The sequence below is a fragment of the Anguilla rostrata genome, chromosome 2, assembly GCF_018555375.3.
Source record: "Anguilla rostrata isolate EN2019 chromosome 2, ASM1855537v3, whole genome shotgun sequence".
In the NCBI taxonomy this organism is placed as follows: Eukaryota; Metazoa; Chordata; class Actinopteri; order Anguilliformes; family Anguillidae; genus Anguilla; species Anguilla rostrata.
This window is the reverse complement of record NC_057934.1, coordinates 24,302,737-24,588,837: the sequence shown is the minus strand read 5'-3', so window position 1 is coordinate 24,588,837 and position 286,101 is coordinate 24,302,737. Positions and strand designations below refer to the sequence as shown.

Genomic DNA, 286,101 nt, shown 5'->3' with positions numbered 1-286,101 from the left:
TATATACCTTTCCAGTTTGAGACAGTGTCTCTGTGTGAGCTGTAAAACAGTTGTATACCTTTCCAGTTAGAGACAATGTCTTTGTGTGAGCTGTGGAACAGTATTCTCTCACAGTTAAACCATGTGATGTGTGTGCTATGTTATGAAAACATATTGGCAGTTGAGGAAATGTTACAATGGAAAATACAATGTGAATAACAGCCACAATGAGGGTATATTTCTGTCTGGAAAGACTGTCCTCTTTGCATCAGGTTCAAATGGTAAACTCCAGGAGAAGTCTTTGAAATTGGTTAGTTGGTTCATACTGTACCACACACACCACATTTCTTTTAAAAATATTTAATTAAACAGAAATATTTTTTAATGTTGTTTATTGAAACACTTGTTGTTGTTGTGAAGGAACACAAGTCACAAAATAATACACTTTTTTCTACGTATTTGGTAACAATTAGCAGTGTTTAGCTATTAGACAACACAGGCAATTGCCTGGTGTCCCACTGACAAGGGGGACCCCTGCTGGCTAAAGGTGACATTTACCATAACTTCATTATACTTTATTTAATTGAAGAACATACAATATGAGTCCGTATCCTCCTATGATGAACAAAATTCCTAAAAATCTTTAATGTGATGGAAACATGTTTGCACTCCCCTGAAATCCTATCCTAATAATATGCAGCACTCATTTACAATGAACTATTCCACTCATTGCTGTTTTTTGGGACATGATAGTAGCAAGTGGCAAACCAGATTTCAGATCTGCGCTGAATTCTGCCTGGCAGTGCTGACTACAGGCCAAGTTTGACAAAACTTAACTTTAACTTTTTTCAATGGAGAAAATGAAGCATCAGGAAAAACTGTAGTGAGATATTACACTTGAGACAGGTGAAATGTTACCTCACATTACCATCGCCTCAGCTAGCACGAGCAACACAGCAGTCGGCACAGAATATGAGGAACTGGGATAGCAGGAATGGCATCCTGCCAAGTTATGCCTTGGCATGGCATTATGCCCCATCCATAAACAGCATGAGATTTTGGCACTTTTCAGGGGTTCCTACAGAAATGCAATGAACATAGACTCAGCCCATAAAAACATTACCTTCTGTACCTTCTGACCTCATGTATACACACAGAATTCTCAAACAACTTCACATGTCCATACAATAATAATATTGAATTATAGACAGTGCTTCATATGTGTGATTAACTTGACATTTTTGTATGTTCAAAACATGTTTTTCTTCAGAATACCTATTTTACATCCTAGATGATTTTAACCACCAGTGCTGCCAATGGTTAACTTTTTTTGCCATAATATAGCTTGGAAGTGGTTGCCATTCTGATTAGACTATAGCACAAAATTTGTGTACTGTAGAATAATATTGTTTGGAATTATTTGTAAATAATGGGAAAAATCCAGAGCTCCATATTAATGGTTGTCCTTACAAATTACACAAATCAAGAGCCTCCATTTCCTGTTGCTTGGTTGGATATGTTGGCAACTATTCTTCATTAAAATGTTTTTAAAACAAAATGCAACAAACAGTCTGTATTTGCTGTAGAACATCACCTTTTCCAATAAACAATACTGACATTCTGTTTTTACCATGAAGCTCAACTGTTTTTTTTTTCACTCCCCTGGAGTATCATACATGAATGTGCATATGTCATTTCTCCTCTTTCTGTGTTGACAAGGAACCGCTCACACCTGTGCTAATTGGGAAATGCTTACTGTTGTGTTAATTGGGAACTAATTTTTTTGTGTCACTAAATAATTAATATAATTTTAGATACGATTTAAACATTGATTTAATGATACTGATTAATGATTTTAAATATTTTCCCTAAATATTAAATTTGAAATACAGTTTTATGATATGATTAAATTAAATTAAATGTATTTTGTAAAAAAATTTTAAAAACAGGCAAAAAAAAAAGGTTTGCTTTCTAAATGGCATCCTATATGAGGAAACCCATGTTTATCAGAATTGACTTGCATGACAATGTAAGCATTCACATTGTTGTGAAAAGCTGCCACTAACTGCCATGAATAACCTCCCTTACATCTACAACTGTAAAGTGAGCAGCCATGTCTGCTTTGCTATAGACTGTTAGGCTGCATGTTTCTCACTGAGAGGACAGGAAGATTTTATTCAACACTTGGGAGACAGAGGAGTTCTGCAGACAAGAGTCTGAGATTGTTTCTAGAAGAAATGTGGGAAATTTGTTTCTCTGCAAGAGAGGAAGGAGGAAGGAGGGGGCGGGGAGGGAGAGTACTGCATTACAAAAAATGAATAAATCTTTACAGTAAGTACATAGCAACAAGAATTAAACTGGGATGGTACATCACTGCTGAATTTAGATCAAAATGTACAGCCTACAATGTATGTGTTGGTGCCAGCAATAATATTTCTTCATGGAGATTAATTCTCTCTTGTCATTGTTATCTGATGGACTTTTGACGATGTTTTTATTTCATCACATAACCAAGATTTTTTTTATTACTCTCATTAAGGCTTTCATTTTTAGCTTGGGAAATTTTCTTATACAATATTGGCAGGACACTAGCAACCTTTACAGTGACATTAATATAGAATTCTATTAATGACGTGATTAACTGTTCAAAAGAACTGTCTCTTTTTTCAAAAGAAGAAACCTGGCAACATGCATCTGGACTGCCAGGTGCCTAATGACACATGACCCACTCATCACATAGTTCTGTCCAATTGCAGGAATCAACCAAATGACATCTGTTGTAAATGCATAAATCAGATAAGGATGTAAATCATTAGTGGCTGGCAGCTAAGTTGCCGTTTTGTAAAGAAGGGAGATTGACATGATAGGGATCAATTCTGATATTGGAAATCCATTTAATGAAATTGGAGCTGACAATCTCCACTGGAAATGACAGAGGACAGCCTGGTTGAAAAGCTTACAGGCATTTTCTGCCAAAAAAAGCCATTTGAGCCAAAGGAGCACATTTTATATTGAGCCAATGATGTTCTGCTAGCCATTTTCTTGAGTGTGGATATGAGCTCAATTTCACTTCACAGAATTTATACTTTGGTTGTTGGTTAGCTAGTGATGATGTCACTCTGGGGATGTTGTTAAAATCTTGAATATAGCATCTTGAAAATCTGCAGACATGTCCCATTGAGCCACTTCTTAGCTTAATACTTCACCCTATGGATTAAATCTGGACAGTGCCAGTGGTAACTGTGTCTAGGAGCTATTGGCCAAAGTCTCCCAGAGAAGAATGTTTCAACTGGGAAGGCATCCCCCACCTCATTGCACAATAGCAACTGCTATCTTTCTGCTCCAGCCATATCAGTCTTCCTGTGCACAGCCGATGGAATGAGAATCAATTAAGTTGGCAACTGACTGCATGAAATTTGAAAGACTTACAGTGATGTGAAAAAGTATGTGCCCCCTCACACAGATTTGTTAAACTTGTGACTCATGTGGTTGCTGAAATACTTTTTCTCATGCTCAAAGCAGTTCTTTCTGATTCAGAAGCTTCTTCAATGAGGAAAGATGTACAGCACAGTCAAACTAATAGACCACATATGCCACATTGATCAGCATGAAACACAACACTAAACTAGAATTAGGAAAATTATATTGTTTCCTTGGAACAGTCCTATTGTCATCTGTTGAATGGCACTAAGAAAACTGCACATTAAGAATTCAATATAACCATTCAGTTTATGGTTTTTATTTTCATATAATCAATTACAATGTAACAGCGGTGACACACTGATTAATACATTTTACTTGGCCTTTTTAAATTGGATTAATTAAAACAGGCCTCAGAACATTCATTTACACTCTAAAAAGACATGTAGCATTAATCCGAGGAATAGGAAGAGGCAAGCATCAAATGACAAATGATTTAAGACTAATAATTGAAAGGATAAATGACTACATTAGAGGATAGTGGTGGTATCCTCTGTGTACCTAATTACCCACCAGCCAGGCAAGTATGTTTTCCATAGATTCAGAATATGCAATGAAACTAGTCTAAATGGGGTTTGACCCAAATGCAGAGAAACTCAGAAGCCAGGGAGTAAAATCCAAAAAGTTTAACTTAAAAATTAGGCCAAAAATATACAAAAATCACGAGAAGCAAAAAAAGAAAAAACAGGAAAAAGAGAAAACACAATAAGCGGAAGAACGCGAGAAAATGTGGGAAAGGCACAAGAAGATACAAACACGAAGGGCTGGTGTAGGCCTTGGAAGGTTCACACAAAGACTCAGCAGAGACACTAGGGAAACTAGGAACTTAACCCTCTGGGGTCTAGGGATAAAATGAGGCACACTGGTGATTGTGCCATGCTCTGACATTTGTGTAAATTTCATCAACTTTATATGCAGTGATTCCAAAGTGTTTCATATCTCTGTTTTCAGCACAAACTCGGCTACAATAATATGGCAGCAGTAAGTAGGTCATATTCGTATGTGGATTGCAAATTGCTCTAAAAACACACAAACTGTAAACAGTAGTTTTGAACATGCACAGGAATATTGTAATAAAACACACTAAACAATTGTGACTAAGATTTTTGGTCACTGAAATGTGTTCATCAAGGTCTTGGGTATCAAAAGATGACAAAATATTTTATCTAATCCAATGAGAAATATAAAATAAATTGCTAAAGGTTAGTGTTGTGACTACTATTTGTCAACACCAGGTGAGAATGGGAGGGCAAATGGCCTTTCTGTAATGAATATGCATTGGGTAGGACGACCTGCCAGCTAAGTAGGCTATTCACACCTGGCCGCATGCCTCCCCACCACTAAGACAAAGACTCAGTGAGCCATTTAGAAGACAGAAACAAAGACATCTTTTGATTTTCAGAACATTTATTGAATCAAACTTTACGCATGGAAGATGAGATGAGACTGGTGTACTCTTGCAACACTTGCGTGGCCTCTTAGCTAGTGGTGAACTAGGCCGTGTTTCCTGATCAGTATCTCTGTAAATAGGATAAAAACAAAATTGTTAGGAAATGTGACATCAAATCAAACTTTATTTATATAGCACATTTCCTTCAACAGGTGAAAATTAAATGTGCTTTACAAAAAAGGGGCAAACCACTAACTAATGAAAACAAAACTTAGGAAATGTGACATGGTTACATCATATACAAACAAAGAACCAAACAAACACAACCAGACGCAGAGAGGTAGCCTATAATTTTGAGAAGCAATGGTTACAATCGTTCGTTGTGTGGGAATTTACAAGCACGCATATTAGTGAATATTCCTACAAACAGACAGAGAATGTAATACAGCACACATTTACAAATGATGCAAGCTATCAACGAAACAACCTTAGCTAAACTAAATAAACATTGATATTCCAGCTCAACTACACGCAACTCATCAATAATAATGCCTCAATCTGAAGTAGGCTAGGTCTGTTTAGCTAAGTGGTTATTATATTGCTATTTCCCGAATTTACTTACAGCATGCTAATATCGATTGTGCGAGGACATCAGTTTTAGAATCCTAGCCACGCCACGGGCTATTTATTACCAATATGATCAAAAAAAAAATACAGTCTACGTGCTGCTTCTAACACACAACCAGACGCAGAGAGCCTAGCCTATAATTCTGAGATGCAATAGTTTGAATCGTTCGTAGTGTGGGAATTTACAAACGCGCATATTGCTGGATATTCGTACAAACACAGAGATTGCAATCCAGTACACATATTTACCAATATGATCATAAGAAATATACTTACTCATGAAGTTGATCCTCAGCTGGATCAGTTCGCTGTTCGAAATGACACCGCTCTTCATCAATGTCGGCTTCCAGACGGACCATTTTCCAAAATTAAACGAAATGTTTACCTTAAAAGAAGTGAATTAGGCTACACTTTGACATTCTATCCTGCTTTCGCAGGCTTGGCATTTCTCACATGGATCTCGCATCGCCCCTCCCCTACTCTCCTTCTATGGAGAGTAGTTATAATGTCGTTAACATGTGAATGCGATTTGGGCGGACTTCCTGATGAGCGAAATTCACATAGTAATAAGTAAGGATTAATGAAGCATACATGGTTTAATTAATAAAATTTAGAACTTTTAAAACAATTCATATCATTTGTCAATGGGCGCATTGGAAAGTCGCGATTCTAAGGTTTCTGTCAATGTTTTTGTTGCGTCTGTATGATAACAACTCGTGAAGTTAATCATCCAAATAGAAACGAAAGTTCATTTAATCATCCGCCGGCGGAGCTCTCGACCCCAGAGGGTTAAATACACAAAGAAACACCTGCAGACCTAAACAAAAAACATGCAGAGACATATGGACTAACAATAACTAATAATCTAATTATTAAAACTATTAACTCAGATGAGACATGAGACACAGAGAAAAAGGGAAACAGGCAGCCTCTGCTGAACAACTGAGGAACTTATGACAGGACCCTTCCACCTACGAATGGTTCCTGATGTTTGCAAGGGACTGATGGTGGCAAGACTTCTGAATGAGCTTAGGGTCTAGGATATCCTGATCCCAGACCTAGGACCACTCTTTGGGACCATAACCCATCTAGTCGTTTTATGAAGGTCTCCAGGTCCTTGTTCATTCTCACTGTCTGGGAATGGGCTGTTGAAGCCTGAGGAGAGGCTGGCCGTGGCTCACAGTTGGGCTCAAAAAGCCTTACAAAAACATGAAGTGATTTGAGGCCGCCTATCTGAGATCACATCTACAGGGAGCCCATTCAGACAAAACTTTTTTTGTATTATTAACCGAGATGTCTCTTTAGCAGAGGGCAGTTTGACTATGGACACGAAATGAGGAGGCTTAGAAAAGCTATCCACAAATACCAGGAAGCTGAAACCATTAGACACATTGAGTTCAGTAATCAAGAGCTATATGAGACCATGGGTGGTGAGGAATAGGGAAAGGGTACAGAAAACCAGGAGGTGGTTATCTGGATGTTTTTTTGGCCTGGCAGGTGGAGCAGGCAGTTATGACAGATCTTAGATCAGTCTCTGTGGATGGCTACAACAATTGTTGCCTTCGAAAATTCTAAGTGTGCTATACTTCTGGGTGACTCACAAACTTGGAGGCGTGGGCCCTCTGGAGAACCTGGTGATGGACAGCTGTGGGCATGATTGCGAGGCCCATTACCCAGATCCAGTTTGACTCTTTGCACCTCCTTAACCTCGGCTTTCATTCACCATAACACGGCTCCCACAATACAGGAAATGGGTAGGATAGGCTTGGGTTCTGCTTCCAACTCTATCAAACTGTCTAGGGAGGTCATCAGGTTTAGTGCTTTTGGTTCTGGGATGGTAAGATATGGTGAAAGAGAAGTGGTTAAAAACAGAGACCATCTGACCTGGCAGGCATTTAGGCATTTGGCTTTCAGAATGTAGATTAAGTTCTTATGACCGGTGAAGACCACAAAGGGATGTCTGACTCGATGAAGCCATTGTCTCCACTTTTCGGAGGCAAGCTTGACCGCCAGCAGTTCCTTGTTACCGATATTGTATGCTCTGCAAGGCATTAAGAAACATGAAAAAAGCACAACGATGCACCTTGGAATTGTTAGCACTGCGCTGTGACAAAACTTCACATACCTCTATGTCAGAGGCATCTACGTACCTGCATTATAAAGGGAAGAAATGGGTCAGGTTGAATTAACACAGGACCAGAAGTGACCCGATGTTTGAGCTCAGAAGACCAGAGGAATCTGGAGTGGGACAAAAGCAACAACAATTAACAGGGGTGTTACACAATGAAACACAAATCTGATACAACATACAAGATATAAAAGCATATAACTAGGACAACACGAAAAAGACAGACCGCTTGATTGCACCGCAGTTAACCAACCACCAACTATTAATCTCACTAAGAAGCGCACTTGGATAGCATACAGCAGATGGAAGGTCAATCTGTTAGGGTACTTACAAGAGTAGAGAGGAGGAGTGGGAAGAAGGAGGATCAGAGGGAAGATCTCTGAGACCCAACCCAGGTGGGACGTGCTGACTTTAAAAGTTACTGAGTGTAGCTCAAACTCAAACTGAACTTGCGCTGTAATCGGCAGTACAGGAATCCCTTCCACGGACGTCACAACAAGCACGGACGCGTTGGTGTTCCAAGACGTGGGCACCTACGGTTCTGGAGTGGAGAGGACACTTGGAGGTCCAGCAGTATAATGGTCCAGGCTTATTAGGCAGGGATACGAAGGCTATGGTAATTTCAGAATGCAACGTATTCCGGGGCTTGGGTAGGAGACGAAGAAAGTAAGACGAAACAAAAGATAAAAGGAATATTGACCAGCTATTGTACATTGGCGATAACCACTCTTGTTTCATTGGTGGGGCCCCAGGCCACCGTCACTCTATACCTCTCCAAAGTCGTGCTTTCACTTAGTCCACACAAAACTTCACTTGCATCCTTGAGGAAGGGTTTGCTGGGGCATAGCCAGTGAAGGTCTTTGGAATTCCTACACAGTTTGAGGTTAGGTATCAGTCAATTTTTCTTGGTATGCCAGGACGGGAGGGGTGGTGAATGTGCTAGGGTAGGAACCGTTCCAGGTTCCGACGTTTATAACTGACTTAAGTTGGTATATGTTTTCTGGATGGATAAAGGGGAGGCTGACTAAGAAGGCAACTTGCACATTCTCGAAATCAGCAAAAAGGTGTACCACTGATCCCATGCTATAGGCAATTCTGACTTGGAGAAAATCAATTCTGGTGGCAGGGAAACTTTTTGTAGAATGTCAGTGATAACTGTCTCATTAGCCAGATAGGTAGGAATGCACCCTTAGATCCGATTATTCATTCCTAAGCTCACCTCTTGGAGTAGGTCATTAGTTAGGAGTCAGATTGGTTCCCTGAAGGTCCTCTCCTTGTTGAGACTATTTGTTAGGATCTGGACCTGGGTGATGGTCGAGTTGAGGAGTTTGTTGTGTAGGTTGACCAGCAGGATTGTATCCCCCAGGGTGGTACTCGTCCTCAAGGGCGGACTGTTGCTGTTGTATCTGCAGTTTTATGTGTATTAGGTTACATTGTAAGTTTTCCATATTTTTCTTCTAGGTGTTGTAAGAAACAGCGTTAGTTATAGATATTGAGGATGAGAAGAGGCTGCCAATGGTAGAAAGGGCTAGGAGGACCCCGAAAACTGCTCTTTTGGAATGCAGAATTCTGTCTGGGATGTCCATGTATGCAGCCGTTCGCTCCAACTGTCTCAGGGTGGTTTTGACTGCAGCTCAAGTATGCGCTAAGTGATCCAGGTACCTCGTCTTTGTCTCTTCTCGGTAGGCATGATGAGTTTCTTTATTGTACTTCCGAATTACATTAAGGGGGTCGACGGAAACGTAGATTTGATAAGTAACCTTCTGGGCATAAGCTACCAGGAAGCCTGGGTCATCTCTGAGGATGATTCCTATCTTGGGACCAGGTTAGACAATCTCTGCTATTTTGAGGCTGAGGCTGGAAATCGTGAGGGCCAGCAGGAGTATCGGGGCTTACATCTGTAACAGATGGGGAAGACCTGGGCAGCAGTGTAGCACAGTGGGTAAGGAACTGGGCTTGTAACCGAAAGGTCATATGTTCGATTCTTGGGTAGGACACTGCCATTGTACCCTTGAGCAAGGTACTTAACCTGAATTGCTTCAGTACATATCCAGCAGTATAAATGGATACCATGTAAAAAAAAAAATGCTATGGAAAAGTTGTGTAAGTCGCTCTGGATAAGAGCATCTGCTAAATGCCTGTAATGTAATGTAGCCTGTCATCATAAGCTTAACAATTCTCCGGTGTCTGTCTGGAGTGCTGATTGGGTGTAGGGTCAGAGTTGATTAATGTGGACCCACTTAAGAGCTGTCCGGCGGGGGGTCTGAACCGTGACACGATACACACCAGTGGAGAGTTTGCCTTTTATGAAGTACGCTCCTTGCCAACTCGGAAGAAGCTTTTTGGATCGTTTTCGATCACGTAGGAAGTGGTAGTAGAAAACTTTGTCCCCCACTTCATACTTGCGGTCACAGGCCTTTTTGTCATAATAGGCTTTGACCCCAGTTGCCTCTGTTTTCACGTTCTGTGTGGCAAACTCAAAGATCGTGTGTCATGGCAATGCGGGTTGTAACTTGCGACAAATGGTACAGCCGCTCATGTAGTCCTTAACATCAGTCCACATTTTGGGCCAGTATACCACCTACCGTAGCGTGGGCTGTCAAAAAATATTTGATGTTCGAAAAATACTCGAAAATCTTTTTTTTTTAAAGTTTTTTTAAATTTGAATGTTCGAATATTAGTTTTGGATCCCGCGTTTTGCAATAAACATGAATATACAGGCTTTAATTTAGTGCGGCGAATCGTGTTCATGCACGCAAAGTTCATTTCCTGTGCTAACGTTACTTCTTCTGTCAACAAAAAACGTTCTGCCCTGGATCCAGAGCAAGTGGATCATCTGGTTTTCCTTGCCAATAACCTCCGGTGATACTTTCAGCTCCATGGACACCTAACGTTACTGGTCAGCTAGCCTCGTGAGCCAGTCTCTTTTTTTCCACTTCGTTCAACAGGTCTGGTCAGCTAACAATTTAGGCTAAATAATGTACCCATGGCAGGCTACGTTTCCTTTCTGTTCTGAAGATTTTGATAAAATTGGATGATGAAAGAAGTTGAACAAACTAAACAGAGTAAGTAATTTATGTTGTTTTAGGCTACTGGTATTAGTCATTTGAATATTTTTTGTGTTAAGAAATAAACACGGATTTCCTATGAACAATCATTTCCCTATTATTGTGATTAATAAATGCCAAGTTGTGGCAAATTATATCCACAAGAAAGTGCTTTATTCATTGCGCATTAGGCTATAGAAACTGCAGGGGGCTCATTTATAAAATGAACTTGCGTGCATAAGCAAAGTGAAGACCTGACGTAGAGCCACAGCCGTTTCCAAGGTCAAATTGAGTCATGTTGAAATTTTATAAATCACTACTTTGACGTGATTTTCTACGTACGTGCCACAAAGTTGATCTAAAATACGTTTTATAAATGAGGCCCCCAGATGTAGTAACCTAGTATGAAAGTTCACCGATGTCCTCTATTCTACTGCCCGCTTGTGGAAAATAACGCGCAGGCCAGTTTAGAGGGAGCGTCACGTGCATATTGCATCCGACAATAAGCAGGTTATTTTTGTGAATTATAGGCAAATGATATTTGAATATATTCAAACTCTAACTAATTACAAAAGCTAATATTCGAACTCAATTTCATGGCACTTTTGACAGCCTTAGTGTCCCCCACATGGCTCGTCATAGAAATGTCGGATCATGGTGGCTCTCCATTGGCATGGAACTACCCAGCGATGGTGTTAGTAATTTGTTCCTTTGAAGATCAATAGGTCATCGTGCAGGGACAGCCTTTCCTTTTGCCTCCAGAGTATCTGGAAGTATGGGTCCGCTTTGAGATTCCCACTCTTGGTGACTGAGGCTGTGTTTTGAAAGATTTTTTTGAAGTGTGTCAGAATCTGATCCTCTGCCTGTGCTTGTACCAGGTCATTGTGTGTGTCTGGGGTGATCAGGTTAGCTGTGGTACTGCTGAAGGGACTGTGAGGGTCTGGTGCCTTGGCATGGCTGCAGGTTGCCATGTCCACCTGGGCAGGGGGTTGCAGGAACTGCACGACTGGTGGGCAGAATTCCCATGGTTGGCCTGTAGATACTCCTCTTTTGCCAAGGTGTCAGCCTGATCATTGACGTTGTGACCTCTCTCAGCCAACGGGGGGTGAGTGACGGAAGTCCAGAAGAACCAGAGCAGGGAGACTGAGGTAGTGGTTAACAAAAAGTTCTTTAATCGTGGTAACGAGTGGGGTTAGGGGTACGGGGAGCCAAAAACAACTAAAGCGTCTTCCCGGTCGGGGTATCGGTGCTCCACTCCAGGTATTCACACGTCCTTCTGGAGAGAAACAAGAAGCACATAGGTTAGGGGGGGGGGGGGGACAGGGCGTGGTCAGTCAGGTCCGGGTCCGGCTCCTTCCTCCAGGTGCCGACTGGTGATCCTCCCATCTCAGAGGGGGTGTAGGGGAGAAGGTCTCCCTCTCCGGTGCGGTAGCGCTCCAACCTTCCCCCAGCTCCAGCTCTGAGCGGTCCCTGTCGTCGCCCCCGGTCACACGGTCCCCTGGAATCACTGTAGCTCTTTACACGATACAATTCTCAGTTTGTCACAACTGTTCCTCTACGCGAAGAGGGAGTGGCCCACGGCCGCTTACGGTCTCTGGTCCAGGTGCAGAGAGTCGCCTGGTGTAGCTCCGACGAAAGCCCCAGCAGCTCTGCCCTTCCTGTGGTTGTGCTGGTCTACAAAAGCCTGCATGCTCGTCAGCGCAAGCAGCTTCAGGTGGGCGCCGGCAGCCAATCTATCAAGCAGCTTCAGGTATGCTGCAGAGTGGAAAATTCCCCCTACCTTCCCTCTGCTGCAGCCCTGTCCATGGTGCTGCCTGGTGTCACCTCAGTTGTTCTGTCTGGTGCTGTCCAGGGTCCTGAACGTCTCCAGACTGTGGTTTGGTAAGTAACGCCCACTCACGACTTTTCCCAGCGGCTGCCGGTGTCGATGGGCTCGACCGTCCTGGTGGTCTCGTGGGGAGCACCGATCAGGGATCGGGGCGCCACAACGTGTTTGTCTGGGCCCGGGATCTTTCTCCAGTATACTGTGAGGTTGTGTGTGTCAAGTAGGTGTTGAATGGCAGTGAATGACAGTGTGGACCAGTGGCTTAACATCAGACTTAGTCATGTCATTTGTTAGCCAGTTTGGCAAATAGTCCGTTGTACTGGGTAGTCAGAGTCAGTGCAAATGACGAGATCATGATAGTTGTTTTGTGTTGCTTGCGTGAGGGCGATTAGGGTGCCCGCTAGGTCAGCATACTGGCTGGATTTAGGTCCCAGCTTGAATTTTTGTGGAGACAAATTAAAGTTTCACCATGTTGAAAGTTGTACAAAAGGTGTCAGAAAAACTTTTGTGGTTCAGGAGTGTGGGTGAGTATGTAAAGAGGCATTCTTTACCAGTCTGTTGCGGTGATGATGCACAGTCATGCAATGTGGCAAGGCCGTTGGCCAGAACATTGCATTTGCTTTTGCCGTATTTGACCTGTAAGGAAAGCCCTTCTGTGGCTAGGATCCAACCAGTTATACGGGCATTGGTAACCTTTCCCTTATTCAGTTTCCCACTTGTGAGGTAGGGGAGTATTTGATGGCAGGATTCTATGATGATTTGTGCTCCACAGACTAAGTTGCGGTATTGCTGGATGGCCCATACAGCTGAAAACAGGGCCTTTACATAGTCTGTAAACCTTTGTTCTACTGGGGAGAGAGATTTGCTGGCATAAGAGACCACCTTGTTTTTTTGGTCCTGCTGTTGTTTGAGGACTGCAATGATGTTTAGGGGTGTGAAGGTGGTTTCTAGTATGAAAGGTTTGGTTTTGTCTGGGAAGGCTACGGCTGGTGCCAAGGAGATGGAATCCTTGAGCATTTGCTTTGCTGCATCCTGTTCATAGCCTCATGTCCATGGAATGTCTTTCTTTAGGAGCTGTGTGAGGGGCTGGGAAATTTTTGCATAGTCTGCCACAAAATGTCAGGAGAAGTTGCAAATGCCTAAGAAGAGTAGTTGAAGAGTAGCTGCTTAAGTGTAGTGGGTGCAGGTAGTGCTTGGAGTGCCTCGGTGCGGGTCAGCTGAGGTCTAATGCCATCATCTCCGATTTGGAATCCCAGGTAATTGACAGCGCGTTTACACTACTGACCCTTGTCCAATGATATTATGTTTGTAAAGACATAGGAGAGCAGCTGTTGGTGTTCCGCCCAAGAGTCACTCCACATGAGGATGTCATCCACATAAATGGCGATGTTCTTGGAGTTGACGTCAGGGATTGCTTTGTGGAGGAAGATGTTGAATTTGGCTGGGGAGTTTGCACAGCCAAAAGGTGTGACTGTCCAAGTGTATTAGACATTGTTGAATGAAAAAGCCAGTTTATGTTGATTTTGTTCACGAACTGGAATTGTCCAGAAGTCATTTGATATGTTTAGGCTGGTGAAGTACGTGGCATTCTGGACTTTTGCAAGGGTTTCGTCCAGATAGGCCATAGGCTATCGTGAGTGTGGAACTTGTTTATTAAGTTGTCTGTAGTCCACTGTGAGCCATTTCCCAGAGGTTTTGAGTACGGGCTAAATAGGGCTGTTGGATGTGGAATTGCATTTCCTGATAATTCCTGCATGTAGGAGTTCAGTAATGGTCTCCTGTACAGAGTCATGAGCGGCTATGGAAGTACGATATTGTCTGATATACACTGGTTTGACATTGGGTAATGTGGGAATTATGGTTTCATGGAGAGTGGTTTTGCTACAGTCAGATGAAGATTGGGAGTACAGCTGGGCATGGTTTAGCATGAGGATTTTCAGGGCAAGTCATTCTTCGTCTGTGGTTAAGGTGTGGGCAGTTTCCACTTGTTTTTTGGATTTTTATGCAGGAAGTTAGGGTGTGGTATCATTAGTAGCTGGTGGTGAGATACTTATGGTGAGCTGGCTCGCGTTTAATTGCATTATGTCTTTAGGGGTGTTTGTGCTAGCCACTGTTTGGAGAGGTCCGTGGCTTGTCTGTGGAGTTAGTAGGGGTGGGCCATAGGGAGGGTGGTCAGTGCTCCCAGCTTTGGTGTAGGGGTTGGTAAGGGTAGGTGGGTAGGGGAGTTTTTCCATTTGTGTATTGTGATGCATCTTTGGTGGGTCACATCCTGCATCTGTAGGGATGGATTAAACTCCGGCCCGAATATGTACAGGTTTTCCTGTACTGTAGGAGTAGTCTTGCTATTAGGGACAAGTGGAGCACGGGGTAGTTGGCATGTGTTGGGTGGGGTAGTGATGCGTGCGCATCCAGTTCCGTGGTTGTCGGGGGACACCCAACCTAGTGTGCAAGCGCAAATAGCCGTTGTGGGGCCAGGAACATAGTGGTCAGCCTTTGATTTGTGACCCCAGAGTAGGTTGTTATCGCAGTCAATGGTAGGCCTGAGGCGGCTTTGTAGGTCCATGCCTATCAAAAGTACGGGACGGTCATGTGATGCCACATAGAGGGGGTGTATTATGTACAATCTTCAAAGATTATTTCCAGCTCAATTACTCCCTTTAGTTTTTGTGGCTTCGTACTGCCATAAGCTGTAAAGTTCAGGATGCTTTCACTGAGGCGTAGGGTGTGATCTGTGCATTCCCTTGTTTCTTGTAATGCTTCAGAGAGCGAGTAAGTTGAGTGAAATTTCTGCACCAGTGTCCATAAGGGCCTCTACCTTGAAAGTCTAGTCGAACTTCAGCATAGCATGGGGTCTGTGTGCAGGACCTCTGCGGGTTAAATAACATATTTTTGTCATTGGGTCTGAAGTAGAAAGGGTAATTCCTGTTTTCATTGTCACATCAAAGGCGTTTGTGTTTGTCGTGGTCGCAGAGACCGAAACATATCATTTGGAGGTGGATGTTTGGTGAGTGGAGCTGTATTGTGGACGGTTTCCGCCGTAGCACGTACAATTCCTTCACACGTGCGTTCCCTTCTAGTTGACTCCAGTGTTTTTTTATGCCATCGAAGGCGGTCTTCTAGCTCTCCCTAGGCCTCGCTGACAGCCTGGAGTTCTTTGGTCTGGGCTCCCAGGTCGTCTTTAGCATGTCGGAGCTCAGGGCTTAATGAGCGCCATTGTAAACACCTCACAGCTAGACCAATGAGGGTTTGTAGCTGGAGGGGAAGGCACCGCGTGTTTTCCCTTGGCTGGTGTGATTCAAAACCGGAGATGTTAGTTATTTTTCCTCTGTTCGTAAGAACAGGGCACAATTATACTTAAGAATGCACTGGTTCCGTCGCCGGAAGACTTAAGACCGGCCTGAAACGGACCAGTAGCATTCTGGTTACTCTCCGTTCGCAAACGGGGCTATGCTGTCATCAGAGATATATCTGATCTGTCGCCGGACTGTCAATATTCCAATGGGAGCATCAGAATATTCACAAATGCGCGGAACAACACATCAAATATATCCATGACCACAGCAAGAAAGCGTAACAGTTACTAGGTTTTACCCTCGTGATAATCTGACTCCATATTAAATGATAATTTAAAATTTGGGTTTAACTATACGTGGAACTTGGGAGTGGTTACACTCGACTCTATCTTGTGCCATCATTCCTCAATATATGCTCCCGGGTTTAGCACTATTGTTAAATCTCAGTTCGGTGAAGAATCCAGAGGGTAGGAGGCTGACCACCATAATACATGCCTTCCTTACATGGATAGTGCATCGATAGTTATGAGCCCAGACGGTGCGTATCTATTGGGCTCCTTAAGGCGAATTTGACAAGAACCGGCGTGCAACGCCCATAGGTCCTCTTAAGTCAAAACACCAGAACTAATACCACCAATCCCGTTAGCGGGCAGATCGTGGTCGCCTATCTAACTTGAAAACTCCACTAAAGACGTTTGCTGTACTAGACCCCTGATCAGTAGGTCCTAGTCATAATTGTCCCCCTGAGTATTTAAGCGGAATTTCGGCTGAAAAGAAGATAAAATGGATTAGAGTCATGAAGACCACGCAAGTTAAAAATAAGAAGAATTTATTGAACAGGCAGGTAGGTCATTAACTTCAAATTTGCAATCAATTATAAGGTTTAAAAACATAAATACAGAGTAAAAAGTTCTTACCCAGCCTGTTTAGCTACACACAGAGCACAGCGTATGTGCAATGTGGGAAGTCGGTTACGATCTTCCTTGTCTGTCTACACACAGAGCACATCGTATGTGCACTGTGGGAAGTCGGTTACGATCTTCCCTGGCTATCTACACACAGAGCACAGAGTATGTGCAATGTGGGAAGTCGGTTACGATCTTCCTCGATTGCTTTGTCTCCCTCCCTTCAAATCCCGTGTTTGGTCTAGGCGGCATTACCATAAATTAACCTGGCCGAATCATAAATCTCGAATTTCGGCCCCCACCATTTGGAGGCTGCTGTTAGAACAATTAGTGGGGAAATGGGGAAAAGGAGATGATTACCAGAGAGGACATTCCATTGTGTTAGTTTTTTGTAACTATGTTTTATTAAATTCTATTTGGTATGAAACATATTTCATTCAATTGCTTGATTTCCCTGAATACTTCCATACCAAACATGTCAAGTGGATGTAATATTATGGTGCAGTTGTCATGAAAATACCCTTTTGTTTAACCATTTTACATGCAATCCATGTTATTATTACATAAGGCATAATACAATAATACAATGAAAACATGTGCATGGTTTGTACGGTTTTCCGGGGTTTGTAAATAGGATAAACAGATGGTTTAAAGTCCAGATCCAGAAAAGAAATAAAAAGTGCAATGGCAGAGGGGCCCACATAAGGGCACTGTGGTACTGTCCCACACAGTTGCCCCACCCTTTGGCCAGAGGCCCGATGATCTCTTCACCCTTAAAGGTCCCAACACACACACACCCACAACCCTAGACAAAGAGACTAGCTCCCCTTATCTTAGTTGTGTCCAGATGGCAACATTCCTGAGGCCCAATGGCCTGCTCATCCCGAGGAAGTCCGACTAACTTATTGTTTTAGCACACGGCTCTGGGTTCTTTGAAGTCCAGTGATGAGTCTCAGCCTGCAGGTTCATTCAAATGCCAGCCTTTTCTGGGTCCCAGTTTGACTTCCCTCTTATACCATTTTTGTCTTTCTCCTTCCCAGTCCTGTCTTTGCTGTTCTGTCAAATTCTGGAGTCTCAGCGTCTGTTGGAGGTTGTCATATCATTGTAGTCAAAGATCATGCAGCTGTTCTTGTAGGTTGGGGAGTTGGATCTCGTGTTCCCCTTGGTGTTGCCTGGTTTGCTGCCTTGCCTGTTGTCCTTCTTCTAGTTGAATTTGGCAGGAATAAACCAGAGTGCTGGGCTCCTGTTCCTTTCAATGCGGTTAGTGTAAGGTAGCCAGCAATTCCCCCTGGGTTTGGAACAATTAGTCCTGGGTAGATCACTTCCATTGTGGTGTGGCATTTAGTAGTTTCGGGTCTCGATTGACAAAGTGCATCACAAGATTGTTGGCCAGCCAATTCAAGTATTTATTATGGTTCATAACAGTCTGTGGTGATAAGGGGCTGGGGGAGCTGGGCATCAAGGGTGGGGGTTGATCCCCCTCTGGAGAGGGTGTGGTCAAGTAAAAGGGGTTTCCTGGTGAAGGGGGCTAGCCATAATTCCCTGCTTGTGTATAGGTGTGCGTGTGTGTGTTTGTATGTTCAAGTGTGGTGTAGAGAGATAAATAGAGTGCACCTATGGTACAAGGGGATGTTTCCAAAGCAGGGGTTCTACTTCCATAAATCGAAAGACAGACACCTCTGTCTTGGAATGTGTTTTCCGACAGTCTCCTTTCTCTTGTAGCTAGAGTCCCCTCTGTATGGGACCAGTCCTTTGCTTTCCAACCGGGGATGTCCAGTCACTGAGAGGTCTTAATTGTAGTTCTATAGGGCAGAAGAGCATAGAACAAAGTGGTTGAGTACACGTGGAGAAGCTAGTACTGTTTATGTAAGGGGATTGCGAGGGGAACAAGAGAGAACAGGAAAGGAAGGAGAGAGGAAAGAAAAGAAAAGTGGGTGATGGAGGATATTTAGCACAATAGGGCAAATAAAACGAGTTACTAAAGTAAAACAGATTATCTAAACACTTACACATATATGTGTGCATACACAAGTACCCTCTTCCTATATACACATGTACATCTAAATTTAGGCATACACCGTATCTGGGGGTCCAGTTGGCTGTGTGGGAGCCGCCCAAGCTACAGAAGAGATTGTCCTTTCAGTCCACAGGGCTCAGGTCTGTTCAGTCTATGTTCTGGGGCGCGGTCCTGGTGCTTTTATGGTCTCCTTCTCAAGTGGAATTTGCACAGATTCAGGATAGGGCTCAGCAGTTTCTCACACTGAGGGGCTAAAACTCAAGATTGCTTTAGTGCACTTTAAACAGGGTTGCAAGAATACATGCATGATAAGTGTGGTCCTATTTCAACATTAGTTGCTAGCTTGCAGAGTCAGTAATTTCTCCCACAGTTTATTTCATTACCATAAACGTCCTAACACTTTTCCTTAAAGAAAAACATTTAAAGGTCAAGCATTCGCAGAGGTATCTCAGTTGGAACCTCCAATATGTCAATATGTCAAATCTAAGGGTGGATATGTATAACTACTAAAGATCTATGAAGCAAAAACTAAGCAGTGTACCCTGTGTCTCCAAATCTACCCAAAATGTCTAAATTATGCATTGCTGTAAATCACAACATATTCATGTATTTCACTACAAATCAACTGTTTTGACTCAAGAAACTCAATGTTGCACCATTTGCAAGTGGGAATTACAAGCTTTCCGTCAGTACAGTGGTCTAAAATAGCTAGGGGGTCCAGAAACATATCCAAAATCTCTCCAAAAATGAATCAAATGCTTTTTGTCCATTATAAAGCATTTAAATTAGCCCATTATGAAGGTTTAAGATGAAACATTGATATCAGATTTAAAAATAATGCAAAAATATTGTCACACAATGTGGTACAGTACCTAAATATGTAATAATTAATATGTATTTCTATACTCTGTACATACTAGAGTACAGAGTATAGAAATACATATTAATTGAGGGAATGACTTGCAAACCCCCAACTGCCCACCTCCACTAGAATGCACCTGGTCTTCCACCCATTCCAGCGGCAGTCCTCCACCAGCTCCTGGTACTTCACCCACTTCCTCTCTTGCACCTCCTCCATCCTCTCCTCCCAGGGCACCGTCAGCTCCAGTAAGATGAGCTGTCTTGTGGCCTCAGAGACCAAGATGATGTCTGGTCTCAACGAGGACTGGATGATATGTGACGGAATTTTCAGCTGCCTCTCCAGGTCGACTGTCATCATCCAGTCTCGTGCCGTGGAAAACAAACCAACAGAGCAGTTCTTGGGTCTTATAATTATTGTCGATCAAGCCAGACTGTACTAAAAAGGGCGACAACGCTGTAAACAACACGTGTTGTATTACGCACAGATATTTTGGAAGGTACCCAGGCATCACAAATGTGCGTATATTTCACAAACGGATTGTCCAAGACAATATATAACCACTCAGTCTCTTCTTTCTTCTTCTTCGTCTTCCAACCGGTGCATTCGCGTCACCCACCAAAATTAAAAATGCGGGGGAAAAAAACGTGAAAGGCCCTGTCTAGAGCGATTTGTTCATTCTGGGCTACTGTAGAAACATGGCGGTGCAACATGGCGGCATCCGTGGAAGAGGACCCGCTCCCTATGTAGATATAAAGGGCTCATTCTAAGGTAACGAAAACACAATTCTTATTTTCATGGAATTATACACTAATTAACCCTCTGGGGTCTGAGGGTAAAATGAGGCACACTTGTGATTGTGCCATGCTCTGACATTTGTGTAAATTTCATCAACTTTATATGCAGTGATTCCAAAGTGTTTCATATCTCTGTTTTCAGCACAAACTCAGCTACAATAATATGGCAGCAGTAAGTAGGTCATAATCATATGTGGATTGTAAATTGCTCTAAAATCACACAAACTGTAAACAGTAGTTTTGAACATGCACAGGAATGTTGTAATAAAACACACTAAACAATTGTATCTAAGGTTTTGGATCACTGAAATGTGTTCATTAGGGTCTTGGGTATCAAAAGATTAGTGTTGTGACTACTATTTTTCAACACCAGGTGTGAATGGGAGGGCAAATGGCCTTTCTGTAATGAATATGCATTGGATAGGAGGACTTGCCAGCTAAGTAGGCTATTCACACCTGGCCGCATGCCTCCCCACCACTAAGACAAAGACTCAGTGAGCCATTTAGAAGACAGAAACAAAGACATCTTTTGATTTTCAGAACATTTATTGAATCAAACTTTACGCATGGAAGATGAGATGAGACTGGTGTACTCTTGCAACGCTTGCGTGGCCTCTTAGCTAGTGGTGAACTAGGCCGTGTTTCCTGATCAGTATCTCTGTAAATAGGATAAAAACAAAATTGTTAGGAAATGTGACATCAAATCAAACTTTATTTATATAGCACATTTCCTTCAACAGGTGAAAATTAAATGTGCTTTACAAAAAGGGCAAACCACTAACTAATGAAAACAAAACTTAGGAAATGTGACATGGTTACATCATATACAAACAAAGAACCAAACAAACACAACCAGACGCAGAGAGGTAGCCTATAATTTTGAGAAGCAATGGTTAGAATCGTTTGTTGTGTGGGAATTTACAAGCGCGCATATTAGTGAATATTCCTACAAACACACAGAGAATGTAATACAGCACACATTTACAAATGATGCAAGCTATCAACGAAACAACCTTAGCTAAACTAAATAAACATTGATATTCCAGCTCAACTACACGCAACTCATCAATAATAATGCCTCAATCTGAAGTAGGCTAGGTCTGTTTAGCTATGGTTATTATATTGCTATTCCGAATTTATTAAGCAGCTATATCGATTGCGAGACATCAGTTTAGAATCCTGCACGCACGGCTATTTATACCATATGATAAAAAATACAGTCTACGTGCTGCTTCTAACACACACCAGACCAGAGAGCCTAGCTATAATTCTGAGATGCAATAGTTTGAATCGTTCGTGGGTGGGAATTACAAACGCGCTATGCTGGATATTCGTAAACACAGAGATTGAATCAGTACACATATTTACCAATATGATCATAAGAAATATACTTACTCATGAAGTTGATCCTCAGCTGGATCAGTTCGCTGTTCGAAATGACACCTCTCTTCATCAATGTCGGCTTCCGGACATTTTCCAAAATTAAACGAAATGTTTACCTTAAAAGAAGTGAATTAGGCTACACTTTGACATTCTATCCTGCTTTCGCAGGCTTGGCATTTCTCACATGGATCTCGCATCGCCCCTCCCCTAGTCTCCTTCTATGGAAAGTAATTATAATGTTGTTAACATGTGAATGCGATTTGGGTGGACTTCCTGCTGAGCGAAAGTCACAGTAAGGATTAACAAAGTTTAATTAATCAAATTTAAAACTTTTAAAACAATTCATATTATTTGCCAATGGGCGCATTGGGAAGTCGCGATTCTAAGGTTTCTATCAATGTTTTTGTTGCGTCTGTATGATAACAACTCGTAAAGTTAATCATCCAAATACAAACGAAAGTTCATTTAATCTTGTCGAGCTCCGCCGACGGAGCTCCCGACCCCAGAGGGTTAGAACATACTTATGAATATTATATTCCATTTCTGCCAAGTCCGTTCCGCTATATGCCATTAAATTCTACACATTGCACCTTTAAGTTTGGAATGTTGGAATTAACAGATACAGGCTCATTTGAGGTGATATAGCCCCAGGGAGGAGGTTGATGGCACAGTTATGGTGACAAGTGTGGTGGTGAGGCTTTTTCTGAATATATGCCTGATGTCCCAGTAAACCTGTGGTACCCCTGATAGGTCTGGATCCTCTTCCTTATTTCTGGGGGGACAACACACATGACATAACCAGACACCCCTGGTATCACCCAGTCAATGACAGGATTATTCTGAGTGAGCCAGGGATGACAAAGGACAACTCAGGAGAAGTGATGAGGTTGAACTGGATCCACTCTGAATGCCCCTCAGTTAGGTTCAGGTGGAGGTGCTCAGTATACAGAGTGATGCAACCCGATTCCAGGGTTTGTCCATCCATCGGAGGCTCTGAGAGGGTTGAAACTCACAGTCCATGAAATTACCCACAGCCCCAGAGTCAATAAAGGCACCAGCCTCCATGAAATTAGAAGCCTAACTATGTGAAATAGGTAACACTCGAAAATGGGTTCCTGGGAAAATTAGATTAGCCCACTAGGACTCTCTCAAACCCTAGTGAGCCATTGTTTTTTCTGGCAATTCAGGGCAGGATTGGCACAGTAGATGCACAGTTTTCCCAGCTACATGGGCTCCTCTAACCTTGCTCATTTCTGCCACAAAGAGTTTAATGCTGGAACAAACAGGAGATGCTCTCTCTCACAGAGCGGTGGCTTAGGCGAGTGCTCTGCCAGACAATAAGGAAATTACAAAAGCCACCTGCGCTCTCTTAGTCAGGAAACTGGATGGCTGCAGTTCAAAGGTCAGTGAACATTGCGTTAAGAATCCTCAGCAGCCTCCCAGATGTCTGTGGAACCTCTCGGGTGGTGGCAGATGGGGTTCTCGAAACCCATGAGGAGTTATACTGGCTGCCAGCTCAGGGGAGACATCAGGAGCCAATGTGCAGGCTGATTAGTTTTGCACTGTGCTGGAGAGTTCACACAAAGACTCAGTGGAGACACAAATAGAGAATAAATACACACATAAACACCTGCAGACACTCACCTAAATGAACATACTAGCTAACAAGAACCAGTAATTTAATAATTACTAATAATTAACTCAGACAAGACACGGAACACTGGGAAAAAGGGAAACAGGTGGCCTCTGGTGGACAACAAGAGAACTTGTGTCAGAAACCAGTTTTCTGCTTTAATTAGCAGCCTCTTTTCAGGCCTCTTGTCTCCTTGGCTCTGGCAAAGCTGTCTTGTATATCCTGCCTATAGTCATTCCCAAACTTCCTACTCCATCGTCTGTCTTGCCCTCATGAACATGCCTTTGATCACGTTCGCCCTCTTAGTTCAGGATCAGTGATTTCTGCCACTGCACTGAACCACTTCTTTGCGGTACAATTTTCCCTTCATAAAATGTCTTGGTCTGCCCCTCCAAGTTCTCCTCCCCTCCGCCATATGTATCTAAACCAATGGTTTTACAAGGCAAAGAGTCCAGGGCTTTGAGGCTACAACCTCCCCAGACATTCCCATGTCACCCCCCTGCTCACTGACCTCCACTGGCTGCCTGTTATGGCTCGCATCACATTTAAGACCTTGGTGCTTGCATACCAGGCAGCTAAGGGGTCAGCACCAGGATACATCCAGAGGATCATCAGACCCTACACACCAGCCAGACCTCTCCGTTCTGCCACCTCTGGACGCTTGGCACCTCCCCCTCTTCGCGTCTGCACTTCCCGCTCCCGTCTGCTGTCTGTCCTGGCCCCTCGCTGGTGGAATGACCTCCCCGTGGCGGTCAGAACAGCAGAGAATCTGACTACCTTCAAACGCAGACTAAAGACTCATCTCTTCAGGCTGCACCTCTCCCCACCCCTCCCTAGCCTATAGATTAGCTCAATGTACCTAGTTAGGCTAATACGGTTACGTTAGTTTTTATTTGGCAGGATTGTTTTTTGTTTTTGTCTGATTCTGATTAGGCAAATGTGATTTCAGTGCTAGTTTGTACTTGGCAGGATTGTTGTTTGCTGAACAGGTTACTCTACAGGGTTGGAGTCCTGATCTATGTGGTCACTTCTGGCACTACAATCTTTACTTCACTCTAGTGTGTTTCTTTTGCACCTCTGCACCTTGAACTAATGCACTTGTTGTACGTCGCTCTGGATAACAGCGTCTGCTAAATGCCTGTAATGTAATGTAATGTAATGAGGCGATGGAACTGTTTGTGATAGGGAAACTCTTAGTCATTCCCATTCTGTATGCCCCTCAAACAACACAACTGTCACTGCTGTCAAATCTTTAGTTTTTGAAGTATTGTATGGTGCGAATAATTTTCCATAGTAAAGTTTAACTTGGAAAGAAGTTTTTCCTGTGCTCTGGGTTTCAGGAAATTTGAGCTTATACTTGTATGCTCCAGTATTGCCTTCTGTGAAAGCTTAGCAGCACAGACATAGAGGTCTGTGGAAAAGTGCTTAACATATGGACGCAAAACCAATAGTCTTCTGAGGGTTGTTGATGGCTTCTTCTTCTCTTGCTTTAAACTGAATGCTATGGCAGTTTGCAAACAGAACGTTACCCCACCATCCCCAGCTGTGCCATCCTGTCTCAGGGATTCATCTGCTAACTGGGCATTGGTATAGTCTGTCCTGCTCCATTCCATGAAGTGCAATATACAATGATTGCTAGCAAGTAAACAGCACAAAGGAAAAAGAGGATTGTGAGCAAAGCAGTCTGACAGAACAACAGAGTATGGGATGTGTAGGACTCTTAGCTGTTTAGATGCCCTGTATATCAGTTTTTAAGAATGGAAGGACATCACCATGGCTGTACAGATGTGCATTATAAGATATGATTTTATAGATCCTTCTTCCCTTGTCAGTTTTACAGGAAGACCTCTGAAGACCTTTTTGTATGTTCTGAAGGATTGGAGCAGCATTAGCACTTTGAGTCTCATACTCTGAAAACTAAACCTCCTACCATGGCTGCCTGTACAGTCCTCCCACGTCAGTTAACATAGTCTTCTTGTTTCATTACTGAAATCTGCATTGGAAGTTTGACAGAGCCATGACAGGCTTCAGGTGCAGCTAAATGGAGGACTGAACCTGAGATGCTGTGCCAAAAGTGGAAAAAATGACCCACTCCAAATGTGTCAGAAACACTGCCAGAGAACACACAAAACTTTTTCCTGAGAAACACGAGGTTTCAGGGTGTGGTGTCTTCTCTCATTGGTGGGTGAGACATTTGTTACGGTCCTACCTTCTTGAGTTAATCTTTGCTGTGGCCCTGGTATCAGTGATGCATCATTCCCACTCTGCCCTCTTTCACAGAGCCCTCTCTGCTCTTGGTTTCAGCCCTAATGTGTTTCCATTTGATGCACCCCGTTACTGGAGGGAACATGAACGGTCTAAGGTGCTTACTAATGAAAAGCTGCAAACAGAGTGCATACATCCTTTTTCTTTTTCCCTGCTCTTAAGCCTTTTCGTTAACTTGTGCATACACAGTCAAATGTCCAGTGTTAATTCTACTCTAACAGAGTACAAATGAGTCAAATAGGGACTATATGCAGTCTGATTTAACATTGAAAATTTTACTGTGTACATTATTATAATCATGGGAGCCAGGATTATGGCATTGGCTTTACTGGTAATATGAGAATTTGAAGAAGCCCAAGGTGAGGTTTTTGGTAAAATTGCCAGTGTCCGAGATAAATATTAGCCACTAGACTTGGGAGAACAATATCCAGATTCTTTAGATACCCTTGTCATTTCATCTCTTACATGTTGTGTAAACCTGTCAGAGTGAATCGTTTTGGACTGAGGTACATGATTACTGAAATACCTCAGATGAGACCCCTAGTGGTCAGTGATCCAAATCTAAGCCTTTGTTTTTTGCCTCCTAAAATGGGGCCTTATTGGTGCCGGGTAGAAGGCTGTTAATTATCCCTTTAACAGCAGCCATTTCTAGGTGGAAGGTTCTAACTGAGAAATCGGCAAGGATATTCACAAAACTCCAGGTAACCTTCAGCTTCTCTCTCTGTTCCTCTTAATTCATTTGATATGCAAAGCTTTGCAGCACGGTCCCAACTAAGAGCAATGAAGCGGGAGGATGCCGCTGCTGAATAAATCTGCATTGAGGAATTAAACATGAATTTGATGGCTGCTCTGTGTGGCAAGTGAAGTACATGCTATAGCAATGGCACGTGGATGCCTGAAGAATGCAGTCAGTGGGATTTGGGGTGGGAAGACTGGGTCAGTTAATAAGAATACATAAGGAATGACTGAGGGAATGGGTGATGCAAGGTGAACAGAAGTGAGAGAAAAAAAGAGGGGATAGAGATCACAAGAGAAAAAGACAATGACAGTGGAGAGAGTGATGGGTTAGAATACTAAATACTGCCTTGGCTCTTTATTTCAATTGAATTTAATTATGTTTCGCCTTATATTCCTTTGGTCTCTAGAAAATTCTGTCAAAGGTGATGATAGAAGAAAGAAGAGCAAATAATTTTTTAACAACATGCTATTAACTATTAACACTGAATTCCACTATAATGGGCGGTAGCGTGGGAATGATTGTAGCTGGATAAATGTTTGCCTTTTTAAAGGTGCAGTGTGTAGATTTTAGTGGCATCTAGCGGAATGGACTTGGCAGAAATGAAATATAATATTCATAAGTATGTTTTAATTAGTGTATAATCCTATGAAAATAAGAATCATTGTGTTTTTGTTACCTTAGAATGAGCCCTTTATATCTACATAGGCTCCCTCTACATAGGTCCTCTTCCACGGAAGCCACCATGTTGCACCGCCTTGTTTCTACAGAACGGACAAACGGCTCTAGAGAGGGCCTTTCGCTTTTTTTTTTGCGTTTTTAATTTTGGTGGGTGGCGCGAATGCACAGGTTGGAAGACGAAGAAGAAAGAAGAGACTGAGTGGTCATATGTTGTCTTGGACAATCCGTTTGTGAAATATACGCGCATTTGTGGTGCCTGGGTACCCTCCAAAATATCTGTGCGTAATACCACACATGCTGTTTCTGGCGTTGTTGCCATTTTTAGTACAGTCTGGCTTGATTGACAATCCATTTATTCAGTAGGTGAGAGTATAAGCTTTCTAACGATGTATAACATGTCTAATTTTGCTTTTGGAATAGCGTTTTATTATAAGTTTTATCATCATCACATTCATTATGCATTCACTCTGTGGTGACAATAAAAGACGCTGCACCTAACAAAATGTTGTCAACGATTTTTCATAATTTCTTGGAAATTACTATTATTATTGAGGACTTCTGGGCATAGCTAAGCCATATGTTTGCTGATAGACCTAGCTGACATTGTTTTCTGGTGTAAGACAGAAGCGGATAGAAATATATCGTTGATTTACTGTCTCTGTCTCTATCTATTGAAACAGATAAGAATTCATCATTGCTATGAAAGTATTACTGCTCAAAATGTTTTGGTTATATACGTTATTTTTGAAATTTAGTCTTTAAATAGGTTAGTGGTATTTTATAATGAGGATATTTCACACTGTAATGTAAGCGTTACTTAATAGTGTAATAGTTTTTGTGACGCATCATGTCTTTCTGTGATTTACCATGCAAAGCAGCTAACGTTAGCTAATGTTTGCAATAAAACGCTACCACAATGTGGAACAATTAATAATCATAATCGCTATCTTACTTGTAAGCTATGACCTATAGTTTTACAAACTAAATAACTAAATACAATGTATAAATCTATCAAGGAACCTCATCACTTGACACAGGCTACTCGATGCTGTCGTAGACGATGACATAATTTTTGGAACTTACAGGCCATCGTAGCTTCTCCTACTTCGTTGGAAAGGGAGAGGTGAGGGGGGGTATTCAGTTGGTTGCGATCTGCAACCTCACCGCTAGATGCCACTAAATCCTACACACTGCGCCTTTAATGATCGTAAAAGCATAATAAGTGTAACAAAGGATGGTGCAATTGTTGGATATAACCAGATGCACACATACAATCACAGGATCATATCTACTTACAGTACATAAACTACCCACTCAGACATTCACAGACATCCACTGCGGTATAGAAATGGTAACACATGGGCTAACATAAACACTTGGATGGAAATGCTGACATTCACAGTACTGTGCAGATTAACAAAGTTCTCTGTGTCACAGAATAACACAAACAGATATCATCACCCCACAGATGCTGACCACACACTCACTGTCTCTCTCACAGACACACCCAAACACACATACACACACGCTTACGCATACGCAAATACTTACGGACACACAAATACACACATGCCCACACACACACGCGCACGCACATACATGTACACACCTTGAGATTCTCTCACTCAAATGTGCACACATACACATAACCAGCATTTATATTTCAGCCCAAGAAAACTCAAGCATGAGGTACAGTTCCCCATCTACCCTTGAAACCATAATAAATAGAAATATTCTATAAGATATAGCAATTCCATAAATTATGTCATTCAAAATAATGTTTAGCATTTTAGACAGCATCATCTACAGAATGGAAGTTTGAAGGCAGGGGACCCCAGGAGGAACCCACACTTTTCTTCTTACTGGCTTAATGCATGCTAAAATACAGTGAGGCAGTGCCTTTGTCTAACCCTGAGCACTCCCATTGTTTCCTCACATTAAAATTTGGCCAGAAAGAAGCTACATTTTTTATAAATGTGCTTTGCATTTAATTATAGAATATCAATCATAGCAGGCATGAGTAGAGGGGACAGCATAACATAATGATAATTAACCAGCTGCAGTGATCGCATTTTGACTCATGATTCTAAATGTAGTGCACCTCCTAAGTTGATTGTTTGTTGAGGAACTCATTTGAAACCTGCAATTCATAAATGAAAACTTAGTTGTCTGGATTGGATGAATTTGTACTGTAATATCAAAGCCTTAATCTAGTTCAGGATAGAATTCTTATCATTTGTTATTATGAATACTTGCTGTGTTTCCACAAGTGGCATGAACTTGGGTGTGTCTACATATTGAGCTGCCTGGGGTTGGATTACTCCAAAAGAACAGATCACAACCTCATTTCGTATAATATTTTTCTTGACTACAAATAGGCTTTGATGGCTTTCATATTGTGGGAAACAGAACAACTATCAAAGACAGTAGCGCGTCCAATGCTACAGGAGGCACCGCCCTCCTGTAAGAGCATATAGGACACTGCAGCGCTACTACTCATCAGTTGACATTCGCTTCTCGCGATCATCCGAACTGACCTTACAGCCTTGACCTTGCATCTCACATCAAGAACTTTGTCACTTGACTGCCCGCAGGAGGACATATCCTCGGATCGGCCTCTGCCGGATGTGAAAGGTTCGAGAGTTCGGTCAGTGCTATAAAGCTCGCTAGCTTGCTACCCTCACTCGCTAGTTCCTTTCTGTATCAGGCAGCCCACGCCTTAGATACATCTCCCTTCTCCGCTGAACAGGACTGCTAGCTAACCACGCTAGCCTGTTAGTGCTTAAAACCAGCCACCCACGCTGATTTTTTTCGCTTAGCCAGCCAGCTAGCTCCCGCTACGTGGCTCATTCTAAGCCCGTCTCTCTCGAGTTCTCCGAAGAGCCTAGTGTTCCATCATGCCCAGGAGGCCCATGACACTCAGGAGAGTTGCAGCCACTGCCTGGCTTTGCCCAGGAGGCTGTGGTGGCGGAGACTGAGAGTCACTGCTACCCACGGCAATGACCTCGGTCAGGAGGACTCTGATAAAGAGGACGATTGCACTACGGCCCGTCAGCCCCCGAAACGCCCTCTGACCCTGAGCTGGGTTGACCAGTTCGACCCAGACATGTTGGACCTTCCCCTCCCCCTCTCTGGTACCCCTATACTGGAGGAAGAGGCGCCTGAGTCGGAGCACGACGACACGCCAGTTGCGTGTAATGACTCAGGCGAGGAGGACGCCATTCCTTCCGCCCAGTTAGCACTGGCTATGGGGACGGCTAACGCCCAACCCCACGCTGGAACCCCCGGCTGTCAAACCTTCCATAGCTCAACACCTGAACCCCACGCAGGGAAGGCTTTTGGCGCCACCAAAGCCCACCCTACCAAATAAGATGGTTTCACAGCCTCCATTCACCAGGCTTCCTACAGGTCCTCAGCCCTCGCTCTTCGAGCCCTCAATGTCTCCTCTCTACTCTCAGTTTACCAAGCCAAGCTGATTGAGGAGATGGGGAAACAGCTCAAAAAGGGGAGCCCTATCCCCGTACTGTGGCAAGAGATTGTCAGTGTTAATGACCTGGTCCTGCGCAATTCTCGCTAGTGTGTCCAGGCCTGTGGTCACTCCATGGCCCTGGCTGTAGCTGGTGAGCGAGCCCTGTGGCTTAATCTCTCTGGTCTGCCCGACAGTGAGAAGAGGCGCATCGCAGGTACCCCAGTTGAGCCAGGCCAGCCTCTTTTCAGCCCTGCGCTCTCATGCAGCAGCGGTGCGACAATAAAAAGAAAGAGGATGAGGCCTTCAAACTCTGCCTCCCCCGCAGAGCTACACTTCAGCCGCCGCCTCCCACATGGCCCCCACAGCCCCCGGCTGCGAACCACCGTGCCCAACCGGGCCAGGGCATAGCCAAGCCCCCAGGAAAAACCCTAGGCCAGCAGATTCTGACGTTCACCAATATTTTCTTATTTGGGATTTGTTCTTAAGAACAGAATCTATGCACACTCAAGAGCACACTTACGCACATTTGAGTGCTGACATATTTGTGCAAAATAATTGGTTATTGCGTTTTCTTCAATTCTACAGTTGTATAATATTATAGGATTTAAATTACAATAATATTTTTATGATTTATAATATTTTTAAATACTTATATTCATTATTTTACAAAGCATTAAGGTCCCAGGTTCTGCCTCAGAGGGTGGTTGCCTCAGCGGGAGTAAATGATAAAAATCAAACCATTGTAGTGACCTTTTATTTTGGGGGTTTCAATTATGCAATGTTTGGTCTATACTGCAAAAGCAAATGTTTAAATTTTGAATACAAACTAGGCACTTAAGTAACACTTTTTAAACACATGGACATGTTGAAGAATAGAACGTCACTAGGGAGGTGACACCAAAATGACTGGCAATACATTTTTTGTGCAGTGTTTTGTGCAGCGACCGGTTTACTCCGATGCAGTTTACTGCCGGTTGATTTAATTAGCGGTATTAATGTGACGAGAGCGCTTTGTCGTTTGAATGCGTAACACGCAATTCCTTGCACCCACTCCCACCAGTATTTTTTTTTTTTGCCTCAGATTTGACATCAAACCATTTTTTTTACTTCATCAGTTGTGCACCCTTCTCCGGATACAGCGTTCACTGAACGAGTAATATCATACTGAAGTTTCACTATCACTACTGAAGTTTTTCTTACATTTGGAGTCCGGTGCTCCACCGTCTTTAGATTTTCGTTTGGGCATTATTGACTTTGTTCGCTCTCAACTTATCTTTTTGATTTCTGTGTGTGCACATGGCCCTGCAGTCTCATGCCCTTTTATGGGGATTGACGGGGCGTTTGCCTATGCTTTACACTTACGAGGACAATGGGATTCATCATTTTAAGAACACGTCGTGAATCTGACGTAGACTTTTCTTATGAATTTTCTCAAGAACAAATTTAAGAAAAAACTTTGGAAGATATTGGTGAATGAGGCCCAATGTCATCATTCTCACTTTGTTTTCAATGAGATCCCACTTACACAACGGCTTGCCAACAAAGAGCATACAGTGCAGTAATTGTAATAAAAACACGCCTTTCAAAATATACAATTATACTACAATAGAAATGTCTAAGTATTTTATAAATATCCAAAACTCTTTACCACTTGGCACTTAGCAACAAATGTTTCTTTCTAGTCCCTCCATTAACTGAGTTAGATAGCAAGCTAGCTTTTTGATAGGTTTGCCATCACTCTCATTACCTAATATTAAATTACTGTTTGGTTTTAGGTTAAAATGGTCTCATAGCACGTTTGTTATCATCGATAGCTAACTAACCAATGAATTATATTCAAAGCGAAGGCTAAACTATAAACGTAGTCAAGCTAAAACTAGACTAGCTACTTTCTATAGTCATTCATGGACATCAAGTTGACTATGCTTTTGTTGGCAGTGGCTGGATGTATCCCTTATGTGAGATGCAATTTGGAGATCATTAATGATACTGTAACAATTGGCTTTGCAAGCAATTTCTGCCAAAAAATAAATAAAATATCATTTTTACATGTTCATTTTATTGAGCCAGTCAGACTGCTGATGTACATTAATTTGGAACAGTTATTAAACTTTTGCTGGCACTAGATCATAGCCCGGCATATATAGACAAATAATGCACACCTCCCAGCCAATCAGAATATTTTATATGATGGCATGGCTCAACTTTATTTAATTTCTTTCAATGACAATATTCAATATGACTTGATATTTTCCTACGATTACTGATTGGGATGGGGGGGGGGTTGTAAGGGCAATTATAGGTAGCACCAAAGCCATTTAATGCCAGAAAAGGCTCTGTTGCACTATTGCTTTACTCTGACACTATTGGCCATATTAATCAGATGAATGCACTTCTGTATATCATATAGTGTCAATCTGGATTAAAGCATTTCCTTAATTAATTTATTGTAATGTAAGGAGATATGAATATGATCAGAGTGGCCAGATAAAAAATAAAACAAAAAAATAATTGTAAGATGCCACTGCTCAAATGGAGAAATAATGTAACTGTTCATATTAGCCTTGAATTAAAGGAGAACCCCAGCCCTGTACTCCTTCTAAATATCACTATTAATATCAAATAGTACTGTCGGACTAAAAATAAATATGTCAGGCGCGGGGGTTGGACTCAAAAGCAGACCGGGAAGTACGGATGAAAATATGAAGGCGATTTATTCAGCAGTTCAGGGTATAGAATCAGCAAACACTCTCGTAATCAAAATCCAGGCAAGGGTCAAAGTCCAAAAAATCCAAAAGGGCAAAAGTACAAAAACGGTAGCAAAAACAGAGTAACCGGGAATCAGCATAAACACAGATAAGGCTTGAACGGCACTGGTAAAACAGAGGCACGATCTGGCGAAGAACACTAAAACTGGCAGGGTATAAGTAACAGACTAAACTTCCTTGCATTTATACTCAATACTTTTGGCTATATATCCCAGCCTTTTTTTTTTTTTTTTTACTGCTATAGCACAGTGCCTAAAACTTGAAAGATTTTGACCATTACTCCAAAATCTTTTTCATATTTCAAGCACATAACAATTCCTCCCATAAAGTAATAATAATGTTTTTATTTACCACATGCAGAACTTTACATTTGGCTATATTAAATTTCATTTGCCAGGTTTCTGCCCACTTCTGGATTTTATTTAAATCTTCTTAGTAGATTCCAAACTATTAGCTGGGCCTCCCAGTTTTGTATCATCTGCAAATTTCTACCACTATTTTACACCAGGCTGGCCAGTAGAGGATGGGCTTCCCCTCCATAGCCAAGATTTCTTCCGATCAACGGTGTTTTTCCTCACCACCATTTGAGGTTTTTTCTTCCCACTAGGAGAATTTTACCTCACGTTCTTGCTATTTGGGGTTCAGGCCTGAATTTGCTCTTTTGCTCCATTTGTTGCTCTTTTTTTGCTATTCTGTTAAGCATCTTTGTTACAGTTCTCTGTAAAAGCACTAAAAAGCAGCAGCCATATGGACATGCATCCTGCTTCTGCCTAATAGCTGAACCTAAGTGAGTGTGGGCTGGGAGAAAACTAAGTTGCTGCTAGAAGTGGTGTTGGTGGGCCAGCAGGGGGTGATCTTTCCACTGGACAAAAAAAAAACCCCAATACTCGAGTGCAGTTGACGGGGACACTGTGCTGTAGGAGATGTCGTCTTTCGTATGTGACGTTAAACCGAGGTCCTGACTCACTGTGGTCATTAAAGACCGCATGACACTCTATAAAGAGTAGGGGGTTCCCTGGTGACTTGGCTAAATTCCCAACCTGGCTCTCTCAACCTGCCTCCTAATAATCCCCTGATTTAATTGGCTAAAAAATTACTCTGTCCTTCTCCATCTCAGCTAATGTGTGGTGAGTGTTTAGGCACAAATGGCTGCCTTGCATTATGCCGGTGGGTGGAACACATTGGTGGAGGCTGAGGTGAGTTTATCCTGATTACTGTAAAGCACTTTGAGCATCTGGAAAAGTGCTATATAAATGCAATGATTAATTCATTCACTATACAAATAAAATTGATTTGATTTGAGGCCCTTTTGCGATTACTATGCTTACCAGTGCTGTCTTCTTAATGATGTTCCAAACTGATTTTGGTAAGCCTATGGTTTGGCCTATGTCTGTAAGTGTTTTTTTTAATACTTCTCAGTCTCCTAATGGCTTCCTTGATTTTTTTGACGTCTCTGGTTCTTATGCTGGCAAACGTCAATAACAAACTCCAAAGGAAATCAAAAGCCTCTACAAGGTACCGAAAGCTCTCTTATACTTGTACTAAGAGGCAATTGAACATACCTGACGAATCAGAAACACATGAAGCCATTTTTCCCAAACATTACGGTGCCCTGAAAGGAGGGGTGGGGGCGCGCTATGTATGAAAAGTTCTGATATTTCTACATGGTGAAACCAGAATGTATAAAAAAATACCCTTTACTGAAAGTTGAGAATCTGCTTTTTAATCACATGTGCATTATTCGATTGCAAATATAAAATTGTGGAGTACACAGCCAAATCTACAAAAAGTATGTCTTTGTCCCAAACGTTATGGAGCTCACTGTATATTGGTTTTCTACTTCAATAAATTCCATGAAATTATGTTAAATAGTGCTATGTGATAGTGTGACTGACAGTAGCCACCATTTTCTCTAAGATGCCCCAGGACTGTTTCGAGCAATGCTTTTGCCAGGCAGGCCATGCAGGCGTATCAGCTAAATGTCCAAGTTCTTATTGCTAGGTTTTCTCATTAGAAAGATATATGAGTCTGTTTGCCTGATGCATGTCTGAGTCACCTTGTGAGGTCTGAAATATTTCTGCAAAAGTAATGCAGTATGAAGCTGAGCCATGAGGATTATATTAGCCAATGTGTCTGTAATAAAGGAAAGTGACTTGCTGTCGAGCTGGATATAAAAGCCCACCCAACCCCCTGGAGGAACCTGCACAAATGGATCCAACTATGTAATTTTGATCCTTTTGTTCGCAGCTTCCTTATTTCACATCTCATGGAGTGTCCTCATTGCCTCCTTTCTGGCTCCCTGCAACTCCATCATCCAGGGTGGCTTTGTGCCTTTGCTTGGATCCCCAGTGGGGCTTGGGGCTGTATTTCCTTTTTATAGCTTCTCTTCCTGTGGGGAGCCAGGCTTTGCGCACATACGTAATGCGCCATCAAGCTGGGCGCAGCTAATAACTGGTAAATGGTGCCCGCTGACGCCGGAAACACGGCAGATTTCAGTGTGCATTTCAAAGGTCCCTCTCTCATGCCACCCGCATCCATTTTGATCACGCTCCATGGGGATTTCGTATTCCCCATCTCGTCTCATGCACTGTGAACCAGTCAAAATTGGCTTCAGTCATTGAGCAATCCCGACTGTAATGAGATTTGAGGAACATCAAAGTTTTTCTCCTTTAAGGCTTGAGAAACAAGGTTTGAAATGAAAATCCCTTACAGCTATGTAAAAGATCTATCTGCCCTGGAAATTGAAAATAATAAATAAGGTTGTGATGAAGAAAGGGGGGATTGCACTAAAATTAATCATAACAGAAATGTTCAAGATGAATTGTGTTAAAGATGCTAAACAGCAAATTGCAGCGCAAATATGACATGGAGACTTTCTACAGATTTGCTTGGGAAATATTTTTTTCAGAATGAATCTTCAAGTAAAAATCATCCACACGTAAAAATCTGCTCCCTTCTAGGTACAGTAGTTGGAAAAACTTTATGGTAAAGCACTTTCAGCGGCAAAATCATTATCCTTGGAATCCTGTGGCAAGATTATTTCCTTAAAACTAGGCAATTTAGGGCCAACACTATTTCTCAAATGAAAATGAAATAGGTATTGTAAAGCATGGCATTTTGGCTATTTGTTTTGTGTGGAATGTGACCCAAATTTTTTTATTCAGGGCACAATGTGTGCCATACAGTTTACAGGCTTTTTTCATTTTTTTAATCTAGTTTTTATTTAAGGGTATTTTTATACATTTTAATTTCACCTTGTAGAAATTACAGCACTTTTATCAATAGTCTCCCCATTTCAGGGCATCAAAATATTTTGGAGGAATGGCATCTAATTAGTCAGGTGTGTTCCATTGCTTCCTTACTGTAAGTACAATAGATTCAAGTGTTCAAGTGTTCTTTAAATTAAAACTAGGTTTTTCATTTGCATGCTGGAAATGTGACTTGTTTGCCATAATTGTAATATTTTTCAAAGTTTTTAAATATTTAATTGTAAAAATACTGTTCAGTTAGTACTGACTGTTTTATGTATGTATGTGTCTTCAGTGTTATTGTTGAAATCTAATAAATGCAGTTGTTAAAAGTTTGGTGAAAGCTTCCTTTGGCTCTCCTGTAAAGTTTGCCAAATGCTACTTACAGTATGCCCCTCTGGTTCTAAGCCCTCAATAATGGCTTGTCCTCCGCATCTCAAGTAACCTTTTAAGAGTCCCAGGGAGCTTTGTAGTTCTGGGCAACATATTGATGGGGGTGGAAAGAATATAGTAAGCCAGACAGTTCAAAGTATGTTTTGGCACATGACTGTTCCTGAATTGGATGCACCACTACTAGGTGCAGCTGATGGTTGTAGCAATGCATATACAGAACTCCACCCCTGATCCCACTCATGACTAATGCACCATCATAACAATGGCTGATTATGTTATCAGCATTGTAACCTTCAATGGACAATGCTGATAACATAATTGCTATGGCGAGATACAAGCCGGTAGAATCCCCTTCCTTTTCTCATGCCGTTTACCAGTTAGTAAGCCTCGTAAAGATAAAAACTACATGTCTATCATTACTGCTTGCAAACTTGCGACAGGGTAAGCAGAAGCATGCATCTAGTTTTGTGGAATTTTCCAGCCATGGTTGTGATTGATACCAACCTGCATTGGAAAATGATTTTACAATGAGCTGTGACAGTGTTCAATTATTAAAACTGCTGCTGAGCTCAGCAAAAGCTCCGCCAACTGCTTTGTTATCATGCACGATGCTTGAACTGGGACTGGGCATAGGATCCGATACTAAAGGTGAGGAAACCTACAAATCCAAACCATGAACAACTGCAACAGCATCAGTGGTATTTTGCTTTGATTTGAGAATCAAACAAGACTAAATCATCATGCATCAATGTTTAATAAAATAGTAGTGTTAGCTAGCCAGGTAATGATGGCTGCACTACAAAAAAGCTCCAAATTTACTGCTACACAGACAGTTAACGCCAGATGTAATTATTTTATAAGTAATGCCACGGAAGTATTATACAAGCAAGTTGGGCAACAGCCAACAAAAGAAAAGAAGAAACCATTGGCACAGAAAATGAAAAAAGAAAGGAAAACATGTTTGTGACCTAGCTAACGTTAGCTTTAATGGTGACTGTGAAGGAGTGTCACTAGCTTGTTAATTGTTTAATTGATTTTATTTAATTGTTAATTGATTTAATTTGTTAATTGTATGTAATTGAAACCCAGGTGCAACGGATGGGCTCAGTCTATTTTAAGTGTCTGTCAGTAGGGACAACAGGAGGGAAGGTGAGCCACTACTATCATTTGTACTGCTGGTGCTTTTAAAATAAATCATTAGTCTTTTAAAGTCTTGTTTTCTCAGTTGTTGTAAGCCTTTTTAACAGTGACAATTAGCTAGTTAGCTAATTTAGCTTATTTACCTGTAGCAAGATCATGTAAATCCACCACCAGACACAACAGAACAACAACACAAGACTCAAAAAGGAACATGCTCAATAATAAGCTTGTAAACCAAAATTATTCATTTATTTATATATATATATATATATATATATTTTTTTTTTTTTTTCCTGTGAGCTAGCGGTAGTCTCTCCCATGTGACCAGGACAAATGTAGAGGGCAGCAGATTCTGGTCTGTCTCCAATTTTGTGCTATACAACCAATCAATTAGAATCAGGTCGCTTAGTTAAATTTTCTTTTTTTTTTGTTCATTTTGAACGGAACATGTTATTAAATGGCTAAGTCTCCTGAGCAGAGTAAGAGTGGTATAAGTGGTGAGAAAAATTTACTGTAGTATTTTTTCTAGACCCCCCCCCCCCCCCCAGATCTCTCCCAGCTTACCATGACAATAAATTAAGACTTTGTGGTTATGATTACAATTGCTGTCCTTCAGAATTTGTTTCATGACTATCATACAGGACATGCATAGAAAGATATGATTTGCTGTACTTGTGACCCTGAATGTCACCATGCTCTTGCTCCACTGATCAAGGGTATTCACCTGAATTGCTCCAGTAATAATCCAGCTGTGTGTGGAAGTCATTGAACATAAGTAATGTAAGTCTTGCAGCATATTTTATTAACCAAATAGATAATTAGACATGCCTGGCTTAGAACAGCTCAGGTGATGCTGTCACATGACAAGGCTGCTAATACTTCAAGCCCCCCAGATGTTGATTATTTAGGTTCAGCCTGCTAAACCTGTTATAAGGTGCCCTGGGAAGGATACTTTCTAAGGCAATTCATAATTCATATCAATCACAATAAGGCTGATATCCACCCCCCCCCCCCCCCCCCAAAAAAAAAAAAAAAAGGTTGCAGGCAGGGCATCAGCTGCCTGTGTATGAAAACGGGGGAGATGGAGGAGTTCAAATAATAGGGGGTGAATGAAAAGACTGGACGCACCACTGTATGTAGTGTTTTAGGGTGTACCTCTGCAACTTAAGATGCTGAAATGTTAATATTATCAATCATGTGCTGGGGCTTGTGGATGATGGATCTGGATGTTAGGGGGCCTCTGACCACAAGCCTGGACTGCATGTGAATACCCCCAACCCTCCACTGACCTGGGCTGCTGTTACCAGTGGATTCCACATTCCCGCTTCCCCCTCATGCAGAGGCGAATGCCTTTATCAGTGCGCACCTTTAAATATTAACTGTGCAGGTGGCTTTTGTTCCCTTGTCACACATGGCTGATCCAAGCCTGGTCCCCCTTTAATGGTGGTGCATGCTTGCACTGTACTCATGGGTTAAAAAGTGAACCATCGGCCCCTATTTAATTGATAAGAACATACACCTGAGACTCCCCCACCCTCTGCGACTGGCTGTCGGTTCTGGTTACAGACCTGACTGAAACAGGCTTTCTCCCTCAAGAGGAGCCCTGAACGGGGGAAAGTAGGTGCGGGAGTGAGGGCAGCTGGATAATTGAATACGACTGAAATAACCACAGCAGCATGGCAGTTTGAGATATCAAAATATTCTAAAAACCTTTTGGAAAAATTGGCTTCATGCAATCCAAAATACCATAAAAATACAATTGCACATCTTGGGCTCTCTTTGGCGCAAAGCGGCGACAAGCGCAACGCAAGTGTCTTTGCTAGTTTCAGACCGACGCAGTTGTCATTCTCCCATCCAGCACCGATGTTGTTTAAATAGCAAATGTACTTGCACCCATCTGAGCGCTCATGGGCGTATTGGTATTAAAATGAGGTGTGGTCAGGCGCATTGTTGGCGCATTGCTATCTTGAGGCAGCGGAAAGCGATTGTGTGATTGACCAACAAAAACCTGGTCTTTGCTATGCGCCTACATAGGCGGGTGCACAACGCGCAATATTTTTAAAAAATACATGTCATAATGGTTAGTTGGTAATATAATATTAATATTATATTATAAATATTAACATAATATTCATAATATAATATTTGGTGGAATCCTGCTGTTGCCGTAGATGGTCTGCTCGCGTGCTTTCACTTTGTGCATGAGCAGATCCATTTCCTCTGCAGAGAAGTGTTCTTTCCGACTACTTGTCCTATCTTGTCCTATCACTTGACCTAGGCTTGTCCTATCACTCCTATGCCGACGACACGCAACTCTTTCTCTCCTTCTCCCCATCGGACACACAGGTCCCTGCCCGCATCTCCGCTTGCCTGAGGGACATCCAGAGCTGGATCACCACCTGAAGCTCAACCCGGGAAAGACGGAGCTAATCTTTATTCCTGCTCTATCCTCTCCCCTCCTCGAATTTTCCATTTCCCTAGGGGACACCTTAGTGACATCATCACCCTGTGCCAAGAATCTCGGAGTGGTGATGGACAACAGGCTGTCCCTCTCCAAGAACATCGCAGCAGTAAGCCGGGCATGCAGATTTTTCCTGTATAACATCCGGAGAATCCGCCCCTTTCTCACCACCTACTCAACCCAGCTCCTGGTCCAAGCAATGGTTCTATCCCACCTGGACTACTGCAACTCTCTTCTGGCTGGACTACCGGCATCTGCCACCAGACCCCTGCAACTCATTCAGAATGCTGCAGCTCGTCTGGCCTTCAACCTCCCCAGACACTCCCACGTCACTCCCCTGCTCACTACCCTCCACTGGCTGCCTGTTATAACTCGCATCAAATTTAAAACATTGGTCCTAGCATACCAGGCAGTCAAGGGATCAGCCCCAGTATACCTCCACAAGATATTCAAACCCTACATGCCAGCCAGATCCCTCCGTTCTGCTACCTCAGGACGCCTGGCACCTCCCCCTCTTTGCACCTGCACTTCCAGAACACGTCTCCTGTCTGTTCTGGCCCCACGATGGTGGAATGACCTCCCCGTGGAGGTCAGAACAGCTGAGACACTGACCCATTTCAAGCGACGACTGAAGACTCACCTCTTCAGGCTGCTCCTCTCCCCATCCCTCCCTACCCCCCTGTAAATGACTGTAAGCTTAGGGTTGTAACTAGGCAGCTGTTTCGTAAGTGACTTAGGCGCATTAACTGTCTTAACTACTGCTTGTATTTTTTCCATAGACTGCGTTGTTGCCGTTCTCGTTGTGGTAGTGTTAATCAGTTTAACCTTCAGGGTCCAAGTTAAACTATGCGGTTGTTCCCTGCACTTGGACCGGTACTTCTCTCTAGGGTTTTCGTCATACTTGTTCCTGGTTATGGTTATACACTTTGTTGTACGTCGCTCTGGATAAGAGCGTCTCACAAATGCCTGTAATGTAATGTAATGTAATACTTTGCGCTCAGATTATCTGCTGTTAAACTAGCAAACGTGGATTTGGACACGCCCTAAATGCACTTGTGCCTTGCGCTTTAGACCGTGCGCTCGTTAAAATAGAGCCCCTTAACTTTTTCAATTTAGCTCAGTTTGGGTACTGGCAACAATCCAGTATTATAGACAAGCCTAGTCTTGAGTGTCATGGTTCTGTGTTTCTGTCTCTGTTTTTCCTTGTTGGGAAACACAAAACACTTATGTTTTGTGTCCTGCTCGTTCCCCTGTTGGTTAATTGTATTATTGCTTTCAATTATTTTACTATTGTTTCTGCTTGTATCTCGTTGTTCCCACCCTGTCCTAGTTTGATTGTTAATTGTGCCCTCCTGTGTCTTGTTGGTTTTGAGTCTATTTAAGTCCTTTGTCTCCCTGACTCGGGTGCTGGTTCCTTGTGTTTCTGACTTTGTTTCTGCCTGCGTTTCTTTTGTGTATATGCCTGTGTGTTCCACCTGCCTGTATTCTGCCTGCCTGTGTTCTGCCCTGCCTGTGTTCTGTTCTGTGTTTTTTTAGTTCTTAAGAATTTTTGAGTTTGATGTTTTGCCCATCGTGGCCTTTTCTGTTCCCTGTTTGTGTTTGCCTTTTTTTGTAGTAAAGTCTTTATTTCCATTTACCTCTTGAGTTTCGTGTGTTTCACTCTGCCTGGGTCCAACCCCCCGAAACCCTGACATTGAGTGTGGAAATGAGTATAAAAATTGTCTACTGACTGAGAAATTCATGCAGAAACATGCCACATCCTTAGTATTTTCATTTCATTCTGTGCTTTGGTTGTTTACACTGAATTTCTTTGCAAAAATATAGTGAAATTTTGCATGCAATTAGTGCGGCATGTTCTAAAATTTTCAGATTACAACTAGCTAATGTTGATGACCAATGTTGCTGTCAATTGATATGTATTGCATAATACTTTCAGACAGATGTTCCTATTTAGGCAGTATGAAGGAAATTATAGCATAACAAACATGTCTGAAAAGGAAGGGATATCTGTGTTCTGAAAACCGGTGTGATTTTAAACTAATGTACATATTTTAATGGGAGACTTGAGATGAATGTCAGAGCTTAAAGTTATGAGTTGTGTGTGGCATACTTCTCCCAACCGCGACTTTCTAAAACATTTTTGTTTCTTGAAACAAAAGCTTTGCAAAGTACAATAAGAAGTATGATAAGCAACAATATAACATGCAAGAAAATCTATCTAATTCTGGACACGGATACAATTATCTAAAAGCAAAACGTTTAACCCAAGGCAGTACTATGTTTTATTCTCTCGCCATTTACATATATGCAGTGATCTCCATAGTGTGTGTGTGTATATATCTCCATAATGGTGCTCTGTAATAGGACCAAGACATTTTCTGAATTTATCCCTGTATTCCACAATTTTAGATTTGTAATCAAACAATTCAGAAGGGCAGATGCCCAGCTTATATTAAAGTATTTTATAATACCCTATTAAGGTTTTTTTATACATTTTGGTTTCACCATGTGAAAATGACCACACTTTTTATACATAGTCCCCCCATTTCAGGGCACCATGTTTGGAAAAACTGGCTTCACAGGTGTTTCTGATGTGAGGTGTATTCACTTGCTTCCTTAGCACAGGTATAAGACAGCTTTTAATATTGGTTGATTCTTTGATCTCCTTTGGAATCTGTTATTGGTATATGTGAACTTGAGGACCACATTTGTACCAATGAAAGTCAAGGATCATGAGGCTGAGAAATAGAAAGAAAATGCCAAAGGCATATGAAAAACATTAGGCTCATAATCAACTGTTAGGCAACATCATTAAGAGGAAAGGGTCCACTGGTTAGCTCAGTAATGCCAAAAGGGCTGGCAGGCCAAGGAAGACCCCTTCAGTTGATAACTGAATAATTCTTACCATAATGAAGAAAAACCCAGAACGTATGTCCAGCATATCAGAAACGATCTTCAGGAGTTAGGCGTAGGCTACACTGCAAAACGCATACCACTACTTAGCCGCAAAATGGCATGGCCAGTGTCAACACCTGCACTAACAAGGCATTGGTATCAATGCCAATAAGAAGTAATATCAGTCCTAGTATCAGTGAAATCTTAACTTTGCCTAACTATAGCTGTCAGGGTCATTGGGAAGCAGGAACGCCATTGCAGTGGATATTACCATATACCCAGATTTCTACTACAACTTTTAAAGCTCCCAAATGTGTTTGTGTATGCATGTGTGTTTGTGTGTTTAACCACATTAATGTGTGTGAGTGGAGAATGAGACAACATATGCGCCTGTATCTGGTAGAGAGTGAGTATGTGCTTGCGCATGTGCATATGTGTGAAGTGTAAAACGTGAATTTGCTTCTGTACTGTAAGTGTTGTAGCTTGTGTGTGTATGTGTGTATGTTTATATTTAAGCATGTGTGTGAGTGGAGTATGGAGACAGCACATGCCTCTGTAACTTTGATAGTGTGTGTATGTGCATATTTAAGCACATTAATATATGTGATTGGTATACAGAGGCCTGCACATGCCCCTATAACCACGTGTGTGTGTGTGTGTGTGTGTGTGTGTGTGTGCACTTAAGCACATTTATGTGTGAGTGGAGTACAGAAACTGCATACGCCTCTCTAACTGTGGCAGTTTATTCACTAAAGTATACATTCTTCTGTTCCTCTGTATGTGTGCACTTGTGCTTTTTAATTTAGCTGTACCCATCTGCGTATGCAAAGTAGAGTTTGTGCCCTTTGTGTGACCCTTGTGTGCATGTGTCTGCGAGTGAGTGGTGTTTTTCGGTGCATGTCTGTGTGTGAGGGGAGTGTAGAGGGTGCATGTGCTGCTGCATTCTCTGGCTAAACGTTAAGACATTTGTTGCACTTACCCTCATACCCCTCACCCCCCCTCCCTTGGGTGATAGGGCCTCCCTAATGAGATGAGAGGAGACTGGACCTTCAGGAAGCACACAGCATAGACCTTGAGGTACAGCCCTGGCTGTGGGATTACCTCAGGCAGCCCACCTCAGACTTGAAAAACTTCAGTCCTCACACCACACCTATTACAGGCTTCCATGGGAAGGTTGACCCCAAGAAAACCAGTAGATTCAGCATTTATGTAGGGCAGTTCACAGAAGTCTGCCTCTTATCAGATGCTCAAAGTAAAACATTCTATTTACTGTGCTGACAAAGAGTCAGCAATTGTAATGAAGAGACAGTGCTCAGTTGCAAAACATCCGATTGGATCAGCATTATGTGAAATTCAGGTTCTCCATAATACAATGTAATCATGTTTTGTATTGTTGCAATACTGATGTCATGGGGAACAAGTTGGTGTCTTCGGTGGGGTGCTGACTAAAGGTCTTGATACCTATGAGTCAGCACCCAGCCAGATACAAAGGTTAACCCAGTGTGATATGCTTACATAGGTAGTGCAAGCAGGATCATTGATCTATACTGTTTTGACATGATTGTGTCTTTTTGATGACTTGGTGTTTTGTGTTGAACAATTTATATATAAGATAAACGTGCAGTAGTTTGGGGAGACTCATCAACGCCTTCTCCTGTGCGTATAAGCCATTTATGCAGAGAGCCATTTCACCACTCACATTTTGCACCATTGTAAATTGTCATTATTACTAGACACACTGAACAATAAACTGCATTCATTTTAACCAGGCATAACTCTTTGATTCTTACCTCAGCACACCCAGAATTTTTAAGGTACAAGCATATGCAGTACATAGAACTCAGGATAGGACTGCACCCCGTAGACACTTGCCTATACAGTGTCGTAGCAGGATACACAATTGTATTTATGCAGGCTACACAAGCCAATGACATGTACGCATCTACCAAGTTAGATAATGATTCATATGAAGCCACACTGCTGGTGGATAGCAGTATCCTCCATCTATGCATAACTGTTAGCATAGAGGAAATGTTAAAACATTATTTTTGGAGTCAGATAGCTTAGGTAACCTTAAATTAATCCCATTCCAGTAGCACAAGCAAAGACTACACTTGTTCCTTCGCAACTCAGATACTTCCACTGTCTGGTGTATCTGAGGGGTTTCTTACATATGCATTAACTCATTCTTCATCTTTTGCAGCTCTGTTATTCAAAAAGCATTCTGCTTTCTAATTCAATGAAATACAAATATGACCTACTGTCAGTAACTGAGCAGTTCAGTAAGGCTTCAAAGCTGAGCCGAAGAAAGCATTACAAACCTTTCTCAGCCAAATGCTTATAAATGGCAATGGCAGTCTGCGTATTAGAGGAATACTGATGAGCTACTGAGAATGGCATATAAAATCTGCCATTGCTAGGAGCATGCTCAAATAACAGGGACAGCACATAACCCCACCCACATGCTTTGCAGTGAAGACAATTGATGGGCGTGGTTAAAAAAAAGGTGTGACAGTTGTGCCTTTTGGCGCCTATGAGATAAGACTATATTATATGCAGAGCAACCTGAGCCAACAAATTGTACTAACTCAAATGTTTTTTGAAAAGAAATCAATTTTGCGCAGAAAAACTTTAAGCAATGAATGACACAGCACATAAAGATCCCCAGTCACATCATAGTTTAACAGTTTAACAGAAACAACTAACTTTCTGTTTTTTCCTTAAAATCCCATCTCATCGACAGAATTAAATAAAGATAAATGGCTGCTGAATGGCTGAAGCTAAGCAAGTGTGGGCTTGGTTAGTTCTTGGATGGGGGACCAGCCGAGAAAGCTAAGTAGCTGCTGGAAGTGGTGTTGGTGGGCCAGCAGGGAACAACCTTCCCTCTGGTCAAATAAACCGCAATGCCCCAATGCCCCAGTACACTGACAGAGACACAGAGCTGTAGGAGATGGCGTCTTTCAGGTGAGACGTTAAACTGAGGTAATGACTAGCAGTGATTATTAAAGACCCCATGACACTCATTGCAAAGAGTAGGGGGTTCCCCGGTGTCTTGGCTGAATTGGCAACCTGGCTCAGTCAACCTGCCACTATTCATCCCCTAATTTAATTGACTAAAAATAGTTCTCTCCCTCTTCACCCCAGCTGATGTATGGTGGGTGTCCTGGTGTAAAATGGCTTCTGCGCATCACCTAGATGGGTGAGGTGAGTTCCCTCTCATCACTGTAAAGTACTTTGAGGGTCTGGAAAAGTATTATATAAATACAATGATTCATTCATTCATTAAAAGGCCTCGAAACTGATTGGACACACTTCACCTTTCAGCACAGCAATGGGCCTCATTCACCAATATCTTCTTCTTTTCTTAAATTTGTTCTTAAGAAAGATCCTAAGAGAAGTCTACGTCAGATTCATGACATGTTCTTAAACCGCAGAATTGTTTGCACCTGTGTTCTTAAAATGATGAATCCCATTGTCTTTGTTAATGGAAAGCGCGTGCCAGTTGTTCCTAATTAGCATAGGTAAATTCCCCGCCAAACCCCAGAAAAGGACATGAGACTGCAGGGCCGTGTGCACACAGAAATTGAACAGTTGAGAGCGAAGTTAATAATGCCTAAACGAAAATCTAAAGACAGCGGAGCACCGGACTCGAAATGCAAGAAAAACTTTGGTAGTTCTGAAGTGGAGATACTGTTGCAGAAAGTGAACAGCAGACGAGCTGTCATATTTAGTAGCGTCAGTGGCAGATATAAAATAACACAAAAAAAGATGCATGTGATGCTATTACTCGTTCAGTGAACGCTGTATTTGGAGGAGGGCGCACAACTGACGAAGTAAAAAAAAAATGGTTTGATCCAAATTTGAGGCAAAAAAAATATTGCCCAACACAGAAGAGAGACGCTGACCACTGGAGGGGGACAGGCGTGCCCAGAGTTATCTAAGCTGGACCAGCGCATCGGGGCCATTATTGGAGAGACATCACTCTCAGGTGTGCCATCAGCTGAGCATTTGGACACAGACCTGGGCCTCGTGTCAGCGGTTTCATCTCCTAGGCCATCTCCGATCTCAGAATCAGAAGGTAAGCTGGTTTTTCAGAATTAATACAATTTGACGGTACATTTTATCTAAATGCTGTAGCTGTAAAACAATGGAACATGTGACACATTTAACATGTAAACAGCAGTGTGTAAAACCTAAAGGCAGGTGATTATATTTGAATAAGTGTTCTCCTCTTCAACATGTCCATGTGTTTAAAAAGTGTTACCTATGTGCTTAGTTTGCATTCAAAATGTAAACCTTTGCTTTTGCAGTATAGACCAAACACTGCATAATTGAAACCCCCAAAAATAAAAGGTCACTACAGTGGTTTCATTTTATCATTTATTTACAGATGAACTCCTGCTGAGGCAACCACCCTCTGAGGCAGAACCTGGCACCTCGCAGCCAGTACCTTCCCGTAGCAGTACCTCCATGAGTGCACCCGGGTCCCGTTCAACTGCCCCACGTCTGATCACAGAAGCGGTCCTGGACAACCAAAAGAGAATGGCCCAAACCCTTTCACAGATAGCCTCAACACTGGCCACAATCTCTGAGACACTTAAAGAAATTAATACACAATTTAAAAAATAAATATATGCACAGAAACCTCTTTGATTTTAAGTGATGTGTTTGTAAAAGTCAAATTAATTTTAAAGGCTTTATTTATAAACGAGCAATTAATTGCTGTCGAACTTGGACAGCAAGTCTGTTGTCTGGTCCCAGGAGTGGGTCAGGACACACATCCTCTTGTTGTTGTGGTGGCTGAAGGGGAAGTGGTACACCACGTTTCATGGCGATGTTGTGCAGGACACAGCAGGCCATGATTATCCTACAAACCTAAAACGATGAAAAGATGCCCAAAGATTATACATCTTATATCATATATTATACATCTTATATTATATATTATATTATAATGCAAAAAATTGATAGGATTTGGCTGAGGTAGTCTATAGGCTCTCTAATGTTTTTGCAAGAATAAAACACAATTTCTCAGCTGTTCTCTTTATACACACCTTCTCCGGTTTGTAAAGCAGCTTGCCACCTGCTGTGTCCAAACACATCCAGCGTCCTTTTAAGATGCCAATGTTGCGCTCGATGGTGGAGCGAGTATGTGCGTGCTGCTGATTGAAGGACACCTCCTGGTGAGTCTGAGGGTTGGTGACCGGTGTCATTAACCAGGGGGCCAGGGCATATCCTCGATCTCCTAATAAAACAAGTCATTATAGTAATAGAAGCCCACTGTTGTTGGAATTTATAATTACTTAAAGATACATATCAATGAGCCATGCGTCTCCAGCAGCTCCTTGTTCGAGGCGCATACCCACAGAACTGTTCTGTACAACCTGTGCACCTCCTGGGAAGCGGGAGCACACATTCAGAAGGTGGTTCTGGGAGTCGCAGATGAGTTGAACATTTATGGAGTGGTATTGCTTGCGGTTGAGATATGGGAAATGATCTGTAGAGGGTGCCTTAATGCGCACGTGCGTGCAGTCTATTGCGCCGATGGTGTTGGGTAGACCAGCAATAGAATGGAATCCTCTCTTGACTGGGACCTGTTCTTCTGCTGTATAGGGGAATTTGATGTATTGTGTGGCCAGTTGATTTATTCCATCCACGACTCACGGGAGAGCGCAGCTGATGGATGCCTGTGATATGCCCACCCTGTCTCCTTGCTCCCTCTGAAATATCCCAGTGGCTAAAAAGCCTAAGGTTGAGAGTACCTGCACGCACGTGTGGTGGTACAGGGTTAGACTGTCTGGTATGGCTCCGCAGTGCTGGCTCCAAACTATTACAAAGTTCCATGAGGACAGCTCTTGGTAGTCTAAAGCGTCCCAGTAGGTTCTCCTCACTCTCTGCAAATAGGTCCACATGGTCCTGGAAGAAGTGTTCCCTTCTCAGGGCACAATCTGCAACATCTTGCAGCAACAGTAAATATGCCATTGTGCGAGTAGGCCTAGGGTGCCTATAAATAGCGTGATCAATCACTGATTATTGGATGGCATGGTTCTCAATTAAAATAATTGATGTGAATTGAAGTGTTAGTGTAGTGTTTATGTATTTTAAAAGACCATAATGCTTTGTAAAATAATTATTTTAAAAAATATTATAAATGATAAAAATATTATTTTAACTTAAATCCTATAATATTATACAACTGTAGAATTGAAGAAAACGCAATAACCAATTATTTTGCACAATCATGTCAGTGTTCTTTTGAGTGTGCGTAGATTCTCTTCTTACCTAAGAACAAAACCCAAATAAGAAAACATTGGTGAATGTCAGAATCTTGGTGAAAAATGCGTAAGTGGGTTTTAAGAAGAAAATTCTTCTTAAGAACGGTTGGTGAATGAGGCCCAATGACCCCAAATTAAATGTTCTTGACTGGCTAAGTCAATTACCCATTCTGAATCTAACTGAACACCTATTTCACCTGCTGAAGACAAGACAGAAGGAAAAATTCAGAAACTGACAATGGCTGTGAGTATAGGCCTGGCAGACCATCGCCAGGGAAGATATCTTTGTGTTATGTGTATGGATCACAGACTTCAGGCAGTCATTGAAGGAAAAGGATTTTTAACCAAGTATTAAAAAATATATTCAGTAAAATTGATTTCAGATTATGTCAATTTGTCCAATTACTTGTGATCCCTCATATTTATTGTTTTATTTCAAACCCAAGGTACTGGAGTACAGAGCCAAAACAAAACAAAAATGGTGTCACTGTCACAATACTTTTGCAACACACATACTCTCTCACACACACACATGCACACACACACACAGTGAAGCAAAGGGACTTGTTTCACAATGTCTAATCTGATCTCTAAATTGCTGCTACTGAGGTATGAGGTCATCTTGTTTATACCTTTTTTTTTCTTCATGGAGGTGTTCCCGAAGCTACAAATGCAGTAGCAATTCACGACAATTTCTTCATTTTTAGAGTATCCCGTGATCATAAAAGACTGTAACCTTCCTGAAAGCACTTCCAGTACAAAGTTGTACAACATGTTTTACAAGGAAGAGAGGAGGTTAGTGGTAGTGATGAGGTCTTCACTTTAAGTCTAGCAGCTACTGGGCAGGCTTCCATAGATCTTAGCCAGTTTTACATAAATCACCCCTTCCCCACTGGTGACCAGCTTAACACTTTACTGCACTGTGCATGACTAAGTTTGAACTCTCAACCTGAGTTTAATATAACTTCCATTTTTTTTGAATAGGTTACATTTTTTTTGCAAATACATTCAATATATTATTTTTAATGAGGAGTGCCTCCTGGGTAAATAGGGGCTCAGTATGAGATTAAGGTGAATTGACACTTTGAGGAATTTTCTGAAAGACACATGCACATATGCATGCACACACAGTCCTCCAGGTTTTAAGCTGACTGTTTTGTCTAAGGCATGTTTCATTCATCTTCTGCACCATTTTTCTATCGATTTATCAGCTCTGGATGAGGAAACGTAAATCAATCTGAAGCCTGGAGAAATTTGGAATCTTTCCCTGGAAGCCCAGGTCTAGGTGATTTATGAGGATGGAAGAGTGGAATGGTCAAGAGAAAAAGCTCTTTCAGGATCTCCTGAGTTCAAAGAGCTTTCATGGGTTGTATATCGTTTTTCATCCATTCCTTCCTTGACCTGTTTGCATTCTTGTTTAAATTTCCAGTTTTTTTCCCCACTTGAGACCATATAACACCAATCACTGTACATGGAGCATTTTCTTTTAGGCTTTCTCTCAATGACATCATAAATGTTCTATCTCCACACTATCTGGTGGTATTCAATCTTTTGCAGTGTTCTTGTAAATGCAGAAAAATTGCACTGCTGAATGTAAAGAAATATCTGAAGGTTCTGTGCTGTTTTTCAAAATTAAGGCCATTCAGTTTCTTAAAAAAACAGTGAGCCTTCTGGAGAAGATAAAGGAGCACCTCACAATTTAGCAAATTTGAAAAAGGGGCTGCTGGGTAAACTGACACTGAATTATCCACTCTAAGACAATTCTACATGGATAACTGCATGTGGGTCATCACAGCTATTTCTGTGTGGATCGCGATGCAGGATCAGCAAGACGAAAGTCTCATACTCAAAAACTTGTGTCACTGAATGTGTCACTTGAAATTTCTGATTCAACACATCACAAGCCGATTTTACATTTGATATTGTCTTTCTGAAAAAAAAAAAAAACGTGGAAATTGGAAATGTATATTCACTTTTTATATACAAAGTATGAGTCTTTTGTGCAAAAGAGAAAACGCGTATTCACAAATAAGTATGCATTTGTACAAATCAGTACACATTTATTTAAATGACAATTTACAAGAGTTTTTGAGGTTTTTGTTTGTGGATTGTAAAACACATCTGTGACTTGTCTCTTATTTATGGATCATTATACACACATTTTTCAATAATGCTGAGACTGATCTGCCTCCATAGATTTGATAGTAGGCTGTCATATGGTCAGCATTGTTTTTCTCATAAACTTACTAGCCAATTAGTATCCTATTAATCCCAAACTGCAACTCCCTAATTAAGCTGCCTTTCCCGGGGCTTCACTGCTGACATGCGTGGGGAAGGGAAGCGACAGATGAGAGGGTGATTTTCCCTGCTGAAGATGAAAAGGCCAGGAAGTCTTTGCCAATTAGAGGAGTGCTAGCTTTTTATGTGGTGACTCATGCAACAGTTTCTCTCTCCACCTGCAGAGAGCTACATCTACTTTCATTAGTTTCACAAAGCTCAGCTAGCATTGACAAATGATGTGGGGATCTGTGGTGAGGGGTGTCAAACAAGCTGATGTTTGCTCAATGGTAAGGTCAAGACAGTGTGAATTATGGTTGCAAATTTGATGCCGGAGGCAATCCTAAATCTCATTTGGGTCATATAGAGGTCATAACTGTATGCATATAAGATAGGTATACACCAGACTTACACTATAAATTTCATGCAAAAGACAGGCCTAATGTTTACACCAGAAATTTTTCTCTGTCTCATTATATAGATACACTCGTAAATAGATATATAATGTGTTCCTGATCCATTTTCTTCCTCTTTTAAAATAACTGATACGTGGTGTGATTGCACTCAATTTATAGATATAACAAGACAACTTTAATAGAGCTTTGACCGACACTGTAAAAATGTAATTACAAAGGGTTCTGAATTAAATAAAACTGATTGAATTATTCATTAATTTAAAAAAAATCTTTATAATTTGGATGAATGCTATATTAGATCTCTAAATGACTGACAAATATTCATAAATTAATGCTTGGGTCAAAACTCCGGCAGCACCACAATGGGGGGGATTACAGGGAAGAATAAAGTAACAACGAAGTCATCAGCTGGAAAGGCGTAAATTAGGTCTGCTTGGTGCACTTGATGGGTAGTGAAATAGGTGTGATGTTCTGGTTGGAGGGTGGAAAAGCTCTGTGTTATGGAGTTTGGCAACGCACAGACAGGTGCTGATGTGGCAACAGGAAAATAAGTGACAAATAAAAGAGTCTCGGCACAGGTATGGATATTTGGGAAACACATATGCAAGCACAAATACAAAAGGTTCAAGACTGACAGATGTCAAGTCTATCACAAACTGCACAGATGGCATTCCTTCCAAAAACATAAACTGAGCTCATGAAAAGACCAAGACAGATGCAACAACACTAGGCACTAGGACTAGCACAAGGACTTGCCATGACTCACTGGTGGCTGTGTACCTCTATCTAGTTCTAACATATGTGCTTGCTTTTACCTCAGATTTACTCCAGAAGTCCCACATTCCATTCCATGTAGCAAAAATATCAGAAATAATATAGAGCAGCCCTGTTCTGTGTTTACCAATTTTTGGCAGGAGGTGTGCAGTATATTTGCGGGGGGTGATGTGGTTAGGGCGCCATCTGCGGGCAGAGAGGGAGTGCTTTAGCTGGTCTGTAACCATAGCTGTCAGCAATTACATTTGATTGGTCATTGTTTATATGCTCTGCCTGCAATGAGACGCTTGCATGAGAGATACACGCAGGAGCAATGGATTGTGCAAATTCCCCTTCCCTATCGTGTGTGTTTTGGTTTGTTTGTTTGTGTATGGACGGAAGTACATACTTGTAACCAGCACAATAAAACCTGTGTGCGTCCGGATTGTGTGGTTTGTGGGGAGAAGGACTACAATAAGTGTTACAGTGGTGGCTCATACGGATTGAGAGAGGAGGCAAGAACAAGCTGGAAGGACAAGCAGGAGCGAGAGTGACGGAATCGCTGCTGGGGCAAGCCCTGAGCTATCTAGCGGCGTTGCAGGAGAGTCAGACCACCACCCTCTTTGAGCTGGCTCAGGGGCAGGTGGAGGATCGGGCTCTCCTGCGGAGCATGCTGCAGCAGAACCTAGCAGGACAGTCGCTACCGACCACCCCAACTGGCAGGTACGCCGGGCTACAGATGTCACGAATTGCAGAGGCGTACCTGGTCACATTCGAGGGTACAGCGGGTGGACTACAGAGGAGTGGGCTGTGCGTTTGCTTCCCCTTCTCACAGGGGAAGTTCAACAAGCTGCCGGCATTCTTGAGAACCAATTATGATGACCTGAAGCGGGCGATTTTAGACCGAGTGGGTCGAACGGAGGAAGATCACTGTTGACACTTCACGGCTTTTCGAAATGAAGACGCCAGCCGTCCCGTTGCTCTGGCTCAGCAGCTCCGAGACGCCGCTAACTGGAGGCTCCAGCCAGCAGTGCACTTGGCGGTGCAGGTTGTTGATCAGGTGACGCTCGAGCAGTTTGCTAAGCCTGCCGACAGCCACTGCCGACTGGGTGCGCTGCCATAGACTAACGTCGCTGAACGCCGCCGTTGCCCTGGCAGAGGATCACATCAGCGCTCTCCAACCTTGATCTTCAGCACCTGGCTCTGCCTGGAGGGAACCTCAGTCTTCTTATCCAGTTTCAGCACCAAGGAGAAGACCACCAGGGGGACCCTCATTGGTAGCGGGGAAAACTGCCTCTTCTTTCTCCAATACCCTCCCCACAATCTCCCCACGACCCCTTCCATGTACCCCCCACAGTCCCTGATTTCAGTGGTTGCAGCGCCAGACACCCAGAGGCCTCCTCAAACGCATGGGCAGGAGTGTTGGCGTTGTGGGTGGCCCGACCATTTCTACAGGGACTGTCCCCTGATGGAAGTGGGGCAAGTGGTGCGGGTCGTGGGCTTGCCAACCCCTTCCCCTCGTCAGGAGGGGATGTACCGGATACCGGCAAGGATTCAAGGGGGTACATGCTAAGCTTTGCTGGATTCAGGGTGTAAACAAAACATAATTCACCAAAGCTTGGTTCGACCCGAGGCATTGGAAGAAGCATTGTGGATGTCAATAAGGTGTGTGCATGGGGATATTCATGATTACCCAGTGGTGCCAGTGGAAATTCAATATGGGGGCAAAAAGCATAGAGTAAAGGCTACGGTTAGATCCCACCTGTTGCATCCCCTGTTGACGCAAGGTTGTCCGACGCTGCTGAGGGAGAGCCGGGGTCGGGAGGAGCTCTTGCGAGAGCTTCCCCGACTTTCAGCATATATCTCCAGGAGGACTTTCTGCTCAAGCAGTCTCGGGATGATACTTTACACTTTGCATTAGACTAAGTGATCGCTACTGATAGTCACCTGGCACCGCTCTAGCTTACCCTTATTTTTCTATTATTAAAGATAGGCTATACTGAGTGAGTCAAATCGGAGAAGAAAACACCCAGTGGTTGGTACTGAATAGCTGTCGGGAAATGTTTTTCCAGGAGGCTCACCATAATCCAATGGCTGGTTACCTGGGTGTTGATAAAACACTGAGTAGAATAATGGCCCAATTCTATTAGCCAGGCATTCAGGATGAAGTGCAGAGGTTGTGTGCATCTTGTCCCGAGTGTCAGTTAGTTAATCCCGCAGCCACTCCAAAGGTGCCCATTGCGTCAAAGGCGTCATTACCGTTAATGGAGGTCCCGTTTGAACAGGTGGGGATGGACCTCATCGGGCCATTAGACTAAAGTGCATGCAGGCATCATTTTGTGTTAGTTTTAGTGGACTACGCAACGCGACACCTGGAAGCAGTGCCACTGTGTAGTATGTCAGCTAAGAGTGTTGTACAAACATTGTTTCAAATAATCTCCCGGGTTGGGATCCCGAAAGAGATCAAGGCACTTCCTTCATGTCATGCACGTTACGTGAACTGAACAAATTATTGGGAATCAAATCAATCAGAACATCGGTTTGGTAGAAAGATTTAATAAAACCTTAAAAACAATGATTTGCAAGTTTGTGCAGGAAGATTGTTGTAATTGGGAAAAGTGACTGAACCCTTTATTGTTTGCAGTGCGTGTGGTTCCCCAGGCCTCCGCGGGTTTTTCTCCCTTTGAATTACTTTTTGGCAGGCGGCCACAAGGTGTATTGGATCCAAATAAGGAAAGCTGGGAGGAAGCACCAGTAAAAATAAAATTCAGTATGTTCTGGACCTGATAGAGAATCTCCACACACTAGGGAAATTGTCACGGGAGCATTTTCTGCAGGCGTAAGATATAATCAAGGCGTTCAGCTGAGACAATTTGCACCAGGAGATAAAGTGCTTGTATTCCTCCCTTCTTCTACCTCCAAATTACTTGCAAGGTGGCAAGGGCCCTTTGTGGTCACACGGCAAATGAAGGACGTTGATTATGAAGTGGTATGGTCTGACAGGGGTGGGGCAACACAAATATACCACCTCAACCTTCTAAAAGTGTGGAGAGAGGTGGCTCCTGTTTCTCTGGTTACCACAGTGAGTGAGAGAGATGAGTTGGGTCCGGAGGTGACAAAACCGGCCAATTCTACCCCAGCCCTTTGTGATGACCATCTCTCACTGTGCCAGGGAGCAGATGTGGCCCTGTTACAAAAGTGCTTTGTGGATGTGTTCTCCCCCCTGCACAAACCTCATCCACCACCACATTGAAACATCTCCAGGGGTGATGGTACGTTCTCGGCCCTATAGATTGCCTGAACACGAAAAGAAAACTGTGCAGTACAGTTCTAAACAACTCATTGAGCAAATTATGAAAAAAAAAACCATTTAAACCACCATCGAACCCAGCCAAAAGGGATTACATATAGACACTGGTAATCATTACACAATTCATAAAATAATGAGGTAAATTTTCTATGTGCACAGGCACTGTTATTTATCCTTTACCTTACTACCATGAAATAAATGTTTATTATTCCTGACACAGGAACAAACACTGACCACCTGGGCTTCAGATTTGGTTGGGGTGCATTATACATTCTAAGGCCTTGTGCTTCTGTTGTTTAATTAAAAGCTTTAATATATATATTGTTATTGTTACCAAAATTGTCATTAGCTAATTATTCATTTAATAGCCCCCATATGCAGTGCTAGAGCCTCTATTCCAGACATATAATTAATTTATTTCAGTCACTATTATAAGGTTACAGTCCAAAATAGAGACATTAGCACTGCCTATGGGGGCTATTAAATTGATATCCTTAAATATTTATGGATATTTATATTTGTAGTGACATGTAGTGGCTTAGTCGGGCAATTACTGTATTATGAATAGATTCATGCACATGGATAAGAATGGCGTGCATAGCGCAGAAGAAGATGGTATTTTCAAGGTTGAAGATTTGCAAACAAGTAATATTTGGTGGGAATTTTTATTTTAATTATTTCTTTATTTGAAAAGGGACAATGTACATTGCTCAACATATAAACAAATGTAAATGTACCTGAGTTAGCCAAGAGGCTAGTTTTCATTGGTAGTTTGCCTGATGTTGTTAGACATCCTAGAATAATAAAAAAATAATACAATATGCCAAGTGTAATCACAGGTAAAATGTTGTTCTCACCTGTAGCAGGAGTAATATGCATGAGGTGAAAGCTGTTATTCGGCCTAATGCAGACCGAACACGGTTGCATTTCACTGCTGTTCTACTCCAGTGCAGTTTAACAAGACAGAAGTTAAATACAGTTCTCCCAACACTGATTGTACCCCCTTTGTCTCTTTTCATGGGGGCTTGCATTCGATCGACATAACTGGATGGTGTTGCATATCCAGACACTCCAGAAATTTGTGAGTGGATGAGAAAGGAACAAAGGTGATCAAGGTCTGTAGCAGTATCACAGGTACTCAACAGAAAAGTCTGTCTGATTTGTGCAACAAACAGTTGTTAAAGAAAGCAGAATCCATCCTGTCCGACAGCACCCACCCCCTGCACCTATAGTTTCAGACCTTGCCTTCGGGCTTCCGCTTCAAATACCCATTAGCCAAACCAACAGATACAAACACTCCTTTATACTGTCAGCCACAGTCACTGCTAGGTAACGAGTAAGTGATCGTAACTGGTTGGATACCAGTACAGGAATCCTGACCTGATCCTCCATTAGAAAAAGGTAATACCAGCTTGACCACCCAACCATGCTTGATAAATATAATGCATTCTATGTTTTTACAAAAATGTATTCTATGTTTTTACTTGTATTCTATGTTGTATTTAATTGCCTTGGTACTGTTTTCACTGCTGCACAACCAATTGCCCCTCTAGGGACAAATAAAGTTCTATTTGACTTGACTTGACTTGACTTGACTTGACTTATGACATCTTCACATATGATAGTCTGTGCTGAACACAAACTAAGGAGGAGATTTTCTAATTGCCTCTGCCTTTGTCAATTCAGAATGAGTTATGTTGATTGTGGGACCCATTGTGATTCTCCTAGTCCGGTGGGAGAAAAATTAAGAAATTAAGAAAAAAAAGGGGACAGATGGTAAGCTATATCTATGTTTCATCCATGGTAGATAGTCAATAGGCTATCATGACTGGCATCACACTGCACAAACTCTAAGTGTCTCAGGAGATTATATGACTGCAAAATGGGATTTAAAGAGCTTTGCCATGCATTAAGTACCATGGCAAGAACAGTCATGGCAGCTGAAAGCACTCCCCAGGTAAAAAAAAAAAACAAAAACAAACAACAAAACAAAAAAAATATTTCTTCGTGCAAAATTAGGTAGCCATTAGGAATTAAATTAAACACAAGAAAGTAGAAAGTAATCTTTCACCAGAGCCTCCTTACACAACAAGGTGCATGGAATTGTTTTCCAGAAATAATGCTGTATGAACAATGACAAAGATCTACACAGGAATAAAATCTGTTTGCCTTGCCGGAAATTTGACCAAGGTCAACTGATCTGGTGTAGCCATCCTTTACTTTACCGTCATTTAGCAGATGATCTTATCCAGAGCAACATTGCAAACACAAGTGTGAAAATCATGGATCGAAATGCAGTAATTCCCCAGAGGGGCAAAGTATAGTTCCAAGAGAGTCAGGAAGTGAAGATGTGATTGACCGCTTGTCAACTACCCTATTGAACACAAAACTATGTTATACAAACAACATAAAAAATATATTTGATTGAGGATTTGACTACATTAAATGAACAAACAGCAAAGCAGCTCACACTATGAAACTAAATAGTTAAAGCTAATCAGGTGTTAGGGCTGGGTGAAAGGGCCAGGGGGAATGGTGTAGTCTAAAGAGGTGGGTCTTCAGTCAGAACAGCAGATATGCTGGACCAAGGCCAATTTCTTTGCTGTTCTGACTGGGAAGCCCATTCCCAACTTGGGATCAGCCAGACATCCCAAGGTTGTAGATTGGAGGGGTCTGTCTGATGTGTGTGGTCCAAAAATCTTCTGAAGGTATGAAGGGACAGACTCCTTGGCAGCCTGGTAGGCTAACATCAAGGCTTTAAATCTGGTGTGAGCAGCGATGGGTAGTTAGTGATAGGTAGTGAGGAGGGGGGTGACAGGAATTGTTTTGGGAGGTTGTAAACTAGATTAGCAGCAGAGTTCAGGATGAGTTGTAGAGGCCTGAGGAGGGAGCTGCTGTACTCTGATGGGAGAGGACTGGGTGGAGTTGAGGTTGAGGAATGGGTGGATTTTCCTGATGTCGTAGAGGAATGATCAGTGTTGCAAAGTTTGTCATCTAGCACCACTACAAGGTGTCCAGTTTAATAAAGAGCTCATGCAGGGGACATGTTTTAGGGATGTAGAGCATCTCAGTCTTTGGCCGGTTAAGATTTAAGTGGATATTTTCCATCATACTCAAAATGTTGATATGGCAGGCTGTAATAATGCTTGTGGAGATCTGTAGGTCAGATGGTTGGAAAAAAATACTTGCATGGCATTGGCACAGCAATGATGTGACAATCTGTGAGCTGCAATGACAGGACCAAGGGATTTTGTGTAGAGTGAGGAGAGGAGGGTACTAAGGACAGAGCCCTCGAGAATTCCTGTAGAGAGGTTAATAATTCAATTGAAAATAATAAAATGTGTACTGTTTGTGGAAGAAGGAAGATTTTAGTTCTGTTAGCAATAATTGTGTTCTGCTTTGTTGTTTCTTTCAACACAGAACACACAATAGGTCTATTACAGCATGCCAGATTGCAGCCAGGCAGTTGAAAGTGCCATTTTTGATTCTGTCAGCCTCAATTTTTGGGTCTTTTTTGCCCCCTGACATCACTGTCACAATCAATAAATGTAACCTCCTAGCATCTTCATGATAGATTAAACTTATCTTGCTACATATTCTAATAATTTTCTCAACACTTTGTTGCCTATAACTGGACAAGAGTGCCTTGCCTGATCCATGAGCCCCCTTCTTATGCCACAATCAAGGGCGACGCACGCAACCCATCACAGCTGGAAATACCTGTACCATCGGGGTGAGGTAGCTGTTGAGTCAGGTATCCTGACTTTGTTAAAACCCCAATGAAAAGTGTTGATTAAGCTCAGGCAATGATTGACAAGGTGGTAACGATGAGTGTATGTGCGTGCCTACGCTTGGTGTATCTATGACAGTACAGCAACCCATGTGTCCGATTCCTCAAGGAAATTAAAATGATATTGGAGCTTTTGATGAAAAACTGCTGGAGATTTAGGATCTTCCAAATGTTCTGTCATGTTTGTTAGCATAAATTGCCTGTCTCCGCCGAGCGAGGTTACTTTTTACTTTTTGTGACTTAGGGAAAGGAGAATGAGGAAAGTTTTACTATATATATTCTTGTCTTCCTTGATGCATGACCTCCTATGTGAATTGAGCTTGGATTCCACCCATACTTTCATTCTGGTTTGAGGGAAATATTTCCAGATTTTCCCTTGGCAGTTTAAACCCTGAGAAGCCAGAGCGATATTATCCCTAGCACTCCCCCAAGAGCAGTAATCCAGATACCCTCCTGATCTTTCCACTACATTACATTACATTACAGGCATTTGGCAGACGCTCTTATCCAGAGCGACGTACAACAAAGTGTATAACCATAACCAGGAACAAGTATGACGAAACCCCAGGAGGAAACCGTCAAGTTCAGGAACACCGCATAGTTCAACTTGGACCCTGAAGGTTAAACTGATTAACACTAACAACGAGAACGGCAACAACGCAGTCTACGCACCTAAGTCACCTACGAAACAGCTGCCTAGTTACAACCCTAAGCTTACAGTCATTTACAGGGTGTAGGGAGGGATGGGGAGAGGTGCAGCCTGAAGAGGTGTGTCTTCAGTCGTCGTTTGAAATGGGTCAGTGTCTCACTCACTAAACTACAGTCATTGCTCTTGGACTGACTGCAAAATGGCCAGATGGCAACAAGAGCAAAAAAAGTTCAAAACTCAGCAAGAAGACTGTACTCAAGAGGATGGCAGTTTTACTTTAGCGCCACCTACAAGCTATGACATCAGTGGGTAGCACAGCATGTACAGTTTTTAAAGAGTAGAAAACAATGCATGCATATTCTGACTTGATTATAGGCACAGTGTATGAACACAGTGAGAGATTAATTGTGGAATGCTAGCATTTAATTTGTATTCACTAAACAGGACTTCAAGTAAAATAATTTAAATTATATTCGTTTTTACATTACATGATGTTAGATTTGTGGTTGGTTACTTTTAGATTTGCTGGAATGTTTGTTACAAAGACAGATTTAACTATTTTAATTATTGTAATGAACTCAGGTATTGTTAGACAATAATGGCATCATGCAAATTATTAGGAACATGGGTTCAGTACATATGGTATGCAAGTATTTTCCCCTTTTCTTTGAATGGCCAATCCCGAATGGCCAAACGTGCTGTGACCTAATATCACCAATATACCACCAGCGCCCACAAAAGGAGAAAAAGCAACTCAAACTGAAATTCAGAACTTGTGCATGTTCAGTGGTAACTCAAAGAATGCTGACCAAAGTAAGCTTAGTAAGCTTACCATACCCCTGTGGGGCAAAGAAAATTATGTTCTAGATAGATAGACACACAATACTCTTTATTGAGCCCCATGGGGTGGCTTGTTCCCTGTATTTGACCCATTCTAGTTACTTAGGAGCAGTGAACAGCCACAGTGCAGTGCCCTGGAACCAACTCTGGGTAACAGCTCTGAGCTACTGTTCATCTGAGCTCTGTGCTTCAACCTGCGCTTGTGGTGAAAGCATTTATTACCTAGATCACTCAGAAACCCTTGCTCACAGATTTAAAAGGATAACTGTTTCATTTTTTCAGAGGCTCTCTCTCTAAATCACAGTATATGACATATGGGCACCTTCTGTTGGACAAGACTGTTTGGTCAGACTTGAACCTTCTGATGAGTATAATATTAAGAGACTAGCACTGTTGTAAATATAGAAATATGATTTACAAATAAAAATATTTAAATATTATAAGAATTATAGTAATTCTAATATTTTCTATTATTACCAATTAATTGTTGCAAGGTTTTCTTTTTCAAGTGTGAGCAACAGATCACAGGTAAGGAATGGAAGGGCATGCTGGCCCCAGCTTGGTACAGTACATGGCTATCACTCACTCATGCAATAGGGACTGACAAATGGCCAGCACTGGGCTTGAACTAAAAACAGTTTCATTATACTTGTGGTTCTTTAACAACTGGCACACTAGACATCTCTACAAAGGCAATAAGAAAAAGCAGAACGCCTGCCCTGTCCAGAGTCCAGCAGGGGCCACCTGCTCAGTCCAGAGTCCTGTGAGTCCTGTTCCGTGTCTGTCTGAGTCTAGCTCAGTGTCTGTCTGAGTCTAGCTCAGTGTCTGTCTGAGTCTAGTTCAGTGTCTGTCTGAGTATAGCTCAGTGTCTGTCTGAGTCTAGCTCAGTGTCTGACTGAGTCTAGTTCAGTGTCTGTCTGAGTATAGCTCAGTGTCTGTCCGAGTCTAGCTCAGTGTCTGTCTGAGTCTAGCTCAGTGTCTGTCTGAGTATATCTCAGTGTCTGTCTGAGTCTAGCTCAGTGTCTGTCTGATTCTAGCTCAGTGTCTGTCTGAGTATAGCTCAGTGTCTGTCTGAGTCTAGCTCCGTGTGCATCTTGAGTCCAGCTCCGTGTGCGTCTTGAGTCCAGTTCAGTATGCATCTTTGAGTCCTATTCAGTGTGCATCTTTGAGTCCCTATCCGTGCCTGTCTGAGTCCCGATCCGAGCCCGGTCCCGTCCGGGTTCTGCTCCTGTTCTTGTGCCCTGTTCCATCCGAGTTCCGCTCCTGTGCCCGGGCCAGTCCGGGTTCTGCCCCTGTTCCTGTGCCTGGTCCCGTCCGGGTTCCGCCCCTGTTCCTGTGCCCGGTCCAATCTGGGTTCTGCCCATGTTCATGTGCCTGGTCCAGTCCGGGTTCCGTCCCGTCCTGTATCTGGTCCAGTCCGGATCCCATCCCGTCCTGTGTCCAGTCCAGGCCGGATCCCGTCCTGTCTCCAGTCCAAATCCCGTCCTGTCTCCTGTCCAGTCCGAATCCTGTCCTGTCCTCAGTCCAGTCCGGATCCCGTTCCGAGTCTGTTTCTGTCCAGTTCAGCCCCGAGTTCGGTCCTGTTTCTGTCCTGCTCCGGTCCTGTTTCTGTCCCGTCCAGCCCCAAATCCGGTCCTGTTTCTGTCCTGCTCCGGTCCTGTTTCTGTCCTGCTCCGGTTCCTGAGTCCTGTTCCGTTCTGTTTGTTTCCCGTTCTGTCTAGCCCCATCCTGTGCGTCACCCCCTCCCTCAGGAGACGTCCCTTAAGGGACGTCCCTTTTTGGGCTGCCAGATGGCGGCACTTCTCAGTTTTTGTATTTCTGTTCATTTCCCTCTTTCCTTTCCCCTGTGTTTAATTGTATTATTGTGTTCAATTATTCAGTCATTGTTCTTGCCTGTGAATTAAAAGAATCATATAAATAATGTTAAAGTATAAATAAATATCTTCTGCCTTATTGCATCAATCCTTTACAATGGGGATTTATTTGGACAGGACGTGCTATTTTGAGCATTATAATAATGCACTAATTTCAAGTAGTTTGATGGCTTTCAGTTTTTATTGAGCCAGTTTAGGTTTGGTGGAAGACTTCGTCGCGGATGCCAGTTTGGGTCATGAACCCTACTTCACTTTAGTGGTGTTTCAGGAGCTCTGAATTCCCATCCTGCGGAAAGCCTCAATGGATCAAGAGGATGGACATTTTTCAAGAATAAGATGAACTGCCGAGTACTGGCACCATTTTGGGGTTCAACAGCTGCAGCCTGGCTTTGTGATTACTTGAGCAAAGTAGAGAAAACCCCCTTCCAATATCAAATGTTTTTCCCCTGCACGGTTTCCTGTCAGACATTTTGTCCATCTGCTAAATTGTATCATTCTTGTTTTTATTCCGCAGAAGGAATAATGGCTGTGAGATTAAGGGACAGGAGTGGCTAATTAGAGGCAGAACAGGAATATATATTACAATTTTTGCTCGTCAGGGGGGTGGTGGGTGGAGTGTTTGAGGACAGGTGCGTGTTTGCTGTCAAACTCAATTCGAATTCAAATTCAGGCGGCTTCTGTATAGAAAGGGCTTTTCCCACTGCAGTCACTGCACAGAAGGCAACAACTCAGCTATACAGTACAAATTGGGAGACCAAGATGGGTCATACATATTTGTAGAGGAACTCTAGCTGTACGTGCCTCCCTTCCTGTGAGACTGTGGCTCCAGGAAGGGAGGAGGTTCACGACTAGGAGCTGCTGCACCACTGTAGATTCACTCTGCCGTCAGTCAGCCACCCAGTTCAGCTGGTTGGGCACCACGGTGGTTAGAAAAACATCACATTACGGGACAGGCTTTTCCTGCACCTTCCAATTCTGCAGAGAAAAAAACGAAATGCATGGCTTGCTGTGCGCCTGGGGAGAAAACAGTGAAATTCGATATCCTCTTGGGTTGCACATTTTGCATTGCCTGGCAAAGGCTTGCAATTTCGCAGCTGTGCTATTGCTGTCATTGACAAATGCTCAGAGCAAAGGGTACTGGGGCAGGCAGCAGGTCAGAAAAGGAGCTAGGCTTTTGTATTTCTATGAGACAATTGCCTTGGTAATGCAGTGATACTGTACTTTATGTTGTATTTATACTGTGCAAATTTGCTATATACTCTGCTGTCTCCCCAAAGCCCAAATTGATAGTTTGTGATACCTCATCCTGCTGTAGAGCTGGAATCAAGTAAACATAAGATGGAGTCAAGCGTGGCGGTAATAATGCTTTCCAATTGCATTTCTCACAGTTAGAGCTGTAGCTGGAGTTGTTGACCTAAAAGCTACCATTGTTTCTTTGGGGTTTATTTCAGGAAACAATGCTGAATTTGCCTGTAAACACTGTATGCACATTATCATTACAATATTTCTACAGTAGATACAAAGATAGCCATGCATCAGAAATAAATGCAGTTGGCAAAAGTACAAATGCTCACGCAGATCAATAAAAAAATATTTCAAGTCATGGGCATGAGTCCATTTCAGTTGCATCCATATTTTTATCAAACTGTATTTTTCTTTGCACCACCACTGTTTCACTGGTCTTAATCAGGAAAGATTTTATACAAATAGTTTAAGGTTGTGCCAGTATCCAGACTTCAATCAAGCTTCCCTTCTCTGGTCATCTAGTTTCATAGCAGAAGGTGGCCAGCTTGTTGGCTCGCTTCTCTTGCATTCACTGTGTATGCAGTCTCGGTAAACAACTGAGACTGAACACATCTGTGCTACCTTGTACATACAGCAGGAAAGTCTCCCTGCCACATGTCTACAAGTGAAAAATGACAGGACTAGAGCTGGAATGAAATTAACCCCTTCTGCTTTCTCTGCGCTATACGTATAAGTAGATTTTAGTTGTTGTTGTTGTTTTTTTTTTGTTTTTTTTTACCTTGTAGCACCCACTGTTCTCATTAATTTGTGTGTTTCATTAGTTTTTCTTGCTTGCCAAGTAAAGCATGGTAGCTAGATTATTTTCCCAGGATTACCCTGTTTTTTGAGCAGTTTTGGCTAGTTTCAAGGACAACACTTGTTTAAATGTAAAATGCAGGCTATTTCAAACATATTTTGTTACATGTGATTATATGTAGCTTGATTCATGTTCATAAACTAATCAAATGTTTTTTACATTCTGGTAAAACCACCCTGCTGAATTGGCAGGGTAATACAGTTAGAGTGCAGCATCTCTTTAATAAACAGCTCATAGATATTTCAGATATCTAGTTTTTAGATTACCGCCTTTGAGAGAGAGAGTATACTTTTGATATAACAAGCCACAGGAATGTTGTCTATTTCTCTCTATCTCTCCCCCCACCAACAAAACATCAAAAGAAACATCCTTGGGGCAAAATAAAGTCATGCTGTAGGTCTAATATCTATATACAAACCTGGGGTGTCCTGGAGACTTCTCTTTTTGAATATCTTCAGAATAAACACGGAACACAATAACTATTGAGGGTCATGGGACCAGCGTGGCCACAGAATGTCACATGGGTCACAGTTTTCTTTTTAATTTTAAGTGTGAATGCCAGTCTATGACATTCAATTGAACTCATCAATTGAAAGTCTAAGGGCTCTACTTGAATTCAATGTCGCATGGCACATGGGCATAGTCAATGGTGTGGCGCACAGGCGTGCTGGGGGTGGATAGTGAATGTTAGTGTTTTTGTGACCAGAGGCAAGGAGCACACAGCTCAAAGTGCATGGTGCACCTGGAAAACGGGCTGGATTATACTGAATATACAGTATTATCGGTGGGTGTGGTGACGTGGGATTCATTAACAGATAATCAAATTACCTCTTTTAATTCCCTTTTATAGCCATGCACATTGCACAGGGAATACTGGCACTCTCTGTAGTCTACAACTGCAATGGAAGGCAAGGATAGGGATATATTAATCACATGTCTCTCACAAGATGTTCTTTGGCAGGAGGTGCAGAGTGCAGGCTGTTGCTTTTTCAAAAATTGAAAAAAAAAAGTATGGATGAGCTAGGAGGAGAGGGGATGTTCCCCCCACTTACAACTACATAAAACGTTGGCCTTTCTGAGAACTTTCGGGTTATCATCAGCTAGTTTACATCTGTTGTGGTGGACATCTGGAGTTGACCTGCTGTTGGCATCTGGGGAATCTGAACCTTGCATCTGGGTCTGGTGTTTCTTGGTTTTTGGTGTGTGGAAGGTCTGACATTCTTGGCCTAACAGCTCATTTGGAATTTTTACATTTTTATCCCTGGCTTTTTGGAATACTGCCATCTTGTGGTTTTTTAAATTCGTTCTTGGATTTCTTAGGACTAGTTGGGAGAAACAAGCTGTGGTTTGGTATTTTCTTTCATTCATCTCTTTTATGACTGTAAGCTGTCCATGCCTGTAAAATTTGTTGTTTAAAGTAGTTGAGCCTTCAACTTTAGATTAGATGTTGAAAACTCATTGTAACTAAATATATTTATTTATTTTAATACGATTGTGAGTTTTACATTTTGATAAAGGATGATCCAACAGGTTGCTCTACCAACCGACACATTTGGTTATTTAATTAGTAATTTATGTTTTATTATTATTGTTATTGTTGTTATTATTATTATTATTATTATTTATTTATTTTTCCCCATTTTCTCCCCAATTTAGTCGTTATACCAATTTCCCGTGTGGACCAGCCAGTCCTGGTCGATGTGCTCTCTTCTGTTGGTCTGGGGAGTGTGTAGACTGCCACATGCCTCCTCCGATACATGTGGAGTCGCCAGCCGCTTCTTTTCACTTGACAGCGAGGAGTTTCACTGGGAGAGCGTAACATGCGCAGAGGTTCACGCTATCTCCCCCGGATCCCCTCCCCGCTGGACAGGCGCCCCAATCAACCAGCAGGAGTCGCGAATGCAGCAATCAGGACATACACCCTCACCAGCTTCCCACCCGCGAACAGTGCCAATTGGGTTCGTAGGACCGTCTGACAAAGCCGGAAGTACCGCTGCCGGGGATTGAACCCCGCCTACCACCCACTGCGGTGGTAGGCGATTGCTTTTATTTTTTGTTTTTGATAATAATTACCAAATTAAATCAAATAAATCTATATTACATGCTGAATAAATGAGAAGCTTCAAATGTTAATGCACATGTGTTCGTTATTCAGAATGCCGAATTTTAAACAAGGGTGTTAGCTGTTAAAACTGCTGGATTCACACCATATTTTACTCAAACCACACTTCCTTGACAACGTCACTGACAAAGACTTTGCAATGAACTATGGAAGACAAGGGAAGGATAAAAATTACTGTGTATGATGTTATTATGTCTTTTAAGGGGAAGTTAAAATATCGTATTGATATGTCATGTGCTCAACTGACTGTAACAATAAACACTACAGAAACATTTTGCATTAAACATGAGCAGGTGAACTACAACATCAGGATTAAATTGTAAGTTTTTGGTGCCTATCTTATAAAGCATGTCTTTAAATGTATGATGCGCTGGGTGCTTGTATTACTACCTGCCAATAGTATATAACTTTTCTTTTTAGCATTGGTAAGGCTGTTTAAGGTGGGATAAAGCAAAAGTAGTAAAAGTGTGTGTGTGTGTCTGTGTGTGTCTGTGTGACTGCGTGTGTGTGTGTGTGTGTGTGTACGCTCATGCATGGCTGTGTGTATATACAGAGCCTTTGGAAAGTATTCAGACCCCTTCACTTTTTCCACATTTTGTTATGTTACAGCCTTATTATAAAATTGATTATTTTTTATTCTCATCAATCTACATACAATACCCCATAATAACAAAGCAAAAACAATTTTTGCTAATTTATTAAAAATAAAAAACTTAAATATCACATTTACATAAGTATTCAGACCCTTTACTCAGTACTTTGTCGAGGCAACTTTGGCAGCGATTACAGTCTCAGGAATACTTGCGTATGATGCTACAGCTTGGCACTCCTCTATTTGGGATATTTCTCCCATTCTTCTCTGCAGATCCTCGCAAGCTTTGTCAGGTTTGATGGAGGGCATTGCTGCACAGCTGTTTTCAGGTCTCTCCAGAGATGTTCGATTGGGTTTAAGTCCGGGCCCTGGTTCAGCCACTCAATGACATTCACAGACCAGTGGGGTCGCTAGGGGTGGGCTTCCGGGGCTGAAGCTCGGGATGTTTTTCGTCCAGCCCCAAATATTTCTCGTTCAGTAACGCTAGCGTCAGTGAACTCTCTATAATGATGGATATCCGTGAAGTTTTGAAGAAAATATCGAGGCAGCTTGTTGAGGAGGTGAACCTTTGCCGCAGTCTGAGGTCCTGATTGCTCTGGCTCAGGTTTTCATCAAGGATCTCTCTGTACTTTGCTCCCTTCATCTTTCCATCGACCCTGACTAGTCTCCCACTTCCTGCCACTAAAAACATCCCCGCAGCATGATGCTGCCACCACCATGCTTCACCATGGGGATAGTATTGGCCAGGTGATGAGTGGTCCCTGGTTTCCTCCAGATGTGATGCTTGGCATTGTGGCCAAAGAGTTCAATCTTGGTTTCATATCACCAGAGAATCTTGTTTCTCATAGTCTAAGAGTCCTTTATGTGCCTTTTGGGAACTCCAAGTGGGCTGTCATGTACCTTTTACGGAGGAGTGGCTTCCATCTGGCAACTCTACCATGAAGGCCTGATTGGTGGAGTGCTGTAGAGATGGTTGTCCTTCTCAAAGGTTCTCCCATTTCCACAGAGGAACTCTGGAGCTCGGTCAGAGTGGCCATTGGGTTATTGGTCACCTCCCTGACTAAAGCCTTTCTCCCCCGCTTACTCAGTTTGGCCAGATGGCCAGCTCTAGGAAGAGTCCTGGTGGTTCTAAACGTCTTCCATTTAAGAATGATGGAGGACACTGTGTTCTTTGGTACCTTCAATGCTGCATAAATTGTTTTGTACTCTTCCCCAGATCTGTACCTCGATACAATCCTGTCTCTGATGTCTACGGACAATTCCTTTGACTTCATGGCTAGGTTTTTGCTCTGAAATGCACTGTCAACTGTGGGACCTTATATAGACATGTGTGTGCCTTTCCAAATCATGTCCAATAAATTGAATGTACCACAGGTGGACTCCAATCCAGTTGTAGAAACATCTCTAGTAGGATCAATGGAAACAGGATGCACCTGAGCTCAACTTTGAGTGTCATAGCAAAGGGTCTGAATACTTATGGAAATGTGATATTTAAATTTTTTATTTGTAATAAATTTGCAAAAATTGATAAAAACCCATTTTCGCTTTGTCATTATGGGATATTGTGTGTAGATTGATGGGAATAAAAATGAATTTAATTCATTTATAATAAGGCTGTAACATAACAAAATGTGGAATAAGTGAAGGGGTCTGAATACTTTCCAAAGGCACTGTAAGTGATAAATTATTCCAAGTGTTCTTTAATATAACGGCATACCTAGGAAAATATGCTTTTATCAGAGATCACAGACAATGCATATTTGGTTCAACAAAATATTTTTGAATGTGTAAAATGTTTAATACCAGATAAGTTACTTGGGTTGAGATTTTTACATGTCCCTAGGTTTGGTTGAAAAACACAGTTGCACATCAACTGCATAAAACTGAATTGAGAAAATACAGTTTGGAAAAATATGGCCAAGAAGCTGTGCAGAAATTCAGAATAAAAATAACCTGACTATATTGTGGCTTTGGCAGGATTGTACAATAGAACAACCGTGCCAACTTTAAAAAGATGCGGAATCAGAATTAAGTAAGGTAGACTGGGTGCAACTTCATGCAGGACTGTGAATGAAAAGTGGGGCAGGTTCAAAAGGGTTATACTTGATGAGGTGTAAATTCATTCCAAAGGTGCAGAAAAGTAGGTTGAAAAAGCAGTCTTTACAGTGGATGAATAAAGCTATACGGAAGAGTTTGAGGAAAAAGAATAAATTGTTTTGGATATATAAAAATGACAGTACTGAGAGTAATAAGGCTGAATATTGTAGTATGGCATGCTAAAGTTAAAAAAAAACTAAGGGTAGCCAAAAGGCTCTATGAAAGGCAAATTGCAGAAGATGCTAAAAGTAATCCTAAGCGTTTCTTTCAATACTGTAGTAGGAAAAGGAAAGTTAAAGAGGAGGTTAGGTGCATTAAAAATAATGACGGAGCACTGCTTTGTAAGAATAAGGATATTGCTGATGCCCTAAATGGCTACTTTGTTGAGAGTTTTACCAGAGAAGAGGTTACTAATAGGCCAAAATGCATATTGAATACTCAGAATGTCTTGGTAGATATTGAGATAGGGGATATAGAAGTATTAGATAAATTATATAAACTAAAGACAAATAAAGCAGCAGGCCCTGATAGCTTATACCCAAGGGTACTAAAGGAGTTAAGTGAGATCATTTTTAAACCACTGGCAAGTATTTTTAGACAGTCTTTAGAAACTGGATAAATACTGAATGACTGGAAACAGGGTATTGTAATACCAATATATAAGAAAGGGGACCTCCCACCCGCCCAAAGGGATCACAGAGCTTCTCCACCCTAGCTCCCCAGTGGTGGAACAAACTCCCCGTCCCTCTCCGAACCTCCCCCTCACTATCCATCTTCCGCCGTGGCCTGAAGACTCATCTCTTCCGACTATACCTAGACTAACCACCACCACGCTGTATAAATATATATATTTTTTTAAATACCCTTTTTCCTGTCACTTGTTACATGTTGCCCCATCCCTGCACTTCTTGGTAAATTGTATTTGTCCTAATACTGTAGCTTATTCTTCTGCCTAGTTGGCTTTGCAGATATTAGTCCAGGATAGTGTTCATTGTTCTCGGCTAGAAATAGCTGTACAAAATAAGTAATTGTACCTTACTGAACCCGTGTTCAGCAGTTGTCTACGATCATGAAAATGCACTTTTGTACGTCGCTTTGGATAAAAGCGCCTGCCAAATGAATGTAATGTAATGTAATGTACTGATCCAGGAAACTACAGGCCTGTCAGTTTAACTTGCATCACATGTAAAATACTTGAATCTATCATTAGCGACAAACTTGAATTATTTCTTGAAAATAATAACATCCTAAGGGATAGCCAACATGGTTTTTTCAAGGGAAGGTCATGCCTGACAAACCTTTTGACATTCTTTGAGGAAGCTACCAAGTGTCTGGATGGGAGCAGGGCATATGATATTATATACTTAGATTTACAAAAAGCATTTGATAAAGTACCACATGACAAACTCATTATCAAAATGAGGACAGTAGGAATTACAGGAGGCATTTCAGAGTGGGTTCGGAACTGGTTACGGGATAGAACACAAAGGGTAGTAGTAGTAGGGATCTTATCTGAGCAGGGTATTGTGGGAAGTGGAGTTCCACAGGGATCGGTGCTGGGTCCACTGCTCTTCCTCATTTACATAAATTACCTTGACACAGACTTTGAAAGTACACTAGTTAAATTTGCAGATGATACAAAACTGGGAGGTTTAGCCAACAGTTTGGAATCTACAAAAGTAATCCAAGAAGATTTAAACAGAATCCAGAAGTGGGCAGAAACCTGGCAAATGAAATTGAATAACTTAATTTACTAAATGTAAAGTTATACATGTGGGAAATAAAAACATAGGGCAGGATTACTTTATGGGTGGTACAAAATTAGAATGTGCATATGTAGAAAAAGACTTGAGAGTAATAGTTGATCAAAGCCTATCGGGGTCTGGTCACTGTGCTGTAGCAGTAAAAAAAAAAGCCAACAGGATGCTGGGATACATAGCCAGGAGTATTGAGTATAAATCTAAGGAGATCATACTCACCCTATACAATACCCTTGTCAGACCACACTTAGAGTATTGCGTGCAGTTCTGGGGACCATACTACAAGAAAGATGGTACTGGAAAAGGTCCAAAGACGGGCAACCAGTTTGATTCCGGGTATAAAAGATAAGTGTTATGAGGAAAGGCATGAGATGCTTGGACTTTTCAAGCTTGGTAAAAGGAGACTTAGGGGAGATTTGATTGAGGCTTTTAAATTTATTAAAGGGATTAACAAAGTGAACTACAGGAAATTATTCAAGTTAAGTTCGGTTAGCAGAACGAGGGGGCAGAAATGGAAACTGGCAACGGGTAAAATTCACACAGACATTAGGAAATATTTTTTCACACAGAGAGTGGTCAATGTGTGGAATAGCTTGCCTGGACATGTAGTGGAGGCAGAAACACTGGGGGTATTCAAGGCCTGGCTTGATACAGTGTTAGATACTATCTAGCTTTTAGGTAAACTAAGCATTAAGTACAGTTTAGTGGTAGGAATAGACGAGCAGTGTTGGGCTGAATGGCCTGTTCTCGTCTTACATTATGTTATGTTATGTTATGTCGTGTTATGTTATGTAACAGTGGATGCCACCGCTGAAATTGAAGACAGTCTTCCAAAATGGTGGGAACTAAACCGACTCAATACATTTTCAATAAAACTCAATTCGGTTTGGTGAAGGCTGATTACAATAGCTGGATAACAGCATTAATTGGCGCGCTTATGTATTTGGGAACCAAGAGGATTCATTAGAATGCAACATCCGACCATGACTACAGAAGTCTCAGTACTGTGTTACTACTTACGTTAACTTTCCCTAACACTAAAACCAAAGAAATCGAGAAATGTACTTATTTTAATAATTACTAGAAATATGCAAGGATAGATTTCTTAATGAAGATATGAACCATGGAGTGCCATTTCTTAAATGTTTTGCACACTGTTATTCCCCTCAATTTTTGTACATTTAGCATTTTTGTAACATTTAGCATTCATGTAAAACATTTTAATTTTTTTAAGAGTAATATTCTAGATTAAAGGAAGATTTATGTATTAATATGCATCCATCGATCCATCCATTATCTATACCCGCTTATCCTGGTCAGGGTTGCGGTGGATGCTGGAGCCTATCCCAATGTGCATTGGGCAAGAGGCCGGATTATACCCTGGACAGGCTGCCAATCTATCACAGGGCACACCAGGGGCGCCACCAGGGATTTTGGGCCCCATGAAAAGATATCACATTGGGCCCCACCACCCCACCACAGGCCACGCCAACCCTGCACAATTGCTGTAACCACACCTCCAGAACCCAATCGACCCATTCAAAGCTTTAAATAACTCTACCTTTGCAGGCTTGCAACTCTCTTGTATACAGATACAATACAGAGGCTCTCTGGATGCTTACTTTTTGCCAAAAACAAGAAAAGAAAAAGAAACCGTTAGTTTTATTAGTATGTTGTAAATAAAATATTCTATTAATGATGATAGGTTAATAATTTAATATTGAAAAAAAAATTCCTAATGTTCTAATAATATTTTAGGGCCCCTGCCAGACACAGGCCCTTAGAATCGTCCTAACTTTTCCCCCCCATACTGCGCCCCTGGGGCACACACACCATTCACTCACACACTCATACGTATGGGCAATTTAGAGTCACCAATTAGCCTACCTGCATGTCTTTGGACTGTGGGGAGAAACCGGAGTACGTAGAGGAAACCCACGCGGACACGGGTAAAGCATGCAAACTCCACACAAAAAGGCCCAATATAGATGTAAATATTTGAGGTTAAATTTATTTATTAAATATAAACGAAAATGTTAAATGTAAATGTAGGATTTGAAAACTAAATATATAAAATGTCAAGTGACAAAAGAGCTAGTAACGGTTGTAAGAATCTCACTTCTCCATTCTGAACACAATACTGTATTACCCTAGTGGGAAGTACATCAAAGGAATACTGAAGAACTCAAATGCAAAACAGTTTTGGTTAACTCATCTGCTGCTATTATCTGAAATATTGCACATTTATGCTGGTTGTAAAATATGAGGGAAAGGCAATCAACATGGAATTATTTATGTTTTTGCCTATAATAAAGAATAGTTGCTCAGTATAATACCCTTGAGTAATCCAATAGTCTATTAATATGTAATAATGACAGACTTTATATTTCCTTTTCTGTACTCTTTCTTGATTTACCTGTTTTTTCAGTTGCTTGGGGAGTATTTATCTAAAGAACAATTTTACCTTTGCTGGTACTAGACTCACAAGGGGGGAATTACAAATATTTCTATTAGCCAGTTCTTCAGTTGATAATAGCCCCTATGGTGACTCAGAAGAAATACATTTGTGAACATACCAAGGAGGATGGTATATTTCAAGGTTTTTAAACAGAAATTGGTACCAAGAGCTTGATGATAAATTTATCTGAGGTGGGTTTCCTGAAAGGTTCATAGTGCAAAAATATCTTGAATTATCCCTTAAAGAGCAGTAGGAATTTCATGAGGGTTTCCTGAAAGGTGTCTTGGCTCACATACTAGGTGACGTGAGTTAAGAACATCTTCTGATGATTCTGAGATTTTATGAATCTCTTGAATGTGATAGTGCTGACAAAGTATGGTTAACACAGTATGGTTATCAATGGATGTAAGTATAGAAAAGCAATGAAAAAACACTGAATGCATTTCACCCCCACATTCAGTTAATTCAGTATAGATTTACATAGATTGGAAATATACGTAGAGTAGATTAAATAATCATTATTTGATGGGAAGTGATAACATATTGCATGATACATTAAATCAATATAATGCTAATCAATACAGATTTGACAGCTTGATTAGTCCAGTAGTTGTTTGGCCATGCTGGGGGAAAGCAGGGTTTCCTAAGTGCATCTTCAGGTATGTTGTAAGGTTGATGTCTTTAAGGTTGATATTTTCTGAAACCACTGTAATCGTTTTCTGTGTTTTGGATCATTGTCTTGCTTAATAACCCAATTACTTTTCAGCTTCAGCTCATGGCCAGATGACAGGACAATCTCCTTAAGAATTTTCCGGTACAGAACCAAATTCATCGTTCATTTAATAAAGGCAAGTGGTCCAGGTCCCATGGTAGCAAAGCATCCCCACACCATCATATTACCAACCCTGGTATGTTTGAATGTTGGTATGTGTTATTACTGTAAAATGCTGTATTTGCTTTATGCCAGCTATAATAGGACCTATGTCATCCAAAAGATTATACTTTCGATTCATCTGTCTGTTTAATATTTTCCCAAAATGCTTGCATCCAGGTGGTTTTTTGGAAATGTGAGATGAGTGTTGATGTTTCTTTTGGTTAGCAGTGGTTTCTACCTGGCTACTCCTCCATGAATCCCATTTTTGCCCATGACTTGTGAAGTCATGAACACTGACCCTAGGAGAGGCTGAACAGGCCTGCAGTTCTTTGGATGTTCTTCTGGGATCTTTTGTGACTTCCTGGATGAGAAATTCTGGCAGGCTGGCCACTCCTGGGAAGATTCATCATTGGCCCAAGTGTTCTCCATTTGGAGATAATGGCTGTTACCATGTTTGGTGGAGTCCCATAGCCTTAGAAATGGTTTTATAACCCTTTCCAGACTGATACTTTTTCAACAACATTTTCTCTCATTTCTTCTGGAATTTCCTTTGATCGTGTTTATAGTGTGCCTGTAGAAATTTTGTGGTGACTACTTCACTCTGATGGTAAGGTTCAATATGAGTGAGGTTTAGGTTCAACAGGGATGGCTGCAAGCAAGCCTGGCTGTGCCCAATCAGCTGAATTATCAATTCAATTTGGTTAATTGTTTGATTGGGTAACTAAGGGTGCAATTACTGTTTCACATGGGTCATATGGGTGCTTGATTACTTTTTTCATTAAGTGAATGAAAAAATAATTTAAAAAATGTGTCTTGTCTTTACTCAGGTTCCCTTTGTATATTACATTTTGTCGAAAGATCTAAAACCATTCAGTGTAACAAATATGCCATAATAGAGGAAATCAAGAAGAGGACAAATAATTTTTCACATCACTCTATGTGTTACTTTATTCTTCTTAAATCATACCATGTTCATTTTTTTAAAACTGTAAAACTGAGTGCATTTCAGACTTCTTTCTGCAACTCTTTCTATAAAGTAATGAAAATAAATAATAAATAAATCAAGGTGTGCCATTATAGGGAAACTGTTCATTGATCTGTCCAATTAATACTGTATATCATAGATTACTTTATAGTATCTTCACAAACTAATTTAGTTTTAGTGATCTTGCCAAACAGTTCTTGAAGAGAAAAAATGTTGCTTCTACTAGTGATGTAAGAATGTAAGATGTAAGAAGAAACATTCATTTAATGTTAAGGAAAGCACAGAATTATTTACTATAATTGCACACTCAATGATTAGTATTGTTCATATGCATTTTTAACAAACAATCTGTAAGAAATATCAGTGATCTGTGGTCAAAATTCATATACAGAATGGGTCTACAAGTAATGCAAAAATAGTTAAAGCTCTGCTGCATTCATAATACAAGGTATACCATTAAAAGAGATTTAAACGTGCAGTGCTGGCTACTGTTAACCTAAGGTACCCTGAATATGAAAATTTTTATATCCAGAAAAATATGAAAGTGCCTTATTTTGAACTTGGAAAACTGTAAACTGCTGGATTTTGCTCTTTTTGCTTGAATGTTCCTAATTTTGATTTTGTGTATGCACTGTGTGCCATTGATCACTGTTTTATACAATCTAAAATAAACTAGTTTTGGAAGGATTTTCCATTATGAAATAGATTTTTTAGTAATGGGTTTTAGAAAATCATTAATTTACAAATAAAAAAATGAAGAGGTTTTCTTTAAAGATCCTTTGAAAGCCCTAGAATTTTACCCACTTATCTGACATGTACATGTACATATCCAAGTCATATAGACCCTGGAATCATTGTACAATGCATGCAAATAGAAATGTGCAGAATATCATAGCCTTCCACCAGGTGGACAATGCCTGAGGTTTTGGATTCCATCAATCAGCTTGTAAACTGTCATGCAAAATTAAATAAAAGCATTATTCTTTGAGGCATCTGTTGTGTCTGGAGAAAACACTGCTGGCATAAATAGTGATTTGTTGCCAATCTGTAGTTTTTACACCTCCTGATTTCCCACTGCTTTTACCCAAAAGCAAAATAGGCCTCCTTGCTTACAACTTGAATAGTATTAGAATTCCCTTTCTCTGTCTTTTCTTTTTGAAGATTGTTGTATTATCAGACTGATGGATGGATTTTTTTAACCCAATAAAGCAACTTATGTTGTAAGACAAATAAAATCATAGTTTTAAAAAAGAAATAAGGTTACATCTGTAGCTTTTGTGCCTTTTATATATGCAGTTTGTTTTATCACTGATGATCTGTTTTATCACTGTTTGTTTTTATTTCTCTGATAAGGATATTTATATCAACATTTCATGAATGAAAACTTTAAATCAATTGGATTCTGCAGCATGTGCCTCTATTTTTTGTGATTAGTAATGGTGGCACATTCTTTTCTTCATTCTCTTTTTTATCTCCTCGTATTTTGAAACACTGTCTCTCCCCTCATCGAAAGTAGATCAGCACTAGTAGGTTCATTCTTATTGGTTGAATAATTCACATATGGCATACTACAAGGATGATTTGGTGACAATGTTGCAGGTAATGGTACTGAATAACAGTATCCATATGCAGCCTCTATAGACTGTACACTGTCCCAAACGTATCTGAGAAGGGCTGGTGTGGACCCGTGTGTTCTTGATGAGATTAATCAGGTGTCTTATTTCTTGGCTGGAACAAAAGACTGCATCCACCCCTACATACTGACTCTCCTTGGAAAAGAATAGGGACCTCATGCCTTACAGGATGAAGCCAGAACTTTCTTATTAGGTGTACTGGGATATGCTTGCTTTTTTGATGGACTGATTCATTCAAACAAAAATCCCTGCAATTGCAAGGAACTAATTGGTCTTCCCACAGTACACATAACAACTTGTACACTAAGCTTCGATGTCTGCAGATGTAGATTGCCTTGAAGTCACCCTTTACCTTCCCTCAGGCTAACCATTCGGAACACATTCTTTCAACTCTTTCCAACCAAATTACGCAAATAGTTTGCCTCCAGTTTGTAGTCTGAAGGCATCAATATCAGTGTGTATGCATTTTTTAAGAATGTAAATGCATATCCTTTCGGATTCTGAAAGATCTCATCTGAGGTTTTAGCACATGGAAGTAATTATAGGCCTGTGATCATTACAGATGGTTAAATTGAAACCATAAAGGGATTTGTGAAATTACTACACTCAGAGTGGTAGTCATTGCCTCTTTATATACCTGGATAATTATTTCCTGCAGTCAAATGTGCTTAGGACACCAAGCTAATTGGTTGTTGAAACCCACTCTTCATGCATTTCAGCAAGACAACTTGCACTCCATACACCAATGACTCACAATACATTATCAAATCAGTTTATGTTGAACAATGAACACCATACTTGGTTGCTACAAATACTTGAGGCCAGAAGTCTGATGTTTAATCCACTGCACACTCTTTTTCTACAGAACAACAAAGATGCCAAAACAGTGCACATATTTGTAAAGACTTCGTACCCTATTTTCACAGTAAAGCCGCAACTGTCAAGTTCTGTTAATAATACAAGGCTCTGGCCAGTTAAAAAATTCAATTTTGTTGTAATTTCAGGCCTAGAGGAGGTAGCATGCTGTCTGTTCTGTGGTGAATGTATTGTCTTGTCATTTCCATCTGTATTGCATTAACTGTATTGTATTGGATGTTTTTGTCACGTCTATGTTTAAATGTCATGAGGACCACAATGGAAATTAGTCTGTTGGCTTTCTTGTGTTTCTATCCTCAACAAGGATTCTGCAAGGTAGTCTTGTGAGATCTCATTTTAAAATTGTCAAATAAATTAATTAATGAATTCAGTGCATCTGCAGGGTAGTTGTAAAAGAGGTTGGTGTAAAAAGAATAAATTATTTATGGGTATGGTGAAGGCTTGGAAGCACTGTGGTCAATCAGTTTTTTTTTGTCTTAGATACACAGTCATCACATGTGCATTTATGGCACTTCAAAAAAGGCTCCTTGGTCAAATGATATTATCAAAATTGGCTGTGAGCTTTATTCATCTTTTAATTTAATTTATTAATCTGAAGTTTTATTAATTTTTGTTGGATATAAACCTGTATTCATTTATTATTTCTCATTTATCATTATTATAATATGTATCACTTCATGTTTGCACTACCACTGTCACAAAAACTGTAATCAAATTGAGTCCCCAGTCATTTCTTATTCACATCATGGTTGTGATCCAATCAAAATGTTCTACCCTCGCAAATCACTTGCAAACTTCACTCAGGAAGATTTGGCAGCACCATAGAACACACTTGTTAATGAAGAGGAGGAAAAAGGGAAGAAGTGAATTTAAAATGTTTTTGAAATGATGGAGGTGCCTGTTCAGGAAAGCAGTTCTTATGGATTATATGTTACCATATAGCCAAGACAGATGTTTTTCTAACACGATTGCGATATGCAATCATTAGGCAATACAAATGCAGTAATTTGCTGACTACAGCCTTTATGCAGGGAGAGCGACTACTGTCATGGATGGAATGCATGTAACTTGCAACTGCCCTTGTTGCCTATGCCTGGAACTGGCCTTGATGACATGACAAATTGCTACCACACATATCAATGCATAGCAGGTGTATTAACTAGTAGACCCATCACTACAGGCAGTCCAGGCAGGCCTCTACAGGTTCTGCCTCCCCTAAGACTGAGCCCTGGTGATGCGTCTGTTAATTAAAAGGCTAGTTTGGTAGGTGCAGTAGTAATATTTGTCATATCGTTAATAATATCATACTAAGTAATGATGCAGAATGTTACTACTACATATATTGCATGAAACTAACCAGCCAGTTAGTACACACTGCCAGCTCATTCAACATATGTTGTTTTAACGTTTGAAATGTTGTTTGTACATGCGCAATCTGGTGCGTTCCAGCATCCATTGCATGAGCGGTCAATCAGGAAGTGATACAATCAGCCTCTCATCTTGCCCATTGAAAACAGTGGTGTCCTGTCATCCACGTACATTCGGTCAATGGGGTGTGTCCCACTGTTTTTCACTCCTCAACTCCCCTCCACTATCACTCATTTCCTACCTGGAAGCATGTGAAGGAAAAGAGGGGAGGAGTGAGTTTGAAGCCACTTCACCAACATACCAGGAAGGAAACAAACAAGTCTCAGGACTAAGCACCCCAAACCAAGGTTGTGTTCCAAATAGTGTACTTGTGTTCTATCTAGAGCGTATAGCAGGTGCGGAAGTAAAGTCACATGGTCAAGTGCATGCCATACTAAAGAATGCCACAAGGTAAGAATGCAAGATTTTACTGGAAGTTCTCTTTGTGTTCCTGGGAGGACTAAAAAACAAAGCATGCTTCGAAACAACTTTTCCATGCTTTCCTTTCTCTGTTGCCATTGCATTTTCTGCTCTGTATTTGAGGGGGAATAAGGTTTTTTTTTACTCAGCCAAGAAAATGGACAACAGAAGGATTTTGTGTACAAATGTAAGCAGGGGTTAAATTGGGATTTGGGAGGTGGGTGGACCCTGAGATCCAGTGGGAGGTGGGTGAAAAAAGGTACAAATCAATGAATGTCTCAGCTCAAAATAGTTGTATCTTATGCACATAATTGTAATTAAGGAAAACAATGTTTTAAAAAGAATGTATACTATTGATGCAAGCTTTTACATAAAATATCTCAAGTTTATTGAGTGTCATTAATGCTGAGAATTTTTTTACCCATGAAAATAATCTGTCATCCTCCTCTTTTGTCCTCCCTTTCATCCTCCTTTATCCATCTTTCTTAAACTGTCGAATTGAAACAAAATAAAACCAGCGGTGACTGGTGAGCTGAAAATTGGTGGGGCGCAAAACTTTCCTTTAAACTAATCATTGATCTTAAACTGTTTTAATTAATTTTCAGTGATTAACAAGCATGCAAACATCTGACTAATCAATTGGAAATGGACACACAGCTTCTTCGCATTGTGTTAGGGAGATTAAATGATAAATGTGATTTAGAAAAATCCGTTTTTAATCACTAAGCAGTGAGTATCAATACAATTATCCACAAAATAGGCTACTGAATACTATCATATATGTGTGGCGGTCTGGAGAAACCCGTCGGATGTCGCTGCGAGTCATTGTTGGAAAAATGCCAAAAAAGTCGTAAAATGAGTTTTTTGGGTAAAATGAGATATCACACGATTTAGATTCTGTGAAGTCTTTACTTTGTCATGGTAAATAAAGATCTCATAAAAAAACATGTTTTCAACGTACAAAAATGCCAAGTTACTCACACATACAAGACGTACACCGTCTATAACTCATTCATTCAGACTGCCAAAATCCAGGCCTGCCATTAAAAGTATTGATATCAAAATGACGCGTGAAAAACTTTTCACACTTCTCACAGGGAGATAATGGGTGGGAACAATAGCTAGTTAACTCCACCCCAACCACTAGAATACCTGTCAATCCTTGCCCATTTAGGGGTGAATTTGAATGAATGAATTTGCTCCTTTTTTAGTTCGCAATGAAATACTGGGAGATTGCGGGTTAAAGTATACATGTCCTAGATCAAACACTTCTTGACCACAAGTTCATAAAATCTAAGGGTGGATATGTAGAACTACTAAAGATCTATGAAGCAAAAACTAAGCAGTGTACCCAGCATCTCCAAATCTACCCAAAATGTCTAAATTATTAACACTGGTCTAAAATAGCTAAGGGTCCAGAAACAAATCCAAAATCTCTCCAAAAAGGAATATAATACTTTTTGTCCATTGTAAAGCATATGAGCCCCTTATGAAGGTTTAAGATGAAACATATATATAATTTAAACATAATGCAAAAATATAGTCACACAATGCTGCACAGTTGGTATGTATGTATTTCGCTGCCCAGCCTTTCTGTTGCGTGAATGATTATATGTTTCTTGATATAAATGTCTGTTCGTAAATGTGAATGTAACATGCTGCGAGGGAAATGTCCCCATGGGGATAAAGAAGTTCTCTATGTATGTATGTACAATATGTATTTTACATGCAGTATTTATTGTACGTAGCAAATATACAATCACTTGTACATTTACTCAAATTCAGTTCAGAAGCAAGTATAAACATATGTTTTCTGGAGAAATATGCTTCCTGTAGTTACTCACCAGCAGTTTTCTACATGAATTTATTTCTACAAACCAATTTACAAGTTTGCATGACATTGTAAAATAGTAAGATTACAAAACACAGGGCCAAGTGACTTGAAAGAATTGAGGAAATATTGGGTAGCATTGCTTTGGAATACATCTTATTTAATTTCGGTGAGGCAAGATAGCCTATATTGTTTGTAGTACCGTAACGTACCGATATGGTGCAAAAGCAACAATTGAAAAGTAGTAGACAATTATTAGTGAGGGTAAAAGCAGGTTAAAGAAACGTGTTCCTAGCTGGGCTTGAACCTAGGACACCATGTTCCCAAGACTGTAACCTTGCCCACTAGGCCACAGGCAGACTAGCTGTTTCAACTAGAAATGTTTCAGAGTAAAAAGGTATGGGTATTTTGCGTGTGTATGTGAGTTTTTGATTGGGTCGTGTAGGTGAAGATTTGGCTGGTGTCGGTAAAATGTCCAATGGGGAGACATCTTGTTAGTGGGATAGGCGGCAGGAAAAATAAGAAGAAGAAGGAGAAAACGCAAAATCCCCTTAGTTTGGGGCTTTATTGTGTGGACATGTGAAGTTGTTTATGAATTCTGTCTGTTGAAATGGGGTGAGAATGTACAGAATGTAATGTTTTTAAGGGCTGAGTGTCTGTGGCTGTTATTTCTGTGGGGAACCCTGAAAAGTGCCAACCTCTCGTTGCTGTATAGGTATGGGGCATGCCCCCGCGTAACTTGGCGGGATGGCATACCTGCCATCCCAATATCGTGAAAACTTAACGGAAAATGTTTATTTGTAGGTATTTGTAAATGTTGTTTGCTAGCAAAAAAGCAACGTTGTTATCTCAATCTCAATCCCAATTCAGTCTTGTCTTGTGTCCAAACAAAGCACTACAACAACGTTCAAAAACACTAAACCAATAACGTAGTGTCTGCAAATTTAGCTGACTATAAAGAAATCTGTCATTTAATATTTCTGAAGACGTCTTCAGACTCGCTGTCAACTATTTTGATTTGTGTAAAAGAAAGACCCATGTAATTGTTGGAATTGGTGTTAACTGGTTGGAAAGGTTAACGTTACGAGTTACAAGACTGCAGTTGGCAGTCTTAACATAACACAACAGGCACAAAACACCAACAACAACTGCGTTCACGCGCAGATCAGCTGATAGCTGTCAAAACATCCTCGCGTAGTTGACGGCTGCTGTCAGTGAGAGATGGCGTCTTTACAGGATAGCGATGTAGCCCGTTGTTTGAATGAATTGTCTTCTATTAACATGAGTAACGTTTCCAATAGCTTTGAAGCAAGACAGTTAATCAGTGATTATTTCACAAGTGGTCCTAATCTCAGAGACAGTGAGGTATCTGGATCGAGTGATGAATCAAGTGACAGGAATTACAATAGAGATCCTGCTCCTCGAAAAACGGCTTGTCTTGTTTTCGCGCCCGAAACTGGAGAGATGGACAGTGATGAAGACGATGAGCTGTCAGGTGAGCCAATGAAACTATGTACCTATTCAGGGCTGTCATAAATTATGATTATTATTCACTATACTGACCATGAGTCAGAATAAACTAGCTATCTTATTCGCATGAAACAGCTGTCAGCTTTCCATATGAAAACATCAAACATGTCATATGGTAAGGTTAAGCCTAAATAAGTTTTAATGCAAATAAATAAATAAGGAGCTACCCTATAATACATTACAAACATTACATAAGGCTTATGAAAATAAACTGTTCTTTGAGGGGTGACTGTGTGAATGAATTATTATTATTATTATTATTATTATTATTATTAGTAGTAGTAGTAGTAGTAGTAGTAGTATTTTTTATTATCAATACCAAGGACACAAGGAGATCCACTTGGCTCAGTAGTAGACTTTGGTCTATGAAATGCATTAGTTTTCACTAAAGCTGCGTTTCCACCAAAAGTACCCGGAACTTTTAGTCCCAGGAACTACTTTTCAAGGAGCTAAAAGGTTCCTTCAGCCCATTGTTGTCTGCGTTTCCACCGGGGTCTAAAGTCCTGCAAAGATTAGGCAAATTAGCCCACTGACGTATGAAAAAGCGACATTGTCCATCTGTCCTATGATTTCTTCTGTAACCCCATACTGCCACTGAAGTAGCCTACATTATTTTCTAATAACCGGGACAGCCCGGAGGGGTTTATTCCACTTATATACAACGGGTTACCAACAATGACTATATATGGTTACTTTTGTATTTGTTGATTTTTATCGATTTAATCACCTGAAATTGAAATATTCTTTCGCAGCCATTTAGGCATATTTTACTGTTGTCAAGCAAAACTGCCGTTGGTAGTTGAACTTGGACCGTTGTTATGCAACAAATAGGATATAACAGGCCAATAGTCAGATTGATTCATTATGTTTTTATGCAAAACATTCACTTTCATGTCTTGACATCCGAGAATGCATTCACATTCCACAAATAAATGGCAACAACAGCAGAAAACATGACATGTTGTAAACAATTTGCTGTTGAATTGATTACTTTCTCATCATCAATTCCATATAGGCTAATCGCAAAATGACAAGAATAGAACGAAAACTCGGACTCGCGTGAAAATTTAAATTAGCAGTGGTACAGCCACCGTTTGCTTTCCTTACTGCTAGCCGAGCAGCGAAGTGTGCCCTCCAGATGCGAACCATGCACCATAAATTAGTCCATAGTCTTCCTGGTCTTTTTGTGGAATTGAAGAATGGCAGAGTAAAATTACGGCAGTCTGAAAAAGCAAAAGGGACGATTACTAGAATTAACCTGTCATTTTACCCTGACAAAAAGTGCGGAAGGTGATTTCCAGTTTGCTTTTACTGTATCACCAATGTAAATTACGCAGAACTACCGCATACCTCACATAACTGTATCAAACATTTTGAGTCAATTAGCCTACAACGGGCTAACAAAGAAAATCCGGAAGAAAATATTCAGCAACCAAATTAAACCGTTTGAATGTTTTGGTACGTAATATGCTGTCCCAGCACGAATGCTTAGCATTTTATAAAACGAATACTAAAGCAAGAAAAGAACAGAAGAGCACACGTTATAATTCCAAGACGTTGGCAGGCTATAACCAAAAGTAGGCTACTGCGCCGCATAACATACTAGTTTGATTTCAAGTTATTATGAAAATAAATCGGTTTGCGGCTGCAGATTTTTTAAAATGGCGGTTGAAAAAAACACTGTAAGTAGTCGACCAATCAGAAATTTTCAGCGCTTGCGCCCCACCCCAAAGGTTCCGGTACTTTTGGAAAGTACTACCCCCGAGCAGGGACTTTTTTTGGGGGTAAAATAAAGTCCCCGGAACTTAATTTAGACCCTAGTTCCTGCGGTCGAAACGCACCGAGTTCCTCAAAAGGTTCCTAGTTCCGGGGTAAAGTTCCTGCAGTGGAAACGCGGCTATAGTAACATTGACTTTTTTTCCGCAAAAAAAACAGAGTTGCATCCAACTCTCGAAAATCTGGCCGATAAAATCATTCCTCCTGGCCATGGTGATGCTGGCCCTTCTGTAGTAGATTGTCATTGCTGCTGCAAGCTCAATGAAGGAAAGCCTTGCCATACCAGATTCCCCAAAGAGGAGCTCCTTGATGTAGTATTCTTATATACTCCTCCTCTGCAGTACCTCAACTTGTCTCGTGAAGAGCTTGACATTGCCATTCTCTCCAAGCTTTCTTGTGGAATGCATCTCTCTGACACAACATCAAGGTCCAGGAAGAGAGAGCAGACACAGCATTTAGCCCACCGTACTGATTATTACTATCATGGGCATAGGATCTGCTGTGATGTTTTCAAGAATCTCCATGGGGTTGGGCAGGACAAATTGAATGCATTAATGAAGCATTACAAGGCTGCTGGGGTGGAAGCAAGGGTCCACAAGCTGAATAAGAGGCTTCCTGCAAATGCATTAAAATTGCAGGACACAAGAGCCATTGTGGAATTCATCCTCAACTATGCAGAGACCCAATGCGATCATTCTTCCAGGCCGCACACCAAGGCATTGGAAGGCAGATGTAAAACTGCTGCCAACCAACTGCAGCAAGAGGACGGTCTATGAGCAGTACTGTGAGCAGTGGAGAATGCTGGCATGCGAATGGTAACCCTGAGAACCTTTCGGCGAATATAGCAGCAGTTAGTACCCTTTGTGTCGATCATGCGCCCTGCCACTGACCTGTGCTGGTACTGTCAGTCAGGTGTCGCTAAACTTACACATGCTGCCAATCATCCAGAGGCTGAAAAAAGTGCAGCCGTCCGTGATATTGAAGAGCACTTGGCTAAAGTTGCAATGGAGAGATCCCTCTACCAACAAATCTGTAAAACAACAAAGGAGGAGATGCCCTTTGGTGCAGAAATAGGACCCCATCCTGCCTGCAGCTTCCCTGGGAAGATGCATTACAGTTTTGATTTTGCGCAGCAGGTCCATTGCAGCCTGGTCCAGTGTACTTCAAGTGCCGCCAGAAATGTGGTCTCTTTGGGGTGGCATGTAAGGCTGTCCCAAAGCAGGTTAATTTTTCACTTTAAGACAGCTGCCAGTCAGGGAAAGGTGCCAACTGTGTAGTGTCACTCCTTCACTACTTCTTCGAGCACTATGGCATGAAGATAACTGCAGTGGACAAAACAAGAACTCCACAATGATGTTGGTACTTGATGTGGAGGGTGCTAACAGGGCGTCACAAGAACATCACCTTCTCCTTCCTGCTAACTGGACACACAAAATTTAGCTGTGACTGGTGCTTGAAACGCTTCAGAAGGACAAGGGTAGACTGTCTAAATGACATTGTCAAGGTGGTCGAGGAATCCTCCCATGTCAACATTGCTCAAGTCTGTGGCAAGGAAAATGGAGAGGTCATTGTGCCAACATATGACTGGACGAGCTTCCTCAGCACATACTTCAGGAAAGCTGGAGGAATAAAGAAAAACCACCACTTTCACTTTCGTAAGGGGTCAGCATAATTGAAATACAAGAGTTCTGTGACAGTGGTGCAACCCAGCAAGATCTTCTGAGAGGAGGAGTGCCCCTGCCAAACAAAATGCCAGACCAGATCCTACCAAAAGGACTCGATGCGAAGCGGCAGTGGTACCTCTATGAAGAAATAAGGCCATTTACTGCTGATACCTATAAAGACACCACCTGTCCGTGTCCAACAGTCCCCAAGCCTACGAGAATTGCAGTGTTCAATGGGGAGGAGTAGGTTTACAGTGCAGGGTGTGTGTAGGTATACAGTGAGGGGCTGCAGCAAATGACTCAAGGAAAAACGTGTTTGTTGATGTTTTTTTCTTGTGCTTTTAAATGTACATTTTCATCACATTGTTAAAATATATTTGTATAATACTATTCAGAAGGTGATTGACATGTCAAATTGTAAAATTTAATTCAAAGAATACTTTTATGATAGTCACACATAATTAACCCTAATACAATGACAATAATTTGTAAAACACAATTTTGTTTGTTGATGCTTGTTACATGTACTTCTAAATGTAATTTATCATCACTGTGTCATGTTCCGGTGTTCCTGTCTGTGTTTCCCCTGTTGGGCCGCCCGATGGCGGCACTTCTGTTTTGTGTCCTGCTCCCCCCCTGTTAATTGTATGATTGTTTCATTGTCTCGTTATCCCATCATTGTTCCCACCTGTGTCTTGTTATCCCCTCCTTCTGGTTTGATTGTTTTTTGAGTTCACCTGTGTCTTGTTACCCCTTGTCTATTTAAGTTCTCTGTTCCCTTGACTCGGGTGCTGGTTCCTTGCGTTTGTTCTTCCTTGTGTTTGTTGCCTTTTAATGTTCAGACCATTTATACCTGCCTGCGTTTTTTTACCTGTTTGTGTTTGTTCCCGAGTTGTGTTTGTTCCCTGACTTTGATGTACCTGCCTGCTTGTGTTTGTTCCCTGACTTCTATGTACCTGCCTGCTTGAGTTTTGTTCCTGACTCGTTTTGTTCCTGACTCGTTTTGTTCCTGACTCGTTTTGTTCCTGACTTGTTAATTTGCCCTTGTGTTCTGCCTACCTGCGTTCTGCCTTGACCGTGTTCTGCCCTGCCCGTGTTTGAGTTCCTCTTGTTTTCTGTTATTTAGAGATTTTTTGAGTTCGTGTTTTTTCCCTTTGTGGCCTTGTCTGTTCCCTGCTTGTTTGCCTGTCTTTAGTAAAGTCTTTGTTCCCCTCCCATTTTGGATTTGTGTTTTCTTTTCCCTCTGCGTTTGGGTTCCCCCTACCCGCGCCGTGACACACTGTTAAAATCTATTCCTATATTTCATTGAAATAATACTGGTGATGTTCAGTTATTGATATACACCAAGGTGTTTTTGTTTTTTTTCTTTAGTACTTCTCAACTGATTTCAGTGCTGCCTCCTCAAAATTTAGCATAAGCATGTTACATGGATTATTATTAGAAGTAGTAGAAGTATTATTATTATTATATCACTTCAAAGAATACTTTTGTTGTGTTGTCTCACATAATAAATGCAATGACAATCATTTAACAAAAATAAAGCTGAGTGTTGGTGTTTTTTCTTTTGTAGCTATAAATAGAATTCTGTGGAACTGAATGGAATCTTTGAGGCAGTTTTTCTCCATTTCTACTTCATGGCGCAATACGGCTTTAAAACATCATAACTTTGGCTCTGATTGAGAATTCAACAATTCAAAAACATTTAAATAGGGATAAGTCTTGTGTTTCTAGATTTTTGACCAGCTGAAAATGTCAAAATTTCACCATGTGAAGGGTTTTCCCAGACCGCCACTCATATAGCCAGCTCTCCCCAAATAGGCAGTTTTATCGAGTAGCCTAGGCCATAGCCTACATTTATTTTTATTTGCAGTACAAAATTGTGCACATTTTTAATCAACATTATTTGCGGATACATGCACTTCTTTCTCCATACTCGTATTCATGGCAAATATCTGTAATGCGTAGATTGTAAACAAAATTGAAGTGCAGGTTTTGTTTTTGTTGATTATTCTGAATGCTAGAGAACACGGTAGATAACAGACTGGTGTATCTTGTTTATTAAGTGTAGACTACTTGGTGATTAAAACGGATTTTTAACGGATAAATTGAATTTATGATTTAATCCCCCTAACACGGTATGAAGACGCTGTGTGTTAGGCTACTTGCCATTTGATTCATCCGATCGTAGGCACGCTTGATACTAAAGTAAAAAAAAAAAAAATAGTAATGAAAACAGGTTGAGATCAATAATTAGTTTAAATGAAGTTTTGCGCCCCACCAATTTTCAGCTCACGTCACCAGTCGCCGCTGAATAAAACGTTATGTATGTGGGAAATATTCAATCCTGGCTTAGCCATGACCAGCAACCTGATGATTTTGCTCAAGCAATCAAAGTTGCCGTTAATAATAGCCGGCGTTCGTGGGGGCTGTTTATTCATCTCTCTTTAAAATGTTGCATAGATTAAATTACATGTTAATGAAATATACCTACCGCATCCGCTTCCAAACAATCAAGACAATCAACGATATTTTTCTTTCTGTGCCTGTCTATGTAAAGGACTGTTCCTCCTGAGTTTTTTTCCTTTGAATTTTTGATTGGTTGAGCAAGTAACTGGCTAGAGGGAACACATGGACTGGAGCATTCGAAAAATTGACTCAATTGTAAATGGACTGCATTTATATAGCGCTTTTATCCAAAGCACTTTTACAATTGATGCTTCTCATTCACCAGAGCAGTTAGGGGTTAGGTGTCTTGCTCAGGGACACTTCGACATGCCCAGGGCGGGGATCAAACCGGCAACCCTCCGACCGCTAGACAACTGCTCTTACCTCCTGAGCTATGTCGCCTATGTCGCCCCCGATTGTCATAGTTATTTGTTATTTGGTCAAAATTATTTATTTATTTACCAAAGGTGGGTGGACGCCGTCCACCCGCAATTTAACCCCTGAACGTAAGTATATTTTATTCATGGATTTTTGTAGTGTCGATATGTTTCTTGCTTAGGTTAGAAATCAGTAGTGGTGACGTCAAAGTACAAATTAATTTCAAATACAACGGATTAAGTGTTTTAACACGCATCAAGTGTGGTCTTTTAAGTGCCCCTGCAGGTGTATTGCTACAAGAACACGTGGCCCCAAGTATACAGTATGATACGGAAGAGGATTAGGGCCACATGTGAAATTTGTTTTTGAGCTCTGACTTTAAAGTCAGAATTCGGAGATTAAAGTCAGAATTCTGAGAATAAAGTCAGAGTTCTGAATTCTGAATTTATTCTCAGAATTCTGACTTTAATCTCAGAATTCTGACTTTAAAGTCACAACTCAAAAATATTTTTCACATGTGGCCCTAATCCTCTTCCGTAGTATGAACACAGCCCAGGGTTTTTTTATAATTTTTTATTTTGAAGCTCACTTCCTGGTCTTGTTGCGAGGTATTGCCAGAGACTGTAAAAAATATGGACAAAGCTACTGTGACGTCACCCATTGACTCTCTGTGGGTCTCTAAAACACGTTTTGAAGCTCAATAGCGGGCGCGGCCATGTTGTCGATTTGGAGCCTAAACCATAGAGTTAAGTGGTTCTGTGATTTTTACAATGTGATTGACAGTCTGGTGCGGAAAAGCCCGTCAACCTAAACGAACGATTGCAGAACGAACTTGAGGCTAGCTGACTGTCTGCCGTTATGTTTTAAAATATATTATCAAATGTTTATGGAGTTTAATTTCCATCCATGACTGTACTGTGTCATGTAATCACGTTATATGTATGACATTTATAATACAATTATTTTCAGTTATCTTTAATTTATGTTTCTCAGCAAAACGAATATGCTTAGCTAGCATATCCGCTTGCCAGTGAGCTAGGTAGGCTATCCTTGGTTAGCTCACGCATTAGCAATATGAACCACAGGGGAAGAACATCGACTACACTGACGGTCAATCAATCAGAGATGTGTAGGCTACTGGTGATTTGACTACACTAATTTTCATATAAGTGTCTGGTAGACCTGCTGTTAACCGAGCAAGTAATCGTCATAGGTTTTCGCCACAGTCAGTTAATGAGCCAGTAACTGCTACTACTCCATTGCCGTTTGTAGTGTTCACTTGCTGGGTGACGCTAGCTGACCGATCGTTTGCAAGTCACTTTTTACCAAATAAAAATGAACACTGTCAGTGGTGATTAACAAATCTACCAAGTATTTTAATAACTGATCTGCAGGTGTGTAAATATGACAACGCACTTTGTACAGCAAGTTTTCCACCTGGTGCATGAAGACAAAAATAATGTACATTGAATTTCTAATTATTATTAGGCTATTATTATTTTTTTCTTGTAGATCATCAAAACCAATGGAGAAAAGCCAATACACGCAAGGAGCCCCCAGGACCAATTCTGAGAACCACTGACTTAAATGCTCTTGTCGGTCTCTTAAATGCTAAAAACATGTTCCTTTCTAAATGCCAGTCTTACAAAGATGATTAATTTTGTTAAATTCTGTGTGTGTGATTTCATCATGTGTTGTATGTTATCCAGCAAATAAACATTAAGACTCTTAATTCGCTTCGTGAAACTGAAAATTTTACAGTGTTTATCCCAAAATCGGGATTATAGTAGCTTTGTCACATGTGTGAAGCATGGCCTAGGTAGACATTTATGGAATGAACACGACTGACAAGCCATCAAACACGTTTGACAGATTGAATACTTGCTGGTTAGGGTTAGCTAGCTAGTCAAATGGCTTGGTAGCCGAAGTTGCAAACTGTTTTAGCATAGGCTACTGGACTACCAAATATGGCAAGCTGATTACGCTAACTAATTATTGATTAATTAATTACTAATTACTAATTAATTACTGATTACGCTAACTGATTACCAACTAATTATTTGGTTAAGTAGGCTAAAGGAAGTAGTAAAAATGACTCAGCTACCGAAAAACTTCAGAGGACGATTTTATGGTCGTCTAGTGCAGCTGTAAATAGCACACGCCATAATGAAATCACTACGAAATGGGATGCCTGCATTTTCTGACTTCGCACAGGTGGACCGTGGTCGGAGCCGCAATGTCAAGGCCAAGAGGTGCCACCTCCCATCCCCAGTGACCATAGACTGTAGCCCCAACTGCAGCTTAGGCTGCATCCGAATAGTCAAAAAAAAAAATGTCCTATGTCTTTTCTTAACCACTTTTCATTGACCTCGATGGAAAATGTCATGAGGTTAAGGAAAGATGTGAAGGTGAATTCATAAGGAAAAGACAACCGCGGTGCTAAGAGAATCCGACTGCACTTACACTAGGCTACGTAATTATGTGACAGCTTATGTTATTGACGTGGTTCTGCCGTGGTGAAACTACAATGTTCCGAAGATGGACTGCTAAAAGTGCATCTTAGATACTTAAATATTACTTAATTACCAAGGTTGGAATTGAAATAAAAAATGAATATAGGCTACCAGTCACAAAAGTGAAACGAAATGGATGTCACATTGAGAATGGTTGCTCACGCTCACCCTCCTGTCGACTCATATTTATCGACATGAATCCAAATTAGTATGATTGTATGAAAATAATTAATTAAATTTAATGCAAGATAGGCATAACATGTTAGGCCTACAAATTTACGACTGTACATATCATCATTCATAAGTTTCAAACATGTGGAATTAAAAACATAATCTGGCTAAAAACGTCTCATATCCCTTTTTCTTGAAAGACAGACTTCTGTGTTATGGTTAATATGCTGATTATGATCTGATTATAAGCCTATGCATATAACGGCTTAAGAACCACCACACAACTCAGTCATGTTGATTGTTTGTTTTCGTGAACGGCCGAATGGTGTTTCGCTTTAAATGTTGCTGCCTTAAGGAATTATGGGACGGCATTATCTCCTTTCTTTTCGTAAAGGACGGTCCAGTGTGCCCTATGCTGAAGGAGATAAGATAGGAAGCATTGAAGCACCTTTCCTTAGCATTTAGAGAATTCGACCAGCTCTTATCATGGCTGCCACTTAGACACTTCCGGGTCATTTCACTCAGTTAGGAACCTTCCTAAGCAAAAAAGACTATTTGGACACAGCCTTAGTCCTCCACAGTAATCAGGAAGTGACGCAAACTGTGCCTCATTGGTCCACAACAAATATTATAACAGTGCCCAAATGACACAATAAATCATGAAATCGACACATGGACAGTCATAAGACGAATAAAATACACATATTGTGACTATTTATTCTCATGAGAAAGAATTATTGACTTTGTATTTTGACCGCTCTTGTACCGTAGACTTACATGGAAACTGGATATGAAAACACTTATACTGGAGCCAACCGTAGTGGCGCTAGTGAGCAACCAGGAACAACAAGACCAGGAAATGAGCTTCAAAAATGAAGTCTGGTTTTGGCCGCTTGGGTTTTGCTTACTAGTGCTAGTGTATGGGCTCAAATTAGTGCCAAAAGTGTTTTGTACTTGAAAGCAATTACTTGTGCTACTTATGGTTCGTGTTTGTACTCTGCAAGTTGAACCTGTAAAAAAACGTTGTGTTTGTGGATATAGATTTTCATGAGGGGGGAGAGTCACGTCTGTAAATTAAAATCTACATGTGTTTTGTGATCTGAAGTGGTTTATTAACAATTGTGATCAGAAAAGGTACAAATGCAAAACAGTTTTTACGTGCGACACTCCCTCTACATGCAACGCACAGTTTACAAGAGGAAAGCTACAGACAGACTTTGGCACTGCTTTAACGCTTCCGGTATGGAGAGCCAATTGTTCAAGGCATTTTCCACTATCCAATCAACTAGTATCTCATCATCGCATTCACTTACGCATTCACTCTGTGGTAGCAGACGCTGCACCTGATGAAAACGTTGTCAACGATATTTCGTAATTTCTTGGAAAATACTATTATTATTGAGGACTTCTGGGCATAGCTAAGCCATATGGATTACCTGCAAAAGCCCGTAACTTGCTCAAAATCCTTAGTTTATCTCTCAAAAGTAAATATTTATGTCAATGAACATGTCAGCACCACCAGAATGACAAGTCAATGTGTTATTGTTTACAAACAAGATAGTCAAAATGCTTAGCCATGTCAATATAACAGTGTACTCTAAGTATTTTCTGATGTAAACTATGGCTAAGGTTTTGATGACAATGATTGAAAATGCACAAGGCTGCACTTCTTCTGCATGGCATATATCAATTTCAACAGTACAAAGTTACACATTACTGTATGTGGGAGATTGATTGCAAGAGATTGGACAGGATTCACATTTACGCTTTTACTGTTTGCACTGTAATTTGTTGACAGACCATGTCATTGCAATACAGAAAAGAAAAAGACAAGACTGTTTTACAGCACTGCATTACACAAAGGAAAAAATAGAAAATTAGAAATGTAAACATAGGAAATGTAAACATAGGAAACACCCCTTAGGCAGAACTGTACATTCAGCGCTGTATGGGTCTTTCTACACCTCCTGACGTTCCGGTCTGTCGGGCCACCGATTCTCATCCACATGACAACAGATATCTTCCCTGGCAATGCAGTGCGGAAAGAATCTTTTGGAATGTCTTATCCAGCCTCTGCAGGCATTTGCTGTGATGTCCTCACATGCTGCATCCATGGCAGCCAGCAGGGTCATCTGAGTATATGGCTGGCGATCGTAAACCTTCCACCTCCATGCTGAGTAGAACTCCTCAATTGGGTTAAGGAATGGGGAATAGGGTGGGAGGAATTCCATCGGCATCCTGTAGTGGGCCGCAAACCATTGCCTGATGGTGTTTGAGCGATGGAAACTCACATTATCCCAAACTACCACATACTTTGGTAAATCATCTCGAATCAGAGCCCTCTCATCATCAGGGATGAGATCCCTGTAGAGGGTGTCTGAGAAGGTGAGGAGATGTTGTGTGTTGTATGGCCCTATAATGGGAATATGAGTTAGCACACCATGCTCTGAAATAGCAGCACACATAGTGATGTTCCCTCCCTGTTGGTCTGGCACATCGACAGTAGCTCTGTGGCCGATGACATTTCGCACGCCTTCTGCATTTGGCCAGGTTGAAGCCAGCCTCATTGTCAGAAATTGTAACACTCTTGTGCTCTGTCTATATATACTTGCCAATTGAAGGTTCATGAGATGCAGCTATTTTAGAGAACTGGTTGATCAATGGTTGATCTAACGCTGCACACATTCCCCTTCATTAGTGAAAGTCAAGATTCACCTGAGAGCAATTAATCAATTCAGGACACATTTACAAAAATGTCTAATAGAAATGTATAGAAAATATGCTTGACAGATTATGACAACTGGTTCAACCATTTTACATGTAATGACTTATGCAATGAACTAATGCCTAGATGTTTTGGTGGGTAAGACTATTCAACAGAGAACCAGTACAATACATTTTGATCAACATGACATAAGCAATTAATAATGTAGGAAACAGCAGACAATTGTGCATAAGCATTTGCATGAATGTGCCAAAGCATTTGCAATTTGTTCAAAAGAATTAAAAATTTCTTTTATGATGTGCACAAGTGACTGGATGATGTGGAGGTTGAACAAGTAATTTTGAGAATTTCAATTGTGATTTGAGAAATGTACCAAAGTGACTGAGAAAACTGTAATGTGGATTTGGTCCCTTTGCTGCTATAGCAACCTCCACTGTTCAGGAAGGGCTTTTTAGTAGATGTTGAAGCATTAGTGCACTGATTTTCTTCTATTCAGCCAGAAAAGCATTAGTGAGGTTGGGCACTGTTTGGGCAATTTGTCCTGACTCTCAGTTGGCTTTCCAATTGATCCCAAATTTGGATGGGATTGAGGAAAGGGTTCTGTGCAGTCAAGTTCTTCCACGCTGTCCTCTACAAAACCATTTTATAAAACACTTCACTTACAGTATTTCTCAATCGCTTTGGATCATTTTTTGAAACAGTCTTAACATTCTCTAAACTGTAAGTGCAATTGTCACAACTGTTTTATGGGACATCACAACTCTATTGGGTAGTAACTCACCCAAAACATTTAATTCATGCTTCAAAACCTAGCTATTGTGTCAGTAAATTGGCCAATGCCACCAAAATGAAAAGTTTTTTGTCACTGTGTGAGCCGTACTGGTCAAAATGTTTAGATGTTTTTTCATCATTGCAGTCAACCCTGGAAATGTTTCTTATATACAAATTTCAGTTTTGTTCTACTTTTTTGTTGACAGTGACTGCTTACTGTACTATACAAGAATGTCAGCTTTTTAGATACCGGTTTCAACAGTAGCTAAAAGTTTACTGGGAAAAGTCAATACTGTACAATACTGTAGTACACAGAAAAAGGATATGCACATTTGTATGTATACAGTAAATTTATTTTTGTAGCTGTCTGTTACATGTAAACAGAAAATTCACATTTGCATGTCCATTTTTACATATTTCTTACATGTGAAGTCATATATAGTGAACAGAAAATTTGCCACAAAATGACATCCATGCAAAAAAAAAAAAAAAAAAACCCTCAACAACAATGAAAAAACCTGCGGTAGTTCTGTAAAAAACAATAAATTGTACCTCCTCATAGGGCATAACACTACAAGTTCCCATCTTCTTGGTGGACATCTGGTCGCTCTTGTTGGTCTGGTCAGAGATTTTCGTCAACATCACCTCTGATGTTTTCCCTTGCGATGCACCGGGGGGGAAATCTCCTTGCGTGGCACACATCCCTTGCAATGATCGCCTGTGATGTCCTGTTGTGAATGTATTGTTGTGAATGAAATGCTGAAACAAAAGTAAAGAACGAGTACATATTTACCTGTTTCCCCTACGGAATGTTGATGACACTGTGGACCTGTTTACATTAGGCTGTGCTCTCCGACCAGCCTCTTCCATTGTAAGACCATGGTCCACAATTGTGGCTCTGATTTCATCAGGGACTCTTATTCTTTGCCTTCTACCTCTTCCGCTATTATGTCTTCCCCTAACACCACCACCACCATGCATTCTTGCACCTGTTCTTACACAAGCATGTAGCTGCTGTTCAGGGTTGTGATGTTCCTCCATGTTCAAAAATGGTAGTGATTGTGATGTGGGCAAGCTCCATACATATGCTTCCAAAGATGATTGGTTGATTGGTAAGATTTTGATTCCTATTTCATTACTATGTCACCTGGCAGGTAATTTGCCAATTTAACAGACATCACAAACAGTCCATGTCATAGATATTTATGGAATATACATGTACTGTATGTCTGACAGATTTTGATAATTGAATGGATCATTTTGCATGTGATGGCTCACACAATGAAAGAATGTTTAAAAGTTGTGAAGAGTATGACCATTTCAATGAGAATCAACTCATCAGTTTTGATCAGCAAGCCATGTGCATGTAGTTATTGTGCAAATGGTAGACAATTGTACTTACTCTTTTGCACACGTGCCAAAACACGTGCAATTTGCTTAAATTAATAAGAAATTCAAATTTGGTGTGAACAAGAAACTAATTGTTCAGAGATTTGAACTTATTGTTTTGAAAAAAATAATTCTTATTCGAGAATTGAGCCAAAGTGATTGAGAAAAACTGTAAGTGACATTGTTCCAGTGAATTGTGCAGTCTACTTTTCATTTCACCAGTTGCTCAGGGAGTAGAGTTGGTTGACATTCTTAAAATACAAAGCTGGCCTCTTTTACACCATATGGCCTGCTGAGGATAATCAGTATTTCAAAGGGCAGGTGTGGCCTCTGTGCAATATGCACCAGCTTGCAATGGGCACCAGCATGCTCAGACCACCGATGTAGTGGACAGTCCTCTATTCTGATACTGGGCTCTGCTCTGTACCTATCCAGACTTCTGACTGAGAGCAGTGCCTCGCCATTGGGGCTGATTGACGTCACCAGGAGGGCCATCTTCTTTGGTTGCTGCGGTTCCTTTTCTCCACAGGATTGTGGAGCAGTGTCTCTGTCATTCAGGATCTCACCCAGCCCTGAGTCATGAGATGTTGGTGTTCTCATTCCACTTCTTCCACCTGGCTAGATCCTTTGTGATTCCCCCCTTCAGGGAACCGCAAAAACTGGATCGTCATCTGGTACCTGCATCATGCAAGAAAGGTGGCCGAGCACATGCAGTTCTCCAGAGCAGGATACATACGTACCTTTCCTTTTTCAAGACCTCAGTGACATACCTGCAGTAAAGATACACAGGAAATTAATAGCTTCACTTTCAATCATGTTTATGCCAAATTATGGGGACAGGCCTATATTTTCCTTAGGAGACAATTACTAACAAATAATGAATAAGGTCCTAATTTTCATTGCCAGAAAAGAGAAAATTATCTTGCATGCATGGTTCCAGCAATATTTCCAGTCTTGCCAACTCAGCTGAGGTTAGCAATGTTATGTTGTGCTTCCGTTGTGCTAATGTTGCCCCTTCATTGGATGATTGTTGCATTGGACCAGCTTGATCACCTCTAGTGTGGAATTTCACTGATGGAGCACATCCTGGACCAGTGGCTCTTTCTCATTTCCACAAGTCTGCTCTGCTATACTTGCTGGACTGTGTTAGAAATGTCTGACTATCTTACCATACTTGGCCAAGATGTTATCACAGAGCGACACTGTGAGAGAACCACTTTCACAGAGAGACACTGTGATTACTGTTGGTGCAATGTATACTATACAGGACATGTGCTCAAATGGAAGCTTTCACAGTGCTACAATCACATTGACAGCACTCTTGTTCTTACAGTGGTGACCTTGTGTTCAACTGCCAACTCATTTGCCACTTCAAGAAACTGCTTATGGTAGACATCAGCAAATGAGTGCAGCTGCCACTGGACGATGATGAGGTATGCTGCCATACCAAATGATCCAGTGATCCCTAGAGTCAGGGCAACTGACATTGCTTGTGCCAACTTTCTAGCTTTGCTGGCCTTTTCACTGCCATACGATTCATGTATTTTAGTGGCAATGGTACCTCTGGAAGGGAGCAAGTTTAGCTTGATGAGTACCACTTACATTTGAGACCAAAAGTTTACATACACCTAGGCTAAAGATATTCAAACTTTTTTTTCAAATATTTCTTTTGGGCAGTCAATCAGGGCATCTACTTTGTTCACATCAGAGGTAATTAAAAAAAATTGATTAGAGACAGATTTATTTCAGCTTTAATTCACTATATCAGAGTTCCAGTGGGTCAAATGTTTACAGTACATACACTAAGTTCACTGTCTCATTAAACAGCCTGGAAGATTCCAGAAATTGATGTAATGACTTTTTAGAAGCTTCTGATTGGTCAATTGTCATAATTAGGAGTTAATTGGCACCTGTGGCTGTATTTCAGGGCGTACATTTAGAGCCTTTTTTGCCCTTGATACCATGGGAAAATTCAAGCAATTCAGCCAAGACTTCAGAAAAAAAAATTGTGGACCTCCACAAGTCCAGTTCCTCCTTAGGAGCAATTTCCAAACAACTGAAGGTAGCACAAGCATCTGTACAAACAATTGTATGTGTAGCAGGCAGAACTGTACCTGCGTGGTAGGGGTACTAGATAGGGGTACAACAACCTACATCTCAGGGTGGGTGCAAGATGCAACTTGGCGAATTTACGATATGTTGGTGGTCCTGAACTACACTAAAATCAAAGTCGCACGATATACGTCACAACCACGTGTGCTTGTAAGTCTACCCGCCAAGTGCGGTGCCTTGGCTGCCCCTAACTGCTGGTCTGGGATCAGATTTCCCTTCACAGGTCCTAACTTTAACCATTAGTAGGAGAAGAAAATAACTGACTCTGGACCAGCAGGGCCAACTGCACCCAACACCGGTGGCTAGCTAGCTATACCCACGACAAATGCGGTGTCACAGGTTAGCTTAATGCATTTGTTCAATGGTCAGGACAATAATGTTAAGAAGGGAGAAAATCATTCCAAATCCAACCATGTAGAGCACGTCATATACAGCCAGAGTAGAATAGCGGGTCTGTTAGCGCCAGCATGAAAGATATCGTTTATAAAGTTTCAGTTAGCTAACGTTAACGTTAGGAATGGCTGGATCAGCAGGTAGCTAGCTAGCTGTCAAAGTCAGGTTTATTTGTCATTACAAACCATATGCTGTACAGTACACGATGTAACGAAACTTTGTTTCGCAAGGCTTCGGTGTAACATAGACTTTTAGTCTGCTCACAGCACTTACAAAGGAATACACACATTGTGAAAATCAGAATCAAGACAAGACAGGTGCAGTAGGCAAGAGATAGACAATTTCTAATAAATAGTTTTATTAAAACATAGTAAGTAGTAAACATATTGTTGGTAATTTATCGAAAAACATGCTGGCTAGCTATATTGTTGTTGTGTTGTGATAAAAATATATATATGACGTTATATTCCATTTGAAATTATGTCTTAAGTTAGTTAGGTTAGCTTGTACTCTTTTATACAGTCTATGGTTGTACTTTATAGATCCCTGAAAGGAAATCATGTTGTCATCACGACCGTACAATTATGATGTGAAATAAACAATATAACTTAATAGTAACAAATCTGTTATTTCCAGTAATTTTAAATTGAAATACGATATCGAAGTGACACTAGAAATAGAAGGGCGCAAGCGTGTTCCAGCTGAGCCGTGACGATATAAGCGTGCGTCGTGAGCACAGTACCGGTATGTGTAGTTCCTAAGCGTACTAAACGTACACAACGTTGTACCTTGTACTTCTCATGGGTCAATCGTGCTGCTGATATTATATTTCATGAGTCATATATGTCATGAGTAACGCATACCAATAGCTAACTGGTTCCCGACTTGTAACTAAAAATATCGCTTATTGAAAATTGCCCCATTCATTTTCCCATTGACAAATTTGCGGGAAAACGAGGGGAGTGGCTTGGTGACGTTTACACTTACAAGCTCTATATCCACAGCAACCTATTATTTATTAGTATGAAAACTTTCTTTCAAACTATCTTTCAGTTGCTAGCTAACCTTAGCTAACTTTAGTCAGCTTGCTTACCTAACGTTAGTATTCCCACCTCCATTTGCTAAGCACTGACTGGACTCTGAACTGCTCTGATCACCCTGCTCCTGCTGTGATGTTGGTTTGGTTATGCAGTTTGACAGTGATGTTCTCATCTTTCTTTCTGTATCCTGTCTAGTCATTTTTCTTTTTTGGTTTTGGATGCCCGAAGGCTTCTTTCTCCCATCCATGATGGTAACGTTCGTTAACTATCGTTATTCTCCTGTCCTGAGTCAGTCAGTTTTTTCGCACGTTCTTTGGCGCCCCCGCTGATGTGGCGCCCCGGGTGCATTGCACCCTCTGCACCCCCCCTCGCTGCGCCACTGGTACTAGATGCTGACCACTACAGACTGCAGTAAAACCAAGGATCTGGGTCCTGACTTCTCGGCACTTTCTGTCTCTAACCTAAGCTGCACTGAACAGGGGCAAGAGTAGGGCTTCAGGATTTACCAATGTCACGGGGCTAACCTGAAGTACTTTACTAGGGGAATATATTGCCCTAGCTGTTGTGTGTGTGAGCATGTGAGTGTGAACCCAACTGGCAGCTTCCCTCACTCCCTTCCCCTAGCAGACAGAGGAAAAACATGCCCCTACTCTGGAGAGGATGCAGACTGAAATCAGTCAACAGCCTTGTAAGTAAGGGATAAAGTAATAGTAAATTTATTTATCATGAATTGATAAAGGTGAGTGGAAATGACAAAATGAAAATAAAATGCTTCCGATAGCAGTAAAGCTAATGTTACTACCAATCCCAATGGTATTCAAATACCTTTACATTCTTACTATGAGATTCATTCCCCTGACCGACTGACCCACCCATGAGCGCTCGGATAACTGACTCTTTACCTTCTTTACTCAAAAGAATGCTTATAGTAATTGTATACTAACTGAACAACTGTGATGCTTATAAACTCACTTGTATCCAAATGATAAACTCACTTTTCTTTAGCAAGTAAACAGAACAAAAAAACTCAAGTTTCTTCTTCAGTTTCGTTCACAGTTTCTTTCCAGTGTAAACCAAAAGTTAACCTCAGTTTCGGGGAAATATCCCTTTAACCTGAACCTTCAATGCCTTACATAGGGGGACAGCAAATCAGCCTAACATGGGGACTGCAAACACCAGCAAAATGTACAGCAACAGTCTCACTCATTTAGACCACAATGCAAATACCTTAGCAAACAAAACAATTACAAAAAAAAAATACTAGAAGAGAAACATGAACAGTAATTTTTTTTTCTGGGTTAGTCACAAAATGTCCACCCCAAACAGGGTTATAGCTTTCAACTCGTGCAGAGTTTGTATCTCCGTTACACAGTTCATAAGACTAATGCCACATCTGTAGAATGAGTTCAGAAGAGAAGATGAGTGTCCATTTCACTTAGGCTAATCAAATTAACCGGGAGTACATAGTTTAGTCCGCGATACTATTACCGTCCTTAGCACTCTTGTTAAGGCAATAACAGTACTTTGTGCAGAGTATAACTCCGTCCTTTTAGAGGCCAGTGCTTACCACAGTGAAAGTCTTATGGCAGGGAAATACTCATGGAGGAGAGCGATATGAGATATGTTGCATTGGTGCCTTGTGTGAGGGGAGTAGAGAGATCAAGCTAGCTTGTCACCAGCCACACTTGAATCTGTGTCTTCTGGAACTTTCGCCGCAATCTGAAGTCTGAAGCCTCCTCCAAGTGAATTAGCGGTGATGCCTAGAAAACATTGTCCCAACTTGTAGCTCGATGTCGGTGATCTGTTCTTCCTCACGCAACGATACTAACCCAAACTTTCACGCAGCTACAACGATCAGCTACACTTCTTCCATGACACTAAAATCTTATATCACCATTTTTTCTGAAACTTAGTCCTCATATCCATATGGCTTGCCACATATTCAAATATAAAAAACTTGGGACCACACAGACACTGCATCGTTCAGGAAGGAGGCACAAATTAACTCTCAGGGCTGAACAAACCTTGGTCTGAAAGGTTCATCTGAACTCCAAGACAACAACAAAGGAACTGGTTAAGGAGTTTGAGGCGTCAGTTACCAAAGTATCTACGTCCACCATTAAGATGAAATTAAAAGTAATTAAAAGTGAAATGTTGCGATTTATTTGTGTTAAGTTTTTAGAATGCATTAAGGTTTTCAGTTTAATTACCAGCATTAATGCCTTGAGCATAACTTGTTAAGGGCAACCTCACACAAATTTCATGCATATATCAGTAGAACCCCCATTCATTGACCCATTTGCTGGCCTGAAGGTTTATGATGGCACATTTCTTCTTTAAATCATGAACTTGAACTTCAGATCATGCACAGTGTTATATTGTGTGTCCTTTTACATGCAGATATGTTGTGGGTAGATTGCAAAAAACTGGATTTTAAGTAAATATCACTTTTAAAGGGATAGTACACTTTACCTGAGTTTTTTCCAGTTTAGGGTATGTTTCAATTGGTCGAATTTTTGTCTGTGATTAAGAATATTTTAGATACTTAAAGAAGTTCCTGATGATGGCTTTCTGAGAAACTTCTACCTACTTTACAAGTGGCTGGTGGCAGATGTGTAATGCTTATATTTCCGTGTACATCCAAATTTAGGACAAATATTGATAGAATATAAACTATTGTCTAAGTAAACAGCTATTTATATTGATACAGTATATTTCTAATATATTATAGCAGTGTTTTTGGGTCTCTAGAAAGGCACAGATAAAACACCATAACATAAATTAATGTAGGTAGACTGGCCTGATGAAAATGGTTGCAGTTTGACAGTTGACAGGGTTCTTCATCTAGGATCTATGGCTTATTAGCTTGACTCGTTTCCAGTTTGGTATACTCAGTATGTTGACTATATATATATATATATGTATTCTATAAGATGAGAAAATTCAATGACTGCTTTTTGCTTCATAGCACAAGACAAAGGTTTCCATTTAAATGGGGTTTGGATTACAGTCGTATAATGTAGCAGAGTTATCAGTCAATCCAGGATCAGAGCCTATTATGAAAACATTGCAACAAGTAAGATTAATAAATTAAAATCGCACAAAATAAAGAGCCATGATTTGCAGTTTGTTGCCAATAGAGGACAAATATAGTTACAATGCATAACAGTTTGAATTGACTGAGTATTAAAAACAGATAAAACTATAAATTACTTTGCTTTCTAAGAAACATCTCTGTTACACAATGTCCAGAAATACTCTAGAAGAATGTCCTTCAGCTCAGACAGACATAATTACAAGGTATTAATCAGATATTTGTTTTATTACCAAATCTGCTAACAAGAAAATAATTGTTTGTTGTAAGAAACTATTGAAACATTGGATTTGTCTCAAGAACAGAATTGTATTTATTAATTGGATAGTCATTTCGCAAAAGATTTGATGAGACTATGTGGTAGAACGAGGCCGTAGCATAAGGGAAGCTATAAAAACAAAACGAGCTTAACCGGAAATAGTGTGACAACAATTTAAAATATTTTATCTGGTTTTATGAATGCTTATATCAGTAAAAATGTTGTGTTTGTATGTATATTTTGTATGACTTTACAAAGTAATTAATGTTGGTATGTGTAGCCTATTGGTTACATGTTGTTTTGGTTCTGTGAGGAATTCATTTAGGTGGACTCCAGGATGAGTAGCTACTGTTCTTACTATAGCTAATGGAGATCTAAATTATCTTCAAATTTGTATAAAAATGATATTTGTATATCATTTCAAATGAAGTTGCTGTAACCATTAATTCTATTTAAATTCAAATTTAAGATCCATTTTATTTTAAACCAAAGAAAATGTACTTCCAGTACAGTCTTTCCCCGAAGGCACATTTTCAAATTTCTTTAAGTCTTTTTCTAAAATTGAATGGCGATTTCAAGTTATGATCTAAAACCAAAGCTCAGTCAAACTTTTCAATTTTTATTGACAAATAACTGTCAGCTATCAACTATCCCAGTTACAAAAAAGAGTACCATCAAAAATGGTGGTACGTTTATGCTCTCACGTGATATATAGTACATTATGTTGCTCTGGAAAATATTTTTCTACTGCTGTCATTATGTGAATCTGCTTATGGACACTATGTTGCTGCCAGACTGCGTGATTGCATACGCGTCACAGATTGGGCTTTGAAATTTGATGAATGTTGACTTAGTAATACCTTTGGTGGCAGACCCACACTTCATGCAACAGTTCATTTGTCTTCACAAGTCTACTCAATTAAAAGGAAAAGTATGGCCAGCTCATGATTATTGTGATCATACATATTCTAATGTAAAAGCTGTAGTGCTATTGTAGAGCATTCTGGAAGAAATGTGACTGAAAGGCATGCAGCAGCATCAGACCAATCACAGATAAGGTTGTAATGTCTGGTTTTTATTTTACCTTATTATGGAGTTTGCTGCTTACAATGTAATATATCCCGTACACACTGACGTTTTCTACATGTATATTTCCTCCATGAATTCTCTTTTCAGATAAATTAAAGCAAACATAGACAAACATGTCTGTGATTTTACATTTGCCACCAGTCAAGTGATAAAAAATAGTTTATTGTGTTTCTGAGAAATTGTGTTTTTCTTTTACTTGATATATCAGATAATCATCTCTCTCATATAGGGTCCACTACTCTCCACCAAAGAACAGTTCACCTGTCACCCTTTTGTACACAAAGACGGTCTGACTGTAATATTAAATAATTTACGCAACCCCAGGTGATGTGTGAAAGTGCAATTTCAGTTTTGAAACCATTGGGTGTAATGTGAAAACTAGGACTATTTTGTATGAAATTTGATAAATGCAGTGATCTATATTTAATGTTTTTCAAAACCCATTTCACAGAGACATTTTTACTTGAGCCTCAGTTGACATCTATAATAAAATACATTTTGACTGGAAAGCAAAAGATACTCATGTGTTGTATGTGATGATGTGAAACGAAATAGTCTGTATATTCTATGCAGTCTTTAATATTATTAAAAGATATTTGCAAGAATTTGCTTTTTATAGCACAGCAGGCTTGATCAAGCTGAAGTGGAAGAGCATGACCTTCCACAATGTCTTTGTGTTATAAGACCTACTCTGCCTTACATCAGCAATTTAGAATACTTCATCTGTAACCATTCTCTTCATTCACTGTTCCTGTCTTAGAATGTAAAATGTAATTACCAACTTCTTACTGTGTGAATGCCAGTTTTCTCCAAGCAATGAATAGAGAAATATTATGATTCAGTTTTTTTTTATTTTGAAAGGAAGGCATTTGCTCTGACATTAATGACCAGCGTAATCAAAAATGAATGATTATATATATGTTCATTAATATCAGAGCAAATTCCTTCCTTTCAAAATAAAAAAAATACAAGTTATGTTACACTTGCTGCAGTATAAATTTGCTTTTAATTGAATTTTAATATAGTTCTTGTGTCTTATGATCATTCATTAAAAATAAAATAAAGGTAAAGTCATTTGTTTTCAATTACTAGAAGTACATATTGACCGTATGATTTTATTTATTTATTTATTTATTTATTTATTTATTTATTTATTTATTTATTTATTTATTTTTCTGTGATGGAATAACTATTAAGTGTCAGTAGTCATGTGCAACAATTTATGGTATTTTGCATTTAAATTTGTGGGGTTTCAATTTTACCTCTATTTTTTCCAATTTGGAATTGCCAAATTGTGTCCATTTGTGCCCATTGCTGCTATTCCCTTTGTCTACCCAGGACAGAACAGACAGGCATGTGTCCTCTGAAACACGTGTCTAGCCACTGCTTCTTATCACTCAGTACTCCATCAGCACATTATGCTGGATGAGGTCATTACATTGTAGCTTGCAAAGGTAAACTGCAGGCACCCAATCAACCAATAAGTAGATCAATGGGGTTTTCTTGAACATATGACCTGGGCAACATTTAACCTGTATTTCCTTCCAGGTTTCACTGTAGGCATTCAGATTGTTGTAATTAGTGAAAAGAACATAACCAATCATATAATTAAGGACTGACTGAAGAGCTTGTTGTGGGAAGGGTGCAGATGTCAAAACCACGGGTGTCAAAAAGACTGGGTGCAGGTTTTTGTCTTGCCCAATGCTGAAAAACATCTTGATTGAAGATTATAATTCATTGGTGGAATCAGATGTTGAAGTGCTGGACTACAACAGAAATTTGCACTGATCATGAAACACCCCTGTGGTGACTGAGTGATTCATTCAAATGATTAGACTAGCACAATGTACTGATTATTTAACAAGTGGCATGGAATCTTTTATAAACCAGTTGCTGTTTGAGAATGGAAGAGTTTTAAAATATTTAAATATTCTTTGTACAATAGTATACTAATAGAAACACACAACACTGAAGATTATAAACAATATAGACCTTTTATTTTCATGGATGACACACCTAGGTAACCTTATTTTTACTTATGCTTTGTCAAGTTAATCTTAAAGAAAAACAACAGTTATTTTAGTGCCGAAATTCATTATTTGTGCCATCCCACAAGGGCTGAGCTACCCTTGTGATTACTCGTTGCAAAAGAATTAAAATAATTTATTTTGCCTGTGCCTGTCCTTCCTCCAGGTCATCTTCATTCCCCCAGATGTTACTGAGAAATCTGGCATTAATTGGCATGTCTCACAAGTGTTTGCATTTGTAGGGCCACTGGTACTCTTTAATTGTCATTCTGCTTGTATTGTTCTCCCAAGGTATGAGTGGACTTAGGAAATAATCTGAATTTGGGAAATGCACAGCTTACTTTATGCAATTGCACTGATTATTCATGTTTTGCTGAACATGGAAGAATTTTTAAATTACATTTATGATGTAAAAATCCTAGCTTCCCATGCTTATTGGGAAATGGGAAATACACTGATCTTGCTAGTCTAGAATGTGCAAGGTGTATGGTATTCCCATGAGATTCAATATTACCTTCACATCTCCAACCACCAGGAGGTACTGTGTAATTTCCCCAGTGTATATCTTCTCAGAGGGAGGTTTTATGTTTTGTTTGGCCTTTTGTGAATGTTTGTGATTTGTTAAGCGCACCTTATGACCTTGATGGAGATTGAATGTCAGTTATGAAGTGAACTAAAAGCGGCCTTAAAGTTACCTGACCCGCACTACTCAGACAGAAGATTGTGTAGACAGCTGCATCAATCTCTTGCATTTGTTCATCCTCTAGAGAATGGGCTTTTTCAAAGGATGCAGTCATTTGATTCACACATGGTTAGTCTTTTACCAGATCACAGTACATTGATTTTAAATTATTAAAAATTTTTAAGAAAATCTGTAACCTATTTGCTTTCCTCACAATTAACATGTCTAACCTCAGAACCATCATCAAGTGGTGTGTCAGGTTTGAGCAGCCTCTTCTAGTTAGATCTGGCAATCATTTACTGTCTACAACTAAGCTTTTTTAACATTGGCCAACAATAAAATATAACAAACTTAAAAAAATAACATGACAATACCTTCACCTCTGCATTACATCCTGATACTTTGATCAGCAAGTTATTTCTTTCTTTGGATTCAGTTTTTCCTTGGTTTTTGGTCTAAATGATTCTTCACTGTGCATGTTCATTGTGAGTTTCGTCCTCAAGCTTTACTGTGTTAATAAGATTCAATCAATCAATCAAATTTTATTTATATAGCGTATTTTACAACAGTTGTCACAATACTCTTTACAGAGAACCCTAGCCTAAACCCCCATAGGAGGAAGCCTAAGGCAACAGTGGAAAGGAAAAACTCCCTGTGGCAGATGGGGAGAAACCTTGGAAGGAACCAGGCTCAAGGGGGAAACCCATCCTCCTCTGGTCGGCTCAGAGTGCGGACTGGTGACCAGCATGTCAGCCAGTTTATGCACAAGATATGGGCTGCGTTTCCGAGTTTCGATGTACCTTAACATTTTACGAAGGTTCTTAAGGTATACCTTCTTAAGGGAAACCGCTTTTTTACGAGTGTTTCCCAGACTATACCTTAAGGCAACTGTTAAGGGACAACTTAAAGGTACATCGTAAGTTGGAGCTGGCCTTCACTGTGGTGCTGAAAAGTTTATCAATCGATGCCAAGCGAATCGATTATCTCACTTGTAAAGGCTTGTGAATGACGTTTTAATATTACACTTGTTGTCATAATCATTTTACATCAATCTAATATTGCAGAAGAGGAAGCTATGCCTACTAGAGATTATCTGCTAATCTCTTTAAGAGTCCGTTAAGACGAGACCTTGTGATAGTTTCAATAAATACGTACATATAGGCTACAATGGATAAAATAAAAAGCGTCAATCGGGACATATAAGCCATAGTCTGGGACTTCGTGGAAGCCCAGGGGAAAGGATATAGGCTACATATGGGTGAATTATTTTGTTCTTATTGAAACAAAGGTCTAATGTAAATTTGTTTTTGTCACACAATATATAGGCAACTGTAGCAGCATATCACTGCACTGCACTGATTCCCGCGAACTTTTCTATGCAAAAATGATCGTAGATGAAAGGCAAAAGCGCGTCTGTGGAAATTGATCATGATGAATTATATACCGGGTGCCTTATGAATAGGTCTACCTGTTAAAGTGATTTGTTCATCCACCTTAATTTGCTGTTGGATAATCTTAAATTTAACCAAGAATATCATTATTGGGTTGTTTACCGAAAATCGTAAAACAACATGGTAAGAAAAATGTTCCGTAATGTTGATATTTACCCAGTGCTATTTTGTTTTATATAGGAGGTGTGAGCTAAAGGAAGGGGATGTAGATCATTTGGCTATGTTTGTCCATTATGAGCCACTGTACCTGTATGTGTGTTTATGGCTAGGCCAATCAACGTGCTCTAGTTCGGTCATGCAAGTAGACTCACTCAACGTTGTTTTTGCACACACAGGTTTTATATTCTTAATAAACCGGCGGGTTGTTCCAAGTCAGTGTGATCATTGACTCACACACAAACGAACTAATTTCTACAGGGTATGCAGTCAGAAAAGCCATATCCTAAGTTAGCGTCACTACGTATAAATTAAGAAAAGCTTTTTTTTTTCTTTTCACAAATTGGATTATTATCATGGATAGGCCCTATACTTAATTACCATCATGATGGGGATAGACAGGTAAAACAACAACATTCTCACGATGTGCTATGCACAGACACGTTGATTGGATAATTACTTTTCGTAAAGTAAATATTAAACTCATTTGCTACTAGATGCGCACTGTAGTACAACTGTCGATTTGAAAAGCAAAATGTTGGCATAATAAGGCTGAAACCGCGGAGCGCATCGCTAAGGGACAGCTTACGAGTGCCTCAGACCACCCTTTTAAAGGTATACCTTAATTAAGGTACCTTAATTAAGGTATACCTTAGCTAAGGAGACGCTGGGAAACAGCTCGAGAGCTAAAGGAAGAGCTTAAGGGATACCTTACGACGCACGTAGCGCTAAGGAGACTCTGGGAAACGCAGCCATGATATGTGATGTGGCTCAGATGATGGTTGGGGCCGGGTAGCGGTGATGGGGAACAGCAGGTGGCGGCAGATGTGGGCAGGGTGGAGGCAATGATGAAGGAGGGGCTGGACCGCAGAGGTGGGGGAGACCAGACGACTCTCAAAGCACTCTCGAGGGTTGGGGCAAGAGCCCCGCCGGCAGCATGGGGAAGAGGGTGGAAACGGCAATTAGGGAATTTGCAATATAACAGACAGTGAGTAAAGTGCCAGTGAAATGTATTGGGGGGACCCCGCCAGGAGTAGAATATGGCTGCATATCTACTAGGACAGGGATGGAGAGCCCATGCAGTCATGAGGGGTAGGCAACCATACCCGCCTATCAAGAGCCAGCCCATGTAAAGTCGGGTCACAGCTGATTGACAGGTGACAGTAAGGAAAGGATTGCCACCTACAAAGTTCTATGACTAGAGGCTTCTCGCACCCTGTCTCCAGACTACAGCTGATTGTAAGCCTGAGCATAGAGGTGCGTTTTTAATCTAGATTTAAATATTGAGACTGTGTCTGACTCCTTTATAAATTTTGGAAGCTGGTTCCACAGTAGTGGGGCCCTGTAGGAGAAAGCCCTACCACCTTTTAGGTTCTTGGAAATTCTTGGGACTACCAAGTAGCCTGCGCCTTGAGATCGGAGTGACCTTGTGGGCTTATAAGGTAGGAGCAGGTTCGATATGTACACAGGTGCACGTCCATGCAGAGCTTTAAAAGTCAGGAGCAAAACCTTGAAGTCTATCCTATGCTTAATGGGTAGCCAGTGAAGCGACGCTAGTACTGGTGTAATGTGCTCATACTTCTTAGTTCTGCTCAAGATACGAGCAGCTGCATTCTGCACAAGCTGGAGACTCTTTAACGAGTTATTAGGGCAGCCAGATAGCAGGGCATTACAGTAATCTAACCTAGATGTAACAAACGCATGGATCAATTTTTCAGCATCCCCGACTGACAGGAAATGTCTCATTTTAGCTATGTTGCGCAGCTGAAAGAAGGCAATTCTGGATATGTTTTTTATATGGGTGTCAAAAGATAGATCAGGATCAATGGTGACACCGAGGTCTTTAACGACCATATTAGGTTCAACCAAACAACCATCACAGTTTAAGGTGAGAGTAGACAATTTCTCCCTTAATATTTTGGGACCTAAAACCAACATTTCAGTCTTGTCTGAATTTAGGAGCAGAACATTTGAAAGCATCCAAACCTTGATATCTACAATACAGGCCTCTAACCGTGAAAGCGGCAGTGCTTTGCCAGGTTTCATTGAAATATAAATCTGGGTATCGTCCGCATAACAGTGGAACTCTACGCCATGTGCCCGGATAAGATTGTTCATCAAACAGTAAGTTGATCTTCACTGAATAAATTTATGTTTTTTAATGAGAAGAATTGGCTTCTCATGGCTTTAAAAAGCAAAAAAACATTCTGTGAAGCCTTTCCAGAGTTGAACACTGCAACTGTGCCAAAATTTGCCATGATTGTATTGCTTCCTCATCTCTAGTTAGAATGAGTCATTGTGTCACAATTTATTCAAATACATCAGAAAACCACAGCAAGCAAACCACAAGACATATTTCGGTTTATAGAAAGTGTCATACTTCATAACCATTGAGTCCATTGCAACCCCACCCCAGCTACACACCTGCAATCAATTGGGCAATCATTTAGTGTAATCAGTAAGTCTATTTAATTAATGGGGAACGTCATCCTTCTCACAGCAATCAGCCAAGCTCTGAATGCCTGTTCTTGATCAGCTGAAAAAAAAAAATCTTTGCCCTAATGATTTTTTTCTTTTTTTCTTCTTTTGTTTTTGTGTGAAGATAAATTTCATTTTTATATTAATTAGAAGAATAAAAACATCTGAAATATTAAGAAGTGATACAGTGGTTGCCTATGCAAATGTGTATCATATATGTACTTATATATGGAAAAAGAATTAACAACATTCTGATACATCAGGGATATAACACCAGAAATCCTTTGGTATTAGCCTATTTGTCTGTGCATAGAGTTTAGACATAGCATTTGGTTTGATGCTGGAGTTTTGTTGTAAATTCTTCCCAGAGGAACAGAAACTTTAGTTACTGGAGCTGTGTGATGGGATCATTGTCAATGGAAAGTGACAGGATAATCTGCTGCTTGGTGTCACAGTCATGAATATGATTTTGCCATTTGTCATCGTCTCCCAGTGTAACCAGATGGCTCAAAAAAAGAAAAAATGTGTATTGTGACAAATACTTTTGTGAAATGAGCTATATAAATAAAATTAGATTGCTTGGTTGAAAAATTGAATGGTTTATAGTGTGTCTGAGTGAAGCCTCCACATGTATGTAATAAACTGTTTTCCAAAGCTTTTTGTGAATTGTGAGGGTTATAAAAAATGGTGAAAGTAATACTCAGTAATACTTTCATTCGATGCAACAAACATTGCGCATGATGGTCATCTGAAATACATTTTGAGAAACTGGGCCAAAAGAGTAATTTAATTTTTTGGGACATTTTCTGTTGTTGGTTTGTTTGAATTTCCTTTTCCTTTGTGGAAGGCTGTTTTATAGCTCTGCTGCCGCGGTTCTCAGTGCTAATTGGATTATAGTTTACGAGATGTAGTCATTTGGGTTAAGTATTAACAGACTCCTTTTGACTGTTCACCACAAAGCTTGTGGGATTCTGTGTTCCCTTAGGGTGAAGCACAGTGGGAGAACACATCCAAACATTCTCTCAATTATATGTTCTTTCCCCACTCTTTTTATACTAGTTATCTTTTTTTCATGGCCATAGGTGCCAGATAGAAGCTGGTTCAATCGTTTGTGTTTTTCACTTGTATCTTCCTTTCTGCACAGCACACAACAAGCTAAAGCCCTATTTTAGTTAGAAGACAGTGGAAATTTCTACACCTCAAGTTGACATAACAACATAAAAAACACAGAGTAGGCTAGTAGGCCAAGCGAATCTCTTTTAGCAAAGCTACAACATCTCCTTAATCTCTCAGGGAAACAGACATCACTCTGTCTTTGACGAATATTTGAAAGCAATTCTAGCCCCAAACCTTCCGTTTTTAACACTCAGAAGTTGAAATTTCTCATTTACACTCTCAGCATGCTCCCAGCCGCTTCGCATTTTTGAGACATGAAGTTGTGTGCTAGAGATTTTCGGAAAAATTTATCAAAGCTGTTATTGATCTGTGACATTGAGGAAATCTTCACAAACTGCACTTGAAGATATGCCCTCGGATAATCACACTGAGGCTATGCTGTTTCACCAATAGCATTCCCCATGTCCAGGATCTCTATAAGCCTCTTAATCTAACTTGAGTAATGTGGAAAAACCCAACTGTGTTTTGGTGAGCAATTTCTCTGATGTAGTTGGTATAATTTCTGGTGAATCAGTTTCACTTTGTCAAGTTTCAACTGTCTTGTAACCTAATTTGCAGCCTTTATTTCTTCTGTGTCATTGACCTAGGTCCATAGAGGCCTGTCATACTGCCCTCTGTGTAACTGACAGAGAAGAATGTTGCAGTGAACTAACAATTAAATCTGAATTTTAATTGTGCTATCAACACAAGGCATTTGAGTGAACCATACAGAACCAGCGGTATATTTGGGATTCATTGTGCAGTGTGTTAAATGTATTCTAATTGTCTTTAATTGCTATGCAATGGGTCAAGGGGATTCATATCATTCACTCTGGGGAATATGCCTTCTCATGATCAGTACCTGCTTATCTGACTGGAATGAATGCATTTGACACATAATTTCAAATCTCCCTGGACGCACATTGATATGACCTGAGGAATGCATGTATTATTATTCCCTCTAATCTCTTTGCCTGATTGCACTATAACAGTGAAAACAAGGTGAGCACAAGAGATCACGTCCTTACATACACAAAGATGTGTTATCCATCTGCCAAATACAGACACAAGCACAACCTTGCTGGCTATTGGGTATTAATGTGGTGGAAGATTCATATCAATACTGTCAGCAGCTGCACTTTCAACTGTGTCTCAGGAAAAAATATTCCTGGGGATCAGCAGGAAGATCAAGTTAGTCACCATGAACAGATGTTCATAAGCTAAAATTCCCTTAGGTAACCCTCAGGCCACAGCTTTGCCTCTGCGCACTGAAGGCTTGTTTCCATAACCCAAAAAAAGAATTTAATGATTTTATCCACTTTCCATTTTGAGAGAAATTAATTAATTAATTAATTAACCAACAAATAAATAATAAATAAATAAATGAATGAAGAATTGTTTTATTTTAAAACATGTATAAGCAATACTGCATTCCAATATGTTTAGTAAATCTGCTGACGTGCATACGGTGGCAGGTGAGCCTACACTACAAAATGATTTGAAAATACTCAAGACTAGTTTTCAAGTTATACTAATCCAAATTTCCTGTGCATCATTCGACTGTACTGCTATCCATTTAAATAAGCCATTTCTAGCTTCCAGGTTAATGCAGTATGAGGTCATGACCTGTACCCTAGAAGACCCCTGTGACCATCAGTGGTCCCTGTACCCTACACTGTAACATTTCTCCAGAGCTTAAAGAAAGAAGACATACAATAATGGCGATTGGGAAAAGACCCAGAAGGGATTTCTTGGTACACTTGTAATTACTCACACTGGCAGTTTTCTCATATAGGGAAAACCTTTGTGGATGGTCACCAGTATTGGAAGATGCTGATGCAGGGTTTGAAGTCAATGTCCAAATAAATGTAGTCATGAAAATTCATAAGGAGCTGAAATTAGAGTGAATCATTAGTCCGTGGCATAAAACCTGGAAAAACATTTCTTTATGATGTATGCACACAAACTTTAATTAAGCTAGGTGCTATGTACCAACAAATGACAAATAGTAAAAGCACTGTATAATCATTATATTGCAGACGTTTTGTGCTGTGTGTATGTGTGTTTTTGTGTACATGCATGTGTGTGTGTGTGTGTGGGTGGGTGTGTGCATGTGTATACCTGTTGTTTTTGGCAGTGAGTATATTGTTGGACGGGGCAGGTGGATAGTGGAGAAAAGGATGCTAGTGTCCTCTCCTCAGATCTGAGCTTATTGAAGTTACTGATGACCAAGAATGACTACATGATTAAATCTAAACATTTGTATACTGCATACACTGTGTGACATCTCTATCAATCCTCATTACTTTGCTTTCATTCTTACAGCCCAGGGTAAATAAATACATATAACAGTGACAATGGAGCCATCATCTTGATATGATAACTAAATACACTGGCTTCTTTTAAATTATGGCAGAATGTGACCTTGCAAGTTTCCCTGCAATACAAAAAAGGATCATTGTAAAGGCCTCAAATATAATATATGGGGTTTGTGTTTATTGTAAAATGCAAACGTAGCTTAAATGCATAAAAGAAACACGTTTTTTTGTGTTTCAGTTCTGAACAGTCTGTTTAATTGTGTATAGTCAGGTAATTTCAATTTCCTATTTAAAAACATCAAAAAGATAAATATTAAATTTAAATGTATACAGTCAGCGCCCTCCACCCAAAAAAAAAAAAAAAAACAAAAAACCCATCATAATTCATTGCAAGTACAAAAATAGATCAAAATATCATCATGTCTTCTGTGATTCATGTTTGATTTAAAAAAAAAAAAAAAAAAATTAAAAACCCGTCGTGAAATATGGACTTCATGTCTATGGAAGGTCACTGCTGCTTGACGCAAGTAATTTTGAATGTAATTTTTATAATAATTATACATGGGAGATCGACATCGTTTTACTGGTGTGAATTTGTAGGTTATAGCTGTAGGCTAATTCTTTTTTCCATGAAGATAGTCATAATATAGGACCTTTATATTTCACCTTGTGAAACAAGGATCAGTTTACACAGATCTGGAAAAATAAGGGAGAGCTCAGGTGATTTCGTGAGCCTAAACATTAAATATTTATTTTATGTGCTGAACATGAGTACAGTACACCCTGATTGTGTTTTGTCATAAAGACCTGATCTGTAATAAAGTATTTTACAATGTTAGCCCTGTAGAGAGCAGTAGATAGTTTGATTAAATTCTTTTTTATAGGCCTCGAGCAATGCGCGCCCACATACTGTACATACGCGAGGGGAGGGAGGAGCAATTGTAGTATTTCTGTTGATTTCATTCCCTGTCCTGGCAGCAGACGAACACGACCGGAGCACATTTTCCCCAATCTCAAAGAGTAATTAAAATAAAAAGCATACAGTGACTTATTTTATGAGTTAGGCGTAAACTCCATGAAATATTAGCTAATTTGTCAGCACGCTGCGCCCTGCGGAGAATTTAGCTCGAATATCCTTGTGCAGTGTGTACAACTAGCTAGCCACTACACTGGTACTGGATACGGAGAGTGCTTGGACTTCTTTCATAATTTCTGTCTTAAAATCTCAACCCTCAAAGATCGAAGAACCATACAGTGAGTATTACTTTAATACGCGTCAATCCAGATGTTTACAGTGATGGTTGCATTTTGCATGTATGCGTTTAGCTAGTGTGTCCAAGCTAGCCAACGTCAGAATACCCCAGCTAGCTCCGTGGTTTTGACAGATCAGTAACAGAAAGGCATTTCTTGCAGTTTGGCCTCTTGAGTTCCCTTGTGTAGATCATCTTAAAAACATTGCCCATTTGTATGATTTTGTCGTCCCATCTGTGATTATACTGTGACTTGATGTTTATTGTTTTGATCTACATTATGCCATGGACGCGGTCAGGGTTATTTTCTTTGCAATCACTGTGCAAGCTAGGAAGCTCCCACAGCCAGCTCGATATGACACAGCTTGCAAGCATATATTGGATAAGGACATAATTTTGACGCAATAGTTTTACAGGATATTTATCCAAAGCCTGATATATAATTTCTCAAAAAAAATATTTCTGATTCAAGTTGTTAATGGACACATTTATTTTAATGTAACATTATCTGCCGTGTACAGGTAAGTTTGTAAACAGCGTCAATGGATCTCCTTGGATACTGTTATGTTCTATTCTAATTCGAACTCCCGCAGCATTTTCAGGTTACACATTCCATTAACGTGACGGCAAATGTATGAATACGGTCTAGCAGTATCTAGTTTGCTATATTGCTAAGCCATTGTGGCTGGGAATTTGGTGCATAAATGATGGCTCATTTCATTAAAATCGAAAACAAAAAGCCCGTGCACTGCACGCAGGTATTTGGATACTGTCCAGGTACTTCATAATTAGTTGTTTTTCCGGTGTGAAATTAGTATAGTTATTCATACGATAGTTTTGCACGGACAAAATGTTGCTAAATGTATGTTCTCGTATTCTGCTGAATTGATAGCTTTGTGACCGTTGAGGATTTTAAACGTGTTTCTCTGGTCTCGTACAATGTGAGGGTAGACGGTGATAAGTTGTTTTGATTTGATTTGACACATACCATCAAATCATATTTCACTGTGGCAATGTGAGCATGTCTGTGCGATTTTAATGTTAGAGGTGGGGAGGACAGCTTCAACTAACCCGAGAAGGGACAGGTGCATTCCGAGTCAGATTTCTGAATCTGCCATAGTGTGTTGCTTTATTTGTGCATTTGTATCTACATTTCGGCTGTGTAAAATTATTAAGCACTGGATCAACTCATAACCTTGGGATAGTCTATTGTTTCTAAAAACAGTTTTAACTGAAAATACCCTATGGTGGATATTTTTCAACAACATTTTTGTTTGGATTGTAGGTTTTTAAAAATACATGTTACTGGTACCATTGTTTTTATTGTTAGGAATGGTCATTGGGGATTTTTTCTTTATTATTATTATTATTATTATTATTATTATTATTATTATTATTATTATTATTATTATTATTTGCTTGATGTTAATTATTTGCCTTGAAAGAAAAATGCACTTATCCACTTGTAACAAAAATTATTTTGGATATATATGACACTTACCAATGAAGAAAGATGAAAACCCAGCAGTTTAAAAAAATCACCCTGATATTTCAAAAGATTTATAAAGGGGGCAGTATTAACTCTGTGGCATTTAACTTCACATTGGCTACTCTCCAAAAGCAAACCATACACTGAATTAATCATTATCCATTTGCTTATCGCATCATGCTTTGTGGTCTGTACTCCTAGTTTTGTAGATTATTAAGCCTTGGCAAATCCAGGTCTGATCACACACTATAAATTTTCCTTCTTTTTGGGTCGTGCACCATTCGACGGTGTTGCAGTCTGGTGACAGGGATTCCCTGAGCGCATAATGGAATGAATCTGGCAGATAGCGAGAGCGACTACCTGCAAAGTAGCAGCCTTTTTGGAGCAGGCAAATGAAAATAAGAATGAATGGGATACAAAAGGAGTCTCAGTCAGCAGGAGGTCCTGTGTCCTGGAGACCACTGTCAGAGGTCGACTCGAGATCATCTAGCCCCCAGTCATGCTGGAACTCCGTCTGACCCTCCCTGCCTTTTCTGTTAAGGTTTTTCGGATGACTGTTTGGAGGGCAGAGGTGACCTTCCCTAGCCTTTCAAAGCAGCCGGCCACTCTGTCCCACTCTGGAGGGGCAACGCTGCTGGGTACTCAAAAAATGTGAAAAAGAGTTCAGTTATATAACCAGGCTGTGCAGCTGATGTCCTGAACTGAATTCACTGTATTATGATGTCAGAGCCTGGAGAGAACAGGCCGGGTAGTTAACCCCATCTGTGCATTCCGGAACAGTCTGGCTGAAGGTACATTGTCCATGGAGCAAGACTGGTCTTTGTAAATGTTCTGTTTCTTGCTTTCTTGTTTTCCTGCAGGCATGAACATGCTCAGTCTTTTGTGGCTGTTTGACCCTGTTTTTTATTTGTGACTTATTGTTTGATGTGTCCACTGTAAGTGAGGGAGCACAGTGCACCATGGGAGCTCACAGAACTCAAAGATGTGGTGTGCTGAGCAGAAATGTGATTTTCCTCTTCCCCTTTTTTCCTGTTGCCTTTTCCATCATTCCTTTCATTTTGTTCAGTTCAAACTCTGTCTCAAGGTGAGGCTGGCCAAGTGGTGCTTGTTGCTCACGTGTCAACTGCATTCCAAATGAGACAACGACAGTCTTTTCTGCCTTTCTAAATCAATTGTCATTTTCTTTAGCTTCACACTCAGTATAACTCCACTGAACTTTGTCCTTAACTGAATGAGGAATTTAAGTGTTAGGCTAATTGGTTTCAGAGCAACACCATGAGCAACCATTTCTGAATATCAACTGTGTAAAACATTTTCAAAAGTAATGTAACACTTGTTTATATTTGATCCTCAAAGTCTTTGACAAATTAATTCATCTGAGCTCTTAGGTCTTTATTCTGTAAATGGATTAATGAAACTCTGCAGTATTTACATAAAAATTCAGTGTAAAAGTTATATATTAACTGCAAACAAGTGAAAGTTGCCAATGATAAAACATCCATAGCCTAATCGTTTAATTGAGCAATGTTCTATTTAGTGCTTTGTTGGTAATAACTTGTGACTGAATATTAAGTAATACATGCTTTGTTTATTAATTATGTATAGCTCTGTGCTAAGTTTTTTTGTAGCCTATATTTTTAAGCTTTTTTGGAAGACTGCCTAATCGGGAGCAGAAAAGTTTGGTGGGGAGGTAACTGTAAAGACAGGAAATCTAGCCTTAAAATGAGCAGGTTTTACGAGTTTCCCATTTGTATCCGACAACCTCTGCTCCGGTGTCCGGAATGGCAGAAAAAGCCTTTTAGAAGTAGTCTGGGAAGACATTAGCGCCTGTCGAAACGAAGTGGGGCCCAGGAGTCACAACTCCAATTTAATAAGCTCAATTTCCAACTAATTTCATTTAGCAGTTATAAATAAGACTTTTTCTTGCCAGGGTTATCATTTCGCTGGGGCATAAATTGTTCTCTGTGACATCAAGTCATTTGAGTTTTATTAAGGCAAACACCGGAGAGCATCAGCGCCGCATTAAATTCTTAATCAGTTCATTCGACATTTTCAAATAGCTCACCACTGAAAATAACATGCCGTCCCGACAATTAGTTTAGTTTCGTGTTTCCCGTTTCCCTTCCGTGCAAAGAAACCTTCAGCTTATTGATTTTGCATTAGTGCCCCGGGGGTCTGTGACAATTTGTTAACAAAACTGTTCTGTCAACAGTTCTTTTTGGAGTGGAGTTTTTTTTTCCTGAGCAGAAATGGAATGTTTTACCATAAACAATTGGCCAGGTGGTGGGCGAGTTTTTGAGTGTGTCCTGGGGGTGGTGCAGGTTGGGCACTGATAAGCAATGGCGTCCTATGGAACGTGATGGTGTTTATCGGAATGCGGTTCGATCCCCCGAGTGGGACGCGCTGAAGCTCTGGTCTCTTTAAGATAACAAAACGGTGCGTTCCAGCATATCAGCTCTTATTCTGTTCCCAGGTCTGTAGCCCTGCGCGATTGTTGGCATTCTCGTGCTCTGTCATCACATTGGATGCCGGTTCTAGGCAGAGGTATAGGTGATCGGGCATTGAAAATGGAATGTGTGCCCCCCCCCCCCCCCATCCTTGATCGCTAACCACCAATTGCCCCCCCAAGCCCCCCTCCCCCCCCCCCCACTGCTTCGAGGGGGTCTTTAAAAAAGGGGCTGAGGTTTCTCTGCAGGTGGTAGCCAGCGATAGCCCCCAGCCGCAAGCAAGTCTTTTGAGGTCCTCCCCCAGGTTCCCAATAGCTTGTCCTTGCTAGAATCTCATAGGGGAAAATATAAATAGATGTAAAATGCATTTTATTGGATTTCGGAGCTGAGAGACAGTTTTATGTGGCCACACTTCACTCTTATTAACAGCGCTACTTCTAATATTACCTTCCCGGAGCAGGAGTAGGCTTTCCGCAGTTCTTTATTGGACGTGGACGTGCTTAGCTCCTTGTTTATGGGTTTAAATTCTCAAGTCCTGTTGCACTGTCTGAGGCAGAGCAGTTAGCAAGTGGGAATCTGCTTCCTTGCCATGGAGATATTGCGGAGAGGGTGGTTTTGTTTATTTAGCTAAATGAAAATATAATATCCCTTGGGAGTTATTGATCCGTGCATTTGTGTTTTTTTTATTTTTATGAAAAGATGGTTGGTCCTGATGGTTTTGTAAGTCCTCTCAGTAAATCCAGTTTTTTCTCCTCCAGATGTAAGCCTATAGAGCATTAGTACTGAATTAAAAATGTCATCTAAAGCAACACAGTAAAAATAGTGATTTATGAATTTACTGACAATAATGTATATATTAAAGCTGGAAGCAATATAGCCAGAATGATAAATGTCTACATGTGAAAATACAATAAAATGGTTGAATGTTCAAAGTCCAGTTTGTTCATCATGTAAGGGTGCATAAACACCAGGGTTTTAATATTGCTTTTTCCAATTTCTTTCCTCCAGTTTTATGCTTCAAACATTTATATGCTTCCATAGAGAACTTATAGGCTATAGCCTAACCAAACATCCTACTTGAAATTCATGAGTATTGACAGGCATGACTTTTTTTTTTTTAGCTTGCTTGTATTTTGATATTAATGATAGAGGAGTGTTGACATAAACAAATTGCAGTTGTGAGAATTTTTCATGTTGTGGAATCCAGCATAACCACATAATGTGATTAACTATTCACTCATAGATGAGGAAACTGTGTTAGCAGAATCTAGTCCATTGGTGTTTATGAGTCGACTGGTTGTAGAAATGATCAAAAAAAGTAGTCATCTGCTGGGTTCACATTTTCTCTCAGAGGACAGCCCCCTCAGCCCACTATGGCCATTAAAATTTATAACATAGCATTTCAGTGATATAATAGTTATGTTCAGTACACTTGCATTTTCATATTTAATAGAGGATAATCCAGTTGTTATTGTTATCTGAATTTCACCAGATCATGTACCCAGTTACCTAAATCTTTTTATCTACAGGCTACAGGTTAGTTTGCAAACATTTTTGTATTTCCATTCATGAGGAGGGAATTCCCTGGGTAGAAATAGGGGATTTCTTCTGAAGGTGGGGGCTCCTTTGTTTTGATTATTGATTATTACCAGAATTCACTTAATTTATGAGTGGTTTTATACTAATCAACATGCACTTCCTGTGAAGTTCAGATTATTATCAGTCTATACATAATTCCCTCTTATTTGATTTGTTAATATGATTAAACAGTGCTTCCTATTTACCCCTCATTGTATACATGCATGCAATTAATACTATAGATATGAAAACAATTTGGTTTTATTTTTAGGATACTGTGCAACCTTTAATGGCTGAACTGTTTTTTATAAACTGTGCTTAAATTATATTTCCAAAGGCAATTCTATAATGATGTTATTGATTCCGCTTTGGTTTACAATCATATTTACCTGTAGAACATTTTTTATGTTTTTCAAGAAAAGCCAATGGAGTGCATCAGCATGTCCACTGATTGCTCCCTTATCTACGGCACAAACTGAAAACACTAATCTTGTCTTTATGAGGTTGGAAGACATACTTGTGAAGAAGGGCCCCCAGAGGAAACTGTGGGTCATGAGCATATGCTGAATCAGTGGAGAAGGCTACTAATATAGAAAATAGAAAATGTGAACAAGGAGGATTGGGTAAGCATGGCTATGGTCAGAAAACCCAATTGTACTTTTGCAAAGCCTCATTAATCCAGCAGCTTCAATTCAGGGTTAAGTACTGAAACAAATGGGTCATTTCAGTGTAGGTACACAGTTTTAGTGCATCTTTTTGTAATCTTTAAACATTTTAGTAGATTTGTTTTTATGGACAAAATTCAGGAGCTGAGGGCGTGGCAGCAAAAAAAATTTAATCCTCCACCTCTTGATCTTTTTATTTATTTTTTTGCTTTTAATTTTAAGCCTGCTGCTTACACCAGAGCCCTATTTTTAACATATAATAGCTGAATTTACAAGGCCAAATAAGACCTCCTTGTTGGTTTGGGTATGCCAAAAATAGAAGCCTGTGGTATTGCATCAGAAAAATTACACTTCACCAAAGTCAGGCTGGAAATGGTGAGTGGAATGAAAAGACACAGAGAGGGGAGAGTTTGTTGAGGTTGTAGTTATGTTAATCCTGGTGAGAAAATGGGGACAGTATTTTTAAATGCCCTATTAAGTTTCCCGTGTGCTATGACTGGCCTCCTCTGGCCTGCCTGCTTGTGGCTTATGTATTCATTTGCAGCAAACTGTCTCAAATTGCTTCTTCAGTGCAGCACATGTCCACTGAAGCTTTGCGCCATTTTACTTGTTATTTGAGGCCTCCACTCTATTAATTTGTGCTGTGAATCAGAATCGCTCGCCACTGCTTCCCCAGCTGATATGAAACATTTCCAGAACACCAGGGAATATTCTGGTTAGCTTCCCATTTAGTTGTGAATTAAAATATTTGCAAAATGGTCTAACAATGTTTTTTGTCATTCACTGGTCTACTTTCCAGTAATGTTGCATACAAACTTACTGGCCACCTCTCTTTGATGTTTTCATTTAGTCATGCACTGAAAAAAAATGCTTCATTGCATAAACCTAAAATATTACTTGAATTTGTTACAGCTATATTTTTTAGCTTTTCTAAAATGAAAATTTTGAGATTCATTCAAATGAAGTAAGTAAAAATCTTATGTTTATCGAATGAAAAAAAATTTTGCTGCAAAAAAAACAAAACATAATGGACGATACAGTATATATCAATAACATTAAGACAGAAATGAGATATTCATGGTTATATTAAGTGACTGTATATGTCATTATAATTAAACTCATTGACTGTATGTAAGGAATAAACCACGACGGGCTGTCCCGTTATTGGAAAATAATATACGACGGGGGTGGTGATGCGGCCGAGGCGAAGCTGAGGTCCCTTAACCACCACCGAAGTACATTATTTTCCAATAACGGGACGTCCGGGGTTTATTCCACTTATACAACAGGTTACCATCAATGATTATATATGATTACTTTAATATTTATTGATTTTTATCGACTAAATCAGCTGACAGTGAAATATTCTTCCGCGGGCGTTTGGGCATATTATTTTACTGTTGTCAAGCAAAACTCTGGTTGGTAGTCCTAATTGGACCGTTGTTATTCAAAAACTCTGGTTACCAGTTCTATTTGCACCGTTGTTAAGCAAAAACCTCCGGTCGTTAATTCTATGAAAACGATTCTATCAAGAAAAAATAGTTCCTGTTCATTTTATTCCATACCACCAATTTTGGTCGTTTATGTCATTACATTATTTAAGAAAAACTGCATGAAACCATAACTCAATCAAATCACTCTCCCTAGCTCTGTCTCGCTTTTTAAAATGGTTCGGTCACACAGTGACCAAGACCCTCTTTTCCAAGACCTTCTGAAACCGGGTTTGAATGCCAGCTAGCTTTATGATAGGCTCACCATCACTTGTCATTACTAGCCAATAGTAAAATTCAGCTTGGTTTTGGTCAAAATGGTCTCATGGCATTATTTTTTATCCTGGCTAGCTAGCTAGCTAACTACTGAATTATATTCAAAACAGTACTTACTATAAACGTAATCGTTAACAAAGATACAGAAGAAAATGCATCCCATAGCCATGAGTTAAATACGGAACGTCTATTCTACTGTCCAAATAAGGGACGATTCAGTATTTTGCGCGGTGGTTGGCAACGCTAAATGAAGCCAGTAACTAGAACCGCGATTCAACGTTTCCATAAATTGGGAAATTGGACATTGAAATGGGGAGGGGACGTAACAACATTTCAATCGAAAGAATAATGTTGCTGTTGTGACTTTTGTAGAATGCTGGATTTTGTAACGCATTCATTTTAGAACTGTTAAGAGGCCGAGGTGTCCCTTTAGTAAGAAATAATGCCCACCCATGGACCAATCAGAATCGAGTATTCAGCCAAGCCGTTGTATAAATGAAGTTAATTATATACTGGGAACATCTTAGCAAGTTTAAATGAATTGCTGTGACCTCTGAAGTGAAACATCAGTGTCTTTTTGAACAGAGGAATGCATTGTGAGCCAAGCAGCCTTTGATTTCTGAAACACTGTTTAATGCTTCAAGTGCTGCAGTCGTGTAAAGTGTGCTGAGTCTATGGTACCTTTTGTCAAGGCAGATTGAAGAGACACATGTGTCTGCAACCTCAAGCTTTGAACAAGACAAGGCAAGCCTACTAGCTCATGCGTCTTTGCAATAGGTTTCTTAAATTGTCACCGAATTGTGTAGTTGATCGTTAAGTGTGAATTCTTTGCTTCCTTAATAGTGTAAATAGAACCTTGATTCATTCATTGATTCAAAATATGTAGGGAGCTACTAAACCACAGCCCTAACCAGGCTCTTGAAGGCAATGGCCTAGTACCTCATAGATACCTTCTAACCTTGTCTTTAATGGTGTAAATAGAACCTTGAATCATTCATTGATTCAAAATATGTAGGGAGCTACTAAACCACAGCCCTAACCAGGCTCTTGAAGGCAATGGCCTAGTACCTCATAGATACCTTTTAACCTTGTCTTAAAATTATTATAGGTACATTGTTTTTGGTGGTAATGATTCTCTAATGCATTGCTGTGGATGTCATGTTGAAATAACATCATGTCATGGCAGTACTTACATTTGAATGTGTAAAACCAACCGAATCCGCTCTGGATTAGGGCTGGCTGAGACTCGTGTTAAAAAAAGTGAAGTTGGAAGCAGTTGTTTTGAGGAGATTCTGTACTGAGAGTCGCTGAAGAATTCCCTCATCAGATTAGCGTTGTGCTAGCGATCGCCATGGGGCCCTGCGTGGAGGAAACAGGAAACTCAACAGCACAACTTTTCTTTGTTTGTTGAAGCTTCTGGTGTGAATTTACTTCCATTTGTCAACACGTCCTGATTGCTATCTTCCTTGGAACACCTGCATTTGTAAAAGAGAATATGCACATGCAAGATTGTGTGAACGTTTGTGCATGCATACGTATGTGTGAATTTGTTGGCAGGGTTGCAAAATCTGCTCACGTGGATGCCTCTCAAATCAAATCAAATCAGGAACTTTAAGTAAACAGTGCACTACAAAGTGCGTGCAAACTTTGATACAGGTTTCATATTCAACCTAGTAAATTTTTTTCAGTGGAATGCCATTGATATCCAAAGCTGTTACATTATAGTGGGGACTCTGGTAAGTACAGAAAACGTGCATACTGAATACTACTTCCAAGTAAGACAAGGCCTGCTGACAGCTGACGCACCATCAGCAATGATCATATGAAAGGTGGCCAGTTGGACAGCTTAGGAGTATTTAACCCTCTGCTGCCCTTTTGTGAGCACGTAATCTTAAAAATAAATCCCTGTAGTGTCTTGCTTTTGGGCGTTAGAGCTTCAGGAGGGTCAAGACCCTGTGTCTGTTGCCATCTAATTACTCCTTCAGTATGTAGAACCTGACATACCAGTTTAGGCAAATGCAGAGCAGGTGCAAATCACTCAAACGGTTTTTCATGCGAATTCCAGTCATTTGTCGTTTGAGCTTGTCACAAAAGGTGTACGGCCGGTGTCACGCATGAGGGGTTCTTCTTTGCCCGCCGCTTGCTTCTTGCTCCTTATTTTAACATTATATGAGGAAAAGTGTCTTTCTGCGGTGTATCTTACTAAAGAGGCAAGCCAGCTCTGTCTGGTGGCTCTGTCTCTTGCATAACAAACTGAGAGAAAAGGAGAAATGAGAAACAACATCTAGAAAATTTGGAGGGAGGCCAACCCCCCCTTCCCCCCAGAAGCTGTGGTTAGCTCAGTTTTACAGTGTGCACAGTTAGCACTGGCGGTGGCGTCGATCCTGCGGCAGAGTCCCGGGCAGAGCCTGGCGCAGCGTCAAGGCAGTCAGCGCACCTTTGCCCGCCTCAGGGCAGGGCGTCGGGGCTGCCCCCTCCCTGTCCGTGTCGCACGGCCCCGGTCGCGGAAGTATCCCCATGGGGGCCGACGCGAGCGCGGAGGCATCGGCCAGCTCGGGCCTCAGAAAGCTGACTCATTGCTGCTGTTGCCGGTGCTTGCTTTGATAGGCGTGCAGGGGCTGTGTGTCTGGCCCCAGGGGTCATGTCAATGCTCCTGCAGATACATGCCTGTCAGCATGGCTGTATTATTGATGGATATAGGCATGAGGAACATTTTTACCTTACTGGCTACTTTGACCCCGTGCGTGTACATAGTGTACTCAAGAAATATGTGTGGCAGCGTTTGACCTCCAGCATGCATGCACAGACTGTCTTGCCCCTCCCCCTTCTGTCTCTCTCCCTCTCTGTCTCTCTCATGCGCACATGCATGAAAATGCACACTCACCTCATTGTGCACAGACAGCATGCTTCCTCACTGTCCTTTCTGTTTGCCTGAGTGCCTCTGTTTCTAAAGGGGGAAAATAATGTTGGGAGTGGGACATCTGTTGAAGCCAGGTACTTTGCGCATTCCTCCTCGATCCTCAGGTTTAACACTGACCCAGCTCCCCCCCTACAGGTCTACTGTCCCAGCCCCTGCCTTGGTCTATAATCCCAGGGGTAGCAGGGAAGGTAGTTCTCGTGCGGCTCTGAGTCAGACACAACCCCTTTTTTTACAGGGCAATTTCATCCGTGTCACGGTTTTATGAGACACAGATTGCACCAATAAAATAGAAGGAGATAGAATGCATAGAGCGGAGTCTTCTTTCCCAACGCAGGAGCATTGTGGGATACACAATAACCTTTTAACAAATAATTCCTCGTACACGGCGTACAGTCACGCTCCGGGCAACTCATGCAGTCATTTATAGATGTAGGGGCAAGCCATATACTTTGTTTATGGAGATATCTGCCACTGTGGAAAAAGACACTGACCATATAAATGAAATACACGTCTTTAGCATTTTCCGGTGTGGTATTTCTGTGGAATATATTTCAAAATGAATATTTTGCAAACGTCGCCCTAAAGTTTGAGCCCTTTGTGTCAGTTGGGAGATGGTTTTACAGTCAATTCTTCTAATTCTTCTAGTGGGAATACATTTGCGTTGACTTGGCAGAGCATCTTAGCTGACCTGATTGTACTACTGTTCTTTGCTGTTGGGAGATATTTTTTATGTTACTTGGATGTTTTAATGTTTGCCCTGGAGCAATAGTTACAAACTGGCTCTTGTGCAGTCCTGTGGCAGCTGAAAGTCACACAAGAAATACCTGTACCTCCCAGTCTGATTATCAGCTCAAGAATACCATGGTAGTGTGTTAGAATTGTATGTTTTTTTTGATGAACTCAGTATTGGTTTGATTTGCTGTCAACCTCAGTGTAAGACACCATTTGGTCTTCAGAACTGATCCATGCCTACACCATCAGTGAGTGAAGCATTTCTGCTGTTCTCACATCAGAAAAATAAACAGTGTCAACCTCCCACATGGTATTCAGAATGGGATGCTGTCACACTCATCCCTCCCTGCATCCCTGGATTCGCCGTCTGGAACGGTTGCGTGCCGGGGTCGGCCTTCATCACCGCGACCCCCGCGCGTGTTCTGGCGCTCTGATTTAGCGGGAGCTCGGGCGTGCCCGGACTCTGGACAACTGAATGTCAGGGCCTGGTCGAAATCTTTGCTTTCCCTGATCTGGGGCGTCTTCCCGCAGTCGATGTTGCAGTGCAGGTGTACGGCACCCCGCGGCTGGCTCTCGCTCTTGCTCAAGGGCACGGTTTAACCTGTAGGAAAACTGATCTGTGATCTCTAATGTTCAAAATGATTTTGCTCCGTTTTGTCTTTACAAATAAGAGAGGTTTTATCATTGGAAATACACAGTGGTGAGGACCCTGGGAGGCTAAGGAGAGATAATGGAGAAGTCTCTGCCAAGTCATCATTGATTGAGGATAACAAATTCTATGTACACTTGTAGTTGAATAGAAGAAAGCAATCCTTTATTGTTCAAACCACCATGTTTCAGTGTATGGGCTTGATCACACTTTATTTCTTCTGCTTACTGTTCTTTGCTCCTAGGTATTTTAGCGATGTGGCGCCAGAGCTCTCTGTTTTTCTTAGTCTTCATCGATAACCAGAGCAGAGCAGGAAGCTTCTACTCAAGCATCTGTATTCATAATGACCAGTTATGGTTGTACTGCTCGTTTCTAAGTATCTCTACAGAAAAGATTCCCATGGAAACTATAGCTAATTTAATTCATCTGAATTAAGCCTGTAGTTTGAGATACTGTAAAATTAGTATGTTTTCTGGGTATTCTTAACACTAGAAGAGCCACACCAGTCTTTTGGAGGGTCAAAATATTGAGTAACTCTGCCATGAAATGTTGAAATACCAGCCATTATTAAAACTACGTTTCCTCATTTGTGTCTTTTTCTACATGTGTGACTATAAAGATCTGATATTTTTTTAAAAAGGTAAAAAAGGAAACTGAAACAAAATAATGAATGTAAGCATTCTTATCTGACCGTTTGATTGAGGAGGTGCCCACTGGTGTTGCGTTGTTGTCTTGGCAGTGTAGAGTCTTCTGAAGTTGTGATGCTTGCTACCACATGAGATATGATTGGAAAAAAAGATGAAAGAAACCCCATTCACCACATGGTGACAATTGTTATTATGCCTCGAAGCTTAGATTTTTTATTTTTATTTTGCTTGAATATTTTGTATAGTATAACATTTACAGGTTGGACATTTGGGTTTTTGTATGCTTACTATCCAATTTTTAAATGTTATTCAGTGTTTGATGTTCATATTCCTAATAAAATGGTGAAATGAAATGTATTACTGCATTTTGATTTATTATTATTTTTGTGCAGTTACAGTGTATTTCAGTTTACTACTCACGTAATTTGTATTGGAAAACCAAGTACTGTCATACCGTCAGTAATATGAGCAATATTGTGATATATTTTGGCCATATCGCCCAGTCCTGCTGTGCTGTATGCTCTTCAAGAGAGTGTGCATTTACTCATTTACCATGGCGTTAAAGCAAATGGATGTGCAAAAAGCATTGGCAATGTGCCAGCATTTAGATTAAATTGAGTCATATATCAGCGCTTGCTGGTTTCTATAAAAATGTTGTCGTTCTTGTTATCGTGCATAGTGCTTTTATTGTGTAGTTCTCAGTACGAATGTATATTTTTATTATTTGCTATAAATTGAACCATTGTATAAATATGTAAATAAATTTTTTTTTTAATTAAACATGTTTTTTCAATTAAGTATTTTTGTCCTCCAGTGTGTCCTATACCATGCCTAAACACAACAAATGCATTATTTCTGCAATGGTATTACATGTAGCTAATTACATTGTTTAGCATGCAAATTTTTAAGGTGTCACTTTGCCTATATAGGTGGAGAAAAATCATGGCCATTCTAGCATTAAGAGGCAAAGATGGTACTTATACAGTATTTTATTGCTGGTACTGTTGAGATACAAATGTTCAAATGTGACTTTAACAATTTGATAATTAAAAGACTCCTAAATGAATGGTGTACTGCAGCCATTAACATTTAATTTTCAATTATGCTGGGGCTGAATCAGTCTTATATTATATGTCTGCTTATATTCACTGCAAAAACATGAATTTTGTGATGTCCCTGATACAAGCTTCCAGGTTAAAATGAAGAAAATTTACCACTTGCATATCCAACATCATATGTTTCCTGATCACAGCTCATTGCTCAGCTCTCTACGATAGCCAGGTTTCACTTATAAAGCTGTGTTTGTATTGAAAACCTTTTTTAAATTCAATCCAGAGATTGGTCTTTATTTTCTCTGTTCTGTTGTCTCTCCAAGTTTATTTCCTGAACACAGGGTTAACGCGTGAGTTGACTAACATTTGATGAATACCGTATTGCTCACATATTAACTTTTATTTCATTCTCACATCTGTTTTTTATGGTCAGCATGTTCTTGTGTTCTATTTTGATCTTTCCTACAGCTATCGTAGCGCTTGATGTGGAGAGCAACTGAAATTTAGAGCCTCTCCTGTTCAGTATGGCTAAATTGTCTGGGGGATACTGTCATATCTGTTTTCATGGATTTATTGTTGGTAAGGGACTGAAATCGGCAAACACTGCTGCCTTTTCTTTGTCCTCCTGCTTGCACATAGATAATAGAAAATGGGTCCAGCGAATGCTGGAAAGGCTCACCACCGTATGGCTGTATGCCGTTTATTTATTCCATCCGTCGATGTTAAATAAATCACAGTGGTTCTCCCGCACCCTTAGCAGAGCCTGAGTCCTCTTTGCATTGGATCCAAGGATTATGCATTTAGTAAAGTGAAAATGGAAAAGGGAGGGTTCGACGGAGCGCGTAGCTTTTTTAACGGGATCGGCGTAAAGCGTGCCGAGCTTGCGGAGCAGCTCGCTCGCGTCGGGAAGGGCAGCATACCAACCAATGCGCCAGAGGGCGAGGGATTTATGATCCAAATGGACCAGTGCAGACCCCAGTCAGTGCTGAAACTGATTTTTTATTTTTTTTTAATAAATTGACCATCGATGGCCAGCATTAATGCCCTACCAAGCTGAATTTACATTAAGGTCAGATTGTGCTGCCTGTTCCTCTCTCCACCCCTCCTGGTGCTGTGTTGGCCAGCGTTGTGGATTTCAGAAGCAGAGCCTCTCCATAGGCTATGCACAGCAAATCAACATATATCTCTACAGACCCAAACTGAAAACTGCATGTAAATGTCTTGAGTGTTTTGTTTTCCAAAGGAGTCTAGAGTTCTGGAGGGGCAACAAGAAGGAATAGCAACACATAGTCATACGCTGAATTTTACCATGTCATCATGTCAAAAAAATTTTTTTCCATGAAGACTGCACCAGGGAAACCCAACAAACTCATATGTATTTGGTCAACAGGCTGTGTATGCAGGACAGTTTGCACAAATTACCCATTTACTCATTGCCATTTTGGTTGTGGGGCCCGTTTACTTCTAGGTTTTAACCGACCAGATTGGAACACGTTGCAGACCTTCGCTCACAGGCACAGCTCTCTTACTACCCCGGATCTAAGCCCATGGATGACTGTTAACGATCTTAAATCCTGTGTGCTGGCAGTGGAAAATGTGTGCTGGCAGGGTACCTGAATGAGAGGTGGTGCAGCCCCATTTACCAGCCAGTCTGGTTCAACTGTAAGAGAGACCTGAAAGCCGATACAGCTGTACTCTATATGCCCACTCTGTTCTAATGGGGCCACCATGTTTTCATGAAACTAGTGCATATTTTTACTGCAAGGGACCATTTTTATTCAGCCTGAAAGCACTGTGCATTATCAAGCGCAGTATCAGGGGAAACAAGCGCAGGAGAATATTTGTTCCGTTTCAGAACGAATATTTTGTTATTGCCCAATTCTCAGCTGTTTTGTAAAGCTTCTGGGGCTTTTTTGTTTCCTATGACCTCTGAATCTCAGTGGCTTAACGGAATTAGTACATTTTGTAAAATGTAAAATATTTTTGAAAGCAAAGCTCGTCATTTTGAAATTGTTGAAAGTACAGTAAATCTTCCGAGTTGATGCCAGACCATCCTCGCTTTGTTTGTGTATCACTACGGAGGAGGATTTATTTAGTTTATATGCTTGTGCCCGTTTGGCGCAGTGCTTCTTTGGTTTGATTCACCCCTGTGGAGGCTGCAGCTGTGGAGAGGAAAGCCTACGAGAGAGCAGGGCTCCATTCATCACTTGAAAGAGTCAGTGTGTTCGTCGGTGCACTCGGCACGTGCTTGCGGTATCGCCATTCAGGAACGCCGCCGCCCCGTCAGGCACTTCCACGAGGCAGCTTCTGGCAACCGTGGAAGACCGCGGGCTGTCCGCACGCTCCGACCCGCTTCGCCCTTCGCGCTCTCACTCTCGCGCCCGTGTGTGCGCGTGCATGCCTCAGAGGCAGCTCTTGGCAGGCGGGTGGTTTGCGGGGCGGCTCTGGGATAGGTTGCGTTACGGTTGCCAGAGCAGCAGGAAAGCTGCAGGCAGGGAGCCCAGAATCTGACTGTCAAAGGTCCAGGAGTGCTCTGAGTAGCCCCCCAACCACCCCCACCCCCCGGGCCCTCAATCCCCCGTCTTTGTTTCATTTCGTGCCGTTGATGAGCACGAGTACCGAAACTCATCAAGGAAGGTTCCCAGCTCTTCCCGCGGAGCGAGAAAAGGTGAAGTCGGAACCAGGTGCAGCGAGCGTAGGCATCCCCGCTGCGTTGGCTTCAAGAGAAAGCGGTGCCCGTAAATCCCTGCCCTTGTTCTTGGTGGCAGAGCGCTGAGCCAACAAGTGCATTTTTCCCAGGCAGTCGTGCCAAAGATGGGCCCCATTTTGGCTCCATCCCTCTCTGATCAATCTACATACTGACCCTGGTTCATACCAGAAAGCCTCCATTATGGCTCCCTCAGTAACTACGTGCAGAGTATATCTATAGAGAACAGAAAGTTAGGAGAGAGAAGATTATAGCTGAACTAAGAAAACTGAACAGTTGAATGAAATATGACATCCTGTTAGTGGTCTATGGGGTTTCAGGTTTTTGTTCAGGTATCGATTATTTAATAGCTTCCCTTCCTGATCTCCTCTATTATTGCATATTTGTCAAACACAATGGTTTCAGATCTTTTGGAAAAATGTAATATTAGACAAACGGCAACTGAGTAAACACAAAACTATTTTTAAAAAATTATTATTACATTTATTTAAGTATGTGTATGAACAATGGCTGAATTACAGTATAACAGTGGAGTACGTGTGTATGCGTGTGTCTGTGTGTGTGTGTGTGTGCGTGTGTACGTGTGTGCTTGTGTGTGTGTGCGTGTGTATATGTCTGTCACTGTGGCTCACAGGAAGCTTACAGGGATGTTGTTCCTTAATGCCCGGCTCAGCTGCTTTCATGGCAATGTGGATGCTGTGGTTTAGGCGAGAAGGTGTAAAAGCTGCACCACTGCATGGCCATATTAGGTTTTCAACCGTGTTCCTGCGGTGCATCTGATTGTTATTCACTGCCTGGGATTAGGACACACACTGAAGGGAAAGTGGCTGCCTTATGGATGAAAAGTATCCCTTTAGCCAGATTTACCCATTAATTTTCTCTCTTTCCACCCCCTGATGGTTTGAGCGCCAGCAGCAGCTCGTAGTCCTCCCTCCCCCCAGGGGTCCCCGCCAGGCACTGACAGCGACACGCTGTCCCTGGCCGACGCTATCCTGCCCGCTCCGGCCGAGCCGCGTCACGGCTAAACCCTTTCAGCATGGCGGTGGGGGATGGAAGGGGGGTGGCAAGCAAGATCAGGTGGCAGCACCGCTTTTGGAAGCACCTGGTTGCCTGTCCTTAATCTACAGCGATGAACAGCAATGTAACTGTGGGCCTGAATCTTGAATGCATGTCGGGCACATCAAGTCAGTTTCACAGCATGCCGAAAGGTGTTGCGTATTTTCTCCCTGTGAAACACCGCCAGCTGTGTCGGCCAGAAAGACCACCTTTCTCCCTCTCTTTCCGATGCTGCCACATGCAGTAGAGCCTCAAGAATGAGCATTGGTAATGCCCAAGAAGCCTTTAATCCTTGTGTATCCCCATAGTCATACATACACACACACACACACACACTCACACTCACACTCACAAAGACTGCAGTCCCTTGGTGAAAGACGATTGTGTGGCTTCAGCTGAACCCCCGGCAACAGTGAGACTAAGCTTGTCGGCTGGTTGCTGCCTAGATCGTTGCCATAACTAAACAAAGGAGTGAGATAATGGTGTTGACTTTACTCCTGAGATGGGCTGCACTCCTTTGGCCGTGTTGCCAGCATACACAATGCCACAGGAAGCACGGGGAGCCCGTTGCTGGAGTGACAGCCATCCCAGGGAGCGGGCTGCTGTTCTTTCCACACCTTCTGTTTTTAACCCCTTACAGCCCAGCTTATGCGAGCACAAGGGAAGTACTGATAGCTTTAGGGCCTGAGGGAGATGAACCCCCCTCCTTCTGACTATTCTTGCTCTGCTGCAAGCTTGAAAAGCAAGTCTTCAGTCTCGTCGGCCTTCCCACATCACAGACTGATCTCTGTCGCTTTGAAGTCTTTTTGAAGAAACTCGGATTGTTTTCCAGAAAATTTTCACATGAGAGTTCTCAGAGTACAAATGAATCTGGTTCTCATCCCAAACTTCTGATGCTTTTTTGTTGTTCCCCATTTGCGATGTGAATAGAAACAGTGGGATATAAACAACGCTCATCTGTTGCAGCTGTAGCTGGGAGAGATTGCTGCGGCTGTTCGTCTGGTGAAGCAGGCTGGGCACCTGGGCAGAATGGGCCCTGCTCTGTGGATGGAAGGTATAATTCTGTTCCAAACTGGGAAAATGAGGCCCCCTTTGGCTCCGCCTTTGTTTTGCTTGGCTCCTTGTTAACTGCCGCTAGAGTGTGGGAAGGCTTTTAAAAGAGAGGTTAAGACTTCAGATCAACCTCTGGTTTGGGCACTGAGGTGAGACCTGGCATCAACAGCCTGTGGTGAGACCCTGGCAACAAGAAACTGCCCCTCCCCACCCCCCGCTACTTAAACGTCTTTTACCCCTTTACCCATGCATCCTTTCCTGGCAACACACCAGCAGCGTTCCAGATAGGAGTTATTTTGGCAATTTAACTACTGCCCACTGGAGTCTCCCACCATGGAAAGATGTTCGCTTAGCCTTTCAATAAGGTTGTCTGTTTGCAAGCAGTGGTGTTGCTGTAATGCAGGCCTATTCAATTAGCGTCCCGCGGGCCGGATACGGCCTTTTTGAATTTTTCTATGGCCCGCAAGAGGCTGCCTGCAAATCAGGCGGGCATGTGTGTGATATGATAAATAAAACTAAGGTACATATCTCTGAGCTACTTTGAGACATCTGAACCATAGACTGTATGATCTGAACCAATATGGTATTGGTTACGCCTTTTTAAATTTGTGATTGGCTGCAACAGGATTACACCCGCTCCACACCTGCCATTCGCTCAGTCAAGCCTCACGTTGCATTCTGGGCGGCGGGCCACAGAGAAACTCACGTTAGCTAAGCTATAGCGCTGTCAAAAAATATTCTAAGTTCGAAAACTATTCGAAAATCTTTTTTTATTGTTTTTTTTTTTTAAGTTCGAACCTAAATTTGAGCATTCGAATATTAGTTTGGATCCCGCGTTTTGTAATTATCAGAAATACACAGGCTATAATTTCATGCGGCGAATCATGTTCATGCACGCAAAGTTCATTTCCTGCGCTAACGTTACTGGTCAGCTAACAGTTTAGGCTAAGTAACATTCCCATGGCAGGTTTCCTTTCTGGTCTGAAGATTTTGATAAAATTGGATGATGAAAGAAGTTAAACAAACTAAACAGAGTAAGTAATTTATGTTGTTTTAGGCTACATGTGTTAGCCGTTTGAATAGTTTTTGTGTTAAGAAATAAACAGAATTTCCTATAAACAATCATTTCCCTATTATTGTGATTAATAAATGCCGAGTTGTGGAAAACATACATCCACGAGAAAGTGCTTTATTCATTTGCGCATTAGGCTATAGAAACTGCAGGGGACTCATTTATAAAATGAACTTGAAATAAAGTGAAGACCTGACGTAGAGCCACAATTAATGTTGAAATTTTATAAATCACTACTTTGACATGATTTTCTATAAATGAGGCCCCAGATGTAGTAACCTAGTATGAAAGTTCACCGATGTCCTCTATTCTACTGGCCGCTTGTGGAAAATAACGCACAGGCCAGCCCGACAATAAGCAGCTTATTTCTTGTGAATTATAGGCAAATGATATTTGAATATATTTGAATGCTAACTAATTGCAAAAGCTAATATTCAAACTCAATTTCATGGCACTTTGGACAGCCTTACTAAGCTAACAACAAGCTTCAAAATGTCTCTCTCGAAGCCAAAGAGACGTAAAGTTGATTGTGATAATCGCCAATTCCAGAGCAAATGGACTGACAAGTATTTATTTACTTTGCCAGCTGTAACCATAGCTTTCCTACTTTTTTGTATGGACTGGCGGCTGTCTGGAATTGATTATAATGATATCATTAAAGTGAAAGAAAAGGGATGCACATGACTAGTTTATTCCATGTAGTAATATATCTATTAACATTATACTGTTAGAGTTATTTGTAGCCATTAATTGACAAAGTATTCTGTGTGGCCCACGAACCCCCAGTGATTTCCCTATTTTGCCCACTTGCTGTTGAAGTTGAATAGCCCTGCTGTAATGCTTTGTATTGGATGTACGTACTTAAGAATATTTGTTCATCTATTATTTTTCCTGTCTGCTTGCATGCTGTTCACTCCCCCCTCCACCTCCCCAAAGGTGGTATTCGTATAATACATTATGTCCTTTCAAAATGTGTTTACCTTGTATCTCTTTGGGGTACCCGAGTTAGGGAGTGAGCGTAATGCGGCTCTACACGGGAGCTGAGAAATGTGCGTCTTGTTTTTAGGTTAATGAGCACAGTGGCGTGGAGGTGCGGAAAGAGAGGGAAGAAAACACCCAGGTGTAGCACAACCACGAGGGCGAGTGTTTCCAACAGTGGTGTCCTGTGACAAAATGGGAGGACACGGAACACATTGAGCTGACCTACATAGTTTAACCCGATACACGGCCTTTCCTCCCAGTCTTACGGTAACTCGAAGCTCCTGCCAGTCATGGCTGCGCAGGAAACCAGGACCGCGGCAGGGCGTTCGCCACAAGATAGCTGCCGCTTTGTTCTGCTTTCGGGTCACCACCCACAAACCTTGCAGACATCACTGAGTGCCCTCTGTTGCATTGCATCTTTCCGGCTGCGACAGTCGCTGTGAGAAGGATTTCCTGACCTCACCCTGTGTGCGGTGGTCTGCTGGCACGGCATGCTGCAGCAGCAGCGCTGGGCACTTGGATTACCACATAGGCACACTGCAATCTTGCTACTTTACTTGAATTGGTCCACTGGCGAACCAGCGAGTGTTGTCACCTGCTCAGCAAATACAGAGAGACTAAAGACTGGTTCAGAAATTGCTGTGTGGGTGTAGATCCTGAGGCCCTTTGCTAGCATTACAAAGAAAGAGTGGAGTGGAATGGACACCATCTTTCTATAATTTTGACCCCATGTCCATGTCTATGGAGGAAGAGGGAGCGAGAGGACAGAGAGAAATGTAGAGAGCAAGAAGGAGCAAGAAGGACAGAGAAATGTAGAAAGAGGAAGAGAGGGATAGTGAGAAGATAAAGAGAGGGAGAGAAGGGGATGGAGACAAGCGAGAAGAGTTTTCACTCTTCACATGTCATGTCATATGGAAGATCAAGGCTGGCGTATCCTCTCCCTTTATGGATATCTCTGAACGTCATCAGAGTTTGGAAGCAAAAGAGGCAAAGCGTACGATTGCACTGGGAACAAAAGAGCGGCGAATAGCTCACAAGTTTTGAGTGCTATAATGAAAAACAACAGATGGGAGAACTACACTACAGAATCTGCCAAATCAGATACTGGTTCATAAAGTCCAAGCCATATACATTTTTCCGCTGCATCTTGATCGCTTTAGATGATTTGCTCCACAGAGTGCTAGGTCTTTTCCACTGCATAAGCGTGCTGCAGGCATGCAGATCGAATCTGAAACCGATACTGCCTATTTTCTTGCAAGCGTAGAAAAAAAAAAAAAAAAAAACAGCAACAAGAATAATACGACCCAGAGATTTAAGAGTTTGTGAAAAGTTAAGTTCAAATCCTATTATTTGAAGTAAGTGGAGGAGTCTGTGGCAGTAATGGAGAGTCCTCACAATAGTGTAATTGTTCAAACATGGCATGTGTTCCACAGATTGTAGTATAGATCCTATAGGTGTGCTTTTAAGCTTGGTTGTAGCGATGTTTTCCAGGAATGCATTAGAGTGACTAACTCCTTAATGTTCAGTGACTTGCCACTTTCTCAACCGCATTTCCTTTATTAAGAGCACCGTATCGAATAAGGCTGGCTCATCTGCCAGGTGAAACGTTGGCGAGGCATCAGTTAAGCATTTTGGTTCCCTGTGGAACGGCTGCAGGGCTCTCAGTGGTAGACTTCGGATGTTATTGCAACCACAAGGTCTGGATGACTGCTTTGGTTGGGCTTTACTGACAGCTGGGAGTCAACCTGCATGGGAAAGGCTGTTCTTCATAACACTGCGGAAGTATACAAGCGGGGCCTTATGATTGACATTTGTTGGCCAGATTAAGGACAGGAAAATCTTTCCTCTGCCTCCACCGTGGTGAAACTAGCCTTGGGGGTTGCTGCCTCCCCCGGTCCCTCTCACCGCCGGATTAGAGTTAATCCCACCATGACTTCCCCCCTCGGTCCGGGTCACAGGGAGAGTCACACAAGGACATGGCAGATTGCAGGTTGAGTCAGTGCACACTCTGGAATGTTCTCTCACGCCCCCGGGTTCTGACGGAACCCTCCATTCTGTTCACTCCAGGGCTCTAGGTGCATCATCAGCCTGAGCTATGGGCTGGGTTTGACAGGCAGTTTACAGCACGTCAGCCTGTGAGATCTTGTATGTGTCAATTCACTGCTGGAACCAACTGCCTCCTGCACCACCCTTTGAGCTATCACCAGTGCCGCACAGCCCGTGGGCATTGGGTCACCTAGACAATCCCACCCCGTCCCTTCTTTCTCTATTATGACCTTGGACTGGGGCTTCCAAAATGAGGCCCGCCCCTCTCTTCGTTTGTTTAAATTTACAGGCTCTTAATGAGTGGCTGTTGTCATCGGACATTATTTAATTGGTTTTGAAGCCGTTTGGCCACTTCTCAACGCTGTCATGCGATCATTGTTCTGCCATTGACCCCAGGCGCCTTGTTTAAGCAACACAAACTGGGACACAGCCTGACCTTTAGCACACTGAAGCAGCAGGCATTATATCTGAAGTAATACCACAGACTCAGGCCAGGGATATTTATGCTCACTTGGCAGGTCCTGGAGGGCTGTCTGTGAAGGCTGGCCCTCCAGACACTCTCCAGTATGTAGCCACGCAAGGTTACGTAAGTTCGGGTTGCCTTTTTTAACCCTCAAAAAGATTGTTAAAGGCATTACCATGAGCATGTACCCCACACTGACAATTCTTATTTTAAAAACATGGAGGACTTGTTAATATTGTATGTCGTCCTGCTTTATATACTGTTGGATGTTTTTTCTTCCATCAAAAACTTACAATGTAAAATTGTAAGTGTTAGATTTGATGGTGTAAGGTAAGGTGCTGTTGCAAAGAAATATATGTACATCTGGTTTAATCATTTTGCCTGCTCGCTATACAGAAGCTACTTGTTACAGTATGTGCTATGCTTGGCATGTCTGTTTTGGCCTCTTTCATCCGTATTTGCGCGTCCCGCGGGTTCAAGCGGAGGCTGGCCACATTTGTCATTTTGGCAGGATTCAATGGACACATTAGCGCAGCAGCACAACAGGTGAGCTGCCCGTTTGTTAAGCTCCTGGCTGAGGCCTAGCTTTGAGCATCCAATGAGCCTCCGCGCGTAGCCACTGTGAGTCTGCCCCGCCATGGGACAGCTTCCCTGCTTCATGCAGTGTGCTCAGAACACATTCATCTTCAGGGTGTCTTTAGCACTGCTGTGCATTAGGAACCCTTAGAACCCTACTCCAGTGGCTACTGCCTTTAAAGACAGGCAGTTTTTTTTCTGCGAGCGGCTTCTTGTAATTGCTGCATAAATCCTTATTATTACTTTTTCCACAAAGTTTTGTAGATGTTTGTACATCCGTGAGAAAGTGAGAAATTAATGTGTATTAAATTTAGAATTTCAATAAATTTGTTCTCGGTTGTATAATATATATATATTTTAATGAGTTGGTTTGTCACGGTGTTGCTGTTTTGACACCGGTGTTACTTCCCTCTTAAACATTGGTGATACCGTTATAAAAGTTCCCTTTAAACTGATCATTGAGCTTAACCTGTTTTGATTAATTTTCCTTGATTAACAAGTGTACCAACGATCTGAATAATACATGGGCAGGTAAACACTCAGCTTCTTTCCTCACACCATGCAAATTAAACAATAAATTCAGTTATGAAAAAAATTTCAGGAAAATCTGTTTTAATCAGTAAGTACACTTAATGAAAAATATACACTGCTCTTAACTACTATGTTAGCATTCAGCACAACCTACAATTAAGACTATCTCACAAAACCTGTACTTCAGTATCTTTTAAATTAGAAAGGAGAATGAAGGGTACCTACATCCACAATTTTAAATAATGTTGATAAAATGTGCACAATTTTGCAATGATAATAAAAATAGTTTTATAACTTAAGTATTTGCAGAGAACTGGCTATAACTGATGGTAGTGAGTAATATGTGAATATAATATGTGCTATTATTAATTTAGTAACTAATTAATTAATTAACTAAGTAATTAATTTTTTTTTTACACATATTTTTTATTCTTAAATTGTGAACAAAATTACAAAAAAACACCAAACAAATAGGGGTGAGCCAACTATTTTAGAAATCCGACTGTGCAGTACGGATATTGCGTTTTTTACAGATATGACTGCTGTTCGAATACTGCAGTCCAATTTCCGTGGTAAGAGAAACACATTGAACTATTCACTAAGTTCATATCTTAGCTGACTGTACACAGTACTGAATGTAACATGATCTTAAAGCTGCTGCACATAGTGTCTCTATAAATGCCATGGCTCATATTTTGATGTTGCCACTGCTTTTTTTGCCAGGCGCCTGTGTCTCAGTGTCTCAGCAACACGCCATTGTCAGAGACTTGGAGTACTATAACTCTCTTGCTTTCTGGGATATACCTAATGATCCATGCATGCGTGAGCCTTTATGACTGGCTGGCTGCCTTTAATAATGATCTAGTTAATTAAGAATAAAGATCAATTAAGCAAAACACAAAAGGCATGAGCGGAAGCGAATATGGTACTTACATATTGGTGTGATGGAGCAACTAACTCCCTTGCTCCGGTGTTGCAAAGCACTTATAGAAGAGGGAATTCAGTGTTTCTTGTTCTTTGCTCTTGCATCTGTATAACAATTTTCATGTGCCATTTTACAGCGAAACAACACCAAAAACAACAAGTTTTAAGTGTCAGACTATGTTTTTTTACTGCAGCTCTGGATTCGGATCCAACCCCAACTATGACATTGTAAGGAAAAAAGGACGTCTCTTGAACGTGATTAAAATGTACAAAGTTTATTTCCAATACCGGCAGTGACAAAGCGCACAAATGACACTTTGGATTCAGCAGAGTCCGACTGAACCACAAACCTTTCCAGAGGCTGCTTCTTATTTGTTTTCAAAGCTTTGATCAGGAGTGTTGAATACACATACTAAGATGGATGTAGTCAGTTTTGTAACACCTGTCAATTAGGCCGTAGTGTATTGGCTGTCCTGTTGTGATTGAATTAGCACGTCTGTTGACTTGGATGGTTCCCAATCTCTCACTCCCGGTCGCTATTCTACCATTGTACCAACTGTATTGTGATAATGATAAGATCAAGGGAATGTGTGGCCAGCAGACATATTGGCATCAGAGACAGATTTCTTACAACATAAGCCGCGTTTCCACCAAAATTACCCGGAACTTTCAGTCCCAGGAACTACTTTACCAGGAACTAAAAGGTTCCTTCAGCCAATGGTTGTCTGCGTTTCCACCGGGGTCTAAAGTACCGCGAAGATTAGGCAAATTAGCCCACTGACGTTGTCGTCGGTCCATCTGTCATATGATTTCTTCTGTAACCCCATACTACCACCGAAGTAGCCTACATTATTTTCTAATAACCGGGACAGCCCGGAGGGGTTTATTCCACTTATATACAACGGGTTACCAACAATGACTATATATGGTTACTTTTGTATTTATTGATTTTCATATATCCTCTCAAACACATTCATTAACAGCAGAAAACATGCACACGTTGTAAACAATTTGCTGTTTTATTACTTTCTCGTCGTCAATTCCATATAGGCTAATCGCAAAATGACAAGAATAGAACTAAAACTCGGACTTGCGTGAAAATGTAAATTAGTAGTGGTACAGCCACCGTTTGCTTTCCTTCTAAGTTACTGCTAGCCGAGCAGCGAAGTGTGCCCTCCAGATGCGAACCATGCACCATAAATGAGTCCATAGTCTTCCTGGTCTTTTCGTGGAATTGAAAAATGGCAGTAAAATTGAGTAAAATTACGGCAGTCTGAAAAAGCTAAAGGGAAGATTACTAGAATTAACCTGTTATTTTACCCGGATAAAAAGTGCGGAAGGTGATTTCCAGTTTGCTTGTACTGTATCACCAATGTTAATTATGCAGAACTACCGCATACCTCACATAACTGTATCAAACGTTTTGAGTCAATTACAACGGGCTAACAAAGAAAATCCGGAAGAAAATATTCAGCAACCGAATTAATCCGTTTGAATGTTTTGGTAGCCTACGTAATATGCTGTCCCAGCACGAATGCTTGGCATTTTATAAAACGAATACTAAAGCAAGAAAAGAACAGAAGAGCACACGTTATAATTCCAAGACGTTGACAGGCTATAACCAAAAGTAGGCTACTGCGCCGCATAACATACAAGTTTGATTTGAAGTTATTATGAAAATAAATTGGTTTGCCACTGCATATTTTCAAACATGGCGGGTAATGGCGGAAAATAAATACAACACAAATGCTACGAGTACTCGACCAATCAGAAATGTTCAGCGCTGCAAGCTCCACCCAAAAGGTTCCTGTACTTTCGGAAAGTACTACCCCCCGAGCAGGAACGTTTTGGGGGGTAAAACAAAGCCCCCAGAACTAAATTTAGACCCTAGTTCCTGCGGTGGAAACACACTGAGTTCCTCAAAAGGTTCCTAGTTCCGGGGTATAGTTCCTGCGGTGGAAACGCAGCTATAGTCAGCTCAGGCCTAGTGGCAAGCCTGTGTATGAGCAATACAAACTTCCATTGACTGTGCTGGATTGTCCCAGTTCTCTAGAGTCTGTGACAACTGACATTGAATAAAATAGAGCACTGAGCGAATCACAGCAATGAGCTATATCAACATGTCATGTTCTACAATCATCTGTGTCTTTGGTAATGAGTGACTTATGAATAACTATGAATTCATTTAGGCCTATACAGTCTTCCTCTGGCTACAGTTAGTGTGGGTCATTTAAAGCAGTGGGGCTAGGTAGGGGCAGCATGTTGAAGATGACGTGTTGGACAGGAGGATTCCATCCTTAGATCTATTGGCTCAGGATGAGTAGTCAGCACTGTTCACATGTATAGGAGTCCTGCTGAGAGTACAGTGACACTGATCTCTTGTACACGCTGATCTAGTGTCGCTACAAGGCTCAGTACTGAAAATGTCAATCACCTGGCCTGCCACCTGGGCTATGCTGGCATGCCGTTGAAAGATAATGTTGCTAATAGCATATTTTTACTTTCAGTCCACAATGTTCGGTAAATGATAGGAGAAATCAAAGCATGCGGAAACATGCTCAGCTCCTCTGAAGTGGAATGCAGATTTGTTTTGAGTGTCAGACTGCTTTTTAAGCTCAGTTCCGCACTAGTCATTCCAGAGCAGAGCACTGTTGAGGTCCCATGCTTTTTGAATACTGACACCAACTTGAGAAAAATCCATTTTGAGGTGAAACACTGAGCCTTGACTTTAGCTCATTCAGTTATGGAATTAAGCCCCTGGAAGACTCTCTGACATTTAAGCTCAGCTTGTTAAATTGACTAAGCCAAATGCATTTATGACATTTATGTAATTGCCCTTTCATATTTTTTCAGGTTCTTCATCTATAATGAGCAGTTTCAGTTTTAAATCAATTTTCTGATACAGTCAGACATTAGCCATGTGGCTTGGGAGGGAAGTGGGTTTGTAATTAACAATGAAGAGACCATGCAAATGAGGTGGTGTTAATGAGAGTAATTAAGAAAAGACATCCTTTTCAAAATATTCATGAATAAACTCAAAATCAACAGACAATATTTTCGATCAGCAAAAACGGGTTTAGTTTCCCAGCACTATTCAGTTAACCTAATTCTGTCAAGAGAGGATTTATACGCAGGGGCGGGGTGGGGGGATTTGTCCTTTCTTGCCTTCTCTCAGTCTGATTTGGTTAAGGTGAGACTTTCATCACATCTTGGCTGTGGGCATATGTGCTCCAGTGTGACAGTCTCCTTGTTTCCCACAATGCTTTGCAATGGCCGAACCTCAGACTACAATGCAGAAGGTGATTTTTTGGGTGTCAGGGAGGCTGCATCACACTTGGGAAGGAAGTGGTTTTACTCAGATCAGCAACCATGAGGACACTTTGTACTCTAGTCATCCACCATTTGCTTGTCTCTCTCTTCGTTTGTCTTTTTTGTGATTATCAGCTGTGTGAGTGCAGTTTTTGTTCTGGTTCAACCCAACGGCCTGAAGCAAAGAGTAAGAGTGGAATGCAGGTTTGCAGAGCATGTTCTTTGTGGGTAGGTATTGTGTAATACCTTTTTTCTCTTGTAATTGATTGACTCTAAGTTTGTACTGTAGTCTACATAACCCATCTTTAATGGCCTTGGCCCAGGCTCAATGAATTTTGAAAGGCATGGAGGTTTGATTGCTGGGGCAAGAGTTTTGGGTGTAAAAGAGTTGCAGAGACAGCACTTGTCCATGGGGAAATAATGCACACGTATACAGTATGTTCCTTCAAGGGAAGAAGAATAACTGGGAAATAGATATTATGTAGAGGTCTCTGAAATATAGGTGAGAAAACAAATTATGGTTCAAGATCACTGCTAGGACAACATTATTTCAAGATATAAAACTAAACCTTTTCACCTCAAGATTTTTATTCTACCAAAATGGTTATTCTGAGTTCACAAAATACACAAATGTTGACGTTTGTACATTACCACTTTCTGATAGCAATATACAAAGTTATGAGTATTTTTATCTCAAGACACTGAATAAATTTTCAAGTCTTGTGCTGTGCAAATATTTTTATGATAATATTGGGTTGTGGGAGAATCAGATCTGTGGTGTTGCTGAATAGCTTCTCTACTGTTGTGCAATGAAAAAACCTCCAAACAGCAATTGAATTGTAGCTTATGTATTTACATTTGGTTCAGAAAAGGCTCCCTGGAAAACTCTTGTAATTCAGTACTGATGACTGGTTTGGAGCTTCTCCAGCAGCTATGCTGGATTACACACTGCAGATCATTGGGAAAGCTCTTTGGAAATCAGATGCTGGTATCCAAGTACTGCAGCTTTGCGCCCTGCGGCTAAAGATAGGGGTGTGGTCGGGACCCCTGCCAATCAACTTTAGAGGATGACTGCGGTTGTAAACCACTCACAGCTATCGCAGATCCAGTTAAATTAAGCAATGTCCACGATGTTGTGAATATTCAGACAAGAAACTTCTGATCAGCAGGAGCAGTCAAAAAATACACAAACTAAACGCGTCTTCTGTCATTTTAACTGGAGAGTAAATAATGCATGAGACAGGCTTGCCTCCCTTGCTGAAAGGGTATTACTACACTCTGTTGGTTTACGCTTGACAGCTTGGCAAAGCTACAAAGCTGGAAAATGGCTGCTGTGAGAAGAGCAGCTCTGACTTAAAGGGCCTTTTCAGAGATTAAAATTTCAGGAAAAGTGGTTGATTGTTGTTTTGTGCTGCATGCAGTGTGAGATGCAACTGAAAGAACTTTTCACAAATGAGCTTCCCATTTGGGTAGGGTCAACCTTTCAGTGTTACTGACAACAGGTTTGCTAAGAAAGATATTGGTGAAAACTGGACACATTTAATGTTGTTTATGGTTCTGAGGATTTGTCAGACTGACAGCCTATGAACGTTAAATCCTTGGAATGACCATTATGGACTACAAATCAAATGGCTTTGTGCAATGATTATCTTAGTCTTCAGACTTCAAGAGCATTCAGATACTTTGGTCTGTGCTTGTGGACTGCCCTCTGAACGGTGAACAATTATTTTTGTATAAAATAATATTATTGCCCTGTTTTTTTATTTTATTTTTATAGCTCATTAACAGCATTGTTTATTTTATACAGGACCCCCTTGAAAAAGAGATTTCGATCTCAATGGGGTTTTTCTTGGTTAAATAAAGGTTAAATAAAAAATAAAAAATTATACAGTCTTCTTTACACATCTTTATCAAGGGTGCCAATAATTTTGGAAGGCACTGTACATAGTCACGATTATGCATCACCTACTCTCGTTCGACTCAAAGTAACAAGCTAAAATCATAGCCTCTGCATTTAGGCACATGGTAAGTTGTCGTGTAAGAGCTCTTGTAGTTTTATTGTTTCTCTCTGCTCTCTCGATTTGGCTGAGATTGGTCACAATGAGGTTTATGCCTCCCTTTAATATGCGGCAACAGGTTTGATCCTGCCCTGCTGCTCCCCCTCCCCCTGAATCAAATGCAAGTGCTTTTCGAGTTGGGTGATTCACAAATGAGGAATTCATAGTAGGTTGGCCCCGCACTTTTTTCTAATGTCACACTTTTAACATAACCACTTAAATAACGTTTGTGAGCCAAAATATATTTAGCTGACAAAAACAATGTTATAAATAATGTGTATCTTTAAAAAAAAAAAGACTGCTTGTGGAGAAACAAAGCCCAGTTTTGCCAGTCGGGCAGTGCCGTTCCACTTCTGGTGACAGCAGTGACTGAAATTTAATGTTTGGATACTAAGAAATTTTATTTGCGTGCCTATGGAGGGTGGGGGCAGTTGCTTCATTGCAAAAAATCATGGGCTTACAAGGTTCTTTTCCTTTCATCTTAACAGATTGCTCTGGCTTACAACCACTAAATAACCACTATATATATCATGCTGGTTAGCTGAGCCTTGAAATCCCACCTTTCAGTTGCAATTTCTATATTTAAGGGAAATATCCACCTGGTTCACTCTACTTTATTTCCCCATGCATCTTGTAATTTTAAAGTATGTTCATTTATGCTACAAAACTCAAAACTAGCTATGGAAAATATAGTGACAAACTGGTAGTACTGCCATTCTCAGCTGGATGTAACTCTATAGCAAAATTATTTAATGGAAATTTTATTGAGCAAATTCTTTTCCTTAGCAGAAGATGCTCGCAGGTCAACTGTAGACTGACATACACATCAGGCTGCTTTGCATGGTAAGAGTTGATAACTTTCGCAGAGGTCTGACACCACAGTGAGGCTGTCTATGTTGGATGGCAGAGACCGATTAGGGGATTGATGTATTGATTGGAGTGCAGTTGGGTGTTGCTTGCTTACGTAATGAAGGGGTCAAACCAGGTTACTTGCTTGCAGGTTGCAGCCCACTGGGCGTGACATGGCATTTGTATGAGTGCTGTGACCTCAAGTAATGGAGAAGGTCCTTCACCTTGGGGCCCAGTCACCATGCATGTGAGACGACTTGCCCTTTTTCCTCCCAGTCCCTCCAGGCCATAGTCACAAAACCATGTCACACAGAGAGACAGCCTCTGTTACTAATGCCGCTTAACGTGGGAAGCTAGTAAAAGTCTATAATGGACCTTTCCAATTAACTGGAGTGGTGGCAATGCAGTGGCCGGTTAACCCGAAGTTGAAAACAATTTCCAATGACTAAGAGACCAGGGTTCAACAATAACTTGTGCAGATATTTAGCGCTAATTCTCAGTTCCATTTCATTAAAATGTCCATCTGGCACTGCCAGGTTTGCACAGAAGTCAAGCTCTGTGTGAGAAGTAAGTAAAGGTAATTAGGTGTGGGGGGGGGGGGGGGGTCATGCTGGTTTCTAAAAACCACTGACCAAATATAGAATCAGAACCTTAGTGCAATGGGCACTTGACTATGCCTCAGATTAGTTTATATGGTATCTCATTAAGAATGAGGCTAAACTCACTGTTTTGAACTGGCACACAGTGTATTTTTTTCCAGTTAGTTCACATAAGTTTTTTAGCATGCCATTGTCTTTATTAATTCACATTTTTGCCTGAGCTAATGCAAAAATAATGTTAGTAACATTAGATTTCTAAGCTAAAAAATAGCTTTAAAAAAAATTGCTGTTTTGAGCTGACCAGGAACTACGGTTAAAAATGAGCCCAATAGCTAACTGTGGCACATGTACATGAATGTAAAGAGGGAAATATTAATAAATGTGCATTGTGCCTTGAAATAAATTACATAATGTTATTGAATTCAAAATAATAAAAAAATGTAATAATTTTTTTTTTCCAGTCACTATGGTCAATGTAATGGTGGCCAAGCAAGTAGCCACATTAACATTTATGGTTTGTGGCTCTTCAGTGATCACAGCGACATATGCAGGGTCATGACACATATCTATCTGTAACTACTATTCATGTGAATAGTTATTGTTTGTTGAAGGTTCAGTTTCAACATATAATGCTTACTCTAATGATTTCTAACTTATTTTCTACATCTGACACTAAATAAAAAAAATTATCAATGTTATTATAGAGGCTTTGTTTTGTTAATGAACTTTGTTTCACAAGTAAACTTTTACAATACTCGATCAGTATGAATTTAATTTGGGCAAGTAGATTTCTTTTCAACTTGTTTGAATGGGCAGATGTGGAAAAACATTCATGTTGAACCCTGCAGTACCACCCTGAGCACATGGACATGACACCATGAATGTTTACAAATGCTTTTATGTTAATTTATGTTAATATGTTAGAGTGATGTAATACTGTGTGGTCAAAATGGGGAAAAAAAAAAAAAACACTTCAACACCAACAGGAAAATTTCTCCAAGGAATTCTAGATGATTTACAGAATTTATCACCCCTTACCAAAACAATAATTTCCACAACAGTTTGTCAAACAAATTGTTTTCAGGAAAAACATTGTTTTCTGGGATGAGTGTTTGTCTGTGACTGAAAGGCCATTGACTTCAGAGCAGATGATAGGCCATGTTTGAATATAAGAATATTCTGTCTTTTGTAAATGACAGAAATATTCATTTGAAATCAGAATATTCTATTGGACTTCAATGTCAGGCTTTAAAAAATAAGCATTATTATTATTATTATTATTATTATTATTATAACCATTATTATTATTATTATTATTATTATTATTAATAATAATAAGAATAATAATAATAATAATTGTGTGCTTTCCTTAAAAAAAACTCTTTATAAAACTGGTTCTGTGAAAATAATGGTCTCTTAGTAAAGGAGCTTTGCACTAAAATATAATGATAAAATATAATGATTTAGATTTCAGTGGTAATTTAACAACAAAATTAATATAAGCAAATTGTCAGTTATTTTAAGCCTCTGTTAGGCTCACTCTTCTGAATATTTATGAGAAAGAATAAAACTCTGGATTCTTCTTGATTTTTCATTAATGAAAAATCATTCAGTATGTGAATACTGATGCAAGTGATCAGTGCTTTCTCAGTTGAAGATTCAAAAAATAAAACATTAAGCCTCATACATTCCCTGCCTGACATTAATTTCACTTTAGTAGTATGTTTATCCCCGGCACCATATGCATTTATTAATGCATTTTTGGGGTATATTTATATTGGAAGGCTTACAGAAGAAGGTGCAATTTAACTCAAAATGTTTAACTAATAAGCATACAGGGTCAAAGTCAGTTTTATGCACAAAATGAAGCAAATCCAGTCAGGCCCACAGTTACAGTATGAGCTACCAATGACCCATAGCGACCATAAGATGAAAAATTTGATAAAAGAACAGTCATGGCGCTTTAAAGCAGAAATGCAGTCTCATTCTAGCCAGTCAATTCAGGTAGGAGCAGGAGTATTAAGAGACCTGCAGGCATTCTTCTCCTGCCTCCTCTTGCCTGTTTTCACATCGTAAAGTAGTTTATTGCTAAGTGGTGTTTTTCATCTATAAATTATTCTCCTTATGGGGAAATTGTGACATTTTTGAAATTATATAAATATCAATCTCAATAAGAGGCTCAGTCAGAGGCATCAACAAAAACCTCTTTTTAGCCTGAATCTCTGTCCAGTTCGGAAGAACAGTAAAACACGCAGCCTGTAAATTTGCCTCCTGGCTTTCTGAAAAGGGGAATATTGTACCTTTGTAATATGCATCGAGTTGATATAAGAGAGTTTATGATAATCATGAACAGTGCCTCGTCTCGTGGTCAGTCATGCGGAAGTTTTAAGTGGTGGTTGTCTATTTTTGTCTGTTGTGCCTCACAGTGCTGTTTTATCAAAGACAAGATCAAATTATGTTCACTTAATTGATAATATTCTGAATTCCTGCATGCTGTGGTTCATGGGTTGATTGTTATTCAGTAAGCCAAACAACCAGTCCCTTTTTTAAGGAAAACAAATAGTCACTGAAAACCATGGATGCCAGAAAGAACTAAATCTGAGTAGTGCTGAAGCTTTAAAATTGGTGCATGGATGTCCACACCCACATCCACAAACACAATGACACTGTGAAAGACTAGGGAATAATAATGATTACTACCAGTTTGCTATTTCCAAAGACTAGCACCAGCAATCAGACAGTATCTATGTTTGAATTATTGGAGTGCTTTTATTGACCAATAATGTGATTCTGGATTGAATCAGCATTTGTCTTTAACTGACAACATTGAAAATGAAAAGCAAGAATTCTTTTTTTTTCTTTGTGCGCAGTTTCAGCAGGAACTAAAACTAACATACCAATGTCTAATACTTAATTTGTGAAGAAAAAGGTTAAAGTTTTAATTTATTTTTATGTCAAAGATAAAGACAAATGTTCATTGAAAACTGGCCTGTATTCTGTAGCTGTTTTTTTAGCCTTAGATCTGTTTCAGCATCCAATTAATTCTGCTTCATTTTTTTGAGAGAACGTTTCAAGTTTTCATCTTCCTGTTGCCTCGTTCATTAAAAAGGCAGCAGCTTCCAGCAAATAAGTTAGAAAACTCAACTGAAATTTTGGATACCGGTCTAACCCGAATGCTTCAAATATGTTTCAGATGAATATTTCCTACCTAGAAACTAGGCGGTGCTTAGGGCTATGCTAGCACCATCTGCATTTTTGAGTAGCACTGATGGTTTTGATGCTGTTTTTTGAAATTGTATCACATTAGCTGTTTTTTAACAGGCTCTCTTACAGTCTAGCAGTGTGAGTTGAAGTGCTGAACAAGTGCACCAGAAAGTGATATCAGTTAAACAAATCCTCTTCAAATGTTTGAGGATCTCTGTTTCATTATATGTGTCAGGACCATGGTTCAGTATCACCATGATAACTTCTCTGTGTACATTTGTCTTTAACATCAGCATGTCCATATGTGGAGCGGAATTAGAAACTTTGTTTCATGACTTTAGTGTTTCACACATTGTGACATCAGGCAATAAGACATGTAGAATGCTTTTTTGGTACGCTTATTAATAAGAAACAGTGCAGTGGCATTTTCTTTCTGTTGTCTGGAATCCATGTGGAAAGTGGGTCATTTATCTCTCAGAGTGCGTGGAGGAACTTGCTGGCCTGAATGTGTGTACTTTATACAATATATTGTATGCACCATTCACATTCTTATGATTGTGTGGATTGTGTGTGTGTATGTGTGTATGTGTGTGTGGTTCTTAGGCACATCAGCGTCTGAAAATAACACCTTTTCTTCCTTTGAACGATAAAGGAAATTGCAGTATGAATATTGGAACAGATACAGACAGGCTGAACTTGAAGTTTGATTCCTCAACTTCCTGCTGTGATCTCAACCACTGAAGAGCTTGGGTGGATGAGAGAGAGAGAGAAAGAGAGAGAGGGAGAGGGGGGAGGTTGGGGGTGGCTATACAGTATAGGGGGTTGGGGAAGGCACTCCCTTTCTTTTGTTGTTGACCGCAAGTATTCTGCTTCCTCCACTCCCCCCCTTCCCCCTCCTGAAATTGGAGTACAGTAAGGAAACCAGGGATAAAAATGGGTTAAAAGACTGCAAGAGGAAGAAGGATGTGTGTATTTAGGTTTGTTTAGGAAGAGAGATAAAGAAAAGAGGGTAAGAAAGAAAGAGGCAGATCCAGGCAAATGTTTAAGTTTCACTCTGCCATGCATACCACTGCTGAGGTGGACAAATGTTCACTTGAATTTCTAATGTCTGATGTTTCCACTTCCTTTATATACTGGACATCAAAGGAGAGGTAACCAGTTCACAATGCAACTCATTTAGTTTAGCAGATGAAAAACTCAATGGTGCACCCACAAACATGCGCACACAAGCATGCGTGCATCCATGCACACACATACTGTACACGCATGCATGCATGCGCGCACACACACACATACACTCGCACACAAACATACATGAACATGCACCCATACGCACTGACATACACGCAAAAACACACACACCCATGCACACACACACACATGCAGACTAAACAGGTGGTGCAAATTGCATGGTAGTCACTCTTTGCACTACACTGACACGCGCACCAGTGAACACCACTAACACTCTTAGCGCACCAGTGAACACCACTGACAGTCTTAGCACACTGGTGAACAGCACTGACACGTTTTGCACACTAGTGAACAGCCCTGACAGTCTTAGCACACCAATGAACAGCACTGACACTTTGCACACCAGCAAACAGCCCTGACACTATTAACACACCAGTGAACAGCACTGACACTCTTTGCACACCAGTGAACAGCACTGACTCTCTTTGCGCACCAGTGAACAGCACTGACACTTTGCACACCAGCGAACAGCCCTGACACTATTAGAACACCAGTGAACACCACTGACGCTCTTAACGTACTGGGTAACAGCATGGACACTCTTAGTACATGAGTAAACACCACTGACACTCTTAGCACACCAGTGAACACCACTGACAGTCTTAGCACTCCAGTGAACGCCACTGACACTTTTTGCACACCAGCGAACAGCCGTGACAATATTAGCACACCACTGAACACCATTGACATTCTTAACACACTGGTGAACAGCACTGGCACTCAGAACAATAGTGAACCACACTGGCAGCAGTAGTACACTAGTGGACAACTAGAGCTGCTTGTTTAAAGCTCCAGTGGTTATAGATAAAGTTGGCATGTTATATCAGCACTATTGCACCACTTGCATTGCACTACTTCTCCAGTTGACTGTTAGCAAATTTATGATTGACACTGCAGTCCCCCAATCCCTGCTTAGAAACGGTTGCTTTGTACAACTTCCTCTGACAGTGCGCAACATTGTAGCTGATAGCAGAAAAGAGTGACAAGTTACCAAGCTTCTTCTGTTGGTGGTTAAATGGTGTTGTTGGGGAACTTGTCAAACAGACACACATTGTCCTAAATGTCTGGGGTGGGGGTTATTTTTATTCCATTCCCCAAGCCAACGACAAACTTATATTCGCAGCTTAATGTCAATACCGTAACACACATATATTTGCTCAAAGGTAAGATATAGGCTATTAATAACATCAGATACCATCACATCTATTAGCTGTAATTAGCTGAGTGATTTAATCAAATCAAATCACAGTTTATTTGTCAAATGTACTGTTAATTGTACAACTGATAAACTGTTGGTGATTGGCTATGAGATGCAGAACGTTGAAGGAGTAACATGGTGGTTGAACGTGACACTTCCCAGTTGTCTTTAGGCAACAACAAAACAAATGTGCATAATTTTTTTATTATTCAGTCATTTCAATGTACTTTAAAACGTATTTTTCTAAGCCTAAATTTCCCACTATAAAAGTTCACCCGAACCGTCTGGGCGTGCTAATGAGAACTGTCAGTTAGCTGTGATTGACAGACCGTGCCCCGTTACCATAGCTACCCCCATGATACGCGCTCTTTTTGGGAGCCTGAATTTTCACAAGCTAGCTAGCTTAGTAGTATATCAAGTATCAATAGATAGCTAAGGTAAGGACATTGATTTATATCCAATAATAATTTTTGCTATCTAGCTAGCCAAGTTAAGATAAAAGCTCAACTATAACATCCTCATAAAAGCAAACTAGCTAGCTAACGTTATCGATAACATTGCCTTATGAAAGCAAACTACCTAGCTAGCTAACGTTAGCTAGCTAAATGAATATAACCAGAAATAATCTAATAATCCTTAAAAGGCACTCTAATTTAAGTGAACGTTAGTCAAATATTTGCATTGTCTTGCCTGTAAGCCAGCGGCACAAACTATGGGTCTCGAGTTATCCATGGGTTTACGGGGCGTGGAAAGGGGAGTGGTTACTGTATTCGTGACACACCAAGTTGACAACTTTCTCAACCGGTTGAAAATAGGACGATAAATTTAAAACGCATATTTCTCCAAAAATACAGAACGGACATATTTAATACTTTACTCATTGTGTTTCTTCAATGCCTCTTGTGCAAATAGCACATAAAACCAAGAAAGTGTGAAAATCACCATGGTACTCCTTTAACCGGTGTGTGAAGGGAAAACCTTGTAACTATTTAAACAATAATAAAACAATAATAAAATAAGCAATCAGATGTTTCAGCATCTTCACCGTTTAATGTTTGTCTTATTTATACATTATTTGCAATTGTGTCAAGCTGATCTACTTTTCAAAGAGCTGGATTATTCTTCCAAAACCATCTGTAATTTCTTGCGGTAATTCACTCAAGTGGACTCGGAGGGTGGGACTTGTTGGTATTTTGCTAATGGTAAATTAAGGCACCTGAATCTGGCGATTAAGGAAATTGTGTTAAACATCAGGCTGCCTACTGTCCAGCAAGCACCCCCCCCCCAGTATTACATTACATTACATTACATTTACATTACAGGCATTTAGCAGACGCTCTTATCCAGAGCGACTTACACAACTTTTTACATAGCACTTTACATTGTATCCATTTATACAGCTGGATATATACTGAAGCAATGCAGGTTAAGTACCTTGCTCAAGGGTACAACGGCAGTGTCCTTACCCGGGAATCGAACCTGCGACCTTTCGGTTACAGGTGCAGTTCCTTACCCACTGTGCCACACTCCGTCGCCTTTATAAGTAGTCCCCTTCCATCACGTTCTGCCAGCGTTACATGCTGATGGAGCCATAAGAGAGCCTGTAAGTAAGACAAAGTTTGGCAAAGCGGAGGTCTGAACCGGTGCCAGGACAGGCAGGTTGAGGTTACGCGGGAGCTCAGCAATCAGTGGCGAGGCCCCCATCTGCTTGCACAAAAGCGCCTTCCACAAACCCCCAAAGCGTTTCAGGCTGATCCTGGCGCTCGGCCTCTCTCCTGCCGTGCAGCCGCTTTCATTTGGTCCGACCTTTGACCCCCCGGCTGCCTTACATTCGCGCGTCTCACATTCTCCCTGGGCTGTCCCAGGACGACCAGTACAGTTAATCACCTCCCCTCAGATGTTCGCGATAAACATTCCTGGGTGCAAGCGTGTGTGTGTGCGTGTGAGTGTGTATTGCATTGCGGTTTCCTGTGTTAATAAAAGCATACTTCAAAATGTGTTTATGCGGGAGGGTCGGGGGCCAGAGAGTAGGGATTGAGGGGTTATTGAGGCCTGGTCCCGCTGGCCCATCAGGGTTCAGGGGCCCAGATAGGCTATACCCTGCCTTAGCTGCAACCATAGCTCTCACTGGCCTGATAGCACCCAAAACAGGAGCAACCGCCGCTCACAGAAGAAGTCACCAGCGGTGGGGGCTGTGTTTCACAGAACATACTGTACTCAGCAGGCACAGCGGCACGCTATAAATAGAAGACGCTGATAAAGGAGTGAAATGGGGCTCGGGGCACATCGTCGGGCAGGTTTCATTTGAGTCAGAGCTGGATTCCAGCGTGCTCTGTTTGTGTACACGTGAAGCTTCAGGCGGGACCGGTATGATCGGTCTGCAAGCGTTTGCGAAACGGTGTTTCATCATGTCAATTCCTTTTTTTTTTTTAGGGGATTTTCTTTTGTGCGAGTCCAGTGCTGTAACCATAGTAGAATCTCCTCACTGACCCCACCAACCCCCACCAGCCTACTCCACAAACTCCTTGCGAGAGATGTGTAATCGTGGAGCGAGGCATGCAGGGAATCCCCCCGGCGAATGCGTTCATGGTCGTTCGGTTTCTGCTCCCACTCCCATTGTGGAGCGGACCCCTGGTGGTGGCGTAGCTGGTGAAATGCCCCCCAAAAGAGCACTGAAGAGTGAATGAAGGGAGAAAGTCAAGGCCTTAGGGGGAAGTATCGGCTGGAATCTCAATGGGAGGGTGGTAACTGGAGAGGTGGGGCCGGGCGCAATTACTCCACAGTTTCCTTTCATTTTTAGCCACTTCTGGCCCAGTACACTTGGTGCTGGAGAGGGCCAGACGCTTGCCTGATATCCAGGCCCCTTTGTCTATGTTGTAATCCCATTTTATGATCTTCTTTTCCTCTCTTTCTTTCCCCTTCTTTCTTCCTCACTGTCTCTCATGAGATACACGCATATGCACAAACACACACACGTACACGCACACATGCACACATGCACTCATGCACACACACACACACGCACACACACACGCACGCACACGCACACACACACACACACACGCACATGGATCTACAGACCTTTGCACTTTTTCTCAAGCCCAGCAGGCATTTTTGGCTCACCGTAGCGTTCTCTGTGTTCCCCTCAGGAATTTTGGCCCAGGTTCAAAAATCCTAAATCAACCGCAGCCTGAGCACCCAGGGCCCCTCTCCTCTACGGCTGTCACCCCACATGTCGACCCATGTTGGGGGGGTTGAAGCGGGCGGTTTGTGTGGAACTGGTGCAACAGGGGCAGGATATCACTGTAGGGGGGTGGTCCATTACAACCAGCCAAACTCACAGAGACCAGCTACGACCCACCGCTCCTCAAAAAGGCCCCTACCAGTGTCCTCTCTTTTCCTGACTTTTAGCTATCCTTATGTCTTCTCATTCCACCCAATCCCCCCACCCCCATTACTGTGTCTTCTCCTTCTTTTTATTCTCTTTCTTCTTTCCTCTTCCCCCTCACTCCCTGTCTCTGACAGCAGATCCCCCTGGCCAGACGGGTCGCCCCCCCCCCCCGCGTCCCCTCAGCTAACCCTGAGCGAGGGGGGCCTCCCATGAGGGCACTTCTTTGCCTGCCGTGGCCTCCGACCTTTCCGTGCCTCGCTTCGCGTCTTCAGCCAGGGAGAAGAGAGGCGGCAAAGACTAGGAAGAAAAACCTGAATGGAAAAATTTGTTACGCAGATGTCGTCCGAGGTCTCTTACTTTTTTCTCCTTTGCCCCCACCTCCCCCCTCACCTCCCCGTCAGCCTAGCTCTCTTTCTGCTCCCACCTCTCCCTGACCTCCTCCGTTACCATTTTCCCTCCGTCTGTCTTGTGCTTACCTCTTCCCCTTTTCCAGTGAGAAAAGAACCTCATTCTTTGGGATATTGGGTGAATTAATGAAAGACTGACAAAGGAAAAGGTGCATATAAGCTTGCGTGCGTATTAGCTTGCCAGGATTTTATTTTTCTATACTCAATGGATACAATTTCAGCGCATATCTAGATTTTTAGTTGAAAAACAGAAAAACAGTCCTTAGAAATACTTACGGTTTGAGAGCTGCCAAAAACAAATCTAAGCTTAAACTTGTTCCAGATTTAAAAATTGAATGTAAATACATTCATGCAAAGCATGAAGAACTGAAAAGCATATAATTTTAATTTCTGAAACATACACTTATTTTAAGCACACCATTTTAACTGCAGATTTTTATATTGCCAGTTTTCTTGGCTAACAGAAGAATACACATTTTAACATTTTACTGCACGTGCCAAACAATAAAATAAATGCAATTCATTTAACAAGCTATAGGCTAGATGCTAAATGTTTCTTTCACCAAGTCGGATGTTGTCGTCCATTCATCTTCCAATAATTACTCGCAGTAATCAGCTCATATCTGTCATTTCTATTCTCACATTTCTTTTTAGGATTGATATTACAAGCTCAGACAGGTGAATTAATGTTCGTAATATCTGGAATTTACATAGCTCCTGAACTCATTTCTTGCAAAGCTTCCAGACCGGGGTTTCGAGAGCAAAAAGCAACAATACTTTGTCTTCCAGCTGGCGCCTCTCTGGATCAGTACAGTATGTACTGCCGAAGGGATATTTGTGTAGGGCAAGTACATAGTTTGTGCCTTGCACCACATTCATTGGAATTTCCTCAAAACATAGTGGATCGTGTGTAGACTGTGTGGAAGACTTTATGCTTTAATTTTCTTCTGTAGACTACCGTTCATAGTAGCCTGTCCTTCAGTTTAAACTTTTTGAAGTATTGATTTGGTTAGACACGTATTTCTGGATCCTCAGCATTTATATAGCTGCCTGATTTGGTTTTCTGATTCATGTATAAAAAGGCACATTATCAATCCAACTATTTTCTGTGCTTATTTTACCTTTTTAGGGCGCTGTTAGCAGGCTAAAATAAAGCCCCAGTCTTGATGGAATAAGCGTTTGTGTTAGCCCTGGTAATCTATCCAATGAAACTGATTATGTAAATTACTTTGTTAAGTCAACGATGCAAAAATTGTAACAATGTAACTTTTTCATAGACTTCGTCCAAAGTGTGGCAACCTTAGACAGTGTAATGCGGATTTATTTCAGGTGTAGTTTCTGCTCTTCCTTTTTACTTTCACTAGGTCGAGATCAGTGTGTTCACTCTCTGCACTTCTCTTTTCTTTTACTCGCCTGTTTTTTACTGCACTCTGTCCTGATACAGAGAGCAATAATATATAACTCAACTGAACAAAAGAACAATATTGCTTTCGTACTGCATCTCAACTTTGGACCTATTATAAAGTGAACCAAGCTGACTGTAGTTGAGCATTTAACATTCGTCCAGTACAGGCCTCATTTCACACAGAACAAACACCAATAAATCATTGATGTAATCATTGATTTACTGATAAATGTAAGAAACATGCATGTAGGGGAAAAAAATAACAGGGAGAAATGCATTTGCACCAGTTTCAATTTATTAGATCAGGTTAATTGTTAACAATGAAAGTTGCTTTCTACCTCAAACACAGTTCTCCTAAAATATAATTCTCACTATCTTATCTTTTTTGCAAACAAGGCAATAGTTTGCTTTATCACAATGCAGAGAATAGTATGGGATATTGTTGTGTGCTCACAGAGTGTGGAGCATATGTAATTTATGCCCTCGCAACTGCTTACTGCATGGTTTTCTTGGGTGGGGTGTGTGGGGTGGATTTGAGGGAGTGGGAAGCCCAAGGGCCCTGTGCTCTGATAGGTGGTAATGTGATGTCCTCAGCTGTCTCCTGTCCATTCCCAGCGAGCCTGTCACAGTCACCCTTGTCCTTTTATTTCAGAGGTGTCTGTTTACTCATCCAATCCGGTGTCCAGTTGCTACTGTGCAGCACAAGCGTTCCCCTCCCTCAACCCCCCCCCCCCCTTTCAGTTGGCTGTTCTTCACAGATGCGGTTTGGATCGCTTAGTGTCCTGTCATCCCTCTGTAAAAAGAACAAAGCAGTGTAACACCAACCTTGTAATTCGCTATGACCCAGTTCCCATTGGTAAGATATGGGCTTGCTTTGTGCTTGGCTTTTACAGCGTCACATAAATACTTCCATAAACAGCACACATAAGCATTAAAAGAATTTGGCTGAGTCAGTGCTTGAATGGCGGCCCTGCAAGCACGCACAGAGTGAGAAGAGGGCCAGGGTTCGCCAGTTCTTGTAAACACCCCAAAGTTGAATTTGAGTCCATCCCAGCGGTCCCTTGTCAGGGGACAGCATAGTTCCCTCATTGCTGGGCCAGAATGGTTGTGCGCAGTCATTCGCTCGGACGTAGGGAACTGCAAGGTCATTCCGTGGCCGCAATTTTCCCTGCGGCACCACGGTCGGAGTTGGACTGCCTCTGTCTTTTCTCGGCCAAAGCTAACCCACAAACTCTCACATCTTGTTGCCTTGGCCTGAACTCTCTAATATACAACTATTTTAACCACTTTAACGCCAGATTTAAAATGAAATTACATTACAGTCTCTTAGCAGATGCTCTTACCCGGATCAACATACAGAACGTTGGTGTTAGTCTTAAGAATACAAAAGTGCAGTATCACCAAGAAGGCACAGAGCCCCATTTATAATCAATAGGTGTATCCTAACAAACCAACAGTTTGTATCGAAACAAAATAGTAGTTTTCAGAGTGCAAACTTTTCTTATAACGTTGTTCTAAAAGGAAATCCAAAGAAATGAATGTTAGCTAAAGAGTGTCAGACAAGCCAAATACTGTCCTGTGCACCATTTTAGTTGAAATGGTTAATTTAAAACAGTAGAGATTAGTAATGATTCTGAAGAAGGGTAGTGATGCCTTTCCAGCAGCAAATCATTAACACCTGGAGCGACAGGCAATTGAGAATTCCACCCCAACATGGAATGAACACCAGATTTTTAATGAAGATCAGAAATCTGCGGACCTCCTGTTTTTTATTGCCTAGGTTTTTAACTCAGTATTTACTAAACTTAATGGGAGCTTATGTTTGGCCACCAGGAGCAGGTCCTCTATCAAGTCAAATACATGGATGACTGCTCATTACAAGTTTTCCCCCTTAGAGATTAATAATTACAGATGATTTTTCCCCCCAAAATAAAACATTTAAATTGATTCATGTTGTTTCCATTCAAACCACGTTGCTCATATTTCAATAAGCAGGGAATTCCCAGGAACCTATTTCCCGGTGTTAAAACCTAGTAATGAGCAATCTATATGACCAGTTTTTTGCAGGCATACCCAGAGCAACATTCACGGACCCTACAAACTAGATGCCCTTTGTCAGACTATTTCAGGTGTAGCCTGGCATGGCTGCTGAAGACATATCTTAACTATCTGTTAGAAAAACAGTGATTTGTGTGCAGAGAGTATCAAGACTGGTATTCTGAAACCAGCCAGGGGCTGGGCCCATTTTGCCACCCCTTCATTCCAACTAGAGCAGTGATAGTGTTGCTCATAGTTGGCATGGGGATTGGTCTCTTGGCCTGCCAGGGAGATAAACACTGTAGTACTGGTACCTACCGTGCCACGTACCACGTGTGTGGTTCAAGCAGGGCTTAGTAATCATTGACATGCCCTGACTTTGATAACCTGCCGCTAGCTGCTGTAGTTACTGAGAAATTGGCACACTGATTTGACCCTGATTGGTCAATGGCATTGCATCACACTATTCGCTCCCACATCACTGGCTGACATTTGTCATTTGTGATGCAACCAGGCAAACTGTGAATGTACTTGCAAGAAAATACCTTCTCCTTCGTCACCACATTTACATACTCTTACTTGGCTGGGTTTTTGCTGCTTACATTAAAATTACATGAATAATGTTAAAACTGTGAATATAATGTTATTTAATTTAGTAACAGCTTAGTAAACTGGCAGTGCGCTGTGTATCATTAAAAGGTAACCTATGCTAAATGCGTTTCCAATCGATGTTCAGCCTGAATCATTACAGCTTTGGTTTTTTAATCTGCTGTTTCCAAAAAGCTTGCTTCCTCATAGTTCAGTCTTAAGGTTTCATGCTGGTACCCTGCTGGCATGATGATTTGGTTTTTCATAGCTCGATCACATGCTTTTTTAAATTTAAAGAATGATGGTATCATTTCATAAAGGGATCCATACAGACTATAAGAAAATAAATAAACCAAAAAAAAGAAAAGACTGAAAATGACGACACAGTCGAGAGAAGCAAGAAATTGCTTTACACGCTCAGGGCAAGCTCATAAGGCAATATTTTCAGACGTTTAGCAATTTTCTGGGCGTCATCACATGCATCCATCTAGACAGACTATGCGTTGTGCTGTAATTACGATATTGCATGGCAATGACAGGATTCGCGTATGGGTTTCGCATGCCACAATTAGTGTCAGACTCCAAACTCTGTGCCTTTCTGGTGGAGTCAGCGCAGGGGCAGAGCGCAGAGGGGGACGAGAGACCGGGAATGTGTTCGTCTCGTATGGTATGGGCATCAAATGCCTGCCAGAGCCAGGGGTTTTAACAGCACCTGTCTATTAGACCCAGATAGTAGGGTTGTAAAACTTGTGCAGCACTGTGTTTTTGACACATACTGTAACCACAGGCATTGTGGGAGACGCGGACACGGAGGGGAGAGATAGCATGTGTGCTTTCCTCTCTCCCTCCAAAGCGAGCGCCGTAAAAACGCGACGGCTTGCCGGGATCCACAAAGCCCGGCCCGAAAGCGGCAGCGGACTTGCGGTCAAGGGTCAGACCATGTCCGGCCCGTGAGAGCTCCTCCCCGCTTTGCCTTGGCCGCTTCAGAGCGACCTCGCTGTCCCGTCTGCCTCGAGCGGCGCGCGTGTCTTCGCAGGCACACGCCGCGCAGTCCGCAGTCTACTCTTAAAGGGAGCGGCCGCCGCACACGTGCACGACCGGGAGTATCTGGCACCGGGACCGTGGGACGCTGCCAATGTTGACGCTGCACTGTTTGTTCTCCTGCCAACCTACTTGACTGCTGTTGTGGTTATCCAGTTTTTTGTTTTTTTTTGGTTTCTTTTTTTAGGAAGGAGGCGGGGCCCGTGTTTTCGGGGGCGGGCTCTCCTCTTTGATTTAGTACACTCAGGTCAGCTGCGAGCGGACAGTCCTCCGAGCCTGAACTTTTCGAAAAGTGGGAGGTTTCCGGAACCATCCGAGGGGCCGGACACGAAAAGGTTTTGATCGGTGGCGCACCGTCCATTTGGATCTGGCCCCTCAGTATCTCCCTCATTGACTACAAAAGGTGCTCTTTTTACGGGATTCTCGTTCCTTGCTCATCTGCGCCTTTAAATCTGTGTCTATCTTTGGACCTGCCATGGCAGCGGGGGTGAGTTCATCCGAGGACAGGCCAGGTGTTTTTCTGAAGCTCTGTTCCCGGCTATTGGTAGTTGTCGACGAGCACAAGATGTGAAGGAAGCTTGGGCATGGCTTTGTTGTACAGCCAGGGAGCAGTGAGTTCATATCTGCCTGACTTTGCTCTGAACCCAAAGTCCTGGATTAATTAAGCAATGAAACGAATATGTGGAGCACTGTTATTTTACCCTCACCTGCCCCGTGAGCGAGCTTGGAATTCTTCCGCGGCTTTGCAGAGGAGATCACGTGAAGTCTCCCCTTGCAGAAAACATCCTGGAAGGCCCCGAAAGCCTATTAGGAATGGGCTGAAACCCCATGAAATTCCTGCCGTAAACTAGCCTGTTCTACTGCTTTGTTTTTGTAGAGGTTACTGGGGTGAACTCTGTGCCCTTTTGTGCGTGGAAGTTGAATGCTCATCAGGTATTCATGGTGCTGCTCATTACAAGTTATTTTTTGGCCATTTTTCCTTATGTAAGTTTTTTAAAGAAAGAGCCAGCCATTGTAAAAAGTTTTAAGATTCAAGGGTGGGTTGATTCTGAAATCATGCATTTCCACATCTGAGGGGCGAGCTAGGTTATTGGCTGGAGGGAGGCAATAAACCGACAGTGTTTCTGTGTCACTGGCCTGCCGACTCCACTCAGCCTCTGGCCGCCGTTCAAAACACCCTTGAGGTACATGCGAAGGAGGCCTGGGGAACCATGGAAACAAAGGCGGTCTTGGAGATGGGACTCGATAGAAGCCCTCTGTTGGCGTGACACCCTTCGCTGGGGTCTCTCTAGTGCCAGGGTGGCGCATTTTACGGCGAGACCCTGAGCCGAACAAACTGCGCCGCTGTCCCGGGCTTCTCCTCGCTGGGAGGGGCGGGGCCGTACCGTCAGAGAGCCAGGCGGCACGCTGTTGTACCGGGTCATACTTAGCACATAGCTGCAGCTCACAGGAGCAGAGGCGTGATTGGATCCTCACTAAGACAAATACGGGTGTGTCTGGTACAGTCTCCCTGTTCCCCACAAGGGGGGATTATTGCCTGTTGACTTAATGGGGACATTAATCATAAAGCAATTTGGCACCTCACCGCTTTCTCTTGTTGGATTTCGAAGGTTGAAAAAATAAGAATGTGGAGTGTTTTTCACTCCACTTGCAGGACGTTGAGTCTCGCTCTATTTAACATGTACTCTCTCCCCGCCCTTAAAATTTCAACTTTTTTTTTTTCTTTTGCTTTTTAGTCTTGCCTGTCTGTGGAGCACAGAAATGACGTCACAGAGGCTGCCTCTCTGTCTCTGGATCTGCCCCCCCTGCCCCCTGGTCTGTTTTTATTTCTGCAGGCTGGGTCATATGGTCGGCTCCGGGCTCCGCAGACAGAGCCTGCCACTACGCTACGCTACGCACTGCTCTGCTCGCTCGCCGCCATCTGCGCGGGGCATGTGACTGAGCCGTCACATGCAGGGAGCGAGGAGAGGCGCGCCAGCTTGCGCGTGCACAGAGGGGCTTTGAGTTCAGGGAGAGGGGGGGGAGGAGAGGGGAGGGCCGATGAAAGAGTCGGCGGGCTCTCCTGCTCCTGCCTGTCAGCGGGAATCAAGGCCGGCCATGTGTGAACTGCGGTCTGGGGGCCTGGCTGTCTCCCGAGGTGTTCTTTCAGTCAGAGAGAGAAAGACAGAGGGAGAGAGACTGAGAGAGAGACATAGAGAGAGACTGAAAGGGAGAGAGAGACAGAGAAAGAGAGAGAGAAAAAGAGAGAGAGAGGGAGAGAGAGGGCTCTCGGCCCGAGACGAGTACGTTTGGGACATTCTGCCATTTGCCTGGCGCCAGGTGGTAATTTATTTATCCACTTTCAAATATAGAAGCATGGGGATGTGTATGAGCGTGCGCACACGCGTGTGTGTTGTGTCCACCCACTGAACCCAGGGGTGGTGCGGAATGGCTGATTTTGCTTTTCGGCTTAGGTTACCCCCCCCTCCCCCCGCCAGCCTTGGGGAAGAGAGGAAGGGGGTAGGGAGGGGACTTTGAAAGGGGAAAAAGGGAGCAAGAGAGGACTTTAAAAAGAAAGCAATACAGAACAAAAATGAGAGAGCGAACATGCAGATCGCCCTGCGTCTGTTGTCATGCCCTAAGCCAGCAGTGCAAAGGGTGAGGGTTAAATGCCAGCCTGTGCCACCTCTGTGATGGTTGGCAGCTTTCCTGTCCCGCAATTGTATGGGGTGGAAGATGACCCCCCCATGAACACTGATCACACATGGCGAGGGCCAGGACTTTAGGGGCACCGGCTAGTAGCTCTGGAGTGATTTAGTCCATGTTTTAGATTTCCAGAAAATCAATTGCAGGACCTGCTAACACCAGCCGAGAATGATAATAGACATTCTCTTCTATTCTTGTTTTCCAGACTCCTGGGACATGCTGTTTTGCACCTGTGTGTGTGTGTGTGTGTTTGTGTGTGTGAGCATGTGTGTGTGGGTGCACGTGTGTTTTCGGGCGTGTGTACATGTGTGTATGTGTGCACGTGCATGGGTGTATGTGCATGTGTCTGTGGAGGTGTGTGTATGCGTGCACATATGTCTATGTGTGTGTGTGTGTGTGAGTTTGTGTATCTGCCCACATGTGTGTGTGTGTGAGTTTGTGTATCTGCCCACATGTGTGTGTGTGTGTGTGTGTTTGTGTATCTGCCCACATGTGTGTGTGTGGATCAGATTATCTCTCTGCATGCCCATTCACAGAAATCAATGCCAGCACTTTGACAACAAGGCTGAGAGGGGGGATATCAAGTTCAAATAAAATAATTAGAAAAAACATTTTCCTATATGCACTTTTGGAGGTGACTATGGTTCAGTAACGCAAACAATTTCCAGGATTTGAACCCGTGTTCTAGCATTGTCCCCTAGGCTCTTGCTAGGCTCCTAGGCTTGTTTTAATGTCTTTTTTTGTTAATTCACCTCGTAGGCCCACTCTGCTTCTTTCTTTTTGATCTCATTGTCCCCACTCTTTTTAATGTCAACTTCTGAGGGGCTTTGATTTGCCTGCTGTTTGGACATGATGTAATCCTTGAATAGTACGTGCCACCAGCATTGCGCAATTGGCTCCTCTATAAGAATGGGCGTCGTGCCCATTGGGTGTGGACCTGGGGAAGACAGTTATTCTATATTCCCGAACTCTCCTTGCGGTCAGGTTGGCTGTCCCTTTTGTCTAAATGAACTGAGCTGCCTGCCTGGTAGGGCCTCTGTTTGCTGTCTTGCGAGTCGGGAGCATTTCTGAAGTACACCGCTTGGTTCCGTGTCCTGCACAGTAACCATGGTGGAACCACAGGTTTTGGTAAAGGTACGAGTAGAGATACGGGCTGCTGATCAGTTTCAGGCAAGCCTGAAGGCATTCCGTAACAGTGCTCGATCCTAAAATATCACCCGCGCCAATATGATTTTAAGCTTGAAAGTAGTTCACTTTTTAACGTGAAAAATACAAAATGGCCTGAATAAAGTTCGCTGAGTCTTCGTGTGAAGTAAACTCAGACATTTTCTTGCCATGTCCAAGAAGGATAAAAATGCAGAGAGAGTTCTGTGCAGTGAGTTGAACTTGAATGGAGGATCCTGATGAAGGTTTCAGCGTTGTGATGGCTTTTGAGGGCACCATTAGCTAATGACCGCGGGTGACTGAGGACTTAGCTCAGGTTCTTGGTTTTGTTCAAGTGGGTCATCGGTTTGGCACGTTTTGCCTTGAGATTGGAGTGGTTTGGCTGAAAACAGCCTCTCTCTTGGCCCTCGGCTCGGAGTGTCGGTGACGCCACACAGTGGGGAGGGCGTGGCAGTAACAGGAGAGCGACGCAAGGGAGTGGCGCAGGCGGGGCAGCTGGGCCGCTGCCGTAAGTGGCTTTGACAGGCCATCAGAGCGGCTGCGTCTCAGGCCGCCCCGTCCGCGAACACGTAAACAAAACTAGGGATGGGTTCGAGGGAAAGGCCTCAGTGCCACCTGCCTGTGATTGGGCTTGACACGCAGGGCACTGCGGTGCACGCTGTGGGCAGCGGCTGGGGGGGGGCGCGTTGGCGTGGCTAACGTAGGTGGACAGGGTGCGGGGGTTCACAGCTTCCCCCTGCAGCAGAGCTCCATGGGAATGGCTGCTGAAATCCTACCCATGCGCCGCCCTGCTTTGAATTACGCGGGGCCAGTCACAGGTCAGGGGCCTGCGGAGCTGTTGTGTTCCCCTCCTTTTGTTCCATCCTTACTGTTATAATCAGGTCTGTGGTCAGGCGGTCTCAGCCTTCGTGCCAAGTAACTAGCACACTTGCGCTATGCTCTAAGAAAATAAGTGCATTTAGGGCCTTTCTGCTGTCACTGTGTAGTGTGGTAGTTTGGGAACAGCCTGTAACTCAGAGAAGATTCAAATTCCACGTGCACTTCCAGTTATAACTTTGAGCTAGCTACTTTCTGCCGAATACCTTCAATAATGCGTCCAGCTGTGTGGATATTTTTTGGGGCGAAAATGTTACATTTCTCTGAATGAGTGCATTTTCTAAATGAAAAGAGGTGCCACTGCAATAGGTTCTGGTAGATCTCTTTTCAGCATGGTTGGGTAAAAGGGCCTGGCTATTGTCCTCACTCAGAAATGTGTTGTGAAACTGGTCTGCAGTTGCAGTTTAAGAAAAGATCTTAACACACCCATCATTCAATAATGGAAAGGTGCAAATGTTATCAGTATTTGCTCAAGGCTGCTTGCTGAACACACAATCGAAACCACAATGGTCTTTTTATGCAATATCCCTGAACTTGGGATAAGGATTATTATGTTTTTCTCGGCTGTATTCTTCATTCCCTCTTCCCCCAAAAAAATTGTTTTCCTTTCTTTGCCTTGGCCAATTATGTAAGGGTTTAGCTGAAACTTGAAACAAATCTTTGTCCTCAGAGCTGTATATGTTTTTCCTAGGTGAAATAGCAATGGTCTCAAAGCCACCTGAATGTGTTTCTATTATCCAGTGCTCGCTCTCCCATTTATGCACAAATTCTAAAGCTTTCCTCTCCAATCCCCAAACATCATCAATCCTCGTGTTAAGAAGTCACATATCAAGTTCACAGGGACTTGTCATATATGCTTAAGTTATGGGTTTCATATTACCTCTCAGATTTCCTAAAGCGAATATCCATACCTGCCTACTCTCCCATCTTCCAGCACTATAGTTCTCTGTCCCTCAGTGTGTACTCACAGCAGACATATGTAAGCATACAGGAAGACCGTGAAGCAAAATGTCTAGTGTTAATTCCACTGTAACGGAGTACATTTGAGTCCAGTTGGGACCATATGTACTCAGCAAGATTTGATTTAACACTGAAAACTTTACTGTGTACTACTGTGGCTTTCACCTTTCTGTGTTATATTAATTGTACAGAGACCAATAGTTTCTCATTTTCACAGTCCGATCTCCTCCATTGCAGTTTTCATATAAGTTGTCCGCCTGCCCACTTAGGATGAGTCTGTATGGAGCATTTCCAGTTTGGCAGGGTGTCGTAATTTGCATTGCACCTTGCTTACACTTGTTACATTTTTTATGTGTTTCAACCGAATCACACCCCGGCTAAGTAATTTGCGTTGAGAATTCCTCTGAGTTATTTGCACAGTGTGTCCTAAGTGCACATTGTACAGAGAGGTCTTTTCTGCTCCCCTTTATGCACAGTGGTCCGAACAGTCGCTGCACAATCGTTGCATTTACGCATAGCTGCCTGAGCAAGCTCTGGCACCCGCTCACTCGCTCCTATCCCCCATGCAAATTAACTGCAGGCCGCTGGGGTGAACTGCTGTTCGCTGCTCGACCGGCCATAAATTTGCGTTTTTGACAAGCCTCGGCGCATTGTTCTCCCCCGCGCTGCCTGGCCCAGCTGCGTGGCTCGTCTTCAACGCGGCCTCTTGTCTCTCCCTCCCCCCTGACCCCCTCCCGTTTTTGTTTCCACGCATTGCTGCAGTGGACCTCGGCGTGAATCAAGCCTTTGAGCGGCGCTAAACGGACTGCGGCGAGCGGCCGCAGAGAGAGGGAAGACGCCCGTGCGCGCCTGCGGGATCGGGCGGGGCTGAAGCGCGCTCGTACACGCGCGGAGGGTCGGCGCTCCCCGGTGCCCGCTGTACTGTCCTCCCATTGGTAGGCTATATGTTGGCGAGTACAGTAGCAAGTTTCGGAATTGCTGCGCGAGGCTAGGGGGGGTGAAAGCTCATCAACATGCAGCGCTCCCCTCTCCCTGTTAGCAGATACACGACTGCATCCCTCCTCTTGCCAAGCATGAGCTCATAAATGTATTCATTAATGCGGGTAATAAAAGGAAGTGACATCCAAAATGAAAATCATATGAAAGTGATCTGGACAGAAAATGTTTAAAAGTTGGCTTGCATGCAGGAATATTGTCTGGCTCATTTTCAGACACATGTTTTTATGAGTACCCCTCCCCTTTTCTGTGAACCCGTTGTCCCTCTCACTGTACAAAATGCCTATCTTGCTTTTGCTCTTCCTGGAACAAGCTTTACTTCCCCTGGCCCACCATCAACACTTCATATGCACTTCCTGTTGGATAGTGTGTTGGTATCCCTTAGGTGTCAGCATAAAAAACTGATGCCCCCGGAGTTTATTTCTTGCTCGCAAACAAAAACACAATACAGCTCCCCTCCCACACTTAACAATGGTGTCACTGCGGCTATTCTTTTGGTGTTAGCTCCGCCCTAAAAAATAAACAGGACATAACAGTCTCTCAGTACATAACAGCTTGCGTTCACATGCACATACATGTATACCCTCACACACACAAACACACGCACACACCAACAGCTATGTGCGGAAAAAGTGGCCGTTCAGACACGCACACACTCACACCCACGCATACCACACACACATGAATACTGTGCTGTGCACTAATCATGTGCAGACTCCCCTGTTTACAGCTCAGCTATACTTGGAGGTGGAGCAAAGCCAAGGGTTCTATATTTGATCTGTACAGTGTGTATATAGAACAGGGACAGATGTACTGATAGCACAGTGCATGTTTACAGTATGTGTGTGCTGTGGACTGAGAGACACCCAGCCGAGATGCTTCTACAAGGTCAGTCCACGGTGGATTGGGAAAGGCAGGAAATCACATGGGATTTCAAGCATGTCTGTGTGTGTGCGTGTGTGTGTTAGCATGTCCGTTGTAAAGTGCTAGTGACTGTTGCTGCCTGCAACAGGGTCGGAGATGGCAGATGGCTGCCTACAACAGACAGTGGGGTGAAGCGGAGGGCAGGGCTGAGCTGGAGGCTTACCCTGGCTGCCCTCCCTTCTTCCTCCCTGTCCCAGCTTTCTCTCAGGCTGTCTGTCTTCGGTGTCGTTGTACATAGATATTGAGCTACTAGCTGGGACACTGTTCTCTCTCCTACAATGCATCAGCCCACTGAGCCCTGCAACTAGGAAATTAATCTACTCATGATTTCAAAGTACTGTCCAGGGTGACATGACAGCACACATAGAGATCTGATGCTCTAGAAATCCTCATTAAATGACAGCTGCCTTTATGAAATATGTAGAATCCCAGACCTGTTCAAGATAGCAGTTTGTATTTTGAATATGCGAATGAATGGCCAATCCATCCCTTCTACATCTGTGGCTCTGGTTGTTGAAATGCTGAGCTTCGCACACTGTAGTGTTCTGGTCAGCCCCTTTCCGCATTGTGCAGCCTCCACGCATGTGGTCTCCCCCCCCTTTTTCTTCCTTTCAAACTGCATCTTTACATCCCTTATCAGGGAAGCAGGCAGACTGCAGCGTTTCAGGAACGCGGCCCTCAGTGTCTCCCCAACAGTGGATGCTTCCCCGCCATCGTTTTTCTGCCCACGCTTTTTCAATCCCAGAGCCCCCGGGCAGGGAACATTAAAATTGAGCTTTGCTGTAATTAAATTCCACACTTGGCCGCTCCCACCTTCTTGTCCGTTCATGACCGGCTCTCCTTCTTCCCCCCCCCCCCCACCGGCGGAAAGGGACAGTGTCTTTGTGGGGTCTTGTAAGCACACTCGCTCTTCAACGGGAATAGCCAAGGCTCCGGATTCATCGCGCATGTGGAATGGCTGCCTTCGATGTCGCGTGCGGCCTGTGATGTCATCCGCCGGCTCTGATATCGTTTATTGGGGAACACTAAGAGAGCGCGAAGCCCACAGGAAAAGCCCCGGCGTGAACCCACAACGCCTGTCGATAAAACCTGTCCGATTATGCTCTCATTGATGTGACGCCATCGCGGAGGACAGTGTTCCGTCTCCAACAATGCAGCTGCCCACCGAGCTCTGATCTGTACCTTCTCACGCTCAAAGTGAATAATTCATCAAAGGGGGCTCCTCTGCACCTGTGAAGGATGGGTACTCACACATGCACTTTATACCAGAACAAAAATGCCCAAAAAAGGAATGTTTTATGCATTTGTTTTCATGATTGAAAGAGCTACAGAAAACAAAGCTCAAGATGTTTTGGACATGCCAGACGTTTACCAATAATTGAAGTGGAGCATTGTGTATGCAGTGAACCTTTAGTGCTGAGATGCAATGAGGCTATTTCCTGATTGTAACATCACAAATGTGCCGCATATATGTTTGCAAAACGGGATCCCATTTGGTGTGTCCGCTTGTTCTGAGAATTAGGCGCAACAAAACATTCTGCGAACCTTCCTGCACCGGACTGTGCCACTGCAGCATCACACGACAGCTGCTTGCCTCGCCCCCCCACAATGTGTGTGATGTTTGTGGTGCTTTCAGGGCCTATGCACCCACCCTGTTACCATGTCGATGGTCTCCTAAGTATAGCCAGAACCATGACGGGAGAAGGCGGGAGGGACAGGAATTGATCCTCTTGTTTTTCCTCATACTTTACCCGCCTTGACAGGTTGACCTACATCCCCCTTGATGTCTGAGGCCTTGCTTTACTGCCGTGGACAGAGGTAGCCCTGCAGCGGCCCTCAGATTACATGCTTTACTCAGATCCAGCTTTGGATGGGCCGGACTCCTGCACAGAAGCGGGGTGGTCATTAGCCACCCATTTTTCTGTCAGTGTGGCCCGACAGTGGGTTTTCCCATGTGAGCCATTGTTGCGTGCTTCGACTCGGCTGTGATTTCGCCTGTAAAGCACCGCGGGGTTGGGGGGGGGGGGGGTATATGCTAGTCAGCTACTGTTCTGTTTGGAAGTATACCCGAGGCTTTTGATTTAGTGGCTCACGTTATATCAAACGTTTAGGAGGGGTGAGTGCTGGGATTGGAGACTGTGGCTTCACTTGTCTTTTTGTCCTTTGATGGTTCCCCAGCTCCAGATAACAAGCTGCCAGTCGACGGGGAAAGGAAGCTTTGCCCGTCAGCAGGACGGCTTGCCGGACCGTTCTGTATTAACCGCCTCGTATGGTTTCTGGCGTGGCGTACGCCGCACCATGACGCTGTGTTGCCACTGACCGGCTGTAGGAGGCCCCAGCCCTCCAAACCGCGTCTGGAATGTTGACTGTGTGGAAGAATCTGCCGGTGGAGGAGGGAGACTGAAAAGGACTCCTTTATGTCATAGTCTGATCCATGACAGATGTAGGAAGTGCTAAAATCGCACCCATGTCCATGCCCAGAGCAGGTGCTGAGTTAAAGTGCTAGAACAATAAAATACATTGAAATTGGTTACCCTCGCACTGGCTAGTGGTCTCAGACATATTGGGCCTCATTCCCAAACGTGCATACAATCATAATTGTTCATTAACTGTATTTACACGTGTTTCCACAAAAAAGTTTAGTTCACTTTTAGTTTAGTTCTAGTTTTAAGAACAGCTTTAGTTTTGTTTTTTTCAGAAACACAATTTTTTTATTTCATTTTATGATATTGTATTTTACACCTAGTTTTTATCTTAATTTTAGTTCACAATAATAACCTCGTTGGGAACAAAATTAATTTAGTTTATTGATAAAAGTGACTGATGATGATGATTGATAAATATCTATAAAGACCCACAAGCGCGCTGCTAAACCCGACACTTAGCAGTGGCATACGATGTTGTCCATTTCCAATAAGAACAAAAGTGGGAGCGCAGATATTGTGCTTTTCGTGAAAGCCTGCTCCCAGACTGACGTTGGGATGAACTCTCGAACATTGAAATGCGGCAGAGCGCTGTAACTCTGTATGTCCTCAGATTTACGTGGCTCTTGAAACAATAGATGAAACAGGAGGTCCTGAACTTTCAAAATCTCAAATCACTTAGGATGCTTGAATTTAGAAATTGCTGCTTGGTTCCAGCTACCAGCTACTATGTTTTTTTTTGTTTCTTGTTTTTTTGTTGTTTTGTCTTTTGTTGTCCCAGACAGGCAGGGGGTGGGAGGGGATTATAAACAGATAAAACAGGTTCAGCTCTGGTACACCTGGTGAGTTTACTGTATACATGTACAAGGAGGGTGTGTGTGTGGGGGGGGGGGGGGATGGCATTGTTTGGGTGTATGTGTATGCGTATTTGTGTGTGTGTGTGTGTGTGTGTGACCGAGTATCTATTTTGTGCACTCAGCAGACTAGTGGCTAATGGATATACTTAATTTTTAAAAAAGATAAAAAGATTTTTCTTTTTAAACTGAATAATAAGCAAGTGCCATCTGGTATGGGGGTTGGGGGTGGTCAAATAATCTTCTCTCTGACCCTGGAATGTCTCATCTATTTCTTGTTCAGATTCAAAGTGCTTTATTGGTACATAACATTTTCTTTTTCAACAACACAAACAAACCGTGATTTTTACTCAGTCAACTGTAAAATAAACAAAAAACATTAGGAGGTGTGTACAAGCTATCTTCAGTTCTCAATGATATTTAAAGAACGACTGACATAAACAACAATGTGCTATGGCTTGTTGTCATGCAGCTGAAACTTGTCAGTAAACATTGTTATAAAAATGGTATGTGACCGTGATGTGACCCACCTGCTGTCTCTCCCGTTCTCAATTTACTTATGTACTAATGTACTTTTGAGGCTTCTAAAATCAGACCTTCGCCCTGTGTGTCTGTGTAATGTAGTTCAGCAGTCAGCAGGGACTCTTAATTTAGCATGACGAAAGACCAACGTGACACACATTAGGAAGGAAACAGGTGTAACTTTGCATGGCCATGTGGTAGACCCCTCCAGACAACATGGAAAATGGCATCTACAGGGTGTCTACTGTGTGCCTGACTCTTTATAAATGGATGAGTTATTTTTATTTTTGTCCAGCTCATTTTGGATAGCAGTAAGACTTAAGTAACAGACTTAAGAGAGTCATGTTAAAGAATAGTGCAAGTTCTCTAACAAAATGAATTCAAACAATTTACAAATGATGACCTGGCAAATGCATGTGCTATCTGTTCATTGCTATTAAGAAATGCTTGGCTAAAAAAATAATACAGAAAAGTCTACCCTGATGTGCATAGTATGTTACGTGTACTTACTGGTAAAGTTGAAAACGATTGTAACAAAGCCAAAAAGACCACACAAATGGGTTATTATCTTTTCCACCTGATATTTTGGCTCTAGCCTTTCCCAGGGTCGTGAATGGAACTCAAAAAGCATACTTTTATACCTGTAACGATTTTCAGCTTTGTTTAAAATGAAAAGGTGTCCTGTGGTCAGGTGTGTCTATTCACAAATACTAACCATATAGCCTATCAGTTTATCAGGTAACATCAATAGAGTTATCATTTGCTTTGTGGGGTGGAGTAATACCTTTTCAATAAAGCTGGTATTTACTGTAGAAATGAACAGGTTTTCCTATACAATGTGCATAAGTAAACACATCCTTAAACAGTATGGTACACTATGTACGGCTACAGGAATGGGGGCTTGGACAGTGTTGTGCCTGCAGGGCAAGCAGAGAACTGCTCCAGCTCCTTCTTTTAACTTGTTAAACTGAACTCCTAGAGCAACTCACAGAAGTTCATTCCATTCCAGCTCTTATGAAAATCCCCCTGGATCAATCCCAGATTTTTTGGAAACTGGATTTGTAGTGAAGGGAGTGAAACTTCCACCTACTCCTACTGTAGTGTTTGTGCATTTGTGTGTTTTATGTGGTGTTAAATGGTGTGTGTGTGTGTGCGTGCCTGCGTGCGTGTGTGCGTGCACGTGCTTTTGTGTTTTCCTTGTAATGGGAGCTGTAGACCTGTAAAATCACAGTGTTCTCCCTGTCTATAAAGGAATGAGACAACAACATTAACAAAAACTTTGAAACTTTGAAATATAATTTTATTGTACTTCTCCTTTAAGGGTTGTGATATAGGAAGGTAGCTTCCCCTCTGAAAGCCCCAAATGGGAAGTATGACCCCTAGTGAGGGTTGTCTCTGGCTGCACCCGTATTTGGCCTGGCTTCTTAAGTGGCTCCACTGAGACATTACAGACAAGACTTTTGAACAATGTAAACTCCTGTAACGTAACCTGTATAACCATTTAAGTCGCATAAATGAGCGAATGCAATATAGCACATTGGAGTATTTCGTAAACGTGCGGGCTATTAAACAAAGCTGGCCTAATAACAAGTGTAAAGGAAAACGTGAACACAGGCACACACCAACATGCCCACATTCATTACTGCAGTTTATTTGTTTTGGTCTTGATCCAAGTGTGGCTCACTGTCGTATACAAGCAATACAAGACACAGTCTATTTGTATAGGGAGGAAGTCAATAAGTGTTGGAGAACAAAATGAGTCAGACATAATCAATTAGACACATGTAGTTATACAAGTGAAATTACTATGCATGAGCCTAGATTAAATCTCAATTGAAAATAGCAGTGGGACTGTAGACACTGAATGTTTTGCTGCATATATATGCAAACACAAATACGTATATTCTGAAATTATTTGAACAGTGACACAATTTTTTTTGTTTTGGCTCTGTACTCCTGCACTTTGGATTTGAAATGAAACGGTGAATAGGAGGTTAAAGTGCAGAATGAAGGCAAAAAGCCCCAGAAACACCAGGAATTGAAGATGGCTTATGTTCAGGCCTGGCAGAGCATCTCCAGGGGAGATACCCAGCATGTGGTGATATCTACAAGTTGAAGACTTCAGGCAGTTATCAAATACAAAAGATTTGCAACCAAGTACTAAATGTGACGGCTTTATTTGAAATTATGTTAACCTGACCAATTACATTTGGTCCCACAATATTTAGGACTGTGTATAAAAAAGGGCTGTAATTCCTGCACAGATCACACAATATGGATGTACCCTCAAATTAAAGCTGACAGTCTGCACTTTAGCCTCATATTTATTGTTTCATTTCAAATCCAGTCTGCTGGAGTACTGAGCCAAAACTTGTGTCGCTGTTATATTACACACTGTGTGTGTGTGCACATGCATTCATATAAGATCTTAGATGGACCCATATATAGGGCTGAAATGTACCGTGGTAAAAATAACACCAGTGCAACAGCTGTAGAAAGACGGCTTATCAAGTCTACCAATGAGAAACTTTCCTATCTGAGAACTGAGGAGGATTCAGAATTCATACCTTTTTGTCATTACAGGAAAGAAAGCACATAGTAGTAAACTAGGGGGTTGGGGCGGTGTTTCTCCTGGCATCTCTAAGGAAATAGTAATAAACCTGTGGGTTCCACTGGTGGCCACAGGCTGTGGCTACTGCCCTGGGGCAGCCTCAACGTTGAGCCCAAAAATATGATAAAGCAAACAGAGTCGCTGGAAAAGGAGCATTCCTTGTGCCCCTTCTCCCAGGTTCTGCTCCAGCATGCAACGACAGGATGTTTCCCTTTCAACATGAAAAAAGGAGAAAAAATGCAGGCACCATATAGCAGGCTAGCATAAGCAATATGAAAAAAGGCCCCCGAAACCTTTCCTCTGAGGTTTCTGGGCCAGGGCTGCGTTTTTTGGAAGGAGTGTCAGAGCCCTCCTCTGTTCTCTATTCACTCTGTGTCCCAGCGGAGCGCGGATTCGCCAAGTTCGGGAATGTGGAAGGCTGCTGACGGGATCCATTGGGAGGATTTTTGCCATCATTTATTTGAGGATTGTCCCCATTATTATTTCTGGAAAATGTCCCAGATTTAATTTTTTTGTCTCCTTTTGTGTTTTTTTTTTATGGTGCTTGCCAAGGCAGGACATTCAATCTAATCATTGTCTGCTGAGATAATTTGTCGGTAGGATTTCTGTGACAAGACACAAAGAGACTCATTCACTGTGCACTCACCAGCCTAACAGGGTTGGCACCAACCAAGTTCCTAAAAATAAAGCAATGAATTGTTGCAGAGCCCGGCTAAATAAAAATCTCATCTAAAACCAACCAGTTAAACAAATATAGATGAAATAATATTAAAGTCAGCCTGTTTGATTTAACCTAATATGGCGTGAAGCGCAAGGAGCGATAAGTTGTTCCAAAAACATACGCGAAGATGAAAGATGTGGATGAAAAATATGGTTTCCTTCTGTGGCGGGGGGAGTACATGGCAATCTACAGAGCTGCTGACTGATGTGTCCTGGCAGTGAAAGTCTGTATATGGATATTCTGCCAGTGTGCTGTTTTTATTAGGCTTACATATTATTAGTTTAATATACTTTGTATTCAGCTCGTTGTCATAGTTTTGCCATTGGTCTGTGTGGGGGGGTGGGGGCTGTCTGTGTTATGGGCCAAGAGAAACTGTGTAATCTGGCCAGCTAAACCATCCCCCCATATGCTCAAAAGTTCTGCCAGAGAGGAGTGGGAAATATTAATTTTCCTGGATCCTAGAGGCCAGCGAAACGGCGCTACTCCCGATTTCTCACCTTGACCCTTGACTTGGCCCTCTACAGCCACCACGCATGTCACCTTGTCTGCAAGCCACAAGGGTTCACTGCCCTCTGACCCCGCTTGCTCAGGCGCAAATCAGGCGTGTCCACACACCCCCTGCCCCCGCCCCTCTGTTTGTATGTGGTATTAACAGGGATTCTCCTCTTGTGTGCCATCTTGACCCTTGCCTCCCCCCTCGGCTCCCTCGTAGAGAAACATAATTACATTAACAGCTCCTTCTTTCAGCAGGCCTCGGCTTGTGCAGGCCCAGTGGAAAGGAAATGTTTAATTGTGTTACTCCCCCCCCCCCCCCATAAAGAAAGTAGAAAATTATGCAAAAAACAAAAGGTCCGTTCAGGGCTGATTACATAATAAGATTAGCCTTGTCAGCTAAGATCTAGGGACTGGTCAGTCTCACCCAGCTTGCAGCCACCACTAAGCTTCCAGGGGCATCTGTTTCTGAGCCCACTGTTGTATTCTTGTATTTCAGTCATCAGGAGCATAGCCACAAAGCTACTTTCTTTCAGGGGTTTGTAGTCGAAGAAAAAAATCTTGGAAAGGTCATAGGTACCCCAGAACCCCTGATCTCAAAGAATGGAATGAGGAATTAATGGTGAGGGAAAAATGAAAGAGACATGAGATCGATTCTGTAAATCTTAAATGAAAACAAAAACATCGACCTCATACTGTACTGTACCTTTTATGTCCACCTTGTCTTCTGTTTATTATTGCTTTTATCTTATATTATTGGAATTATTATTTCATTTTATTTATTTTGTATTTCCTGTAAGGAATGGCTGTATCCTAAAAATGTACAAAAATGCTGCAATATACTGTATCTGTACCACTTTGCACCGCTTTGAAAATAATAAAAAATTTGAATTACAAAAAAGAAAAAAGTTAAGGTCATAGGTTAAGGTCAGTAGCGCTTAAAAATTACCAAAAGAGGCTGTAGATTGAATATTAGCTTGTTAATACGCATTTCAGATTTGGATTTGGAATGTTCTAGATGGCGGGCACCGTATCAAAGAGGAGGCTAGTATCAAACAGAGGGTGTTTTCTGGGCAAAATTTGCATTAATCTCCATTCTTAAGTCACAAAAAAGATACGAGTGCCAGTACAAGGGTTGCAGAAATGCTGGCCCTGCAGATGCCTTGAATGTTTGGGTCGTAAAAGGGCCGCTTGTTTGGGGTCGATGCGGGAAAGCAGGAGAGTTTTCCTGTTGAGCCATCGGGAGACTAAGCAGCTCTCAGGAAAACAGGGGTGAACATTACCCTTTGTGCCGCCATGTTTCATGTTTGCTTTCCATGCATTATTTTCTTCTCTCCATGCCCCTTCCCCTCCCTGAACAGTCCTCTGTGTGTTCCTCACAGGCGGCAGCCTGCAGTCCCAGCCAGCAGAGATCTGGGGAAATCATTAACCAGACGCTGAGAACAGGACACTAGTACAGTAAGTTCAACCATTTTCTATCTTCCTGCCATGTTCACATATCCAGGAGAGGCCGGGGGCAGCTGTCAGAGGAGAATGCCTCCCCTCCGTAAATGTATAGCCATCTCTGCAGGGAAATCTCTGCACTCCCCCTGATCACATGCCAAATATTCCCAAATAGGGTCTGATTGCCAGTCAAGCTGCTGTAGAAATATGCATCCCTCCTCCATCTGTGTTTTTTTTAAATAATGCACTTGCAGTCTGGTACCGAAGGCCCTGATATTAATGGTGACAGTGCTGACCAGGCCACGGTCAGAATCCAGAGAAGCAAATTCTCGGAGTTCAAGTCTGTGACGTGGAATTGGCCTGTAATTTTGTCAGGAGGCTTCAGCCCTGTCCACACCTCAGTTTTTCTGGGAGATCACTGCACATCTGGCAAATAACATGCTGATCTGTTGTTTCCCAGAAGCAGGATGATAAACTAAGATGAAAGAATAGGTGTGGAGCTCATGGATTTTCAGCATTATCGTGAACAAACTGCAAACGTCACTAATGTTTCAACAACAACCATGTATACATCGGAGTCAAACCACAAGGTCGTTAACATAACATAACAGAACATAACATAACTTAATGACGAGAACAGGCCATTCAGCCCAACTTTCTCACCATTTTCCTAACACTAAAGTGTAGCAAGTGCTTAGTTAACCTACAAACTAAATAGTATCTAGCTCCATATCAAGCCTGGTCTTGAAAACCCCCAGAGTTTCTGCGTCTACTACATTAGTGAAAAGTTAGTCTTGTTTGCAGATTGTTAGTAAAAAAGCTGAATACCCATGAGCTTTAGACAAATTCCTTCATCTTAGTTTTTCTGGGGCCTGCAGTCCCAGAGGGAAGAACGTCTCAGTGAAACAAGTTTGAGCTCTCAGTCCTTCTTCAGTTTCCCCCATTTTATCCATTTCTGTTCAACTGAATGCAAGCAGTGCAGATCTAGACAGTACCCTACTATTAATCTGCACAATAGGCTCCTAGTGGAATGGCTGCCAGGCAACCTTTGGCCTGGTGACTTGCCTTTGCCAAGAAGGCAGGCAGTCCTGAAAACAGTGTTTAGTCCCTTTCCCTCCCTCCTCTGGGCATCTACTTCTCTTCACCACAGTACTTTCTCTGCAGTTCTGCAGAGCAGCTGTGAGAACCGGGCCCCCGTAATTAAAAAGTAATCCTGGCCTAAGTCCGAATGCATTAGCCGATGCCAGAAAAGGAAATGTTTTGTGTTGGCCAAGCGGAACATTCAATCGCAGGACAGATGTTTGGGAAATATGCCTCGGAGTACTCCTCGTGCTCTGCCCTGCTAAAACTCTGAAGGAACCTGTGTTGGGGGTTTGGGGGGGGTGTGGGTGGGATTGTGACATTTCCGGAAGGGGCACAAAAGGGGCGTGCATGATGCCGAGTTCTGTTGTCGACACGGAAGAGCAGGGTCTTTTAGCTGGAGCCAACCTGATGGCAAGGCACCAAGTGGCGAGTTCTTAAAAAACGTGGGGCGATACAGACGTGAATGGAATTCCAAGCCTCTTGGAGCTGGCTGCAAAATGTGGGACAATGTTTTGGGCTGGGGACCGGACAAATGGTAGTTCCCTCTGATCAGTTAGCCAGCAACAGGAGAGCCAAAATCCCTTCTCTTTTCTGTGGCTATTCTTGTGAAATCTTGGCAAGTGAAAAATGACTTCATAAAAAATGCTGTAGTTGTTTCCAAAGAAAGAGGGGGCCCAGACCATCCGGACAGGGAGGTGCAGAGGAGTGTGGCCAGATGCTGCTGGGGGGGGGGGTATTTTTGACTTGCGTCATAAGCGTCAAGTGTTCAGAGCTTGGAGTGCCAAAGGGAAAGGGTGTTGCGTGGAGGGACAGGTCTTTTGGAAATGGTCGGTCCTCACTGTGTGGCAGGCAGCCATTCTCACGCTTCATAATATCTGACTGGCTCAGGCGCTCAGCCGCACCTCTGCAGCAGATGGCAGCTGAAGGAGCTTCATCTTGCCCCCCTTGTCTGCTGAGCTGAATCCCTAGCTGATGTGGAGACATGGTGTAAGCGAGGCCATGGCATTGACTGAAGGATGAAGCTTTCCACTCTCCAGATCGCCACTCCGGCACGGACCCGCACGGCAATTAAGGCTGCTGCCTGAAGGTGCTAATCTTGATCAGGAGAAGGGGAAGTGGAAGAAGAGAGTTGGCATCTTTTCATCTCTTCTGAACATGGTTTTATCTTGTGGTCCACAGCTCTTATTGCTCCCGTCAGTCGGCAGAGCTGTGTCTGATGTATTGCAGAGTTTGGACATCGCACTGAGAGACATGGAAGCCATTTCTTAACAAGCAGTCAGGATTTGATGCATTTTTGTGAGCCTTCTTAATAGGTCGATTTATGTCCTCTTTTCTTAACTGGTTGCTATGTTGGGGAAGAAAAACAGGGAAAGAGAGATGCAATTTTATGCATTTGGGCAGATGTCGTTAGGTTAAGGCAGAACAGCTTCCGATAATCTGCTGCGTGCATTCCAGGGGCGGAGCAGCCACAATGCAACAAGTGTCCCACATTTTGTGAGGTTCCAGTCCAACCATAGTGGAGCTGTTCCGAAGAAGCGAGGGCGGGGCCCTTGGAGGATCTGTGGTTCCTTCTATAACTCTGCCCTGAGCCTGCTCCATGTTTCCTTCCCCACCCTCGTTGCCCTATGCTCTTCTGTCACCGTACCAGGATGACTGTCCAGAGGTTCTGAACCGCTAACCAAGAGCATTCAACCAATCTCACTGGAAGGTGAAAAACAGGCTTCTGTCACTTTAAGTGGCTGGCTACTGCCATTAGCTCCATTATCATTTGGCATAGCAATGTCTCTCAATCAGAATAGTGATATATTCCCAGCTGATTTTGTGTGAAACGGGGTCCTGATGTGCTTTTTAAGCAAGTGTTTTATGTGCTTTCTTTCTCCTTCTGTCAAGCTTTGTACAGACAGCTGTTCTTACAAATGAAAGTCATTCATAAATCGTAATTTGAGAATTTGATTAAAGCTGTTTAATGTGTTATTGGAGCTATCCATTGTTTACCAATTCTGGCCTGCTGTTCAAAATAAATACTTTAGGAATTTGCCAATGGATGAAGAAATGTTGGTCATGTACAATTCCAGTAGACTATCATGAGCAGACAGTCTCAAGCACACAGAAAAAATGTCTAGCGTTAAATCCACTACAGCAGTATCAATATGAGACAAATATGTACTCTGTTACAGGTGAAAGTGTTGGAAGCCGTGTGTGACAGTCTCATTCTGGGGGGATGTTAGGAACCTTGAGCGCTCTCAACCCTGGGTCTGCCTGATAAACAGGTCCAACAGCAGTAGGACAGTCACCTGGATGTCAACACGCATGTCTACTCTTATCTGTGACAAACGCCAGTCGCCTGGCTCCTTGCCAGAGCCCAAACACCTCCCCCTCCCCCATTCAACAGCTGGCCCGATTAGATCCCCAACGACCTCCTTGTTTATCGCAGCCTCTTCTCACATCAGCGGTTGTGTTTCTGTTGGGGGGTGGGGGGGTTCTGCGACTCCAGCAGCTCACGCATTTTTAAGGCGCATATTATTGTGTATTATCACATGAGGAGACCTCAAGCAAGGCACTCAGACACAAAACGAAACATCGTGCCTCCCATTTTCCCAGAATGTGAGCCAAATTTGTTTTTTTGGCCTAGCAGAACATCGTCCAATCGGGTTCCATTTTTCATGTTATTGTTAGGAACTTTAGCTGTGATCGATCTGCCTGGTCAGCGGCCTGCTGCCCTCCCCATCCTGCTCTGGAGGCATCTCAGTCATGTTAACAGTGTACCAATTTAGCTTGGGTGGATATATCTGCAGGGCTCTGACATGCAGGGCCTGTGATTTGTGCCCCTGTAAAGCCGGCGCTGTGCTGCTGGTATGTTCCCGTTAGCGGGTGACCGACATACACCCATGTTCTCTCAAAGCTCTACAGCACTCTCAACCTCCTTTGGATAACAGCTTCCAAAACCCCTCCTCCTAATCCTGCCCTGTACCCCCACCCCCCTCAGCACACACCCACACAAACACATGCACACACACGCACACACACATACATACACACACACACACAGACACGCACACGCACACATGCGTAAACACACACACGCACACACACATACATGCACACACGCACACAAACATGCACAGACACACACACACACACACACTAGTACCATGTATAACCGTTGTGGCCCCACCCCTTTCCTCCCTGCCCCCTTTCACATGCCCCCGCAGAACACACACTCGCCTGCGAAGACTTGCACTGTAACAACAGCCAGAGCCTCAGCACACACAGATACCCACACATGCGTACACACACGCACACACACATGCACACACACACGCACACACACATACACACGCACACACACATGCACACATGCACCCACACGCACACACATGCACACGCAGACGCACAAACATGCACACACAGACACACACAGCCACACCCACAGACACACATGCACACACATGTGCACACAGACACACACACCCACACGCACAGACACACATGCAGGGTCTAAAGGGAGTGTTACAGGGAACAGAATGTACCATGTCTCGCGGGCGTGGCATAACCGCGGCCCCTCCCAACAGGCTGTACCTGTCTGTGGAGCTCCCCTCCGGGTGGGTTGTTTTCACGGGCCATTGAGTCGCATCCCATGCGTTCCCCAGCTCCTGCGTTAAGGAATGGCTTCCTGAACCAGCGCTGGAAAAATTAGACCGTGGGCTGCTCTAAGCTCAACTGCAAGCCAGGAACTTTTCTTCCCTGAAGTTTCCACAAGCCATTTTAGCAAAATAAGCGTGCCCCCCTTCCAGGCCTCTTTCTGTGTGATAAATGACATTTCACGCTGTGAATGGACGCTGTATCATTAATCCTTCACCCAGAACACCCTGCTCAGAACCCCTGAGCTTCCTTATTGGAGTAGGCTGACGAATAAGTGCACATTCAAACATAATGTGCCCCCACACCCCACTTCTGCCACCATGTCTGTGCGTTTGATAACTTGCTGACAAAAACTTTTTCTGTAAGTTGCTATGAAGCTCTTAGCCCCTAAGAAACTGGTACTGACTGATCGTACTTATTAAAAATAGTAATTTTGTTGCAATAGTTATTCTATAATAATAATAATAATAATAATAATATTATTATTAGTATTGTTATTTACGCTGATGGAACTTTAAATGTATTGATGTAGAATATATAATAATGATAATAATAATAATGTACATATTAATTTATTTATGCAAGATGAGTTAAAATTGCATTATTAGCATGCAACTTAAAATGTACAGTATATTAAAGTACACATGAGGACATCTAAAACATATTAAACATCAAAATAATTACATGGCTTAGCATTTTTCATTATTATGGTGGCTTGTAAAAATAGATTATCAATGAATGAATAGCAAAGACATTAATGGATCTTGAATTCAAACTCGCCTCGTAGCACTTATTTTAAATGTCCCATCATAATGCCCTGCTTTCATTGGAATCTGACATTAGCTACTGCTCCAGTGCTGGGCCAGGCAGGGGTAGGATTGATCAGTGGTTCCGCCTAAAGAATCTGTGGTGCCTACCGCTTACCTGCCTTTGTAAAGGGTAGATATCCTTGTTTTGTATCTAAATCCTAGATGAATGCGTGCCAGCTCTCTGCACACGTTACATTATTGTAAGCGCGTCTGGTGCTTGATGTGGTCGCCATAGTGAACCACGTTCAGCGGGAGGCCTTCAGAGCTCCATGGAGCTTCTCCACCCTAGCTTCCCAGTGATGGAACAGACTCCCCACTCCTCTCTGAACCACTCACTGACTGCCAATTTCCCGCTGTTGTCTGAAGACGCATCTCTTCAGACTACCTTGACTAACTAACCCCTGTCCTCTGCAGGGTTACTCCCAATCTAAGATCACTCTTATATCACTTGTATTCTTGTATCTTGGTGTTCAAGCACTTTCCTGTTACACTTCATCTTCATCTAGCACTTTTGTGTTGTACTTGTACTACCATCTTGATGTGCCTTACTTCTAGTTTAACTTCCCATAACTATACTGACCTAGCCTATGCTTACTGGTGAACTAGACTTGATGTTCATGGTTCATGGATAACTGAGAATTAATGAGAATTGCACCTTATTGGACCTGTGTTCTGTAGTTGTCCGGTGTGCACTTATTGTACATCGCTTTGGATAAAAGCTTCTGCCAAATAAATGTAATGATGTTTGTGACCTCTCTGCTGTGCCGTGCCCAGCTATCCCCACGCTCACTAGCACTCTCCTTCCGTGGTTTGCCTTAATTAAGGAAATGGCGCCTTGCGACCCTGCATCGCTGACCCCTCGTCCCGGGGTCCTGGGACTGCTTCTGCCGGGGGGAGCCCAGCAACAGACAGACCAGCCATATTTGTTTTTCGTTTTCAGCCAGCGACAATGTGGAAATGTGACTCGCCATGAATATTCAGGCTGAGCTCACAGATTGAACAGCTTGTTCATGAGGTCATCCAATAAACCATGTGTTCATGCGATCTGGGCATTAAAATTAGTCTCGTGTTGCAGTCAGAATCAGTCCTGCTTGATCGTGTCGCAAAGGGAAACGCAGCGCTCTCTCAGGTCTCAGGTCGTTTTCTTGAGGTGAAGCACACAACAGTGTCATCACAATGGCTTGCAGCCAAAACACATCAGCTTTTAAAATATTTTTTGCTTTTGTTTTGTTTTTGCTTTCAAGAGCGGCTGAAATTTGCACATCAGGTCCTTTATGGCAGGTAATCAGGCCCCTGTCTCTTCAGAAGAAGTGGGACCCTCTCGTTCTACCGCCAGCTGTGTTCGGCACCTCAAACGAATTGCTGGAACAAGAAAACACAGACTCGTTTACAGTAAGCAGCGCACTCGGGCTGACAGTGTATTTTTCACCCAGCCCAGAAAAAGGGAAAGGTACCGCCCGTGAGCGACTTGCCCAGCCTTCATAGTTTCCCAAGCTCCCTTCACACCGCAACCCCGAACGTAGCGTGCGCAGGACAGAAAAGCAGTGGGAGCCGCGTAGCCTGATTCTGCACGGAGGGGATTCGGTACTGGCTGGAATTGTGGCATGGGCGAGCCCTGCTTCATCCTTCACGTTACCGTTTCTGTTTCTCTGATCAGGTAGTTACAGTGATCGCCTCTCCCTCCCCCAAACCCCCCGACCCCCCAAGCCCCCACTGCCCTCTCCTCCTCAAGTTCACCTAATTCCCCCCCCCCCCCCCCTCGCTTATGCTGTTTAAAATTTGAAACACATTTCCCCCCTAATGACCCTAATCAATGGCCTCAGCTGCAGGCTTACCTATGTGAGCCTGGCCCCTCCCCATCGCAGGAAAACAAATTATGGTTTGTGCATTGGAGCAGTTCCTGCTTGGAGGGATTAGGGTCATTACAGCATGACAGAGCACCCCAGGAGTGCCTTATAGTGCATTATAACTTTAAACTAGAACCTTAAAGAAATGCCAAACCAAGAAAACAAACAACTTGCTCATTAGAGCGTTTCCCCTATTACACTTCCTTAAATCAGAGCCCAAAAGTAAAATATCGCAGTTCGCCTGGGTAAGATGTTTGTATGCATTCAGCACACATAGCAGCGAGTAATAGCTTTCCTGTAAGAGGTCCTGGAAAGTTCTTAATTGCTGTCAAGAGCAGTCTCATTTTACATTCCTCTCTATACGCATCACTAAGTCTATTTTCAGAAGTTCTTTATGCAAAATATTCCAAGTGACATACAGTCTCGGCGCCAAAAACCAGTTTAAGCTAAATAATCCATGGGATGTGACAGTTTAAATTCCCTAAGCACACTCATTTAACAGTAGTTTTATTACTGTATGAAGAACATCTAAAAGTATGGGCTGCCAATTGTAAGCTGTTGGGCATTTTCCAGGTCAGTGGTGTATGGTTATTGTTTTGTATAAAGGATCAGGCTAATGAGGACAGAAAAAGGTGCTTACCGTTCCCTCAGGAAATTGGTAGGTAGGTGGATGTGGTCCTCTGAGGAACACGATCACAGCGGTCAATAACTGCTGCAACCCAGACTGCGCATTTACTGGGGATAACCACACGCTGGGAGTGCTATGCAGGAGGGATCCCCTCCAAGGCTTCAGTTGGACTCTACATGGTGAAATGTCCAGTGTTAATTCAACTCTAACAGTGTTAATTCAGGTCTTAACGTAACATTTGGTCTTACATTCCAGAATGGGACCATATGTTAGGTTAAGAGCTGAATTAACAGTGTTAAAGTTTAATTAACACAGAACATTTTATTGTGTACTCTGTGACTCGATGAATTGTGACCAGAAATATTTCAGTTAGAACTCTGGACTGGTGGGCGGTGAACCATTCAGAATGTGAACTGGTTTTCCTGGGTGAATTTGTAAGGTCAAAGAACAAAAACCTCCTTTGGTGTCCTTATATTTTTTATATATTAACCAAGTATAAGTCAGTTTTTGCTTGACCAGTCACTGAAATAGCAGTCTGGAGCCTTTATCTCACCAGACAAGCTTGAAGGATTAGGTTTGTGGTCCTTGGCTTCTGTTCTTCCTTCTGTGTGTGTGCATATGTGTGTGTGTTTGTGTGTGCACGTGTATGTCTGTGCGTGTGAATGTGCACGTGTGTGTGTGTGTTGTAGCGTGCGTGTGTGTGCGTGTGTTGTTGCATGCATACGCATGTGTGTGTGCGTGTGTATTGTTGCGTGCATGCACATGTGTGTGTGTGTATGTGTGTGTGTGTTGTTGCTTGCGTGCTTATGTGTGTGCGTGTGTGTGTGTGTGTGTGTGTGTGTGTGTATGTGAGAGAGGAACAATGTCAGGATAGGGCTCCTCTCTCCCTGAGGCCTCCGGCCTCCAGCGACAGTTCTCTCTCTCTCAGATGAACCGCCGCAGTTTCCTGCAGCCGGCTACGCGGCTCTCCCTGAAGTGTCACCTTGACCAGGGTGTGAAAGAACACCAGGTTCTACCTCTCAGGACATCTCTGTCAGACACTGAGCCGGTGCTGGCGCGTGCCCCCGGCCGTGTGCCCATGCCCACGTTCGGACGCTTGTTTGTAAAGAGTCTTGGGCTGATGCAAACGGGGGACATTGTGTTGGGGCAGAAGCGGGTTTTGCTTATGGGGTCCTGCAGGGCTTCTGCCACCTCTGCCTGTCCTTCTTTTGGTACGTTCCATTGCCTGTGCCTGAGAAGAGAACACTCTGTTCTCTCTCGGTTCCCTCTCCCTCCCTTTCTGTTTCTCTCTCTACCTCCCGCTCTCTTTCCCTCTCTTTTTCTCTCTCTCTCGCTCTCTCTCTGTCTCTCTCTCAGAGTCAGACCACAGTGATGCGTTTCCTCATTGCACATGCAAACGCTATGTTGTGATTTGTCTGCCGATTAGCTGCACACAGCTCCGGGAGAGTAGCACAGATATTATCGCACGCTTGTCTAAGTGTGTGTTCGAAGAATCGTGTGTCCAGTCTAGCGGCGCGCTCTGTGATTGGCCCGAGCCCGACAGTGAAAGAGAACAGAGGAGACGTATTAATCACTAATATAGGAATGGACAATCAATCTCTCTTGTTATTGTTATGTCAGATGCCTCAAAAGGCCCACCTTCTCTCATTAAAACAAGAATAACAAAGTCTGAGGAAGCCCGGTCTGAACAAATGGTTCTCTTTGGATAACCCTGCCCTTCCATAGCTGTTGCTATTCTACTCACATCCCATTGTCGTTGTGACACCCAGGAGACATTCTTACGTACTTTACATCTGGCTGTTTCAGGTGAAACACGTTTTACGGACTGAGATTTTAGCCGTTCCAGGTCCCTGACTGCTTGCCACACTACAGTTTAACACACACGTGGGACAGCTGGTGAAAGGAGTTCCTCTGGGAAGCCACACAGGTGAAGGGGCTTTATTTGCGGCCAGGTGATGCACAATTCAGCGTTCCTGTCTGCTTCGGTTAGTGGGCGGTGCGGGCACTGAGAGCCCAGGTCACCTTCCGGTCGGCGAATGTGATCTTCCTCAGCTCTGGCTTTGCTTCGCATGCACAATGGGCCATGTCTCCCCGGGCCCGCACCGCCCCTGGTTTTTCCTGCTCTGCGCGGGCTCTGCGCTGATTAGTGGAAATTCACTTAATGGGTTTGATTTAGTGGCTCGGAAGGCAGCGTCCATTCCAGCTCTCCCCACCGCAGAGGAAGAGAAGCAAGGGGAGATTCTTCATTTGCTTAATAGAAAATGCCGCCGATCGATACCCAGAGGAACGGAATCAGCGGTCTCTGCACTCAGATCCTCCTGCCCACTGCCCTCCCTCCAATCCCCCCCCCTGCCACACCCTTAATGCCGGCCCCTCCATATTCCAGTTCAAACCTCAGCAATAAAAGAAAAACCAATGCACAGCTATCGGGGCATGAGAGTTGCTCATGAAAAATTCCCAGGAGTGAGGGAGTGATTAGGGCTACATTGCTGAGCTGTCAGTCTCTGCAGGTTCACAAAGGCTTCCTTTTCCTCTCCTGCTTCCTCCTGTGTGGGGCCGCGGGAGGTCCACTACGGAGGCAAAACCGGAGGTGCTGCCAGTCAGAGGCCCCTGGGTGACGTTCGTCCTCCACCTCGTCTGCCCTCCTGACCCCCCCCCCCCAGCCGACAATAAGCCCCCCCTCTTAATCCTGCGGCTCGCTAGTACATGGTAAATGGTAAATGGTAAATGGACTGCATTTATATAGCGCTTTTATCCAAAGCGCTTTACAATTGATGCCTCTCATTCGCCAGAGCAGTTAGGGATTTGGTGTCTTGCTCAAGGACACTTCGACACGCCCAGGGCGGGGTTTGAACCGGCAACCCTCCGACTGCCAGACAATCGGTCTTACCTCCTGAGCTATGTCGCCCCCGGTGGAGGGGATGTCCAGGATTTTAACCACACTGCATGCGCTTTACAATGCAAGTGTCGTGGCTTTCCTCAATTCTTAGACGGCTCCAGGGCAGAGAGACCCTTCAGACGAAAGGGCAAATCAGAGGCCTTGCAAAATGACCGTAGTGAAACCATGGTCGGGTAAAACCAGGAAAAGCACTGAGGACTGAGTATGAGAAAGCCTTATTCCAGTCTCCTTGACTAAATGGGACACTAAGGCAAACACATGCTAGTTTTCAGCATTAATTTACATGGCTGTAGAGGATAGAAGGGTCAAGCCTTAGATTGTGAGTCCCAAGTACCATTACTGAGGTTTTGGTTTTTACGCATTACACCCTGCTAGTAGTGTTTTCTCAATTATTGTTTTATGATTTTTATTTTTATTTTTTTGCTGGTTTTACGATTTTAACCTCAATGTTAGTGTCAGCAAAAATGTGTGGCAAGTAATCCCTGACCCCCATGGTTATCCTGTGAACATACTGATGTCAGTCTTCAGCTTAGCTGGGTCAGCAGCGCTCAAGCTTGGAGAAATGGCAGCTGATGATTTCAGGTTCAGGCAATTTTTTTCACTGTTAATATATTGAAATATATTGATAGAATATCTAAATAATGGAATATATTCATTATTTTACGAACAATGGTGTGTGATCGTATGTACACTGGAATATAAAATGTAAAAGTATGTGGTTCTTTTTACTGTTATGTTCCTTCCCCCACCACTTTTCAGCTACCAGAAATGTTATAAAACAGTATTGTGACTTAACATTTCATAATACAGGGGTCATCCTGAATTAGAGAATGAAGTGCAGACTTAAGCACATTTTATGCACTTAACTCAAAATCATATCCTGATTCAGAGTACTGATTGAGCACCCTCTGAATACTGATTGAGTATTGAATATTGATGGGATATACCTTCTGAATAACCTCAGAGGTGATACGCCCTAAAACCCTCCTAGTGGCCAATAAGATGCTTTGGCTCTGTCAGTCATGTATTCTGGTTATGCTTTGTTTTGTTTGTTGTACATTATGGTACATGTTATTGTTTTATTCTAATCATAGAACAAATTATAATAATGATGTAGCTAAATTAAAATCCAATCTCTTGGGTAAATTGTTCAGGTATTTTTTTGAATTGTCTTATGAGTGGGATGGTTATGCTTCTTTGGTTATAGAATAATCAAGAGGAAAACAGGCTATGTTTGTATTGGGGTGAGTTGGTTGGATTCCGTTTTTAGCATTTGCCTAAATTAGCTGCCTGAGAATTTAAAGAACAGAATCGGAAGATGTACAGTACTGTTATTGTTTTATTGCCAATGGCCTTTCGATTACACTTTACCTATATATTCCTGATATACCCAGAAGACAGCGAGCACACAAGCACGTTGTCATAATACCAAAGTCTTTAAACTATCAAAAAAGTCTTAGTTATTGGCTAGCAAGAAAGCACTAGTTAGTTAGTTGGTTAGTTAGCTAAGTACCTAAATGTTCCTGACGTGCACCAACAAAACCTGCATTGTAATTGGTTGGGACTGGGAATGACACTGTAGCGTTATCTTAATTAATTTATTACTTCATTTGTTTAATTCATTTCATTGTTGTGAACAATATTTATGCTGTATTCAATATGTAAATATTAATGTAGCTGTCATATTGCCAATATTGAAATTGCCAATATTCATATAAAAATTATCATGATGTTGAAATATTGCTGGATTTTTTAAATCAATCGTAGTAGTAAAATCGCACATTCCACACAATGTGAGTGGGTCAGGGACAATTGTGAGTGGGAGAATGAAGGGGCCCTTCATGTTATGTAGGGGCTTCTAGGGGCCCAAGCCGCGTTTCCACCAAAAGTACCCGGAACTAGGAACTACTTTTCAAGGAACTAAAGCCGCGTTTCCACCGCAGGAACTATACCCCGGAACTAGGAACCTTTGGAGGAACTCAGTGCGTTTCCACCGCAGGAACTAGGGTCTAAATTTAGTTCTGGGGGCTTTGTTTTACCCCCCAAAAGGTTCCTGCTCGGGGGTAGTACTTTCCGAAAGTACAGGAACCTTTTGGTTCCTGTGCAGCGCTGAACATTTCTGATTGGTCGAGTACTCGTAGCATTTTTTTGTGTCTATTTTCAGGCGCCATTTTTAAAAATATGCAGGCGCAAACAGATTTATTTTCATAATAACTTCAAATAAAACTTGTATGTTATGCGGCGCAGTAGCCTACTTTTGGTTATAGCCTGCCAACGTCTTGGAATTATAACGTGTGCTCTTCTGTTCTTTTCTTGCTTTAGTATTCGTTTTATAAAATGCTAAGCATTCGTGCTGGGACAGCATATTACGTACTAAAACATTCAAACGGATTAATTCGGTTGCTGAATATTTTCTTCCGGATTTTCTTTGTTAGCCCGTTGTAATTGACTCAAAACGTTTGATACAGTTATGTGAGGTATGCGGTAGTTCTGCGTAATTCACATTGGTGATACAGTAAAAGCAAACTGGAAATCACCTTCCGCACTTTTTGTCATGGTAAAATAACAGGTTAATTCTAGTAATCGTACCTTTAGCTTTTTCAGACTGCCGTAATTTTACTCTGCCATTCTTCAATTCCACAAAAAGACCAGGAAGACTATGGACTAATTTATGGTGCATGGTTCGCATCTGGAGGGCACACTTCACTGCTCGGCTAGCAGTAACTTCGAAGGAAAACAAATGGTGGCTGTACCACTACTAATTTAAATTTTCACGCAACAATGACTATATATGGTTACTTTTGTATTTATTGATTTTTATCGATTTAATCACATGGAATTGAAATATTTTTCTGCAGCCGTTTGGGCATATTTTACCGTTGTCAAGCAAAACTGTCGTTGGTAGTTGAACTTGGACCGTTATGCAACAAATAGGATAGAACAGACCAATAGTCCGATTGTAACTGTTTTATATATCCTCTCAAACACATTCATTATGTTTTTATGCGAACATTCACTTTCATGTCTTGACATCCGAGGCGACAGAATGCATTCACGTTTCCAATATAACTGGCAACAACAGCAGAAAACATGCACACGTTGTAAACAATTTGCTGTTTGATTACTTTCTCATCGTCAATTCCATATAGGCTAATCGCAAAATGACAAGAATAGAACGAAAACTCGGACTTGCGTGAAAATTTAAATTAGCAGTGGTACAGCCACCGTTTGCTTTCCTTCGAAGTTACTGCTAGCCGAGCAGCGAAGTGTGCCCTCCAGATGCGAACCATGCACCATAATTTAGTCCATAGTCTTCCTGGTCTTTTTGTGGAATTGAAGAATGGCAGAGTAAAATTACGGCAGTCTGAAAAAGCTAAAGGGACGATTACTAGAATTAACCTGTTATTTTACCCTGACAAAAAGTGCGGAAGGTGATTTCCAGTTTGCTTTTACTGTATCACCAATGTGAATTACGCAGAACTACCGCATACCTCATATAACTGTATCAAACGTTTTGAGTCAATTACAACGGGCTAACAAAGAAAATCCGGAAGAAAATATTCAGCAACCGAATTAATCCGTTTGAATGTTTTGGTACGTAATATGCTGTCCCAGCACGAATGCTTAGCATTTTATAAAACGAATACTAAAGCAAGAAAAGAACAGAAGAGCACACGTTATAATTCCAAGACGTTGGCCAGCTAACCAAAACTAGGCTACTGCGCCACATAACATATTAGTTTGATTTGAAGTTATTATGAAAATAAATTGTTTTGCGGCTGCATATTTTTAAACATGGCGGTTGAAATAAAACACTGCAAGTAGTCGACCAATCAGAAATTTTCAGCGCTTGCGCCCCACCCCAAAGGTTCCTGTACTTTTGGAAAGTACTACCCCCCGAGCAGGAACTTTTTTGGGGGTAAAATAAAGCCCCCGGAACTAAATTTAGACCCTAGTTCCTGCGGTCGAAACGCACTGAGTTACTCAAAAGGTTCCTAGTTCCGGGGTAAAGTTCCTGCGGTGGAAACGCGGCTTTTGATTTTATTGCTTACACCAGCTGTCCAACTGCTCACTTACAGTATTAACACATCAAATTCCATTGCAAGTGCCTTCTGACCTTGTGTCCTTTAGAAGTAACATATATTGTTTTGTTTTTTTCAGTTTCAACTTGCTTCATTTAATTTGCCTTTGAATGATGCTGTCAAACAAGTTTGTTCCAAAATAAGCCTCTGTCATGGACTTCCATACCTACCAGGGTGTGGAGACTCTGACAGACGTTAATTCACACGTCGTGAGTGACAGGAATAGACCCTCGCTGACCCTTGTCAGGCTAAGCTGCTTAGAGTCTCTGAACTGAACTGACATGAAACAAACTGAACTGAACCAAACAATGCTGATCATTCTCAAGATGACCCACCCAGGAAAAGGTTTCTAGACAAGACGGACCTGTGACATCTTCTACATGGCATTCCCTTGGACAACATCTGCAAACAGGAGATAGCAATGCTGACACTGTCTTGGATAGAGATTATACGTTGCCCTGACTTCACTCTGGTTAGGAGTTCATGGGTAGGAACTGGCGAGATGGTCACTTTCATGACCATTCATAAGTGGCTTTGGAACTTTCTGAGGAAAAGAGAGGACGGTGGGGAGTAAAATAACCAATTAGATGACAAGGTCTGTATATATTAAAAATTGTAAAAGATAAGTGTAATTATTATTGATAAGAACTACATACAATAACATACTTTTATATTTATAGAAATAAAATGAATGTATGCCTGCTTATCTCTTTAATTGTGTATTCGCATAAACATTTTCTTCTCCAAATAAATTAGATGTAATACTATTATTATTGCAATGCCATAGAATTGTTATTATTGCCAACAAAAAATAAAAAATAAATAATGGATTAAGATGGGAGGAATTATGGTAAATCAATAATATAAAACAGGAAAAATAGGATTTCGGGTATTTATGTATTAAGTATTGAATTTACGAGTCTTTGTAAGATAGAATGGCACCTAGCCGGCTGCCCACCAAAAATGCATTATCATTGGATTTTTTATATTTTAGTAAGAAAATGCACCAAACTGAAATGGGCCCAGAATGACAGTGCTGGCTCTGTTTCAGCAGTGGCAGTGTGACGCGGTCTGCATCTTTTCACATGTGGCTGTAACACCACCTGCCGCATGTTACACCACCTGCAGCATGTTGCACCACCTGCAGCATGTTACACCACCTGCAGCATGTTGCACCGTACAAAGCATGTTACACCACCTGCAATTAGGTACACCACCCGCAACATGTTACACCACCTGCTGCATGTCACACCACCTGCAACATGTTACACCACCTGCTGCATGTCACACCACCTGCAACGTTACACCACCCGCAACATGGTACACCACCTGCAGCATGTTGCACCGTACAAAGCATGGTACACCACCTGCAACATGTTACACCCCTGCATCATGTTACACCAGCCGCAACATGGTACACCACCTGCAGCATGTTACACTACTGAAAGTACAGTACACCACCTGCAGCATATTACACCACCTGCAGCTTGGTACACCACTCGAAACATGGTTGTGGGTACATGTTTAATAAGTGAAATATAACGTGTGTGTAAGTTGCCCGATATGATAATGTGATGGAAATTAAGAATGTAATGTTTAATCTGTGTGAGTCAGTCAGCCTGCTACCGCGTGGGATGGTTCTCTAAATCTAGGGTAGATGCTGCTTTGATTTAATTAGGTGTTCTAGAACATCCTGTTCTTTGTGCGCTCATCTCCTGAATAAAAAATGCATAGCAGGTTGAACACTGTGTCTCATGTAGGAGCTGCATCTTTAACAAAGCAATGCCTTTGTCTTTTGGGATCACCCAGGGCTTCTGCTATTCATATTTTTCACAAGAACGGCTTATTAACCTACGCCATCATCCATGACGTGCCACGTCGGTTTTTATGCCCATTGAAATACCTTTAAATGTTTTTTGACCAGAGCATGTGAGGTAAAGACAGGCCGTGCGCTGAGCTGCAGAGCTGTTGGTTGTAGTTGGCACTGTCGGCACAGTTCGTAGCCACGCCATGGAGTCTCCGGGGAAGCTTTCAACTGACACACATGCTCTAGAGTGCAGTGAGCGGCAACGCGACTGCGGCCGCTTATCTTACGGGCGCGTGCATCACCGCGGTGTCTGCACAAGCCCCGCCGCTCCTTGTGGGGGGCATTCCGTAATGGGGAGTCCCAGGGCTAAGCGGGCGGTGGCCAGTTTGTAGCCTCACACGCCAGGCCTGCAACCAGAGTCACGCCTGTCAGGTGAAGAAACACCTGGAGACATGAACGCCTCACAGAACCGCGCACTGGGGACTCTCATCCAAGGCTTCGAAGTCCTGTCCCTGCACAGGAAGCACTAGGATTTAATGGCCACCTCAACAGCATTCGCTCTCCGCAAGATTCCAGGGGACGAGAGTACGTGTTTGTCGGAGCGGCTGGGGCTTCCTGGCAGAACCGCGTTGGCCAGCTGGCAGAGGATCCGTTTGCTTGAATACCTTCTGAAAGGCAAGTAGGCCACAGGCTTAAAGGACGGGAGACGGGGGGCGGGAGGGTGGTGGGGGAGCTGGCGGGTCAAGGCAGAGACAAATTGTCGTCGCTGCGTTTTGTCCAGTAAGTGCTCCCAGGAGTCAGTGTCATAATTAACTGTTAATTGTCAGGCGGCTATGCGGTTGACAGCCCAGGGGAGAGAAACGGCACTGTTTGCATCAGCCACCCCAGCCAGACTGTCACATTATTGCTGCATAATGGAAGATTTATCAGTACATCTGGATTGTAATGAGCACATTCAAATTCCCAGGCAGTGGTGATTTGCATTGATGGTTTTGGAAATGTCGGATCCACAGCCACGTGTGGAAAAGGGCCCCTGTGGAGGGGTGTGGGAGGTGTCGGGGGGGAGGGGGCGCTGTTTTATTGCGGTTGCCCTAAGGTCGCCAGACCTGCCCGGAGCAGAGGGCTTTTGGTGGAGCAGGCCTTCCAGATTGGTCTTATTGGCCGCCTTTAGCCGGCGGCTTGAGGGGGTGATATGCAGGGCAAAGGTCACGCACTTCCCCCGCCCCTGGCGAACTCCGCTGCCATGGCCACCGCAGGTCCGCCGACCCTACCATGCTGGAGGGGTCACGCCAGGTCAGGGTGGAAGTCTGAGGCAGAGATAAAAATACCCGCCCTTTTTGGATTGCAGCAGCACACCCCCCCGGGGAGAAGGCTCTTTAAAGGGGGTGAAAAAAAATTGGCTAGCCCAACCCCCACCTGCTGTTCGCGTTGATATCTCCCCTGTTGCCCAGTGCTCTGTCACATCCTAGGTCAAGGTGATTAGGCAGCGTTTGGTAGGGGGGGCTCTTTTAATAGGGCGGAGGGGGCACGTGAAACCCAGGAAGTGCACCCATTTGCGTAGGACGGCTCCATTTGGCTGCGGCGGTGACTGTGGCGGGTGTGTGTATAGAAATCCGAATTTCTCTCGTCTGTTCCTGCCCTCCTCCTCATCCTGGCCCCTTTTCTCTTTCCAGCTCGCACCTTCATTCCTTCCATCTCTCCCTGTCTCTCTTACACTGTCATCCTGAGCCAGCTCTTTCCAATGCAGCTATTAAACACTGGGCCCTGATAAGATCAGGCAATGATTGAGTGATATGGCATGGAAGACATTACAGGCATTTAGCAGACTCTCTTATCCAAAGCGACTTACACAGGATTTTTTACATAGGAAAGCTGTATGTATACTGAAGCAATGCAGGTTAAGTACCTTGCTCAAGGGTACACCGGCAGTTCCTACCCAGGAATTGAACCTACAACCTTTTGGTTACAAGCCCAGTTCCTTACCCACTATGCTACACTGCCGCCCGGACATAATTCATACGGCGTGCTTACAGTATGAGACAGTGTTCCCTGCCGACAGCGGGGGGGGAAGAGCGCGAGAGCCTGATCCTGCTACCGCCACGGCACCCGATGCCTGGCCGACCACAGAAAGATATTGTCTACTTTTCCGCCTTCCCCCGCGTAGCATCACCCGCGTCGGAAACGTGATTCGAAGCCATCTTTCAGCATTGTGGCACACCGAGTTACAGTGCCTCCTCCCTCAACAGCCCCCCCCCCCACCCCCTCCCCTTAGCCCCACTCCCACCAACAGACCCAGCCCCCAACTGCCTGGCTCGGATGAGCCGTATTTCAAAGATTATCGGGCGTAAATCTCCTCTAATAAGAAGACTAAGCTGTGTACAGTCGTAAGGAGATCCAAATGCATCCAGAACATCATGGCGGTTTTTACGGCATTATATCATCTTACCATGTCTTTTTGTATTAGGCAGGGTTTTATTTTGTCATTATCCTGGACTAATGAAAGTCAGAATTAAGAGAAATGTCTCCCCCAAACCATATGTGCAAAAAAGCATTTGCCCGCTCAGTCTTTCTTTTGCACTCTTTCTCATGCTGTTATTTCAACAAGGTGAAACCACAATGTATTATCATGCCCTTTAATAAAAGCTGAGAATCTGCACTTTAAGCACATATGGATTGTTAAAAAAAATATATATATCTATGTATATATATATATGGCTTTATCCCAAACATTATGGAGCTCACTGTGTATGCATACCTTTCTACTGGAGCCTGTGGTTGCCTTACTGGCCCAGGAGAAACAAGCAGGAATGAATCTGACCTCACCCTAACAAAGCATTTGCCATGCTTCAGGACCCTGAGTGGTTCATAAGGCAAGTCATCTGACACGGGTATGTCGCATGGCTACAGGGCAAGCTACCACTCCTACACTCCCACACCCCCACACACTGAAAGAGAGTAACCCCGTCCTCTGTTTGGCAACAGGAGGACAGGAGCGCAAAGAGTCCAACTTAAGGCCCCAAAAAGCGTTCTCGCAGACATACTTTTGGCAACCAAGACCTCTACGATCACAGGCACATAACAGGTCGATAAATCATAAAAATTAATCTGCAGAATTCACACGGGAGTCACCCATAGCCTCGTCCTCCACTGCCGCAACCCCTGTCAGTTGGGCCGGATTGCTATGTCATCCCTTAGTGCTGACTTGCGCTTGAATTTCGCTGCAGGGGATTGGCTAAGGCGTTGGTAGGATGCCAACATTTGACAGACCTATTCACCACAGGGCACTGTGCTGCAAAACATGTGCCCTGCACGCGATCATGTTTGAGGTGTGTTTTACCGGCAGTCTGCACGCAGGTATTTCATGAGCTCTAAATAACTTTCTGGCTACAGCAACGGTTACTTAGCCTTGCAGATGTTAGCCAGGTCACGTCTACAAGCTAAGCAGCGGGTGGCCTTAAATGGGCTCTCAGCGTAGCCTCCCACTGCGCTGCAGACACAGCCACCCCTCTCCATGCTGCTCCTGCACCCTCCCCTTTCTGTGCTGCTGCTGCACCCTCCCCTTTCTGTGCTGCACCCTGCACCCTCCCCTCTCTGTGCTGCTCCTGCACCCTCCCCTTTCTGTGCTGCTCCTGCACCCTCCTCTCTCCATGCTGCTCCTGCACCCTCCCCTTTCTGTGCTGCTGCTGCACCCTCCCCTTTCTGTGCTGCACCCTGCACCCTCCCCTCTCTGTGCTGCTCCTGCACCCTCCCCTTTCTGTGCTGCACCCTGCACCCTCCCCTCTCCATGCTGCTCCTGCACCCTCCTCTCTCCATGCTGCTCCTGCACCCTCCCCTCTCTGTGCTGCTCCTGCACCCTCTCCTCTCTGTGCTGCTCCTGCACCCTCCCCTCTCTGTGCTGCTCCTGCACCCTCCCCTCTCCATGCTGCTCCTGCACCCTCCCCTCTCTGTGCTGATCCTGCACCCTCCCCTTTCTGTGCTGCTCCTGCACCCTCCCCTTTCTGTGCTGCACCCTGCATCCTCCCCTCTCCATACTGCTCCTGCACCCTCCCCTCTCCATGCTGCTCCTGCACCCTCCCTCTCCGTGCTGCTCCTGCACCCTCCCTCTCCATGCTGCTCCTGCACCCTCCCCTCTCTGTGCTGCTCCTGCACCCTCCCTCTCCATGCTGCTCCTGCACCCTCCCCTCTCCCTGCTGCTCCTGCACCCTCCCCTCTCCATGCTGCTCCTGCACCCTCCCCTCTCTGTGCTGCTCCTGCACCCTCCCCTCTCTGTGCTGCTCCTGCACCCTCCCCTCTCCATGCCGCTCCTGCACCCTCCCCTCTCTGTGCTGCTCCTGCACCCTCCCTCTCCATGCCGCTCCTGCACCCTCCCCTCTCTGTGCTGCTCCTGCACCCTCCCCTCTCCATGCTGCTCCTGCACCCTCCCCTTTCCGTGCTGCCTCGGCACGCACCCTCTCTGTGCTGCTCCTGCACCCTTCACTCTCCGTGCTGCAACCTGCACCCTCCCCTCTCCATGCTGCCCCTGCACCCTCCACTCTTCATGCTAGAGACATGTTTTGGCAGAGGGTTTGTGCTCCGCTCCCCACACTTTGTCACATAATGATATCTGGACACCCCTTAGTCTGGGGCTGTTTTTCATGGTTTGCGCTAGGCCTCTTAGTTCCAGTGAAGGCGAATCTTAAGGGAATGACATTCTAGTCAATTCTGTACAGTATTACTGTACAAAAACTGTACAGAATCCAACAACTTTGGGGTCAATTGGAAAGTCAACTGCAAGCCAAGCCTAATCACCTAATCAGTACCCAACCTTACTAACGCTGTTTTGGCTGAATGGAAGCAAATCCCTGCAGCAACACTCCAACACCTAGTATGTCCTTCCCTGAAGAATGGAGGCTGGTGTAGCCAAAAAGGGTGGACCAACTCCATATTAATGCCCAGAATTTTGGATGAGATTTTGGATGTCAGGTGTCCACATACTTTTTGCCATATAGTGTACGTCATTATGCAATGAAGATATACAAGGACTCTGAGATAATAGTCAAAATACCGACACCTGCTCCACGTTTCACCACCCTCTGGCTTTTCGGGAACGGGAAGCTCAATCTGCGCCTCTTAATCTCCATCCCACCTCTTCCCCAATTTCCTGCCCCCACTTCACCCTTCCCAACCCCAAGCAATGTAAGTATGTGGACGAAAGGGCCCTGGTCAAAATGAGAAATTGACTTAATAGAAAGGAACCAAAAGAAGTATTTCCAAGTACCCCTGGTATTTGTTTTTGCTTACATTATTACAGCAGACCTGAATGCTGAACTTAGGCTCATCTGTGAGGGAGAGATGTGTGCGTGTGTGTGTGTGTGTGTGTGTGTGTGTGTGTGTGTGTGCGCGCTGTAGGTGCATATGGTAGTGTGAAGCCTTTTCAGGGCTCTACTCTAACTTAGTAGATCACGTAGTAGATCAACAGGCTACGGTGGCAGACGGGAGCAAGTTAAGTTCATGCATGCGCGAAAGAGCACAGATTTATTTCCGTTCACTGTAGCCTGTAAAAACATTAATTTCTGTACATTCTGAGCCCATTTCAACATACAGAATTTATAAACAACTTCACATGTCTGCACAATAAAGCCCCAAACTAAGGGGACTTTGTGTTTTCTTCTTCTTCGTTTTCCCGCCCGGAATGCTCCTAGCCCACAAAGAATATGTCTCCCCATTGGTCATTTTATGTTCACCAGCCAATCCTTCATCTACACCAGCCAATCAAAATGTCACATACGCAAAATGGATTTATATTTTTTCCCCAAGAAAATTGCCAGTCTCTACAGCTAGTCAGTTCATGGCTCTGTGGTAATGTTGCAGACTATGGATCGTTGAGTGACAGTATAACCGCCTACAGTATAGCCAGGGCATTTGGATAAAACCGGAGCTCAGTTGTTCAAATCCACGCTGTTGGACAGCTTCTTGACGGTGGCCAGTATAATTGATTGGGAATTGCTTTTGAACTATTGCTTTTGCACTTATCAAAATATCAGAATATTCAATTCATATGTTTACCAAAAGTCACTCACGGACAGTCATATGAATTTCATGATGGAAAATGTATTAATTTTCTTAAAAAGTTACACCAGCTGACCACTGTGGCGTTTCTACTAACTATATTTCTTCACATGGCTACTGTAGAAAACGTTCTTATCAGCAAATGCCACGTTTCTACATTCATGTTACCTTGCCCTGTTCTCTGTCTACCCACATACAAACAATTACTATGTATGAACAGTCTGTAACACCCCATTAAAACATCACATTTAAAAACATGACTTATTCATAATTATAATTACTAGTATTGAATGTGAGAAAAGTACATTTATACAACAGTTTCCCTACGCAATTTCACGTGTTACTTCAACGTCTATTTAAACAAGTAATTAGTAATACCTTCTGTTTTATATACCGTTCAATAAGAAAACTAATGTCACTCATGGTCATGGTCGTGGTTTATTTTCTTTGCACTAAAGTCTCTGATCATGTCAGACTTCACTTACATGCCCATTCTGCTAAAAACATATTGTTTCAACTACTCAATTTCATCCTGTCCTCATTTCTCTCGTACAACTGTTATTTTCTGATCTCATAAAAAACACGTTTTCAACGTACAAAAATGCGAAATATAGTAGCAAATATACAAGAACTTGTACATTTAGTAAAGTGAACTTAACAACCAAGTATAAACAAATGTGTTGCATGAGGCAATTTCAGGTATTTAACACTTTGAGGTGACACACAGTTTAATGACATTGTAAGATGGTAAAAAATAAAAAAATACAGGGCCAAGTGACTTGAAACAATATAGAAGACATTGGGTAGCATTGTTTTGGAATACAGCTTCTTTGATTTCGGTGAGGCAAGATAGCCTATATTGTTTGTAGTATTGTAACTTGGCGTCATTTTGATATCAATACTTTTGGTAAATGGACTGCATTTATATAGCGCTTCTATCCAAAGCGCTTTACAATTGATGCCTCTCATTCGCCAGAGCAGTTAGGGGTTAGGGGTTAGGTGTCTTGCTCAAGGACACTTCGACATGCCCAGGGCGGGGTTTGAACCGGCAACCCTCCGACTGCCAGACAATCGGTCTTACCTCCTGAGCTATGTTGCCCCTTTTAATGGCAGGCCTAGATTATGCCAGTTTGAATGAATAAGTTGTAGACAGTGCTTTGTATGTGTGTTGAGAACATGTTTTTTATGAGACGAATAAATACTGAGCAAAGAATGGAAGGAGACATTTTCCTGTGTGAATATCTTATCTTAACCCTCAATTGTTCTAGATAGATGGAAATGGTATCTACCTCTAGGTACATATATGTTGTCTATCAAAATTACAAACCAAAGAATGGAAGGAGTGCTTTTTATTTTTTTCAGTTTTCATTGGTAGATTTAAAGTAAATCCCATTCCCCTTTGAATCTGGATATCCTAGCTTCTGTTTACTGGAGTAATGTGGCAGTGTGACCTATGGCTCAGGGAGAATCTTAGCTTTTAAATGCATTTAACTGTTAAAATACCCGTTAAGACATGATTGTTTTATTACTGTTTGGTTAAGGAGAGTGCTTTCCATGCCAGGTCTCAGAGGGTTAAAATAAGTATTTGCTTGCCTATTGGTGCTCTCTGGCCCCTGAAATGGATCTGGGATCAGCTTTCTAAGCCCTAATCCTCAACCCCAACCATTATGTGAAAGGAGCCTGCAAACTGAGCCTGGTTCAGTGCATGGAGCACAATCTTTCCCCGCCCACACTGAGCATCTACTGTAGGAAAAGAGAGCATTCCCAGGGTCCTAATAGGCACAACTTTTCACACAGAGCTTTAATTGATTCATGAGGACTGAATGTCTGTAAAGGATGGGAAAAAACGCTTCTGAAAGATTCTGCTTTGTTGTGGTGGTGCAGAAGCTGAGTAGCTGGTCCTGAAGAATAGGCTGCGTGAAATAGGCCTGGGAGCCAGTAATTGACTTCCATCGGAGTCCCGCACAGAGAGCCGTTACTTACCAGGCAGCACACAAAAGGCTGTAATTCTGCCTTTGAAGTCCCAGGTCTCAGCCATAGTCTCAGACTGCGGTCTGATGCAGGACTGTCCATCAGATATTATTGCTGGAAGGAGCCTGAGTGCAGAATCCGATGCACAGTCTGCAGCCAGAGTTCAATTAGCATTCCCCATAGCTTTACGGACCCACCTCTTTCCCTCAGTCGAGGCAGTGGCATAAAATGCCCAAACACCCTGTGCACGCGGGGTCACAAGCTCCCCCCTCTCCTCACCGGGGGAAAGGGGGGTGCGGGTTTCAGAAACCAAACGGCACCACCTGCCCCGACGTGCAATCAAAGCCCTGTTTTTTCTTCATCTCCACGCTCTAAAGCTGAGTGGGGAGTGGGGACGTACTTGCGTGGCAGATTCACTGTGTGCATAGTGGGCTGAAAGCTCAGGCGTCGTCTGTTCGTTTGTTCTATACATAGGGCCGCGGGGCCGGGCTTCCGATTCCGCATGCGAGGACCCGTCTCACCACAGGCCTCGTGGGAATCATAGTCCATTTCCGCAGAACTCCTCCCCTGCCTCAGAACAGAACCCACTGGCCACATAACAAAGGACACTTGTAGTTTGGCTCTGATTTTTGATAGCCGGTTTGTATGTACACATACTGTACCAACAGGCCTACATAGTTATTAAGGTTTATAATCCAAAGGCTAGGTACAGGTGTAGGAAAATAGACAAACCCCCAAGGCGTCCGTTCATATAGTATCTGCAGCATAGCGTTGCACACGGATCAAGGCTTCCAGAACAAACAAACGCACGCCCAAAAGCCTGAAGTGTGTGCACACATGCATGACGTGCAACTGTTACACACACACACACACACACACACACACACACACACAAAAACACATACACAAACACACACACTCACACACAAACATGAACCCACACACACACATGCACACACACTTACTCACATGCACAAATAAACACACACACACTCACATGCACACACACTCACACACTCACATGCAAACACACAATAATTAAGGTGTACAGGGTGAGGCATGCAGAGCTGTGGAATAGAGAGGTTGGGGAGGGGGGTTTAGACTGAAAGAAGGAACGTGGAATAATAACAAGAAACATGAGGTGGGGGAGGAACTGCTTTACTTTATGTTTCAGGGCAGTTTGCCACTGAAATATAAATTTGAATTTCCCAGTCTTCCTGGGCCCCCGCACGTCTGAGATTCCTGCCCTCTTTTACATCCTTTTATCTGTCTGATCACCCCATGACAGCTCTCTATCTGAGGGGAGGGTGGTTTCAAGGGAGTTTTGGTGGGGGGGGTAATAATCAGTTCCAGGACCACCCAGGTGCCTGGAATCGGTCTGCCAGGGTCCGGAGCCGTGCCAACAAAATCACCTTCCACCAGCACCGCCTGCCAAGCCCGACACCTTCTCCGCTTTCACCGCGCACAGCATCCACGCTTTGGCCAACCTTTTTTAGGGGGGTGGGGGTGGGGGTCGGGGGGGGGGGGGAACGGTGACCAGCTGCTGGGCACACTGAACACTTTCGTTTTTATTCTTAACCCCCTCCCCTTGCGCGTGACTCATTAGCAAGGCAATGTTTTTGTTTGGTGTCGGGATGGGCTGTCGGGTCGGTCCACAACTGGGAGATTTTTTTTTGTTGAAATTAGGTCTTGCAGAGTCTAGGAGGAGGAGCTAGAGATGCATACAAAAACCTGCAACCTCTCTGAACCCCGAGTGGTGGAGTTGGGTTGTTTTTTTTTTGATGTGCCGTCGGAGAGCAAGCAGCTGACAGTCTGTGCTTGGGACTCCTGCCCAGCTAAACTCGGTGAACCGTTCCAATTTGTTGATGGTTTTTTTCCCCCCTTCTTATAAATATGCCAGTATTTATTTATGTGATTTGATCCGCCGGGGAGTTTACGCACTTGGCTGGGTTTATTGTGTTAGTGCTGCAGCCGGCGCTTGGCTCGCCACTCTGTTTGTACGCTGAGCGCAGGAACAATTGGCGGCGTTTCGCTGTGGCTGCCGATAACTTGAAGGAGCCGCCGTGCTCTCTGTTTTCTTTCATGGAGCTCGGTCTGCAAAACCGAAGCTTCTGGCGTGTGCATGCATGTATGCATGTTTGTGTGTGTGTGTGTGTGTGAGTGTGTGTGCCCACATTTACGCAAGTGTGCATGTACTGTCTGTGTGGGTATCCTTGGGTTTGCACATGTGAATGGAACTGAAAATGGATTTGACTTGTGCACAAAAACCAGCGTGTGTTCCCATAGACATTAGTTATTTTGTATGGGAAGCTTTGGCTGAGCACTGGTTGGTAAGTGAGCGAGTGGAAGGTCCTGTTAAATTAAACCGCAGCGGTGTCGGGGTGGGAGGTGGGGGGATTTGGGTTGCCGCGGCGGCCCTCTCTCCTATCTGCCTGCGGCCGCTTGGCAGTGCATCACACGATCAACTGGCGGAGCCGGGGTTAGCGAGAGGGCAGAGCGGGCTGCCAGGGGCACGTAGCTGCAGTCCAGTTGGCACGGATGCCCACGGTCTCGTGCCTGAGCTCGGGACAGCAGCGGTACAGTCAGGCGCCGTGCCCGGGTGCCGCGCCTACCACCGTCCCTTCTCCCAGCGTCGGCCGGAGCCGAGGGCTACCCCCACCGGTGACATTGCCGCCGCTGCGTGCGTACACGCCCTCACTCGCAGCGGGGATTCCCCCCGCTTGTTTTTCGTGGGGATGCCTGGTTTGGCAGCCACATTTATAAAAACTGTACCTGGCGGCCTGAAACGCTGCCAAGCCTCACCTAGGCACCGTCATGCGCTAAGAAACCAGAACTCTCCGCCCTAGTGCCTGCTACGCTTCGGTCAGTTACCAGCCCTGCGAGGAAAACACCCACATTCCTTATTTTCATGTCCAACACAGAGCCCCCAGACCCAGAAATTTATTTATTTATCATTTGAAGATGAATTTATGGCGCTCTTCTCCATTTTTACATTTTTCGCAAGGGATGGAAGGTTTGAGCGTCTGCTTCGCTGCCAATCCATTAGACCCTCCCCTCCTGTCTCTGTTGGAACAGCTCCCACAATGCTTCACTGCAGGAGATAGCCAACAAATAACATGCTTGACTGGGTGAGCGTGAGACCAATAATCAGATGCAACATGAGCGGCTGCTTTGAAAATCCGACTGCATTGTACTTCAGGCTTACGTTGCATTTTTACATTACGAGAATTTAGCCTTTTTTCTGCAACGTTTTGCATTCTTACATAGCATTTATACTGTCGGATATATATTGAAGCAATGCAGGTTACATACTGTGCTCAAGGGTACAACTGCAGGGTCCCACCTGGGAATCGGAACTGCAACCTTAAGGTTACAAGCCCAGTTGCTTACCCATGATACTATGCTGCCACTTACAAACAGCTTTACATTGCTGTGGCCGAAACCTGTGAGAATGCAGCATATGTCCACTCGGCTTTCACATTCCACAGAGCACTCAGGAGATGAGACAGGAAGTTCCCATCCGTGTTGGTAGGTGGTGTCTGAGAGCTTTGCCTTATGTTATTTTCGCAGTACGGTCCTGGCTCTTTTTCCCAAGGGAAACACACGGCCCCCAAGAGCATAGACAGCGGCGGCAGGGAGTTCCTGTCAGGGTTGAAAAATCTCCAAATGTGAAGTCATTCCTGTGCCGTCTGCAATTATACACTTCCAATTGCAGCGCAGACATAAATTACAAAGGACCAAGCGGTCATCTCACCAAAAAAAGGGGAAGAAAACACTTAACAGAACCTCGGTCTGCTCGTATATTAAGGTGGACTGGGAAGCAAGTCTTCCACCGTGCCTTTGCCTCAGATGCGACTCTTTCCCTTGAAGATGAAAAGCTTAAATGTCAGACCTGGGAGGTGTGACTGGATAGAGACAAAGCTCTCATTTTCCCAGTGCGGTTTCCCCTTGGGTCTGTGGCCCTCTCACGATGGAAGAGGTTCCATTCCACCTTAACAGAACAGAGAGGGCGGAAAAAGAGAGGGGAAAAAAAGGGCCTAATTTGTTTTTCAAACGCAGTCACATTCTTGGCAGCGTCAAAGCTTGCCTTTGCCAAAGCTGGGCGGAGTGAGCGGGGAGAGAGCCTGGACTTGACTGAGTGTTGCTGACTGTGCTGAGTGAGCAGCAGGGGCCGATTTCCCTGCACACCGAGCTATCTGGCTCCAACCCTCCCCCCCACCCCACCCCCCTCACCCCCCCTACGACCACCTAACCCTGACCGCTCCTTTCCTCTTGACTGCCCTGGGCTGATTTTCTGTTCCTGGTCTCTACAGGAAGAGCATCCTGAATTTCACCCATCAGGCATTGCAAAGCAGTGCCGAATGAGAGGTAGGACGCATGCTGGAGTGCAGCTTTGGCAGTACCCCGGTGGGGTGGGCACGCTTGCGTTTGCACTGAGTGTGCTTTGGCGGCATGGTTTCTGGGGGGTTGGGAGGGCGTGTGTATTGGCAGCAGGGGAGCAGACCACATGGCACTTCATCATTTGTACAAAGAATCGGGAAGAGGTGTCTTCTGAAGTAGGCAGAATGGGGCTTGGCCACACCAGGCCCATGGACATAGTGAGAGGGAGGAGTCAGAAATGGGGGGATAAACGGAGATAAAGAGAAACTGAGAGTTGAGTGAGGAGAAGCAAGCGGCAGAAACGCATGAAAGAATTTGCTTGCTCCCTGGAGGAAATGGCGCTATTTTGACGTGTCCTGCGTTCCCTCACCCCCTGGTTTTTTAACGGCCTCCTTGCCTTGCTAACTGGAGGGACGTACCCTTCCAAGCACAGGGCCTGGTTAGCTCCCACAAACCCCTGTTGATGGGGTGGGGGGGCAGTCTCGTTTGATGGACAGGTCAGCAGATATCTGCTGGCTTTGGCGCTTGTGACCGGGGGCAACGTTTAGCGCCTATTAATAACCCAGCCGTCGCTAATCAGGCCGCGCTGCAACTCAAACAGCAGCGGTGTACACAGTGCAGAGAACGTTCCCTCCGCTCTCCGCCTTATGTAAACAGCCATAGTGAGATAGGAGAGAAAGAGGACGGGTATGGGGAGGGGGAGGGGAGACGGGGGGGTGGGGAGTGGTGGCGGGCGAGCCGTGGAACATGTTCCCTGGCAGCAGTCCATGACCTTTGGAGTATGAAGGCTAGCAGACTGAAGATGAACCCGTGAGGGCCGCCCGTGCACGGGGCCCACAGGTGGTGCCACGCTGGCAGTGTCTGAATGACGCCTCTTCTCCTTTCATCGTAGTGGTTTTAGGGCACTCTGGCTTGGGGGGGCTGCCGGTTCAAATCCGGGAAGGAGGTTGTCGTCCCTTTCGATGATGTGAACGCGGCATGACAAATCTAATCAGTAAGAAATGTTTTGCACCATAAGAGAACACTGGCGTCTGTTTAGCAAATGGGTTTTGTAATGCTGTAACACAATCACACGGCACCTTACCGCCTTGTAATCCAGTCCGGGGGTGGGTAATTCCAGGGCTCAAGGGCAACCAGGTTGTCTGTTTTTAGTTTTGTCTTTCTCAACCTCGTGATTATTGTAATGTGGTGATGTCATTTGGATTATAAGTAGTACAAAAGACATGGGAGGTGCCGGCATGGACTCAAAATCCCAGGATTCAAAAACCCAGTCAAATGATTGTTGCCCATGTGGATAAGGAGCATTTGCCATTCTGTCAGTTTTTCAAAGAGCTCTATGAAAAAGAGCAGCCAGACCCCATCAGCTTTGTGAAGAATGTGATCCCTTTTCATACTTGCACACAATTCGAGCCTTGAAAGATTGCAGAAATGGGCACAGGTCTAAGCAGTTTCAGTTATGAGCTTGGGGCTAGAATGGGGAGTCAGGATTTGGAACTTGGAGGTAGGTTACCCTAGTCCCAAGGTTGTCGGAATGATTTAAAGGGCGGGGGGAGTTGAAACATCAGGTCACCTGAAAAATTGTGGCTACTGATTCCCCCCTCATATTTCCAGTGCTCCTGCTGAACCCCCCTCTCCCCTCCCTCCCATAATCCTAGCTCAACCCCAGAACCTGCCCTGACCCCCAGCACATACACACTGCTGTCATCAAACACCTGACCCCAACCTCAACACCCCCCTCCCTATTCATCTATATGTTTCCTCGCTCTAATGAAAAACAATCAAGCTGCAAAGGCAATGGGTGACCTAACAAAAACCCCGAACAGAACAGAGTCTGTACACACACACCCCCCCCCCCAACCCTTGTGTATTTCAGGCTTTCTTTCCCTTTCACTTTCACTCCCCCCCCCTCCCACCTCCTGCTCAGTTATTGGAGACTGGCTGCGTATGGCAGCAGATGTCAGGCCGCCATTAGCCCGCAGAGCTCCACGGCTGCTCTCGCGCCACGCCCCGGCCCGCCTCTTCACGCAGCAGGCGAGCGGTATTCTTGCTGTTACCGTGCGTGTGTTTTTTTTTCAGCCGTTTTCTTTTTATACCGACATAGTAAGTCGGTTAGCATGCACAATATGTAATTTGCCACTGCATTTTCCTGGGCATGACATTATTGACTTTGCTCCTGGTACTGCATGTTCTAGTCGTGGCGGCCAGTCGCTTGTTGCATCTTTGAACGCCCGCTCAATTGTGGCCCCCCTTCTTCGGCCGGCTCTCATGCCTGCGTGGGATGCTTACGTGGCTGCACACCTGCATGGGGTTGCCCGTGATGCGGCTCTGGAGGTTGAGGAAATAAGAGCTTGCTGAGCACCAGTGCGTGATCTATAAACATGCGTCACGTGCAGTAACAGACCCCCTGAGGTCTGTTTATTAAGGGAGAAAGGACACTGCCCCTGATAGACAGCCCTCCCGCCTTTTATTTCTTGTCGAGGTTGTGCTTCGTTTGGTGGCTTGCGGTGACATGCATTGTGGCTCTGGAGTTCCTCACGGTAAAGATGTGTGAAAGGGTCTGACAGGACAGAACTCTCTAATATTAATGTTCAGTCTGGAGTCAGGACTGTAAGTAGTCTGTATTGCTACTTACCAACCTAACTGAGACATCAGTCCCCGAAAGATTCTAGTTTCAGTATGTAAACACTGCGTGCAGTGAGGCAAGTGAAGAACCCAGACTTCTGCTCCATTTGTATCATTATTCCCATGATGTAACCTATGGGAACACACTTTTATCATTCTGGAAAAATCTAAGCTTTGCTTAACAATGGATAAAACAAACATTGCAGACCAATACAAGAATGAAGTTAATGGGCTCCATAAAAGTGATAAGTAAATATGCAAATGAGGCCCTTTTAAATCAGTAGTAGTTTATCTTTATCTCATTTGACACTGTAACCATTGCACAGATCTTTTAAAATGTACACCTGTGTGCCAGTTAAAATTCCAGTGAGATGGTGCAGGTGATTCATTTTTTATACATATAAATATAAGTTATGCAGTACTTTTCAGGGTTAAAATGATCTTTTTTTACGTGTGCAGGGCATAGCAAGTAAGTATATTACGCTTAATATTTAGAGATACAAAGGAGTCAAGGGGCTCACTGAGAGAGTAGGTCCTGCCCCAAGCCTTGCTAGCATGTAGCGGCTATCTGCACCTTCCATAAAGCTTTCGTAAAAAGGTCAAAACCGGCACTGTCTGGATGTTTTCTTCAGTCACTGTGCTGTTAGGCCTCTTTCACACTCTCTCTGGTCAGTCCTCCATTTTGTTTCTTCCCTTTCCCCTTGCTCTGAGCAGGTTTGAGCCGTACCTGAGCTCTGTTGAGGAGGCGCATATGGGGGTATTTCTCATCCATTCGCTCACTCACAGGGTTCTGTTCACAAGTGGGCGAGGGGTGCTCGGAAACAGACAAATTCATCCGCAGTTGCGTTCCAAACCGTTGTTTCTGAAGCGAGTGGCGGCTATGTGGTGCGATGGTCCGTGCGACTGACTCGTGACCGTTTTGAGGTCAGAGTTCCAGTTGGAAAACCGCTGTTGTGCCCCTCAGTGGCATATCTCAGCTGAAAAGCACACTCATGTTCATTTGAAATATACCAAGCCAAGTTAAGATAGCCTGGTCACAGCATAAGGAAGGTAGCTTAATGTGGTGATCTGATGCTTACAAAAAAAGAATATACTTCAATATGTGAAATATGATGATATATTTACATAGACATTTATATTTGTATATTGTATATTTGGCCATGTATTGTGCCATGTTGGAATATGTTTATTCAATATTTTGTATTTTATTGTAGTATATTCCCCCTGTATTCTGTAGGGGGCACCTTCAAAGGGGACCGTCAAGTATAAATAGTCTAAATAGGTGAGGAGATTAGACAGAATTTGAGGGTGGAGTGAGGTTAAAAGAGTAAGAAATCTGACTAGCGCTTTTAACTTCTGAGTCATTAGTCCTCCTGTGAGTACACCTAAGCCAGTCTGACCTCATCACACAGTTTTACTCCTGTAAGTGCTGTACATACTTCGGCTCCTCCTGGGGCATTTTGCAGCCAATCAGAACGCAGAGCTTTCTAGCCAACCTGAGGCTGTCACACTCCCCTGGCGTTGTGTAGGTAGGCTGTGGTTGTTTTTTGTGCAAAAGATGCAAGCAGGCGACTCTTTACACGGGCACGGCGAGGCATGGCGGGCATTCTCTGACACCAACACCTAAATATTTGCGGTGAAGTGGAATTGGCTTTTAGAATGTACAGTAAATGAACCTTGACTTTTTTTTTTTTTTGCTCCAGGTGCATTTGCAATCTGTCTACACCGCTGAGCACTGGGGATCAAGGGTCGCATGTCCAGCTGTCGCATGTCACCGGAAAAGGTTCGCCGTGGAGACCTCGACCGCTGCAACCTTGTGATGGCTGACTGAACCATCACAAACCTGCGAATGCCAAGTGTGCATCCGAGGGTGGGGCCCGCCTCAGTCTCGCATGATTGGCCGCTGAATGGAATTGAGGTGAATGGAACACATGCCCAACGACCCTAACCTATCAGAGGGAGAAGAGAAACGGTGAGTCCCGCCCACTGCCACCTTTCCAGATGTACAGTACTACCTAAATAAATGTACTACTCAGAAAATACAAGTAGTATTTTAAGGAAGTATTTAAATACAGGTATTTGGTTGCTCAATAACGTATTTTGAAATGAAATCAAATGCAAAAGTTAACATTTAAAATCAAATATTTAAATCCTCATGTACTTGACAGGTCTGAAGTCCTGACAGTACTGCACCTAAGTTGTATTTGTTATGTTGTATCCGTTGTCGTGGTTTGTGTGCTTGTATGTGTTTGTCGCTAACTGTTTCTCAGTTAGCAGCAGATGTATTCTTGAAAAGGCAAAAATAATTTGGCAGGGTCTGTATAACTTATGTGTACCAGTGGTCATGCAGACACATAGGGTTGTGTATTTGGAGTTCATCTGAGTGGTGCTTCATTGAAATCAGCACGCTTTGGATTCCATTTGAGTGTGTTCATGCGCATGCACATGCACCTTATGTATGCGCACGCAAGGCGAGCATTGTTCCCAAGCTCTTCTGCTACACTGGAGTCCTTCAGCAATTTCTACTATTTAGAACAACATACACTGCTTCTGCATTTGACTGTCCTGCTTTCTGCTTCATTCGTCTTCTGTTCTCTTTCATCTTCCTCTCTCCTCTCCACCTGCCATCTCACTCTCTCCTCCCCTTCTTCCATCTGTCTCCCTCCTCTCCTCCTTCTGTCCCCTCCTGCCGTCTCCTCTCCTGGCCTCTTCCAGCGAAGCCTCTCCCCTTACCCCCGCCACCTTCTCATTTTCTTCACTTCTTCCTCCCATCTTTCCACTTCTCTCCTCTGTCTGCTTTCGCTCCACTGCCAGGCCTCCCAAGCGACCCCCCCTCCCACAGCGCTGACAGTTGAGTCCCCTCCCACTGCGACGGCTGTATCTTCAGCTTTCTCCACTGTAAGCCAGGGGTCACGGGAGGCATCTACATTTCCCACACGAAGCAGGCCCCCCTGGGAGCTGTTTAAAACCTAACAATTTCTTCGCTTTGCTTCTCCTGCTCCTTCAGAAACACATAACAGCACCAAGCCCAAGCCATCCCCCCACTTTTCTCCCTTCCACCACGTGGCTTTAATGGAGGTTGTTGCCTTCTTCTCAGACCATAATTGACCGTTGTCCAGTCAAGACCCAGAATGCAAAAAACCCTGCACCCCCTGCACCCCCGCCCTCGTCAAAGGGTGGAGTTACAAGTCACGCTGAGCGGCACGCCAACAACCTCTTTCGACATCTTGAGGGGGCGGAGCTTGAAAAGCAGACCCGCTTGGAGCCGCTTGCAAAGCAGAGAGTGGGTCTTTGGTAGCGGACCGGCACGAGAGGCAGGTCCAGTCACCTCCCACTGGAATGCGGCGTCAAATTCCCCCGGCTGATCCCCGGCGCAGATTAGCGGGCGAAAATGAAAGCAAAGCCGCGGAAGCCCGGCTTGATTACGCGGCAGCGACGGACACCTGTCAGTAGATTAGCAACTCCCCGGCGGGGGTGGGGCGGCGGCTGGAACCACGCATCTAAATAGAGCCCGCTGTTGTTCTTGGCTAATTAAAGACGAAGGGCCCTTGGTATTAAGTGAAATCAGATTGGACGCTCCGAGCGGTTTGCTCGCCCAGCCAGCTCTCCTCTCTCATCAGTCATTGGCCGGCCTTAGTTCCCCCACCCGCCCGACGGCAGGTGTAATTAAAGCCCCCATTTCCCAGATTAATTTGTTTGCCACTCCGCTTGCTTTTCCTCTCACCAGGCCCCTGTGGTTTTACAATATCAGGTGGTTGATAAATGTCCCCAGCCCTTGCATAATTCAGTTCTGTAACAGGCAGTCAGAGCACTACTGCTGTACTGTTGGAGATTGTAATGTAGCTATGTAGGCTCAGGCAAAAAAAAGAGAGACGGCTGTAGTTTTCCTTTAGTGTGAACGGAACGAGACACAATCCTTATTTTCACAAGGCGAAGTTAGAGGGTGTTTGGCCTAGAGGGTGGCTTTCCTCCTTTTTCCTGTCTCTTGTTCACGTCAAATGGCTCCAACGACATGGCACCGCTGTCCACCACACAATTCTCCTCACACCTGCGGCTGGGCATGGCCTTCACGTTAACCTCCACAGCCTCATGGAATGACTTCACCACCGGCGACCCCCCAAATGAGTAGCGTCATCATCAACTTCCATGGACAGCCTAGACGGAGATGGTGTGTGTGCGTGCGTGCGTGCACACGCATGCATACTTCTATAATTGGGAGTGATGGGGATCAGGGCTGAAGGGGGGGAGGCTGAAGAATCTGAAGCAATACGAGTGGTGTAGGACGCTAGCAACAAGAAGAGACTGAGCGGGGGGGGGGTTGGCTGGGGGCTTAGCAAGGGAACAGGGAAGATTAGAGCTGGCCTGAGGAGGGACAGGAGAGGTGGGAAACGGGGCTGGTTATGTGAGGTCAGCATAGGCCGATTGGGACACATGACAACAACACCGGTTGCCTTGGTTGCAGTGCGCCGGTGAGGGTGGGATTAGAGTTAGGAGGCAGCCCCCTGCCCGTCTGCTCGTTACTCCTGTCCAGCTTTGCATGCAGGGCTGACTGCTGACCATCAGAATAAGGTGGTGACACCTTTGAACCATTGCCCCCCCATCTCCGTTGCTACACTCCATGTAGGATGGAGTGTAGCACAGTGGGTAAGGAACTGGGCTTGTAACCGAAAGGTCGCAGGTTCGATTCCTGGGTAAGGACACTGCCGTTGTACCCTTGAGCAAGGTACTTTACCTGCATTGCTTCAGTATATATCCAGCTGTATAAATGGATAGAATGTAAAATGCTATGTAAAAAGTTGTGTAAGTCGCTCTGGATAAGAGCGTCTGCTAAATGCCTCTAATTTAATGTAATAATCTCCGCCATGACTCCCTTTTCTCTCTTCCATTTCTTCCCCTATTTACCACATATTCCCCTATCCCATAAAGAAAATCCTTTCTCTACCTTCCCTTCCTCATTAATTCTTGTGACAAAAGGATTACCTATAGCCAGGGTGTTACAGCCCAACAAGTGCACTTCTCACTAATCGCTACTTGGGGTGTTGGTGATTTGCCAACGGAGACTTTTTTTTGCTTTGAAGTAACTGTGAGTCGCTCTGGATAAGAGAATCGGACGAATGCCTAAAATGTATACATAAATGTTGCTCTTCACTCATCAAAGTTCTGCTTTCTACAATTCCAACCGATGAGCCATGGTTTCAAAGTTCACTTTGAAAACAAGGGAGGTCTGGCTACAGTCCCCATACTGTACTTTTCAAAAGCAAAGGACAGGACTGAACAATCCAGATACTCCTAATCACAGACTTTCTCTACATCCATTTTTCATTATACTGAATTGGTTTGTTATGGTAACACTTGGACAGTTTTTCACGGTGAGGGCGGTCATCATCTGCGCTCTGGGATAGCGAGCATAGAGGTGGGTCTGCACTTGCTGACTGAAGCCCTCACCGCCGGCCAATTACGCATCTCCTGGCAGACCTCCCAGCCACAGTTGGAAGTGGTACAGTCCAGACTCAATGACCTCATTTTGAACACAGTTTGTGAAGGAAAAGTTTGAGCAGTCATTCATGTGGAAAATGTCTAACTTTCTTAGCCACAAAACAGTTTGTCCTTCCTTTTTTCCATAGGATTTTGGCATGATATTAGTAAATAGATTGGTTTTGTTTATGTCAAGCCAATGTTCTCATCTGGGAGAATATATATAAGATGCACTGTTTATATATGTATTATATATATATATATATATATATATATATATATATAAACCCAGAGGAACATTGCCTTGAGCTGGAGCCAAAAGTCTGGTAAGGAAACTCCATTATAGCTTTTTGCATGTCACGTCTTGCCATGCACATTTTGTGCCGTATCCATTTTCAGAGGCATGCCATCACGCGATCAAGCAAATCAAGCAATGACACACTGTCAAGAACACGCAGAATTTGAACTGCGGCCTCAGCGCGAACGGGTCGCCCTTTCCCACGTGCGGTTTGCCAGTGCCGATCAGGGGAGGAAAGGGAGGGTGGCGGACGTAGTAAAGGCTTTGGCTGCTGTCGCCGGGCTCAGGCACAGGCACGGCTTCCCGCTGGGATTTCTGCCCGGCCGTAAACCGATCTGCCTGGCTGAGCCGCGCGGCCTCGCTCGATGCCAAGGAGCAAGGGCAAGCGCGTGGCAGAAATAGCCCTGCTCCCGTGTTTTATTTTCACTTTTCTTTTTCAGAGACGGCTTCCACAGTGCCATCAGGTGGAGAAGGACCAGCCTTGTCTTTTTGGGGCTTCGGCAGGGGGGAGGGGGGGCGTAGGTTTATTACAACTGACTTTTAAACTTGCATCGTCTCGGCAAAGTGCCTCTCTGCTTCTGTTCGGAGAGCTGTGCTCAGCGGGGCAGCTTGCAGCTGTTTCTTCACGAATCTGTAGTTTGCCAGTACGGATCTAGGCTGCACCTAAAATGAGACGCCGGGTTAGAAAAAGAGTGAGAGCTTTGGCAATGACGGAGAAAATGCAGTGATTATCAGACAGGATTTGGGGAAGGGAAGCACAGGGTGATTTGCATGTGGCAGGCCTCCAGCTGCTGCTATAACAAAAAACAAATGGCTCTGATTGGACCACTTGTTGTTTACTGCTCTCATTCTGACCTTAATTAGGGCTCTGTGAAAAGGATATAAATATTCACCTTTGCCCACTCCTTCCTAATTTTGACGTTTTGGTTTGTGATTCATGTTGATTGAAACAAAAGACATACAAAAGGTAAAAAAACAAATTCAGACACAATTTGTGGAAAATATGCTGTGTTTGTGTGAAAATAGCCCAGTGTTTAGCGTGTACACAGGGGCGTGCCTGGCCGTTACCTACAGCTGCCACGCCGGTGTCCGCATGTGTCTTCTCTGGGGCTGTCACTCACGGTGGGGGCGGGGGGGTGGGGGTGGGGGGGGGGGGGGTATGGTCAGAGAGAAAAGAGAGATGGAGAGACATTGCAAGCAAAACGAAAGGTAGAGGAGGGACTCAAAAGCCATGGATAAAGCAGTCAAAGAGGAGGAGGAGAAGGATGGAGGTGCTGAGTGTTACTACGCTGAGTGAGACAGAGAGCATCGGGTTGAGGTGAAGGCCACTGGAGTCGAAACTCAGTTCGGAGTAGACTGGTGACCACCAGACTTAGCCTCCCACTTTAAATGATGAACACCAGTATGAGGTGAAATCCATTCCGTGGCCTCCTCAATCACCAGATCTAAATATTCTTTATGGAAAGCTCTGGACTACAGAGAATAAAGTAGATTTCCACCTCCTTTATTCCTCAATGAACCGGGGGCTTTCCTTCTTGAAGAATATCCGTCACAGAACGTTCAGAGTTCAGAACTTGAACATGCCACATTCCAAGAAGGAGTGAAGCTGTTCTGAAGTGTGGCCCTACTCCTTATTACTCCTTATTACTTCATATACTGTACGATTCATATACGATCAGGTGTTTCCATTATTTTGTCCAGCCCTGTATTTATAACACATAGGTACTATATTCTAAAATGTTTTAGAAATTTTGGTGTATTGTATGTGTCTATGTGGAGAGCAATGTTTTTCCCTTAAGTAGCCGCAATCATTGTGCCTGGGGAAACAGCTGAGCATCGCAATTTCCTGACCAAACATAATGTGACGGTTTGATTTTGATTAATTGTGTTGCTGTCATCGCCTCAAAATTTGAATATTGACAGGACCTTGATTGCGTTGTTTACTTTTCAGCCATCACTCTTGATATTTACCTACCTTTTATCACAAATCAGATGTGAAGAGAGTCCGGGTGCCGCAGTGTAGCCGGGTGTTCTCAAATTGCCTTATCTACGCAAACTCATTGTTTGGTTACCTTAACAGCATGCCACTGTAAGGATACCGATCTACAGTCTTCAACAGCATTGCTCTTATTTAGGTTTCCTGCTAAAATATCCATGTTTCAGAGTTCTTCAGCTAGCACCAATGCAGCCTTTTTATTCGTTTTTCCGTGAAATCGCTGTATGGATGCAAGGTTATGCAGAGCATAAACTGATACTGTCACAGGTTGCAGAGCCACTAGCATGCACATTGGATTTCTTTTTTTCAGACAGCCCCAAGTTTTAGCAGATTAAACTTGTAGTTAGCACACAAAACGGAAATGTGTCCTCTACTTAACATTCCCGCTTTACAGCTCTTCAGCCCTGATGCCAGCTGCGCCCGTTGTTTTGAGCCGCTGCCCAAAGCACTCCACGCCTTAATGCCAAAGTCTTGTAGCGTGTGAAATAATTGATACTCCAGAGGGAAGGGCAGAGCTTTTTAACTTGACAGAAGCTGAACACGGCTTTCTTTTATAAAACAACGCTTAGAAAGCGAGGACACGGCTGACTTTAGAGCGCGCAGGTCCATTTGACCGTAGTGAAAAGCACTGCCCTGTGGAGCTTTTTCGGTGTATTTGTTCACCGATAACCTGGAGCAATGCTAATTGTCCTCCACTTCCACCTTTCACTTCTTCAACCTCCTGTACGTCAGCAGGATGTGGATATCTGTCTGTAGGAAGTTTAGAGGGTCAGTGGGAGAGAGAGGTAGAGAGAGCGAGAGAAAGGCTGGGAGTGTTCTGTAATTATATTGTCTGTTATTGCTGATGCTATTTGACCGGTATAGGACATGCTAATGAAGCACCTTGAAATTGAAATAAACTGAAAGTAGGCAGAGAGCTGGGGTTAAACAAGCTCTCGCCCTCTATCTTCCTCCCAGTCTGCTTCGTTAACTGTAATTAGATTCAGCGGCAGTTCTCTGTCGGTCATCGAAAGCATGACTGATTTTTAATTGACCCAGTGAGTTGTCCTCTCTCGCACTCTCTCTCTTTCTTTCTTGCTCTCTCCCTCACTCTGTGTCTCTCTCGTTTTTGCCTTCTCTCTCCTGCTGTTTCTCTGATGCTATCTAAAATTCAAAATGCTTTATTGGCATGACATATTTTGAGATACATATTGCCAATATCTCTCTCTCTGTCTCTCTGCCTGCTGCTCAGTCTCTCTCACTCTGCTGCTCTCTCTCTCACTCTTTCTCTCTTTCTCTCCTCCCCCATCTCCCCAGTGCCCCTAGGTCTGTCTGTCTGTGTGGGGGAGGGGGCAGCTCTGTCAGAGGTATGAGCTGGTCTCTCAGCTGACAGCTTCATCGATATCGCTCTGAGCCTCTGAATATCTGACGGCTGTTAACGAGGCCTGGGTGCTGAGCAGCATGTCAAATTTGCGAGCATGACGGCAGCTCTGGCCACAGATGACACATCATGCTTCCTAGATGCACTGATCTCAACAATAAACCAGCGCTCTTCAAATGCTATATGTATGCTCCTGAAGCTCCATCAGACATATATCTAGAGTAAAAAAAATGAACAATAAAGGCAGCAAGGTGATTTCAGAAAAAGTAGGCTACTAATTACTCAAATTTGTTTGACCTTTTAATTTTTTTTTTCATTAGCTACCAGTTGCCTCCGGGCTTCACAGGGTTGGTGCAGTCTCTGACTGATGTTCAGCTGCAGTGAAACTGACTAGAGCCACACATTCTGAGAGCCTTCAAAAATCAGACCCAAGTTAACAAAACTCACGTGTTTTAGACCGGAGGCTTAAAAACAGCCACTACATTTCATAAATTCCCGTACTCAGACACAGCCTCACCAGGAAGGCTACTGAATATTTCTTTTAGTAAAGGGGGGAGGGAGAGAGGGTGAATTTGTGGAGACGACTGCATGTGTGAGAGTTAAGCCGCAAACGTGCTCATTCATCAAAGCCTCTCGTTCCTCGCGGTGTCCTGCAAGCAAAGATATCAGCACGCTCAGAACTTAAAGGGGCATCCGCCGAACGCCCTGCTGGGGAGCCGGATGAGAAGCTTGTTTCTCGGCTGCCGTTCCTGACGGTTTTCCCCAGCGCGCCGCGTCTGGGCCATTTTTTCTCCCTGACATTTATAGAGGCTTTTGTTGGATCTGAAGCCCCTCGTTTCATGAGGCGAGCTTCTCTCGATTTTGAGGGTGTACGGCTGGCAACTCTAAGCTCGTTTCTCAGACACACTGTTACATAAGGCGCACTTCCGCCTGGCTCAGAAGACCACTCCATCAGCCAGTTCCTTTTGGCGACAGGGCTCGTAGACGCCTGGGTCCACGGTACCAGCTGTGTTAGAATCAATATCCCCACCAACCTTTTGTTATGTTTTCCCATCCCTCTTGTACATAAAAAGTTTTTGTAGCGTTGGAACCAGTTGATGTAATTCTGTTGGGAAGCATTTAGAGCCAACTGTCTTACTTTTAAAAAATGTTTTACTTGCTGGTTTTACTTGCTGAAATTCTTGCAAGAGGAGAAAGACGTTTTGCCACCTTTGGGGCATTACAATGTATATAATGCCCCGCACACATGTGGGTGGGTCTGTGTGCAAGTCACTGTATGTGTTTACATGTTGCATTTCAGTCTTGGGCTAATTCTCTCTCTCTCTCTCTCTCTCTCTCTCCTCCCTCCCTCTCTACAGGTGGCTCGATGGCCCGAAGAGGAAGAGAAAGAACAGCCAATGTTCGGTGAAGAGCATGTCTGGTAAGGAGCTGAGAGTTGTGAGGGGCGTCACAACTATGTTACTCCACCTGGGGTCCACTTGTATGCCTTCAAGACAGTAACAAGGCTGCCCCCATAGCACAGGGAGGATGGGGGGGGGGGGGTGGGAGGTGGAGCATTCTTCCATTAGAACAATGTACTATAGCAGTGTGACTTAGGCTGGATTCACACCAGATCAGGCAATGCGGCACCCGCAGGGTTGTGCGGTAGTGTGGGCATGTCACTACATGGCCCATTTGTGTGACGTCATGTTGCGAACTTTAAGTTACATCCACTCCTGTCCGCTAAAAAAAAATGGACACAAACGCAAACCGAAGGAAGCTTCTTGCTATCGATATTTTGCAGCATAGACTGCCAGCCAGACGCAGACATCGAAGCTGGGTACACGAAATAAACCAAGCGAGGACACAGCTGGGTATCATCGTTTGGTCCATGAACTCCATAGTGCTAGGTACAATAAACTAACATGCAAGAACTGCTGAATAGCTAATCTTTTATACAGCTTAATTCCGACGTTCGGAATTGATATTTAGCTATTAATTATTGTTTCGGTACTTGTCCCATTACCCGGTACTGTCAAATCACAATGACGATTATAAAATTAAATCTTAGGAAATGAATCGCGTCAGTAATTCATCTGACAGTTGCTCGGTAAACAGCAGACTGCTACATGGTAATTTAAACAACTTACGTGATTGGCCACTGCAGTGTGACGTTGGGTTGCGTTCCGGCAAAAGTTGAATCTGGTTCAACTTTCTTGCCGCAGGCCGCTGCGTTTTTTTTCGGCAACCCGTGCGGTCCCAACTGCCACAGCCTAAACGCGCTACCCCCATTCAAATGGGAAGACTTCCATTTTTGCCGCATTGCCTGATCTGGTGTGAATCTGGCCTTAGCTTTGATCTCATTCACTCTGAAAGCATCCTGGCCTCTCAGTAGCCAGACCAGCTATTCTACATCCCTGTACTTTGTCTCACCCAAAAGACTTGGGCAGACGCACCCTCAGCCCTAATCCCTCAGCCTCTGTTTAAGTGCCGACGTTGACCAGGGCCGAGCACTCCCATGTCAGTTTCCCGAAATGGCGGGGTCACCCGTATGTCTTTACGACGGCTCATGGGATGGGAGGCATGGAGGCCACGGCGCTTGATTTATCACCGCCACGTTTGTTCGGGATATTTATCACACGAACGGGGGAAAAAGAAAGCTTTTTTGGGGGTGGCTTTCAACCTTCAAATGAAAATCCCGGCTCTCTTTCTTCTCGGGGGTGGAATTTGCGGAATGAGCGGCCGCTTGAAGCGTGAGGATTTGTGGAAGGGGGATCGAAAGAATCTGAGGGACACTGAGTCCGCTTGGAAGCCGTAAAACATATGGGTTCATCATCTGCTAAGCGCAGCTTGGACAGATGTGGAAGCACACCGGCTGCCAAGGCCCGTTTGGGGCCGATTAGCCCTGAAGTTGCGCGGGAAAGGTTTTGTCTTTTGGGGGGGCATGTGGTGTTTTTTTATGATTCGCCGAGCCTAGCATTCTTGTGATGAACAGTATTTTAAACATTAACTCCTTGGTGATTTTTATGTTTCTTTCACTACCCTCAGGTTTTTCCAGATTAAACAGGTTCACTCAATTGATAACCCCTCTTGCAACCCATCATTGGACTTTCCCTATCTGGAAATACCAAGTTTATGCCTTGATATGATATGGATTAGTTGGTAGGCCCTATTTTAGGAGGAAAAAAATATTTTTCTCTTACTAAAAAATGTATTCACTTGAGTATATCTCCAAAACCAAGTGTCAGCTCATATCATCTTACATTGCAAGAACAGCTTGTTTCATTGTTGGTCAGTTAGATGATTTGCGAGACACAAGTCTCCACTGCATAACAAAAAAATAAAACGATCCTACATTCAGAAATAAAAGTTATTCAACAGAGATTAAAGAGAGCATTTTATGATGCCAGTTGGCGGTGTTTTTATCAGGCAGCTTGATGGCTCATTTGGATAAAGCACTACGCTGTGCTGCGTGATAAGCCCCATGGTCGGATCCAGACTGTGCCTGTGCCGACTCTGGCCAGTTGCTCCATAAGGCACATTTGCTTTACCCAGGGTACGGGATGGTTCAGTTTATTATGGGTCCCCTTTTCATTGTCGATCAAGCGTCAGTGGACTGCATGCTAAAGCCACATATGGAAGGTTTCCACTTTGTGCAAGTTTAGCTGCCTTGTGAGAAGCCACTTGTTTCAGAGGAGAACCATGGTTGTGTACTCTCCTGAATCAGCATGGGGTTCACACATGAACAGAGCTGCAGTTGCAGATAATTGGACTGGAATAGGATATGTGGATATGCATACTTTGGGCTCCAAATTTCAATGAAAAAAAAAACTATTTTAATAATGACTGTATTATTAAATCCTTTGTAGGCTGACAAGTCTTGAGAGAAGCAATTTTTGAATTGGACTTTTTTTTGGCTTGTTGTAGAAATGTTGAAGCTGAATAGTTCAGACTCGTCTACACAGCTTTGGGGTTCACTGGGTCTGCTAACATTTCAGGTTTGTGGTAAAAGGAAATTACACAAACAAACAGCTCCTTTCCCTCCCCAAACCTGTAATGTTAGTAGACCCAGTGAACCCAAAAGCTGTATAGAGACGGAGGCTGAAGTTCTTTGTCTGGGGATGGAATGCTTTCCTGCGGCGCAGCCGGGAGGGAGCACGTAGCACACAGGCTCGGAAAGGAAAAGCCCATCAGTGAAACCATCAACACGGGAACTTGGACTAGGCGGAGACGGCCAGCATGTTGACGGAGCTTCGCGTATTGGCCCAGCCTCAAACTTATGCCCAAAACCTTAAAATTTTCCTCGGCGCTGCATAATATGCAATTTCCTGTGTCTTCAAGCCGCTTTGGCTAAGTTAAACATACTTACAAGCGACTGGAGAAAGCACAGGCTGTTCTGTACCTCCTTGCTGGCTAAATGTAGGAAAGACTTGAATTTGTACTTGAATTTCCCCAAATAGAATAGTCCTGCAGCGCTTTCAGACACTTAGCTCTGATTTGATTCGTACAGGATTTGATCTCCTTTGAGTGGCAGTTCCACAATGCTTTTTTGAGGCTCCTGAACGAGGTCTGTGGCAGGTGACCTGAGCCAACGTGAACCGCAAAAGCAGTCTCTTTTTCCCATAAGGGTTAATGAGGTATACAAGGCAGCGTACATGCACGCAGGACATGTGGGAGTTTACAGTCTTGCTCAACTAATTTAGTTTGACACAAGGTGAGCCCTGCTCTCTTTGTGAGGACACTCACCCTCATTTCCCCCCTAGAAATGTACACAAAATCCCCTTGATATTACATCTAATCCTATAGTATATTCTCGTCTCCCGAGGGAGGTGCTTGCATGGGCTGGGAAGGTTTCTTTTATGAATGTCTAAAGCCACTTGTAATTAGCTTACTGAGGCTGCTTCAAAGCCATTTTGAATATGTGTGTGTGTGTTTGTGCGTGCGTCTCTGTGTCTCTGAGTGTTTGCAGCATGTGGCTTTATGTGGGCGTGTGCAAGTCTGTGTCTGTATGTATGGATACACATGTATATGTGTATATGTGCGTGTCTTGTGTTGATGCTTGCGTGCTTGTTGCATATGTGTGCTCATGCATATATGTCTGTGTTTGTAAATGTACATACATGTGTATACATGTGTGTATGTGTATGTGTAACATATGTGTATCTAATGTGTGTGTATGTGTATGCCAGATTTGCTCTCTTGAATCCTTGACAAATCCTGCATTGATGTGCCTGGGAATGGAGATTTACCGTCAGCATTTGTCTGCCCCCCACCCCCCCATTCTCATGGGTTCTTTTGGGCAAAAGAGAAGCCCTCCCCCCCCCCCCTTAATCTTCTTTCTGTGCTGAACAGCTCTGAGGGCCGGTTTAAAGATTTTCTTGCATTGGTCCTTACCTGCAAAGGGAGCCTGTCATGATATGCATAGTCTATGCCCGTATTACAGTCCTGGCCATAGTGAGCCTATCACCATGATGATTGGCATCATTTGGATTTGCAGCAGGGTGACTTTTTCTGTCACAGTCCTGTGTGTAGCGAAGCACTTGCTCTGCCAGCTTCGTCACGCGGCTGTAGCAAGGCACTGCATAGGTGTCTGTACGTGTCACTTAGTTTACACCTCAGTGCTTTATGGTGGCTGCCATGTGTAAGAGCCATATGCTAAAAGAACATATGTTAAGAAGTGATTAAAGCAGTACTGCTACTGGCATCATATTACACATAGAACTTGAGCATCTTTCATAAAATGGCGATCTTGACAAAACAGAGCAGTCCCGGAAATAACCACATTCTTCATGTAACAATCACTCAGTAAGAATTATGTTAAATGAAAGCACAATGATTGTGATGTGATTTTGGTCAGATGGTCAGGTTTTTAAAAATGTTTTAATGCGTTATGTACACTCACCGGCCACTTCATTAGGTGACAGGAGTGGCACCCGGTGAGGTCTTCTGCTGCTGTAGCCCATCTGCTTCAAGGTTTGATGTGGTGTGTGATCAGAGATTCTCTTCTGCATACCTCAGTTGTAACGAGTGGTTATTTGAGTTACTGTTGCCTTTCTATCAGCTCACACCAGTCTGGCCATTCTCCTCTGATCTCTGCCATCAACAAGGCATTTTCGCCCAGAGAACTGCCGCTCACTGGATATTTTCTCTTTTTCGGACCATTCTCTGTAAACCCTAGAGATGGTTGTGCGTGAAAATCCCAGTAGATCAGCAGTTTCTGAAATACTCAAACCAGCCCATCTGGCACCAACAACAACCATGTTTATATTTGTGTGTATTTTTGCATGTGTGCATATGTGGTAGTGTGTGTGCGTGTGTGCGTTTGTGTGTGTGTATGTTCATGCACAAATGTGGTTGGGTTACTGTGTATAGCAGTGCCACTGTATACATGATTTTGTGTGTGTGTGTGTGTGTGTGTGTGTGTATGGGACACTATGTACAACAGTGGCAGTGTGTACATGATTGTGTGTGTGTGTGAGAACACGTGTGTGTGTGAGTGTGTGTGTGTATGGGACACTATGTACAATAGTGGCAGTGTGTACATGATTGTGTGTGTGTGAGTGTGTGTGGGGGGGTCGCTGTGTAAGCCAGTTACTTAGCAGGGTTGGTGCTGTGCTCCCTGTACTCCTGCTCTGTTACTGTTACACTTCTCTGAAAACCCTACCCCCCCCCCCCCCCCACTCATCCTTGGATGGTTCTGTCCACCCCTAGTTCTGAGCCTCTCTGTTCCAGGGTACATCCCCAGCTACCTGGAGAAGGATGAGCCCTGCGTCGTGTGCGGAGACAAGGCCACCGGCTATCACTACCGCTGCATCACCTGCGAGGGATGCAAGGTGAGCAGCCGTGCACAGACAGAGCCCCTGGGGTAGAGGCTGAGGCTGCCCGCTCTATTTTTACCAGCGCTCAAGCTGCACGCTTCCCAGAGAGACACACCTCCTCATAACGGCCTTATCTTAACTCAGAGGCAGGTGACTCCAGTCAAGCCCACCCACACAGTAAAATGCCCAGTGTTAATTCAACTCTGACAGTGTTAATTAAACTCTTAACAGATAATGTTTGGTCCCACTCTGGAATGCAGGACCAAATGTTATCTGTTAGGAGTTGAATTAACACCGTTAGAGTTGAATTAAAATGGGACTGCACGTAGATTTCTACAGACAACATGGCATGATGATTGCCCTCACGTTTGTGTGGGACCGGTCTGCGTTCGTCTTGGACAAGTCCAAGTGACAACCCCCCAATGACCCCCCCCCACACACACACACACACAACAGCCACCACCCACCACCCCCCACACACACACTCACGTGACTGTCAGCCTGAGACGCTTGGGATCTTCCAGCTCTTCTTTCATTTCCTTGCCTTTCTTTTTTTTTCTTTTTCAGTGTAATTGAGGTCAGTTCACTCACCGTGTGACAAAGGTTCTCCCATGTTTCTGAAGCGCGTCTTTAAGTAACAAGAACAAACCAGTGACAGTCATAGTTCATATTGTAGTGAACTGTACTCATATTGGCACCAGTTTTACTATCACCCTGTTCTCTCTCTGTATCCCTCTCTCTCCGACTCAATAAATACATTACATATTTTAAGAAAACTAGGAAGTGAAGCACCACAATTGGCAATAAACAAGAGGAAACTATATTCTATATCATATCACTTGTTAATAGGCAAGAATTTGATGTGGTTTCTCACTTGGAAGTTGCAATAAGCAATAAACATGAGTAAACAACATTGTTATATTTTGATTACAAGTTTTCCTCAACCTTTTCTGTCTCAGGGGTTCTTCCGACGCACCATCCAGAAGAACCTGCACCCGTCCTATTCCTGCAAGTACGATGGGTGCTGCATCATCGATAAGATTACCCGCAACCAGTGCCAACTGTGCCGCTTTAAAAAGTGCATCTCCGTGGGCATGGCCATGGACCGTGAGTGTCAACCCGCCTGCCTGGCGCTCAGATACATACGCCAAAGCGTAAAGTCAAAGAGAGTCAGAGGGAATAGGCCTGAACTCTTTTAGGAAATATAGCTTGCAATTACAGCCACATTGTGAATTTCTGGGGAATAATTATTGTCACTTTGTGAGTTTGTATGGATAATCATTGTCACTTTCTGAATGTGTTATAACATATATAGCATAATTATTGTCGTTTCCTGAATTTGTGTGGATAATTATTATCACTGGATATGGATAAGCACCAAAATATGTTGTAAGGAATAATGTTTTACAGTACATGGCTACACAACAGTAGCAATGGTGTGTGTACTTGGTCATATATGATGCATATCATAGTCCATTCATTTTCTATAAATTATGTATAGTATGTATATATCATATATTTATGGCATAGTACCAGAACACTTTGAAAAAAAACATTTAACTCACTTTTCTGATGCTTGCAACCACTTACTTGCAGCACAGTGCAGACACATGCAGATATAACACACAGCCTGATGCATCTGTGAATGTTGCTGCACAAATGCTGGCCTGTACGCACTTGCACGCATCACGCACATGGTCTGCCTTATGGCTGGGTCACCCTGTGCTTGCCCTCTGAAGCAGGTCAGACAAGAAACAGCTGGGAGCCCTGTATAACATCTGGAGACGAACCATGGCCCACCTGAGCCACAGCTCTCTCTCTCTCTCTCTCTCTCTCTCTCTTGCTATCTCTCTCTCTCTCTCTCCCTCTCCCTCTCACTCACTCTCTCTCTGCTGCTGCTCCTCTTTATTTCGCTCTCTAATTAGAATTAAATTCTTTGTAATGTTTCACTGTCGTCCAATGGTCTGCCACAGTGTTTTCTTATTTTAGGGCCAAATAGCAAGCCAGTTTGCTCAGATTTTTTGTCTCATTTTTGTAACTGTGAAGAAAACTCAATTCAAGTTTTTATTTTTTTTATTTGGTCAGCTCTGATTGCTTCTATTGGGTTGGTGCTGTCACAACAAATTTCATCCCCTTTACAAATTTCATCTCCCCTATTCACTTCCGGGGTTACGTTGTGCTGTTACATTGTGCCGATTGGTCAGATCTCTCTGTCCAAAGTATAAATAAGCTTTATTGGTATGACGTATATATATATATATATATATATATATATATATATATATACATATTGTAAAAACATGAGTACAGCAAACAATAAACATATGAACAGAATACAAATTTGTGTGTGTGTATGTGTGTGGTATTTCTGTACCTTAACTTGTGTAATGGCATGAGTAAATTAGGTGAAACAGTGAGTACAATAATTAATATTTAAAAAATATCTCTCTCTCTAGCAAGATTCATAGATCGCTAGCTAGCTAGCAAGAGAAATAAATAGTTCTCTTAGACTTTTACAAAAGCTTCTCTTCCTAGCTAGCCAGCTAGCTAGCGATCTCTCACTGTCGTTAGCAACCAGCAGAGAACGCTTGGAAACCACGCATGCAAGGTAGCGTCAAGTTGACGCTAACTTACGCATTAAGGGAACGTAACCGGAAACGTAACCCCGGAAGTGAATAGGGGAATGAAATTTGTAGGGGGGATAAAATTTGTTGTGACAGTGCCCTCCTGAGGCTGCATGATATTAGCAGGGTTTAGTGAACTGAGCCACGGGAATGAGGCGACTTTTCTGGGTACAGATCTTGGCAGCTCAAGGCCTTTTTACATGTCTCCAGAGTTAATTTTTGATAAACTACTGAGTTAATAAGTGATGTATTCTCCCCAACATTCTTTGTTATTTGCATCTGAACATGCAGGATATACGGCAGTATTTCTGTTGGGTGTTTGTCAGAAATGTCTTTTTTCATTACCAGGCTGCACACTTAATTTCCATACAGTGCAATTGATTCAATTACCAAGTTTTGTATTTTGAGCCTGAATTGACATATCTATTTTAATTCACCTTATAACACGGCATGCTGTGTATGCTTTTATTTAATTTCATTCACAGACAGGTTGAAGCTCCCTGTTGACCTGATCTTTAGTCTAGATTCTGCTGCAGCCTGTTTTCTGGGTGTGAATAATGTCATTTCTTTGTCAAGCAAAGTGAGGCCAGGGGCTGCCAATTGTTTCAATTTTGTGGTGAGTTCAGTAATGTGAATGTTGAGTGCAGTTGGGTTTAGGCAGCAGTCATTTCTTACCTCATGTCTCGCAATGAAGCATTTGGTTATTTTTTATTAATTTTTTTATTAATAAGTACTTGAGTAAAGAAGTAAAGAAGAGTACTTGAGTAAAGAAGTACTTGAGTCACTTAGTCAATCTTGAGCACAGAATTAATAACAATACTCATGCTACTCGTAATTAAAATTTGGTGTCGTAAACCTTCTCTCTCCACAACCATAACATTTGCTGTGGCGTGCTATAAGGTGAAAGACGGGCAACCAGATTGATTCCAGGTATAAAAGATAAGTGTTATGAGGAAAGGCTTGAGATGCTTGGACTTTTCAAGCTTAGTAAAAGTAGACTTAGGGGAGATTTGATTGAGGCTTTTAAATGTATTAAAGGGATTAACAAAGTGAACTACAGGAAATTATTCAAGTTGAGTTCGGTTAGCAGAACGAGGGGGCATAAATGGAAACTGGCAAAGGGTAAATTTCACACAGACATTAGGAAATATTTTTTCACACAGAGAGTGGTCAATGTGGGGAATAGCTTGCCTGGACATGTAGTGGAGGCAGAAACACTGGGGGTATTCAAGACCGGCTTGATACAGTGTTAGATACTATCTAGGTTTTAGGTAAACTAAGCATGAAGTACAGTTTAGTGGTAGGAATAGACAAGCAGTGTTGGGCTGAATGGCCTGTTCTCGCCTTACGTTATGTTATGTTATGTTATTTACTCTTTCTTCCTCTCTGTCCATCTCATCTATTTTTCTTCTCTCTCTCCTTATCTTTGCTTTTCTGTCACTTGCATCTCCCTCTTGCTTCCTGCTTCTCTTTCTCTCTCCTTCTGTAATTATACTTCCGTCTCTCTCTCCCTCGCCTTCAGTGGTGCTGGATGACTCGAAGCGGGTGGCCAAGCGGCGCCTGATCGAGGAGAACCGCGAGCGCCGGAAGAAGGAGGAGATGGTGAAGACCCTGCAGAACCGGCCGGAGCCCAGCAGCTCGGAGTGGGAGCTGATCCGCATGGTGACGGAGGCGCACCGCCACACCAACGCCCAGGGCTCCCACTGGAAACAGAAGCGCAAGTTCCTGGTGAGGGATATCGCTCCGTCTGTCCGCCATACGTCTGGCTGCCTTCTACATGCCTGTCGTTTGTCTGCTACATGCCTGTGTGTCTGTCTTCTACATGCCTGTCTGTTTGTCTTCTACATGCCTGTCTGTCTGTCTTCTACATGCCTGTCTGTTTATCTTCTACATGCCTGTCTGTTTGTCTTCTACATGCCTGTCTGTCTGTCTTCTACATGCCTGTCTGTTTATCTTCTACATGCCTGTCTGTTTGTCTGCTACATGCCTGTCTGTCTGTCTTCTACACACCTGTCTGTTTGTCTTCTACATGCCTGTCTGTCTGTCTTCTACATGCCTGTCTGTTTGTCTGCTACATGCCTGTCTGTTTGTCTGCTACATGCCTGTCTGTGTGTCTTCTACATGCCTGTCCGTTTGCTTCTACATGCCTGTCTGTCTGTCTTCTACATGCCTGTCCGTTTGTCTTCTACACACCTGTCTGTCTGTCTGTCTTCTACATGCCTGTCTGTCTGTCATCTGGTCCGGAGTGGGACCAAATGTTATCTGTTAGAGCTGAATTAACACTGGACATTTGACTGTGTGTCTGTCCTGCACATTCCTGTCTTGGGTCAATGCTGGCAGCAGTACTGCTGGAGCAGTGGAGTTGCACAAATGAGTTTATTTTTCCAGTGATTTCAATAAAACAGATGTGTGAAAGAAAGCCATTTCTGAGCATGCAACTAAAAATAGAACACCCTTCTTTTTTTGTGCTGTAATTTCATGTACTAGAAATGAGTGGTACAAGCACTTTTTAACCAGTGCCTCCTCTTTCATCTAACTGCAGCTGAAGTGTTTTCCAATTTCCAAATCAGGGTGCAATGGTGGGGCCAGTATTAATTCACAATGAGCAGAACAATAGAACTGCTGATGCAGAACCCGGTAAAAACAATGTACACTTCAGTGAAGCAGCAACTTAATTGTTGACGGATTTTGTGTTGTGGTTTGTGGTAGAAGCTAGAGACGAGAGTATTTGTTGTCTGACCTTTGGGTGCAGATTTACTGATGATAGCACTAATTAGCATCATGGATGCAGTAAATTGTATACCTGTATGTTTTCCATTTGGTGGGGACTTGGGTATCCAGTTACATAAATGAACACAGCCGCAACAAGTTCATTTCAATAGCACATCGCAGATCTCGAGGAAACAACAATTTAACATGGAATTTAATTCCGAAGAGATCTTTGAATTAGAGGTCTTTGCACAGAATTCAGCCTTCACTGTCCATGATCGTCACTGAAAAACAATTGCATCAATTGGGGAGCTGACAGAAAAAATGTTCAAATTACATCCCTATTAACAATGGTTTTATTTTTGGTTAAAGCTGTGTGCAGCAACGTTTCCTATAATTTTGCTCGATAAAGGCTTTGTGAGACAAACTGGGTCCCCAAGGAGGGTGGTAACATAGGATAGCAAATCTACTTCAAAAAACAACTGTGAAACTGATCAGATGCAACTCTACTACTTGGTTCTAACTACAGCAACCTAATTGGGCATCAAATCCAGCTGTCTTCCCACCCCCTCCATTTTATTTCTGAATGTGTGTGCCCTTCAAAACAGCTTAACATGGCTAGTCCAAATGTGAAGTCATGACGAATATTGAGACATATTGAGTAGACAGTACGGATGGATGAGAAGAGAGGTTGAATTAATATTGTACCTATCTTTATTTGATGAGGAGAGCTTAAAGAAGAGGAGAAATTAAGAACAAAATGTTCTGCTTTTTTAAGCTTGCGCTCTTAATTATCCTTAGCTTTTTACCTCACTAGCTTGTTTCATAGATGCAGTTACAATATCTAAATTAAAGTTATTTGTCAGTCTCACTCATTGAAGTTTTGTCCTTTGTAGATTTTGGAAGTATTTCCATCCCAGGTGAATATTTGCAAAAATATGTGTGTGAGTGGTGACTCTCCACTTTAACAACATCATAATTCTACATGAATATTTGATATGACAGTCATAAAGGTATACAGATCAGTGCAAATATTATTGTCATGTTTGTTCTGGCACCAAATTGCTATTTACTTTTTAAATAGTTAATGTATAAGAATCGAAGCCCTACTGTGTCTTCACCCTACACTGAAAAGTTTAGATGTATCAAATTTAAGGTTTATCAAAGGTTTATATACACTATTAACCTACTGTTAGGTGAAAGTCCATTGTCAACTTGTCTGTCAACTTTGTGACACATTGATAGAGCAGTAACCCCAACATGTAGGTGAACAGGAACACGCTTCTTTTGTCATCAAATAATGTGCAACATACAAAGGCCCCAAAGGCATTCAGTTGTCAGTTTGTTACGGTTTAGGAACTTTGGGATATTAAAATAGTGAATTTTGTGCTTCTGCAAGGTTATCAATGTGATATTTCAAGCATCGAGGAAGCACACTATAGTGGCCAAGAAGTGGAAAGCACAACTGCATTACACAAAAAAAGAACAAATTAGGAATCACAACAACAAATTTCAAAACAGATGAAAACTCAACTGTATTTTCTAAAACAAATGAACAAACCAGAAATCACAATGACATTTCAAAAAACAAATAGGCAAAACCATAAGCAAAAAGACATTTCACAAAACGCAACAGCAAAACAGAAACCAGAAAAGGGCGCTGCAAGCATTGTCATTGCTAATTGGATGTCTACGATGTCACTCTGGGATAAAATTTGTCTGTCTTACTCGTCAACTATGTAACATCTTGAGTCCACCTATATGTTTCATCTTTTCTGCTAGATTTCTTTGGTCTGTCTGTTCAGGTCCTTCCTTTATACCAGTGCTTGGGTATGGAGGAATAAATGTGCCAAAATTAAATAAATAATTAAATAACTAAATGTGGAATTAAATAAATAAATAAATAAATACTTAATTTTATTTTAAAATAATTAAATAATTACCACCTCATGGCTATTTAATTATTTAATTATTGTTGTTTTTCCGAATGGCTTTTTTAATTTCATAATGACACTTTTCGGAATGACGTATTTCCGAATGGCATTTTTATTATCAAACTCTCTTTTTCATTTCATAATGATACTTTTCAAAATGGTAAGCCCTCCTGTCAATGAATATGAGCGGGACTGGACCTGCCCACTGTTTGGGTAATCTTTTGCAATTGATTACTTGGTCTTGTTCTGAGCAGCGCTGGTGGAGTCCATGGAGGTTCTTATGTAGGCTATATGGTGGAATCTATGGGCTGGTAGCTAGTTTGCTAACTATGCTCGTTTCAATGCTATAATGAAATATTTGGATCAGAGGAGCAGATTAATGCATCTACTGACTATATGATGCAGATGTTTTTTGTACATGACACGAAACTAGCTTTCTAGCTGCGGTTAGTGCGGAGATAGTCCTGCTGGCAGGACCTATGAGTGGGGTGGCTGCAGTGGCCTTTGCTCCACTGGCTTGCTAGTTAGTTAATAAGCAATTAATTCATCATCAGAGTTGTCTTGCCATTTTGAAAATTGTCATTATGAAAAGAAAAAGGGAGTTCAGAAATAAAAACGCCATTCGGAAGTACGTCATTCGGAAAAGTGCCATTATGAAATGAAAAAAGCCATTCGGAAATACAACATGAAATAATTAAATAGCCATGAGTTGGGAATTATTTAATTATTTTGAAATAAAATAAAGTATTTATTTAATGATTTATTTATTTGTTTGTTTATTTATTTTTTTATTTATTTAATTCCACATTTATTTATTTAATTATTTATTTAATTTTGGCACATTTAGTCCAACATACTTGGGTCACATGTCTTCTCCATTCCATGAAATAGATCCTTCGTTTTTCTAGTCAGTGTGGATTCTGAAAAAAACTTAATTCTGTCTCTTTTAGATAATCAACAGGTAATGATAATGTTACATTAATACTTCCATAGCTGTGGAAGAGCCCTGGTTGCTTAGTTAAATCCTGTACCTAGAAGCCAGGAGGTGTACTTGTTTGTGACCTGTCACCTGGGTGTTCCAGTAGAGGATAATGAGATGCACACACCAGAGGCATCACCTGTTGACAGGGGAAGCCAGCAAGAGGCATGTCCCTAGGAAGTAGGTGTTTCCTAATGAGATGTTTCCTAGCAACAGGTGAAATATGCACAAGAAGAAGGTGGGGCTTGCTTTCCTATAGGGCAGGGGTCAAGGTTGAATTTTCAGACAAAGGCTGAACGGCATTGTGGGTACTGGGCTAAACAGAAGAGGATGGAAACAGTCCCTGGCCCACTAATTTCACCCAGGAGAGTTCTCAGCCAAACGACAGTTATTTCTACGGGTGCATCTGCATGCAAAGTGTTTAATTAGCTGACAGAATGTTCACCTGTGGGCAGGATAAAGACCTGTTACCATGTCACATAGCCTCTGGTAGTACACAGGTAGTGAACAAAACATCCCTGAAACATCAGATAAGTACTCCAACAGTGAATGGTTCTGGTTGTTCCATAATGGTGTTGGCCACTTTTCCTGGTGTATTTATATCTCAGGCAAACTTGATGGCAGTCAAGACTCAGGGTGCAGACCTTAATGCTTGATTCGCTCAAGTCAGATTTCTTTTGACTCACCGTTCATATTCATTTTCAAAAAGCAACCCAACAGCACTGCCAGTACAGAATTATGACGACATTAATGCCCATGAATGCCCTCTGTACAATCATGATTGAGGGTATACCCCACCCAACTGGTGTGCTAAATGTGTTTTGTGGACTAAAACAATCAAATTTCTCATGCAAGTCAATTTACATCCACAAATTGATCCACAGCACAAATCGTAAGTGAAAATATGTGACTCCATTGGAATTGCGAATAGGAGTTGTTTTAACTGTAGTTTCAAAATAGCCAAAATAGCAAGGGCACACAACTCCTAACTCCTGGAGGTTCGGTCTGGGTGCTGGTTTTTATTCCAACCAATAACCTTCATTTTAGTTTTCTGACAGCTTTATAATCTACACTGATTCACTCCTGTACTGCAGCACAGATAACATGTGGCTGTAGTTGATGTTTATACAAATGCCAAATCATCATATGATTGAGCTAATTAAATAATTAAGAGCAGAAGTTAGCTCAAAATCCTGAAATGGATTATCCAGTGTTACACACCCCTGTCTAAGAGGCAATGAGAGTTCATCTCACCCATTTTTTTCCTGCACAAAAGTGTCTTTCAATATATTAATACCCCTGTCCTCGGGACACAAGGTTGTCTATATAACATGGCCTGCCTGTCCAAATCAAGCACATGCTGGATATTTGGGAATGTTCTGGAATGATGCCTGTGACAGTATTTGTCAGTATAACTAAACATTAGCGAAACATTGTTGTTTTCATCTTAAGAAATTGCAGACATCTACTCAGGTCATGCAGGCTGTACTGGCCAAACATAGTGCTTAAACACCCTACTAAAGACATATTAGGATTTTTAGTTTTGCTGTGGTCTTCTGTATACAATCAAAGAAATCTTCTCCTCGGTCCTCAACCCCACCCACTCACCTCCGTTGAGGGTAAGAACCACCCTTGAGCATAGCAAACGTAGCTAGCTGGATATATAGAGGTAACATTACTTAAATGTCCATCAGAAAACATGCCACCTCTGTTGCTTTTCATTCCCTAGGTCAGGGGTGCCCAGTCCTATTCCTGGAGATCTACAGTCCTGTAGGTTTTCACTCCAAATCAAACAAAGCGCACCTCATTCAACAGCTAGAGATCTCGTTCAGCTGATAATTGGTAGAATCAGGTTTGCCAAATTAGGGTTGAAATGAAAACCTACAGGATGGTAGATCTTCAGGAGCAGGATTGGATACCCCTGCCCTAGGTGAATGTCAGCTGTTGCCATCAAGGAAAAGGTTGACACTGATTTTTTAATGTGCCCTGTTGGTTTGTTGTTTGAAGTATCCAGGTACAACGCTTCACTGAAACCTGATACCACCCCACAGGCTATGTAACCAGACCCACCCCCTCCCCACACAGAAAAGAGCGTCACACCCAAAAACATCCCAAACGTTTCCTAGAAGTAATACTGGCAGTGAAGCATGGATTCAGCAAATATGCACAAAGACGGAGATTGCCAGTGCATAGATCTGTCTGAGCATGGTTGTTATTTTGTTATATTTTCTAGGTAGAAATCCTGCATACTATGCCTTTAAGTGTCTATACACTGTAACTGGGGAACTAAAAATTATAATGTTAATTAGAAGCCTGATTTCCCCAAGTGTGCCCTAGGATATATTGGCAGTCTGTCCAGGTGGTAGTCCTGTCTCACCCAATGCACGCTGGGATAGGCTGCAGCACCCACTGCGACCCTGCCTAGGATAAGTTGGTATATGGGTGGATGGATGATTTTCCTGAAAAATTCTTATTTTAGGAGTCGAAATATTTTGTGAATTAAAATTACATGGAGCATGTAATGCCATTACTAGTATACTTTCCTCAATACTAAATAATGCATGCATAGTTCGGATTCACAGTCTTATTGCTCTTACTCGTGAGTTTCGAGTCCAATTCAGGTGATCACTTAAATTTTAAATTTTGTTTGAGATTCTTCTCGTCCTTGTCACTGATAGCTGAGGTATGAAGCGAGTTTTGTTTGAGTACTCATTTACAGTTAACTGCACTGACCAGGTTTGCTAACAGTGATGTTTCTGGCCAGGGCTAGTATGAATTTATTATTTTATTTTTTTTCAATAAACCCTCATTGGAAAAATAATCTTTCATTACAGGCAGGCATTTAGCAGACGCCCTTATCCAGAGCGACTTACACAACATTTTACATAGCATTTTACATTGTATCCATTTATACAGCAGGATACATACTGAAGCAATGCAGGTTAAGTACCTTGCTCAAGGGTACAACGACAGTGCCCTACCCAGGAATAGAACCTATGACCTTTTGGTTTTGGTTTTTTATTGAAAAAATGTTTAGGTGCTTGAAATCAAATACTGTGCATTTAGAGATTGCCTTTTATATAATACATGCAAAAGTATTTGATTTTGTTATCATGCTGATACCTTTGAAATGTTATCTACTTGTGAATGTATTTTCAATTGCAGTCTTAAATTAATCTGTGAGTGGAAGTGAGGATGGTGAGAGGGGACTGGGTATGTGGTCCTGGGGGAATCGTGCTGTACACATGGTTTTGGCGCACAGACCACAAGGAATTCCACGGTTGCAGGAGTAAAATTCACTTTGTAGACAAACCTTGAAAAGCATTAGCATTGTGCATAGGTGCTTGTACATTCTTTTTTAAATTTCATTTCTAAGATCACTGGGTTTAGTCTGGATTCTTCGGACTAAAACCAGTGATCTTAGAAATGAAATTTGCACACAACAAACATGCTCTTATCAAGAATTGAAACACCATAAAGTGCTGTCTCACCTTGAACTCTTCTCATGAACATAAACTTGAAATGCATGCAGACACATGCTCCCATACCTTTTTCTGTAACTATTCTCTCTCTCTCTCTCTCTCTCTCTTTCTCTCTCTCTCTCTCCCCCTCTCTCTCTTTCTGTCTGTCTGTTACATATGCACACACAATGAGAACTGTTGCAGCTGCAGTGGTAACAATGAGAAACTGTCCAGAGATTCCTTCTTTCCCACATATGTGCTGTAAACCTGCTAGTTTAAATGTTACTGACCATTATGAGTGTTATCTAAGCATAAAAATCCTAAACTAAGAATTGTGGTCGGGGTATTTCAGCCAGTATAGAAACAGGGATATCATAAATTGCTGCATTGCACTTTACAGTCCAGGACTACTGCAAAAAGAACCATAAATATTTCAGCAAAAGTAGATAACCTGGCACTGTGAGATAGACTAAAACAATACTGATAGGCCTTAATGCCCAGATAAGTCTCTGTGTGGTCTTGTTGACAATTTTAAAAATGGGAAGTTTCTTTAAAGGGGGGTGGGTAGTTCCAGATATGCTGTTTACTGCATGGGGAAATCAGAAGTTAGCTGTAGCATCTGTGTTTGTAACTCCTCCACCCTGTGCCCATAGCATGCTGTGCTTCTCAAGTTGGGCGGTCAGAGCTGCGAGCCCAATGTTATGAGGGAGGACGCCAGATGCACCAGATGTGATTGCAGTCTGTTTAAGCCCAAGAGCAGTTTAGCGGAGGATGAGCTGAAGAGGACAAGAGGGGGGAGGGGGGATAGCCTGAACAGCAGTGCACTCACACAGAAACTGCCATATGCATATTGTAGGGCCAGGTGAACGCTCACTCAAAATGGCAGAACTGCGTATGAATTTTCAAAATGTTTATCCAATCAGAGGACACGAACCTGGGTCACTCACTTGGGCATTTCAATCTCAGGAAAAGAGTGTTTGAGTTAGTGTCTTCCTTCATCGGGTAGGCTTTGAAGGAATGTCCATATTGGTTCCTCTGATCCCAGACTGGCCTGATGCCCTGCTCTGCCTCACTCTGGTCCGTAAAATGGACCCAGCTTTTCTCACGACCTCCCTGTTTCCTTTTAATTTGTCGCTGCTTTCGGCCGTGCTGGGGAAAAAGGCAATTCAGCTCAACTGGCACAACTGAGTTTTTGAATGAGGAAAGTAGGTGTAATCAGCGCAGGCTTTTAGCAGTAATATCTCTCCCTCTTCTAATCAAATTATCTCAAATTGCCGTGATTGTAGAGCTACTTTAGTACTGAGGCGCTGAAGTTTTTTTTTTTTTTTTGACTTCAACCTGCGATGGTTATGTGATACAGTCATTTCCCTCAGCCATTATTTGCTTAGCAGAAGGAAAAAATGTCTCATTTATGTAAAATGGCGACTATTTTTAAAAACCAGATCTCCACTCACGCAAGGGAGCTCCTCACAGTCACAGACGTGGCCCTTTCATCTGTGACTCTCACTGTGCAGTTGCTGTCTTGTGTTTTATAATGATTATCTGCTAGCCACATGGAAGTTTCAGTAGACCTACACATATAAGTGTGCCTATGTTTTTGGCTGGACCGCAACAGCGGGGCCAGCCCTACAAACGCGAATGTCTGTGACTGAGTGAGTGACTGAGTGAGTGAGTGATGAAGTTACACCATTGGTCGGCTGGATCACATGTGTTAGGTCCAGCCATATACTAGGTTTTAACTTGGTCTTGTTCTTTCTCTCTCTCCCAGTGAGCAAAAGTCAGAATCTAGGTCTCTAGAAGGGTGGAAATGTAGGTAGAGATGTTTTGACATGAATGGACGCGGTTAACCTCAGTAAAGCTCAGGATATAGCCTGGCTCCATCCTAGTCGGCTATAAAACTAACTTTTCAACCAAATGTAGATGGGTTTTCACCTGAATGCCTGAAGGGCATTTCATTGACTTTACACAAACTTTTCACCACAAAAAATGTTCACTGGGCTCTCTCGCTTTTTCTTTCTTTCTCTCTGTAGCCAGAGGACATTGGGCAGTCCCCAGTGGCGCCCACATCAGATGGGGACAAGGTGGACCTGGAAGCCTTCAGCGAGTTCACCAAGATCATCACCCCAGCCATCACCCGCGTCGTCGACTTTGCCAAAAAACTGCCCATGTTCTCCGAGGTGTGCCTGCATTCACCTTTGCTCTCGCTTATGCAATATTTGCCTGGTCCCTGATCTGTGATTTTTCCCTGTGTTCGAGCCACAGGCCCAATTACAACAGACCCATCATATTGTAGATCAGAATTGGAAACATTCTACTCATAAGTACAGTGCTCTCTTGTGCTTAGCCACTTCACAATTCTGATTGAAGTTATGAAGAACTGTTGATCAAATTGAGGACTGACTGCTCTGGCCAAATATGCAGTGCTCTTCGTCCTTAGAGCTCACCCAGAATATAAATTCTATTCTATTGCTATTTAAGGCACTGGAGACCTTTTACCTCAGAATTGTAACAGTAAAACCTTAGTATGGGATTTTGGGAATTAAAGTGGAAGGCTGATCAGCCACAAGAGTGTGGACATTAAGCAGGCAAACAGGATAAACCAATCACATTTGCTATATTAATCATCAATACAATAACAGGTTAACCAGCTGTAGAGCTGTCTCATAGATATCTGCATGTGCACGGGAACCTTAGCCCATAAAGTACATTTTTTCCTCTTTACATTATAACATGATCTGAACATAATCCAGATTTGTGGTGCATATCCTGAGGATTAGCGATACAGAAGGGAAAAAAATGAAATATTGCTCATTTTGTTTGTATGACTTGTGTGCCTGTGGTGTTTTCTGGGCACCCTGCCTTCTGAATTTCTTTCTATAAGTTTGTTCTCCCTACATCTAAAAACAGTCCAAAGAACAGCTCTGGTGCTTTTCTGTTGCACTTGTTGTCTCAGTGGTGCAATTGTAATTTGAAATACCTTGTGAGGACAAAAATAGGGCCCCTCTTTCTTCTCATGTCCACTTTTTGGGTCCTCTCGTTTTTTCCTTCTGAACTTGTGTCTGCGTTTCTCTCTGCTAATCTCTATGCATGTGTGATGTGTTCTCTGCTCTAATGGTCATATTTGTGTATTTGTGCTCGCTGTTGTGTGGTTGAATGTAAATTCTGCATCACTGTGCCGGTGAACTTGCTGGAGTGTGTGGTTATTTATGCTCATCTTTATTCCAGCTGTGTCCTTAAGTATCTGTAAGCCAAATGGGCTAATGAGGGTGCTGTGACTGGGTGCTATTATCATCATAATTGCTTTTCGTAATTTTTGTCACCATAATTATTGTGCTTATTTTGCATGAGAGTGCTTGGCAATTTTGAATAGAACTGGTCATGTGAATAGGAACCAGGGTTAGATATATAACGAGAGACAGTTTAGCAAACCACTGCCTCGAGGGGCCACTGGACATGTGTGTGTGCGCGTTTGTGCGTGTGTGTGCGTGTGTGAGAGAGAGAACAAGAGAAAGAGAGAGAGAGAGCAAGTGTAAGTGCACTCACTGGTGCACTACCCCCAATAGCTGCCTTGTGAAGACCAGATCATCCTCCTGAAAGGCTGTTGCATGGAGATCATGTCCCTGCGGGCGGCCGTGCGCTACGACCCCGACAGCGAGACGCTCACCCTGAGCGGTGAGATGGCCGTCAAGCGCGAGCAGCTGAAGAACGGTGGCCTTGGGGTGGTGTCCGACGCCATCTTTGACCTGGGCAAGAGCCTGGCGCAGTTCAACCTAGACGACACAGAGGTAGCGCTGCTACAGGCCGTGCTCCTCATGAGCTCAGGTGAGTGGGCGTGGCCTTCGAGGAGGGCGTGGCCCATCTGGGAAGGTGAGGTGCTGATTCTACAGATCCACCTGATACTCAGCAGAGGCCCATTTTGTAGGCCAGTACCGATGCCCGAATTTATGCAAGCAGGAAGGCCTATGGGCCGATATTTACTGATTAAGGGCCTGATTTACTATCCTTTTTACCTTTACCTTTTAGTAAATAAGATGACCAATGATTGGGCGTGGTATTTGTTTTGCACTAATCACTGGTTGTGTTCTTGGTTTTGTGTGTGCTAAAAAGTGTAGCATTTGTTAAACGTCATAGTAATTCAAATATTTCTAAATATAAAACCTTTTTTGGCTGGACTGCAACAGCGGGGCCAGCCCTACAAACGTGAATGTCTGTGACTGAGTGAGTGATGAAGTTATACCATTGGTCGGCCGAGTTATGAAGTCACACCATTGGTTGGCCGGTCCAGCCATATACTAGGTTTTGACCTGGTCTTGTTTAATATCACCCTTCTTAACTTTGGAGGTCCCTGGATCAGAAACCGTTGAAAACCCCTTCCCTAGTCAAAAAAGGTTGAAAATACCTAAACTGAATGTAGAACATGAGAAAGTATGCCAGATATTGTCCACTGTAGGAGGAGAGAAGAATGATTCATAGTGGAGTTGTGTTCATGTGACACCTGTGAAGTACTGCAGTATACAGCACTGCCAAGACATAATATTCAGTGTACACAAATGTATTAATTAGTAGATTTATCTTGGCATGAGGTGTGGTCAATGATCTCTCTCATTCTATGAACAATCAGTTTTTTAAGCGATATCACTTGCTATTGTCTCTGTCAGTGTAGTTTTTGCTATCGATTACACGGCTGCTGCTCATCGTTTCCCGTTCTCTTTCCGCCTCAGATCGCTCCGGCCTCACGTGTGTGGAGAAGATCGAGAAGTGCCAGGAGACATACCTGCTGGCGTTCGAACACTACATCAACTACCGCAAGCACAACATTCCTCACTTCTGGCCCAAGCTGCTGATGAAGGTGACAGACCTGCGCATGATCGGGGCGTGCCACGCCAGCCGGTTCCTGCACATGAAGGTGGAGTGCCCCACCGAACTCTTCCCCCCGCTCTTCCTGGAGGTCTTCGAAGACCAGGAGGTGTGAAGCAGACCGAGGGGGGGGGGGGGCAGGAGCAAAGCAGAGGACTCGCCCCCCCCGAACGTCGGACGTCAAATACACCACCAGCAGCAGTTTTCACGAAAAAAGAGTTTTTCTTCTTTTTTTCCCTGCTCCCTTGTCTTTTGAATCAGCCGGACGGCCCTTCTGTCTCAGAGTTTGAACTTGGCGCGGACGCGAGAGAGCACGCCCCTTTCCGACCTGCGGACGAAACATGCTCACACGGGTTTGCTTGAACGCCTGCCCCGGTTTGGCTCTTTTCTCACAACAATCTTCGCTTTGTCCCCGCATGTGTCCTCACTGCCGTGAGATGGCGGTATTTGTAGCTTTGCACCTGTTTCCCAGGTGGTGCCGGCACGTTCCAAACTGGCCGCCTTCCAGTTTTAAATCTCAGTGTTAATGTATGACATTAATGCTGTGAAACAGAGGTCCCCACAAAAACACACGTGCTTGCACACAAGCCTTTGTTGTATCAGACTCTGTTGTCTGGACAGTAACCGAAAGCACTTAACTACAAAAGTTTCTGGACTCAGGAGATGGTGTAGCAAGGCTTGCTAATTTAGATAATTTTCTCCATTAAAATTAGGCTATCTCGGTTTTGCAGCAAGTCTGTGACTATGTTTGAAAGAAGAGCTCTATAAAGCATTCAGGACAGTTTTTAATTAGGTCACCCGCAGCCCCATTTGGCTATGGGAACAGCTGTACCCTAGTCCTCTGACTGGGCCAGCTGTTGATGATTTGCCCACTACGTTGTGTGAGCGGGACCACATCATTGGCCCGGACGTTTTTCCACCCCCCTCCCCCCTCCCCATCACACTCTCGCTGTGCAGAGCTGCCTCATCATTGCCTGCACTGCAACCGCCAGCAACGGCGCCCCTCCAGAATAACAATTGAGCCCTTCCTCTCACGGGAAAGTCACTGCTGCAAAAGGGAATGGGTAGTGGCAGGGTGAGAGCTCAGAGAGAGGGACTCGGCAAAAAGAGAGGAAGAGAGAGAGAAACCCGAGAGCCTGAGACAGCGGGTCGGTAGCGACATGCGCTTTCTGGAGTGCCTTTGCACAGCAGTCTGCCAGCGCTTAGTTCCCTGTGTACCCCTACCCCCCCCCTCCACCCACCTCTCGACCTCCTCCGACAAGCATCGGAACAGCACTGAGAACACCATCTCACGCGGGGAGGGCCTTTGGCCCACAACCTACAAAGCACCTACCTTCAGCCGTTACACTGTGTTCTTGTCTCTTGGTTTTTGTTCTCAACAGGGTGGAGGGGGCCGTGTCGTCCACGTTTACAGTGCATTCCACACCTCCCCACCCCCCTACACACTCAGACACCTCAGAACGTCGAATACCGTGCTTACTTTTTGTGCGGCGCGGCGTCGGAGCACGTAGCCTCAAGGGGAGGGAGTCGTCCAGGGCTCCCCCCCCACCAAATGGTCAGTTCAGTTCAGACCCTCCTACTCAGCAAAGACCCTGCTTCGGAGCAGACGAGACTCCGGGGAGACAGGGGAGGTGGGGCGTGCGTCCCAGCCCCCTACCCTTAACCCCTCCGCTCTGATTCGGCGAGGGCTGTCGCAGTGGCCGTCATTTACCTCGGTGTGGTCGCCTCAGGCTGTGGTTGTTGGGGACTGCCCCTGTACTGACAGGCTCTACCTCACCTCTGGTCACAGGGCAGCTGTCCACAGCCCACCACCCACACACACTCACTCGTACAGTATAGACACTCAGTGCAGTTCACACAGACTCCCGGTCCGTCACGCAGTCCGGTCGTAATACCACTGAAGACAGGAGGGCCCACCGTTCACTGTTGTGATCTTGTGTTTTTGTCTTTTTTTATCAGAACTGTTTTTTGGGTTTTTTTGGGGGGGAAGGAAGGGCATGACTAGATGGGGCCGGACAATAACTTTGTTTGGGCTTGGATTTTTGTTTTAATGTGGGACCAAGTGTCACATTGGAATCCCCTTCTGCCAAGACAGAAGAAAAGGAATAAAAAAGTGAATGCACGTCTGCAGACTGTGAGAACAGTGAGACGAGATACTGAGACCTGGAGGTGGCCAGGCCTTGCCCAGCGGGGTTTAAGCACTGTTTTTGAGGAAAAAACGTAAAAGACAACCTCATTTTGAATGCCAAGCAGTCATTGGTTGAAAGAAGCGATTGGAGGGATGCATTTTCAGCGAATGGGAAAGCGGGCGGGGAATTAGCCTAGGAGATGCTGCGGGGGTGAGGGCATCGCGCCGTCCGCAAAAGGCCAAGCTACACTGCCATGTGAACCATCTGAAGATAGTTAGCTCTTGTAATGCAAATGAGAAATTGACAAATATACACTTACTGTTATACCTTCTGATTGGAGAACCCCCCCGGTCCGAGCTGTCTCCCCTCCCACTGCGTAAGGCCTCCCAGGATGCCCCAGTCTGCTGTTTAAAGCCCCACCCCTCCCCCAGGAGTAAACTTCCACATGTCCGGTCATCCATGCCATTGGCATTTTTTGCACTAAAGCAGCAGACCCTCCCCATTCTTACCCAGTCCCATGGCATGCACTCACTCTAAAGACTCCTGATCTGCTCTGTCAAACAGAGTCTGCCCAGGAGTGATAAAGTCCAACTGTCACATTGTCAGTATTAAAGAAAGGAGCATATGACAGTGATAGTCCTTTAGTTGAAGGAAAATGGTGGACCTGGCTGGGGGGATCGCGTAAGGGGGACTCGTACCCCTCCGCAAGCCCTGTCCTCTACGCCCCTTTTCCTTTCAGCACTGTGTATCAACCCTGCTGCGTTTCCCCCCAGGCCCCCAACCCACCACCTCCCTTTTTGGGGTGACACCGAATGGCGGCTGGCCGTTCCCTTGTGAGACAAGGCCGGACGTCTGAGAGCCACTGAATGAATGTGAACAGGATGCAGAGGCAGCAGCGGGAGTTGGGGGGCGGGGGGCGAGGCAGATAAGCCACTCCCCCTGCCTACGACATAAGAAGAGGGAGACAAAGGGAAAGGACATGGACCCATGAGGCATGTTTTGCTAACTTGGGCGAGCGAGATAGGAAGACAGGAGCGGAGAGCAAGATGAGAAGAACCGTGAATGAATCTGCCTTTTTTTTATTGGAGCAAACGCACGCTGGTGAGCAAAGTGAACACGGCAGACCAGCGCAGCAGAGGCTCACTCTCTCAAACGTGAACACATGGAGACATTGAGTGGCACCTCCTTGCTCCCGCCCCCTTTTTCTCTGCTCGGCAGCCATTCTTTCTGGAATATAAATATGCCGCCATCCCCCCTCCAAACCCCTCGACTCCGTAGTCTTTCTCTAGAGGGAAATAAAGTTTCGACTCTAATTGAGGAAAAAAAGAATTGGCATTCCACTGATGCGGGTACGGAATAACACCTTCCTATGGAGAATGAAACAACGACCATATAAACAAAGGAAAAACAAAATTTTAAAACACAACAAAGCAAAAGTTATCACATTGGCTTTGTCCTGCCTTCTTGTGAGCGGACTGGGTGTTTGTGTGTGACACTAGGGGTTACAATGCTGCTTTACCTTCTAAGTCAAATCTTATTTTATTTGAAAAAAAAAATATTATAAAGAAAGAATTAAACACCTTAAAACATCATTTAAAAAAAGATGACTTTAAAGACTCCAGAACAAAATTGAGCTTGGAGAGCTGTTTTTATTTTAATTTTTTTTTCATTTTATCTCAATGTGGTTTTTTTCTGTTGACGCTTAACTGCTCTGTGTTAAAAAAGAAACAAAAGAAAACAAAAAAAACCAGCCGTAGTCACTTTTTGACCATGCGTGCAGTGTAATCTAGACAGGAATTTCACTTCTTCACCTCACCTCTAGTTTGTATTGATAAGCCAACTGCTCTGTTGTTTGTGTGTCTGTCCTATCGTCCGTCCCTTATATCAGGAGGAATTTGCAACAAACAGGAATATTTTCTCTTTTTTCCATTTTGTTAATTTTTTTTTTTTTAAAGACTGCAAAAAACAAACAATAATGCAACGGAAACTGAAAATACAAAAAAAAATAAAATAAACCTGACTGAGACACAAATCCGCTCATACCTCACACAACAGAAAACTCAAATGGACTTTGGAAGAGTGGTGAAATGCAGGCACGTGTGTGTGTGCGTACAAGCATGTATAGAAATGTACATTGAGGTATACATGCACATACTCACGTATGCATTTAAGGCGATAACATAATAATCCTCTAAGCTTTGGGGTTGATAAATTGCAGTGCTTTCATCATCTTGGAGGATTGCGTACATACGCTGACAAACGGTGTCATGACTGAGAAGCAGATTCACTCAAGTTTATTGTAATGACTTTGGTTTCATCAAGATGTCAGGGCTTCAGTGAAATCAAAGAGTGTGCCTCAAAGCTTAAGGAGATTATTTCTGTGATGGCCAGGTGCTTCATGGTATTGAATGTAGCTGACAGTACTGGGCTGGAGACAAGCTCGGCTCCCACAGCCTCACTTGGGGTCACCAGCAGAGTGCAGTGGACAGTGGTTGAAAACCAACGTTACACATGACAAACTGAGAATATTGCCCCCTACAAGGTGCAATACTTTGTTCTTGTTTTTACTTCTTTGTGTTATTCTGTTTGATTTTTTTTTTTTTCATTTTGTTTTATTTTGGCCATAACCAAGGACAAAAAAGACAAAAAAATGTAAGAAAAATAAGTGCGCATGTGTGCATACCTATATATGTATGTATGTACGTATGTACATGTGTGTGTGTATATATATATATATATATACATACACACACGCATGCACACACGCACACACACACACACACAAACATACACACACAGACATACACATGAAAACACTCACATACTCATGGTTGAAGCTAGAGAATTACCTTATGGACACATCCCACCATCCTGTACAGTAAAATGTATACCTATGCGAATGCTTAGTACATCTGTATGTGCGCATGTGTAAACACTATTCAAGTCTGAAAGTGCCCCATGAGGTTAACAATCAGCCCCTGCCTGCCCGTCCTGGCGAAGAGTGTCACGATCACGCCCCCTTCACATGTGTCTTTTTCCGTAAACGGAGCTGTGCCGTTTCCTGGGGGAATGATGCCGGCGGAATGCGGGCAGGCAGAGAGGGGGCCAGTACGGAGGGCGGGGCAGGCGGGTGGGGTAGGTAGGTGGCAGGGAGGGAGGCATTTGCGCCGTTGCCATGGAAACTGGGGGGTTAGCACGTGCGGTGACAGAGTGGGTGGAAAGCTTAAACATGTCCCTAGTGCACCTTTCCACCGCCAGTTGTGTCCCGTTGGTCTAGCCGCAGTGAGCGAACACATGGGGAGGGGAGCCCGATTGGTGGCAGTTCTTCTGGTATGTTTTCTCCCTGATGCCAAATGTAGAGTTTGTTTATGACAAAAGAAAATGCCAGTAGCAAGATGTCTATGCAATCCCTTTCAACACCAGTCGACAGCACCGTAGCCCCCTCGTTTCCTCAAACAGAGGGCCTTTCCATCAGTCAAACTTTGACGAAAACGCTCAATCCTTGCCTGGAATTTCCTCCCTCATTTTACAGTATGCATGAGTAATCCCAGTGTTTATTTTCATCCAACCCCCCCCAGGGGGAGCAAAGACCCTTGCTACTCTCAGTGTTGGCTGCAGAAGGAGTTTTAGCAGCTGGTGGAGAGATTGCCGACGGGAAACGCTCCTGCTCGCGTTCAGCTCAGCCCCCGGACTCGGAACCACTTGTTTAAAAGCAGAATGCGTGGAGAGGCGGGAAGTCCTGATAAACCTCTTCGCAGTCGCGGGAGGTGCGGTGTGCTGAGCTGAACACCGGAGACCTCCACATCAGGTCTGTGAATTCATTCATTGGCTGTTGCGCAGAAAGACTGTGAGTATGCACGTGTGTATGTCTGCATGTGTCACGGAGCCAAAACTCTCATGGCTTTTTTCGCATTGGTGCTACCTTGTATTGCTCAGTAACTGCAGTGACCTGAATTGTGAAGGTTCAAAGAGCCCTGTTTTTTTATCATTCTTATGGAATGCTAATGGAAAATAAAACTTCTTTAGTGAGATTGTAAATATTGAATCTATTGGGTAAATTAATATCTGTAAATGTTAATTTAAGAGAATTATTGGTTAATGGGTGGGTAATGTGTTTGGTTGTAAAATATGCATTGAGGAAACTTTAGTTTCTCTTGGAGGTTTTATCTTACCTCCTGAAGCTCATAATCATGAACAGAATCGCCTATTAATTAATGAACAAACAAACAAACAAATCACCAACAGACAGCTGTTCCTCCATGCCCACATGAGACCTTATTCCTGAAGCTCCACTCTGCAACAGAGAGCAGAGAATTGCTAGATATAGGTTACCAGATGGTACAGAGTTCTGTTCGATTTATGTAACAGCTATAGCATCCAAAGCGGTGTCCTGAATGGACTGGCACACAGGGAACAGTGGCCTGACATCACCTAAAGACACAAAATCTTGCACAATTTGATTCCAGTTGATTCGATTCTTTGGATTTTAGATTAATTTCTCTGGATTTGAACAAAGATTCTGATTCGGTTATACGTTCTGTGGCCACCTGACTCATTTGACTGCTGTTTTATTACTTCCCTGCTTGCGATCGGCAGTTTAGTTATGCAAACTGTTTCTGGTTAGGCCAGTAGACAGAAACAGAAAAAAAAAATATGAAAGAGCAAAGATGTCAGAACAATTGTGACAGTAAAGTGCAATATGTTGCGAATGGATGGTGCTGTGAGTTCAGTTGTTTTATAGGCCATGCTGGATGCTGGGTCTGACAGACCAGGGACTGTGCATGCATTGCAGCACTGCTAGTTGTGTGAGTGCAAACCTTTCCTTTAGGAACTTTTTTACCAAGGATATTTATAAAGAGTATATGTCCATGTGGCAAATTTAAAAATGCACCCACCCCATGAGAGTGTCAGTGACCAAAAGCAGACAGACACACGTGCATACACGACACGTGCACACTCGTGTAACAAGACTGGAAGAGAAAGTTATTGAAGGAATATCTCAGGTTTAAAAAAAAAATTGTTTAAATAAATAATGAAAGAAATATGTAGATACAACTATTGTTAACTCATGGTTTCTTCGCTTCTGGATGGAAGCTGTGCTCTGTTCTTTTGGTATGTGCTTTCTCCCTTTTTTTCCTCTTTCACTGTCTGTTCTTCCTTTCTCGAGTTGTGATTGGTTCGAAGGGATGTGTGGCAGTAGGGTGCACCGCACCTGGTTTTCTGGCCTTTCCAAGGGAATTGAAAGCAGAGCCCATCATGTGCTTCAGCCTGCAGTTTGTCCACTTAATGTCGGCTGAGTAAAAACCTGTTTTTTCACTTGCAGTTCAGCTGTGAAGAACGTCACGTTAGCCCCCAGTTCCAATTCATAAAGATCGAAAATTCCCTAAGGTCAAGACTGATCTCATACTGCCGCACCATCCCTCATGCTTGTGAGTTCAAATTAAAGCAAAGGAAATGGTCATATACGTATATATATATATATATATATATATATATATATATATATATATTTAAAAAGTGTAATTGTATCAACACACAATAAAGGGACAGTGGATTTCCTTTTTTTAACTTCTGTCTTTGACAGTTCCCTTTCCTCTGCTGAGCTTGTGTGATGCTCTGTATCCAGTGACAGCAGAGGTGCCCAGGTCTGGCCCATGTGATTGGTTGTTCTGTGCTTGTGGGTTTGAAGAACATCGCCCAAGGAGTCAGTCAGGAGAGCTCCTTCTCCCTTGTCTCGTTCTGTTGAAACCAAGTGTCCTCTGATTTGCTTTGGTTCTCTTTTGTCTTGCATGGCGAAAGTTGCGAATGGGCAGAAAAGCCCTGCCCATAGTTGTGCTGGGACTATGTGTGTGTGTGTGTGTGGTGTGGGCGGGTATGTGGGTGTGTATGTGTGTATGCGTCTTCATGTTTGTGTGTGTATGTGTGAATGCTTGTAGGGCTTGATCTGGGCCAGCCTGCTTCTTTCACAAGCACCTTTTGAGGCCATGCAATGAGACAGATCGCCCCAACAGCAGGGACTTGCAATAGAGCTAATAGTATAGGATTGCCTTTCTTCCTCCCATGTTTTGAAGAATGTAACCAATAATGAGTAGAAAGGCCAGGGGTAGGGGAAAAAGAAGGGGAGAGGATATATGTGTGGGGGGGGGGGACTGGGGTTTGTGGCGCAGTAGTAATTCATGACCGCAGTCTAAAATGCACATGGGGTTTCACTTTAATGGAGCTGGAATGACTTTCACCTTACAAATGGAAACCAGGCTGCTGATAGCGTAATACCTGTTGTGGGTTTTTTTTATAGTTCTGAACAGCCTTTTTAATTTCACGTGCTGTTGTTCGGCTGTGCTGAGACTGCCATGTCTGTTATGGAGACGACAGAGCGAAAGACGGGCTGGCTTAATTTTTATCATAGCTTTGCGCAAACATCAGTGAATATTGTTAGGCAGGTTTTCAGAGAAGACAGAGTGCATCGGAGGTACGTGGCACATTTCTGGATGATAGGGAAAAAATGCAGCTGCTCTCCTGGGTGACCTAAGTGCTGCAGGCCAGATTTCCCAGGAAACCATGGGGGAGAAGACCTGTTTCTGGGTCCTCCTCCCTTTCACTCTGTTATCTTGCCATTTCAGGGGTTGTAAATCCTTTCGATGGCCATGGAGTTCATTGCTTTGGGCTGCAAGGTAGGGTGTGTGATCCAGTGACACCAGCCATGTCCTTGGGAGATGTTTGTGTGTGTGTGTGTGTGTGTGTGTGTTTGGAAGGGGGAAATAAGGGGAGCATTTGTACTAGCATTTGTATCCATGTAGTAGTGTAGGTCTCTGATTGGCTCCTTGGTTAGAGGTGTTTAATATCCTCTTTGCAGTATAAGCTACGAGAGTGGTGTGGGGGTATATAAAGTAGTGGGGGTTAAAATGACTCCCTTGTTCTGCCTTACTGTAGTAAAAAATGGCGCAATGTGGACAGAGATTGAGTTGTGCTTTGTGCTATGAACTATGGCCTGAAGCCTGCCCCAGGCAGGGCTTGCTGTGCTTATTTGTGTTAAGATCAATAAGTGGCTATTAGTAATAAAGATAGTGATAATAGTAATAGTAATTCTAGCGATAACTGAGATCGTCCTGTTTGAATCTGTCCAATGTCCTTCCAATGATGGGAGGAGCCTTAGTGGGATTATGGGAGGGGCTTTGAGTGATTTTTATGCTGCTTGTACTACCTATGCGCGTACATTTGTTCATGGAGATTATTTTTATACAGAGCATAGAAAGATACTATGCCTAGACAGCGAGGAATGTAAGAATATTGAAAAAGTCTATCAAATGAGGAGGGGTAGACAAAAAATGTATTTTGTTGACAAAGATATAAGTACATAGAGGAGTGTTATATTTGAATAAATAGATCTATATCTATGAGTACATATGCAATGCTTGTCGGGATGAAAACGGGTCTGTTAGGCTGGAGTTTCTCAGGATTGATTGTGAGGCCTCAAAGGGTGCTTTCAACCTCCTGTTCCCATGCAGAGTCTTCGAAATGTAAAATACATTTCTTCGGACATCAGGGTTGCAGCTTTCGACACAGTGTGTATCCTCTGAGCACAGTACAGATACACAGCTGTACCTTCCATTTGTGACAGCATTAGGGTAAAAAAAGAAATTCAAGATCTGGAGGGGACAAAATGAGTCAATTTAGTTCTACCATTGATATGCTCCCACTCACCAAAGCCAGTGGGGCAAACTGTTCATTGCAAAGTGCTGACAGAAGGATCCATGCCAGAAAGCCTGCCGCTCTGTATTCACTAATCTCTAGCACTGGGAACAGACCTCTGGCTGTCTTGGTTGTAGACTTGTGTTATTATTGCTGAGCTGTTGCCTGAAGTCTTTACCTGTCCAATCCACTGTCCGATCCAGAGAGAGGCCACATGCACCCATAGGATTCTAGGGGCAAAGCATGCACCCTTCGAAACGCACCCGATTCAGACCTGGAATATATCTGACCAAATTCAGCCCTTATTAGAATGAAATAAGAAACCCCTCGCTACATCCATGGGCAGGTGTCGTCTTTCTCTGGTTGAAGCCATGCTTGTGTCACTTATTGTAATTTTTATGGGGATTTTTATTGTCTTTTTGTCCTATTTTTAAAGACAATATCCAAACTGTACGTTAGCCAACTGATCTATGTGTTTGTGGTTACAAAAAAAAAAAAAAAGTCAAATGCAGATTACAAAAATTCTCCGACAACCAGCAGTAAATCTGTCCAGAACCACGGAAAGAATGACAGGAAGCAAAAACGCTGTAACTACTATTACTACTATAACTAATACTACTACTATTACAACTACTATTCAAATTTTTAAAGATTCACTTTTGTATCACTCTTCAATCTGAGCTCCTTGCTTCACTGTGATTGCAGAGGCTCCTGGGGAAAGAGGGCATGTGCTGTATTGATGCTCAGGGGTCGACAACCTGTCCCAAGGTCAGGTTAGAAGTGAAATAGCAGCCACATGGGAGAGATTATAGGAGCCAGGCCCGCGATATGGCATCTCGCGGGCATCTGCTTTGTAACGAGCAATAGAACATCACCCCCGGTAACACAACCTCAGTATTCCACAGGGCCTGTGGGATTTAGCAAGCTCTGACTGTGAGATTTGGGGAGTATTGTGAGGATGGTACTGTGTAGTCAATGGAAAAATTGGGATCGCCTTCCTCTGGGCAGATCTTTAAAAAATGGGATCACAGTCTCTCAACAGAAGTTACAAGGCCGTAGTCTTGATCTGGTTTAAGACAGCAGGAATTCATAAGGGGGAGTGTACAGCACATCTAGGAAAAGATGAGTCTTGGAGTCGAGCCAAGATACAGACACAAACACACACTTGCCTACACACACACACACACGCACCCACACACACTTAATACTGGTATTCACACTGTTACAAGGACGCAGCAAGCAGAGGAACAGTAGTCAGGGTCCAGGTGGAGAAAGGGCAGGGATAGAGTACAGAAAGGCTGTAGGGAAACTCTGGGTAAAATATTTACACACATACCAACACACACACATGCACACACACTCATGTACAAACCTCCGAATATCTACTGTGATCTCCTCTCGCACCACCCACCCCCATCTCAAACGAAATCCCACCCTCCTGGCAGTGCACTGCCACCCCCTCCTCCTCCCCCCACCTTTTCCAGTGGGTGGTGTGATGTCAGGTTTTTTTGGTGGGCTGCTGACAACAGGTCCAGACAATCAGCGTGTTTGTAAATGTCAATGTGTGATTTTCAAATCTTTGTTTATGGTCAGGATTTTAAAGGAAGATATTTTTATGGTAATTGTCGCTGGTCTATTTTACTATATATTTATGTAATAAATATGTGACTAAATTTATGCCCTTGTCTCCCTTGTCTGCTTTTGTTGCTCTTTCACTCTGTCTTCCTTGCTCTCTGTCACTCTTTTCTCTTTGAGACCTTGCTCAGTGCTTGGGGGCAGGGCCGGCCCAAGGTTTTTGGGGGCCCTAAACAAAAAGTCTATATGGGGCCCGCTGTTTCGGTCGAAAACCACCCCCCAAGCCCCAGCCAGCAAGATTTGGCACCAGTGCGTTACAAATAAATGTGACACAAACAAACAAACACGCAACACAATCCTCACCTCCTTATTTCAGAACAGGGTGGCTAACGTTAGCCGCCCCCAGCTAACGTTGACTAGCTAGCTAGCTACGGGTAGGGACGGGTCATCCGACCTCTCAACCTTCACCGACATCTCGGAAAACATTAGGTAGGTAGCTAGCTAGCTAGCTAAAGTTTGTAGCTAGCTGAGATAACATATTGGTGCTGTTCTGGTTTAAAACATATAACGTTAGTATACCAATATGCTTGCAGCTTACCCTTTTCTCGACTTCTTTTCTCCTCTTCGATTTTTTTCTTTTTTCTGACCCAGATAGGTACATTCATTTCATGGCAGCTAGACAGTGGATACCTAGCTACTGCTGGCAGTTGACAGGCAGTAACAGTAGACACTAACCTCGCCTACCAGTCGGCGGAAATATAACGTTATTGTGTGCTGCACGCATCATCCGCAGCGCAGCCCCCACAATTTAAAATCCTCCTTCCTAGTTCCAAAATTAGGTTTAAGAAATTTAGAAAGATATACGAAAGATTTAAACAGAGAAATTTCCAAATGTGTGACTTGCACTAAGGTAAAAAACCTGTCAACAGAAAAAGAAAAAAATACAAATGTTTAAAAAGAAACAGCGAAACAGCTTCCCTTGATACTGAATTCCTGCCCATATTCTCATGTGTGGTCCAGGATCTTCCCAGGTTTCACACCATTTGCTGAGACATGGCCAGATAGTTTTATGATTTGGTGATGTTGTCATGAGGCTGTTGGCCCCAGCCATTCCAGCCCGTACTGTAAACAGTTCACTGAAGCATGTTGGGCTTGTTTCACTATGACTTCAGGATTGTTGGCACAGTGGTTTTCTGGTTCATGTGCTTCCAGATGTCCTGCAAAAATAAAAATATATGTCTCCAACTCATTAAAAATATAGTGAGCAGATCACAGACCAAGTATGTGCTATCCAAGCATTTGTGATGCACACACTAAAAAAGTTTGACGTACAAAAAGTGCTTAAGGGTCAGACATTAACAAGGATTAGCTTTCAATTTCATTATGTACTTTATCAGTAACTGCTGGGCCATTTATATTCCTTAATTCCTTAACTTATATTACACAGCTGCAGCAATGATTTATTTTCATTCTCAAATAACACCTATTCAAGTGAGAACACAGTTGGGCATAATTTACTCCTTCCTCAGAGAAGGTGTTTTTCAGTTCAAAGAACAAAAGTTGCCATGGAAGCTCTGTGCCCATAAAGCTACATGTAAAGGTTAAATGGGTAGTTAGACATGCTGCCAAACATTCATTTATTGTGGTTGCTACCTTATTAGCAATATTTTACTGAGATGCAGCATCCACTGCACTTTTGTGAGAATATTGCATCACCTTGGAGCAAAAAGATGTGTTTTGTCCATGCATGCGTATCTTTTATAATCCTTGTTAAAGGCTTGGTTCCTATCAAATCAAATTGGAAAAACAGCATTTCAGACAACCTTAATAAGACCTATTCTGGAAAACAATTGTTGTCTGTAGCAAATATGACACAGGTCATGGCACTAAAGCACTTACAGAATTTCTGTTATACTGAGATGGCACAAAGCTGGGAACAATTTCCCCTCTTGAGCCTTGTGTTTATGCTTGTTACAGTCGGCTGTGGAAGTGGCTTAGCAAGGTTGCTGACTGTTCTTTTCTTTGTTGCAGCCTTGCAATCAACGCAAGGCATGGTCATGGAGCAACCCATTTATTGAGGCAGAATTTACAGCTGAGTCATCTGTCCCTCAAAGGATCCATTTCTGGCGATGCAGGACGCAGAAAGGCAGAGGGGTTCCACAGGTGAAGTTAGTGTCTGACGTGTCTCTGTGTCACACTGCACAAGGCTGCCCTGATAGCCTGAGGTCGGTATGATGCTGGTCCCCCTGGTGGTGGAAAGACAACACCGTCGCTTCAGCAGCACTGTGCTGCATGCGGCCATGGAAGGATTCTTAGGCAAACTGAATCCAGCCTGTCTGGTACATTAAGTTCTTGTGCTGGGATCCACAAATACTGGTCTTATACTTGAAGTGGATGCACCCCACCGGTTCTGTCCATAACACTGGCTTTAAATGTGTTTAGTATGTTCTTTCAGCGTGATTAATAGCTGCATGAAAAGTACCCACATTCTTTGGTGTTTTCAGTTTATGTAGCTCATTAGGGAAAACTGAATGGGTCTTGTGAGGCTTTTCCCTACACTCAGCAGTGAGCTTGCTCTGCTTGTGGGCAGAGGCTGTTGTGGAGGCTGTGATCTCATAAAGGCATTTTTCTATGCAACCAATCTCAACCCTGCTTTCCAGACCCAAACTTCTCCCACTGTTCCTAGGCCCCCCCCCCCCCATCTCTAATTCTTCATGTTCAGCTGTAGCAGGAATTTTCCACTGAGCAGCAAACTGACAGGCAAATATTGCTGCTAGCAACACATTCATATTAAAGCACCCATCACAGCATACTGAAATGCACACATGTAATCATTGTGTAGAAATGCAACATTCTCATGCTTTTACACCCTCATTGTCTTTGTGTACTAGGCCCTTGCCAACAAATCAAAAAGCTTCAATTAGAAAAAGAATTACACCACTGACAAAAGTCCAACACTATACATTCAAAGCAGACAAACCTGTGAGTTGTAAAACTGAAAATAAGCTTGAGTTATTAAAAATGAAGCCCAACCAGGCACCTGCCAATAAGGTCCACACAAAAAAAGTCAAAAGCACTATCGATCATTCGAGCCAGCTTTTGTGTCCTGTCTCAGTCACGCTGCTCGGCATAAGAAAAGAACTAGGCCGAGACAGTGGTCTCTCTCTCTTTCTCTCTCTCTCTCTCTCTCTCTCTGTCTGTCGCTCAGATTCACATGCATACAAATGTGTTATGAAAGCAGTCCCCCTCCCTCACTGCAATGTCCTCAATTCCACTCCAGAGGGTCAGGTAAGGACACAGGGAGAGAGGGGGCCTCATTGAGGCCCCGCCCCCTCTCATCCCTTTCAAAACACACATGACAAACACTGCACTAGGAAGAATACCAGCAGGGTGATTATAGAATTCCTTGGCAGGGGAGAAGTGGGCAAGGGGTGGCTGATTTGAGGTGGGAAGAGAAAGGGAGAGGTTTGGGGTGCCCTACATTGAAATAAAGGGGTGTAGAAACAGGGGGCTCCAGGAAGAAAAAACATTCTACATTAGTCTCCCTGGCAGAAAAAGAGAAGAAGAGAAAGAAGCAGAACTGGGGAACAGTTACAGATGGGCCTAATAACAAAACTTAAGAAATAAACAAACACTAAAACCCACTAAGCTTGATTAATCAGATTTACACAGCTGTACAAACTCCAGAAAGAGCACGAACAAGTGCAAATGAGGTAATGATGAGCCTAAACTCTGATATTTATGAATGGGCAATTTGGAGAATAAAAATGTGGGTGGGGGTTGGGGGAGCATATATACTCAGGCGGTCAAAAGGGGGAGGGGGTAGAGAAATCTGGGCCTGACTAGAGATGCAGAATCCTGTCAAGTTACATCACCTGCATTCTTTTTTTCTGCCTCACACGACACACAGCAAGTGGCCGCAGCCTTTTCTTCATTTCCAGGGCATTAAAGGCCTTTCCCAATCCATCCCCGCTGTCCACCATGGGCTTCAGCACTGACACAGTCCAGGTGGGCTTCGGGTTGATGTTCAAACGGAACATTTTGGAGACACTTTTCATTTCAAAAATAGTTATCCAGGGATAGCAGATCATCCATGTGAATCATTTCTAAAGATTTTTAGCAGTGCAATTCAGGTCAGATGCATTTTCATGGCTTTACCTGCAGTCTCACCTGTAATATAATATGCGATAAATGCAATTTGAACCAGTTCACTGAGTTTCTAGACAGTTTGACAAACAAAACTATAGTATCCGGTTATATTTAAAAGAATGGGTGCAACAAAGGCCATGGGATGATGACAACTTCAGCAGGATATCCAACTCCCCATGAAGGTGCCAGTGGGCCTGTCCGCACTCATTTTTGCTACTTGTTCTGAAAGATACAAAGGGCTACCTCTGAAAAATTTGCATTTGGTGCATAACTCACCGGACTCCCATTTAAAAGGTGTGGAACGGCCAAATAATGTAATATGTTTAACAAGAGGAATACAGCTGTAAGCTTAACAAACAAGCACACATGTAATCTTAGGTTCTTTTAAATTCTTCTTAGCATGCATGATCACTCTCCAATTTTGACCGCTTATATCCCAGACAGGGTTATATATTATCCCATGGGTTATATATTATCCCATATATCCCATGTCAGCTACATTGCTGGATATGTAAGGTCACTGATAACAGAAGTACTGTGGAGTTGAAATGAACGCATTAAGAATATATAAGTGACACATAAGCTGGAAGCCTGCAAGTTTACTTTTGTAAATGCAAATTTAATTGTGAATTTGAAGTACAGACCTAGATTGCCATGTAAAATGCATATATAATTGTTTCATTGCAAAACTAAATAAAATGATACGCGTATATGTTATCTACATTTATACAGCATATATCTCTGTACTCCGGTATCACTTTACTCCAGTGCATATGATTTGAAATGAAACAATGAATATGAAGTTAAAGTGCAGGCTGACATCATTAAGGGTATTTACGTCTATATCCAGTGATCCATACAGCAATTACAGCTCTTTTTATACAACAACACCTCAATTTTAGGGGGCCAAAAGTAATTGGGCAATAATCTGAAATAAAGTTATCATAGTTAGTACTTGGTTGCAAAACCTTTACATTTGATGACTGTCTGAAGTCTGCGTCCCATTGATGTCACCAGATGCTGGGTATCTTCCCTGGTGAGAATCTGCCTGGCCTGCACTGCAGCCATCTTCAGTTCCTGTTTGATTTGGGGCATTTTTGTCTTTAGTCTTGTCTTCAGCAAGTGAAATGCATGTTCAGTTGAGTTCAGGCCTGGTGATTGACTTGGCCAAGCAAGAACGTTCCACTTTTTGGCTCGGAAATACTCCTTGGTTGTTTCAGCAGTGTTTGGGGTCATTGACCTGCTGCAAGTGAGTTTTGAGGTATTTGGTTGGATCTGAAAAGATAAGATTCTTCCTGCTGCTGCTGACAGCAGTCACATTATTAATAAAGACAACTTAGCCAGTTCCAGTGGCAGCCATACATGCCTAAGCCATACTACCTCCACCATGTTTCAAAGATGAGGTGGTATGCTTTGAATCATGAGCAGTTCCTGTCTTTCCTCACTTTTCCTCACAGTTCCTCACTTTCCACCGAGTCTAACTTGGCAGTTCTGTTCTTGAGGCTTACCAGTGGTTTGCATCTTGCAGTTAACCCGCTGAGGTTATGCTGGTGCAGTTTCATCTTTGCAGGAGTCTTAGTCATATTTATGCCAACACCCTGGAAAGTGTTCTTGATCTGTTTGACGATTGAAAATAGCTTTTTACTGTACAGAAGGACCCAAAATTGTCAGAACTGATTACTATGGGGGAATTTAAGTCAATTTTAAAGGATCGTGAAAATAGTACTCTTGGTCAATTTGATTGCTCCTAAATTTTCACTGAAATCGCTTTGGAAAATTGTACCTGTTTATGCATCATAACTGGATTTTTGTCCTTGACCTTGTATTGCATATTAACTGGATATTGTGTTCACTCGTTTGTAGTGCGTGACAGTTGTATTTGTCTGTTTGTATTGTTTTTATTTATTGTTGTTTATGCAGCTCTCTTGGCCAGGTCACTCTTGAAAAAGAGATTTTAATCTCAATGAGACTTTTACCTGGATATATATATATATATTTTTTTTTTTTTTTTTTTTTCTCTTCACAATGGAAAGTATTTTTCAGTCATCTACCGCAGTGGTCTTCCGTGGTCTACCAGGTTGTTTGCTGTTGCTGAGCTCACCAGTGCTTGCATGCTTCTTAACAATGTACCAAACGGTTGATTTTGACATGCCCAATGATTTGGCTGTCTCTGATTGATTCAGATTTTTGCACCCCCATGATGGCGTGCTTTACCAGAATTGACACTTCTCCAGTCCTCACCATGACAGACAACAGCTAAAGACTCAAAATTGAAATACCGTACCTAGAATCATCTATAGACCTTTTGTTAGCTTCCTTGTACACAAACTAGTGATGCAACAACAGCAGGCCAAGAAATAGCTGGGCACCCATTGTTCAATTACTTTTGGTTTCCAAAAATGGGGGAACTATATATAAAAGGTAAGATTCACATGCATACAAAATCCTGTAAATCCTATGCAGGTTACTCAATATAAATGAAAATTCTTACAATTTAAAGCTGACAATCTATAATTTATCGTTTCATTTCAAATGTGCTGGAGCACTGAGTCAAAACAACAAAAATTGTGTCACTGTCCAAATACTTACAGGCTACTACATATATGTATCACAAACATCTGCTTATGAAGTATTCCCTTCTTTGTAGTAGACTGTGTCCACCAACAAGCATGGAGATTTATGTTCTACACTCCCCAGATTTAATTGAATCTTCATGAAGGCACATTACCCTTGATTTTATTACTTCTATGCATTTATTTCATGTTCCCTGATGTCTTTGAGGCAAATTTCATTGCTGACTGACTTTACACATTTGCGTAACTACAGGAACAATTTCTTGTCCCACATGGAGTTTATCCCTACAATTCTCTATTCACAATTTTTTCCCCATCCAGTGTTCCACACAGATGACTGAACTTTTGAACCCTCCATATTCAGCTCACTTACAGTACTCTCAACATATTGGCTTATGTGGGAATGTAACTAATGTGACACTGAGTATTGTCATGAGCGTTTTAGTGTACGATTGTTACAGTAAATATTTCCTGATGCTGGCTTGAACTGGGGAAAGATTGCTGGATTGCCACATAGATAAGTATTTTCAGTCCTCAGCAGGCTTTCTTTCTCTCACTTCGGTTTCATTGTGCTGCCACCATTTGTTTCACAGCAGGAGGTTAAATAAGAAAAACTACTGCAGAAACCATTGTTTGTAATCTAAATAAAACAACAGCATTGTGATTGAATACTACATGTACATTAATTATGAGTTGTTTTTTATAACGCGAATGATTTCTAGGCACTTCAACTGTAGATTTAGTTTAGAGTTGTTTTTATGAGCAGTCATATAGACACATTCATACATTTTTTATGTTAATAAGCAGTCACATAGAAACATTCATACATTTCATCATCTGTACATACACTACCCTCTACCTATACAGATATATACTACAGCATGCAATCACATATACACACACGCACATAATGCTGGAGTGGTACTTTAAATGGTCTTTATTTATATACTGTCACCCTTTGAGTTTATCTCCTCTACATCCTTGGTTAAACTTATGTTATGAGTTAACATTTGTTCTTGGATTGCAGCTATCCTGCCAATCTTCAAAATCTTGTTGTACTGAATATCTTTAACACAAAAGTAATTTAATTAAGAATTTCTCCTGATTTAGAAAGGAACAGAACACAGACACTGACTACTCGCCTGAGGAAACTGGATTATATCATACTAAATTAACCAGCACTGATACAAAAAATTGGCAATAAAACTGTCAAAACTGTATGCGATTTCTACCGTAGTATTTCAAATATTAGTATGATATGGGCACTACCTTGTGGTGTAATTGAAGAACTGCAGCTAGGACTCATTACATTACATTACATAACATTTATTTGGCAGACGCTTTTATCCAAAGCGACGTACTGTAAGTGCATACTGAAGGTCATTGGAACAACTACAAAACACAGGTCCGATATGGTACAATACTCATTTTGTAACAGTTATTGATAGTCATGAACATATTAAGTACAGTTCACGCAGTAATTGGACTCCCAAGAGTCCACTGCTCCAAATGAAATATCCAAACCAATATCCAGGCTTTAATAAATCAAATTATTTTAGCAAAAAGTAACCATTTCACTTTTGTTATTTTTACATGTTTGTTGATATTTATTCATTTATAACTGTATCATAGTTGTATAATAAGAGCTATGGTGCCATGTGGTGAAAAATATTACTGTTCATTATTATCTTAAAATAAACATTTTTTGCAGTCCTCTGAAGTCTGTTCCTGAGACTCATGTGACTGCAAAACATGGAGTCACCAGGATAGATGACTTCCTGATTAGGCACTGTACCACACGATGTATATCCAGTTATTTGAACAGATTTTTTATGTAGCCCTCTGATCAGCTAGGGATTCATGAGAAGAGCAGCATGCTATTGATGGTGAATCTAGCCATTTTTAACTGTGGGCACACCTGTAGCAACATGCTTCATTGAACCTTCACTTGACATTTCACTGATTTTGTCAAAAATTTCAAGAGGAATGATGCCTTGACTATAACACTGTCCTGAGACAAAATCCAGAATTAATTCATAAACTGCATTATGGACTTATAGACATAAAGGTCTACTAGGTCTAGGTATAGCTAGGTCTACTACTGTAGGTAACAATGCTTCAACAACATGGTGAAATTAAATACAGAATGTATGTAGATTTTTTATTATTTAGATAACATGTAAATGATATGCACAATCATTAGTAGCACAGTTGTTAAACAGCACACAGTTTGTAGTGCTTTGTTATCAGCCTTCTGGGAAATATACCATATATATAAGCTGGAAAGAACTGCCCACATTTAGGGAGAGAAAAGACTGATCCAAGAAGCAGCTTACATTTGAATGAACAAATCACAGGTGAGCTTCAAATCAGAAAATGATTTTCTCTAAAAAGAACAATCAAAACTTTTACTTTGGCATTCATTGAAGGAATGAATATTGCATTGCTCAAAATAAAAACATTCAAACAAATCTTCAATAACTGACTTGATCCCTTCTGGCAAAGTTGTGTTCTTGTTGTGCCAAGTCAGCTAGTTGTTGAGCTACTGTAGATCATGCAGTAAGCTTATCAGTGACATTCCACTTTTCCCCAACTGTCTCCTCTTTGCTCCTGTGTCTATAAGTAGATTTTGCTGTTGTAATGCTTATTGCCAGAATATTCCCCTGATCTGACATGTCTGAGTGGCACACATCCAACTAGTTCATACTGTTCTATGCCAACGAATGGTATATTTGTTCCACCGATGTTGACCCAGAGATTCTCAAGTCTGCCATAGAGACTCTGTAACATGAGTGTGGTACACCAGAGGGCTTCTGAACACATCACAGTTCAATTGGTGAGGTTATTATCAGATTTGGTTTCAGGTTTCCCATGTGCAGGTCATTGGGGGCCCCAGGGTTCCCAGGTTCCTGTCACTCCAATAGCTGCCTGAACCCAGGGGGCAAAGCACAATAATCTTCGAACTGAGGTCAAATCTAATATATGCTTTCATTATTTTTGAATTTTGATTACCGATTGTGGGATCCAAGTGTAAATACAAGCAAGGACTAGTTGACTGTACCTCACGAAACCAGCAAGAATGTGAACCAGAAAGCAGAAGGGCACAGAACACTGGCCTGTGAAGAGAAAGAGGTAAGCTGCCAGACGATAAAGTGAGGAGTAAGGCCAGGGCAGAAGTGAGGAGGAAAACCCCTGAACCACATTTTCGGAGTGAGTCAGGAAGTTCAGTCTGCAAGAGTGCCAGCTCAATTTCCAACAAAAACAAAGGCTGGATGAAGAATAATACAAATCAGCTGTGAATTGCATCGAAATGATTATAGCTCATGTTAAGTTTTATAATATAAGGGAATGCTATTTTTAGCTTACAATCTTATTCAGCTAAACCCACTGTGGCAAACAAGCCTGCCACAGGCCACCGAAGTGGCTTTCCTAGGGGCCCTCCAGCACAGAGATACAGGGAGATGATGTTCCAACAGTCCACATTTATTTACAAGGGTCGGCAAGCTGTTACAGCCAACTGAGCAGATGTAAAACAGTCATGACAGAGGCTCCCCTTGTGTGAGTGGGGATGGCAGATTTAACCTGTGCGCACTGATTACCTCACTACGCACAGGTGCAGCCACTCCTGTTCCCGGGTCCAATTAGCCTGGCCAATTATCTAATTCTTAACCAATTATCCAATTGGCCAGGCCTAATTAGCTTGACCCAGGGCAGGTGTGGCTGCTTAAACCAGCCATCCCCACACCACACCCACCTTTGCAAAAGCCCCTGGATCCAAAAAAATACTAACAGAGTAAGTATGCTTTAGAACTATTGCTGCACCAAAGGTGTTGCCTCCATAAAACCTCCAAGCCTAATAATATTATGTCCTTATGTTTTATATCAGATCCATCACCCATCCCATTAGGATTATAATTTGAAGCCTGCCATTATGGAGGCATTTGAATGACATTTTGATATGCAATTTCATTATAAATGGAATGCACTATTATTTCAGGCCTTTGGGTTAGAAACAGGCAAATGTGCCCTCCTGAATATTTGGAACTTATACATATACAGTACAGGCCAAAAGTATTATGTCACCTGTGTTTTACTTTACTTTATGTAGAGAGGAATTAAGTTAATTTATTAGCATAACCAAACAAAGTATTTACATTTTATTCAGTTTCTACCAACAATAACACTAAAAGATCTTTCATCAAAATAGCCTCTTGGCCCAGTGGAGTCTTCTCATGAACCTTACTATGAAAGTAGTCACCACAAAGTTCCTACAAGCACACTATGCCAAGATAAAAGAAAATTCCAGAACAAAGTATCAGAAAAAAAAGTTGTTGAAATATATCAGTCTAGAAAGGGTAACAATGCCATTTAAAAGACTTTGGGACTCCACCAAACCAGAGAAAAGTGGTGAATCTTCCCAGGAGTGGTAATAAAATTTTTGCAAAGGCGTTGCAACAACTCGTCCAGGAAGTTCCTAATAATCCCAGAGGAACATCCAAAGAACTGCAGACCTTTCTAGCCTCAGCTTAAGGTCAATATTCTTGACTCCACAATAAGAAAGAGACTGGGCAAAAATGGGATTAATGAGAGAGAAGCATGGAAGAAACCACTGCTAACCAAGAATGAAATCAATGCTCATCTGCAAAAAAGCACCTGGATGATCCCCAGGCCTTTTGGGATAAAGTTCGATAGGCAGATGAGTCAAAAGAGGAACCTTCTGGACAACACGGGTCTCGTTGCTGTCTGTCTTAAAGCAAATACAGTATTTCATAGTCAGAACATCTTACTCACAGTCAAACATGATGTTGGTATTGTGATTGTGCAGGGATGTTTTGCTGTGTCAGTACCTGGACGCCTTGTCATTATTGAAGGAACCATGAAATCTGCTCCGCCCCTGAAAATTTTGAAGGATGTCTGGTCATCTGTCCCTAAGCTGAAGCTGAGGCATAACTGGGCTATGCGGCAAGACAATGATCCAAAACACATACGTAAGTCCACATGTGAATGGCTGAAAAGAAACAAAATTTTAGTTTTGGAGTGGCCTAGTCAAAGTTCTGACTTGAACCAAAAAGAGATGCTGTGGCAGGACCTGAAACGATCAGTTCATGACAACCTACCAATTTGTCAGAATTAAAGCAGTTTTGCAAAGAAGAGTGGGCTAAAATTCCTCCACAGCAATGCAAAAGCCTCCTGCCCGGCCCGCCGTCCCGCAGGAGAAGCCTCCTGCCCGGCCCGCCGTCCCGCAGGTGAAGCCTCCTGCCCTGCCCGCCATCCCGCAGGCGAAGCCTCCTGCCCTGTCCGCCGTCCCGCAGGAGAAGCCTCCTGCCCTGTCCGCCGTCCCGCAGGAGAAGCCTGCTCCGCCTGTTGTCCCCGAGGGGCCGCCTGCTCCGCTCAGTGTTCCCGGGCCCCCCAGCGTGCCCACGTCCCCTATTGTTCCCGAGCTGTCGCTGCCCCAGCCCAGGGCCCAGAGACCTCATCCATCCAACAGCCCTGGTGCTTTCCCGCGGCCACGCCTTGGAGGCCGTTTCCCCCTGGGGATGGGGCCTCTCCGTTCCCCTAACGGTCCACCTGCCCCATTGTCTGTCTGTTTACCTGCCTGCCTGTCTGTCTACCTGCTTGTTTACCCACCAGCTTGTTTGCATGTTTGTCTGCCCCCAGGCCGTTGGCTCGTTAGCCAATCTGCCTACCCGTTTGTTTGCCTGTCTGTCTGCATGTCGGTCGGTCTGCTTGTTGTCCTGTCTGCCTGTCTGTCAGCTTCTGTGTCTGTCTTTGGGTTCGCCCCTCCTGTTGCATGTCTCTGTCTCTTTGCGTGTCTGTCTGTCTTGCTGTGTGTGTCACTGCCTGCCTGTCGGTCTGTCTGCCTATTTGTTAGGTGTCTTGTTGAGTTCGGTGTCTGTGCCTTGTTGAGTTTGGTGTCTGTGTCTTGATTCGGTGTTTGAGTCCAGTCAGTCTGTGTATTGGTCAGTTCAGTGTTTTGAGTCCAGTTCCTTGTGCCCAGTCTCGTTCCTGCCTTGTCTAGTCCATTCTTGTCCCTGTCTACTCTATCCCAACCCTGTCTAGTCCTGTCCTGTTTTCCCTGTCTGAGTCCATGTCTGAGTCCAGTCCCTTTCCTGTCTGAAGACAGACACGGACATGGACTGAGTCCAGTCCTGTTCCGTCCCTGTGCCCGGCTCCCCGTCCGGCTTCCGTCCCTGTGCCCGGCTCCCCGTCCGGCTTCCGTCCCTGTGCCCGGATCCCGTCCGCCCCTGTCCCGTCCTGTCTCCAGTTCGGACCCCGTCCTGTCCCGTGTCCGGACTCCGTCCCGAGTCTTGTTCCTGTCTTGCTCGTCCAGTCCTGAGTTCCCCCTCTGTCCTGTCCTGTCCCAAGTCCTGTCCTGTCTCGTCTCGTCCCAGTCCCGAGTCCGGTCTTCTCATCCCGAGTCCCGTTCCTGTCCTGTCTTGTCCAGTCCCGAGCCCTGTCTGTCCTGTTTCAGTCCCGAGTCTGCTTCTGTTTCTGTCCTGTTCCAGCCCCCGAGTCCAGTCTCTGTTCTGTCCAGTCCCGGGCCCTGTCCTGCCCTGTTCCTGAGTCCTACCCCATCTGAGTTCTGTCCTGTCTCCAGCTCCCTCCCTCTGTTTCACTCCCTCCCCAGGTCGGCCTTCTGGGACGTCAGCTGCGGTCCCTTGGGGGGGGGGGGTGTATTGTCATGGTTCTGTGTTTCTGTCTGTTATTCCTTGTTGGGCCGCCAGATGGCGGCACTTCTGTTTTCTGTCCTGCTCGTTCCCCTGTTAATTGTATTATTGCTTTCAATTATTCTATCATTGTTCCCACCTGTGTCTTGTTACCCGTCTATTTACGTTCTTTGTCCCCTTGACTCGGGTGCTGGTTCCTTGTGTTTGTTTCTGACCATATGTACCTACCCATGTACTCTGCCTGCCTGTGTTCTGCCCTGCCCGTGTTTTGAGTTCCTCTTGTTTTCTGTTTTTCTTAGATATTTTGGAGTTTGTGTTTTTGCCCTTCGTGGCCTTTTCTGTTCCCTGTTTGTGTTTGCCCTTTTGTTAGTAAAGTCTTTGTTAATTTTCCCTTTTTGAGTTTGTCTTTCCTAACTGCGTTTGGGTCCTCCCTACCCGTTACGTGACACTCTCCCCGGGATGTCATGCTTGGCATGTGACAGGGGAAATTACTTTTCCCATGGGTGACATGGGTGTTTGATAACCTTTTTCATTTAATAAATGAAATAATTTACAAAATGTGTTTTGTTTACTCAGGCTCCCTTCATCTGATATTACATTTTGTCAAAAGATCTGAAACCATTCAATGTGACAAATATGCAATAGGACATAAGGAAGGGGCAAGTACTTTTTCACAGTACAGTAGCCCCTATTTCTTGCTGTTGGATGTAGCATATCCAATAAGTTTGGAGGCATTTATTTGAACTTGAACACTGCAGAATTCATTCGGCATTTAAATTCTCAATGAAGACAATTGGGTCAGTACCTGTGGCAGCCATATATGTCCAAGCCATAAAATTCCCTCTTCCATGTTTCAGAGATGTGGTGGTATGCTTTGGATCTTGGGCAGTTCCTTTGGGTCTCCACACTTTGCTTTTTCCATCACTCTGATAAAAATGCATATTGGTCTCCTCTGTACACCCACCACTGATATCAACTGCACATTGATAAGAGAAAAGTTGTACCGGAGCGAGGCTGTACAGCCTCCATGTGAGTGATAAAAACACATCACATGATCACATAGAAGCTGAATGACCTTGCTGCTGATTGTCTGTCCAATCAACATCCAGAATATATCAGTGGTGATGTTTTTTTCAGAATCATCACCCAGCCCTACCTAGGTGTAACCCGAGATGACTAACTCTTCTTCTCTTCCCATGTACCAACACTGAAAAGGCCATGCAGATTCTTTCCATACAGCATACAAAGAATCCACCCCTTCCTCACCATCTGTTCTACACAGCTCCTAGTCGATGTCCTGATACTCTCACACCAGGGCTATTGCCATTTCTGCAGGTCTCCCTGCTTGTGCTACTAACCCCCTGCAGCTAATACAGAATTAAAAAAATGAAAACCATGATCCCCCCCACAAAAATACAAAATATTTCTAGAGCCACAATGGAGAATTGGGGCCTGGACTGGCTGGGGAGAGGGACAGGGACTGATAATATGACACAACACTGCAAAGCCTGCCATACAGTCCCTAGCATTGCTCTGCGGGAGGTTTGAATGTACAAATAAAGTATTGAAAACCACTGTTTTTGGAGGTCTGCTAACATTTTGGGGTGTGGGCACTACAGCGTAGGAGATTTGAAGTAGATCTTAATAGGCAACACGTATGCAGAAACAAAAGATCATGTGAATTATACTGCAGGATAAAAAGGATGGCAAAAATCAAGGGAAAACCCTTTTTTTGCAGGCTGAACATCAGGGGGCATAGCTGGCAAAGTGTAACTGATACCAGTTATTCCTTTGCATTACTAATAACCCACAACATAAGTGACGGGTGCTGGAGGAAAGGTCCGCAAGTCCCAAATCTTGAAATCGCGCTATGAGGCAAAAAAGTTTTTTAAAATTTTTTTTTTTTTTTGTTTTCCTTTTTTTCATATTACGAAAGTTAAAGTGTTGAAGAAGTCACTCAATAGAATAGACAACATTTTTAGGGTCACTAAATACTTATAATTTGTCAGCAAAGTCGGCTTGTTTTAGTGATTCTTACAGCCGGGTTTTGGAGGCGTGATGGGGGTATAGTTTAATTAGCATGTTTGATTTTGTTGGCTATTGTCACTTAGTTTCGGTCAAGCCACCGCCCATAAATAAAGGCGTGTGGTAGTAGCCTATTGGGATGGCAGGTATGCCATCCCGCCAAGTTACGCCTTGGCAGGGCGGCATGCCCCATACCTATACAGCACCGAGAGTTTGGCACTTTTCAGGGTTCCCCACAGAAATAACCACAACAGCCACAGACACTCAGCCCTTAAAAACATTAAATTCTGTACATTCTGACCCCATTTCAACAGACAGAATTCATAAACAACTTCATATGTCCACACAATAAAGCCCCAAACTAAGGGGATTTTGCATTTTCTCCTTCTTCTTCTTCTTCTTCTCTTTCTTCTTCTCCTTCTTCGTCTTCTCATTCTTATTTTTCCTGCCGCCTATCCCACTAACAACATGTCTCCCCATTGGACATTTCACTGACACCAGCCAAATCTTCACCTACACGACCCAATCAAAAACGCGCATACACACGCAAAATACCCATACCTTTTAACTCTGAAACATTTCCAGTTTAAACAGCTAGTCTGCCTGTGGCCTAGTGGGCAAGGTTACAGTCTTGGGAACATGGGGTTGTAGTTTCAAGGCCAGCTAGGAACACGTTTTTTAACCTGCTTCGACCCTCACTAATAATTGTCTACTACTTATCAATTATTGCTTTTGCACCATATCTACCTTCCGTTCACCGTTCAGTTATTAACCGGCTACAATATTGCTAAGCCATATGCATTATGACGTACCGTCTGTACGTTCAGTTATTAACCGGCTACAATATTGCTAAGCCATATGGATTCAACGGGAGCTCTTCTGTGTTACTGGCCTGTGTTCTTCTTTAAAACCACCGGCAGGTTTGCTAATGATATTTCACGCATTGCATAGACGGCATGGTGCTGCACTAACGAAGTCACAGACTGGTAAACCTCCGGTTTAAGGCTTGAATCCCACCTCGCCCTCAAGCAGATCATTTCCTCTTTTACACTAACGTTTTCTTACGCTTATATTTGCTTTACCAAAACTCACTCACGGCCACCCGTATGCATTTCATGACGGCAAATGTATTCCTTTTATTAAAAAGTTACACCAGTTCACCACTGTGCCATTTCTACTAACTATATTTCTTCACTTGGCTACCGTACAAAACCTTCTTATCAGCAAACGCCACGTTTCTACATTCATGTTACCTCGCCCTGTTCTCTATATAGCCACATACAAACAATTACTACGTATGTACGTTCTGCAACTCTGCATTAAAACATTACATTTAAAATCATGATTCACTCATAAATATAACTACTAGCACTGAACATGAGAAAAACACATTAATGCAATAGATTGCACACATTATTTAACCCTCCACTTCAACATCTAATGTTAGATACAGACTGTTATATAGGCTATAGCCTACCGTTTGATAAGGAAACTAAGCTCGCTCATGGTCACTTCATTTACTTCGCACTATAGTCTGTGATCATGTCAACCTTCACCTACATGCCCATTCTGCTAAAAACATATTGTTTCAACTACGCAATTTCATCATTTCGCCTAATTTCTCTCACACTGTTGTTATTTTCTCATATGCAAAGCCTGCTGGGACATATGCGTCTGCTCCTATTCTCCACTATCAACTTTTCCGGTTCTAGCTTAACAAAACAGCAAAGAGGATTCCTACCTGCAGATAAGCCTATCAAAATGCCTTATAAACCTTACAAACACTAAAAGTGCATCTTCACAAAATAACAGACAACGGAGCAGGACAGAAGGGTACACAAGTTGCGACCTAGGCAGCTCTAATTTTACGGGCTTGCTGATTCTTTTGTCAATCAAGGCTCGTTGGATGCCCATCAAATCCGTGAGTAGCCTACATACACTGGCCATATTTCACCTTTTCTGATGCGTTTACAATTACGCCACCGCACCATTTGTCACAGCCACTGTTTTACATATATAGCAAACCGAAACTGCTAAACGTACACGCTCATCAGACTGTAAAAAATTCACACAAGGATAGCCATAATCCACAACCGTTTCTTACAGGGTCACTTCGCATTTCTCTCTCTCGTAGTAAAACGCTTTGCAAAAAGAAATGATATCTCATAAAAAACACGTTTTCAACGTACAAAAATGCCAAGTTACTCAAAAGTATTGATATCAAAATGACGCCAAGTTATGATACTACAAACAATATAGGCTATCTTGCCTCACCAAAATTACATAAGATGTATTTCAAAGCAATGCTACCCAATATTTCCTCAATTCTTTCAAGTCACTTGGCCCTGTGTTTTGTAATCTTACCATTTTACAATGTCATGCAAACTTTGTGTCAGATCAAAGAGTCAAATATTTCGAATTGCCTCATGGAACACATTTAAATTCATGTACAAAACTGCTGCTGAGTAACTACAGGAAGCATATTTCAACAGAAAACATGTTTATACTTGCTTCTGAACTGAATTTGACTACATGTACAAGTTATTGTATATTTGCTACGTACAATAAATACTGCATGTAAAATACATATTGTACACACATAGAGAACTTCTTTATCCCCAAGGGGACATTTCCCTGGCAGCATGTTACATTCACATTTACGAACACACACTTATACCAAGAAACATACTATCATTCACGCAACAGAAAGGCTGGGCAGCGAAATACATACATACCAATACAAATTGGACATATACACACCTATTCAATCAATCTTGACTGTGAGAGAGCCATCCACACATATGTTTGGCCTGTCCATGTAGTGCATGCTTATATACACAGAGCCAAGTGACTTGAAAGAATTGAGGAAATATTGGGTAGCATTGCTTTGAAATACATCTTATGTAATTTCGGTGAGGCAAGATAGCCTATATTGTTTGTAGTATCGTAACTTGGCGTCATTTTGATATCAATACTTTTGAGTAACTTGGCATTTTTGTACGTTGAAAACGTGTTTTTTATGAGATGTTTGTTTACTGTGTGAGGTTGCTACAATGGCGGACGCTCAATCAGTAGGTGAGAGTATAAGCTTTCTAACGATGTATAACATGTCTAATTTTGCTTTTGGAATAGCGTTTTATAGGTTAGGGTAACCGAACATTTTCTTACCATGGCATTCGCTCTATATATGGTAGCAGTAAAAGACGTTGCACCTAACGAAACGTTGTCAACGATTTTTCGTAATTCCTTGGAAAATACCATTATTATTGAGGACTTCTGGGCATAGCTAAGCCATATGTTTGCTGATAGACCTATCTGACATCGTTTTCTGGAGCAAAACAGAAGCAGATAGAACTGTCATTGATTTACTGTCTCTGTCTCCATCTACTGAACATAGATAAGATTTCATCATTGCTATGTAAGTATTACTGCTCAAAATATTTCGGTTATAGGCCTATACGTTATTTTAGAAATTGAGTGTCTTTAAATAGGTTAGTGGTATTATGTAATGTGGATATTTCACACTGTAATGTAAGCGTTAGTTAGTAGTGTAATAGTTTTTGTGACGCATACAACAGTGATGAGGAGAGTGTTGAAACATTGCCAAAACGTGGTGGACGGCTGAAAATTGTTTTCATATCGTCCCATTCCCATACAAGAAAACATAGGAGTGTACAGAGTATAGAAATACATACAAGAGTTAATTATTACACATTTAGGTACTGTGCAGCATTGTGTGACTATATTTTTGCATTATGTTTAATTATATCTATGTTTCATCTTAAACCTTCATAAGGGGCTCATATGCTTTACAATGGACAAAAAGTATTATATTCCTTTTTGGAGAGATTTTGGATTTGTTTCTGGACCCTTAGCTATTTTAGACCAGTGTTAATAATTTAGACATGTTGGGTAGATTTGGAGATGCTGGGTACACTGCTTAGTTTTTGCTTCATATATCTTTAGTAGTTCTACATATCCACCCTTAGATTTTATGAATTTGTGGTCAAGAAGTTTTTGATCCAGGACATGTAGGCTATACTTTAACCTGCAATCTCCCAGTATTTCATTGCGAACTAAAAAAGGAGCAAATTCATTTTAGATTTTTTGCCTTGACCATTGCATTTGTGGCACTTTATTTCTTACAAAATTATGAATATAATGTAATCTAAGCTAGTATTGTAAATGGTACAAATGTATTGCTTCATTTAAGACATTTTTCTAGTCTCTGTGGTGTTCACATCTGGAGTTATAAAGCTTTAAATAGGGTAACCCCTAAATGGGCAAGGATTGACAGGTACTCTAGTGGGGGAGTGGTTGGGGTGGAGTTAACTAGCTATTGTTCCCACCCATTATCTCCCTGTGAGAAGTGTGAAAAGTTCAAGATCTTTCAAGGAGATTTTCTCTGCTACTTGATTTTAGGAGTACCAACATTCAAATAAGCATATCTTCTTCAACTATTCTCAGATTAAAATGTATGACACATCATTTGAAATCTTATAATCTGCACTTTCATAATCTGTAAAACACTGAAAAATGACCTTGCCCTACTTGAGGACCAAAACACCAGCATCTGTCTGAACAGGATGCAATTAGAAAACTCTGTAGTGTGTGCTGATGGAGGCGTGTGCTTTTGAAAATACCCAAAAAAGAAAGAAAAAAACACAGTTTGGAGCATGTAATAAACAAAGTGGTGAAGATACGAACACTTGCTTCAAAATTTAAGTAGGGTCATATGTGCTGCAATATCATGCAACAAATCAAAGCTGTATTATTCTGTCGGCGGATTGAACTGTCAAGCAAGACTTATAAAATCACATACAGTATGCGATCCCTTCCTCCTTTGCAATTTGAATAGTACTCCTCAAAAATCCGAACAGTGCTAAATCTGTGCCAGTGTAGCCCCAGGAGGCTTCTCAAAATGTGACGTGCAAAGGGTGGTTTTTCAGCCATACTGGCCATGGGCAAGGGGGGATAATAACATAACACCCAGTTCCAAACCAGTTCAATGCTGAACTTCGAATGGAATCAGGTGCTATGGTCAGATGAGAGCAAAATATACCTTTTGTACAGCAGTGGCACACACAATTATACCTCAAAATGAAAATCAAAGAAATGGTTTAATGCCTAACCAAAAAATTGTTATTTTGTAATGCCCAAATCTGATCAAAATTTTGTGATTTGTACTTAACGGGGAAGACTACAAGTGAGAACAGAGGATATTATGAGATTCTGTTTGGAGAAATTGGTAAAAGATCCATCCAGTATATTCACCAATCTCATAAAAGACAATAGAAGAAAAACTAAAAGTGTTATCCTCTTTTTTTGCTCATCTATATTAAGAGAGGCAGTAAATTCAGGTCACCAGATGATTTTATAGCAATTTACTTTGTCTTTATTTGTATATAAATACTGCTACATAAATACTTATTTATTATATATTGGTAATGTGATGTATTAATTTACAGTGAGTCCCATAATGTTTGGGATAAAGACATATTTTTTCTTTATTTGGCTCTGTACTCCACAATTATCTATGTAAGAATTATGCAATTTTTTATACATTTTTTATACAAGAGAGCACTGGTGAGCTCAGTAATTACAAAGGACCTGGTAGGCCAAGGAAGACCTCTCAATTGATGACCAAAGAATCTTTCCCATAATGAAGGAAAAACCCCAAACACCTGTCTGAACATTCTTCAGGAGGCAGGCATGGATGCATTAATGACTACTGTTTGCATAAGAATTCACAAATGAAACTATAGAGGCTACACAGCAAGATGTAAAACACTAGCTGCGAAACAGGTTGGCCAGGTTATGGTTTGCTAATAAGTATCTAAAAGAGCCTGCAGAGTTCTGGAAAAATGTCTTGTGGACAGATGAGACCAAGATTCACTTGTATCAGAGTGCTGGTAAGCGCAAAGCGTGGAGGCCAAAAGGAACTGCTCAAGATTTAAAGCTAACTATACTGCTAAACAGCAAAAGAGTTTTTCAATGCTAAAAACTGGAAACCTTTCGACTGGTCCAGTCATTAACCAGATTTAAATCCAACTGAACATGCTTTTGTATGCTGAAAAACATGCACCGACTCATACCTATACAGCACTGTTTGTCTGACACTTTTCAGGATTCCCTACAGAAATTCTTACAATGACCACAGACTCTCAGCCCTTAAAAACATTCATTTCTGTACCTTCTGGGCCCATTTCAACAGACATTTGGCCCCATTTCTTCTTCTTCTTCTTCTTCTTCTTCTTCTCTTCTTCTTCTTCTTCCCTGATTGCATCATCACAAATGCTCCATGCTACAAATAATAAATCTCCCCGTTGGACATTGGACAAGTACAGTACATTAACTAATGAAAACATTTACAGACACAAAATGGTCATATACACATTTAAAAAAGCAAAACTTTGAAGTGCTAATGTTTACTTCCCTTGTAGGACAGGAGAGTCCAGCTCTCGAAAACCAATGGCGCGGTCCCAGTTCCATTTTCGCTTCCATTTCTTTCCAATCGTGCACTCTGCCCCGTCCATTTCTTACCAATCAAATCTCCCCTTTTCTGCAGCTCCATTTCTTGCCAATCGGGACCCCTCATGCTCGTCCATTTCTTGCCAATCAAATGCGGCAACGTATCCTTTAAACGCATCGGGGTAGAATCTGATGACAGCGACAGCGTTCAAGAATGCAGCGGGATATTACGTTATTCTCAAGGTAAAAAATGAAATTAAATCGTTAAATGGTCAAGCGGAAAACCAAGCTAACGGTCGTTTGATAGTAGCAGAGACAATATACTTTTATTCTGCCGTTTCTGATAGCAGTTTAGCTGGACTATGTAACTAACGGAAATTTACCTGAAAGATCAGGTAAATTAGCCACATGGTGTAATTATCAATGTGTTAGCTATTATTATGATGTTCTGTGGAGCAATGACATAGCAATGACATAAGCCGCGTTTCCACCAAAATTACCCGGAACTTTCAGTCCCAGGAACTACTTTACCAGGAACTAAAAGGTTCCTTCAGCCAATTGTTGTCTGCGTTTCCACCGGGGTCTAAAGTCTCGCGAAGATCAGGCAAATTAGCCCACTGACGTATGAAAAAGCGACGTTGTCGTCGGTCCATCTGTCATATGATTTCTTCTGTAACCCCATACTACCACCGAAGTAGCCTACATTATTTTCTAATAACCGGGACAGCCCGGAGGGGTTTATTCCACTTATATACAACGGGTTACCAACAATGACTATATATGGTTACTTTTGTATTTATTGATTTTTATCGATTTAATCACATGGAATTGAAATATTCTTCTGCAGCCGTTTGGGCGGATTTTACCGTTGTCAAGCAAAACTGTCGTTGGTAGTTGACGGAGTGTAGCACAGTGGGTAGGGAACTGGGCTTGTAACCAAAAGGTCGCAGGTTCGATTCCCGGGTAAGGACACTGCCGTTGTACCCTTGAGCAAGGTACTTAACCGAAATTGCTTCAGTATATATCCAGCTGTATAAATGGATACAATGTAAAATGCTATGTAAGTCGCTCTGGATAAGAGCGTCTGCTAAATGCCTGTAATGTAATGTAATGTAATGAACTTGGACCGTTATGCAACAAATAGGATATAACAGACCAATAGTCAGATTGTAACTGTTTTATATATCCTCTCAAACACATTTATTATGTTTTTATGCGAACATTCGCTTTCATGTCTTGACATCCGAAGCGACAGAATGCATTCACATTTCCAATATAACTGGCAACAACAGCAGAAAACATGCACACGTTGTAAACAATTTGCTGTTTGATTACTTTCTCATCGTCAATTCTATGTAGGCTAATCGCAAAATGACAAGAATAGAACGAAAACTCGGACTTGCGTGAAAATTTAAATTAGTAGTGGTACAGCCACTGTTTGTTTTCCTTCGAAGTTACTGCTAGCCGAGCAGCGAAGTGTGCCCTCCAGATGCGAACCATGCACCATAAATTAGTCCATAGTCTTCCTGGTCTTTTTGTGGAATTGAAGAATGGCAGAGTAAAATTATGGCAGTCTGAAAAAGCTAAAGGTACGATTACTAGAATTAACCTGTTATTTTACCATGACAAAAAGTGCAGAAGGTGATTTCCAGTTTGCTTTTACTGTATCACCAATGTGAATTACGCAGAACTACCGCATACCTCACATAACTGTATCAAACGTTTTGAGTCAATTACAACGGGCTAACAAAGAAAATCCGGAAGAAAATATTCAGCAACCGAATTAATCCGTTTGAATGTTTTAGTACGTAATATGCTGTCCCAGCACGAATGCTTAGAATTTTATAAAACAAATACTAAAGCAAGAAAAGAACAGAAGAGCACACGTTATAATTCCAAGACGTTGGCAGGCTATAACCAAAAGTAGGCTACTGCGCCGCATAACATACAAGTTTGATTTGAAGTTATTATGAAAATAAATCGGGTTGCGCCTGCATATTTTTAAACATGGCGCCTGAAAATAGACACAAAAAAGTGCTGCGAGTACTCGACCAATCAGAAATGTTCAGCGCTGCAAGCTCCACCCAAAAGGTTCCTGTACTTTCGGAAAGTACTACCCCCCGAGCAGGAACCTTTTGGGGGGTAAAACAAAGCCCCCGGAACTTAAAAGGTTCCTAGTTCCGGGGTATAGTTTCTGCCGTGGAAACGCGGCTATAGTCATATAAATTGTAGTTTCATTGTATAGTAAACATAGACTGATAAAATTCCTTGCACTGACAGTGATTCCCTGTTAAGTTGACATGAGTTGAATATTAATCAAGTCAGATCACCTGCTGCAGCCCCTGCTCCTTCTGTCCCCACTGCAGTGACCTCACACACATCCTCCCCACAGCCAACACTGAATTTAGGAATGGTAATGGCCTACCATCTTTTAAGTTTCCTACTGCTGATCTCTTTACTTTTTTCAACTGACAGTGCTTGTGTGTGTGTTCATGCATGTATATGTGTGTGTTTGTCACACTGTCTACATATGCCCTGTACTATCAGAGTGGATCTGCTGCAGCTGGTCCTGCACCTGCTCCCACCAGCACTGTAAATAGTCCCCGTGCTGTCCTGCCTGTGATCACTCCCTGTGCTACCCTGCCTGTGTTCACTCACTGTGCCGTCCTGCCTGCTTCAGCTGATCCTCTGGCTCATTCCCCACAGAGACAAGGCAAGACATCCCGTTGGCAGACCAGAAGGGATTGCAGCTTCACTGTGAGAATACCAGAGGCTGTGGAGTGACCTGAAGCTGTGGTACCAACCACCTGATCTACAACCGGGCTCCCACACCAGAGCACTTTCTCAACCACAGGCTGCTGGTGTGGATGCCCTACCACCAGCGGAATGTCAGCTTACGCGTTCCAGTGTGGCCAGTAGCTACCTGGGTGTGGTATTCATAAGAGGTGTGGCAGGTCCCGGACATCGGCCGATACTACCTTATGATTACCCTCAGGTGCACTGGCTGCAGAGTAACCCACCAGTTATTCAGTAAGACCACAACTGTAAATTCACACAGAAAATCCGAGAAATTCAGAACTGATGCAACAGGGTACAGCCAGTACAAAGGCACACTATACTGCCCAAACACAGAGACCATGGCAAAGTGGCTAGAGGACATTAAATAGAAATGTAAAAAATATAACTTGTTTTTACCCTTTTGTAAATAATATTTGTACGTGGGTTATTTAAAGTTATATTTTATTCAATCTTTGGGATATAACATGGGGCGGCACGGTGGTTCGAATCTCGACTTGTGGCCTTTCTGTGTGGAGTTTGCATATTCTCCCCGTGTTTGCATGGGTTTCCTCCGGGTACTCCGGTTTCCTCCACAGTCCAAAGACATGCAGGTAGGCTAATTGGAGACTCTAAATTGCCCATAGGTATGAGTGTGAGTGAATGTTGTGTGTGCCCTGCGATAGATTGGCGGCCTGTCCAGGGTGTATTCCTGCCTCTCGCCCAATGCACACTGGGATAGGCTCCAGCACCCCCCATGACCCTGCTCAGGATAAGCAGGTATAGATAGTGGATGGGTGGATATAAAAAAAAATTTAATCACAAGTTAATCTTGTGAATAGTTTAAAATGAATCCTTCATATTGATGCTTTGTGAAATTTTATAAGATCTGCTCATGCTATATTTTTGTACAGTTATATATTTGTGGTTATAATTTGTTTAATAGCTATACTGTGTTTTCTCATTTATTTTTTCAATGTTATTTAAATAAAAGTGTTTAACTTCTTATATAGTTGATAGATATTAATTGTTTATTGAAATAGCCTTTACTGTTTAATCAAAGGGAACACATTAGGGCTACTTTATTACACAATACACATAAAATTAGTCTGTTTACCATAGATAAAATAATAATAAAGTATAAAATAACAAAAGAGAAAGAGTTTGTATGATCGCTAAAATCAGATTTATATATGTCTCAGGTGGGGATCAAACTCATTACCTCAGCATTCCTACCCTAAAAAGAAAAATGTAGTGATTTTCAATAATTCTCCATATTTTTTTTAGAAAATTGCTACATGAAAACACATGGAGAAGAATCCTAAACTTTTTCAGTTTTCCTTTCTTCTTCATTTTTCCTCTTCATTTCCCTTTTTTCCTTCATTTTTCTTCTTCCCCCTTCTTCCCTCCATTTTTCCTTCTTCCCCCTCTGAAGTAAACTATTGTCCCCCAGCCCGAGCACAGTAGGTAGCGCATGTGCTTATGGAAGTTCTTGGAAGACTTACAGACTCAGGTTCAAATCCCCCCTCATATGGAAGCAAACTTCTAATTTTTTACACTGTCTTGCTGGCTAAATCAAGATAAAATATTTAAACTGGCGCTTTTCCATCTATAAAATGTTTGCGGGAAGCTCATTTATATGTATTTCTGAAATCAAAATACAAAAACACCCACACTTTAGACAGTTCCACTTTCAGCATTTTCATTGAGTTTAACAATAGCTACTTTGCTAACAAGACAACAGACCAGAGTATAAAGTTACTACAGATACAGATGCCTCCGAAATTAAACTCCAACACCTGCATTGTGATTCAGTCTGGTAGGTAATGTTACCAGTCGTATAGAAACAGGTGCAAGATAATGGCTTCTTCAGGTACCAATAACTGAATGTTGAGTTGGTAACTGACCAAATTCCCAAGAGAAATCCATACTTGCAGTAAATATAATCTGCGACAGAAATGTATAGTAAGGTGCAAATAAAGCATGTAAATTTGTTTTTTCTTGCTATTATTTCAATATTCTTAAATTTTTGATTAAATTAAAGAGTACATCACAGGAATTCATTTTTGTACCCTGTAGGGGACATGATTCTCTAGTCATAATCTCGAGAAACATATAATCTACTAGGCTGAAACCTACACGACAACTGACATTTACTGAAATAAAATGAATAATATTTTCAAAATATTTTTATTGAAACATGTTTTTGTCTTCCAAGATGTTTATATTTTGTTGAAAACTTTTTAATACTTTTTTCTGGATATAACACTAATGTTAAAACACAAATTTGAAAATATTAATTTTCAACCTTCAACATTAATTTTCAAAAATTGTCAAAGGGTGACCATTAAATTCCCCTAAAAAAGTTTAATACAGATTCACATCATTGTCATTAAAAATGTTTGTTATTCAACCAGCAATAATTTCAATCAGAGTAATCTTATACTGTAATAGGTACATATTTATCACATTTATGGAACAATGATACAACTAAAAATGTCTGGGGAAAAACAGAAAAAAGTTAGGTGATCTTTCATGTTGCTGTAGAAATCTTTTTTTTTTTTTTCAATCATTTTAACAATATTTCATTTCACACTTCTAAAAGGCAAGTATTGTGAACTAATGGTTGTATTTTAATGGTCTCCTTCAATTTTTTTTTCAATTCTTCAACATTTATATAAGTATGCATTGTACACAGGAGGCCTTGCAATAGATTGGCAACCTGTCCAGTGTGTATTCCCACTTCTTGCCCAATTCATGGTGGGATAGATGATGTTTGTCCTCTTAGCATGGAGACCATTGATGCTTTAGACCATCACATAGGCAGGATTATCAGATTATTCTTTTTGTGGAGTTAGTGTTTGTATGTCCATGATAGCAGACTGCACTTTTTGGGGGAGTTAGTGTATGTATGCTCATGATAGCAGACTGCACTTTCTGGGGGAGTTAGTGTATGTATGTCCATGATAGCAGACTACACTTTCTGGGGGAGTTAGTGTATGTATGTCCATGGTAGTAGAGTGCACTTTCTGGGGGAGTTAGTGTATGTATGTCCATGATAGCAGACTGCACTTTCGGACATTTCAAGGGGATGCAACACTTTGACAGCTAGGTGGCAGCAACACTTCAGGTTATTGGTACAAAAATTCATATTCTTCAAAGTGTGATTGAGAGAGATGGAGAGGACTATCTGCACTTTCTATCATGAATCTTATGCTCTGAGTTTTAAAAACTCCCAAACACAAAGGTCTATAATAATGAAATGTGATAACTCTGTACATACAATGTAGTCCATACCTATTTTGGACAGTGGCACATTTTTTTGTTGTTTTGGTCCTGTACTCCAGCACATTCAATTTTAAATGAAACAATGACTATGAGGTTAAAGTACAGTATGAGGTTAATTTATTAGTATTTACATCCATATCCAGTGGTTCATGTAGGAATTATAGCCCTTTAAGTCATCCTATTGAGTGGACCAAAAGCAATGCAACAAATTTATATAATTTGAAATAAAGTCATCGTAAAGTCATCGGGCCTGTAATGCAGCCTGCCATGTTCAGTTTTTTTGGGGCTTTATGGCTTCAATTTTGTCTTTAGCAAGTGAACTGCATGTTTAGTTGGATTTAGGCCTGGTGATTGACTTAGCCAGAAAGAACATTCCTGAAAAACTCTTCTGGTTGCTTCAGCCAATGACCTTCAGTTTGAGGTCATTGTCCTGTCCAATGTGTTTTGAAGCATTTGAATCTCAGCAGATGTTTCTGTACAATTCCGAATTCATCTTGCTGCTACCATCAGCAGTCACATTATCAATGAAGAAAAGTAAGCCAGTTTCAGTGACAGTCATACATATCGAAGCCATTATACAACCTTCACCGTGTTTCAAAGATGAAGGAGTGGTGCTTCCGATCATAAGCAGGGTCTGTCTTTCTCTACACTTTTTTCTTTCCAAAACTTTGGTACAAGTTAATACTAATCTCTTCTGTCCATAAGACTATGTTACAGAGCTTTGTTTTTAAACTGCACATTTTAGCAAACTCTAACCTTGCTGTTCTTGTTCTTGAGGCTTACCATTGGTTTGCATCCTGCAGTGAACTCTCTGAGGTTATGGAGGAGTAGTTGTCTATTTTAGTCTTTGACACATCTATGCCTACATTCTGGAGAGTGTTCTTGATTTGTTTGACAGTTGAAAAGGGGGGTTTTCTTCAGTCATCCACTACAGTGGTCTTCCATGGTCTACCATGTTGCTTGCTATTTCTGAGCTCACCAGTGCTTTTTTTTCGTTCCAACATACCAAACAGTTGGTTTGGATACAACCAAAGTTTTGGCTATGTTTCTGATTGATTTATTCAGATTTTCCACCCTGTGATGGCCTGCTTTACTGGCATTGATACTTCTTTGGCCCTGATGTTGAGCACCAAGAGAAAAAGACTCCAAAGACAAATTCCACACCTATAATCAACTGTAGACCTTTTGTTAGCTATATTGTGCATGAACTAATGATGCAATAACACACAGCTGGCCAAGAAACAGCTGAGCAGCCAACTGTCCAACTGCTATTAAAGCTGACAGTCTGAACTTTAACCTCATATTCATTGTTCCATTTCAAATACAATGTCCTGGAGTACCATGTCAAAAGAACACACTGTTACTGTCCAAATACTTACTGAATGCACTGAATAACACAACAGTTAGCAACATCACAGCGATAGAACCAAAATTTGATTTATTAAAATTTTTAAATTTTTTATT

At 42.5% G+C, this 286,101-nt stretch overlaps 1 protein-coding gene and 1 long non-coding RNA gene across 4 annotated transcripts; one reads left to right on the top strand and one right to left on the bottom strand.

The window, feature by feature from the left end:
- The first annotated feature begins 117,310 nt into the window (after nt 1-117,310).
- On the top strand, nt 117,311-256,790 carry LOC135247647 (thyroid hormone receptor alpha-like). 3 transcript variants are annotated; one of them, XM_064321355.1, is made up of 11 exons: nt 117,311-117,630; nt 180,927-181,002; nt 210,117-210,171; nt 214,509-214,777; nt 223,293-223,354; nt 228,646-228,746; nt 229,691-229,838; nt 232,878-233,083; nt 242,469-242,615; nt 244,002-244,260; nt 245,160-256,790. In XM_064321355.1, exons 4-11 carry the CDS (start codon nt 214,728-214,730, stop codon nt 245,408-245,410), a joined length of 1,224 nt encoding a protein of 407 aa, XP_064177425.1. In that variant the 5' UTR covers nt 117,311-117,630; nt 180,927-181,002; nt 210,117-210,171; nt 214,509-214,727; the 3' UTR covers nt 245,411-256,790. The 3 variants fall into 3 exon arrangements, with proteins under 3 accessions (XP_064177425.1, XP_064177426.1, XP_064177423.1); XM_064321356.1 differs by lacking the exon at nt 210,117-210,171 and adding an exon at nt 146,425-146,517; XM_064321353.1 differs by lacking the exon at nt 210,117-210,171.
- A 19,529-nt stretch (nt 256,791-276,319) lies between these two features.
- Nucleotides 276,320-276,736, bottom strand: LOC135249485 (uncharacterized). The gene is made up of 2 exons (XR_010328702.1): nt 276,614-276,736; nt 276,320-276,565 (listed from the first exon to the last, which is right to left on the bottom strand). It is a non-coding gene; the product is annotated as an uncharacterized LOC135249485 (long non-coding RNA).
- Between the last annotated feature and the right edge of the window lie 9,365 nt (nt 276,737-286,101).

Coding starts and splice junctions, on each gene's coding strand:
- LOC135247647 (XM_064321353.1), top strand. CDS start 214,728: ATGGAACACATGCCCAACGACCCTAACCTATCAGAGGGAGAAGAGAAA. Junction 214,778..223,292: donor TCAGAGGGAGAAGAGAAACG/GTGAGTCCCGCC, acceptor CCCTCTCTACAG/GTGGCTCGATGGCCCGAAGA. Junction 233,084..242,468: donor AACAGAAGCGCAAGTTCCTG/GTGAGGGATATC, acceptor TTCTCTCTGTAG/CCAGAGGACATTGGGCAGTC.